Source organism: Carassius auratus, unplaced genomic scaffold (genome assembly GCF_003368295.1).
Source record: "Carassius auratus strain Wakin unplaced genomic scaffold, ASM336829v1 scaf_tig00000272, whole genome shotgun sequence".
Classification (NCBI taxonomy): Eukaryota; Metazoa; Chordata; class Actinopteri; order Cypriniformes; family Cyprinidae; genus Carassius; species Carassius auratus.
In genome coordinates, this window is record NW_020523288.1 from 8,619 (window position 1) to 259,816 (window position 251,198).

Genomic DNA, 251,198 nt, shown 5'->3' on the forward strand with positions numbered 1-251,198 from the left:
TTTTCCAAACATTAAAGGTTCATTTATTTTCATGCCAGGGGCAGTTGTATAGGTGATACTGGAATGCCGCCGTCTGTACGAGCAACTGTATGCCAGTCCATGCAAGTGTTAAGTACAAAGTAGGATGAAACTAATTGGCTGGTCTGTCATGATATATATAAAATACACTTAAAGGCCACTGCATTACCCGTGTGTCATATGAAATAATTTGTTGATGGGTGGCTCACACTTTACATATCTATACATATGTAAGCTATACATATCTGTGCAAGTCTTTTAAATTCTAACGTCTATATGTTGGTGCTAATCAAATGTCAGGATACTTGTACTTTTAGAAGAAAACATGTACAGCAGTTAGATTGATTATGTTCATGTAGTTCATGGTGACCCTCTGTACCTTCAGGACCTAGCAATTAGATCAAGTCCTAGCAGCCTGATATAATTGGAGCTTATCAGCCAGCCAGTGTGCTCCTTCTGTAATTAGTTATTTTTTTCTGTAATTAGTTATTAAACAGTTGTTTTTCCTAATGGCTTTGTAGTTAGGGAAAGAGAGGGGATATGGGAACACATACTCTGCTCCAAATTGAAATGTGCTGCCTTGTTGTGTGCAGTTTAAACAGGGAGCTTCCTTGAGACATATACAGTACATGGAACTAAAAATGACTGATTTGAAATGCTTTACAACAGCATAAACTTTGAATGATCGTATTCTCCAGTTGAATACAACTGAACTGCCATTTTAGGTTAGAACATCTAATGTACTTTCTATATGTGTCACTATTACTTTTGCTTATAATATAACCAGGGTTATAAGTTTGTTCAACTTTTTCAGGTGAAGTATTAAAATTCACCATGTAACCTGCTAAATAATATATTTGGTGCTACTGAAATTAATATGACATGATACATTCATTTTACAATCAGACCTCCTTAGAAACTGCAGAAAATTATCCTGGCAACCACCTACAACAAACTTTTATTATGAACACTTTTGAATAACAATTGGTCAATCAATCAATCACCTTTATTTATATAGCGCTTTAAACAAAATACATTGCGTCAAAGCACTGAACAACATTCATTTGGAAAACAGTGTCTCAATAATGCAAAATGATAGTTAAAGGCAGTTCATCATTGAATGCAGTTATGTAATCTCTAATCTCTGAATCTCTGTTCAGTTTAAATAGTGTCTGTGCATTTATTTGCAATCAAGTCAATGATATCACTGTAGATGAAGTGACCCCAACTAAGCAAGCCAGAGGCGACAACAGCAAGGAACCGAAACTCCATCGGTGATAGAATGGAGAAAAAAACCTTGGGAGAAACCAGGCTCATTTGGGGGGCCAGTTCTCCTCTGACCAGACGAAACCAGTAGTTCAATTCCAGGCTGCAGCAAAGTCAGATTGTGCAGAAGAATCATCTGTTTCCTGTGGTCTTGTCCTGGTGGTCCTCTGAGACAAGGTATTTACAGGGGATCTGTATCTGGGGCTCTAGTTGTCCTGGTCTCCGCTGTCTTTCAGGGCAGTAGAGGTCCTTTCTAGGTGCTGATCCACCATCATGTCTGGATACGTACTGGATCCGGGTGACTGCAGTGACCCTCTGATCTGGATACAGACTGGATCTGGTGCCCACGGTGACCTCGGAACAAGAGAGAAACAGACAAATATTAGCGTAGATGCCATTCTTCTAATGATGTAGAAAGTACGTTGTTATGTGAAGTGTTTCCGGTTTACCTAATTAATGCAGCCTAAAAATCCTTTAACGGATTTGGATATTAAATGCATGTTAGTATGTTATGTGTATGCCAGGTTAAAGAGATGGGTCTTTAATTTAGATTTAAACTGCAAGAGTGTGTCTGCCTCCCGAACAATGTTAGGTAGGTTATTCCAGAGTTTAGGCGCCAAATAGGAAAAGGATCTCCCGCCCGCAGTTGATTTTGATATTCTAGGTATTATCAAATTGCCTGAGTTTTGAGAACGTAGCGGACGTAGAGGAGTATATTGTAAAAGTAGCTCATTCAAATACTGAGGTGCTAAACCATTCAGGGCTTTATAAGTAATAAGCAATATTTTAAAATCTATACAATGTTTGATAGGGAGCCAGTTCAGCGATGACAGGACCGGGCTAATATGGTCATACTTCCTGGTTCTAGTAAGAACTCTTGCTGCTGCATTTTGGACTAGCTGTAGTTTGTTTACTAAGCGTGCAGAACAACCATCCAATAAAGCATTACAATAATCTAACCTTGAAGTCAGAAATGCATGGATTAACATTTCTGCATTTGACATTGAGAGCATAGGCCGTAATTTAGATATATTTTTGAGATGGAAAAATGCAGTTTTACAAATGCTAGAAATGTGGCTTTCTAAGGAAAGATTGCGATCAAATAGCACACATAGGTTCCTAACTGATGACGAAGAATTGACAGAGCAACCATCAAGTCTTAGACAGTGTTCTAGGTTATTACAAACAGAGTTTTTAGGTCCTATAATTAACACCTCTGTTTTTTCTGAATTTAGCAGTAAGAAATTACTCGTCATCCAATTTTTTTATATCGACTATGCATTCCATTAGTTTTTCAAATTGGTGTGTTTCACCGAGCCGCGAAGTAATATAGAGCTGAGTATCATCAGCATAACAGTGAAAGCTAACACCATGTTTCCTGATGATATCTCCCAAGGGTAACATATAAAGTGTGAAGAGTAGCGGCCCTAGTACTGAGCCTTGAGGAACTCCATACTGCACTTGTGATCAATATGATACATCTTCATTCACTGCTACGAACTGATGGCGGTCATACAAGTACGATTTAAACCATGCTAATGCACTTCCACTGATGCCAACAAAGTGTTCAAGTCTATGCAAAAGAATGATGTGGTCAATTGTGTCAAACACAGCACTAAGATCCAATAAAACAAATAGAGAGATGCACCCACGATCAGATGATAAGAGCAGATCATTTGTAACTCTAAGGAGAGCAGTCTCAGTACTATGATACGGTCTAAATCCTGATTGGATATCCTCACATATACCATTTTTCTCTAAGAAGGAATATAATCGTGAGGATACCACCTTTTCTAGTATCTTGGACAGAAAAGGGAGATTTGAGATTGGTCTATAATTAACTAGTTCTTTGGGGTCAGGTTGTGTTTTTTTATGAGAGGCTTAATAACAGCCAGTTTGAAGGTTTTGGGGACATATCCTAATGACAGTGAGGAATTAATAATAGTCAGAAGAGGACATATGACTTCTGGAAGCATCTCTTTTAGGAGCTTAGATGGTATAGGGTCTAACATACATGTTGTTGGTTTAGATTATTTAACAAGTTTATACAATTCTTCCTCTCCTATAGTAGAGAATGAGTGGAACTGTTCCTCAGGGGGTCTATAGTGCACTGTCTGATGTGATACTGTAGCTGACGGCTGAATGGTTGCAATTTTATCTCTAATAGTATCGATTATAGAAGTAAAGTAGTTCATAAAGTCATTACTGCTGTGGTGTTGGGAAATGTCAACACTTGTTGAGGTTTTATTTTTCATTAATTTAGCCACTCTGCTGAATAAATACTTGGGGTTATGTTTGTTTTCTTCTAAAAGAGAAGAAAAGTAATCAGATCTAGCAGTTTTTAATGCTTTTCTGTAGGATATGTTACTTTCCCGCCAAACAATACGAAATACCTCTAGTTTTGTTTTCCTCCAGCTGCGCTTCATTTTTCAAGCTGCTCTCTTTAGGGTGCGAGTATGCTCATTATACCATGGTGTCAAACTGTTTTCCTTAACCTTCCTTAAGCTTAAAGGAGCAACTTTATTTAAAGTGCTAGAAAAGAGAGAGTCCATAGTTTCTGTTACATCATCAAGTTGTTCTGAGGTTTTGGATATGCTAAGGAATTTGGATACATCAGGAAGATAACTTTAAAAGCAGTCTTTTGTGGTAGAAGTGATGGTTCTTCGATACTTGTAACAAGAAGTAGAATTTACAATTTTGGTTATATGAAGTTTGCACAGAACTAAATATTGATCTGAGATATCATCACTTGGCTGAATAATTTCAACGATATCAACATCAATTCCATGTGACAGTATTAAATCTAGAGTATGATTTCGACAATGAGTAGGTCCTGAAAAATGTTGTTTAACACCAATAGAGTCCAGAATGTCTATAAATGCTGATCCCAATGCATCTTTTTCATTATCGACATGGATATTAAAATCACCAACTATTAAAACTTTATCTGCAGCCAGAACTATCTCAGATATAAAATCACCAAACTCTTTAATAAAGTCTGTATGGTGGCCTGGTGGCCTGTATACAGTAGCCAGTACAAACATAACAGGGGATTTATCATTAACATTTGTTTCTCTGTATAATGTTATATGTAGCACCATTACTTCAAATAAGTTATACTTGAAGCCTGCCCTCTGAGAAATCCTGAAAACTTTGTTATAAATTGAAGCAATTCCTCCCCCTTTGCCTTTTAGACGCGGCTCATGTTTATAACAGGAACTGCCTCACGTCACACACCATTCAGAACCCATCACACTCATCACATCTGGAAACCATCAAGAAACCATATCCTTTTTTCTCATGGACTCCCCTGTTGCTCCCATTGTTTTAGGTCACCCCTGGTTGTTCAAACATAATCCACGAGTGGAATGGGGTTCTAACACTGTCACATTGTGGAGTGAAAGTTGTCATGAGTCTTGTCTGGTTTCTGCTTGTCCCGTTGTTCCTGTTTCTGTCTTTCAGAAGGAGACCATGGTTTTGCCAAACGTGCCTGTTGAGTATCTGGACCTGAAGGAAGTGTTCAGTAAGTCCCGGGCTGCTTCTCTTCCTCCGCATCGTCCCTACGACTGTGCCATAGACTTAGTGTCAGGTAAATCTCTGCCTAAAGGCAAGTTATACTCTCTTTCTATTCCTGAGAGGGAGGCCATGGAGAAATACATTTCTGATTCCTTAGCCTCTGGGTTCATCCGTCCTTCCTCTTCTCCAGCAGGGGCGGGGTTCTTTTTTTGTGGGTAAGAAGGATGGTTCGCTGCGACCTTGTATTGATTTACAGAGAGTTGAACAACACATAAGAACACTTATCCTTTACCACTCATGTCTTCAGCTTTCGAGAGGTTACAGGGAGCATCTGTATTCACAAAATTGGATTTACGTAATGCTTATCATTTGGTCTGCATCAGGAAGGGGGATGAATGGAAAACTGCCTTTAACACCCCTAGAGGGCACTTTGAGTACTTGGTGATGCCGTTTGGGCTCTCCAACTTGTGAAAGCACTCGTGAATGACGTGTTGAGAGATATGGTAGATCAGTTTATATGTTTACCTGGATGACATACTGATTTTTTCTTCATCTCTCCAGGAACACGTTCAACAGGTCAGACGAGTGCTCCAGAGCTTACTAGAGAATGAGCTTTTTGTCAAGGCGGAGAAGTGCGTATTCCATGCACAGTCGGTCCCCTTCCTAGGGTATATCGTTTCGTCTGAGGGAATACGTATGGACCCTGACAAAGTTAAGGTTGTGATAGATTGGCCATCTCCAGACTCCCGTAATGCCCTACAGCGGTTTCTGGGGTTCGCCAGTTTCTATCGTCGTTTCATCCGTAATTTCAGCCAACTAGCCTCACCTTTGACAGCCTTGACCTCTCCCAGTAATCCGTTCAGGTGGTCGGACGCAGCTGAGGCTGCGTTCACTAACTTTAAGAACTGCTTCGTTTTGGCTCCCATCCTTGTGGCCCCTGATCCCACATGGCAGTTTGTGGTGGAGGTCATCGCATCAGCGGTAGGGGTAGGAGCAGTGTTGTCCCAACGTGCTGCTTCAGACGATAAGGTACACCCTTGCGCGTTTTTTTCACATCGATTATCTCCCGCCAGTGGTAAGTCATCTAACCGACCTCCTGATGGGCTTCTTCAACCACTGTCTGTCCCTTCGAGACCCTGGTCCCATATCCCTCTAGATTTTGTTACCGCCCTCCCACCCTCTAATGGCATGATGGTCGTTTTGACCGTAGTGGACCGGTTCTCGAAAGTGGCACATTTCATTCCCTTGCCCAAATTACCGACAGCCAAGGAGACAGCGGTTACTGTTTTAGATCACGTCTTTCGGCTTCATGGCCTCCCGGTAGACGTGGTTTCAGACAGGGGATCTCAGTTTATATCCAAATTTTGGAAAGCGTTTTGCAAATTATTAGGAGCGTCACTTAGCTTGTCGTCAGGTTATCATCCCCAAAGCAACGGACAATCTAAGTGAGCCAACCAAGATTTAGAGAGGACGTTGAGATGAATCCTTCTTCCTGGAGTCATGGTGGAGTACGCCCACAATTCATTGCCAGTGTCAGCTACGGGCCTCTCTCCGTTTCAGTGTAGTGTAGGGTACCAGCCACCAGTGTTTCCCAGTCTGGAATCTGAAGTCGCGGTCCCCTCCGCTCATGCGTTTGTCCAGAGGTGTCACCGCACCTGGACCAGAGCCCGTGAGACTCTGCTCCGGCTGAGGGAGCGCACTAAGGCCAAGGCCGATCGCCACCGGTCAAAGCCTCCTGTCTACGTCGTGGGTCAAAAAGTGTAGCTTTCTACCAGTAACATTCCCTTGCGAACCGTTTCTAATAAATTAGCTCCTAAATGTATCGGCCCGTTTACTATCACCAAGATCATTAGTCTGGAGACAGTCCACCTCAAACTACCTCCTGCGTACAAGAGGATACACCCCGCCTTTCATGTGTCCAAAATTAAACCCGTGTTTTATGCACGTATTAATCCGCCTACTCCGGTTCCCCCGCCGCCACGTCTCGTAGATGGGGAACCAACATATTCGGTTAATCGTATTCTGGACTCGAGACGGAGGGGAAGAGGATTCCAGTATCTGGTGGACTGGGAAGGTTACGGTCCGGAGGAGAGGAGTTGGGTACCTGCTAGGGACATATTGGATCACTCCCTTATAGGTGTAATGCATATGCAGGTCATCGATTCATGGGTTAAATTCAGGCATACAAATGAAACCCTTTTTGCACTAAATGCCTGGCCTGGCGCCAGCCTGGCTGGACTTTAATTAATTTACGATATCCGTGCAAGCCTCAAAGGAGAAATGAAAACCCCCAAACAAATTCCTGAACACACACACCCAAAAAGAAACCTTTCTTAAAGTTCCTTACTTTAAGGACTTGTAAGTCCTTATTAATATGTATTTTGAATGTTTATGGATTGCACAAAATGGTTAATCTTTGTTATGTGTAGAGTATAAGTTGCTAGCTTTTACTTTGGGAAATGTCTTTCCTCATTTTAACTTTCTCAAAGAGAGCCATGTTTCTGCAACCCCCACTCCTTTGCAGCTCATAAACTTTATGACCCCTCTGGGCAACAGGACGGGAGAGAAGCTAAATCACTGGTTTCTTTTCCCAATGCATTCTAAACTATTTCTTTTGTTTTTATGTTTTCTAAATGTATTACGTAGTTCTTTTTGGTACATTAGAGGTTTCCCATATAAATTGGGACTATCTGCAGTGTTATCATGTGTTAATCAAATCTTTAAATGTGTGTAATTCTGCATTCGAATATAACTTCATGTTTTGATCACTTATATATATACTGTTTGGTGTTTTTGTAATCGTCATGCTTTGACAGACCCACTTATCTATAGGAAAGTAATGAAAAGTTTATTATTTTGGAATTACGAACTTGCTAGAATATCCCTGATGAAATCTGACAATGAAATCACTAGGGGGTTGTTTTCTACAGAGACAAAGGAACTTTTTCCCGCTGCAGATCGCGGACGTTCATTGGTTGTTCACGCGAACAGAGGCGTGAACTATCTCAAGCTATAAGAGTCGACCGAATAAGGCCCGCCTTCTCTTCTTACGCTCTTCGTTGGTAAACCTTGATCTCGGGATGTTTACACTTTGTGGTGAATTCTGTGTGTTCCGCGTCTGCACTGACTAGTTGTGGGTGTCTCCGTTAATTGTATCAGCAACAGCTGCCACTCATTACTCATCCACTATATAATGGCTTGTCTCACATCTTGTGTTTGTGAAATCGTTGTTTAGTGTTTACCCTGTTCGTCTGACTCTCCGTGTTGTTTGCGTTTGGATGTCTGTGTTTCCCTAGAACCTCATCCACTCTTCGCACGTTCACTCAGCCACGGACACTTACCTTCGGCTCTATTCCCCGCAGTTCCTGTGCCACCCTCTCCTGCTGCCTCACGCCATCGTCATTCGGATTACTCACCTTCTCTCCACCATCAGCTGGACTTCTCACCACTTCACCATCCCCTCGGAGTATCGCTGTCTCATCGTCATTGTTTGTTTATGTTACCAACGCTATATCTTCTCATTAAATCAGTAAACTTGCATCTGCTTCCAGACTGTCCTTTCACCACCAGTCACATTCTGTCAAACAGAGCACATCTATATTATGATCAGTTATCATATTATTTACAAAAAGTGTTTTCGTGGAAAGGGATCTGATATTCAATAAGCCAAGCTTTATCATTTGTTTATCCATATTGCATTTGTTTTTTATTTGTTGAACCTCAATTAAATTGTTAACCATAACTTGGTTTGGACGTTTTTTGTATTTTCTAGTTCGGGGAACAGACACAGTCTCTATAGTGTGATATCTAGGTGAAAGAGTCTCTATGTGCTGAGAATTAGCTGACCTCTGTGACGGGAGGCAGCTAGCAGACAGTCGGTTTAGCCGTCTGTCTACTTCATGACCTGGGCCCCATTTAGTCAAGTATGAACTCTAAGACTATTTGCCATATTTCTAGAGAGAAGAGTGGCGCCACCCCAGGAGGGATGAAGACCATCTCTTTTAAACAGGTCAGGTCTGCCCCAAAAGCTCGTCCAATTGTCTATGAAACCTATGTTATGCTGTGGGCACCACTTAGACATCCAGCCATTGAGTGATGACAATCTGCTATGCATCTCATCACCACGGTAAGCAGGGAGGGGACCAGAGCATATTACAGTGTCTGACATCGTGCTTGCAAGTTCACACACCTCTTTAAAGTTATTTTTAGTGATCTCCGACTGGCGAAGTCGAACATCATTAGCGCCGGCATGAATACAAATCTTACTGTATTTACGTTTAGCATTTGCCAGCACTTTTAAATTTGCCAAGATGTCAGGCGCTCTGGCTCCCGGTAAACATTTGACTATGGTGGCTGGTGTCTCTATATTCACGTTCCGTACAATAGAATCACCAATAACTAGAGCACTTTCATCAGGTTTCTCAGTGGGTGCATCACTGAGTGGGGAGAACCTGTTTAATGTTTTGATCGGAACAAAAGAGCGGTGTTTTGACCCACGACTACGCTGCCTCACTGTCACCCAGATGTCCTGCTGCAGGGGCTCTGTTGCCGGAACCGAACAATGTACAGGAATCCCTGAGCTAGACGCATCCAAAGCCGTATCTAGAGCCCTAACATTCTTACTGTCCTCAATTAAAGTTTGGATGCGCGTCTCTAATTCTGAAATCTTCTCTGTCAGCCTAACTATTTCCCTGCATTTATCACATGTGAATCCCTCATCAGCGACAGAGATAGATAAACTGTACATGTGGCAAGAGGTGCAAATAACGATAGCAGGAGAAGCCATTACTCACCGTGCTTGATGAAATATTCTTACTGCGGTTGTTTGATGAACTTGTGAAAAACTGGAGCGAGAGAGAGGAGAGGAGAAAAGAAAACGCTAATGACAAGCTAACGAGTGCTCACGCTTTGCAGGTGTACTGCACTCACGGAAAAGTGAACGATCAAAGTTAATCTGATAAGACTGATCGATAATATCAGAAATATGGTGTGAATTAATATTATACCACTTAAAAACAACAACAACAACAACAACAACAAAAAAAAACGGCCAGTGATAGTAAGATAAAGATTCTAGAGAAAAAATAAAATGAAAACAGCTACATGGAGCTACCGATATAATTGGTATATATTAATAATGTTTATTCCAAAATTAGTACTTGATACAGAAATAAAAATTTCATCATATGGATTTACTAGACAATCAAAACTTTAATCATGCTTTCTTTGATTAAAAACTGATTCAAAAGATTACAATTTTTTTTTTCATGAGTTGTGCAAAGAACACTAGCATATAGACTAGAAATCAATTATACACTGAAACAAAATATATAACAATTCATATCTAAAGGCATCACACAATTCCAAGAATTCAGTGAGAGATTAAGGCCATTTGTACAGTTATTTTCCTGTTTGATTTTTTTTTTTTTTACTCAAAACACTAACAATAACAAAATAACTGATTAATCTCTTGTAAAACTGTACATGCAAACATAGTGCACGTAATATTTAGATATGAATAGCATACAATATATTATTTGGATATCTTCAGTAAACAAATTTCATGTGAGTCGAGTCACAAATTTAAAAACACTTTGATGATGCTTGCCGAGCTGACATCCACTCACTCACTATTCCTCTGTGCAGTTCATGCTTACCAAGTCAAGATGAGAACAAAGAAAGTAGTATGAATTATGACTGAATGTATGTTTATCATGATCTTGATAAAAATAATAATAATATTTGACTTAAGTGGTATGCTTAAAGGCTGGAAAGTATGTAGACAAATATAAATTGTGCCTACTTAAGATTTCCATTTAAAATTAATATGTTGAGTTAATAGTGAAAGAAAAGCAGTAAACAAAACATTTTTATTATAATATTAAAATAATCTCAAACTTGCTTTTTGCTTGCTTGCTTACTTTTTTTTTCTGCCAATTTAGCAATTACTTTTAAGGTGATTTTTGTGTAAAACACTGGCGTGCTGAAGTACATTATAATAATAATAAAAAAAACACTCAAAAAATATATATTTTACATATTTGTTAAACCTGTTATTATGTCCTGACAGTAGAATATGAGACAGATAATCTGTGAAAAACTCCTCTGGCTCCTCCCAGTGGTCCTATTGCCATGAGTTTTGAAGACTTTAAATAATTATTTTCCTAATACTAAGACCTCATTTCTAAAATAATAGGATCAAAAACATTTAAACTGGGTGTATAATTCTGCATCTTATCAGTTTTCAACACTTAAAAATTCACAGTGAAATCCAAGAAGAAGGATTTCATGATAAGCTTTGTGTTTTTGACACTATCTTTGGGCAACTCTACCAGATGAAGATCAAATATGCGTACAATACTTTAACATAAGACTTAAAATAATAACAATAAAAACAAGACATCTAATAATAATGGTATCTGTGTTTTTGACCACTGGGCTCTTGAGCAGCTGCTCAGATCTAATTGTAATGAAGCACGGTGAGTCTTATGAGGTTCTTTTTACACGATGAGGTGCCCATCTATTGTGCTTACATCAGGGGAAAAAAAGAAAATGAAGAGAAAGTGAGTGAGAAAAAAGAGATTAAGAAAAGGTAAAATAACATGAATGCACAACAAGCATCGCATGCCTGTTCACACCATTTCCATGCAAGAAATATGGTCTTCTGGAACGACACCAGCCCATGCCACCTGATGGACATGGCAAAAATAACACGCTGCAAGGATTTGCATGGCAAAGTTGAAAGTTGAAGATGCTTATAAAAGTTAGATCCAACAGTAAGAAAATTATTAACATGTAAACATTGAGTGAGAGCTCAGAAAAAAAAAGAGATAACAAGACAAAAAACGATGGAAGAAGTCTACTTTTGAAGTTATATATAACAGTCTATTTGCGACTAGTGATTTGTTAGAATTTTCCTGGTCTGAGGAAGAGGAAGCTGCTCTGCTGTTCTGAGACAGGGTGCAACATCATCAGCTCAATTTTTTGTCTTTCTTTACCCTCATACAACTTCATCCTTCTTTTCACAGTAAGCCAGAAATACAAAGTTAATTCTATAATAAGGCCCTCAGAAAAAAAAGCTAGCCAGGCATTGAGACAGAGAGAGAAACTGAGAGACATGACGGAAGTAAACCTGTTTTCAGAACCCTGTCTAACCATGTTGTCCATCTACAGCCCCATAGTGCAAAAAGAAAGGGACAGAAAGGCTGAGGATAATTTAATCTCACTGAGTGATTGAGAGAGCAATACTGAGATACTGCAAGGCTTACTCCTGGGCCATTTTAGATCTGAGTTTGCATTGGAAGTCCTGGGTATGTGTACGGAGGGGGAGTGGGAGACGGCTTGATTCCTCTGGTCTTCATATAGGATATGAACTGGTCTGGGATTTCAGCAAGAACATCTTTGGCTAGGCGTTCCATGCTAAGGATGTGATTCCCAGTGCGATCAATGTAATCTCTGAATGGAACAAACTGCAAAAGAAAAAGAAAAAAACTATATTTCATATTTAGCTATTTTTTTTTTTTTTTTTTTTTTACATTTGAAGAAATATGACTCTTCATCTTTAAGTTTCTTTGTTCAAGCTTGGAACAACATGAAGGTTAGTAAATTATGGAAATTTCAATTTTTGGCTGAACTAATTTTTTCAGAAAAAGACAAAAATAACTTGACATATATATATATATATATATATATATATATATATATATATATATAGAGAGAGAGAGAGAGAGAGAGAGAGAGAGAGAGAGAGAGAGAGAGAGAGAGAGAGAGAGAGAGAGATGAAAAACACTATTTTCTGTTTCAAAGTTTCACATTGCATCTTTATGTAACATTAAATATTCCAACATGAATTCAATGGGTCATCTTGTTAATGCTATAAATTAATTGCAGCAATAAATTACATTTTTATCATGAACAAGAACATGAACAATATCATATTAGACAACAGAAAATTCCAAAATGACATTTCAAAAACTTCCAAAAGTGCATTCATCTTTGCCATGTTACATTCATTTAGTTGAAAAGTGCTACATGTTGCATTTACAAAACATAAATGGCATTAATAAAAACACTTAACACTGACAAGCCATCACATTCATAATCGAATGCGATTCATCTAATAAACGAGATATAGCGTAGCTTGTCATTGATTTACGGCACTGTGTATTAAATGCATCTAAATAATTTCCATCTGAAAGTACGTGATGGAGATTTATTGGTACAATTAATCACAGAACCAGCTTTACTAACGAGATCTGCATGACAATCACATGCAAATTATCATGCGGCCCTTGTTTGTTGATCACAAAATTAGAAAGTAGATGAGGAAAACTAGGATGCCAGGTGTATTCAAAGAGCTGCCAAATCTGTCTAGAGTCTGTAGAATGGTGCACTGTGATTAGTTGAGAGGATAAATCGCATTTTTCAAAAAAGGGAGACTGGTGTGTGTTGTGCTTTGGAAAAAAAAGGAAGAAAACATTACCTAATAACTCAGCGAATATCGCATTTTACGTCAAATGACGTTATGTTACATTTTGACTTTTCAATATCAACCAGATTACAATACTGATTGTGTTGGAAATTCAATATATATATATATATATATATATATATATATATATATATATATATATATATATATATATATATATATATATATATATATATATATATATAAAAAGTGTTTATAATTATATATATATATATATATATATATATATATATATATATATATATATATATATATATATATATATATATATATATATATTAGCAGTAAATACTAAACAAACAATGCAATGATGCAATGGAAAACACATCTAATAACACATATGAAATCATGTATGCTTTTGGCAGAAAATGTAAAAACTATTACAAAATAAACTTTAGCTTCAGTGTAAAGTAGATTTTATGGTACATGTATAAACACACTCTTTATTGTTGACTTTAAACAAGTGAAAGTAATCTGAAGCAGGTCTCACAATCATCTGCAATTCTGTAACAATTTGTGTAGCTGAAAATACCAATTAACCTAAAATAAGGGCAAAGCCATCAAATGCTCAGCATGCCAATCAACTCAAATGCCTTTGATACTAAGAGCCAAATTATCCTAAAAGATATGGCAGCTTCTGATAGCACTACACAGCCATTTAGTTTTGAAAAACTGGACTTTTAAGTAACATGTTGGCCGCTGGGAAGCCAGATCTACTGGAATGTGTGTATGTGAAGGCAAAGCTGACTGAACAAGCCTCCCTAGCCACCTATGACAGCCGTTCATGCACACTGCCTGTTAAAATGCTTCCTAAAGAGCGTGGGGCAATCTACACATAATGATGACTACCTCGCCAAGAACTATAAGAAAAGTAGAGCACAGAGGAGCATAGAAAGCATTAAGAAATTACATTTTGAGAGAGACTGAGAGAGCTCTGTTCTTTTTTTCATAAAGCAAGCAGAGATGGTCAGAGCTAAGAATGCTTATATATATATATATATATATATATATATATATATATATATATATATATATATATATATATATATATATATATAGACAGATAGATAGATATATAGATATATATATAATGTGCAATTTATCATAGTAATGGATGATAATAAATATAATTTGCTTGGTTTTATAAGCTGAAAATTCAATTACCTGGATAAGTTTCACAACAAAATTTTAATATCAGCATTTTAGCATATCTTGAGGCTCGTTTACATCAACACATTATCGTCCACACAACACATTATTATAATAATCTAAATAAACTTTTATTAATTGTCTCAATTCATTTCAGCAAAATTCAATACCATTTAAAAATATGGGATTACAATGGTTACTTTTAAAACAATTAATATTTTTATTCAGTATGAATAAGTATGCTTGTATGCTTGCTATGCATTAAATTTATAAAAATTTTTAGTAAAGACTTTTATCACGTTACAAAATATTTCTGTTTCCAATAAATGCTGTTCTTTTGCTGTAATACTGTACTATCAGTCTTACAGATTTGAATGTAATTTATAAAGCTCTTATTCTGCTGCATCTATCTGCTGCTTTTGACACTGTCAATCATCAGATCCTTCTATCTGCATTCTGTCTACCTTTAGTGATGCATCACAGCGATTCTACTTCGCTGGCTTCAATCCTATTTCACTTGTAGGTCTTTCAGGGGTTATTCGGGGATCAGTTCTTGGACCCCTCTTCTTCTCCATATAAACTACATCACTGGGTCCCATAATACAGGCACATGGCTTCTGCTACCATTGCTATGCTGATGACAACACAGCTCTATCTCTCATTTCAACCAGATGATCCAACGGTAGCTGCACAGATCTCAAGCTGCCTGGCGTACATCACGGCATGGATGAAGGAACATCACCTATAGCTCAACTTGGCAAAGACTGAACATCTTGTCTTCCCTGCCACTCCAGCTCTACAGTATAATTTCACTATCCAGCTAGGTTTTTCTACAATTACCCAATCAACGTAGGTTAAAAATATTGGTGTAGTCTTTGATGACCAGCTAACCTACAAAGACCACATTGTAAAGTTGGCTCAATCTTGAATGTCTGCATTGCACAACATCAGAATGATTAGGGTCCTTTCTAATGGAGCCTGCTGCACAACTTTTTGTCCAGGCCCTTCTCATTTCTAGGCTGGACTACTACAATGCTCTTCTGGCTGGACTTCCATTAAACACTATCAAACCTCTACAAATGATTCAGAATGCAGCGGCTTGACTGGTCTTCAACTATCCCAAAAGAGCCCAAAAAGTCTGAGATCCCCTAGTGAGTGACACCTCATGGTACTATCACAGAGAGGCCTTAAAATCCCTTTCCAGAACATTCTCTTTCACCATTCCTGGCTGGTGGAATGATCTTCCCACCCCTATCCGGAATGCTGAATTCCCGTGAATTTTTCAGGTGACAGCTGAAAAATCATCCCTTTCGACACTACTTGACTTTGTCCTAAATTATGAAAAATATGTAAAAAAGAAAAAAAAAAACTTTGTCAGTCTCTTTATGTATTCCTTCTCTTTCTAACTTGAAGTTATTTGAACAATGCCTTGGTATTACGATCACTTCCTTTGTCTGTTTGCCTCTTTAAGAAGTATCGCTTGTGTATTCCCTAATTGTAAGTCGTTTTGGATAAAAGTGTCTGCAAAATGACTAAATGTAAATGTATTTATGAGATCATGCAAACTGATTATAAGTATAAAGCATTTCAAACACATTATAATGTGTTAAGGATACCATTGTATATATTTATACATTACAATGCATTACATATACAGATGCTTGTTAAATTACATGACTACTGTCAAATTTTTGTAGCTTGATTTAAAAAGTAAATTTCTGAAACTTTTTGGTCATTTGTGTGCCATTAGAACAAATAACTGCACAATAAATTATTGTACATTTACTTACAAACAAATGTAACTTGCAAGATATCCATAACATCTATAGTTGTTTATGTATTATTGATGAAGGATGAATACTTAAGCTGTGTTATTGTACCTGTACGATATCTCTCTCAGCATTTCTGCCTCTCGATGAGATTCTGACTTCATCACCATCCAGCTCGATCATGGCTGAGGACACACAACAGATAAAAAACCATGAGTAAGTTTAGCATTTGAGTGACTACAATTGTGTGTGTTTTGAGCATTTTTGACTCATTTCATTATTCCTAAACCTAAACCCATTGGCATTCCTGTCAGTGCAACGGGGAAATGGCAGGCTCATTTATTCTGCAGTTGTAAACAATCCTTTTATCCGCTCAAGTTAAAGGCCTGAGCATCACTATAAAACGCACATCACATCTTGGGTGTAAAGGGGATGTGTTGTGTAGATAAAATGACTTTTAAAATAGGTCTATTACAAAAATGAGGATAAAAAGAAAATATAAGAAATATGAAATCTGTAAGAGCAAAATAAATAAATAAATAAATAAATAACTCTTCTCACCATCAAACTCGGCTGGTCCAACTCCAACAATAATAATTGACATGGGAAGACATGCAGCCTGGAATTATGAAAAAAAGCGTATGTCATCAAATTGATGACCATGTCAATTTGTTTTTGTCTGATCGAAAAAACAACAACAACATGGTTTTCAATTTAAACCTGTTTTTTGTCTAAAAGCAAATAACTATATTCTCATAGTATAGGTAATAAGCTAATTCGCTTTTATTTATGGTGAAATAACATTAGTACATTTGTGTTTCGGTAATTACATTAGACATAGAGTATATTTACATATAAAATATATTTATTTTTATATTTTCACATTTTAATTGGTAATGTAAATAATAATATATTAAATAGTAATATGTTTATATATTTATATATTTATTTATATTTACATTATACTATATAAAAAAAAACACAAATAAGTGCATTTGTTCTTCATTTTTAACTGCCAAAATAAATATTTATGGTCCACACAGTTCTCAAAAATGAATCCCAAAAAGGTTTACAAACTGATGCATTAAACTGATGTTCCTATGATGTCATAGATAAGCATTTTAAATGTAATCAGGGGACAATTCCTTTAGGTTTTTATAATGTCATATGATAAACATTTTATAATCTCATAGTAAACCTTTCGAAGTTCAAATAAAAACCCACTACAAATCTAATTAAAGTTGATTATTGACTATTGAGTTAATCTATTTTATAGATGGTTACATAGCTAAAATCTACATGAACATTCAATGTAGTTTAGTAGACAGGACACCTACGTTAACAATAGACTCCTTTGTCTGAGCCATATCTGATATCACTCCATCTGTGATGATGAGGAGGATGAAGTACTGTGATCCGTCCTTTACTGAGGCAGCGTGTCTGCATGAGAGAGTACATTGTTACATTATTAAATATCTCATTCCTGGAGGATATACGGCCAAAGCATCTGGATTGTAAAAGAATTTCACTGTATTACTACACTGTCTATTTTTATCAGTTATGAAGTAAATAAAATACCCTGAGGCATTTATAACTTTGGAGACACAAGCAAATACATAGTGCACAGTTCGTTTATATGTGGTTATTACTAACCATTCCTACTATACAAAAAAAAAAAAAAAAAAGCCGTAAAATGTAATTATTTTCTGAATGCATCATGGATATATTAGTCTCTTTTTTACCCACACACTGTACTGAAGGGTGTAGTTGTTCAGAGCACTAATACTTGACACCCTTTACTAGCCTCTTCCAACTCATTGTGATTTGGTTTCAAGCTGATCTGTAGTGAAATATCCGCTTACAGACCTCTGGGTAAGGAGAAGGGATGAAATGGTATCAGTTTACCAGTATATCAGTATACCAGCCTCTGCTTCCTCAGATTGGCTTTGGTGGATTAAAGCTTTGAAAACCTAATGTTTCATTGAGTATTTCAAAGATGCTGTACACAGTAATGCTCAAAACAATCCTTCCCTTGTCATTGTGCAAATTTAAAAAATTCACTAGTGGACACAATGGCATTTCGTGAATTGTGCAACTATGGCTCACTGTAAAAACAATTACTTCAGAATTAGTGCTCTGCATTTAACCCATCCAAAGTGCACACACACAACAGTGAACACACACACACACACACACAGTGAAAACACACCCGGAGCAGTGGGCAGCCATTTATGCTGCGGTGCACAGGGAGCAGTTGGGGATTCGATGCCTTGCTCAAGGGCACCTGCGTTGTGGTATTGCTGGCCCGAGACTAGAACCCACAACCTTAGGGTTAGGAGTCAAATTCTCCAACAACTAGGCCACGACTTTCCCAAGAAGTCAAATGTGACATCAAATGTGCTAATTAAAATAAATATTTTTAAAAACATTAATTTAATATGAAAATAATCATACAAGCAATACATTACTGAATGAATTAATAAATTATGGTAATACTTTATTTTATGGTTTTCTTGTTGCAGTGTAATTATACATTTAAGTACTGAGTGATAATCGATAACTATGTGCACTTAACATATGGTTAGGGTTAGGACGAGGGTTTAGTTTAGGGTTAGTTGCATGTAATTATACATAATTTATTGTTATTAAGATGGTCTGCATTTTAAATCTCAAATTAATAATTGTTTATATGAATATTTATAAAAGTCTATGAATACAAAAGGCTAGATCAAACTGCCTCAGTAAACAGCAACAACCAACAGCTGTAATGTGATGGAAAGCAATAATCTGAATATCTGCAGGATTTTTCAAATCAAATGTAAGATTTGTTTTAGACCTTTTTAAGACTTGCACGAATAAAAAGTAATACCATATATACAGTTTAATTACAGGTTTTTGGCAAAAAGTTTTCAGCACACATTTCAAACCATTTTTAAGAAGTCAAGTCAAGTCACCTTTAAATACATTGCGTCAAAGCAACTGAACAACATTCATTAGGAAAACAGTGTGTCAATAATGCAAAATGAAAGTTAAAGGCAGTTTATCATTGAATTCAGTGATGTCATCTCTGTTCAGTTTTAATAGTGTCTGTGCATTTATTTGCAATCAAGTCAATAATATCGCTGTAGATGAAGTGACCCCAAAAGGAAAGTGATGAGTCAAAAGAATAAATTATTACATTCATTTAAACAATTACTACCAATGAATTATATTAATTTAATAACAAATAAATATATATTAATGTCTTAATTGTTTATATTCTTAAAATGCATTAGCATTAGCTTCTTGTCGAGTCACCAATTCACATTTACAATTGACCTTTTATGGCCTTAAATTTATTATAACTAAATTTAAGACACTGATGGAATCAAAGTGCATGGTTTTAGGAGAGTTCAGCTGGACAATAAGAAAATCACAGAGTGTCTGAGTTTTTTGAGTCTTCACTATTGCTTGAATGCAAAGCAAACTAGCACTCTATTATTTGTTGCGTAATGAAGGTTATAGTCAAGTAAGCTAGGTATGCACAATTAGGCTGTATTTAACCTCTAAGCCAGCACCCCGACGCCCTCGTCTTGAACGCCCCTCAACTTACACGTGTCAGTGTTTATGAATAGATTAAATGAAACGGGACAAATTTAATCTTGACAAACTATAAAGATCTAAGCCTCAAGCATCGACATTTGTGTAAGCAGTACACATAAAAAACACATGAAAATTAGAAACGCAGTTTAAATCCCAGAAAATTAAATCCCAGTTTAGTTAGAAAAGTCCACTGAATGACATCTCATGAAGCACGTTTAGTCCAACGAAGCAATAACGTTGTAATATGGATCATAATTCCTTTGTTTATTTAATTGTAATTGACTGATGTTGGTGCCGATACAGGATGGCTGCCTCCGTGACGTGCTCTGCATATGTTTTTGTGTTTTTGTTAGTTTGTCCTGTCTTTAGTTATATTCCTGCCATCGGTTTCACCATGGATGAACAAGATGTTTTTCCGGATTTCAATTATTCAGACGTTTTAGTGAATGTTGTTATCGGAGGAGCAGCAGCGCTGATCAAACGCTTCAGGACGCGCAGACGGGGGAATTGAGCGGGAGCGCTCGTCAGACTCAGGAAGCGCGGATTTCGAACACCGTTGCCTAGCATCCATCTGGCAAATCTCCGCTCTCTACCCAACAAAATGGACGAACTCCTTCTGCTTTCTCGGACAAATAAGGATTTCAGACACTCTGCTGCTCTGTGTTTCACGGAAACCTGGCTGAATGACACCATACCGGACAGCGCGCTCCATCTGCCGGACTTTCAGCTGTTTAGAGCGGATCACGACGCAGAATCAACGGGGAAATCGCGTGGCGGCAGGACATGCTTTTACATCAATGAACGGTGGTGTACAGATGTAACTGTGTTAAAGAAGACGTGCTGCTCAAATATCGAAACACTCTTCATTAACTGCAAGCCGTTCTATTCGCTGCGGGAGTTTCACTCGTTCATTCTGGTCAGTGTTTACATTCCTCCGCAAGCGCATGTGAGCTCAGCTTTACAGAAACTCACTGATCAGATCACAGACACAGAACAACAACACCCGGACTCTGTTTTAATAATTCTCGGGGACTTTAATAAAGCCAATCTCTCCCGTGAACTGCCAAAATACAGACAGCATGTTACATGTCCCACCAGAGACAGTACTATATTGGATCACTGCTACACCACAATAAAGGATTCATATCACTCTGTTCCACGAGCAGCTTTGGGACGTTCTGATCACCTTCTGGTTCATCTTATACCGTCCTACAGGCAGAAACTAAAATCATCTAAACCTGTATCAAGGACTGTAAAAAGATGGACTAATGAAGCAGAGCAGGATTTACAATCTTGTTTTGACCTCACTGATTGGAGTGTTTTTGAAGCTGCTGCCACCGATCTGGATGAACTCACAGAGACTGTAACATCATATATCAGTTTCTGTGAGGATATGTGTATTCCTACAAAGACTCAACTAATTTACAACAATGACAAACCGTGGTTCACTGCAAAACTCAGACAGCTCCGTCAGGCCAAAGAAGATACTTAGGTGAAGGGGGACAATGTCTTGTATAAACAGGCTAAATACACACTGGAAAAAGAGATCAAAGCGGCAAAGAGGAATTATTCAGAAAAAATAAGGACTCAGTTCACTTCCAACGACTCCGCATCAGTGTGGAAAAGTCTGAAAGAGATGACCAATTACAAGACACCACCCCCAGCACTGTGGAGAATCAACGACTGGCAGACGATCTGAACGAGTTTTACTGCAGGTTTGAAAGAACACCCATCACCTGCCCTGAATGCCTCCCCACACAACCATTCACACCATTCACAACTCCTGCAACCAGCCCTGAATGCCTCTCCAAACAAACGTTCACACCATTAACAGCTCCTGCAACCCATCCTGAACACCTCTCCAATCAAGCACTCTCACCATTCTCACCTCCTGCATCCCCCCTCTCCCCCACACCTGCAATTCAGATCAGCAAGGATGCGGTGCGCCAGGTCTTCCGGAAGCAGAAAAGGAAAAAAGCACCAGGACCAGATTGTGTTACACCAGCCTGTCTGAAATCCTGTGCTGACCAGCTGGGCCCCATCTTCACACAGATCATCAACAGATCGCTGGAGCTGTGCGAAGTCCCTTCATGCTTCAAACGCTCCACCATCACCCCCATCCCTAAGAAACCCAAAATTACAGGACTAAATGACTACATGCCTGTGGCTCTAACGTCTGTAGTCATGAAGTCATTTGAAAAACTGGTGCTGGCCCACCTGAAGGACATCACTGGTACCTTACTGGACCCCCTGCAGTTTGCCTACAGAGCAAACAGGTCTGTGGACGATGCAGTAAACATTGGACTGCATTATGTTCTGCAACACTTAGACAGACCGGGGACTTATGTGAGGATCCTATTTGTGGACTTCAGCTCGGCCTTCAACAAGATCATCCCAAACCTCCTCCTGCCCAAACTAAATCAGCTCTCCATGCCCACCTCCATCTGTCAGTGGATCAACAGCTTCCTGACAGACAGGCAGCAGCTAGTGAGGTTGGGAAAATACACATCCAGCACCCGTACAATCAGCACCGGAGCTCCCCAGGGCTGCGTTCTCTCCCCACTGCTCTTCTCCCTGTACACTAATGATTGCACATCTAAGGACCCCTCTGTCAAGGTCCTGAAGTTTGCAGACGACACCACACTCATCGGCCTCATTCAGGACTGTGACGAGTCTGCTTACAGACAGGAGGTAAAAGAGCTGGCTGTCTGGTGCACTCTCAACAACCTGGAGCTTAACATGCTCAAAACAGTGGAGATGATCGTGGACTTCAGGAGAAACCCCCCTGCACTCCCCCCACTCACCATCATGAACAGCCCTGTGACTGCAGTGGAGTCATTCAGGTTCCTGGGCACCACTATCTCTCAGGACCTGAAGTGGGACATTCACATTGACTCCATCGTGAAAAAGCCCAGCAGAGGTTGTACCTCCTCTGCCAGCTGAAGAAGTTTAACCTGCCACAGGAGCTGCTGAAACAGTTCTACTCCACCATCATCGAATCCATCCTCTGCACTTCAGTAACTGGTTCAGCTCAGCTTCTAAATCTGACCTCAGAAGACTACAGAGGGTAGTCCGGACTGCTGAGCGAATCATCGGTACAACCCTCCCTTCAATTCAAGAACTGTACTTATACAGAGTGAGAAAAAGGGATATCAAAATCACTCTGGACCCCTCACATCCAGCACACTCCCTCTTTGAACTGTTGCCATCTGGTCGACGCTACAGAGCACTGAGCACTAGAATGACCAGACACAGGACCACTTTCTTCCCTCAGGCAATCCATCTTATGAACAGCTGATAATAACTGCGAACACACTACACTTTATATTTATATACACATACACTTATTTATCTAACACACATACTTAGTATACACTTAAATTTTGCACATAAAATACATGTACACACATAACTGCATTTTGTAATATACCTGCCCACAATTGTCAATTTGTATATTGTCATTCACTATTTATTTATTTGTATTTTTTATTCTTTCATTATGTGTTTTATGTTCTGTCGCTGTCATTCTGTTGTACTGCGAAGCTTCTGTCACGAAAACAAATTCCTCGTATGTGTAAACATACCTGGCAATAAAGCTCATTCTGATTCTGATTCTGATAATTCCTTTGTCTAAGTTTCAGTTCTTCAGCAACAGAACTGTTTGTGTCCGTTACGGAACAACTCACGGTCGGAAACTACGTTTTGTTAGTAAAAAAAACTGCAAGGTTTTGCAGCGTACAGTGTCAAAAAACAGAATGAGACGATCCATTGGAAAAAAAGAATGAATGAAAGATAGGCGAAAGATAGTATATATTTGAATTTTGGCGCTCCCTCGTGACGCGCTCTGATGCACCTGTCAGCTGATGGAGGCGGAACTTATAGCGATCGTCTTTTTCTTTGTTTCTTTTATTTTCAACAGTTTTTATATGTATGTGAGGGTGTGTTTTATGTTGAATGTGAATGTATCTGCATGATTACCATATATTTGAGTGCAAATCAGCCCAAATCAGCTCGCCATTACTGTATGATCACTGCTATCAAAGTGAATGCATCTATATGAATAGAGAGAGTGGATTATTTACTATATGGCACATTTGTATTATTACCATTTGCAGTAGTATGTTTACTTAATTTTTTTTAGAAGCTTTCAATACTATTGGGAAATATATTTTCTTATATTTGGAGGGTGGGGGGTCTAGACATAGTCTCAGCAAAATATTTGCAGGAATCTCATTTTTCATGATATCTTATTCAGATTTGAAATAGAAATTCACGAGACATGTGGCTTTCAACCCATTACTTTTCTAGATTGCTCCAGGACTGATTTAATGTATTTTTATATCAAATAAAAAAATGTTTAATTGTGGTAAAAAAATGTTTAAGGCACTTCAGTGTCTATAACTTTTAATATTTTTGAGCATTATCAAATCTGGTTGATAAAAAGTAAAGCCCAAAGGGTCTTCTTTCCAAAGACACGAAAATTATGTTTGTAACACACTGAAGTAGGAAACTGTTACAATTATAAATTAGGTAGAGCACTTTCAGCTGTGAGTCCCATAATGGGAATTCATTGAGTTCAGAAAAGAGACCTGCCAAATTGACTAGCGATCAGACAATGCGAACCACCACAGCAGATTCTTACCTGCATTTAGCAGGTGTTAATTGCAAACCCTGGTTGGGATGCATGCAAAATGCCTATATTTCACACACACACACACACACACACACACACACACACACACACTCACTAGGGCTCGGACAACGCGTCGAGGTCATCGATGACGTCGATGCAAAAAATACGTTGACGCAAAATATGCGCAACGATTCGTCGACCTGTTTTTATTTCTCTAAAAAACATACCTTATGTGTGCTGAATATAAGCGATGGCCGGATCAACATTCTGTCCAATGTTATATAACCAATCCAGGGTTTTTTCTGCATTGATCTTTTTTTTGGCGGCTGTCAAAGCCTTATTTGATCGGTGAGTGATGCCTGACAAAGCGCGTATGAGAGAGAGCCCTGGCTGCGCGCGCACACTCACAGTCTTCAAACAACACGAGTGCTTCTTGCTCTCTCTCTCCCTTGTGCATATTAATCAAAATCATTAAACACGATAGAAAAAGGGCGAAACACCAAAGTTTCACGCGCGCTCGCACACTCACAGTCTTCAAACTACACAAGCGCTGTCTTGCTCTCTCTCTCTCTCTCTCTCGTGCATATTTACCAAAATCATTAGACACCATAGAAAAAGGGCGGAACGCCAAAGTTTCACGTGGAGCATTCTGAGATTTTTTTTTTCTCCATGACAGGCTGCTGGCTCCCACTGTTAATTTTTATTTATTTTTTTGGAGAAGCACTCTCTGTATTAGCTTAAAGCCCTCAAGTTTACATTGGTTACTGCATTCTTTCAATTGCTCCAAACAAGTATTTTGGGTGACCTTTTTTATTGAATGCTAGACATCAAGTTGTTGTTATTTTCATCTGAAAGAAGAACTTTTTTCAGTAAGCTAGGCCCTGTGTGTTCAGTAAGCTTGTTTCAGTAAGCTATGTGTTTTCAAGGCTTTAAGGTTTTATTGAATGCTATCTCTATACAAGTGCAAAGTAATGCATTCTTAGTCAGTTTTTTATTTTGTAATTTTAAGAGTAATAAACATATATTGCAATGTTAAGGAATTCATCTTTTTTTCATTCAGATATGTATATCAACATGTATAAACTGTTAGGAGTCAATTAATGGGGAGATAATCGAAATCGAATCGGTCTGAAAAAAATTAATCGTTAGATTAATCGATGCATCGAAAAAATAATCGCTTGATTAATCGTTTAAAAAATAATCATTTATCCCAGCCCTAACACACACACACACACACACATATCCCCATCAGGGACCTTGAGCAGCATCAATACGCTTCTCATCCACTTCAGGGCTCTGAAGTGACACCTCTAGCCATACACCTCTTGCCATTACCTTAGCAGACTTTCGGCAGCTAGGTAACTTCTGCCAAATGTCTCACATGGGGTCCTGCAGACCATAAAGAGAGGCTACAGAATCCAGTTTGGTTCTCGTCCACCTTGTTTCAACATGGTCATTCCCACACTAGTGGGCACTGAGCAGGGTCTGATAATGGAACAAGATATAAATTAAAATAAAAATGTAATTTATGCATTTAGCAGACGCTTTTATCCAAAGTGACTTACAGTGCATTCAGGCTATACGTTTTTACCTATCATGTGATCCCGGTGAATCGAACCCCCAACCTTGCACTTGATAGCGCAATGCTCTAACTATTGAGCTACAGGAACACTATATATTGACAAATATATACTATATACTAGATATAGACACTCTTTTGAGTAAGGAGGCCGTAGAACATCTTCCTCCTCTCATGAGAGAGTTCAGGTTCTATAGCCGATACTTCACAGTGTGAGCATTGGACGCTTGCGTCCACAGAGTAAGGCAGGTCGGTTGTTTGTTTGCTTTGTTCCACCTAAGAAGGGCTTTCTGGCAACCAAGCAGACCCTGAGCAGGTGGGTGGTCGAGGCCATTGCACTTTCTTAGGAGTCCTCTAGCCTCCTGTCACCTATGAGGGTCAGAGCCAACTTGACCTGGAGTATGGCAGCCTCCAAGGCCTTATTATTGGATGCTTCCCTGCAGGACATTTGTGATACGGCAGGCTAGTCCTCTCCGCACACATTTGTTCAGCTTTATAACCTGGACCTTACCTCTACCCCAAGATCCCAAGTCCTCTCGTCTTGGATGTGGTCACCTGATACACACCAGACACGAAATTGTTAGTATGGCACAGTGGTTGAGATCTGGTGACTGTGGGGGCCATTTTAGTACAGTGAACTCATTGTCATGTTCAAGAAACCAATTTGAAATGATTCGAGCTTTGTGACATGGTGCATTATCCTGCTAGAAGTTGCCGGATGATGTGTACATGGTGGTCATAAAGGGATGGACATGGTCAGAAACAATGCTCAGGTAGGTCGTGGCATGTAAACGATGCCCAATTGGCACTAAGGGGCCTAAAGTGTGCAAAGAAAACATCCCCCACACCATTACACCCCCGCCACCAGCCTGCACAGTGGTAACAAGGCATGATGGATCCATGTTATCATTCTGTTTACGCTAAATTCTGACTCTACCATCTGAATGACAGACCAGGCAACCCCTAAATGCATTGAAGCAATTGCCATGTGATTGGTTTTATGCATTTGGTAATTGCATTAATGAGAAATTGAACAGGTGTTCCTAATAATGCTTTAGGTGAGTTTATACAGCTCATGAAAAATAAAAGTTCCAGATGGACAAACATTAAATGCATAAACCAGTGTGAATAAACTATATCTTAAAATAAATTTGGAGGTAAGAGAAGAGATAAGAGAAGAGAGTGGATGCAACAAATGCCTCATTTGTAATCGGTTTTACTGGTTTTGTCGCGTTGGGATACACTGCATCACAGTATGGTAAGTGGTGTAACATTTCCATCACATGCTTGATGCATTCGGCCAATCACAACACACTGGATAGCTGGCCAATCAGCATACCCCTCACTTTTTGGAAACGATGAGCACATATCAGAAAGGCGGCAATAGAGGAGAAACAATAATGTACAGAATGTGGAAAATATTTATTTATTATTATTTTTTATTTTTTTTTACTTTACCCCACATAAAATCATTGCATTACTCCAAATACACCAAATAGTTTTCTTTTTACTAACATCATATTTACCTTTTCGCCTGGACAAGTAACTTTTTTACTTGGAGAAGTGAGTGACTAATTTGCCTGGACAAGGATAAGCATATTTCAAGGCTTAATGTCAAGCCCTGAATTCTATCCAGATGGATTAAATTTCTCACACAACTCTGATTTAGCCAAAAAGTAGTTTCTGACTTTCTGACTCAAAAACGAATGGAAAACCAGTCCATTTTTGTTTGAAATTTATATTTACATGCATTCAGCAGACACTTTTATCCAAAGCAACTTACAGTGCATTCAGGTTTAACAATTTAGAAAAAAATCAAATAGAAATTGGCTACCCCAGGGGTCCTTAATTCTGGATCTTGAGATCCACTTTCCTGCAGAGTTTAATCTGAGTTTAAACTGTTGTGCCCTGTGTTTTTGAACCCATTCCCACCCAAACCCATCTGCACGCTTAAGAAACAAACTCCATTTAGTCCAGTTAAATGCAGCAGTTAGAGTTCTTAGTAGAACCAGGAAGTATTAGCCCGGTTTTGTCAACACTGCACTGGCTCTCTATCAAACATCGTATGGATTTTTATATCTTGCTTATTACTTATAAATCCCTGAATGGTTTAGCACCTCAGTATTTTAACAAGCTCTTGTTACATTATAGTCCTCCACGTCCGCTGTATTCTCAAAACTCATGCAATTTGATATTACCTAGAATATCAAAATCAACTACAGGCAACAGATCCTTTTCCTATTTAGCGTTTAAACTCTGGAATAACCTACCTAACATTGTTCGGAAGGCAGACACACTCTTGCAGTTTAAATCTATATTAAAGACCTATCTCTTTACCCTTTCATAACACACTAATACACTTCTAATATCCAAATCCATTAAAGGATTTTTAGGCTGCATTAATTAGGTAAACAGTCTGCACAATCTGACTTTGCTTTAGCCTGGAATTGAACTGCTGGTTTTGTCTGGCCAAAAAGAACTGGTCCCACAACTAAGCCTGGTTTCTCCCAAGGTTTTTTCTCCATTCTGTCACAAATGGAGTTTTGGTTCCATGCCGCTTTAGCCTCTGGCTTGCTTAGTTGAGGACCCTTTATTTACAGCAATATCGTTGACTTGATTGCAAATGATTGCAAAGATAATTGCTACGGAGGCCTTCACTATCATCGACCCCCACTACTGAATCTCGCCCGCAGCAGAGGCGCCACAAGCGGCGTGAGAGGAAGCAGAAGAGGGGTAAGCGCGGAGGTATCCAGGCTAGGCTAACGGTTAACCCACACAAGCCATCTATCCCCACCATCGTACTGGCTAACGTACGCTCGTTGGACAATAAACTGGACTACATTCGTTTACTACGCTCATCTCAGAGGACTGTAAGAGACTGTTGTGTTTTTGTGTTCACGGAAACATGGCTTAGCAAAAGCGTTCCAGACGGCGCTATTCAGCTCGACCAGCTGACGTGCTATCGAGCGGACAGAGCTCTCGTCGCGGGAGGAAAAACCCACGGCGGCGGGCTTTGTGTTTACATCAATGACGCGTGGTGCCGCGATACTGTTGTGATCAGCAAACACTGCTCACCCCTGGTGGAGTTTATGATTATTAAGTGCCGGCCGTTCTATCTGCCGAGGGAATATACTGTTATACTGCTCATTTCAGTGTACATTCCCCCCATTCAACATCATCAGCAACAGGAACGACACACTTCATGAACTGTGCCAGCACATCAGTGAGCAGCAGACAGCACACCCCGATGCTTTTCTCATCATAGCTGGGGATTTCAACCATGCTGACCTTAAGAGTGTGTTTCCAAAAATAAACCAGCACATCAACTTTCCAACACGAGGTAATAACATTTCGGACTTTGTTTACACCACACAGAGAGGAGCTTACAAAGCCCTCCCCCTCCCCCACCTCGGAGCCTCAGACCACATCACTGTTATGCTAATGCCTGCATACAGACCACTCATTAAAGTCGCCAAACCAGTTTACAAACAGATTAAAGTGTGGCCAGAAGGATCATCAGAGATTCTTCAGGACTGCTTCAACACAACTGACTGGGACATGTTTAAACAGGCTGCCACATGCAATAACACCACTGACCTCCAGGAATACTCAGAGACTGTTACTGCCTACATCAATAAGTGTATTGATGATGTAACGGTCACAAAAACCATCACTGCCCGGGCCAACCAGAAGCCATGGATGACGGGGGAGGTCTACAGACTCCTGAAGACACGGAACGCTGCCTTCAGAGCTGGAGATGAGGTGGGCCTGAGAACAGCTAGGGCCAACCTGTCCCGTGGCATCAGAGAGGCTAAGAGACAGCACTCCAGGAGGATAGCTCACCAATTCAGCGACAGCAGAGGCACTAGGAACCTGTGGCAGGGGATACAGACCATTACGGACTACAAGCCCCCACCACGGACCTGTGACAACAACATCTCTCTGCTGAACGAGCTGAACACCTTCTTCGCTCACTTTGAGCAACAAAACAGCACCACTGCACAGAAGACTCCACCTCCTCCCAGCGACCAGGTGATGACGCTGACCCCAGACAGCGTGAGGAGATCCTTCAGTAGGATCAATGCCCGCAAAGCTCCGGGTCCTGACAACATCCCTGGGCGTGTACTGAAATACTGTGCAGCAGAACTCACTGATGTCTTCACAGACATTTTTAACATCTCACTGAGTCAGGCTGTTGTTCCCACATGCTTTAAAACTACCACCGTCAACCCAGTCCCGAAGAAGCCATCTTCATCCTGCTTCAATGACTACCGTCCTGTTGCACTTACCCCCATCCTCATGAAGTGCTTTGAATGGCTAGTCATGCACCACATCAAGTCTGCCCTCCCCCCCTCCCTGGACCCCTTCCAGTTTGCATATCGGTCCAACCAGTCGACCGACGATGCCATCTCCACTGCCGTCCACTCAGCACTCACCCATCTGGACAAAAAGGACTCATATTTCAGAATGCTGTTCATTGACTTCAGTTCAGCATTCAACACAATCATCCCTCAACAGCTCATCTACAAGCTGAGTCAGCTGGGGCTCAACACGCTGTGCAACTGGCTGTTGGACTTTCTGACTGGAAGACCTCAGGCAGTACAGGTCGGCAGCAACACATCCAGCACCATCACACTGAACACTGGGGCCCCCCAAAGATGTGTGCTGAGCCCCCTCCTCTTCACTCTGCTGACCCTTGACTGCACACCGTCACACAGCTCCAACCTCTTTATTAAGTTTGCAGATGACACGACTGTGGTGGGTCTCATCAGCAACAAAGATGAGACAAACCACAGGAGTGAGGTGAGCCGCCTGGCTGGGTGGTGCAGTGACAACAATCTCTCTCTGAACGTGGAGAAGACGAAGGAGATTGTTGTAGACTTCAGGAGAGCACACACTCAGCACGTTTCTCTGACCATCAATGGTGCGACTGTGGAGAGAGTAATCAGCACCAAGTTCCTGGGTGTGCACATCACAGAGGACCTCTCCTGGACTTAAAACACTGCAGCACTGGCTAAGAAATCACAACAGCGTCTCTACTTCCTCCGCAAACTGAGGAGAGCCAGAGCCCCACCCCCCATCATGTACACCTTCTACAGAGGCACCATCGAGAGCATTCTGACGAGCTGCATCACTGTGTGGTATGGCACCTGCAACACGTCCTGCCGAAAGACTCTGCAACGCATAGTGAGAGCAGCTGAGAAGATCATTGGTGTCTCTCTCCCCTCCCTCCAGGACATTTATGGAACACGTCTCACCCGCAAAGCCTCACCCATCACACAGCTTTTTCAGCCTGCTACCATAAGGGAGGAGACTGCGGAGTCTCCAGGCCAGGACCAGCAGACTGAAGGACAGCTTCATCCACCAGGCTGTCAGGAAGCTGAACTCCCTCCCAAACCTGCCCCCCCTCCCCTCTTCTTCCCCAGGCACCACTGAACTATGAACCCCCCCCCCCACTAATTATATGATGGCATGCACTAGTCACTTGTGCAGCATTGGTCTGCTCACTCACCGCTCACTACCTCATTCGGCATGGAACTGACGTCATTCCACTATCTCATCAGTCAGTTAAATAACTGCTCTTGGTCACTTGTCACTTTAATCAGACTTACGATATTTTTAAGAAGTGATTTTTTTGCACTAAAAAATCTTTTAACTGCACTGTTGTTCACTTCATTGATTTGCTCTATATCTGTCAATTACCTCGCGCTGCTTTAACTTTATTTTTAACTTAATTTTTGATTTTATTATATGTCTTTTTTTATCATTCCCTTATTATATGTCTTTTTTTATCATTCCCTTATTGTATAGTTGTATCTACATTTTATATTTAATCTAGTTATTTTTTAGGCTTTAATGTTAATGTTATCTGTATGCACCGGGGTCTGAGAGTAACGCAATTTCGATTCTCTGTATGTACAGTATTGTTCAAAATAATAGCAGTACAATGTGACTAACCAGAATAATCAAGGTTTTTAGTATATTTTTTATTGCTACGTGGCAAACAAGTTACCAGTAGGTTCAGTAGATTGTCAGAAAACAAACAAGACCCAGCATTCATGATATGCACGCTCTTAAGGCTGTGCAATTGGGCAATTAGTTGAAAGGGGTGTGTTCAAAAAAATAGCAGTGTCTACCTTTGACTGTACAAACTCAAAACTATTTTGTACAAACATTTTTTTTTCTGGGATTTAGCAATCCTGTGAATCACTAAACTAATATTTAGTTGTATGACCACAGTTTTTTAAAACTGCTTGACATCTGTGTGGCATGGAGTCAACCAACTTGTGGCACCTCTCAGCTGTTATTCCACTCCATGATTCTTTAACAACATTCATTCACATTTCTTGGTTTTGCTTCAGAAACAGCATTTTTGATATCACCCCACAAGTTCTCAATTGGATTAAGGTCTGGAGATTGGGCTGGCCACTCCATAACATTAATTTTGTTGGTTTGGAACCAAGACTTCGCCCGTTTACTAGTGTGTTTTGGGTCATTGTCTTGTTGAAACAACCATTTCAAGGGCATGTCCTCTTCAGCATAGGGCAACATGACCTCTTCAAGTATTTTAACATATGCAAACTGATCCATGATCCCTGGTATGCGATAAATAGGCCCAACACCATAGTAGGAGAAACAAGCCCATATCATGATGCTTGCACCTCTATGATTCACTGTCTTCACTGTGTACTGTGGCTTGAATTCAGAGTTTGGGGGTCGTCTCACAAACTGCCTGTGGCCCTTGGACCCAAAAAGAACAATTTTACTCTCATCAGTCCACAAAATGTTCCTCCATTTCTCTTTAGGCCAGTTGATGTGTTCTTTGGCAAATTGTAACCTCTTCTGCACATGCCTTTTTTTTAACAGAGGGACTTTGCGGGGGATTCTTGAAAATAGATTAGCTTCACACAGACGTCTTCTAACTGTCACAGTACTTACAGGTAACTCCAGACTGTCTTTGATCATCCTGGAGGTGATCATTGGTTGAGCCTCTGCCATTCTGGTTATTCTTTTATCCATTTTGATGGTTGTCTTCCGTTTTTTTCCACGTCTCTCTGGTTTTGCTCTCCATTTTAAGGCATTGGAGATCATTTTAGGTGAACAGCCTATCATTTTTTGCACCTCTTTATAGGTTTCCCCCTCTCTAATCAACTTTTTAATCAAAGTACGCTGTTCTTCTGAACAATGTCTTGAACGACCCATTTTCCTCAGCTTTCAAATGCATGTTCAACAAGTGTTGGCTTCATTCTTAAATAGGGGCCACCTGATTCACACCTGTTTCTTCACAAAATTGATGACCTCAGTGATTGAATGCCACACTGCTATTTTTTTGAACACACCCCTTTCAACTAATTCAACTAATTGCCCAATTGCACAGCCTTAAGAGCGTGCATATCATGAATGCTAGGTCTCATTTGTTTTCTGAGAATCTACTGAACCTACTGGTAACTTGTTTGCCACGTAGCAATAAAAAAAATATACGAAAAACCTTGATTATTCTGGTTAGTCACATTGTACTGCTATTATTTTGAACAATACTGTATGTACTGTACATGTGGAAATTGACAATAAAGCAGACTTGAACTTGATAATATTTAAACTAAACTAAGATGATGACATCACTGGATTCAATGATTAACTGTCTTTAACTTTAATTTTGCATTATTGACACACTGTTTTCATAATTAATGTTGTTCAGCTGCTTTGACACAATCTTTTTTTGTTTAAAGCGCTATATAAATAAAGATTACTTGACTTGACTTGACTTGACTTTGACTCACCAATAAGAACCGGTTCATAAAGGAGGCATTTGAATCAATCAAGCTAACTACACAGGACGCGCAACGTGTGTGTGTGTGTGTGGGCAGCATGAAAGAACAAGTTATGCAAAGACGTGCTTTATTGCCATTATTTAATGGTACACTCTTTTTTGTCATCTCTTTCATGTAATCACATTGAAATGCACTGCTGAGATGTGCATGGTACAGATAAAATGCTTACATTTGAATTCTATACTGAGATAATTCTGTGTTGAAAGTCTAGATGACAACAATTTTTCTTATGGCACCCTATGCCAGCCCATTAGATCAGGCCCTGAGATGTACTCCATAAGCTGATACAAATGCCACAAGACATTACTGTCTATTTAAAGAAAAAAAAGCATTGTGTGTGCTGAATTGCACTTTACACATACCGTATATCTATGAATTTCAATGTGCATCCCAGTATATCTTATACGAATGAAAAATCTGGCATTACTTATACGTTTTTTAACATTTTGTTTGTTTGCTTTATTTTAGCATTTTCACACAAAACAGAAGTGTTTCTTAAAGACAAAATGTTGATTCTCTAGGAAAGAGCTATGTTTTACACAGTAGCATTATTACATGTGGATGCTGAAATGTGCTTAGACACTCCAGATAATGATTCCCATTCTTTTATTGCTGCTGCTAGAGATGTAGACACTCAAGTTATCACAGCCCCATAAGCTGTTAAAGGGATAGTTCACCCAAAAATTAAAATTATGTCTCACCCTCATGTCGTTCCAAACCCGTAAGACCTCTATTTATCTACGGAACACAGTTTAAGATGTTTTAGATTTAGTCCGAGAGCTTTCTGTCCCTCCATTGAAAGTGTGTGTAAGGTATACTGTCCATGTCCAGAAAGGTAATAAAAACATCTTCAAAGTAGTCCATGTGACATCAGAGGGTCAGTTAGAATTTGTTGAAGCATCGAAAATACATTTTGGTCCAAAAATAACAAAACGATGACTATATTCAGCATTGTCTTCTCTTCCGGATCTGTTGTGAGCCCGTTCAAGTGTAGTGATATCCGGTTCGCGAATGAATCACTTGATGTAATTGGATCCTCTTGAACCTACTTTAGCCTGGTTTTGAACAATATATAAAATGTGGGACAAGAAAGGACAGAACTCTAGACAAGTGCTATGGTAACATTAAAAAGGCTTATGAGGCCAGAGCGAAACCACCGCTGGCTAACTCCGACCACAACACTTTCCATCTAATTCTTACATACAGGACTATGCTCAAGCCCATTAAACCATGTATGAGGGAAGTAACTGTATGGTCAGACGACGCCACAGAGAGACTTAAAGGTTGTTTACTCTGTACAGATTGGAATGTTTTTAATGATCCGGACATTGACACAACTACTGAGACAATAACGGATTATATTAATTTTTGTGTGGACAATGTACTTCCTAAAAAGAATGCTATTATATATCCAAACAAAAAACCTTATATAACTAAAGAAATTAAGAATTCCATTAACAGGAAAAAGGCTGCGTTTAAAAAACATGATCTTGCTGGGTTGAAAAAAAAAAAAGAGCTTAATCATCAGATAAAAGAAGCAAGGGGATGACAGAAAGAACTTAAGGAACGTCAGTTTTCCACTTCAAATAAAAAAAAAAAATGTGGAACACAATGAAGGCTGTCACTAATATGGAATCAAATAGACCATTTATTAGTATGAGTGATGATTTACAGAAAGCTAATGAACTTAATACAATTTACCTGCGGTTTCAAAGTCATGATTTTTCTGATAAATTCAGATCTGTTATTGGTTCTCTGACAGATGTTATGGGCAGCAGATTACAGGTAGACACTTTTAAGGTGCAACTGCTATTTCATCAGTTATGCACAAGGAAATCTAAGGGACCTGATGGGATCTCCACCCAGCTTTTGAAAACCTGTGCTGCACAACTTACTCCAGTGTGGTGTACACTCTTTTAGTGTTCATTGGACTCACATATAGTTCCTGCGCTCTGAAAAAAAGCTGTGATCATTCCTATTCCGAAAAAGCCATAATGATTTTAGACCTGTAGCATTGACATCAATAATAATGAAATGTTTTGAGAAGTACATTGTGTCCATGTTGAAAAGTGAAGTAATATCTAAACTAGATCCATGGCAGTTTGCATACAGACAGGGCAGGAGTAATGGATGATGCAGAAGGAAGTATCACCCATCTAGTCTCTAAACATCTGGACCACTCAAAGGCATAAGCATGCCTACTTTTTATTGATTTTAGTTCAGCTTTTAATACTTTGCAACCCTATTTATTATTGGAGAAATTAAAAGAGATGAATGTAAATCCTTTTATTATTAAATGGTATTTTTCTTTTCTAACGAATAGAACACAACAGGTTAAGGTTAATAAGAAGATTTCCGACCCTCAGGATATTAGTACAGGAGCCCCGCAAGGATGTGTCAGCTCCCCAGTTCTCTTCACACTGTACACAAACAGTTGTGTGAGGAATAATAGTAACAATTATATTGTGAAATTTAGTGATGATACTGCGATTCTGAGCTTATTATATCAAGAAATTTTGGCTTACTGCTCTGAGATTAATCAAGTTCATAGAGTGGTGTGATGCCAACCACCTGATTGTAAATGTGAAGAAAACTGAAGAGATGATATTTGATCCATAGTCAATCGGAAACCATAGCTCTATATATATTCATTATGTTCCTGTCACACAAGTGTCCTCATATAAATATCTTGGTGTTTACATTGATTGTTCTCTAACATGGCAGTAGGGCTGTCGCGATAGTTGATAAATCAATTAATCGCACAATAAAAAAAAGGAGCTCGATAATTTTTTCGGCCATGATAATTCTTTTCTATTTTTATAAAAATTTTTTTAGCATTTAATGATGTGGGGTTAGTCTGGAGCGCAGCCTGTGGACAGCTCGTGGCAGAAAACACCCTCTCCGATGGCACAGATGGGAATAAAGAGATAACGTCTCGATAGAGTGACCAGCTTTGGGAAGCGCCTTTCATTTGCTTATGGATGTTTGCGTCGCAAGCAATACAGCTACCGTATTTTCCAGACTATAAGTCACACTTTTTTTTGGCTGGTCCTGCGACTTATAGTCAGGTGCGACTTATTTATCAAAATATTTATCAAATTAATTTTGACATGAACCAAGAGAAATTAACCAAGAGAAAACATTACCGTCTGCAGCTGCGAGAGGGCGCTCTATGCTGCTCAGTGCTCCTGTAGTCTCTCCCTGAAAACATAGAGCGCCCTCTTGCGGCTGTAGATGGTACTGTTTTCTCTTGGTTCTTGGTTCTAAATAAATGCGACTTATAGTCCAGTGCGACTTATATATATTTTTTTCCTTGTCATGATGTATTTTTGGACTGATGCAACTTCTTTTTAAAGCTGCGTAACATATTTTGCAAGGAACTTCGATGCCCTTTCTGTCGAAATTTGCCTTATTTTCGCTCGCTTCATTTGGCTTGCTCAGCTTAATATGCCTGTAGGCGCGTGTCAACGCGGCCAGTTAACACACACACACTAACACGCACATTATTTTCTCCATTCCAAAGTGCTCATGCAGTTGCGCTCCTGACGCATCTGTCATTGCTAAGCATCCATCAGCTGCAATATACGTTACAACAAGGAAATATCAGTAATGAATTTCCACCACTGAAAAACCCTTGCTGTAACTCTGCTACAAGATTTATTTACAAAGAAAAGTAAAATAAAACTCTGCAATGTTTTGGTGCACCCCGTTTTTTAAAAACAACAGGGTTTTTTTTCCCCGAAGGAAGCTGATTGGTTGGTTCTTGCCACATGACCTTGTGCGCTTGCATCATTCTGAAAAGCTAAGATGTTTTTAACTAGATGTGGGGCGGACCCGCCTGGTAAAATGAGCGCATCTCTTCCATTATGAGCGCACATACTGCATTTAAAAATAAAGAACTTAAGCACAAAAAAAGATGTAATATGTGAATGGCCCCTTCATCGAGCTCCTTCATCGGTCAAAATGTTTACTTTCAGTTAAGGGGTAAACGGTCAATATATGTATCCCTAACTGGCATATACACATAATATAACATACACAATTTATTCATTTTAAGCCACACAAAGTCAACATGTTGGTATTTCTTGTTCTGAAACTGCCATAAAATAAAATAAAAGTTTATTGATCTTTGAAAAGGTGTACCTGTGTTATTATGCCATTATCATTATATTAGTTGAAACTGGTCTTATAAACGACGGTATTATAATTTATCGCGATAATTTATTGGACAATTTATCATTGAGCAAAACTTGTTATCGTGACAGGCCTACATGGCAGGTTCAAATAGATACTTTGTGCACTCAGCTACAACAAAGAATGTATTTTTTGAGAAGGCTCAGACGGTGTCAGTAGTAAGATTATGATGATGTTTTACCAGGCTGTATTGGAGAATGTGATCAGATACGGAATACATCTTCCGTACAGTAATTTATCAGTACATCTGAAAACTAGGCTTGGACGTCTTATTAAAACGGCCATGAAGATCATGGGCAGAACAGAACCTTTTTATCTCCAGACCCTATATGAAAGATCTATACTGAGGGAGGCAAATAAGATTATGTACGACAAAACACATACCCTGTATTCTGAGTTTCAATTGTTAACATCGGAGAGAAGATTACGAATGCCTAGCTGTAGACTAAACCGTTTCAAGAACTCATTCATTCCTTCAGCTGTTAAGTTATTAAATAATATTAAGTAGAAATTATTATTCTAAGTTTGGTATTTGTGAAAGTTTTTTTTTTATTTTTTACATTTTTTTTCCAATTGTGTATTTTTCTTCTCTATTATTATGTTATGTGTTTGTTTTGTATTTTTTTGTCAATGCAGTGGTTGTATTCGTGAGCCTAAAACAAATTTCCCATTGGGACAATAAAGTATGCCTAACCTAACCTAACCTAACCTAACCTCTTGGATTTTTTCTAATCAGTGGTGGACAGTAACGGAGTAGCTTTACTTCGTTACTGTACTTAAGTACATTTTTCAAGTATCTGTACTTTACTGGAGTAGTTTTATTTTGAGTGACTTTTACTTTTACTTTACTACATTCCAAAGCATAAAATCGTACTTTTTACTTCACTACATTTCATAAAACATATCGTTACTCCCTATAATATATCACGTGCTCCGACACGCAGAAGCGGTGTCTGATTCATCATGAACGAACTGAGTCTTTTCAAAATAAACTTTTAAATCGGATCGTGAATCGCACCAAATGATTCGTTTAGGAATTAGAATGATCCGATTGCAGCAGCTGTTCTGGAGTCGACCACTCACTGATTCAAATGAACCGTTTAGTGCGAGTCTCCAGAAGTAAGAACCGGGAGATCTTGTGAGCGCGCGTGCGTCTGATGTTGCTAAAAGTAAATTATTAATGTCGAAATTTAGGATTAATTATTGTAACTGAAAATCATATTTAGGTCAAAATTGTCAGTTGTTTGGGAACTAAATCCGTTGTAAAGAGTGATCTGTTTAAGCCCACTGAAATGCTCGAGTGCAGACGAATCAATTTTAGGTAAAAAAAAAAAAAAAAAAAAAACTTTAAATAACACAGATTAAATACAGTAACTCATGCACGTTCAAATTCCCCGCTGCCCTAATGTTAAACAGTTTTATTAAAATGTTCTATGTGACGTCTGTTTTTATATTGTTTATCAACAGTAACGTTATACATATGTATATTGTTTGGATTAACTAGAAGAGTAGACAGACATAAATGTTTATTCATAACCGTACTGAAAATAAGTAAATATTGTTAGCTGATGCTAACTGTCTAGCTAAGATTTTTAATTTTTTATAATGTCCAAATATTTTTATTCAACCACCTATATATATATATATATATATATATATATATATATATATATATATATATATATATATATAAGTAGATTACACCTGGGTAGAAAAGAAAGGATGTGATGTTCAGAACATGGTAACTACAGTAATTATCAAAGTGGGAAGAGATGCACCCCGTTTGGCCAGGGGTGTTTTTAAACCACAGACAAGGTTTGAGAAAGAAAAAATCATTATGAAAATATAATTATATTTTCCTTAATGTTCTTCCTAACTTCAGGCCTTATTATCATGTCATATATAGAGTTACAGTACAGACCAAAAGTTTGGACACACCTTCTCATTCAAAGAGTTTTCTTTATTTTCATGACTATGAAAATTGTAGATTCACACTGAAGGCATCAAAACTATGAATTAACACATGTGGAATTATATACATAACAAAAAAGTGTGAAACAACTGAAAATATGTCATATTGTAGGTTCTTCAAAGTAGCCACCTTTTGCTTTGATTACTGCTTTGCACACTCTTGGCATTCTCTTGATGAGCTTCAAGAGGTAGTCTCCTGAAATGGTCTTCCAACAGTCTTGAAGGAGTTCCCCCGAGAGATGCTTAGCACTTGTTGGCCCTTTTGCCTTCTGTCTGCGGTCCAGCTCACCACTAAACCATCTCGATTGGGTTCAGGTCCGGTGACTGTGGATGCCAGGTCATCTGGCGCAGCACCCCTTCACTCTCCTTCTTGCTCAAATAGCCCTTGATGCCTTCAGTGTGACTCTACAATTTTCATAGTCATGAAAATAAAGAAACCTCTTTGAATGAGAAGGTGTGTCCAAACTTTTGGTCTGTACTGTAACTTTGATGTTCTGTAAAACAACAAACTTTAAAATACTTTGTTCTTACTGGTGAAAATCAGATGGTCATTTCTGTTTTCTCTCAGGTACATCACAGTGTAAGCTTCACAGTTAACATCACTCTCATCAGTGTAGTCCATATCAACAACAAAAATATATCTTGACTCCATATAGTGGTTATTTTGGAAAAAACCCCGGGTATTTTGAGCAGTAGGATTATAAAAAGAATATGTGCTAATATAAAATTAAATTAAGTAGCCAAAATTGCAAACATCTATCTTTCAGTACTTTTTTACTTAAGTACATAAAAAATTGAGTACTTTTGTACTTTCACTTGAGTAAGATTGAAAAAGGAGTACTTTTACTCTTACTGGAGTAATATTTTATTATATGTATCTGTACTTTTACTCAAGTACTTGACTTGTGTACTTCGTCCACCACTGTTTCTAATCCTAACCAGTTCACCAATTTGAACTGAATCGTTTGGAACGGTTCACTTCTCCAATAAGCATTAATCAACAAATGACTTAAGCTGTTAACTTTTTTAATGTGGCTGAAACTCCCTCTGACTTAAAACAAACCAATATCCCAGAGTAATTAATTTACTCAAACAGTACACATACTGAACTGTGAAGAGAGAACTGAAGATGAATACCGAGCCAAGCTAGATAACGAACAAATGATTGACTCGTTCACGAGTCAAGAACAGTTTCTGTCGGACACGTCCGATTCGAGAACTGAGGAGCTGATGATAACTGCGCATGTGTGATTCAGTGTGAAGCAGACCGACACACAGGGCGTCTGAATTGAACTGATTCTTTTGGTGATTGATTCTGAACTGATTCTGTGCTAATGTTACGAAGGCTTGAATCCAGGGCAATCATTTCCAATGACGCCATTACGTCGAGCGCAAAAGAACAGGTGAACCATTTTCTTCAACTGGTTTATTGAATCGAACTGTCCGAAAGAACTGGTTTGCGGAAAAGAACCGAACTTCCCATCACTACTGGTGATTCAAAAACAAACAAACAAACAATGCAACCGGATCTTGATTTGAGAACGAGTCAATCTTTTGTTCGTTATCTGGCTTGGCTCTGTGTTCATCTTTAGTTCTCTCTTCACAGCAGTTCAGTCAGTGTACTGTTTGAGTAAATTAATTACTCTGGGATATTGGTTTTATTACTTTTCTGGACAAGGACAGTATACCGTACACACACTTTCAATGGAAGGACAAAAAGCTCTCGGACTAAATCTAAAATATCTTAAACTGTGTTCCGAAGATGAACGGAGGTCCTACAGGTTTGGAATGACTAATTTCTAGCTAATTTCAATTAATTGATGTGAGATTAATACTTAAACTGAAAAAAAGTGCAATGTTTATATGGTTACATTTTATTTTGATGGTCGCCTTAATCTGTCGACTATAAGCAACTTTGCAACTACATGCCAACTAACTCTCATTAGAGTATTAGTATGCACAAGAATGGTAGAATCTAGTATGGTAGAATAAGTTGACCTTCTTGCAAAGACACTTATAGTCAGTTTATCTGTTGGTTGACCATTAAAATAAAGTGTTAGCATATATTTACAGTAGCAGACATACCAATACTCTAATGACCACTAGTTGACATGTAGTTGCAGAGTTAATTAGTAACAGCTGTCTAAAGGGTACCATCAAAATAAATCAAACTGATATTACAATAAAAAAAAGTTCAAAGCAAATCTGATCTTATGGATTTTTTTGTTTATTGTAATTATTACCACTTATAAGTGGTTTTTGATCGCTTTAAGTAAAGTACCATCATAAAAATGGCAAGATATGAGACTTATAATACATTATAACTATGAGAAGTATAATCCATTGTAAAAGTGGATGCAAAGTGTACATTGTGTTATAAATCATCATACTCTTAAAAGCTATAACCACAGATAAGTTAATATTATAATATATTAAAACTTATTCTTATGAATATTAAAAAAAAATGAGTCTTAATACATTAAAATACTCTATATTGACCTTGATATTTTAGGAAAGATCTTGAAGATAATTATCATATTTGGGAGTTTGTGGCATGGACAAGTTTAAAAACCCAGGATTTAGGGCATCATCCATTCTTTGTGGGTAAAACACATCTAATTTCAGGTCATTGTGTCACATTCATGGTAGCCAATTAATGTTTTTCCTCATTGATTGATGGATGATACAGTCCTGGAATGATCTTATTTGGAGAAGCATGTGATCTAATCTTATAGTCTCACCTCTACATGTCTAGTTCCACAGCTCATTCAAAGTGATTCAAAGGTCAAATGTTGTGCCTCAGAGGCCATTTTGGATTTGATTATCTCTGTGTAACTGTCAGACACTTTGTTTGTATATTGCACCTGGGTGATAATGCACCGATTATGCACAGAATGTTCGGATGTTGCCAATCTCTAAAAATGTGGAAAATGTGCATTGCTTGCTGAATGATATTGTAACTCTTAATCAATGCAAGCGTGTTGTCTTCAGCAATAGAAGATTGAACATTATACTAGCTTTTCTAGCCATTTCAACATTTTAATGTTCACCATATATGTGTAGCGTATCAGACCCGAACCAGACAAATTAAAGAGTCGATCAGGACTGTGGTTGAAACACGAGCCAAATTCCTCAGAAAGGCAACAGGATATTGTAATTCATTCCTAGTGCCACAAGTCAGAAGCAAAATAACCAACCAACAAACTATTTCACAGAACAGCTTTTGACATTAACACCATTAGAACAATTATTGACAATTTCACTTCGGAGAAAAGATTGTCAAATTTGGGGCAAGTAATTGAGATGCAATGCCGGACATCACAAGTAAACCCATGAGAATAATACACAAGATCCTTGGATTGACTTCCCCTACCTAGAAGAACCTGAAATTCCTAAGGGGGGGCCTTTTAACCTTTGGTCTCCACAGAAATCTTTATGTCAGAGAATGGTCTTTTTTAGATATAAATGGACTAAAATGAACTCAAAATTACTTTTGGATAGCTTAATAATACATATTCATGTTTAGTATGTACATGTTTGAATCTGTTAGCTTGAAACAGTCCTGACCATCTGTTATTTGTCAAATGTATCATATTCTTGTTATAGGAATCATGTTCAAAATTAGACCCTGCAAGAGCGGGAAAATTCGGACCATGTGCTTGATAAGATAACATATGATTTATGATACCCTGAGCAAAGACGATATATAATTGGTCAAGACAACATTTGAGGTGTGGCCAACAGGCCAGTTTAAATACTCAGGACACCATAATATTCCGCTTTTAGCTTGCATTTAGCTTTTGCTATCAGTCATGCCGGCTTTTAGCTTTTAGTTTGCTTTTAGTGTTTAGCTTGTAGCTTTGCTATTAGCCATGCTTTTAGTAATTTCTGTTAACGTTCTTTGAGTCATTTCCAGCGTGCTTCGGCCTGCACGCCTGCTGCTACTTAGCCACGATGAGAAGAAACACCACCTAGTCTCGTCAAACTTTACCTCTGTTCTTTAGTTTCTTTTCTTTTACATTTGAGAGTTTCGTGTTCTGAGTTTTGTGGCGCCGTGTCTCCGAGTCTGACCTCAAGTGCCAATGTAATGTAATAAGACGCCGGCACGATCACTTGCATTGCATGTGAACTAAACTCAGCGTGTGCCTCAGATTTGATAAATATAGGCTATATATTACAGAAAGCTTGAAATGTCTTCTTTTAAACAAAAATATTAAAACCAAAATAAATGGGCTACTCTCTGATGATGTAATCCATATGAAATGTGCATTTCTCTCTTGCGTTCATGTCGAGTCTGCATCATCAACTTCATCTTTGCAGCGACACAGAAAACACCAGTTCTTTTTCAGGAACTCGAGCTGCGTCAAAGCGCTTGGGGAACGTCCATGACGAGACCGACTCTGAATATCGTGTGCAATCTGTCCATCGGAAGGGCGCGACGTCACGGGCAGGGTGACGTAGCGACCAAGAAGCTCTAAAAGCACGTACCGTGCAGCTGGCTTCAGCTTCGCGTCTGTCAGCAAGCGCTCTGTGTGTGCATGTCAAAAGTCTGTCCCGTTGGTCCTATTTATTGTTGTCTGTCCCTTAGCCATTAAAAGATCGCTAAAACAATTAAATATGCCAAAAGTAAAAGCATAGACCAACATATTAAGGGTGATTCCAAGCCACGTTATAGATTGTGTGTTCCTCCTTGCCCTCGCTACATTACGAGTGGGGATACACACAGTTTGTGTGTAGCTTGCCTGGGATCGAAGCACGCTGAGTCGGCTCTCGAGGGGGCCGACTGCCCGCATTGTGAACGGTAAATGTCAATGCGGACGCTTCGATCCCGGAGGGCTCTCTTCGAGAAGTGAGCCTTCGCCAGCGTTCCTCGCAATGCCGGTTCCGCTTTCGCCGAGGCGGAGCCGCGCCGGCATTCGTTGGGTTCGCAGATCGATCTGCTGGAAGGAATGGAGACGGGCACGTCCTTATCTCCTACCTTATCCACCAGATCTGCCTGATTCCAGGGTTCGGAACCCCGAGCTTCGGTTCTTCCCCCTCGAGCATCGGGCTTGACGCTCTGCCTTTCTTTCTCCGAGGAGATTGACACGGAGTGCGTCGGCGAGCTTGTAGTTACACACACATAAAGTTGCATAAGCACAGTACAAAACAAACAGTGTTATGCCTAAAATTATACGGGCAGTGTTAATGAGCAGCTATTTAATCTCTGAGGGGATTAATATTGTTTGTGTGACTAAGCTATTCGTGCGCTGTTGAGGCAACACGTGTATTACATCATTTTCAGTGTTGATGTGAATTTTTCCATACCCGACCGCGTGTCTGGTTATTTAAACTCCATTTAATAAGCAGGAGTCAGTTCTATCACTTCAATGTGTACTTAATCGCAATTTAGATCGTGTTTACTTGTCTGATTGTTTGATTATTTTAAATTCTGGGGAATTTAATGACTTTGAGAAGTCAATATATGACCACAATGTGCACTTTATCACAATCTAGACCGTGTTTACTTGTCTGATTGTTAAATTGCATTAGATTCTGAGGAATCTAATGACCGTTATCTAACTTCGAGGAGTTCAATATATCACTTCAATGTGAATTTTATCTCAGTCCAGACCGTGTTTACTTGTCTGGTTGTTTGATTGCATTAAATTCTGAGGAATATAATGACAGTTATTTGACTCGTGAAGTTAGATGTACTGGAGGGACTGCTGGGCAGGAGCAGCCCCCTCCGCGTACAAACAGAGCGGTGCCGCCCGTGTTCCCCGCTAAGGAAACGGGACCAGAGGCTGAAGCAACGCTCTAGGCCAGTGACTTCTCAGCCTAATCCGAATCCGACGGAGCCGTACTTCAGGCTGGGAGGTCCACGGCCAAAAAGTCATGACGCATTTCGGTCACGACTACAGAGGGCGGCCCCTACTGGGGTAGAGCGGTGTCCACCTCATTACACGGTGCCCGTCTCACCTCAGTGCCCTCGGGAGGTGTGTCTGCCAACCCTGCCAGAGTTTCAGGGTGCAGTGGCTTCCAGCGAGCACTGCTCTCAGTTATTTCTGCCCGTGAGCGTAGCGGAGCTGAGATGCTCGCCGCCCCTTCGGGGGCCTTTTACACCAGAGGTCAGTCTCGAGGGACTGATTCCCTTAGTACATAAGTTTACAGCGTAGAAACTACTGCCAATGTATCTCAATGGGTCCTGCACACAGCAGAAAGAGGCTATCGCATTCAGTTCAGCCTTCCACCACCGAAGTTCAACGGGGTTACACCGACAGTAGTCGACCCCCGGCAGGCTCTGGTTATGGAACAAGAAGTGAATACCCTATTAAGGAAGGAGGCCATCGAGGTGGTACCTTCTCTAGACAGGGAGTCCGGGTTTTATAGCTGGTATTTCATAGTTCCAGAGAAGGATGGGGGGCCTACCTACCAATATCGAGTACTTCCCTTCGGCCTAGCACTCTCACCCCGCACGTGGGGAAGCTGGGTTTGAGACTAAACGCCAAGAAGAGTGTACTTTCTCCAGTTCAGAGAACCACCTATCTAGGCGTAGTGTGGAATTCGACCGCGATGCAGGCACGTCTGTCTCCTGCTCGGATCGAGTCGATCCTCACATCAGTCAAGAGAGTCAAAAAAGGCCAGTCACTCACTGTCAAACAGTTTCAGAGACTGTTACGGCTTATGGCAGCTGTGTCCAACGTGATACCTTTTGGCTTCTGCACATGAAACCCCTACAGTGGTGGCTCAAGACCAAGGGATTTTCCCCCGAGGGGGAATCCATTACGAAGTATCAAGGTCACGCGGCAATGCCTTCATGCCTTAGACATATGGAAGAAACCTTGGTTCTTGAATCAGGGCCCGGTGCTGGGAGCTCTTGGTCGCCGTGTAATGCTAGCGACAGACGCGTCCCTCACTGGTGTGGGTTCGGTCATGAGTGGTCACCCTGCCCGCGGTCTGTGGAGCAGTCACCTTCTGGCATGGCATACCAGTTGTCTAGAGATGCTAGCTGTGCATCAAGCATTGAAATATTTCCTCCCAGACCTGAGAGATCACCATGTGTTGGTCCGCACCAACAACACATTGGCGATTTCTTATATCGGTCACCAGAGAGATCTGCATTCGCGCCCCTTGTATAAGCTGGCAGATTGACCTGGAGATTGACCGTGGGAGCAGGCATACTGTCGAGACAGGGGCCGAGGCCCGGGGGGCTTCACTCCGAGGTGCTGAAGTAGATATGGAGAGTTTTTTGGACCTCTTTGCGACTCAAGAGATATCGCAATGTCCCCTCTGTTTCTCTCTAGTTCATCCAGCTCCTATTGCTCTGCTCCCGGGAGTTCTGGCGAGAGTACGCTGGAACGGGGTCCGTCTGTTATTAGTAGCCCCATTCTGGTCGGGCCCGTTATGGCTCACAGATCTCTCTTCAACGGCTCTCCATGGGAGATTCCGATCAGGACAGATCTGCTCTCTCAGGCGAAGGGGAAAATAAATCACCCTCGCCCGGAGTTGTGGAATTTGTGGGTGTGGCCCCTGAGGGGGAACAGCTCATAGCTTCCGGTCTCTCAACCGAGGTTGTTTGAGACCCTCGTCCAATCCAAAGCTCATTCTACGAGGAAACTGTACACCCTGAGGTTGAAACTCTTCTCCTCATGGTGCAGAGACCGCCAGCTTGACCCTGTTAACTGCCCAGTTGGTACAGTTCTGGAGTTTCTACAAGCTAGGCTCTCTGCGGGGTTAACTCACTCCACCTTAAAGGTGTACGTTGCGGCCATAGCTGCTTACCACGTCCCTTTCAACGGTCAGCCAGTGGGTAGACACCCCCTAGTTACACGTTTCCTCCACGGTGCACTGAGGCTGAGACCTCCAGTACAGTCCCCTTTTCCCCCGTGGGATTTGGTTGTGGTGTTAGAGGTCAGGCCCCCTTGGTGGCCCCTACCTACTTAGACTTTGCCCCTGGTATGGCCAAAGCATTCTTATCGAGTGGGTTATGTTCCTAAAATTCCCTCTGATATGCCACAGCCTATCATACTGCAGGCCTTCTGCCTGCAGTATGATAGCTAAATTGATATGTGTCCAGTTCAAGGACTGGACGCATACGTCCACAGAGCTGCCCTGTGGAGAAAATCCGACCAATTGCTTGTTTGCTACAGTCCTACTAACAAGGGTTCTCCTGCCACCAAGCAGACCCTTAGTTGTTGGATAGTCGAGGCTATCAACGTCTCCTATGAGTCCTCTGGTCTTCCCCCTCCTTTGGGGGCCAAGGCTCACTCTACTCGGGGTATGGGGGCCTCCAAGGCCTTCTCAGCAGGTGTGTCCCTCTTGGACATCTGCAATGCTGCGGGGTGGTGCATGCCTTCTACATTTGTCAGATTCTACGATCTTGATATGCAAGCCACTCCGGGCTCTTCTGTTCTCTCACCTCAGCTGTGCTCTTCGGATACACACTAGGCAGGGATTTGGTAGTCTGGCAGCATGGGCCCATCGTTCCCAAAGCGCTTTGACACAGCTCGAGTTCCTGAAAAGGAACGCCTCAAGGTTACGTATGTAACCCTAGTTCCTTGAAGGAACGGGACGCTGCGTCGCAGAGCCATACTCCCGGCACCCCTGCCGGCGCTTGCTTCCTTACTCGAAGCTGAAGCCAGCTGCACGGTACGTGCTTTTATAGCTTCCTGGTCGCTACGTCACCCTGCCCGTGACGTCATGCCCTTCCGATGGACAGATTGCACACAATATTCAGAGTTGGTCTCGTCATGGACGTTCCCCAAGTGCTTTGACGCAGCGTCTCGTTCCTCAAGGAATTAGGGTTACATACGTAACCTTGAGTCGTTTATTACTAAACAATTAAATGACTCTTTGCATATTTTCAACCAGCAGGCGGTTCTGTGTTGAGCGAGACCCCACGGAATGAGCGAGCGGACCGGGATATTCAGAAATGCGCTCTCCGCTCACGAGCTCTGATCGGAACAAACCCGAACTTCTCTGTCTGCTGACCTTGCAGAAACATAAAAATAGACATAGCCAGACTAGATTATTTTAGTACAAATTATGAGCTTACTGGCCATTTTTTTTATAATTCTTGACAAAATTATGATATATTAAGTCTTGTTTTTTTTTTGCCTAGTTAGTTTTGCCTACGTTCCTATGGCCCAATGATGCTACGATGAGAATTTACTGCTTTTTAAAAATGCGAGTCGGGTACAATATTTTTATATTACCCGTGCATCACTGGTGCGAGTGGAAAGATTCGCGCTCGCACATTATTTTAATGTGCTTTCGCGTTACAATAATGCATTCTCTTTGCTGCTTCTGAACCGCTTACACATAACTTACTGTATACGCACTGCAGATGGAGTATGTGACCCTTGGGCAATAAATATATTGGGCAAAACATATAACACCTGAGGTACCGCTACAGTGAGCTCTATGACCAATGCATGGAGAAAAAAAAAGAAAAAAGAAAAAAAAGATCCCTGAACACGGTTTTATTTTATTTTCTTTTTTCTTTTTTTCCATATGTCTAGACATTTTGTTTGACATCTTTACTTAGTGATTATTTTGACTTATGTCTGTTCTAGAGACATTTGATATAGCTCTCATTGGTTTTCTTTTGGAAATATGTTTACAATTTATACTGAATGCATTTATGACTAAAGCATGTCTATGTTTGTCAAAATCGTGATTAAAATCGAAATCGCAAAATTGATCAAAAAATCGTGATAGCTTTTTTTTGTCCATATCGCACAGCCCTACTAGCCTGACTACGTCAGACTTCCTACTTCCGCTCAATTTCATTTCGCTTCTGTACTCAGTCTGATACAGCGTCAGAACTTTCTGTTTGCCACCGGTCTGGAAACAGCCGGGCCAATCAACGAACCGAGGGCGGGCTGAGAGCCGTGACGTAGATGCTAAGCGCCGAGTTTTACATTGTAGGTTAGAGAAATCGAAAACCGAAACGACCGCGGAAATGGGAAACGAGACACGGGATGCAATTTGCTCTGTTATGGAGAACATTCAACTCTTTTTCAAACTGAAGCCAGAACAAGAAGTGTGTTTAAAAAACAGGTTTACAGTGGAAGTTCAATCATAGATTTGAGTTCGATGCATGAGGTCTGTGCTTCGATGCAGCTGTACAGGCACATAACATACGTCATAACTTAACGTATCTGATTGGCTTACGGGTAACCAATGATTTTAAACTTCAGACTAGTGCCCCCTAGCGAGAGAGAAAACACTTCTCTATTATGCCATTTCAGACTCTGTCTACGAAGCAAAGTGAAGTAGCAGAGTCTGGTATTACCAGGCTACAGCCCTACAGTCAATATACAAAATATTTCACCACTCGGTTCTATGACTGACCAATAAAAACCATCTATTCTAGAGAGCAATGTAATAAGAAAAGATACACAGCCAATACATTTAAACTACTTTAATAATCTAAACTACTGGACTACATAAAAAGGCTGCAATGCTGTGTAGAAATGTGAATGTAAACAATTTAGTCTATGCAAGCCTGATTTTGTATATCATTGTGTTATGAAAAATGTCAGATAGCAATTTTAAGGTATGTTTTCCTTTTTACCATTGCCACAAGACATAAATTAGTGTAAAATGTCTTCTTCATTTGTCTCTTTCAGGAATATAGCTGAGCAGCTTAATAAACATTTCAGCATTCCATAAAAAAATAAAATAAATAATAATAATAAAAACGAATTACCAATTTCAAATTGCCAAATTTTGATTTCATGGTAATTTAAAAACATTGAATTTGTTACCACAATAATAATGGAGGAAGGCACGTACAAAATGGCTACACACTTTCAAATTATATATGCAGCTGTGTATATGCAATTATGTCTCTGGTTTTAAAATATTCTGAACATTACCTTGCTACATGGTTAATGACAGGCGAGAAGTTGGTAGGTCCGCAGAGCTCGATGGACTCTAGAGTCTGGTAATAAGCTTCCATGATTCCATCAATGCCATTGCAATATGGATTCTGAAGGTTTCCATTCTGTAGGAAGACAGGAAAAAAAAACACTAATGTAAAATCAAATAATCAAACAGACAGGGCCTCACTGTTATGTGGAGAGTGATAACCCACAGTGGAAATTCCACATATTAGAGTCATAAATTGATGCTTACATTCTTTGAATAAAATGTAAGTTCCAATTTTAGGGTTGCCAGGGCATTATGTAGTCGCTATGAAGTGTTCTAAGTGATTTTTCAATTTGGTTGGTGGGATTTATGGAGGGTTGCCAGAACATTGCTATGTGGTTGTTATAATGTTTCTTTTCTTTTTTTTTCCTTTTTTTTTGCGATGCCCTGCAACTGCTCTGGGTGGTTGCTAGGGTGGTATGTGTTATTATATTTAGATTTTTAAGCATTGCAGTTGCAAGGGTGTCATGGGTGGTTGCTTAATGGTTACTTTCTAGCTCAAGTCAAAAATTCCCACCCCTAGTCTCATCATTCGCAAGGTAAAAATTTTAAACAATGTATAGTTTTGCTGACTTCACAAAAGCATTCACTTTGCTCTCTCTAAAACACAAACATCCAGCTCTTGTGTAATTCCAGTTTGTATCTTGAAATCATTGAACATGGAATAAAAAAAGTACAAGAGATGTTTTGGATTTATATTTCCAAAGAGATTTCTAGAGAATGTAGGATTCTGTCAAGTGCTCTTTAAAAAACTGTTCTGAAATTGAAAGGTTTTTTTTTGTTCTGACTGGAGACAAACACAAGCAATGAAAACATTCAGAAACAGACTTGTGTCCTCAAAAACTGGATATGCTGTGACTACAGCGTAAAGCTATCTGTGCAGGACTGGTGTTTTACAAACTGCTTACCAGGGGAAAATCATGGGATATTCTTCCATGAGGAGGCAGTTTGGCTCCAAATCCCAGTGCGGAGAACATCTTGTCACTGCCATAGTCCTGTATGATCTCCCCCACAGCTCTGAGTGCCATGTCGTAGACGTTGGTCTGATTGGGATTATTGTTATGGAGGGAATTGGGCTGGGCTGGGTTGCCTGGGAACCATATGAAAGAAAATGTGTACTTTTAGTGCAGCTTAACCATTTGATGGGAGAAGTATTCAAACTGAATTGTACATACTGTACATATTCATGGCTACACTGTTGAATAGTATAATACATTATAAATCATGATAACATAATGTGACACATTAAATAAGGTCTTATTTTATGATGTATTTCAATGTATAATACTCTTTAACAGTAGAACTAATATAATGTAACAAAGTTTACAGTTAAGACTAATTATTTATTTATGCATTTAAAAGCATTATGAAATTACTAGATTGTTTGATGAATGTAGTTTTCTCTCCTGTCCATATATTTTTCCCTCAATAAACTCTTAAGTACTACTTATTGATTATAACGTAGTTGTAGTAGAAATGTTTAAGTATGGTGTTGGGTTATAGAAGTAATATAAATATAAAATTGTTTGTTTGTATCTCTTTACTCTTTGTGTAAACTGAGAGGCTGATATTATATGAATCCAGTAGAAAAAAATAAAGCTAGTAATGTATAAAAATAGATTTGCAGGGATGGCCCTGTAATGAAATTGGTTTTGCTGTATTTCCTTTGAATCTGCAAATGAATGTTAAAGGCTGGCCTCTCAGTATAATCACACAGATCAGAGCTCTTTATCGCATTAAACCTCACCCATTATGATAGAGGGTGGCTATTACTAGCCCTTCTTCATGCATCATCTGCATACATTTCAATAATTTCTTCAGCCTCCTGATGGAGATGGCACTCACCATTAGAAGCTGTGAAATCAATCGCCACTGTGAAATTAATCTGAGTTCTGCACAACAAAGACAGGAAAAAAGGTAATGGTTATTTCAGCCATACTTCAATCTTGTGAACATTGAGATGCTCCAGGTGTAATAAAAGCACATTATTAACAAGCAAACATGGTAATAAATGCAAACTCTTTAGGAGAGAATAAGGAAATTGATAAAGTGAGAAATCATTGAGAAGGACTCTTAAAAAACATAAAAATAACACAATAATAATACAAAGGTCATGTTCTGATGTACAATACATTTATATTTTGTGTTGTATATGTTTTGTTGTTAGCTTAACAACATGCTTACAGTACACTAATGTGACACTGAGTGTCACATGAGGAACCCTATTTGGCATGTGTGACTAACCATTTAAAAATTGTTGGGTGTTTCAAATCACTCCTTTTGAGGTTCCATATCATTTAGGATGCTATATGTTTTCAATATTATACCTCATATACAGTTATCACAATTAGCTTTGTATTTATTTAGTATTTTTTTTTTTTTTTTTATAAAAACCAAGTCTCAACCATGTATATATATATATATATATATATATATATATATTACCAGGAACTTCAAAAGATATACAGTATGCCATTTTGAGTGAGTGACAAAAGTGAGTGACATGACATTCAGCCAAGTCTGGTGACCCATACTCAGAATTCGTGCTCTGCATTTAACCCATCCAAAGTGCGCACACAGAGCAGTGAACACACACCTGGAGCAGTGGGCAGCCATTTATGCTGCGATGCCCGGGGAGCAGTTGGGGGTTCGGTGCATTGCCTAAGGGCACCTAAGTCGTGGTATTGCTGGCCCCTGCAGCAGGGCAACTGGGTGACAGTGAGGCAGCGTAGTCGTGGGTTTAAACACCGCTCTTCTGTTCGGATCAAAACATTAACCTGTTAGCCTGCACCAGAACGCCCTCATCCTCAAAGCCTCTCCACTCGCACGCGTCAGTGATTATGAATACACAGCAAAAAACGTTGGGTTGTTTTTTTAACCCAACCATTGGGTTACACATATTGGGTCAATGTGTTGGGTTATCTTAAAATTTGATGGGTAATTTTTTTTTCAACGTTGTTTTTTTTTTTAGTTATAACCCATCTGTTGGGTTAAATATGTTTCCCGCTTCACTCCTGTTCAAATTTTAACAGTCCAGTCAGAGACTCAGCGTGGACATCAGTGGCAGTCTGCCTGATTATGAAGGGTAAGTAACTGTTAATATAATCGTATGATGTATATAACTGTCATAACATTAAGTAATGTGTCTGATACGTTAATTCTTGTTTTTTTAAACGTTAAAAAAGTTTTAATTTCCTTTAGTCCGTTTGTTTCCCCCAGATAATCTTATCGATTGTAAATGAATGCTAACATTATTCCTGTTTGTTCGCCAGTATTAGTACACTAAAAGATTAGCTGCAAAAAATTTGTAGACAAGTATTACTTAAAGTTAATACAATTGTTAGAAAAGCCGCACAGACCATTTATAGGATCGGACCAGTGAAAGAAGCTGCTCGAGGGAGCTCTGAGCTCACACATCAGTCATGCAACAGACAAGAGACTTGTTTGAATGAACCTGCAATTTTCTTTTATAAAAGTTCAAAAACCAGACAAAAGAAAAGCGCGCAGTCGTGAGGTAATCCACTCTTTCAGCGAAAATGTATACCAGTGCCCCAAAATTACATAACGTTAAAGTTATTCCTACAAAAAACCTTTAAGGGGGGAGCGTAAAACAGAAGCCATATTCGTCTTAGCGCAGCAGCACTGATTAATTGTACTGTAAAAGTGTTTTTATGATTTATTCATATTGAATATTGTTATGCATCTATTGTAATACCCTATAATTAAAGCATTTTCTCTTATGAAGCTAGATTGATTGACATGTTTTTTTAAAAGTGTTGTACTAAATGTGTTTATACTTATGTTTTAGACAATGGACTTTTTCCGTGAAGGAAAAAAAAATGCAACAAAAGAATTTCTGCCTGTTAACTGAAACATTTCAAGGTAAGTAACCTATTTAAATTAATGATACATAAGTTTTAAATTTTTCTTAGACCTATGACTTCCAAAAATTATGAAAAAAGGACAAATGAGGTGAAATAAGTGTATTGTTGCATTCCGTCCAACAAAGCTTCCTTTCATTTACAGTGTACATTTGTTCCTCCCTACAAGTCCAAATCAGTCAAAGGGTAAAGGGTGGTCACATTTACTCACATTACTCACATTAGCTGCAAATATAGCCAAATTATCTGGAGGGAGTGAAAACTGGTTTAGTCTGACTCTTAGATAGTAGATCCCCACAAAGACAGTAAAAATGTAAACTGTAAGCTTAGCTTTTTTTTTTTTTTTTTTTTTTTACTTGTCTGTAAAATCTCTACTTTTGTCATTAAAGGCCTTCGTGCAGAAATTGTCTTTAAAACCCTTCATGCCATCCTGCCATCTGCACCATAACACACTAATGGAAAAAAACTAATGGTGTGCACATCATACACGGAAATGAAGCGGTCCTTCATTGACATTCAACCTTTAAGTAAAAGCAAAACTTACAATTACAGTGCCTTGTGTAGTCATGTCACCTTTATTTATTTTGTATAAGACACACGTTGTACAATACAAATAGTACTAAGGAGATATTTTGTATAAAAAAATGATGACATAATTTTCATTTTTGGGTGAATTATCACTTTAACCAATTTAAATTCGCTATAGCTTTTAACTCATTTAAATTCACTAACTTGTAAAGTGAGTGTATCAATGAAATATCATCACAATGCATGTTAACTGAACTTTAAAAAAAATTATTTTAAGGTTGGGACTAATTAGTGCTGTACTTGAATCACGAGACAAGCCAGAATCCACATGTCCTGGTGCTTGGTGACAAGGAAAACTCCTCCCAAGATTTTATTATTTTAAACAGGGAGGCGATGGAACAGGAGACGATAATACAAGCAGTCGATCTGTGTTTTAAAATTTTCTTTGTATATGACATCTACTACCTAAAGCCCTCTGCTCATATTTGAGAGTTTTTGGAACACACAGTCTTTAATAGTTTCTTCTGCACACTGTCTACTCCTTAAAAACTTTGTATTTAGTAATCAGTAAAAAACTTTTTTATTTTATTGATCATCAGTAGGTCCAGCAGTATATTTTTTATTATTATTACGTGATTTTATGATAATTTTTTTGTTGTATTATATGTTATGATCATTTTATTTAATATTTGGTAATATATGGTAACCCATATTCGGAATTGGTGCTCTGCATTTAACCCGTCCAAGTGCGCACACACAGCAGTGAGAAGTGAACACAACCCCCAGAGTAGTGGGCAGCTATAGATCCGGCGTCCGGAGAGCAACTGGGGATTCAGTGCCTTGCTCAAGGGCACCTCAGCCATGGGTATTGAGGGAGGAAGAGAGCGCTGTTCATTCACTCCCTCCAGCTACAACTTCTGCCAGCACTGAGACTCAAACCTGCGACTTTTGGGTTACAGGTCCAACTCGAACCATTAGGCCACAGCTGTGAACTGTATTTGCACATTTGTGTGTTTTGATATGAATATGAATCGATACATTTGTACATCTTGAAAATGTCAGTTGTATTTTTACATGTTCTTGTACATTAAAAAAAATAAAAAATAAAATATATTTGTAAATGTGTTACTTGCATATTAAAATAAAATCTGTAAGTTACAACAAAGTAGTTTCAAAATATGGTTGTATTGATGTTAATTAATATAAATAATTAACTCAACTGTTAGGCAACTTTTAACCCAACAGGATTTTAACCCAATGGGTTGGGTTGAAATAACCCATGGATGTGAAGGTGCTATACCAACCCATAGTTGGGTTACTTGTTGGGTTATTTTTAACCCAACATTTTTTAGTGTGTAGAAGTGGGGTTAGCACTGCTAACCTGTGGTAATGAAACCCTAGCTTTGTGGTGTTAATTCTGCATTTCAGTGGCAAACTTATAAAGTGTAAAATAATTTTATGACTAGATGTTTAGCAATAGACACACACTCTTGTGTTCATATATGTGTGTACATACATTCATATTTATATTGAAACATTTTATGTTCAATATACAATCACAAAAAAAAAAGAAAACTTTATGAATATTCCATGTAATGCTATTTCTATCTTCATTTCTAAATATCCTTTATGTACCAATCCTTTATAGCCATATATTGCATTATATAAACAAAATTAAGCACTAGTTTCCATATATGAAAATGTATTATGTGATATAGTACAACATATTTTGCAGTATGTTTGCATAATGTTTTGTATGTTCTCTTGCTCTTCATTCACCTCCTATATTCTGGTAAGGTAAGTCCTATTTTGTTGCATATGAGAGCTAAATAGCTGCTATGCTAAGAGACATAACACTAATGACAGTAACACTGAATCAATTCTGCCATTAATCTCAATAGTTTAAAGCAAATAAAGGCAGAGTTAACTTGCAACAGCATAACATACTGTAGTTAATGAATCATACAACTCTGGATCTTCTCCCTTTGATAAATAAAGACAGCTGTTAGTGTGACTCATTCCAGGATGCAAAATCTTCCTCTAAACACACAAACATGGCTCACAACAGCTGTCTTTTGAGAGAAATCTACACACGAAATCAAAACTGTATTTTACGACTGCAGATGCTTCCAGAGTTCTTCTCCTTGAGGGCTCCATAATACCAATTAACAGATTGGATTGTTCTTCATCACAATGTCTGTCTCTCTAGAACACTGTGCTCTACATCTCCTGGAGCTAATGAGTTGCTCTCAACACTAGTGTCAATCATTGCTCAGGGATGCCACAGAAAGACAGATGACGGAGATGGCAATAGACAAGATAGGGGGAGAAACACTAGCTGTTTATCACAGTAAAGCATTAAGTAATGGCAGTTGATATAAGTGTCAATTAAATGAATATAGAGTTAGCAGGGAATATAACACAATATAAAAATATGAAATATTTGATTAATTAAATATTTTCAGGGGGATTTGAAATATTGAAGTAAATAAAGGTTTTTTTTTTCATTTAATAAAATGTTTATAAAGATTTTAATAAAAATTTGAATTTAATGTTCATTTAAAATGTAATATTTAATAAATTCAGATGCACTTGTAAGAATTCAGTTGATATGCAGTACAGTAACAGGTGTAATGTACACACTGTATCTTTCATTCTGTCTTCCACCTTTTATGTCTGGTTTGTGCTTTGGTATTGATTTTCCCATAATGATAACACCGTGACACAGCGTCGAAGTTCCTCTTCGAACAGGAACGTCTCAGGTTATGTAGGTAACCCAATTCCCTAGGAAAGGTGACGCTATGTCTCATTGCCATGCCTAGGCTATGCCTGTGTACCTCCTTCTGGCAAGTAGAATTTGGTGGGATGCATTTCAGGCTTCTGTTTATAGCCTTGGCCAGGATTGCATCACCATGTCATTACATTCTGCCAATCAGACACATGCTTAAGACATTGGTTCACAAGGAAGTGTTTTGATAGCATCAACACAATTACGCAGCTTCTTGTTCCCTTCTCAGGAACCAGGTTACATACGTGGCCTGAAATGTTTTTACAGTTATATTGGAGAGCCAGAAAAAAATACAAATAAAAAATTTAATTGTAACTAAGTTTACAGCTACAACTTCTCTAACTATCTTTAAATCTTTGTCTTTAGCAAGTATGTACAAACTTTTGCTCCAAACCGTCAAGCATGATCATAGTTAGTTGGAGTATTTTGCTGTGGGCTACATCACAAACACTGTCATGCAGAATTACACTAACAATGTTTCATACTGCAACACCCAACAGGTGCAGAGAAGCTTTTATCATGGCAGAGGAAAAATGTGCATAAATAGGGAAACATTTACAGCCCTACACAACTTTCCACTTTAGCCATTCACACAATGACGTGCACTGAAACACAGCTGCCATTACTGCCAAGAAACATTGCTTTGGAGTTGTCTCCTAAAAAATAACACCACACATAATGCACTTACTATACAGTATATGCACTTGGATGTCTTTCTATTTACTACTATGTTAAATGGAAAAGTTCAGCCAAAAATTATAATTCTGCTTTTGTTCATTCTTACATGTTATTTTTGTCCACAGATATTTTTGAAGAATCTTCAAACAGCTGTGATCATGGCTGTAAAAGCTCCAGAACCAACACAAAAGAGTCATAAAAGTAGCTTATACACTAAATATAATGAGGATAATGAGACATACAAATGACAAAACCACATTAAATCAACATGAATGCAAAAAGTAAGAACTTGACGCAACCTCTTTTAAAAGCTTATCAGCTTTGTCTTCCTTTCTCAAATACATCGTCGACCCTTAAATCACTGCTGTCATTATTTACTGACTACCTCCAATCCTGAATCCAAAACAAGTGCACTAATAGGTTATTCATTCCATTATTTCTATATGAATTATATCAATAAATGATGAGCTGGACATTCCAGTACTGTTACAGGAAGTGTGAGAGACACATGCAGACTGTACCCTCCAGGAGTGGACAAATTCAGCTCAAGTACACTGACCTTTCACCAAAACATCTTAGAATAAAAGCAAGGAGTGGCCATTAAAATAGAAGTCTTGTGGTGTGGTGTCACAGCAGAGGTGACCGCAGCCTCCCTCTTGTCACCATAATAAAAATCATTGCTCAATGTGGGTGTGCGATCTGCCATGCATGGATGGACCCTGCCTACCACTCGCATTTAATAGCACATGCATAGCAAACACCTGTGCTAAGATTAGCCATGAATAGACTTGGTCACTCATGATGTTTGTATGAAGTCTGCCATCTGTACTGCCAGTGTAATTACCAAGAAGCCCTCAAAAAGGACATCAAGAATCTGTCGAGACCTGCTGTTGAGGACACAGACTGCGTTGGGGGTGGTTTGGGATCAAAGCTAAATACAGCTGTGTTATCACCACTGGCAATGTGAGAATTTAAAAGCACCAAGTCACTTTGCTTTCCACAGGCATGTGTTGTCTATTGGGGTTTCCACCTCAGAAGCTGATTGTAAAGAAAACAAGTGTGTGTAAATGAAACGAGCATAGCATCACTTACCCGCCTTTCATGTAATCCAGGAAGGAAATTTCAATTTCACTGAAAAACGACAGCAGTGTCACCTGAAAACATGAAGTCAAGAAACCCCATGATGATTCTTCGTGTCGATATGTTGCTATATCCAACATTACATGGAATCTTCTAAGTAAAACTGATTCTGATATACATTTATATTTTACATTTAATCATTTAGCAGACGCTTTTATCCAAAGCGACTTACAAATGAATAATAGAAGCAGTCAGGTCAACAAGAGAACAACAACAGTATACAAGTGCCATGACAAGTCTCAGTCTAGTACAGAATGCATAGCCAGGTTTTTTTTTTTTTTTTTATAAATGAAAAGACAATATATAAGTAAAGAAATATTGCCTCAAGCATACTATAGAGATGGAGTTTATCTATAGCAAGCACAATGCACATTCATAAATTTATATTAAATTTTATCTTGTGTTACATTTTATTGTCAACATTGCAAGTAGCCTAGTAGAATGTGCATGAAATTAAGAGTAATCCTGGACTAAAATGGAATGAAGATAATATAAACTTGTGGGGATAAATGGCTGAAACGTGTTCAAAATCTTTGACAGCGTATCTTAAACTTTATGAGGACTGTAAATTGCATAAATGTGTAGTCAGCAAGGTAGCAATATGCTTCTGAATCAACAAAATGGTACAATAGCAATAGAGTGTAGCAAGAAAAATGTATGCTTACAGTTCCAGAGTTGTGATAATTTTTCTTCTTGGCTTTCTTCTTGGGGTTTATGACCTGTGCAGAAATAAAAGAAGAAGAAAAAAGTTTGATTATAATCACTTATGGGATAGTGGAATTCTATCTATCTATCTATCTATCTATCTATCTATCTATCTATCTATCTATCTATCTATCTATCTATCTATCTATCTATCTATCTATCTATCTATCTATCTATCTATCTATCTATCTATCTATCTATCCATCTCTCATAAATCATATTTTCAGTGTGAATTTAAACATTTTAGTTGCACCTTACACCTTGGATTGTGTTGCACAATGTAATTGTTATTAAAGGACTAAAACTACATTTGAGTAAATTCAACATTGTGCTGAAGATGGTATTTACAGTATATCGAGACAGTAAAGATAAAGCAGCAAAAACAGCTAATATATGTATATGCTGTGTATCTATGAAATAATTCAATTACATCTGATTACATTCTGAAATACTGGTCAAAAGTCCTGCTAAAATTATAAATATATTACAGTTTTTCTCAGTTGCTTTGGCTCAGTTCTCAAATGATTTTTTTATTTCCCAAAACATTAAGTTCAGATCTCTGAACAATTCGCTTCTTTTTCACATCAGATTGGAATTTCTTATTGATTTGAGCAAATTGCAAATGCTTTGGCACATGTGTGCAAAGAGGACATACAAATGTCTGCAGTTTGGACAACAAATAATTGCATAACTTCAATTATTTTCAATAATTTTCAATAATTTTCAAACACTTCAGAACTTCTCAGACATTTTTTATTGTGTAAGCCATCACATTCAAAACGATCTTTTCAGTTATCATGATTAGTATACATGAATGTATGTTCTAAAATATATCTGACATTGACATTATTTGTAATGTCTGCTAAATTGGCACATGACCTCTAATTGCATTCGCAGTCTAATTGCAAATTACCTCTAATATGAATCAACCATTTACCCATTTACGTAACCAATCAACTTTGGGAGTATATATATATATATATATATATATATATGTATGTATGTATGTATATGTATATGTAGATTGCCCACAGCACAATCACTGCTGTAGAAGTTTTTGAGAATGGAGGACGTTCACAACCCTGAACTGCAGCAACATGCTTGTGGAAGAGCAATTGGAAGGAGTGTAAGAATACGTGGTGGTGGTAGAGGACGAAATAATCGAGGAAGAGGTGGAAATAGAAGAATCAGAGTTTTTTTCCCCCCATGAATGTTATTTGTTGTTTGTGTATTTGTTGTAATACACAAATATGAAATGTAAAGTGAAATCTTGTTACTCTTCTCAGTTACTTTACATGTACAGTAAATACACTTGTATTGTGTATATACACATGAAGTACAAAAATAAACACTGTAAAAATACAAATGTTCATAGACTTTTCTTTTTCTTTTCTTTTTTTTTCTACATGCTATTGAATTTTCTCAACAAATATGAGATTTTTGTTTAAACCCTTAATTTTCATGGTTGACTGTGGTGGTGAAAAAACAACTAAACATTTTGACCAGGGTGGGTCACACAATGACAAAAATACTTTAGATTTTGGTGGCCTTGGCCAAATTATTGACACAATAACTAGGTTTTGAAGCATGAATTAAATGTTTTGGGTGAGTAACTACATTTTGCAGACATGCTATAAAGTTTTGAAATTCCTGCAAACAATTGTGAGATTTGCACTCACAGTTTAGAGAATGTTAAGACTGTTTCGAAAAATGTGCCAAAGCAATTGAGAAAAACTGTAAACGTCATATATTTTCTCCTTAACTCGTATTGTGCTAACAAGCTAAATAAATAAACAAATGAATGAATGAATAAATAAATGATTAACTAAATATATAAAAATAAATAAACAAATAAATAAATATACAAAAAACATACAAACACCTGCTACAATTTAAAATATATTAAACTTCATATATTTTCTTCTTAACTCTTATTATGCTAGCAAGCTAAATAAATAAATAAATGGCCGGAAAATGGCCATGACAAGCTCCATGACTAACATTACAAGTGCTCTAGACCTGGTCTGATATATGCAGGCCAACTGAATCTACTTACAGTTTTTCTCAGTCGCTTTGGTACATTTCTCGAATCATCCTTGAGATTTGCAAAACAGTAAGTGAATTTCTCAAAACAACTCGTACAAATAGAAAAACATCATGGATTACCTGCAAAAGCCAGTCTTATGCTCAAAATCCTTAGTTCATCTCTCAAAAATAAATATCTGTGTCAATTAACAAATCAGTGCCATCAGAATGACATGTCCTTGTGTCATAGACAGTTTATGTATAAGACAGTCAAAATGTTTAGTCATGTTGTCAATATAAAAGTGTACTCTGGAGGGATGTTCTGATTTAAACTATGGATAGAATTCCCAGTTACACTTTTACCAGTGGTCTGACACCCCCCCCCCCCCCCCAAAAAAAAAAAACAAAAAAAACAAAAAACAAACAAAAAACAATAATTAGAAAAAAAACTTTACAATGTCATTGTGATATATAAATGGTAAAAGAAATATGGGCACAAATACGAAAATAATTCAGTTTTCAGAATTTGTAACTCTTGTGTCTATACAGTATATGCTTTCCAACTGAAGATTCATGAGATGTACCTTTGAGCTATTTCAGAGAAATAGTTTATCATTGGTTTATCATCTACATTCTCTACATTTGTGAAGACTCACTTGCACAATTCATTCCAAATTGACAAAAAGTCTAATAATAATGTGTGAAAATAAAAATAAAAACTGTGCTTGGCAGTTTATGACAACTAGATTAACCATTTTGCATTTAATGACTGATACAATGAACTAAAGACTAGATGTTTTGAGGAGTAAGACTATTGCACAGAAAACTGTATAATACATTTTGAGCGACATGACTTTAGCAACTGATAATGTAGAAAACCGCAGATAAATGTGCATAATCAATTGCATGAATGTACAAAAGCAATTGCAACTTGTTCAAAAGAATGAGAAACTGGTTTTGTGATGTGTATAAATTACTAGATGATGTGGAGTTTGTACAAGTAGTTTTGAGAATTTCATTTCTGATTTGAGAAATGCACCAAAGTGACTGAGAAAAACTGTAAGTGGAAAAATATTTTAAATGTCAAAATAATTTGTGCTGATAAAGGTCAAAATCAGTTGTGTTGATTAATTCAGATATACACTTGTACACTGAGATCTGTTGTTTTTACGTGTTTCTTAAAGTTTTTTAAAGTTATTTTCTGGTACCTACAAAATTTAGTAGAGCAGTTATAATAAACCTTATAGGGTCTATAGGTTCACAATTTTCTTAATAATTAAAAAATGTGCAGTCAACTTGAATAATAAAAGTAAATAAATAATGTAAGCTACAGTGTATTTGTTGTGCCATGTAAATACCATGATAATGAGCTCTGCAATTGAATAAAATATAGATTAATAAAATAAGATTACCTCATACACGTTAAATTCTGACTGGCCTCTTTTCAGTTCTCTGTAGCTTGTGCTGAATTCTCCAATGAAGTCATGACTGTGTAAACACACACATATACACAGAATATTTTAAGCCATCACATGTTCCTTTAGGGACTCTGAGGAATTGATTTTCTGCATGTGTGTATGAGTTCTGTAACACAAAGGTTTGCGTCTTGGGCTTTTGCATCTATATTTGGCATGTTTTCACACGTTTTGACCAGAATAATAAATAAAATATTATAAATAAATACAACACCAATACACAAAATAAATAAAAAAAGTACTTGAAATGGACAATATCATCATAAGAGCATTTCATTCTAATTTCATGCACATTCAGTGTGTCCCTGTGAGAACACTTACATTTACACTTACATTTACACAATTACCTTACATCTCAAATTAATGTATGTGTCAGGTGTGTATATTAAGCTTCATGTTCAGTACCTGCCATCCTGGTTCCAGTCATAAACTTCAACCTTGATCGTTCTGTTTAGAGAGAGAGAGAGAGAGAAAGAGAGAGAGAGAAGAGCATTTTACAGCTCTAGACAATATTCCAAATCTTGTACATTGTTATGCATGTTGAGAATGATAAGAAAAATTTGATATCTCCATTCTGACCATTCTGCCAGATGAAACTGTAATTCTGATCACTAACAAAAAGTAACAGCACACCTCTCTATAGCAAGCCACACAATTTAATGTATCATTGTGTTGTGATGTAATTTATGAATAATTAATTACATAGCACAAACACTGCGTGACAAAGGTTAACACTGAACGTCTCGGTTACGTATGTAACCCTCGTTCCCTGATGGAGGGAATGGAGACATTATGTCGAACGACATATGGGGTCTCACTTGGGAGGCCAATCATCTCTGAGTTTAAGAGAAAATGCCAATTAAAATTGGCTAGTGGATTTAACATACCTGAGCCACTCCCCGTGTCAGCGGGTATAAATAGGGCGACAGGTGCATCCACTCATTAGGTTTTACGCTGAGGAGCCGAGAACGTGTCCCGGCAACAGCGACCGGTTCAAGGCTGTGTCATGGGGACATAACATCTCCGTTCCCTCCATCAGGAAACGAGGGTTACGTACATAACCGAGACGTTCCCTATCTGTCGGTCACTACGAGTTATGTCGAACGACATATGGGGTCCTATGGAAAACGCCACAACCTGAACACGGCACAACCCTGTGGCGCTGCAATTGTCGGCAAGACGTGGCGTGCCGCAAAAGCTACGCTTAAGGTCGTAACCTTCCCAAAGCCCCAGCGCAAATTCACTGACCTCAGTACCGAAGGGGCCAGATGGTGAGTACATCGCTGTCAAGGCCAGAAGGCCACGCTGCTGTTCCGCCCACATAAAGTTAATGGAAGGGATTTCAACCTTCGGAGAAAGATTGTTTCAAATCTTCCCTATTTGTTCTTACAGCTTGGCAAGACAATGGGGAAGCGAGCCTTAGATAAAGGTCACTATGGAGACCACATCCTACCCGTAGGGAGGTGACATGTGGAGATACTGATATGGACTGACCCAGGGGGCAGTACTACATATGGAATGGGTCTCTGAGGCAGGTCCTACCTTAGAGTAGGGATGGAACGGCTGCCAGAAGAGACTGACAGAACGGGTCTGTCAAGGGAAGACACGGGTTTGCCAAGAGGGAAACCTTACCGTGGAAGAATACACATATGGGATTACCCGTAGGGAACCAAGCCATATGAACACCTAACCCTCCACCAAGTCTGACTGCCGAGGGTGCTGGAGGATGCTCAATCAGGGTGCGCCAACCAGGGAACTCTACTGGGAGAAGAAAGGCGCTCGCATCCCTGTGTTAGGGGGAATGGCGCAGCAAGCGTGACACTCAGCCAGCCCTTCCCACTAATTTACCTGTTACCCGACACACGGGAAGAAACTGGCTCTACACAAAGGTTGCAAAACCTTGCGAAAGTGTTAGGTGTCGCCCAGCCCGCAGCTCGACAAATGTCTGCCAGAGAGGTGCCGTGCGCCAACGCATAGGAGGAGGCCATACTCCATGTGAGGTGGGCCTTCACCCCCAGGGGGCACGGCTCGCCTTGGGAATAGTACGCCAAGGCGATGGCATCCACTATCCAGTGGGCCAACCTCTGCTTAGAGAGAGCCTTCCCCTTCTGCTGACCTCCAAAGCAGACCAGGAGCTGCTCAGAGCTTCAGGTTCACCACCTGGTCTCGGAAGGGAGTGGTGGGAACCTTGGGCACGTGTCCCGGCCGGGGTCTCAGGGCAACGTGAGAGTAGGCCGGCCCGAACACAAGGCACTCTTCACTTACCGAAAATGCTTGGAGGTCCCCGACCCTCTTGATGGAAGTGAGCGCGATCAGGAGTGCTGTCTTAAGAGAAAGGAACTTAAGCTTGACTGAATCCAGTGGCTCAAAGGGACCCCTCTGAAGTCCCGCTAGGACAATAGAGAGGTCCCAGGAGAGAAACAGGGGTGTCCTAGGAGTATGTAACCTTCTGGCACCCCTCAGGAACCTAATGATCAGGGTCCGGCAATCCACTGCATTGTGATGGGCTGCAATGGGAGCCACATACACTTTCAGGGTGGAGGGTGACAGCCCACGCTCCAGCCTTTCTTGCAGGAAAGAAAGCACGACTCTGACTGGGCATCTCCGGGGTTCTTCTCGGTGAGAAGAACACCAATCCGTGAACAGACTCCACTTCAGAGCATAGGCCTGCCTCATAGAGGGGGCTCTAGCCTGAGTTATAGTGTCTACCAACGCTGGTGGCAGATCACTTAGGTCTGCCGAGTTCCGTCCAGAAGCCACACGTGGAGGTTCCTAAGATCTGGACGCGGGTGCCAAATGGTGCCAAGCCCCTGAGAGAGAAGGTCCCTTCTCAGGGGGATACGCCAGGGAGGGGCTGTCACGAGGAGCATGAGTTCCGAAAACCAGGCCCGGGTCAGTAAGGCGCAACCAACAGGACCTGTTCCTCGTCCTCCCTGACCTTGCACAGTGTCTGTGCGAGCAAGCTCACTGGGGGAAATGCAAGCTCACTTTGCGTAAAGCCCGATGCCAGCTGTGTGCCAGTGCATCTTTGCCCAGGGGGGCCTGGGACAGGGAATAGTACAGCTGGCAGTGGGAGGACTTGCTGGAAGCAAACAGGTCTACCTGGGCTTCCCCAAATCGACTCCAGATCAGCTGGAACATCTGGGGATGGAGTCACCATTCCCCGGGGAAAGTGAGCTGTCGTGAGAGCGCGTCGGCTATACGATTGAGCTCACCCAGGATGTGGATAGCGCGCAGCGACTTGAGCCACGTCTGACTCCAGAGGAGGAGATGGCGGACGAGTTGAGACATGCGACGTGATCGTAGACCGCCCTGTCGGTTGATGTACAAAACAGCAGCAGTGTTGTCTGTGCGTACCAACACGTGCTTGTCCAGCAACAGCAGACGAAACTTTCGTAAAGCTAGATGCACTGCCAGCAACTCCAGACAGTTGATGTGCCAAAGCAGTCGAGGTCCTGTCCCTGAAGCTGCCTGCCCGTTGCATGTCGCGCCCCAGCCCGACATCTGGCATCTGTTGTGACAACAATGTGCTGGGACACTTGTTCTAAGGGCATGCAGGCCCGTAGAAAGGCAAGGTCCGACCAGGGGCTGAATAGGAGGTGACACATTGGTGTGATGGTGACACGATGTGTACCGCGGCGCTATGCCCATCTCGGGACTCGGGAGTGCAACCAGTGCTGAAGTGGCCTCATATGAAGCAACCCGAGCGGCGTGACTGTGGCTGCGGATGCCATATGCCCCAGGAGCCTCTGAAAGTGTTTCAGTGGTACCACTGTCCTGCCTCTGAAGGAACTCAGGCAGTTCAGCACTGACTGGGCACGCTCGCTGGTGAGCCGTGCCGTCATACTCACCGAGTCTAACTCCATACAGAGATAAGAGATTCTCTGCACAGGGGAGAGCTTGCTCTTCTCTCGGTTGACCTGAAGCCCCAACTGACTGAGGTGCCGAAGCACCAAGTCCCTGTGATCTCACAACTACTCTCGGGAGCGGGCCATAATGAGCCAGTCGTTGAGATAGTTGAGGATCCTGACGCCCACTTCCCAGAGTGGGGCAAGGGCACCCTCCGCGAGCTTCGTGAAGACACGGGGCGACAGGGAGAGCCTGAAGGGGAGGACCTTGTACTGCCATGCCTGGCCCTCGAATGCAAACCGCAGAAACGGTCTGTGGCGAGGGAGGATCGAGACATGAAAGTATGCGTCTTTCAGTCGATCGCTGCAAACCAGTCCTGGGGCTGAACACATTTGAGATTGCGTTTCTGCGTCAGCATCTTGAACGGGAGCTTGTGCAGGGCCCAATTCAAGACTCGCAGATCCAGGATAGGCCGAAGGCCACCGCTTTTCTTGGGTACGATGCAGTGCGTCATTCAAGACAGAGGCGTCCCGGACTGCCACCGAAGTCTCGAGGATGCCGTTGAACTTGGCAAAGTGTGTGCCACTGGCCATTAGACCAGCGGTGGAACAGAAAGAAACAAAAACTGAAGATTCTCCACCCGGCCCTCCTCCGGGGGTAGGAGTTGCGCTGTCTCCGCCAGCTCCTGAAGAGCAGTCTCCCGCATCTCCGAGTTGCCCGTGTCAGGGCCGCTTAGTCATCTTCTTAGAGGACTTCGCGGCCGGGAGTGACACGGGGGGCGCCGCTCTCCTGCGCGGGGCTCGATGCGCCAGCCTCGAAGAACTCTCAGCATGGGGCGGAGCTGGTATGGAGGATGTAGAGGGGCACCCACGGCGACGAGCAGGCTGAGGCGCTGCCCGCGACGGAGGGGCAACCGGAGGAACACGTCGGGGCAAGATGTGCTGTATGGCCTCAGTCTGCTTTTGTACCGCCGAGAACTGCTGGGCAAAGTCCTCGACCGTGTCGCCGAACAGGCCTGCCTGGGAGACGGGAGCATCGAGAAAGCGGGCTTTGTCGACGTCTCTCATCTCAGCCAGGGTCAGCCAGAGACTACCAGCATGGACATCGCCTTCCCGAGGGACCGTGCCATGACCTTCGTCGCCCGTAAGGCGAAATCAGTCACCGTGCGCAGTTCCTGCATCAACCCTCGGGTCGGTACCACCCTTGTGCATTTGTTAAAGCCATGGCTTGTTGAGTTTGCAGGACAGCCATAGCATGCAGGGCAGAGGCAGCTCGGCCCGCAGCACTGTAAGCCTTGGTAGCGAGCACGGCCGACAGCTTACAGGCCTTGGGTGAGAGGCACAGACTATTCCTATTATAAAAAAGGGGCCATCCACGACTACATCACTTCCCCATGCACATCCGGGAAGAAAGGAACCAGAGTAAAACGCGGTTATGAGCCGTGCTCCACACCGAGAACCAATCAAACAGCCATGAGCACTCAGGGCTGGGCGGTGCATTCACCTCCATCCTGATGCTCACAGCTGCCCGGGCAAGCACGGCTGTCAACTCTGGGTCCAATTCGGCAGTGGCGACAACACCCGAGGGGGGCAGCCCCGCCGAATCTTCATCCACAGAGGTCAACAGCACATCCCAGATGCTGCAATCGACATCTGATCCCCAGCAGCAAACTGAATGACCCGTTGGGTCTGCCATAAGACAGCCCAGCAAATTCACCCAGCAGCCGCACAGGACAAACACTGCGGAAGGGGTAAGAGGTCCTCTGCTCGTGACAGAGAAACCAGAACGGGTAGTGACAGAGGGGTCTGCTCCTTTCCTTTTAAGAAAGGGAAGACGCGATCGCAGCGTTGCAATGGTCACACACGCAGTGCGTGCATGAACCATCCACGAACGCACCTTCAGCGTGCTGAATGCCCAGAGAACAGGAAACGACCACATCCAGAAGAACGCGGACGAAACGGCGTGTTTAAAAAGTATTTTAGGAAATCTGCTCTCTTAGTTGAAGCGCCCAGGGAAATCGCTGAAAGGGACTGCCAACCAGAACAGTTTCCCGACACAGCAGATGAATGGCTTTGTGGAGTATAACAGCTTTCATACAACCACTCGGCTCCGAAGATCTAATGAGTGGATGCACCTGTCGCTCTATTTATACCCGCTGACACGGGGAGTGGCTCAGGTATGTTAAATCCACTAGCCAATTTTAATTGGCGTTTTCTCTTAAACTCAGAGATGATTGTCCTCCCAAGTGAGACCCCATATGTTGTTCAACATAACTCGTAGTGACCGACAGATAGGGAACAACAGTAATAATGATGCATGCATTAGAAATAATTTCTAATAAACTGTTCTAAAGTATTATAGTTCATTAGTTTAAAGATGTGTTTATGTCACGTTGGAATTACTATATTCATGAGATGACCACACTGAGAAACTACAGAGCTGTTCATGTCTTGGACTAAGGAATAGTTTGTTTCCATGGTAATAATCATTACACCAAAAAAAGAATATGTATACAGCCTTATTATTAATGACAGGAAAAAATAAAAATAACTTAAAATGCTGAATCAATTAACCTCTTTATTGTTTTTTCAAACCTTGAAGAACCTTTGTTCATCAAAGGACATCAAGTGTCATGGGCTACACTAAAATCACAGAAACCTTCTTCAGATGCTTATGTGAAAAGCTGAAACTCTTAAAAATTATATATCATATATATTTTTTCCTAATTACAGTATAACAACTATAACAATTAGAGTCAATTTCATAATTCCAACATGACACAACTTCAGGCTTCTGGTTGAGATTCTTACTGATTCGGCATGCAATATGGAATTCAAATTTATATAAAAAAAAAAAAATAATAATCAACATGGCCGATCAGATTTTAGAGCCAGATCTAACCTTTCCAAAACTGGGATTATTACTACAATCTCTCAAAAAATCAGCTTACTTTCCCTTCCATGCCACTTTCTTTTCAGATAGGAAATTTTAAAATATTTCATACACCAGGGTTAGAGGGCCGGATTAGTGCATTTTGACAGAAAATAATTACAACTCTTGCTGTCCATGGCCTGTGACAGGCGAGTGATGAGTTTGCACAGTTCAAATAGAACAGCTCTGTCAATTACATATAGCTTTAACGCAACACATGCTAACAACAACCCAATCCCCACAGCATCCCTTAGCACCTATTCTCAGTGTTATCAACAGCGAGACACTCCATGCTTCTTTATTAGAGTGTGTGTGCTGGCTTATCTCGTGCCCCAGACTCCTCCGGATGCCCAGTGCTCTTCCTATCCATCTGTTAGTCCCTCTCTTAAAGCTTAGGCATTGTGTGGGAGAGCGCGTCACAGTACCGATCGATGCTCATCAGTGAGTGCCGCTATTGGGAGGAAGCTTCCCGCTTTATCACCACACAGCAAGAGCCCTGTTTGAGCTACTCATGATGGAATACTATGTAGAGGTTGGGATTCTCTTCTGTTGTCTCATGTCTCTTAATATTATGTTTAACTGTAAATTAATTTCTCCTATCCCAAAATAATATGCAGTTATTACTTTAAGCAAAACATTCATCACATAGATGTTTTTTTTTTTTTTTTTTTTTACCAATTTAGATGTGAATCACTTTACTGTATACTGTATTCACTGGTTATGTATTTGTTCTTATGCTTTACCAACATGTAAAAAAATATATAAATAAATAAAATAAAAATAAAAAATCTCTAGTGGACATTCTTTTCAATGAAATTATAATTAATTGATTATGTTTTTTCAACTAAAAGCATAAACCCTCCATGCTTTTTGAATATTTATTAACACAACAATGGCGTTGTGGGAGCAAACAAACTTTGGTTTCCAAGTGCAAGTTTTTGTGTAAACAAAAAAATAAATAACTTGTGAAACTGGAGACATCATGCGCATACATATTACGTGTTTGGTCTAAGGGAATCCACGCAGTCGAGCAGTGTTTGTGATATTGCCAACTACTGGCCTGGCATGAATAATAAAGTGTTTTTAGTTGTTTTCACAGATTCATGTGAACGGGAATCGTAACAATGTTGTTGTCTGTATGCGAAAACTTTTTAAAAACACAACTGAAAACATTTCCATTTTAATGCATCATTGTTGTGTAAGCATTCCCTAAGAATATAGATAAAAGTATATTTGTATACTGTCCAGCTATTATTGAATCAAAACTTGTGATTTTTTTTTTTTTTTTTTTTACAAAACTTTTTTTTCTATTATTATTATTATTATTATTATTATTATTATTATTATTATTATTATTGATTTTTTAATCACTAAAGTAATTTTATGCCAACAACAACAACAATTGGTCCAGCTGTATGCTGTTTATTTAAGATTTAATTGATGTGTGATTTTTAGACAAAGGTGTGAGTATATAACTTAACCATAGTTAAAATAGGGTTTAAACTCAAAGTACTTTATGGCAACAAAATACTGTTTCCCACAACCAATTAAAATGCACACCAAATTCTAACAAACCAATCACAGTACAAAACACTCCATACCTGTCATAATCGCCATTGCACAGGGCTCTGACTGGGATTGTAAAGGCTTGCCACACAGGGTTCAGATTGCACTTCACCACCTCTGTTTTATGGCAAATGGTAAATCTGTAAGATAACAGGATAATCGTTTAAAATATTTATAGTATGTGTTGACATCAAATCATTGTGTGTTTGAAATTAAACATGAGCACATACAATTAACTAAAATGCTCAAATGTCTTGAATTAATACATTCATTTGACATAGTCTAATTATCTGAAATGGTAAATGATCCATTCCTTTCAGTCTGATTCTAAAAACTGATCAGAACATTTGGAACTGAGAAGAAATGTTTTATTTCTGTAGCATTGCATTTGTTTATGAATCATCTCTTTAACTGAGCAAAGGTAATTTATCAAAGGTATAGCCATTCTCAGAATTCATTCCAATCTATAGAGGAATTTAATCAACTGAAATTTTCACAAATTAAACACCAACATTCAAAGAATACTAATATGAATACTAGCAAAGAGATTAGTGACAGAGACGTGAAGACAGAGGACTCAAACGCAGAGGATACGTGCAACAGTTTATTAGGTATAACCGTAAATCCAAAATTAATCCAACGTGTGATGACACACACATGAGCCAAAAACAGGTGTAACAACTCCCGACCCATCCATACAGTCACATGCGGACACAGGCTGTGGAGACCACCTCTGGTGCAATGCCCAACAGGACGTGGAAAAATGAGAAAGAGGATCTCAGGCATGCGGCCAACGAAAGACTCCTTGTCTAGACATTCTGAGCACAACAGCGGAAAACAGGTAAGGAAACAGACATGCAGTACAGTCACAAAGACAACACGAAATCTACTGACAACAAGGGACAGACACAGAAGAGAACTTAGGAGAATGGGAACAAGCGACAGGTGAGGGCAATCAGCTCGTGATCTGCACACACCAGTGCCGATGTATCAGTGCTGATTGCCCAGGTCACGAGCTGCAGAAAACAGACAGGACACAGACAACAGGGAAGACGATTAAGCACCCTGAACCGTGACAATTAGAGCTTTACACATGTATTATAGTTCCAATATGTTTTGGTGCAGTCAGTATGTAAAATCTGTTATTTGTAGTGAGTGAGAAAGGTCAAGAAAACCACTGCATAAATTTACATTGCATACATTGATTTGAATGTCATAATTAATAGTGTGTTATATTTTAAAAAGCCTGATTGTTTTCTGTAACTTAATGTGGTGATACAATTATGCACTAAAATGTATGAATTGATTGATAACCCTAGGTTAAATTTAAATGTGAGTTTAAAACTTGCAAAATATAAGTGGAATCAGTTTTATGTTTTAACACACACACAAAAAAGCTGAATATCATGTTTGTTTAAGCTGAAATCACACTTTATCACAGGTATACAGAAATAATTTATGATAACTGTAACAATAATATTGAAAACGTGATTATTGTTGAAGATTTTCTGATGCTGGCCCTTGAGCTATACCTCTCTCAATTCACCACAGAATTTATAAAAAAACAACAAAAAAACACATTTGTTTTTGTGAAAAGTGGGGACATCCCATAGGCGTAATGGTTTTTATACTGTACAAACTGTATATTCTATGGCCCTACACCAACCCTACACCTAACCCTAACCCTCACAGGTAACTTTGTGCATTTTTACTTTCTCAACAACAACAAAAATCATTCTGTATGGTTTATACATGTTTTGAAAAATGGGGGTTATGACATGGGTTATGTCCTCATATGTCTCCTTGTAATACCTGTGTCATACCCATGTAATTATATACACAGTTGTGTCCTGATATGTCACAAAAACATACCCCCACACACACACACACTCTTGATACACACACACACACACACACACACATATATACATACTGTTTACCTCATGTCAAAATTAGCTTTTTGTATTTGATTTTGCAATTCCATTAAAACAACAACAACAACAACAACAACAACAACAACTTTATAGCCACATACACACACAAACGGTTGTGCCATTCCTCTACTTTCCAGAGTTCGATGGATTTCAGGAATGGCAAGCACACTTTACTCCTAATACATTAAGACAACATTAGCTTCTAGTAAGCTGCATTCCTGTCTACATTATTACTGAAATGGAACCTCTTAAGTACCTCATCTGAAATACTCACTCACTCACTGATTAAGCATTGACTTCCATTGTATTGATGAACAAAAATTATAATCATACAGGTTTAGAATAGGGTGACCAGTCATCCCCATTTTCCGGGGAAAGTCACAGTTTTTGGTGTCCTGTCCCTGACTGGAGTTGTCCCTAGAAATGTCCCCATTTTACAGCACTTTCAAAACAACCCACAAATACACTGGAAAAGTCAGACCAATTTAGCCAGCTGGCTATCATATGATTACCTGGTAGCAACTCGCAAGCTGTTAATTAGCTTTTGCTAAATTAAAACTGTAACTTAAAGCTTTTGCAAAATAAAGACAACTTCTCTCTGCAGTTTCGTTTTCCTTTCCGAAAACTTTGGAACGTGTCACAATGAACCGTAATTTAGCACACTATTTATTTCATTTCGTTAATCTGTCAGTTGATTTAAAGGCAGGGTAGGTAAAAAATTTATAAACAACTTTCTTCCAAATTTTATTAAACTTTCTATATATATCAATGCATAATTAAAATGTAAGTACTCTGATAAAGAGAGTATAAAAATCGAGTGACTCTAGACCGTTTTATCTGTATTAAACACAGCTCATTATTTCCATTCGGGACGAAACATAGGATTGACTTAGGCGACTGTCACTCTCTCGCAACCATGGCAACCACCCTTTTGCCACACATGACCCGCCCACTTGCGCGCGCACGTTTGATTTGAGGAATTCAATAGGCATGGATCCTAGGAATACCAAAACAATGGCAGAGAAACAGCAAGTAAAATTCACAGTACCGGCCTATGCAGTTAGTGAAGGCAAACCAGGCAAAAAAAGGCAGTAGCAGTACAAGAAAAGGCAATGAACAAAAAGTCTTTGGATAAACAAAGAAATAAAACGCGAGTTAATATCGGGAGAAGGGAGGGGGTGGAGTGAATGGAAATAATGAGCTGTCTTTAAAACAGTCGTGAGAGGTCTACAGACACTCGATTTTTATACTTTCTTTTTCAAAGTACTTACATTTTAATTATGTATTAACATAGAAATAAAGTTTAAACAAATTTGGAAAAAAAAGTTTTTTATAAATTTTTTACCTACCCTGCCTTTAAGTGAAATATATTTAGTGTATGTGCCCATATTCCTTTTTATGTAAGCCTATAGGGGTTAATTTTTCAGTTTTCTCCATTCATAGAAGCGCTGCAGGTGCGTGTGTTCTGTTGAATTCATCTCACACTATCCTCAGATAAACTCATTGCGACTTGCCTATGATGAGTTCACAACTGAGCGGACATTTCACTTGTTGGCTTCAGCATCTCATTTGCATATGCCGTATTTCTGGAATTCATGATTCATTGACAGCAAATTTCAAATATTAAATGGAACGATAAAATAACGTTATTAACCGGTTAATGGCCATTTCAAATTTTCGATTCTGTTCGGAACTATAACATTTTATTTTGGTTTCTGTTTCTGTCAAAATTTTGTCCGTTTCCGGTTGTCGTTTTCGTTCCTTGAACCAGTTCAGAGTCCTGGTTAAAACTCTTGTATCTGATCTACACAAATAAAGGCAATAAAGGAATTTGGATTTATTGAGGAACATGATCAACCAGATAACGTGTGACTGTTCCATTCCAAAAGAACCCCTGCTGATCCAGGTGCAAAGGACTATGGGTATTAACCTAAAGGAATTCAATGGAAAGCTATTTTTCCAGCATAGAGTCTGGAGATGAGATTGATTGTGTGAGCACTGTGAATCTGCTCATGTGTCTGTGTTACTCACGTTCCATCCTCGTTGCTGCGATTAAACACTAAAAAGGGGTCAGATTTGCCAAAGAAGTCCTTTTTGTCCAGTTTGTTGCCACAAAATTGCATCGTCGCAGACTCCTGCAGGGTGAGAATGTTTTAGAAAAGCAGGTTATGAGGGCAACGGGAGTGTGTGTGTGTGTGTGTGTGTGTGTGTGTGTGTGTGTGTGTGGATTTAGAGCACTTGGGACAAAAATATCAATGTTAATGAGCAGAGTAGTTGGCCATTCAGGGTTTCTATACAGATAACATTATGCAAATGCCAAACATCTTGGCATGTTACATTTGCTTGACTATTTAACCCAGATGGCAATGCTAAAATGCCAAATGAGGAATCCATTTGACAAGTGTTAAATGTAGATACACTTTCACTGTCTGTGTGAGATGCAATGCTTCAGCAGGGAATGGGATAAGGCATAATTGATCTGTGATGTGAAAGACAAATGTAAAAATTATGCCAGCAATAGGGAGGTCTTTTTGCATGTGTGTCTGTGAGCACAGCTTAAGTTCTTGGCACTTCACACATGCTATTAATGAATCCTGTGTTTTACAACTAAGGCAAATCAGCTACTTTGAATAGACTAAAAGACAATTAATGATATTAGCTCCTAGCAGGCTGCCTTTCTTTCTCCTGACTATATAGGCAGCAATCCATGAAATGTGATCTCATAGTAACTGACTAAAACAGCTTTGAGGAGCACACACATAGCACTCATCACGTGAATCTCTCAAGAGACTTGGTCAGAACTGATTTCAATAGAGTTTGATGGTAGCGTGTTGCTATAAGCTAACTGGAAATGCACACAAAATTTCATTAGCAACACTCAAAATTATAAAGCAAGTAGGAAAATTGCCTTATAATTGATTTTAATAGAGTTTGTAGTTAGCATGGTGCTTTAAATTTAAAAAAAATTTCACTAACAAAAGTTAAATTGCTAAGTGAACAATGTGATGTACAGACACACACACACACACACACACACACATCTATTAGAAATTCAACAGCAAACATAAATATTGGGTAGTGTTTTTTTATATATATATATATATTTTTATGAGCCTATATAGCAGTGAGTGATATTGGCCAAGCTTGGATGGGTGTTAGAAATCAGGGAGCGCAAATAAGAACTGAATTCTAATTATCAATATTAGCGGTTACCTTGCTGTTACTAAGTTCCTCTGCCTTCACAATAATTGTCCCACATTTCTTCCCTGGAATCCCCCTGTGTATGACAAAATGAGATAATTCAGGTCATATATGTGTCTACTGCACAATAATATTGAATAAAACTGACATAACACATCATGAAATATTTAATTTGTTTCTACATCAAAATGTCAAAAAGTACCAAGATCTACTTAATGTGAAAAAAATAAATAAACCTTAGTCACAATGTTTCCCAGAAATGTGCTGGTGCTTGTGTGCATCAGGCTCTGGTCTTGGATTCTTTTGCTGGTGGTTATGTAATAAATTGATTCTTACACAGACAGATCAGTGGATGAAGTCTTGATAAAGGTTTATTAACGCTCTCTCATGTGTACAGATTTTAAGTAAGTGTAATAGGACTGGGGCTGTGCCATTGCTCATTTGGTGCAATCAATCTGTTTAATAGCAAAGAAAGCATTGCTTTGGTTATTTTATTAGAACTGGTTCAAATCTGTGAGCCTGTCAAGCCCCAAAATGAACAAGTTATCCTTATATATTATATTATCCTGGCTTCCCCTTTTATATATATATATATATATATATATATATATATATATATATATATATATATATATATATATATATATATATATATATATATATATAATTAAGTGAATGGTGACTGAGGTAGTCAAGCTACAGAATGACCAAAAAGCACCATTAATACATCATAAAAAATAAACCATAAACCAGCTTTGTATCATAAACAGATACAAATGTAAGTCATTATTCACCATAACTCTTCCCCTCTGGTGTTTCTTTACCAATTAAATTTAACATCATTCACATCATCTATGCTTGGTTATGAACATAGGCACTGAATGTAAGTTCTTTATCTTCAAAGAATACTGAAGATAAAAAAGAAGTTACTTGATTACCAAATCAGCATATTAGAATGATTTCTGAATGATCATGTGACAATAAAGACTAGAGTAACATAAAAAAAAAACAAATTAATAAAAAAAAAAATACATAAATAATAATAATAATAATAATAATAATAATAATAATATCTGCCTTAATTTATGCAAATGGTTTGAAAAAAAAAAGTTCTCATGTGTGCTTTATGATCACTTCCAGTATATCACATAACACTGGGTCGGCTCAAGATTATTTATTTATTAGTTTTCTATTATTATTGATCAGTTGACGGGTAACAAACATTTTTTGAGTGACGAGAACATTTTAAAAAGGCAATCATGATGTGGCAAATACGCAATCTGCTTTGTACATCATAAGGGGTAAGACGGCTACTAGACAGATATACACGTGCATCTAAAAAAATATATCCTGGAAAAGTTCTTAATTTTTTGTTATTTTATTCAAAAAAGCTAACTTTCTTATATTCTAAATTCAAACACAAACTGAAATATTTAATATAATAAAAAATATATTTAATATAATTAAATATATAAAACTGGAGTATCTCAAAAAATACAAATATTTTCTCAAAGATCAATCAAAAAATATTTATAAAACAGAAATGTTTAAGATCTCCAAAGCAGGTTTAATTATGCACTCAATACTTGGTTGGGGCTCCTTTTGCATGAATTACTACTTCAGTGAGGCGTGGCATGGAGACGATTGGCCTGTGGCTCTACAGAGGCGTTATTGAAGCCCAGGTCACTTTGATAGTGGTCTTCAGCTCCTCTGTATTGCTTGGTTGGATATTTAATATCTTCCTCTTCACAATACCCCATAGATTCTCTGTGAGGTTTGAATCAGCTGAGTTGGCTGGCTAATCAAGCACAGTAATATCACAGTCATCAAACCACTTGGAAGTTTGATAAACCAAACACTCTGGACTTGATAAAACACAATGGAGCAACACCAGCAGACGTCACAACACCCTAATCACTGACTTCAAAAACTTTGCACTGGACTTCTTCTGTGATTCTGTGCCTCTCCAGTATTCCTCCATACTCCAGAACTTGATTAAATGCTAATATTACTTTCAGTGGTTTGGTTGTAGGAATGTGACAGCTGTAGCCCATTTCCTGAAGACGTCTGTGTGTGGTGACTCTAGATGCGCTGACTTTGGCTTCAGTCCACTCCTTGTGAAGCTCTCCCAAGTTCATGAATCAGCTTTTCCTGACAATCTTCCCAAGGATGTGGTCATCCCTGTTGCTTGTGCACCTTTTCCTACCACACTTTTTCCTTCCAATCAATGTATTATTAATATATTTTGATAAAGCACTCTGTGAACAGCCAGCCCTTTCAGCAATGACCTTCTGTCGCTTACTCTCCTTGTGGAGGTGTTGATGATTATCTTCTGGATAATTGTCAAGTCAGTAGTCTTTCCCATAATTGTGGTTCCCTTTCGAGGGAACTTCGAACTGCGTCCTCTAGGGGGCGCTTTGGGGAACACCTCGTCGTGACCCGTGTCTGAAGCATACAATGAAAAAACACCAACTTGTTGGCCGTCGACAGCCTCCGACGTCACTACCGGCGCGACTATAAATCAGCACCGGGAGAGCACGTCATTATCTTCTTCATCTTCAACTGACTGTTTTGTTTGAAGCGTGCATCTGAAAGAACCGGTAAGGGCGATCTTTCTCTGTTTATCATGGCGACAACTAGCAAGCGTTTAGACGATGTGTGCATCCGTGTCGGCGTTATTTGACACCCGATGACACACGCGATCTTTGCGTCATTTATTTGGGTGAAGAGCACGCACGCGATGTCTTTGAGGAGGCAATCTGCGTGCACTGTGAGCGGTTTTTCAATGGAAAAAGCTCCGCTCTCGTTCGTCTCTCTTCTAAAAAAAAAAAGGCAAGCCTTCTGCTTCCCGCGGTTCAGGATCTGTCCACGCTGAGGCAGGAAAGAAAATGAGCTCGTGAGAATACAGATGGATCTGTCTGAATGGTTTAAGAGGGACTTTCCCTTTCGAGATCGTAAAAAAAAAAAAAAAAAAAAGGGGGCGGCGGACGAGAGAGAGCCTTGGGAGGATGATGTTATATCTTTAACACTTTCTCATACTGAGGTTAGTGCTCTGCTGGGTTTTTACCCAGGAAAAGCAGGAGATATTTAAGGATGGTGAAGAAGCTGAGGCTGAGCCTTCTCAATTCTCCTGCCCTGCGTATGTAGAGCTGTTGGAGGTTATTGAGTGAAAATTAACCTTTTTGACCATAACCCTCCAGCTCAGGTGAGCCTTTCATTTGTGCATGATCTCCATACCGAGATTAAAAAGAAATGAAAGATGCCGTTTTCTTCTTGCATCCATCGGTTTCGGCATTAAAGTAATCTGCCGACATCGAGGTGATACGTGAAAGCGGCTAGGAGGGAATGCCCCTGTAGAAAGAGCTAAAAATTTATAAATAATTTATAAATTTTTATATGTGAAAAATGTTTTCTTTCTGCAGGGGAAACCTCCTTTCTTATTCTCCCTCCTTGCCATCTAAGCCCCTTCAGAAAATCATCTCGCTTAAATGGCAAGGCATACGCAGTAGCAGGTCAGGCTGTGGCTTTATTACACACAATGCTGGTGCTTCAAGCATATCAGACTGATCTGCTAAGAGACCTGGATAGAGGCTGGGGCCTTTTTCCGATCTGGTAGCTGAGCTGCGCCACACCACGGATCTCTCTCCATGCTACCAAGCAGGCCGCCTCCGCCATGGGGCAGGACTATGGCGGCCATGGTGGCAGCGGAGAGACATCTGTGGATGAACAGACATCGGGAGGAAAGAAAATGCTTTCTGCTCGATGCTCAGGTTTCGCCTTCTGAACTTTTCGGTATTTCCGTTGAGGCGGCGATTTGAAAAGTTCAGGGAGACGAAGGCGCGCTCTGCTGCTTTCAGATCCTTCGTCCCACGAAGGTCCAGGTCTGAGCCCAAACAACATAGGGGTCCTGGCCTGTCTCGATCTGAGGATCAAAGACGGGAACAGAAGGCTAGTGTCGCAACTCGCGCTCCTCCCCCACCTGCGGGCAGGGGTTAGAGGAATCGTGGGTCACGAGGAGGTAAGCAGAACCTAAGAGGTATGATCTAGACGAGGCAGCGTTCTCGTCCGAATCAGAATGATACCTGGGTATCTACTAAAAGAAAAGACATAACAAACGTATATGCGACTTCAAAAGGTTAACTTCTGCTTTTATCCTCCCCTTCCTAATTCCCCTGTAACCACCAGCTCTCCACCTGATCGAGGTTAGGTGGAAACCTCTCGCATAACAGTCTCCTATGCTGGACCTATAATATTTTTTATGGTTCTATGTCCATAGCAACCAACCTGAAACTGATGGTCCAGGTTAAAAGGAGGTACCCCTTGAGCGGGGCTCCGGCGTAGGAGGGTGAGTGAGTAAATGTAACCCTCTCTGTATATATTTATGTGTATTTAATTGCTGGTGGTTACGTGTCTACTAATAAACTCTGTCTGAGTTTCCTTTGCAGTGCTCAGTTACAGTGTTTACTAAACATTCGCCAGCAGCAGCCATCCGGCTTCATGTTCCGGTATTAGGCGGCAGAGATCACAGGTTTCTGAGGCAGCCTCCTTGATCATCAGGCCTGGCACAGCACTGCAGGGAATTTCATGGAGGGGCTATTTGGGTGATTCTCGTGGTAATTTAGCAGCGCTCCCCTTTTTCCAAAAAAAGGGTCACCTATGAGTGCGCTACTCTGAGCTCGGAGTTCTCCTCTCGTACGAGACGGAGTTCTCTGTTTTTTTTCCCAGAGCGCTCCAGTATTGTTTCCATAGATCGAGTTGATGACTCTCAATCATACTGTTTTAAGATGCAACATTCCATCTATGAGCTGCTCTATCAGAGTGCCACGAGAGCCCCTCCTTAGAACAGTATTTGAAAATCCATGCTATGGTAAGTGTGCACGTGTAGTCTTTGCACATTTTCTGAAATCCACACTGTGGTAAGTTTGCACGCTAGTATTCTGCGTTCTTTCTAAAATCCTATATGGTGAGGGCTTCGCGCGTTTGCTTCGTGCCCTTTCTTGAGTTGGTAAAAGCCCCGTTCATCTTGGGCGCCACTCCACCTATGTATCCTCGGATACCTATCTAAACAGGGTGTTGCTACTAGAGAACTGTTGAGACAGCTCTTTCAGCAAGCTTATGCGTAAGCTAGCGGTAGCCCCTGTGTGACAGGCAGGACTTGGTACAAATGCTAGGTTCTTAGCCGCATCCCTTTAAAGGAATCTTTCCTGATTCCAAGCCTTCAGCTCTACCCAGGGCAGAGGCCCTAACAATTAAGTTGGGTATGTAGCTTAGGCCTTTTGGCCGTAAGGGGTACTGTCACAGACAGCCGTCTAAACGTCCCAGGGGCAACTCCCATAGTAATGGTAGAGTTGGTACTTAGTGCTCGCCATGATTCTGGCCTGCAATCCCTTCAGCATGGCGGCGTGGGTATACTGTTCCCCAAAGCGCCCCCTAGAGGACGCAGTTCGAAGTTCCCTCGAAAGGGAACGTCTCAGGTTACGTATGTAACCATGGTTCCCTGAGTAGGGAACGAGACACTGCGTCCTCTAGCTCTCTGCCATGCTTCGGACGCAAGCTTCAGACGAAGAAGATAATGACGTGCTCTCCCGGTGCTGATTTATAGTCGCGCCGGTAGTGACGTCGGAGGCTGTCGACGGCCAACAAGTTGGTGTTTTTTCATTGTATGCTTCAGACACGGGTCACGACGAGGTGTTCCCCAAAGCGCCCCCTAGAGGACGCAGTCTCTCGTTCCCTACTCAGGGAACCATGGTTACATACGTAACCTGAGACGTTTTCATGTTCTAAACTAGCCCAAGAGTTACCCAGTATTAATACTCAAAATTAATCAAACTAATCAAGCTCAAAATGGAATAATCAATTTTTTTGAGATACTGAATTAAAAAAATTTCTAAGCTATATGTCGTAGCCATAATATAAGAAAATATAAGAAATTTTTTAACAGGATGGCATAATATTATAATGTGCATAAGTTGACCCAACAAATTGAAAACATGAAGTGTGAGAAACCCCATAGTCACCATGACAACCCCAGCCTAGCAGCGATATCTAATAAATAGGACTAAGAGCTCATTCATATTTTAGGGAAGACATTTATATATTTTTTTTTTTCGAAAGAAACATTATATTGAAATCGGTCATGCAGAATAAATAAAGTTAAGAGCTGAAAATCTTGTACAATTCTTAACTGACTGACACACTTGTCCTTTACTTTTCAATGAAAGCAAGAAAGTGTTTATTTTTTCAGTTTATGTGGATGGCATTTGTGCCAAGATACGCATGCTCATCACTTTCCTGCTTTTGTCCTATCACATGTCTCAGCCGATCAAATCAAATGCATTTATAGAAAGGAATATATATATATATATATATATATATATATATATATATATATATATATATATATATATATATATATATATATATGTATATATATATATATATATATATATATATATATATATATATATATATATATATATATATATATATATATATACACATATATACACACACACACACACACACACACACACAGGTGCTTCTCATTTAATCAGAATGTTGTGAAAAAGTTCATTTTGCTTCAGCAACAATCCCAACAAATTAGAATATGGTGACATGCCAATCAGCTTATCAACTCAAAAGACTGAGCCTGAGCCTTCAAAATGGTCTCTCAGTTTGGTTCACTAGGCTACACAATCATGGGGAAGACTGCTGATCTGACTGAGTTATCCAGAAGACAATCATTGACACCCTTTACAAGGAGTCACAAACATTCATTGCCAAAGAAACTGGCTGTTCACAAAGTGCTGTATATAAGCACGTTAACAGAAAGTTGAGTGTACGGAAAAGTGTGGAGAAAAAAAAGATGCACAATCAACCAAGAGAACCACAGCCTTAGGAGGATTGTCAAGCGAAATTGATTGAAGAATTTGAGTAAACTTCACAATGAATGGACTTAGGCTGGCGTCAAGGCATCAAGAGCAACCACACACAGACGTTTCAAGAAATTTGGCTGCAGTTGTTTGCATTCCACTTGTTAAGCCACTCCTGAGGCATCCCTGAATCGGAATCAAAATTTTCCTGAAAAAAGCAACAACAACCTTGACACATTTTAGCAAAATTCTATTTTTAAATCATGAAATGATGTGAAGTTTAGTTCATGTTGTGTGAAATATTATATATGAATAATGATGAAATTATTTATTAATCAAAAAGGGGTTATGCTATTATGGTAAATAGCATAACTGACATTTCTGAGCGTTTTCCTATTGTTTGTTCCTTCCGTGTCTGTTCTTCGATTGTTTATACCGTCTGTGTTTCTCTGCCACCTGCCACGACCCCTGCCTGGTGTTGTTACATTTACATTTATTCATTTTGCTGACGCTTTTATCCAAAGCGACTTACAATTGCTATATATGTCAGAGATCGCACGCCTCTGGAGCAACTAGGGGTTAAGTGTTGCTCAGGGACACATTGGTGCCTCACAGTGGATTCGAACCCGGGTCTCTCACACCAAGGGCATGCATCTTATCCACTGCGTCAACCCCACCCCTTGTTACTTGGTATTTGTTATTAAAGATGTATCATATCGATCACAAGTGCAGTATGGAGTACCTCAAGGCTCAGTACTAGGGCTGCTACTCTTCACGCTTTATATGTTACCCTTGGGAGGGCCGCTACTCTTCACGCTTTATATGTTACCCTTGCGAGATATCATCAGGAAACATGGTGTTAGCTTTCACTGTTATGCTGATGATACTCAGCTCTATATTTCTTCGGGGCCTGGTGAAACACACCAATTTGAAAAACTAATGGAATGCATAGTCGATATAAAAAACTGGATGACGAGTAATTTCTTACTGCTAAATTCTGAAAACAACAGAGGTGTTAGTTATAGGACCTTAAAACTCTGCTTGTAATAACCTAGAACACTGTCTAAGAATTGATGTCTGCTCTGTCAATTCTTCGTCATCAGTTAGGAACCTAGGTGTGCTATTTGATCGCAATCTTTCCTTAGAAAGCCACGTTTCTAGCATTTATAAAACTGCATTTTTCCATCTCAAAAATATATTTAAATTACGGCCTATGCTCTCAATGTCAAATGCAGAAATGCTAATCCATGCATTTATGACGTCAAGGTTAGATTATTGTAATGCTTTATTGGGTGGTTGGTCTGCACGCTTAGTAAACAAACTACAGCTAGTCCAAAATTCAGCAGCAAGAGTTCTTACTAGAACCAGGAAGTATGACCATATTAGCCTGGTCCTGTCAACACTGCACTGGCTCCCTATCAAACATCCTATAGATTTTAAAATATTGCTTATTACTTATAAAGCCCTGAATGGTTTAGCACGTCAGTATTTGAATGAGCTCCTTTTACATTATAATCCTCTACGTCCGCTACGTTCTCAAAACTCATAACAATTTGATAATACCTAGAATATCAAAATCAACTGCGGGCGGCAGATCCTTTTCCTATTTGGCGCCTAAACTCTGGAATAACCTACCTAACATTGTTCGGGAGACAGAAACACTCTTGCAGTTTAAATCTAGATTAAAGACCCATCTCTTTAACCTGGCTTACACATAACATACTAATAAGCTTTTAATATCCAAATCATTTAAAGGATTTTTAGGCTGCATTAAAGGTGCTGTAGGGAACTTTTGTAAAAAAATATTTTTTTACATATTTATTAAACCTGTCATTATGTCCTGACAGTAGAATATGAGACAGATAATCTGTGAAAAATCAAGCTCCTCTGGCTCCTCCCAGTGGTCCTATTGCCATTTGCAACTCCATCGCTCCCGGTAAAAAATAACCAATCAGAGCTGCGGTCCGTAACTTTGTTTGTGTTCAAAATGTAGAAAAATGTATATAATAAGCGAGTACACCATGAATCCATTTTCCAAACCGTGTTTTTGGCACCTATAATAAGTGTTTATATTCTGACTATTTTAGATTGCTTCGGGGATACCGCGGTGGAGTAACCCAGTACCTTTGTGATTCTTCATAGACATAAACAGAGAGAAGTAGTTCCGGCTACGATGTTCTTCCGCAAGACGCAATCAGTTCTGTTTATTAACCGCTTGAGCATCAAAAGATCCCTACCGCAGCTTTAATTAGGTAAACCGGAAACACTTCACATAAACACCCTATGTACTTGCTACATCATTAGAAGAATGGCATCTACACTAATATTTGTCTGTTTCTCTCTTATTCCGAGGTCACCATAGCCACCAGATCCAGTCTGTATCCAGATCAGAGGGTCACTGCAGTCACCCGGATCCAGTTCGTATCCAGACCAGATGGTGGATCACCACCTAAAAAGGACCTCTATTGCCCTGAAAGACAGTGGAGACCAGGACAACTAGAGCCCCAGATACAGATCCCCTGTAAAGAACTTGTCTCAGAGGACCACCAGGACAAGACCACAAGAAACAGATTATTCTTCTGCACAATCTGACTTTGCTGCAGCCTGGAATTGAACTACTGGTTTTGTCTGGTCAGAGGAGAACTGGCCCCCCAACTGAGCCTGGTTTCTCCCAAGGTTTTTTTCTCCATTCTGTCACCGATGGAGTTTTCGATTCCTTGCCGCTGTCGCCTCTGGCTTGCTTAGTTGGGGTCACTTGATCTACAGCGATATCGTTGACTTGATCGAAAATAAATGCACAGACACTATTTAACTGAACAGAGATGACATCACTGAATTCAATGATGAACTGCCTTTAACTATCGTTTTGCATTATTGTCACACTGTTACTGTTTTCCTAATGAATGTTGTTCAGTTGCTTTGACGCAATGTATTTTGTTTAAAGCGCTATATAAATAAAGGTGACTTGACTTGTTACTGATTCTGGATATCCCTTGACATACTTGACGCTGTTATCTGATTTCTGTCTGTCTGACCATTCTCTAATAAATACTGCAATTGGATCCGAACGTTTCTGCCCCCATGTTTTATATATATATATATATGGGTGTTTCTCACGCGCTGTGCTCTGTTGCGTCGGGTCTCGCAGGAAAATATCTCTAATCCACTGGCACTTGACTCATCAGTGCATGTGCTACATCCTTTTTACAATCTCTAGATTATAAAACACTGCATTCTGTCAGCAATTAAATGCGGCAGTAACTTAGGCTTGTGGCTATACTCTAATTACTATTTGAAAACATATCTTTATTCCCAGGCATTTTAAATTGGATTTTATATATGTTCCATTGTTTAACTGTATAATCTGTTTTGTTTATTTTATGTTTATCTTTGACTTTGTTCAGTGCTTTGGTCAGCTTTGCTGTGATAAATGTGCTCTATAAATAAACTTTACTTACTATTTTTAAAATTATAACACGTTAGATTACTCAGTTACTAAAAAAGTAATCAAATTACAGTAACGGGTTACTAAGTAACTTGCTACTGCCCATCACTCTTACTAAGAGACCAGAGAAGGTTCATAAGACAAACTCCTATAAAGTACATTTTTAAACATCCACTGAGGATCTTCATCAATGTCTTGGTCTCTTAGGAACATAGATGTATTATGAACTATGTAACAAACAACATTATTCTAATATTAAGTTTTAAAGCCTTATCCAAGAACATCCAGGATGCTTCAGTATAGACTCTCCTGAATCAAACACATGAAGAAATGCTTAAATTCTACTATTATTTATTTATTTATTTGTGACATTTAGTCCCTCCTGTATCTCCCAATCAAGATGCATGCATTTGCAATCAGCAACTTAAGTGCTCAAGGTAATTAAGCACTGGTGACACAGCAGTGGAATTGCTTTTTTTCTGTCTGCGCATGTGTAATTATCTTCCCTTGGTCGACAGAGACCTGAAATAAATAACATGTATAATTAAATGCAAACTGTAATAATGTGCCACTTCTTTTCTTCTTACAGTTTTATTATTTATTATTATTATTATTTTCTTATATAGAAATGTATTTAAGAAATTGACCTTACGTCACATTCTCAGTAAGAAACAATTTGATAATCGAACAGCCATTATTTGCAGTGCTGTACTTTATCTCATTACTCAAACTCTGATTCTCTTCAGAGCTTCTTGGCACCAATGCTGTGTGCCATGCACACTGTGTCACATTTTCAGTGACTTGTTGTTTGTCCACACTAAAAACAAAAGCTAATAGTTAGTAAGGTAGTTGTTAAATTAAGGTATTGGGTAGGATTAGGAATGTAGAATAAGGTCATGTAGAATAAGGCGTTAATATGTGCTTAATTAGTATTAATAAATGGCTAATATTCTAGTAATATGCATGCCAATAAGCAACTAGTTAAGATACCCTAAAATAAAGTGCTACCAATAACGGTATAGAAATAAAGATTGTAACAAAAATTGTGGTTATCAAAGAATTTGAATTACTCTCTCACTGTGAACATACCTGTGGTAAAAATATCCTAAACATGAGATGTGCTCTTCAAAGTTGAAGAAATCTGCTGTATAAAGCAGAATATAAATCTGTTTCAGACTAACTCAGCATACAGTTTAAAGTGGCTTGCCCTCCTGTCAAATGCCTCTTGCTGCTTAATGCATTTGAAATATGTTTTCTCAGTGTATAACCTACAGTACAGTTTTATCCTTATCTGTAAAATGTTAGGACGTCACTTTTTTCCATTTTGCAGAAGGCTTGTCCTTACTGCAAGCGAGCAGACTTCACTAACTTAACTGAAAGAACGGCTGCGCATACAGTAAATGTGCATCAAACAGATGCAGCACAATAGAATGAGATTAAAATCATTTCAACAAAAAACTTTAAATCTCAACCCCTTTACAATAATACCATAAACCTGAGTATGAAAAGTGTATTGCAGCTGTTTGGAGCAGTAAGTTTATTTTAAGGTTTCCAGATTGACCAGGGGAAGGTAACCACCATCGCTGAGTGGCCCGTTCCTCAGTCGGTAAAGGAACTCCAGAGGTTCTTCGGATTTGCCAACTTCTATTGATGTATCATTCAGTCATTCAGTCAGCATACACCTCCATTAACCACCTTATTTCAAGGGAAGCCCAAGTCCCTGTCCTGGAGTTCCAATGCCCACGAAGCATTCCAAGTATTCAAAAAGGCCTTCAGCATGGCTCCCATCCTTCACCACCTGGATGCCGAGACTCCATTCATGGTGGAAGTGGACGCCTTCACAACCGGTGTGGGAGCCGTGCTGTCACAGCAGTTTGGAGCCCAGTGGAGCAGAACTACGACATCGGGAACTAGGAGTTGTTGGCCATCAAGCTCGCTCTGGAAGAATGGAGGCATTGGCTGGAGGGAGCCAGTCACCCATTCACAATCATCACTGATCATAAAAACTCCCCAGACATGCTCCATACATACTCCCTCCAGCCATGATTGTCACCCCCATTATCTGGAGAGACGAGGAGATCAGAGCTGCTACACAGACTTTACCTGCTCTGCTGGGAGGCCCAGAAGGGAGGACTTATATCCCCAGGTCCCAACGACAATCCCTTCTGGGCTCAGTTCACAATGTACCGGGCTCTTGACATCCAGGCAGCCAATGGACTCTCTCTCTCCTCCAAGCTCGGTACTGGTGGCCTAGTATGTCCTGTGATGTCATCTGGTACGTCCGAAGTTGCTCAGTCTGTGCTATGTCTTCCACTCCTTGTCAGCTTCCAGCAGGCAAATTCGTGCTCTTACCTGTTCCTCGGAGGCCCTGGTCCCTTTTGGGGACTGACTTTGTGACTGACCTGCCAGAATCCGAAGGTAAAACTTGTGTCTTGGTGGTTCTAGATTGCTTTTCTGAAGCCTGTAAATTAATTCCCCTGCCAGGATTACCAACTGCCCTGGAAACGGCCGAGCACTTTTTCTCCCATGTCCTCTGGAACTTCGGGCTACCTGAGGATATCGTATCAGACCGGGGTCCCCAGTTCATTTCCTGGGTGTGGAAGGCCTTCTTCCACCTACTGGGGGTCACTGTGAGCTTGTCTTCCCGATACCATCTTCAGACGAACGGCCAGACTGGTTGGAAGATCCAAGAACTTGGATGCTAACTCTGGCATACTGCCAAGAAGACAAGCACAGCTGGAATCGCTTCCATCCCTGGGCCATGCATGCACAAAACTCCCTTCGGCAGAGTACCACCAGCCTCACCCCCTTCCAATGCATACTCCGCTATCAACCTCCACTCTTCCTGTGGACAGGAGAACCATCTGAAGTTTTCAGCTGTGGACTACTGGTTCCAAGCAAGTGAGTTTGGGACTCAGCTCATTTCCACCTCCAGCTTGCTATACGGAAACACAAGGCCTTTGCGGATGCTCAAAGTGCATGGGTTTCGACCTGGGATCTGCGTCTCTATCAGCAATGCAGTATACTGAGTCCCCGCTACATTGGTCCATTCACAGTCGAGATGCAGATCAACGAAGTCACCTACAGGCTACACCTACCCCCCAGGTACCTCATTCATCCCACTTTCCATGTGTCTTTAATTAAACCCTTCTGTCCCGCCACTCCATATACTCCAGATACCCCAGAACCACAGACACCCTCTCCACTGGAGATCCTCTATCAGCCCTCTGTGTACCAAGTCAAGGACATCCTTTACTTGTGCCTTTTAGTAACAGCTGCTCTACATGAAATCACTGCTGATTAGAGAAGCATCATTATTGACTAAATATGCATTAAACACCGGCCGATATATCGTGCACCCTTAATGTGTGCACTAATGTTTAACATGAAGTTTTCTAAATAGACTGTTTTTCAATTTACTAGGTATTTTCCTCTTTGGTTTCACCACCTGTCAGGCTTCAAGAGGTGGCTAGCATGTATTATCAGTTGCAAATACATCCAAAGCTACAAGTACTCCAAACAGCAGGGATGTACAAACCCCAGAAAATTTTCTTGAACAGCAGCAGTGGTCTGTCTTTAGCTGGATGCAGTGGGCATGCTGGCATTCACTTCTGTTGAGATAATGGAGCAACAGTGAGGGACAGAGCTGGGTGGTAATGGATTACATGTAATCTGGATTACGTAATCAGATTCCAAAACTGAAGTACTTGTAATTAGAGTAAACTTCTTTTTAAAATACTCGTAATCAGACTACAGTAACTTTTTTATGGATTACATGATCACATATTATTTACACAATGATAGTAAGTCGTTCACAATTTATTGATTCTCATAAATTTCTTTTTTTTAATGTTCATTGTTTTTCTAATAAACCTGCCGTTTATATACGTTCCAGATTCTTCAAGTTTTTCCGGTGGAGGGGGGGGAATCAAAATCACGCTCAGAATAAATCAGCAACAAGATAATGGAAAATGGAGGTTAACGCAGCCTTTAATCACTAGATGTTCAGACATAATTAAATTTTTCAAGAAAGACACGGGAAAAATGTCACTATTCAGTGTAAACTCTGCCTACCACGGATTAATTTGCCGTCCATGGAATTATTTGACCTATCAAAGTTATTACTGGGAATTTCATTTCCTTTAATACATTTGTGTAATGTTGATTTTTCTTCATTGTTATTAACGTTACCTTATGCACTTCAAGTGTTTTAAGATGGAATATTTGACCTGGAAATGGTCTCTATATATTAGCCAGGGCCCGACATTAACGCTTGTCCGGGACAAGTGGACAAGTGACAAGTGAAAGAGAACGGACAAGTAACCTGATCAAAATTTTTATAACAAACATTAACTAGGGCATCGCCGAAACTTTGAAGAGAATGATTCAGATTTTATTACTTTCAGAGTAAACGGTGACTAATAACAAATAATGTATTGACAGTATCAAGGTCGTGTCAGTTGAGGCTCGTGCAGCCTGTCATATTCAAAGAGAAATCACAACTATAAGAACAGTACACACAAAGAAATCTGCGGGGGTGAAAAAATAGAAATATTCTGTATAATATTTGCAACATCACATGACCAGGAGTGATTTTTTTCCGACTTTCAGCTCGATTTTATACATCTTCAATTAAATAAACAAGTAATATTAACTGATTTACATTTTACACATATTATGGGTTGTTTTTGTTCCATTTCAAACAAAAAATTGTTCTAAGAAAAGCCAAAGCAGAACAGTCGGACATCTGCGAGCAAGAGTCTTTTGTTATGATGATTCATTTTTAAATGAGTTAATGATTCAGTGAACCATTCATAAAAAGGTTTACTTGCTTCATTTATTGAATGAATCAGCCGTTTGACTGAATCGGTTGAATCAATGATTCATTCATTAAGACAGTGACTTGTAACCACTTACTGGTGGTTTAATATCATATTTAAAAGTATCAGTGTATTTTGTATGTAAAAAAATAAATAAAATATTAATCTTAATAACATAATTTATTCATTTGGACAGATGGAGTTTGTTGATACTGATTTCATTTTAATAATAATAACAACCATAATGTCTTCTTATTTTAATTTAATGTAAGGATAACATAGTATGTAATATAGTAACAGTAATGTAGACATCTACATTTAAAGTTAGAAAGTTTAATCTTTTTAAGTTAAAAAGTGTAACAGCAATCAATTTAAGGCAAATATCAAAAATATACTGATTAAATTAATACCTGATAGAGCACTGATTAGACTGCTTCAGAATAAATTACATTTGTGCAACACTTTTTTTCCCTGGACAAGTAACTTTTTTACTCTGACAAGTGAATGATTGATTTATTTGTCCGAAAAACAAGCTTGTATGTAAAAGCTTAATGTCGAGTCCTGTATTAGCAATGTTATTGCTATGAGTTTCATCCTCTTTAATATTCATTTTTGTAATGTTGTTATTGTTTGACTTTTCCTCATTGTTACTTAGCTCTTAAAATGGTTTAAGGATAAAAAATTTCATCACTTGGTATTTTTCAAAATTCATGATCGCAATGTAGCTATATTGTTTGTGTCACGGTTCATGAATGCACCGTCTCCAGCAGTATTCATGTTACGTCATGTTGATTGTTTCATGTGGGTGTAGGCAGGTGCATCTCATTCTAACTGCCTATTTAACACCCTGTCTTTCTTCCCTTGTTTGTCAGATCGTTGTTTGAGGTCCTCCGTGTTAGATGTCTGTGCTGATTCTCATGTCCCTGCTCTTGCTTGTCTCTTGTTTGGTCGTCTCTGGATTGTTCCTCTCTCACACGGATTATCTTCACCTCTCACGGATCTACCACCACCGTCATCTCTATCAGTGCACTCAACCCACCTACTCACCAGTCTGTGCTGCCATCGAGTACATGATGTACTCGATGGCGCCGCAGATGGCTGCTTCATAGCTTGGCTCTCCAGTGTTTGTGCTGTTTTTGTTCGTTTTTCCTGTTTTTTGTTTAACAAACATGATCAGTTTCACCAGGGATGAACTGTTGAACATTCGGCAGAACACACCACAAGATCTTATACCGGATATAAATTATTCAGACGTTTTACTGAACGTTGTTATCGGAGGAGCGGCGGCGCTGATCAAGCGCTTCAAGACACGCAGACGGGGGAAGCGAGCGGGAGCGCTCGTCAGACTCAGGAAGCGCGTATTTCGAACGCCTTTGCCTAGCATCCATCTCGCAAATCTCCGCTCTCTACCCAACAAAACAGACGAACTGCTTCTGCTCTCTCGGACAAATAAGGATTTCTCTCACTCTGCTGCTCTGTGTTTCACGGAAACCTGGCTGAATGATGCCATACCGGACAGCGCGCTCCATCTGCCGGGCTTTATGCTGTTCAGAGCGGATCGCGAATCAGAATCAACTGGGAAATCGCGCGGCGGCGGGACATGCTTTTACATCAATGAACGGTGGTGTACAGATGTAACTGTGTTAAAGAAGATGTGCTGTCCTGATCTAGAAATGCAGTTTGTCAACTGCAAGCCGTTCTATTCGCCGCGGGAGTTTCACTCGTTCATTCTGGTCAGTGTTTACATCCCTCCGCAAGCGCATGTGAGCTCAGCTTTACAGAAACTTGCTGATCAGATCACAGACACAGAACAACAACACCCGGACTCTGTTTTAATCATTCTTGGGGACTTTAACAAAGCCAATCTCTCCCGTGAACTGCCAAAATACAGACAGCATGTTACATGTCCCACCAGAGACAGTAATATATTGGATCACTGTTAGACCACAATAAAGGATGCATATCACTCTGTTCCACGAGCAGCTTTGGGACGTTACGATCACTGTCTGGTTCATCTTACACCGTCCTACAAGCAAAAACTTAAATCTGCTAAACCTGTAGTAAGGACTGTGAAGAGATGGACCAGCGAAACAGAGCAGGATTTACAATCTTGTTTTGACCTCACTGATTGGAGTGTTTTTGAAGCTGCTACCAGCGATCTGGATGAACTCCCAGAGACCGTAACATCCTATATCAGTTTCTGTGAGGATATATGCATTCCTACCAGGACTTATTTAACATTCAACAATGATAAGCCATGGTTTACAGTAAAACTCAGACATCTTCGTCAGGCCAAAGAGGATGCCTACAGAAATGGGGACAGGGTCTTGTACAATCAGGCCAGGAACCCACTGAACAAAGAGATCAGAGCGGCTAAAAAGACCTACGCTAAAAAGTTGGAAGACCAGTTTACTTCCAACGACTCAACTTCAGTGTGGAGAGGACTTAGAGCCATCACAAACTACAAGACACCATCCCCTTGCACTGAGGCTAATCAACGACATCACTGGACCCTTACTGGACCCCCTCCAGTTTGCTTACCGAGCAAACAGGTCCGTGGATGATGCAATCAACATGGGATTGCACTTCATCCTGCAACATCTGGACAAAACAGGGACTTATGTGAGGATCCTATTTGTGGACTTTAGTTCGGCATTCAACACCATCATCCCAACAGCCCTTCAGACCAAAATGACCCAGCTCTCTGTTCCTAGCTCTATCTGTCAGTGGATCACCAGCTTTCTGACAGATAGGAAACAGTGAGACTGGGGAAATTCACATCAAACAGCTGCTCCACCAACACTGGTGCTCCTCAGGGATGTGTTATCTCCCCTCTGCTCTTCTCCCTGTACACCAACGACTGCACCTCTAAAGACCCCTCTGTCAAGCTCCTAAAGTTTGCAGACGACACTACAGTCATCGGCCTCATCCAGGACAGATGTGCTTACAGACAAGAGGTTGAGCAGCTGGCTGTCTGGTGCAGTCTTAACAACCTGGAGCTGAACACGCTCAAAACAGTGGAGATGATCGTGGACTTTAGGAGAAACCCACCTGCACTTTCCCCACTCACCATCATGAACAGCACTGTGACTGCAGTGGAGTCATTCAGATTCCTGGGAACCACCATCTCTCAGGACCTGAAGTGGGACAATCACATTGACTCCATTGTTAAAAAGGCCCAGCAAAGGCTGTATTTCCTTCGCCAGCTGAGGAAGTTTAACCTGCCACAGGAGCTGCTAAAACAGTTCTACTCGGCCGTCATTGAGTCTGTCCTCTGTACTTCAATAACAGTCTGGTTTGGTTCAGCAACAAAATCAGGCATCAGAAGACTACAGAGAACTGTTCGGACTGCTGAAAGGATTATTGGTGCTCCCCTGCCCACCCTTCAAGAACTGTATACATCCAGAGTGAGGAAAAGGGCTCAGAAAATCACTCTGGATCCCTCACATCCAAGTCACCCCATCTTTGAACTTTTGCCATCTGGCCGGCGCCTCAGAGCCGCAAACACCAGAACAGCAAGGCACAAGAACAGTTTCTTCCCCCAGGCAATCTACCTCATGAACAGTTAAATGTTCCCTACTTATGCTTATAAACGTGCAATATCCTTATATTTATTTGTTAACCCTCCATCCTAGAACATTCCTGCATCTCACTTAATCCTATCCCATTATCATTTATAGCACAATTGTTTATACACTTATTTATTTGCCAATTTGTACATTTTCTTTCTTTTTTTTCTGTGTGTTGTTGTCTCTGTGTACTGGAAGCTTATGTCACTAAAACAAATTCCTTGTATGCGTAAGCATACTTGGCAATAAAGCTCTTTCTGATTCTGATTCTGTGCTGCCATCGAGGTCCCTGCGTCACTCTCCAACCTTCATCCATCTCATCTCATTACAATAAACTCTGTCAACTTGCATTTGCCTCCTGTCTTCCATACCACACCGTTACAGAACGATCTGACCATTATGGAGGCAGCAAATAGTCCAGCCCAGGTATCGGAATCGTTATCGGGAAGAGAAAAAGGGTATCGGAACATCTCTAGTCTGAAGCCATGTCACCTGGTAGCTTAATTAATATGCCAAGTACTATATCTTTGTTTCCCTTTAAATTGTCCCCTGCAGGATTTAGGTACCTGGGAATCTTTGTTACTTCCGAACTTTAATCAGATGCATAAAATGAATTTCACGCCCGTGTTTGAGAAAATAAAATAGGATCGTGATCATCAGAACTCCCGTCCAGTTTCACGGTTGGGTAGGATATCATTAGTTAAGATGAACATTCTTCCTAGGTTGCTTTATCCTATCCTTAAAATATTTGAATTGATGGTTAAGCTCTTTCATATGGAGCAAAAGACGACCAAGGCTTAAGATGTCAGTTTAACAACTGCCAGGATCTAATGGGGGTTTGGATCTACCCAATATTAGAACATATCAGTTAGGTGCCCATTTGAGAAATATTTCTAATTGGATAATAAAAGATGTCTTATCAGTATGGTTAGATATCGAAACAAGTTTATCCAAATATTCATTACCAGACCTATTGTTTTTTTTTTTTAAGTTTTAAAATCATTAAAGAAATTTGTGTATTAACAGTTCCTTTTTTCATCATTTTGTCTTAAATGTAAGACTGAAATTGGTACTCTGACTCACTGTTTATGGTCATGCCATTTGATACAGGATTATTGGTGTAAAATACTTCGAGAAATGCAAAAGATTTTGAGTTTGGATCTAGATTTAAACCCTTTGTCATTATTACTAGGACTGCCTGATAGTAAGGTAAATTCTCTGGCTAACAGAAGACTCTTTGATGCCATGACTTTTTCAGCACAGAAAAACATTCTTTTGCAGTGGATGTCTGATAAAGCCCCCTCTGTGAAGGGCTGTCAAAAAGTGTTAATGGAGCTATTACCACTGAAATACCTTACTTGTATAATTCATTTAAAGATGGCCCATTTCTAAAAAAAAATATGGGAACCGTTTGTAAATTATCTGGACCCCAGGATTGCCAATATTGTGCTGTTTGGTTTTCTTGGATGCAAACTTATGTACTTCTGTAAGAATTTAAAGCAATATGTTGATTCTTTGGTAATTTGGGCAGTTTTTTTTCTTTGTTTTAGATCCAAGTTAATAGATTTTGTTGATATCTTTGTCTATTGTTGATATCTTTGTAGTTTGTGAAAAATCTATAATAAAAATAAAAATAATATATAACCTCTGACAAAGTTGTTGGGTCATACAGTGATTCTCAACTCTGGTCCTATTGACTCACAGCTCTGAACATTTTGTGTCTCTCTTATCTGACACATTCTGTACAGTTCATAGAGCCCACTCCCTAAAAAAACTGATTATCTGAATCAGGTGTGCTAAATAAGGAAGACATACAAAATGTGCAGAATGGGTCCGGAATTGAGAACCAATGATCTATCACAGACTGGAAGAATGTAGCATTGTGACTGGTGGAAAAAAACAAATAAAGCACTTCTTACCCAATAGGTTTCTCCATATGACTACCTGTCGAACCCACCACCTCTCCCAATGTACAAAAGACCTGGCCAAGGAAATCCTGCAAAGAGAGAGAACATTAAAGAAGACTAGAGCCATTCTTCAACAAGGCTAGATGAAAGGTCATTATTTTAAGTTGTCTATTTATAGTGTTTATTAGATTTCTTCTACTTTATTTGTAATCAATGGGTAAGAGTGGAGATAAGCTTTGATTTATAAACTTGTGCAAATAACTTCAAAGTTTAGTACATTATATGGACAAAATTATGTAAATCCCAAAACACGTTAAGTTGTCCATCAGTAAAATCATGTTCCATTTTGGGAAGGCTTTCCAGTAGGTGTTGGAACATGACTGTGGGGATTTACTCTGTGGTGATAGGGTCTGGCTCACAGTCAGTGTTCCAAATGATCCCTAAGGTGGTCGGTGGAGCTCAGTTTTGGGATTGGTGCAAGCCTGTTTAAGTTATTTCACAGTAAACTCAGTAAATCTTTTCTTTATGGACTTAGCTTTGCCCATCAGGGCATTGCTATGCTGAATCAGACAATACAACCCCCTCCAACCCCCTTCTGGCCTGTTGCCTTAAAGTTGGTCTGTTGTGAGATTTCAAAACACTGCAGTTAAGTGATATCCAGTTTGCAAACGAATCATTCGATGTAACCGGATCTTCTTGAACCAGTTCACCAAATTTAACTGAATCTTTGAAACGGATCGCGTCTCCAATAACCATTAATGATTTAAGCTGTTATCTTTTTTAACGTGGCTGACACTCCCTCTGAGTTAAAATAAACCAATATCCTGGAGTAATTAATTTACTCAAGCAGTACACTGACTGAACTGCTATGAAGAGAGAACTGAAGATGAACACTGACCCAAGCCAGATAATGAATGAAAGATCGACTCGTTCTTGAGTCAAGAACCGGTTGCATCAGTTTTCGGATCACCAGTAGTGATGGGAAGTTCGGTTCTTTTCCGTGAACCGTTTTTTTCAGACAGTTCGATTCAATAAACTGGATGAAGAAAACGGTTCACCGGGTCTTTTGCGCTTGACGTAATGATGTAATTTGCGATGAATGCCCTTGATTCAAGCCTTCGGTTTACCCATGCTCATAACATTAGCACAGAACCAGTTCAGAATCAATCACCAAAAAAAAAAAAGTTCGGTTTAGACACTCTGTGTGTCATTCTGCTTCACGCTGAATCACACAATACATGCACAGTTATCATCAGCTCCTCGGTTCTCGAATCGGACACGTCTGACAAGAATGGTTCTTGACTCGAGAACAAGTTAATCTTTTGTTCATTATCGGGCTCGGCTCGGTGTTCATCTTCAGTTCTCTCTTCACAGCAGTTCAGTCAGTGTACTGTTTCAGTACACTAACCCTTTAAGCTTCAGAAAGGACTATTAAAGCAATAATATGATAAAAGAAAACAACAGTAAAAAAAAATCGTTTACATGCCATGTGGAAATTACTGAAACCTGAGGCAGCCCACAGATTATTTCATGTAATTCTGAGTTTTCCCCTTCAGCAAACTTTGAAGCATCTCCCAATTACCAAAGCCAATGAAGTGCAATTCCTGTGATGCCAAGTTGAGAGAGTGGACAAAAAAAAAAAAAAATAACCATTTTAAGGAAAACAAGGACTGGTGGGCAATTATCCTTGTCCACTTCACAGTTGCAGAGTGAAAGAATAGTTTTACAATAACATGACATACATTTATACAAAACTTTATTCAAAAGGAAGAGCTGCTAGTTCCACGCATCATACGTCATTACGCTATTTCTGCGTCATTGCACATGTCCATATTTTTTAGTTTTGTGGTTCAGTCTGTGTTTACATGTACCCTCAATCTCATCACATTTGGTTACAGGACATGTGAGAACTAATGGCAACATTAATGTCAAACATGACAGTACTTTTTTTCATACCATCGAGATTAGGGTTAATCCAGTTTAGTTCATTTTGACTTTTTTATGATTATTATACCTGTTTTGGATGTTCATCCACAGGCAACCGTTTTGGGCGCGGGGAGGGCAGATGTTGAAACTCTAAAGAATGGATGGATTAATAAACTGTCTTCATGATTAAACTCAAGCTTTCTCATTTATTTATTTATTATTTATTTATATTATTTATTTATTTTTGAATAATTGTAGCCTACAAAAATAGGTGAGGCAAAACAAATATTTGGATCGTCCCTTATTTTTTCCATTATTTTCTTAAAGAATAAATACTTATTTTCAACAAGAATAAACATGATAACATATTACTAATTCATAGAAATAATTTAAGCAGTTAAAACCTATTTTTAAACTTGAATTTAAATACTATTAAAGTAACTTTAAAATCTCAAGGAGATTATAAATTAAAAAGGATAAAATGTCACAGTGCATGTTAAGTAGCATAATGAACTTGTGTTAACAATATAATTAGAACTAACAATATATTTCGATTTTTTTACATGAACAACTCCTGTATAACATGGGACAGCAACCTTTATATCAAACATTTTTAAATCATCCAGCTGAGCAAAGCAAGAGGGGGATCTGCGCCAGAGCGCGTGAAGTGAATGTGATGAACGAAGTGATTTTCAGATGCAAAAAAAATAAATAATAATAATAATAATAAAAAAAACCTGGATAACCTAGATTAGGCCCATGCAGGCTCTGCTCTGAAGTATATAATACTTATAATTACTGTTAACCCAGAGTAACATATTTTAACGGATTAATCACCTTTTTTTCATTTGCTGCATGTTTTATTTATTTATTTATTTTAAACACGCTAAAAAAATAAATTAGGTTTGTGAGAGAAAAAAAAATTACGAGGGGTGTATAGGTTTCATTTTAACGGATTAATCACCTATTTTCGTTTGCTGCATGTTTTTTTTATTATATTATATAATTCATGTATAAATTGCATTTTATTACATTTAGAAATAATAATGGCTGGCCTAATAATGTTATCATGTACAAACAGAATATATTTAGTTCCCTTCACTTTACATCAAATACTTTAAATTTAACAAATATATCAGACAAAACAAGAATTAAAAATATAGAATTCTAATGGATAAATATAATTGCAATATATAATAATATAGGCTTAGCTATAAACAAACAAAAAATAATAATAATTTAAAGCTTAGCATAAGGTAAGGTTGGGCTTTCTCATTTTCTCACTCGGGAGAAATCCGTTTCCATTTTTGTGATGTTGCCCATTTGAAGCTTAACTATTATTCATGAGGTAAAATAGGTTTTGTCGTTCACGCGTGTTTCAGTATCAATGGAAAAAAAAAATAATTAACAATATATGGAGTAAGTTGACTGCTGCTAATGCTGAATGTCTGGTGAACGACTGCTGTTTCCAGTGAATATGTGCACGAGACACCAGTGCGATCAAAAAGCAGAAACAGAAAATACTAAATTTTTGGTCACATATAAGGCATAATTCAAAAATGCAAAGTGTTAGTAGTTTAAAAACAAACAAGTATAAAAAACAGAGTTAATAATTATTGCTAAATGCTAGACCGTTCCCATTTCGCTCTCCATATGGAACCTAAAGATTTTTTTTAACCAAGAATGAACCGAAATGAAAACATTTAGCTTTTTATCCGAATATATATACACACACATACATGGGCATTATATTTATTTACTATTTAATAACAATAGCATGCATATGATCCTTTGTGTAAAGGTCTTCTTTTATTTTTGATGAGCAGACTGTAGCCTAAGACTATCTTACTATTTGAAATTAACTCACTGTAAATGTTTGAATATTTTTTAAAGACGTTACAATGTTATTTCACAATGCTATTGTTGTTTTACTTCTTCATTTTATCTCATTTTACAATTACATTCATTTCGCAATCCGTCCCTTTGCACCACCTGGCGGAAGTTTCATGAAAGATTTTAAGACGGGACAATTACAGTTACCGTCGCGGCACTACGGCGGTAATGCCCAATTAGGCTGTCTACCTACTGTAAATACACGAACCTGTGCTGAGAGGATGAGGAGGCTCAGAGGAGGCTCAGACAAGAGCCTAACAACTAAAAAAAACCTTAATATTACACCAAGTCATGAGCCTCCTTCACCAATACTGTAGATATCAGAGGTTTTTGACCTACAGTCGATATCTCACATTATACACAGCTCCTATTCTGTACAATAAATAGACGAAAAAAAAAGCAAAAAAAAAAAAAAAAAGAATTCTGAAAGAGAAAGCAATCCTTGTCAGATTCTTTCAATGCCCCGACTACAATCCTCATTATTGGTCTGATTAACTGCCTTGGCAAATAATTCTCAAAGATAATCAAGCATAAAAGGAGCTACTGAGCTACTGAGTGGTGTTTTCAATTATTCCTGTGCATGATGTGTGAAGAGATCAGTTTATGTGTTTCTTTACAGCTAATGTGTCCACATGCCAGCTACAGGAAACAATAGCAATATAGATGCTCTGGAGCACTGCCTGGGATATGGCAAGTTTACAGAGAAGTGTGTGGGTGGTTTAAATAAATGGCATTGTTGGCACGTGTTTGAGTAAATGCCATGATGTGTTTTGTTAAACAGTTCAACCTTGCCACATTGATGGATGCTCATTGTCTCCCGTGCTATAAATGCTGAATTAACTAGCATTAAATGACCTAGTTTTTGAAAATGAAGCTGGAGTGCAGATGGAGGAAAACAAAACTAGAGGTATTTCGTATTGCTTGACGGGAAAGTAACCTATCCTACAGAAAAGCATTACAAACTGCTAGATCCGATTACTTTTCTTCTCTTTTAGAAGAAAACAAACATAACCCCAAGTATTTATTCAATACAGTGGCTAAATTAATGAAAAATAAAGCCTCAACAAGTGTTGACATTTCCCAACACCACAGCAGTAATGACTTCATGAACTACTTTAGTTCTAAAATCGATACTATTAGAGATAAAATTGAAACCATTCAGTCGTCAGCTAAAGTATCACATCAGACAGCGCACTATAGACCCCCTGGGGAACAGTTCCACTCATTCTCTATGATAGGAGAGGAAGAATTGTATAAACTTGTTAAATCATCTAAACCAACAACATGTATGTTAGACCCTATACCATCTAAGCTCCTAAAAGAGGTGCTTCCAGAAGTCATAGATCCTCTTCTGACTATTATTAATTCCTCATTGTCATTAGGATGTGTCCCCAAAACCTTCAAACTGGCTGTTATTAAGCCTCTCATAAAAAAAAAAAAAAAAAAAAAAAAACACAACTTGACCCCAAAGAACTAGTTAATTATAGACCAATCTCGAATCTCCCTTTTCTGTCCAAGTTACTAGAAAAGGTGGTATCCTCACAATTATATCCCTTCTTAGAGAAAAATTGTATATGTGAGGATTTCCAGTCAGGATTTAGACTGTATCATAATACTGAGACTGCTCTCCTTAGTTACAAATGATCTGCTTTTACCATGTGATCGTGGGTGTATCTCTCTATTAGTTTTACTGCATCTTAGTGCTGCGTTTGATACAATTGACCACAACATTCTTTTGCATAGACTTGAACACTTTATTGGCATCAGTGGAAGTGCATTAGCATGATTTAAATCGTACTTATATGACCGCCATCAGTTCGTAGCAGTGAATGAAGATGTATCCTATCGATCACAAGTGTAGTATGGAGTACCTCAACGCTCAGTACTAGGGCCGCTACTCTTCACGCTTTATATGTTACCCTTGGGAGATATTATCAGGAAACATGGTGTTAGCTTTCACTGTTATGCTGATGATACTCAGCTCTATATTTCTTCGCGGCCCGGTGAAACACACCAATTTGAAAAACTAATGGAATGCATAGTCGATATAAAAAACTGGATGACGAGTAATTTCTTACTGCTAAATTCTGAAAAAAACAGGTGTTAATTATACGTCACGCTGTCAGTCTCTGTTTTCCTGGGTGTCCACTAGTGAGCTCACTTCTCCTTAGGCACTTCACCATAGGCACTATAATTCCTCTAGTCTGGTCCTGTCTTCACAGTAATTGCACTCCAATTAATTGCACCAGGTGCAGGAAATCTATTGTCATTAGTCTCCTTATAAATACCTGTCTTTCCCTGTTGTTTGAGTCCTTAGCCTTCGTGTTGCCTATATTTTCGTCTCCCGAGACTTACCCTTGCCTTCTCGTCATCCGAGTTCCCATTCCGTTCCTTATGGTTCCCTCTTTTGTTTTGTTTGTCTCCTTGGACTCTTTATTTTTTGATTACCCTTTTTTGTTAATAAAGTATACCTGCAATTGGATCTCTCCCTCTCCTTGTGTTTCTATGGTGCACGATCGTCACAGAAGGACTCCATCCTAGAGATCCAGCGGTATGTCTGCTCCAATTACCTCCCCAGCCATCAAACGGGAGAGGAATGGATTTGAGGGTACTTGCCTAGTTGTGTTCCGTGGAACCAGGGGAGGTCGCTCCGGAGTGTGTAGTCGAGAGGAAGTCTGGCAACGATCTCCACTGTGGCCTCCCTTTGACCCGGGGTTCGGATGGGAGCCGCCGTTTCCCCATGTTAGACAGAGAGGGGGGAGGAGGCGCAAATCGGCTGAGCCAGCGCCGCTATGCAAGATGGCCGCCAGTCCTGTGCTGCTGCACAAAATGGCCGCCAACCCAGCGCGGCTGCACAGCATGGCCGCCAACCCAGCACCACGAGGCAAGATGGAAATCAGCCCCACACAACAGCACAGGATGGCCGTCAGCTCAACGCCATGAGGCAACATGGCCACCAACCCAGCACCACGGGGCAAGATGGAAGCCAGCCCCACATCACAGCACAAGATGGCCGCCAGCTCAGCGCCACGAGACAAGATGGCCGCCAGCCCAGCGCCAAAGCACAAGATGGCTGCCAACCCAGCGCCAAGAGGCAAGATGGGCACCAGCACAGCACCATAGCACAAAGTGGCCACCAGTCCAGCGCCACAGTGCAAGAAGGCCGCCAGTTCAGCGCCACCACCCAAGATGGCCACCCAACTTAAAATAATAACTTAACCTGTTAGCCAGCACACCCCATTATGGGACTCACAGCTGAAAGTGCTCTACCTAACATGAAATGAGTCCTGGAGTCCAATCTAGAAAAGTAATGGGTTGAAAGCCACATGTCTCATGAGTTTCTATTTCAAATCTGAATAAGATTTCATGAAAAATGAGACCCCTGCAAATATTTTTATGAGACTATGTCTACAACCCCCACCCCCCAAATATACAAAAATATATTTCCAGTAGGGGTGTAACGATACGCGTATTCGTATTGAACCGTTCGGTACGACGCTTTCGGTTCGGTACGCGGTACGCATTATGTATACCAAACGGTTCGTTGGAGTAATTAATTATATTTGAAAAAAAAAAAAAAAGAGAGAGAAAGAAATATAATGATATGCGTTCAACAAGGTAGCCCAATAACCCAAACAACGTAACAGGCAACGCCCCTGACACTCCCGAAGAAGAAAAAAACACCATCTTATATGTTTATGTTAGGCTACTCAGCAGGCGCTCGCTCACTCAGTACACGCTGAAGGCTCGTTGCAAAATAGCTAATGCGTTTAACAGACTAGAAATGAGAAGATCCTCCAATAACCAACAGGTCTGGTGTTTGGGTGCACTTTGGATTCCCTTTAAGCTATAATGGTGATGGCAAGAGAGTGGTGGATAAAAAAACAACGGTATGTCGCATCTGCAACATGACAGGGTACACCAGCGGGATTACAAAAAAAAAAAAAAAAAAACCAGCGGGAATATCTGGGATATATGCGTCAGTACTATCTGGGAAAAGACGAAAAAAAGGAGAAACATGCACGCAGCAAACTATCCCTGCAGCATTTAGACACTATAGCTTACAGGGAATCCAACCCAAACACCAGACCTGTTGGTTATTTTAGGATCTTATATTTCTGGTCTGTTAAATGCATTAGACATTTTGCAACGAGCCTTCAGCGCGTGCTGAGTGAGCGAGCGCCTTAGGGGCCATTCACATATCGTGCCTAAAAACGCATGGAAAACGCTAAGCGCGTCTTTCTCCTCCTTTCCAAAGCGCTCGGGCAGAAGCGCTCATGAGGCGTCTGTCTTTGCTAAGCAACAATGACGTGCTCTCTCCATGAGACGCGGAAATTTCAGCGAAGGATAAATGGATTTGCAGCTCAAAAATCGCTTGCAGTAGCTCTGCTACTGAATTTATTTCAAAATTGCAATCCATATACAACTATGATCAGCTGTTCCTTCATCTTGGCTGAGCTCTCAACGTTGTTACGGGAAAGGATGAAGCTGATTGGTTAGTTCTTGTCACATGACCCGCGGTGCGCTTGCGGCATTCTGAAAAGTTGAGATGTTTTTACATTTTGCTGTATCTAAAACGTATCGAACCGAACCGAACCGTGACATCAGTGTATCGTATCGAACCGAACCGTGAATTTTGTGAACCGTTACACCCCTAATTTCCAGATAGTATTGATGGCTTCTACAAACTGTCACGCTGTCTGGTCTCTGTTCCCCTGGTTGTCCACTAGTGGTCTCACTCCCCCATAGGCACCTCACCGTAGGCACTACAATTCCCACTAGCCTTGTCCCTTCATCACAGTAATTGCACTCCTGTTAATTGCACTCAGGTGTCTTCACTTATTAGTCATTAGCCTCTTCATTAGCCAGTTCTTATTCCTGTTTGTTTCTGTTTTGATCTGTTTTGTTTCTGTTACGACCCCGGCTTGTTATTTGACCTTGATTTGGATTACCCTAAAATAAACCACATTGCACTTGGATATTTTGTCTCCTGTGTTCCCATACGTGACAGAAGGACTCCATCATGCCAAGATCCAGCAGTGTGGAATTTCACATAAGTACCCCAGCCACCATAAAGGAGCAGATGGGGAGACTTTCCAACCTAACCACTCTCCGTCAAAAGGGGAGTGAGGTGGGGTGCTTGGCACAAACGTTCTGGACAATGGCAGTGGGGTTGCGGTATAATGATAAGGCCCTGAAGACCTATTCAATGACTGCCTGGATGACCCTTTGCCTGGGTGGGAGACGAAGGGGCTGGAGATACTGGACTTTTTTGGCTTCACCAATTACCTACAGCATTGATCTCGGTGGGATGACTCAGCCACACCTGTTTCTTTCGGTGAGGTGGCCGACTCTAGACCGGGGTCTACAGGCAGTAGGACCGCCAGCCCAGCACCACTGCACAATATGGCCGCCGGCCCAGCGCCACAGCACAAGATGGCCGCCGGTCCAACGCCACTGCCTAGGATGGCCGCCGGTCCAGAGTCATGGCACAAGATGGCCGCTTGTCCAGCGCCTCTACACGGGATGACAGCCACAGCTGACCCTCCAGAGTCGCCGGTGTTCTTCATGGGCAAATTCAAGTCACCATTGATCTTCATGTGCAAAGTCAAGTCACCAGTGATCTTCATGGACAAAGTCAAGTCACCAATGATCTTCATGGGCAAGGTCAAGTCACCAGTGTTCTTCATGGGCAAGGTCAAGTCTTCGACTATCTTCATGGGCAAAGGCAAGTCACCATTGATCTTCATGAGCAAATGCAAGTCACCATTGATCTTCATGAGCAGAGTCAGGTCACCAATGATTTTCATGAGCAGACTCAGGTCACCAATGAGCCTCATGAGCAGAGTCAAGTCACCATTGATCTTCATGAGCAAATGCAAGTCACCAATGATCCTCATGAGCAGAGTCAAGTAACCATAGATCTTCCTGAATCCAGTCTAAACTCTGCGGAACTACAAGAGCTTCTCCACGTCTCTGCTGAACTACCAAGGCCTCTCCATGTGTCTGCTGAACTACCAGAGCCTCTCCATATCTCGGCCAAACTCTCTGAGCGCTCGACTGATACTGTCTTGGCCAGGAAGGCCACCCTTAACTTGTTCATGTTCTCTGTTTCAGACTTGCCTATCCAGAATTGCTCTCATGTATCATCAATCCCACTGTGGTGGTCTTCTGCACCGCCCTGGTGGGCTTCTGTCTCGACCGCATGGCTGTCCCTCCCCCTGGTCCTCTGCCGCTCCACCTCCCTCCTTGTCTCTGTATTCCTTGATCTCTTCTTGGGTTCGGGTGGAGCATCTGGTAGCTGCTCAGTGGAGGAGGGGGTAATGTCATGCTGTCTAGCCTCTGTTTCCCTGGGTGTCCACTAGTGGTCTCACTTTCCTATAGGCACCTCACCATAGGCACTACAATTCCCACTAGCCTTGTCCCGTCATCACAGTAATTGCACTCCTGTTAATTGCACTCAGGTGTCTTCATTTATTAGTCATTATACTCCCTATATTAACCAGTCTTTTCCTGTTTGTCTTGATGGAGTCCTTACTTTCTGTCACCTAGTTTCCTCGCGTTTCCTAGTCCTTGAGTTCCAGGTCTTGTTTCTGTTTGTTTGTTTGTTTGTTTCTGTTTTGATCTTGTTGGTTACGACCCCGGCTTGTTACTTGACCTTGATTTGGATTACCCTAAAATAAACCACATTGCACTTGGATCTTCCGTCTCCTGTGTTCCAGTACGTGACACAAACTATTTAGTCAGTAAACATACCACTGCAGTTTTTTTCAATTATAAAACACTAAACATAAACCTAGACATCATATAAGTGATTTATTTGAGCACTAGAAAAATACAATAAGAATAATTGGAGTAAGAAAAATGAGAATAATAAGAAAAATAAAAAAAAGATTTAACTTTGTTTGCCAATTACAGAAAATCATGAGATTGCTAGAAATGCAGCATTTACAATGAATTATGATGCAAATAAGTGCTGATGGCCACTTATACAGATGGTAATAAAACAAATGCAATAATCCACTCTCTCTATTCATATAGACGCGTTCACTTTGATAGGCGTGGTCATTCAGTAATAGCGAGCTGATCTGGGCTGATTTGCACTCAAACAGATGGTAATCATGCAGATACATTCACATTCAACATAAAACACACTCTCACATATATAACAACTGTTGAAAAATAAAAGAAACAAAGAAAAAGGCGATCGCTATAAGTTCCGCCTCCATCAGCTGATAGGTGCGTCAGAGCGTGTCACGAGGGAGCGCCAAATTCAAATATACTATCTTTCGCCTATCTGTCATTCATTCTTTTTTCCAGTGGATCACCTTATTCTGTTTGTGACACTGTACGCTGCAAAACCATGCCGTTTTATTCCATAACGGACAAGCAGTTCTGTCGCTGAAGAACTGAAACGAACAAAGGAATTATGATCCATATTACAATGTTATTTCTTCGTTGGACTAAACATGCTTCATGAGATGTCGTTCAGTGGACCCTTACCTTTCTAACTAAACCGGGATTTACATTTGTGTATGTGTTTATGACTCATATTACGACCGATCTAGTATGTAAAGTGTTTCTAATGTTCATGTTTTTATGTGTACTGCTCACACAAATGTAGCAAATACAGTCTTTATAAGCTTTCCATTGAAAAACAGCGATCTGTCGTCGATGCTTGAGGCTTAGATCTTTATACTAATACATTGATTGTCAAGATTAAATTTGTCCCGTTTCATTTAATCTATTCATAAACACTGACACGTGCAAGTTGAAAGGCATTCAGGACGAGGGCATTCAGGACGAATTAATGCTCTACATTTAACCATCCAAAGTGCACACACACAGAGCAGTGAACGAACACACACATGCACACACACAAGTCAACAAGCCAACACAAGCAGTAACTGGACCAGGATCCTAACTAAACCAAACAATTTCCACCACAATGGTGACTTCAAATGAATCAAGTATCAACATTTAAGCCTCTGTTAATTCTCAATAAGAGCTTCTCTAGATGTCTGACAAAAAAAACACAACCTTGTAAGGAGGATCTGGGAACGTCTATATCGGACGTACAGAAGACATAAAAAACATTAAAAAAAAGACGCCATAAAAACATTGTCTCCTCAGTGGACGTCTTTTCAATGTCTGCAAAGACATAAAAAGACGTCCACTGGACATAACTTTGCCCAGTGGGTTACGTTGATGTTAAAATACGCAATATAGTAATTTTCACGTAATGGTTCCTTTAAAAACAAACAAAAATGTTACATACATGTGACTTCATGCCACAAGACTGCTAATGTATTAAGGTATAATTAACACTGGATTTATTTAACATGCATTATATACCATGTGTTGAGTTCAGTCTAAAATGCATTGAGTAAAGAAGTTAATATACAATACTTGGTATGACCTTGTGCTTTGGACACAAACTTTCAATAATAAAAAAATTATTTGACCCGTTTTATGGTCTTTTGTTTTTTTAGACTATTTGAATAATATAAAGTCGTGGCCTAGTGGTTAGATAGTTTGACTCCTAACCCTAGGGTTGTGGGTTCGAAACTTGGGCCGGCAATACCACGACTTAGGTGCCCTTGAGCAAGGCACCAAACCCCCAACTGCTCCCATGATTCTGCAGCATAAATGATGAACCCTGCTCTGGGTGTGTGTGTGCACTTTGGATGGGTTAAATGTAGAGCTTGAATTCTGAGTATGTCACCATACTTGGCTGAATGTCACTTTTCACTTTAAAATTGTGTATTGCCTTGTGTTCAGTAAATTAAAAAAAAAAAATGTTCTGATATTTCTTAGGCTAACATGACTATTTATTTTGTGACAACTTGTGATATTAATTTATTTTAAGGTGGGTGGACTTTAGTCCCCATTTGTTAAGTTTACTCAAAAAAGCGCTTGCAATAAGTTGCCTTATTTTTTTAAGTTGACAAACTTTTTTTTTTTACAGTGTGGGGTATGGATGGATGGATGGCTGAACAGATAGTGAATGTCAGGATTGGAGTAGATATACTGGGTTAATTGGTTTTTAGATTGGAGCATGAAAGAAATAAAGACAGAACGAATACGGCCACATTCCATGATGAGCACAGATGGGACCACTGTGAGTTTGCGTTTTTGGCTCGAAACTCATCATTAGTGTGTAAAATCATACTTCGGGGTCCCACTTGAGCACCAAAACACAGCTTCAGTCATGCTACCATCTCTGTGAGAGCTTCTCTAATCACATATCTCTATTAACCCACTTTTGCCTCTTTATTCTCATATAAACAGACCTGCTGATTACGAGCAATGTGAGATGGTTTTATTGTGGGGCTAGTGTGTATGATGCATTCTTAACCGCATAATGGGCTAAAGAAAGTCAGGGTAAGCATTTATGGAGTCGTGTAGAGAAGACTTACATGTTTTGAAAGGTTTGTGCTCTTGGAGTCGACATCATACCTGAAAAAACAAAGATAACGACAATGAGAAGGGCACACAACCTGAATAACCAGTTTTTTTGTTTGTATATTCATAATTTTTTGTATTTATTGCTTATATCATCTCAAATTACAAGCTGGCCCAGAAAGATTTTAAAAATTTGCTTTTAGCTGTAGTTCCTGAAATCAACTGACACATTCCAAACATTCAGGCATAACTTACTTAGACTAATCTAAATGTCGCAATGTTCTAGGCAACAACCTAACTGAAAAGAAAACACATAAGCGGCAGATTTGTAACACTCTCTAGCAAACTCTGTGTACCACACATATATTGTTCCTTATGTGAAGTGCACGAGAGACTTGACTGACAATCTGTCATTAGTATGTTGTGCTAAGGTGAAGAATCAAAACAATATTTGGTATTCTATTTTGAATACGATGTATAATCACAACTTTTCTTCAATAATTATATTTATAATCAACATTTCTTTGAACTTTGTTCACCATATTGGATGAATGTTTGCACTGACCTCGATGCAATGCATTATGGGACTGCTTCCTACTTTTGAAAATGCTGCCTGCATCAGATTTATTTATGCATGATATACCTTTTTTTTGTTTTTGTTTTTTTAAATGGAAGTTCCAGTTTCTTTGTCATAACATGGGTCAGCAAAATCAGACAAAACCCAGCTGTATGTTTAGCATAATTAGACTCAACCTTTTAATTTTGACAAATTCTTCATATTCTCTTTCATGCAACCTCCACTGACATATATGTGTCTGAATGAATTAAGTTTATGAGGTATGTTACACAAGAAGTTCCATTGACACAGGGTTAACCCTGGCGGTCTGGCATACACACACACACACACACACACACACACACACACACACACACACACACACGTTTGTTTTTGTGAAAAGTGGGGACATCCCATAGGCGTAATGGTTTTTATACTGTACAAACTGTATATTCTATCGCCATTCACCAACCTTACCCCTAACCTTAACCCTCACAGGAAACTTTTGTGCATTTTTACTTTCTCAAAAAACCTCATTCTGTATGATTTATAAGCGTTTTGAAAAATGGGGACATGGCTTATGTCCTCATAAGTCACCCTCTCCTTGTAATACCTGTGTCATACCCATGTCATTATACAGAGTTGTGTCCTGATATGTCACAAAAACATGCCCACACACACACACACACACACACAAACAACTAGCCTGGTTCCAAAGAAGTGAAGACACTCTAGGGAACAAGTCTACACCCTTGAGGGAGCTACTGGAAGGTGGGAATGCTTTTGGCAGAGGTGCAAACTAGCTGACTTTAATGTAATATTGACAGAGTACATTGTCCACATTTAATTGATTCTTCCACAAGATTCCTTTTTTTTCCATCTTTGAAATGACTTGAAAAGTAGCCTAAAAAGTAGGTTTCTGATTCAGATTTGTCACATAATGGAAGATAAATTATCTGTGAATACACTTCGTCATATACTCTCTTGAGTAACCATTCGTTACAGTGGGCAATCGTCTTTGTTGCCAAAACTAATCAAGACCCACAAATAGTTATCTGGAGTGACAGAGCATATTGTTTCTGATGAGTGAGTATATTTTTCCTTTATTTCCTTAGGAAAATTTTGCATGGTTTAAGTAAACGTGCAGTGACCATGGTTTTGGGGCAGACTGAGCGCAGTTTTACTACAAACAGCATTGTTGTATGGTGGTTGTGCTGAGTATTTATTTTAAGTAGGCTATATGTTAGAATTTGTATTGTTTGCCTATGGGTTATGCATGTGTGCTACTGGTATTGCACTCTGCACAATATATGCTAACAATCATTTTCTTAGGAATGTGGCTGCATTACTGGATCTGTGTGCAAGGTGAAAGACAGGACACATGCCAGACATGTGATGTTCATCATGTTGCAGATAAACTGTTTCCAAAAATGACACAAGGATGTGCAACAATGAGCTCAAAAATTAGCCTCTGACACTCCTTATTTATATTTTGATTATAAGTGTGAACTATTTACTTAAAACATGTTTTAAAAAAAAAAAGAAACTCTGATAGGCCCATTAGGGAGTTGGATCTTTATATGCCCAGGTGTGAAGCACATCAATATTTGTGGTCAGTGACAGTCCCTTGCATATGAACTTTCTACAACAAACAGTGTCTTACAAAAGTTTAATCACTATATTTTTTCATGATTTAAGCACTAGAGTCAGGCCTCAAGAGGGTATAGAGGGGGGCCGGGAAGGATTTAACCTCCTAGCCTCTCTAAGGAACCTGACGATGAGGTCATCCTTACCCAAAGACTTCCCATTCACGGGGTCGTGGTACGCAGCAATAACAGCAACCTGGACTTTGAGGGTGGAAGGAGACAGCCTTCGCTCCAGCCCTTGCTGCAAAAAGGAAAGCACGACCGCAATCAGGCACCTTTGGGGGTCTTCTCTGCGAGAAGAACACCACTCGATGAACAGGTTCCACTTCAAGGCGTTAGCATGTCTCGTAGACGGTGCTCTTGCCGAAGTGATGGTGTTCACTACCTCTTGGAGTAGGTCACCTAGAACCTCTGCGTCCCGTCCAGGGACCAGACATGGAGTTTCCAAAGGTCTGGAGCCAGTAGATCCTTCCTCAGAGTAATCGGCCAAGGAGGGGCTGTCGAGAGGAGCACTAGTTTGGGGAACCAGGTCCGAGTTGGCCAATACAGCGCCACTAACAAGTCTTTCTCCTCGTCCATCCCGGACTTTGCACAGTGTCTTTACTAGAAGGCTCACTGGGGGAAACGCATACTTGCGTAGGCCCTGCGGCCAGCTGAGTGCCAGTGCATCCATGCCGAGAGTTCCTTCGGTCAAGGAGTGCCACAACTGGCATTGAGAGGTCTGTGGAGAAGCAAACAGCTCTACCTGAGCGGCTCCGAATAGTCTCCAAATCAGCTGGACTGTCAGCAGATGGAGTTGCCATTCTCCCGGGAGCATTGCTCGAGACAGCTCGTCGGCTGTACGGTTGAGCAGGCCCGGAATGTGAACAGCATGAAGTGACCTCAGAACCTTCTGACTCCAAAAGAGGAGGTGGCGGACGAGTTGTGACGTGATGAGAGCGCAGACCACCTTGTTGGTTGATGTACGCAACGGTTGCTGTGTTGTCCGTTGGGACCAGCACATGCTTGCCTCGTAAAAGACCTTTGAGATGGTTCAAGGCAAGGTGCACTGCTAAAACTCTAGGCAACTGATGTGCCACTGCAGTCCTGTCCAAACCCCTAAGACTGCATGCCCATTGTACGTGGCCCCCCAGCTGGTGGTGGAGGCATCCGTGTAGACCACAGCATGCCTGGAGATCTGCTGTAGGGGAACCCCTGCCCGGAGAAATGCAAGATCTGACCAGAGGGTGAGGGTTTGGTTACAGGCCGGTGTAATATGGACCCGGTGAGTGCCGCGCTTGCACGCCCACCTCGGGACTCGGCCATAAAGCCAGTGCTGGAGCAGTCTCATATGTAACAGGCCAAGCAGTGTAAGTGCCACCACAACCGCCATATGCCCCAGAAGCCTCTGAAAAAGTTTAAGTGGGACCGCTGCTGTCTGTTCGACCGAGTCCAACTCCATACCAAGAAAAGAGATCCTCTGCCTCGGCAAGAGTTTGCTCTTTTCCCAGTTGACACTAAGACCCAACAGGCTCACGTGCCGGAGAACCAAATCCCTGTGCTCGCACAACTGATCCCGAGATTGTGCTAGTATCAGCCAATCATCTAGATATTTGAGAATGTGAACACCCTGCTCTCTGAGGGGAACAACAGCTGCCTCTGTGACTTTCGTGAAGACACATGGAGATAGGGACAGCCCGAAGGGAAGGACCTTGTACTTACAGTATATGCCCGTCCTTCGAACGCAAACCTCAGAAAGGGTCTGTGGCACGGAGGGATGGATACATGAAAGTACGCATCCTTCAGGTCGATCGCTGCAAACCAATCTTGAGGACGGGCGCACCCAAAAATGCGTTTTTGCGTCAACATCTTGAACGTTAGCCGGTGTATGGCCCAGTTCAAAACTCGCAGATCCAAGATCGGTCGTAACCCACCGCCTTTCTTTGGTACAATGAAGTAAGGGCTGTAAAACCCTGTCCTCATATCGGCTGGAGGGACCGGCTCTATCGCGTCCTTCGCCAGTAGTACCGCGATCTCTTCCTGCAAAACAGGGGCATCGGACGCTTTCACTGTAGTGAAGCGGATACCGCGGAAACTGGGGGGATGCTGGGCGAACAGAATCACATAGCCGAGGCTGATGGTCCGCAGAAGCCAGCGAGATGGAACACAGGGGCCCAACTCGGGCGGCTTGTGAGCAGGCCGGAGTGTGGTGCGAGTGTGGGGTGCAGTGCTGACCTGGTTCCATGGGTTGGCAGAAGGTGCGTGAGTAGGGCCTTTGTTGACCACACGCCCGGCTCCACGGCGCTGCTTTGCTGGAGGCTGCTGCGGATGCGGCACGGGAGCGGGGGCAGATGCAGGGGCCAGCCCTCGATGACGAGCAGGCTGGAGCACTGCGGCCGGCGGGATGGGAGGAGGCAGCAGGTGCCCTTTGGGGCAGGATGTGTTGTAGAATATTGTACTAAATATTGTAGAAACTTAATTTTCTGTAAAGCTGATTTGCAATAATTTGTATCGTAAAAAGCGCTATACAAATAAACTTGAATAAACTTGAACCTTTCACTTGTAAATAAAGTCAGTGCGTCTGTCATTCCATGTCCCTTTACTGGTATTAAAAAGAAAACATGGCCAAATAACTTGTGCTCGGTGTTAGATGTTAGCCACTCATAGCACTCATAGCTGCAATCTTTGAAATGACGCACAAATCCTTTTTTAGCGAATTCAGTTTGAGTAGGTTATCTTTTCTCAAATGTTTTTTTTGTCTGCAAAAGAGCACCTTGAAAAAGGCAACAAGGTCTGGTTTAGGCACTAGTGACTGTGGCTGTCATTTTCTTTTCATTGAATTTCACTTTTATACCTTGGAAATTACCTATTAAATGCTGGGGGTAAGCACTGGGCATGTCGCTGGACCCAGAGGGCCTGCTGTCATTGAATGTCAAAATTTGATTGCCTGATGATTCTGTCACTAATGCTTTTTACAAATCAGATGCAATATCTTTGAACAAAAGGGTAGCACTTTCTGTAGTTCTGGCCACAGCCTTTTTTTATGTTGGATATTCCAGTTCAACCTCAATGAAACTAATCATAGGCCATTTTGTGGACATTACACAAATGAAAATGATACCTAAAATAATAATAATAATAATAAAAACATTTTCAAACAGTTAAATTTTTATAGGTCCTGCTGACCCTAACGGCCCACCACTGTGTCTGATGCATATGGCACCTGAAAAAAGTAGAAACACTTCAGGAGTTTCGAAGTCGTCGTAAAATTGGTTGATTTATACAGGATTTTGGATAGACGTAGATGTCGCGTTATTTAATGTACTGCCTGGAAACAAAGATGCCGTGACGCCAAACCCCCTCACGAAAGAAAAAAGCCACTGTGTTTACAATTGTGATGACGAGCACTTATCAGGATCAACTAAAGGTGAACCACTTCAAGTGTGATATAGCACCTATTTTTAAAAGATGTCATACCGTATGCTTTGTCAAATGGTGTAATATAAAACTATAATAGTAAACCCATTCTCCTCTTTAGATTTAAGATATGTTACTATGATACTCTCAAATGTTTGCTATGAATTCGAATTTACTACCATGGCAAAAGCTGTTATGAATGACTTTTATCTTTTCTGAGATCAAAACATCTTGTGTGGCAGCCCTGGAATATTTTCTTATAGGGGGCCTTGGATCAAAAAGTTTGAGAACCAAGATATCCTCAGGAAATACACTGTATTTGAAGGTTTTTCATTTTATTATTATTATTATTTTTTAATTCCTTTCCCCAAATTAACTAAGAGACTAATATAAAGTTACAGAACCTTTAAAGAATTATACAGGGGCTTAATGGGTTCTTTGGATGGCACATCGACCACCTAAAAGAACTACTTAAGAAACCCTGAAAAACCTTTGTGTGTGTGTGTGTGTATAATGTTCTCATGTTTTCTTAAATTAGTGTCCAGTTTTTATATTAGTACATTTTGTTAGCACATTTATTTATCTATATACAGTATTGTTCAAAATAATAGCAGTACAATGTGACTAACCAGAATAATCAAGGTTTTTAGTATATTTTTTATTGCTACGTGGCAAACAAGTTACCAGTAGGTTCAGTAGATTCTCAGAAAACAAATGAGACCCAGCATTCATGATATGCACGCTCTTAAGGCTGTGCAATTGGGCAATTAGTTGAATTAGTTGAAAGGGGTGTGTTCAAAAAAATAGCAGTGTGGCATTCAATCACTGAGGTCATCAATTTTGTGAAGAAACAGGTGTGAATCAGGTGGCCCCTATTTAAGGATGAAGCCAACACTTGTTGAACATGCATTTGAAAGCTGAGGAAAATGGGTCGTTCAAGACATTGTTCAGAAGAACAGCGTACTTTGATTAAAAAGTTGATTAGAGAGGGGAAAACCTATAAAGAGGTGCAAAAAATGATAGGCTGTTCAGCTAAAATGATCTCCAATGCCTTAAAACGGAGAGCAAAACCAGAGAGACGTGGAAGAAAACGGAAGACAACCATCAAAATGGATAGAAGAATAACCAGAATGGCAAAGGCTCAGCCAATGATCACCTCCAGGATGATCAAAGACAGTCTGGAGTTACCTGTAAGTACTGTGACAGTTAGAAGACGTCTGTGTGAAGCTAATCTATTTTCAAGAATCCCCCGCAAAGTCCCTCTGTTAAAAAAAAAGGCATGTGCAGAAGAGGTTACAATTTGCCAAAGAACACATCAACTGGCCTAAAGAGAAATGGAGGAACATTTTGTGGACTGATGAGAGTAAAATTGTTCTTTTTGGGTCCAAGGGCCACAGGCAGTTTGTGAGACGACCCCCAAACTCTGAATTCAAGCCACAGTACACAGTGAAGACAGTGAAGCATGGAGATGCAAGCATCATGATATGGGCATGTTTCTCCTACTATGGTGTTGGGCCTATTTATCGCATACCAGGGATCATGGATCAGTTTGCATATGTTAAAATACTTGAAGAGGTCATGTTGCCCTATGCTGAAGAGGACATGCCCTTGAAATGGTTGTTTCAACAAGACAATGACCCAAAACACACTAGTAAACGGGCAAAGTCTTGGTTCCAAACCAACAAAATTAATGTTATGGAGTGGCCAGCCCAATCTCCAGACCTTAATCCAATTGAGAACTTGTGGGGTGATATCAAAAATGCTGTTTCTGAAGCAAAACCAAGAAATGTGAATGAATTGTGGAATGTTGTTAAAGAATCATGGAGTGGAATAACAGCTGAGAGGTGCCACAAGTTGGTTGACTCCATGCCACACAGATGTCAAGCAGTTTTAAAAAACTGTGGTCGTACAACTAAATATTAGTTTAGTGATTCACAGGATTGCTAAATCCCAGGAAAAAAAATGTTTGTACAAAATAGTTTTGAGTTTGTACAGTCAAAGGTAGACACTGCTATTTTTTTGAACACACCCCTTTCAACTAATTGCCCAATTGCACAGCCTTAAGAGCGTGCATATCATGAATGCTGGGTCTTGTTTGTTTTCTGAGAATCTACTGAACCTACTGGTAACTTGTTTGCCACGTAGCAATAAAAAATATACTAAAAACCTTGATTATTCTGGTTAGTCACATTGTACTGCTATTATTTTGAACAATACTGTATATCGTTTTTTTCAGTTTTGTCACCATAATTTAATCACTCACTAACTGTGCTTGGAAATTTCCTCTCAGACTGTCCAAACTGACACTGAAAGGCTCCTTGTTCCTAGAACTCAAGTGCAAAGCCTCATTCAATAACAAACAAATCACCTCTAGACTAAATTCCAAGACTATTAATAAGAAACTCTTCCCAGAGTCCTCCAGATATCACACCACTGAAGGTAAACATGATACAATAAAAAACTGTGTCCTCAGAATATTTTGTACGGTTCTTTCTTAATACTGCAATAATGTCAGAATGTCAGAAGTGTAAACAAAAATTATAATTTATTTTATTGTATTTGTTTGTTTGTTGTTTTTCAAATGTACAGAATAAAATAGTGGCTGAGGTAGAGCAACGGGAGTCTTTCTACCAGGACAGACATATCTGAAGAAAGAGATATAAGGTGCAGTCACATTTACATTTGTTTGGCAAATTTTCATGGGTTAAATCCAGGCGACTGGAAGTTTTGCATGAATGTAGAAGTTCTCCCCTCAGATTTTGCAACAAGTTTGTCACACAGATTTGCCACACTGACCAACAGGAAGAACTTTTAGATTGAAATTTTATTTAGAATTTTCTTTACATTTAAAATTTTTATGAATTGCCATGAGATTGAGACTGTGTTTTAGTTTACACCATTAATGAATTCTGGTATAAAGACTTGAAATTTACAAAATACAAACAAGCCACTCTGGCTCTCCTTCCCTGAGAAACAAGTGGCAGAAAATAAATTATGTGTGCATACATAAAGATGCTTGATGTAGCCATCACAGCAGATTGTAACATGGTCTGCTGTCTCCCCACACATTCCACAGACCCTGAAGAGAATGATATGCACACAGCTTCCCATTTACACACTCCGAATAAACCGCATTATGCTTCTCTCTCCCAACACTATTTATAGCAAAACATTATGATGCTGACGGGAATCTGTCATTCTAACACACACAAATATGCACACAATCCAAACGAGCAGAACTGAAATATGACACATTTATCATAAATTGCATTGCTAATGCTACAGTTTGCTCAGATGAAGTGAGATCAAAATCAATACAGAGCAACAGGCTGCCTGCATTGTGGAATTGTCTATAGGAAAAAAACAATAATAATAAAAGTTAATTGTATCACAAAGAGAGTGCTGCTGCCTGTAAATAACTTGTTTTTATGTTGTGATGCTAGGATGTTGTTGATGGTTCCCAGAACAATGCTATTTGGTTACTAGACTATTCTGAATGATTTTTAACTCTTTTGCTATGCTGATGGTTTCTTGCTAGGTTGATGCTTGGTATATGATGCATTTGGTAGTAAGTTCTAGGTGGTTGCAAAGGCGTTGTTATTCGGTTGCTACTGAGTGCTGGATAGTGCTTGAGCAGTTGCTAGTGGGGTTCTATAGTGTTAGGGGTGGTTAATAGGGTGTTCTGTCTGGCTGCTATTGAAAGGTTGCTAAGGCACTGCTATACAGTTGCCAGTGAGTGCTGGGTGGTTGCTTTGAAGCTAGGGATTGTTGCAAGGGTGTAGTGATGTTATGCTTGACACTGAAGCTCCCAAGCTTGCATGAAAAAATAAATATATAAAAACACATTTCACATCAAAGCACTGTATCGGAGCTTGATTCATTTTGCCAAAGGCATGTGAAGCTTAATTCATTTGAAAACTACGTGACTGCTAGTGATGTGTCGTTCTTGAATGATTAATTTTGCACAAATCTTTAATGTGACTCGGGAAGAAAGAGTCATCTCAGGGGTCAATTCATTTGGTCGTGCATGCGCAATATTCTGTAGGTTCTGTTCCGCTAGTATTAATTCACCTGTGTCAGTCAATGCAGTCTTGAGCCACAAAGATAATTGATTAGTCCATTGGTCGGGTCTATCGGGTTTTTGATTAGTTCCTTAATCATGGTACAGCCCCATACGCTAAACCAATGCAGTCTGAGCCGGAAAGAGAATTGATTAGTTCATTGTTCGGGTCTATCAGGTTTTTAATTCATTCCATAATCACGTGACAGACCCATACACTAAACCAGTGCAATCTGAACCAGAAAGAGAATTGGGCCCGGTTCCCCAAAATGTTCTTTTGCTAAGTAGTTCTTAACCTATTCCTTAACCTCTCTCTTAACCTTATGGCACGATTCCCGACATGTTCGTACGCTAAGTATATCTTCTGTAAGTCACAGTTTCGTAAGGTTGGTCTGACCAATTCGTAAGCTCTCTCTTAGCATTGTTTGAGCTCAAGATGCTACTGTACAGCAGTCTCTAGAAATCAGCGAAGTACAAGTCCACCTATGGTATGTTGGGGCTCAACAATGATTTTATGCAATTTTTTAAAGACATAATAAATTATGTTTGCAATGGATACAGGCCTATTTATGAAGTTGACTTTATGTGGTATCAGAACTAATATGGTGGTAATTAGCCTAGGCATTTTCATAATGTAATTAAAGCGAATTGGCAATAATTTATTTGATAATTAAAATTTTGCAAACAATTTGGCTCTAAATGGCTGAGATCTATAAATGGGTAATCATGGTTGTGTCCAGTAAGCGACCAACTATGACAGCAATCCAACGTGTCCTTTAATTGAATCAAAGATGGAGCCAGACGCGAAGCCGTTTAGTCCATGTCAATTTTTTTATTCGGCAAAACTTAAGCCTTTTTTGAAATTTTGCGTGACGTGGCTATATTTCAAAAATGTGCCTCCCAAGGCAGCTCATTATGGAGCTGCTGGACCTTCTCAGACCCTGCACTTGCCAGGCAAACACGGCGGGAATTTTGCTTTAAGCCCTGAAGGCCAGCGCTACATTTTTTTTTTTTTGCTACAGAGAGATTCATCGAGGTTGTGGGAGAGGGCTACGGCCTCAAGACCTCGGTGTCAAGGTGTGTCCACACTGTCACCAACGCCCTTCTGCGCCATGCTGGGGATTACATCCTGGTGGATGGCACACTCATCCCTATCGCCAATTCATCATTGATTGATCAAGCGTAGGCTACTTATCACGAAAGGGAGACGCGGCCATAAACGTGCAGGTTATAGTGGACCATAGGGGTTTGATCTCTGACCTGGTGGCAAGGTCCAGCAAAACTTCAAGTTCTTCTGATGAGAGGCTTGGTGCCCTTTTTTACGTTGCTTCCCCAAGATATTTTGTATCTAACTCTCTCTCTCTATCTCTCTGTTCATTGTAGATAGGTTGCTTTTTATTAAAAACATAAACCAATTGCAATCAATACCGCATTAAACAGAAGTAACTGCAGCTGCTTGCCAATCAATTCTGATTGTAAAGTGTCTTACCATTAATATAAAAGTGTATTATATAATTTTTATAAGTCGTTAAACCCATGTCAAGAAGCAGCACAAGTGGCACAATGGGATAAGTAGGGTGGATGATTAGCGAGGAATACCCGGTTCGTCTAACTGTCACAACATATCGTGTGAACATATTACTGACCATTTGATAGTTTAATTTATAGTCTATATTCTTCTGATAACTTAAACTATGTTAAAATAAATGTTACTGTAATAATTTGAAGAATGTTTCATTGGCATAGAACGGGTTGTCTTTCTTAACGCTGTATTGCACCTTCGCGTGAAGTGGAAAATCGATTCCTGAGCAATTGATGCCAACTAATTCAGCACGCTCACTTTGGAAAGCTCTCTTGTAACGTCGGACGTAAGAGGCAGCTTGCTAAGAAGCTTCCTAAGAGACACTTTGGGGAACACACTTAGGAACATAAACAACTTTGGTAAGATACATCTTTCAAGGTCTTAGCGCTAAGAATGAGCGTTATCGGGGAACAGGGCCCTGATTAGTTCATCTCACGAGTCTTCGGGTCGAGTTGTTCCTTAATCAAATGACAGACCCTTCCACTTTGATAAAAGATTTTTTTTTTTTTTAACAGTGGATTCAAATCTTCAAAAATGAGTTCAACCTTCAGATTAAACTATAGAACTGTAGTGAAACTTATTTAGGATTCAAAATGTTATTTGCTTTTGACCCAAAAGTCTCATGAGATGAACTAACCAATTCTCTTTCTGGCTTGGACTACACTGGTTTTAGAGTATGGGTCTGTCACGTGATTAAGGAACGAATCGACCCGAAAACTCATGAGATGAACTTATCAATTCTCTTTCCAGCTCGGACTGCATTGGTTTAAGCATATGGGTCTGTCACGTGATTAAGGAATGACTCGACCCGAAGACTCATGAGATTAACTAATCAATTCTCTTTCCGGCTCGGACTGCATTGGCATAGCGTATGGGGCTGTCACATGATTTAGGATTGACTTGAACCCGAAGACTTTTCAGACAAGAGGTGAGGTAAGCTAATCACAGACTGAAGACCGAGGTAACAAATTAATTAATCTATTCTGTATCTTAATAGGATTTTAGTTTTGTATTGTTTGTAGTGTGATCAACGTTTGTGTAAGTACTAGATGTGTTGAGGAATTAACACGTAACATTTTAATTACATTTTGATAAAATGAACGAAATGAACGAATGACTTGAAAAAAAGATTTGTTCATTTTGCTGAACGAGACTCAAAGGTCTGAGTCGGTAAAATGATCCGAACTTCACATCACTAGTGATTGCTTCAGTATCTGGTTCAAACAAAGCAAACCTTAGCACCATTTTATAATATTACTTTATAATGCATAAACATTTTTTTTTTCAATATCATGATTAAATATTCAGCTCAAATTAACTTTGCTTATGAAAAAACAGGACTGAGACAGATTTAAAATAGACAGAACGCAGATTTAATTTATGTTTCAGTTATTTTACTTATTTTAGTGCCAGTACCACTAGATGGCCACAACATAAACTGTGCTGAATAGCTCTGAGTAATGAACCTTTTTCTGATACAATTGTATTGAAAGCTTTACTGGTTCAGAATGCTTCACTTCGCCATCACTACAAAGCCATTTTTATGTAGGTGTTTTATTTAGCTGATATGGAGTTCATTTATTTATTTATTTATTTATTTATTTATTTATTTATTTATATGGTGTTCTAAGTGGTTGCTAAGGCATAGCTATGCAGTTGAAGCATTTTTTGAAGAGTCAAAGTGGTAATTGGATAAACTGTCAATGGAGGGACCGAAATTTTCATTTTTGTTCTGAAGATTAACGAAAGTCTTATGGATTTGGAAAGACATGAGGGTGAAAAAATTATTATAGAATTTTCATTTGTGGGTGAACTATCCATATAAGGGTGGTTGGTATTGTGTTCTGTGTGGCTGCTGGAGAATTCTAAGTGGGTTCTAAAGTATTGTCATGCAATTCCTACTGGGTGAGCACTGGGTGGTTGCTAGAGTGTTGCTAGGTGATTACTATGGAGTTTTGGGTAGTTGCTATGGTGTTCATAGATCGGTGATGGACAAATTCAAGACCAAATCCTGCTCCTGGAAGGCTGGTGTCCTGCAGAGTGAAGCTCAAACCAGCTCCAAACACCTGCCAGGAAATTTCTTGTAACCCTGAGAACCTTGATTAGATGGTTCAGGTTTGTTGTGTCAGTGGCCCTCCATGAACTGAATTTGACATGTTCTAGATGTTCAAATCCCTAACCCTAAATATGAGCATTAATAATAGTTATGTTTGCTCAAAGCTTGCAATTAAAAGAGAAACAGACAAAAGTTGTTTCCAAAATCAGTGGTGGGAGACTTTGAGCTGGACTTTAATTAGATTATGGTCTTATGAGGGGAGCTGACACTTGCCTGTTTCTCATTAAGAAGGAGGAACAACATCATTAAAGCAGATACATCATGAATCATTCTCTTCTCCCCGTCACAATGCAGTGGAGAGATAAAGCCATAAAGAGAGAGTGAAAAAGATAGTGGACTAGAAAAGCAACATATATTGAAGGATCTATGAATCTTGAGATATATTTAGGGTTACATACAGCTCAATCTCACAATTATCTATTTATTGTCTCTGTGCTTCTTCCATTTAGTGGTGGGGATCAGTTCCCCTTGTTGTCATGATGATGTGCCATATCATCCTCATCAGCAGTGCTTTGGTTTCGCTATCGTCTCAGAGGCAAGACCTCATGACCCCTCTCATGTCTACTGCAGATTTACAGACAGAGTATGACAGGCCGTCGAGCGGGGACACCGATCCACAGAGACAACACACACACAACCTGCCTGCAGACATACACACTCATGCTGAAGCCTAGAGACACACACAAATTCCTCACACACACTTGGGCCAACAGATACAGAATGACTCATATCTGTTCCTAAATACACCCATAAATGCCTAAATATACATACACAAACACGTTTAGACTGACACAAAATAATAAATATCAGCAAACACACACATACACAAATGAACAAGCGCACATGCCAGATTTATAACATCTGTTGCAAAGATCCAAGATTTGGACACATATCTCAATTAAAATTGAAAACTGTAAATATAAAATGAAAGCTCATTTAAAGTATTATTAAATACTATAATAGTATATAAATAATACTAAAATATAACTGATGCCAATAATTATTTAAATTTTATGGTCAATAACTGATAAATTGCTTATAAAAAAATAAAACACTAAAACCAAAATCAGTCATTTGAAATGTTGCAAGTGAATTTTCAAATAACAAAATTATAATGTATTGTATGCAAAATCAATATTAATTTTGGAACTGGGGTGGGCCTGAGAACAGCCAGGGCCAACCTGTCCCACGGCATCAGAGAGGCTAAGAGACAGCACTCCAGGAGGATAGCCCATCAATTCAGCGACAGCAAAGACACTAGGAACCTGTGGCAGACCATTACGGACTACAAGTCCCCACCACGGACCTGTGATAACAACATCTCTCTGCTAAATAAGCAGAACACCTTCTTCGCTCGCTTTGAGCAACAAAACAGCACCACTGCAAAGAAGACTCCACCTCCTCCCGGCGACCAGGTGATGACGCTGACCCCAGACAGCGTGAGGAGATCTTTCAGCAGAATAAATGCACGCAAAGCTCTGGGCCCTGACAACATCCCTGGGCGTGTACTGAAATACTGTGCAGCAGAACTCACTGATGTCTTCACAGACATTTTCAACATCTCACTGAGTCAGGCTGTTGTTCCCACATGCTTCAAAACTACAACCATCATTCCAGTACCGAAAAAGCCATCTCCATCCTGCTTCAATGACTACCGTCCTGTTGCATTTCTCCCATCCTCATGAAGTGCTTTGAACGGCTAGTCATGCACCACATCAAGTCTGCCCTCCCCCCCCGGACCCTTTCCAGTTTGCATATCGGTCCAACCGCTCGACTGATGATGCCATCGCCACTGCCGTCCACTCAGGACTCAAACATCTGGACAAAAAAGACTCATATGTCAGAATGCTGTTCATTGACTTCAGTTCAGCATTCAACACAATCATGCCTCAACAGCTTATTTACAAACTGATCCAGCTGGGACTCAACACTTCGCTGTGCAACTGGCTGTTGGACTTTCTTAATGGAAGACCTCAGGCAGTACGGGTTGGCAGCAACACATCAAGCACCATCACATTGAACACTGGGGCCCCCAAGGATGTGTGCTGAGCCCCCTCCTCTTAACTCTGCTGACTCATGACTGCACACCATCACACAACTCCAGCCTTTTCATTAAGTTTGCAGATGACACAACTGTGGTGGGTCTCATCAGCAACAAAGATGAGACAAACTACAGGAGCGAGGTGAGCCGCCTGGCCGGGTGGTGCAGTGACAACAATCTCTCTCTGAACGTGGAGAAGAATAAGGAGATTGTTGTAGACTTCAGGAGAGCAAACACTCAGCATGTTCCTCTGACCATCAATGGTGCGACTGTGGAGAGAGTGAGCAGCACCAAGTTCCTGGGTGTGCACATCACAGAGGACCTCTCCTGGACTGAAAACACAGCAGTACTGGCCAAGAAATCATAACAGCGTCTCTACTTCCTCCGCAAACTGAGGAGAGCCAGAGCCCCGGCCCCCATCATGTACACCTTCTACAGAGGCACTATCGAGACCATCCTGTCGAGGTGCATCACTGTGTGGTGTGAAGCCTGTAATGCGTCCTGCTGAAAGACTGAGAAGATCATTGGTGTCTCTCTCCCCTCCCTCCAGCACATTTACGGAACACATTTCACCCGCAAAGCCCTCTGCATCACAGGTGATCACACCCACCCATCACACAGCTTCTTCAGTCTGCTACCATCGGGGAGGAGACTGTGGAGTCTCCAGGTCAGGACCAGCAGACTGAAGGACAGCTTCATCCACCAGGCTGTCAGGAAGCTGAACTCACTCCCGAACTTGCCCCCCTCCCCTCTTTTGCCACAGTTACCACTGAACTATGAACTCCTAGTGAACTAGTGAACCCACTAATACACGATGATATGCACCAGTCACTTTGTGCAGCATTGGTCTGCTCACTACCTCATTCTCCATGGAACTAACATCATTCCACTACCTCATCAATCAGTTAAATAAAATAACTGCTCTTGAGCCCTTTACCACTTTAATCAGACTTAATAAGCTTTTGTTTTTGCACTAAAAAAAAAACTTTTATCTGCACTGTTGTTCACTTAATTGATTTGCACTATCTGCCTTTTGCCTTGCGCTGCTATATTTAACTTTATTTTTATTTTATTATATGTATTTTTTTAACATTCCCTTATTGTATAGTTGTATCTACATTTTACATTTGATCTAGATTTTTAGGCTTTAATGTTAATGTTATCTGTATGCACCGGGGTTTGAGAGTAACGTTGAGAGTAATTTTCATGGATATATATATATAGCAGACACGTAGTAGACAGTAGCAGACACAACAGTAGTTGAAGCATGACTCCAGTGTTTGATGTACCAATACAGGTCCTTCTCAAAAAATTAGCATATTGTGATAAACGTTCATTATTTTCCATAATGTAATGATAAAAATTTAACTTTCATATATTTGAGATTCATTGCACACCAACTGAAATATTTCAGGTCTTTTATTGTTTTAATACTGATGATTTTGGCATACAGCTCATGAAAACCCAAAATTCCTATCTCAAAAAATTTGTATATTTCATCCGACCAATAAAATAAAAAGTCAACCTTCAAATAATTATGTTCAGTTATGCACTCAATACTTGGTTGGGAATCCTTTTGCAGAAATGACCACTTCAATGCAACGTGGCATGGAGGCAATCAGCCTGTGGCACTGCTGAGGTGTTGGAGGCCCAGGATGCTTCGATAGCGGCCTTAAGATCATCCAGAGTGTTGGGTCTTGCGTCTCTCAACTTTCTCTTCACAATATCCCACAGATTCTCTATGGGGTTCAGGTCAGGAGAGTTGGCAGGCCAATTGAGCATAGTAATACCATGGTCAGTAAACCATTTACCAGTGGTTTTGGCACTGTGAGCAGGTGCCAGGTCGTGCTGAAAAACGAAATCTTCATCTCCATAAAGCTTTTCAGCAGACGGAAGCATGAAGTTCTCCAAAATCTCCTGATAGCTAGTTGCATTGACCCTGCCCTTGATAAAACACAGTGGACCAACACCAGCAGCTGACATGGCACCCCAGACCATCACTGACTGTGGGTACTTGACTTCAGGCATTTTGGCATTTCCTTCTCCACAGTCTTCCTCCAGACTCTGGCACCTTGAATTCCGAATGACATGCAAAATTTGCTTTCATCAAAAAAGTACTTTGGACTACTGAGCAACAGTCCAGTGCTACTTCTCTGTAGCTCAAAGTGGCTTGACCTGGGGAATGCGGCACCTGTAGCCCATTTCCTGCACACGCCTGTGCACGGTGGCTCTGGATGTTTCTACTCCAAAAAAAAGTGACGTGACATTCAGCCTGTTTGTTGTTGGCGGCTAATACTCTATTCACACACATTACCACTGCTGTACTCACTGTTACTTGCTTTAATGGCGGATTAATGTCTCCACTCTGTTCAGCTCGAGCTCGAGGCCGTGGGGGAGCAGAATCGTGACCTGGAGGTAAGGCAGGCCCAGCTGAGAGAGCGGAGAGCCGCGCTGGAATCATCCCGGGCTGACGCTCACAAGTCCGGGGTAAGTATACAGCCTGCTGTTAACAGTCCCACCACGTATACCTCCGCTCTCCTCCGCGAGACAGGACGCGATGCTGTGATCATCGGAGACTCTATCGTCCGACACGTAAGTGCTACATTAGCCGAAGGTAAAGTGCACACTCATTGTTTGCCTGGTGCTCGTATTCTCTATGTTTCTGCACAGATACCCGCAATCCTGAAGGTCGACGAGAGCCCCAGAGCAGTCGTGCTTCACGCCGGGGTTAACGACACCACGCTGCGGCAGACGGAGACGCTGAAGAGGGACTTCAGCAGCCTGATCGAGACGGTTCGCAGCATGACGCCCGCGGTGATGATCGTCGTGTCAGGACCACTGCCCAGGTATCGACGAGGTCAAGAAAGGTTCAGTAGACTTTTTGCTTTAAATGAATAGTTGTTGTCATGGTGTAAAGAACAGAAACTGCTATTTGTTAATAACTGGAATCTTTTCTGGGAGCGTCCTAGTTTCGCGCTGATGGATTACACCCCAGCAAAATCGAAGCGTAGCTGCTTTCTGACAACATCTCCAGGACACTTCGCTCCATGTGACTAGTAAGTCAATTCTCAAAAAACCATCATGATGAGTTTTGTTCCACCCGCTTAAATGATAAAAGTACTTGCACTGTAAAAACTATTAAGACTGTGTCTGTACCCCAAATAGTGAGGTCAAAATATAAATATAATGTAGGATCTAGAAAAAATCTTATCGCAATTAAACCAGAAAAATTGAAAGTAAATGAACAAAAACAATTTTTAAAGTTTGGGCTCATAAATATTAGATCACTCACACCAAAAGCAGTTATTGTAAATGAAATGATCACAGATAATAGTCCTCGGCTTGACTGAAACCTGGCTAAAACCAAATGATTATTTTGGTCTAAATTAGTCTACTCCACCAAACTACTGCTATAAGCATGAGCCCCATCAGACGTGGCGGAGGTGTTGCAACAATATATAGTGATATTCTCAATGTTACCCAGAAAACAGGATACGGGTTTAACTCTTTTGAAATACTTCTGCTAAATGTTACACTGTCAGACATGCAAAAGAAATCTAATGTATCTCTTGCTCTGGCTACTGTGTATAGACCACCAGGGCCGTATACAGAATTCCTAAAAGAATTTGCAGATTCCCTTTCAGACTTTCTAGTTACAGTTAATAAGGCGCTAATCATGGGAGATTTTAATTTTCACGACGATAATGCAAATGATACATTAGGACTTGCGTTTACTGACCTAATAAACTCTTTTGGAGTCAATCAAAATATCACAGGGCCCACTCATCGTTTTAATCATTCACTAGATTTAATTATATCGCATGGAATTGATCTTACTGCTATAAATATTGTACCTCAAAGGGATATTACAGACCATTTCCTTGTATCGTGCATGCTGTCGTGTATAACTGATATTAACTATATGTCTCAGCGATACCGTCTGGGCAGAACTATTGTTCCAGCCACCAAAGAAAGATTCGCAAATAACCTGCCTGATCTATCTCAACTGCTATTTGTACCCAAAAATACACATGAATTAGACGAAATTACTGCCAACATGGGCACTATTTTCTCTAATACATTAGAAGCTGTTGCCCCCAACAAATTAAAAAAGGTTAGAGAAAAACGTACTGTACCATGGTATAACAGTAATACTCACTCTCTCAAGAAAGTAACTCGTAGTCTTGAACGCAAATGGAGAAAAACTAACTTAGAAGTTTTTAGAATTGCATGGAAAAACAGTATGTCCAGCTATAGACAGGCTCTAAAAACTGCTAGGGCAGAGCATATACACAAACTCACTGAAAATAACCAAAACAATCCAAGGTTTTTATTTAGCACAGTGGCTAAGTTAACAAATTACCAGACGCCACCTGAATCAAATATTCCACCAACGTTAAATAGTAATGACTTTATGAACTCCTTCACTGATAAAATAGATAACATTAGAAATACAATAGCGAATGTAGATTCTACAGCGTCTAACACTTCAGTTTCATCCATCGCACCCAAAGATAAACTGCAGTGCTTTACAAATATAGGACAGGAAGAGCTAAATAAACTTATCACTGTATCTAAACCAACAACATGTTTATTAGATCCTGTACCCACTAAATTACTGAAAGAGCTGTTACCTATAGCCGAGGAACCGCTTCTCAATATCATTAACTCGTCGTTATCTTTAGGTCACATCCCAAAACCATTCAAGCTGGCGGTTATCAAGCCTCTTATTAAGAAACCAAAACTAGATCCTAGTTTACTAGCAAATTATAGGCCTATTTCAAATCTTCCATTTATGTCTAAAATTTTAGAAAAAGTTGTGTCTGCTCAATTGAGCACCTTCCTGCATAAAACTGATCTGTATGAAGAATTTCAGTCTGGTTTTAGGCCCCACCATAGCACAGAAACTGCACTTTTTAAAATTACAAAGTTACTGCTCCTTGTGTCAGATCAAGGCTGCATCTCATTTCTAGTCTTACTTGATCTTAGTGCTGCGTTCGACACCATAGATCATGACATACTCATAGATCGATTACAAATCTATACAGGTATTCAAGGGCAGGCTCTAAGAAGGTTTAGATCTTACCTGTCCGATCGCTACCATTTTGTTTACTTAAATGGGGTGTCATCTCATTTACCATTAGTAAAATATGGAGTGCCACAAGGATCCGTCCTAGGTCCCCTTCTATTTTCAATATACATGTTGCCCCTTGGTAATATTATTAGAAAATACGGAATTAGCTTCCACTGTTATGCTGATGATACTCAGCTATATATCTCAATGAGACCAGATGAAACTTCCCAATTATCTAAGCTAACAGAGTGTGTAAAAAATTTAAAAGATTGGATGACAAATAATTTTCTCCAATTAAATTCGGATAAGACAGAGATATTAATTATTGGACCAAAAAACACTACACAGAATCTTGTAGATTACAATCTGCAACTAGACGGATGTACTGTTACTTCCTCTAAAGTCAGAAATCTGGGTGTTATATTAGACAGCAATTTGTCTTTTGAAAATTATATTTCCAATGTTACAAAAACTGCATTCTTCCATCTTAGAAACATTGCCAAGCTACGAAACATGTTATCTGTTTCTGATGCAGAAAAGCTAGTTCATGCATTTATTCATTCACTTCTAGGTGGTTGTCCTGCTTCGTCAATAAACAAGCTACAGGTAGTCCAAAATGCAGCAGCTAGAGTCCTTACGAGGTCAAGAAAATATGATCATATTACCCCAATTTTACAGTCTCTGCACTGGCTACCTATTAAGTTCCGTATCAGTTACAAATTATCATTACTTACCTATAAGGCCCTAAATGGTTTAGCTCCTATGTACCTAACTAGCCTTCTACCATGCTACAACCCATCACGCACCCTAAGGTCACAAAACGCTGGACTTTTCGTAGTTCCTAGGATAGCAAAGTCCACTAAAGGAGGTAGAGCTTTCTCACATTTGGCTCCCAAACTCTGGAATAGCCTTCCTGATAATGTTCGGGGTTCAGACACACTCTCTCGGTTTAAATCTAGATTAAAAACGCATCTCTTTCACCAAGCATATGAATAATGTATCTTTTAAATTGTGAGTGTAGTTGCATCTGATCAAATGTGCAGTTTTATTCATTAGCTTGGGTTAAACTAATTTTACTTTGTTGGATCAGCAGCTATGCTAATGATGTCTCTATTTTGTTTCTATATTTTACCACGGGAATTACATCCCGTGGTAACTAGGATTTACACAAGCTCCAGTCTGGATCCAGAACACCTGAGAAGACATGATGCTGACCCTCAGAGGACCCCAGATGATGCTAACCTTGAATCAACAAACAGAACTAACAATTATTACTAAATGTGTGACTGCATCATATAATAACTATTAATTACTAATATTGATAGTTCATTGTCTAGCTGACTACGTCTTGTATTATCATTATTATTTTTTATTTTTTCTAAAATCCTGTCAAACGTGCACAAACTACTAGCTACTACTAAATATTGTAGAAACATAATTTTCTGTAAAGTTGCTTTGTAACGATTTGTATTGTAAAAAGCGCTATACAAATAAACTTGAACTGAATTGAATTTAAGCCATACTCAGAATTCATGCTCTGCATTTAACCCATCCGATGTGCACACACACAGAGCAGTGAACACACACACTCTGAACACACACCCGGAGCAGCCATTCATGCTGCGGCGCCCAGGGAGCAGTTGGGGGTTCGATGCCTTGCTCAAGGGCACCTAAGTCGTGGTATTGAGGGTGGAGAGAGCACTGTACATGCACTCCCCCCCACCTACAATTCCTGCCAGCCTGAGACTCGAACTCACAACCTTTCGATTGCCAGTCCGACTCTAACCATTAAGCCACGACTTCCTCCCCTCCAGACTCAGTCCACTGCTTCCGCAGGTCCCCCAAGGTCTGGAATTGTTTTTTCTCCACAATCTTCCTCAGGGTCCGGTCACCTCTTCTCGTTGTGCAGTGTTTTTTGCCACACTTTTTCCTTCCCACAGACTTCCCACTGAGGTGCCTTGATACAGCACTCTGGGAACAGCATATTCGTTCAGAAATTTCTTTCTGTGTCTTACCCTCTCGCTTGAGGGTGTCAGTGATGGCCTTCTGGACGGCAGTCTTACACATGATTGCATTTTTGAGTAATTAACCAGGCTGGGAGTTTTTAAAAGCCTCAGGAATCTTTTGCAGGTGTTTAGAGTTAATTAGTTGATTCAGATGATTAGGTTAATAGCTCGTTTAGAGAACCTTTTCATGATATGCTAATTTTTGGAGATAGGAATTTTTTCACGAGCTGCATGCCAAAATCATCAGTATTAAAACAATAAAAGACCTGAAATATTTCACTTGGTGTGCAATGAATCTAAAATATATAAAAGTTTAATTTTTATCATTACATTATGGAAAATAAAGAACTTTTATCACAATATTGATAATTTTTTGAGAAGGACCTGTATGTCATGCCTAATAATAATCCAACAATCCAACCTTACAATAAGTTTTTCTTGTCAAAGTTAGTTTCATATTTACCAATAAGGATTACAAGTTTATGTGGATTAAATAAATATTTATGTTATCTACTAATTAATTTGCACCAAACTTTCTTTTAAAAAAATGTTTAAAACTAATAAGTACATTGAAGGAGTGGGCTGATGAAAAATCTGAATTTGTTGACACAAATACATAAAAAAATTGTCAATCCTCCCAAATCTATGTGCACCCCGACTAGTTACAGTGCAAATGCAGTCCAACTGAAGGCTAGTGTAGATGTAGCTATTAGGTAAAAGAATATCTATTGGTACTTACAGTTCAAACTTTAAGTTCTGTCTTTCTTCAAAGTAGTAGTCCAATATGAATTTTCGGACAAAATCTGGGTTCAAAGTGTTATCAATAACTTCTGTCCGCCCAAACTGAAAGAAAAAAAAGAAGATGAGTTGAAAGTATTTATATAAACATTTTCCCATTAAACTGAAATGTATAGAGCTAAAAGTCATGGTATGTATAACAGTGGTCTTTAACAAACTTCTAAAATGCACTCAAAATGATTAAAAATTAATTAAATTAAACCGAAACAAGCATTAGAATAAGCTAAAACAACTAAAAATCAAGATATTTATGTCATCTTAACAAAGGTTTTTTCTTAAAAAAAAAACAGGGAATCTCACAGTCTGAAAAGAATGAATAAGAGAGGAATATATGAGGTAGACTGATTTTAACCCAGGGGAAAAAAATGTTTAGATAAAGAAAAAAAATAACAAAACAATTTTTTATAGTGAATATACATTTTAGAAGTAATCCCAAGGTATAAATAATTTAATCAAAACATACATATGTAGATATGTAATATTATGCATGTAATTAAAATCAAAACAAGATACAATACATATTTTGAACCAGTAATTTCAAATTGCTCTACATTTGCCAAGCGTATATGAAAGTTTTATAAATCCTAATTGACAAGTCTTTTTTTAATCCTGAGCTTTTATTTTCTGCATCAAAGTAATCAGCTAGATTTTTTTTATATCCTAAGAACAAATACAAGTCCCTGTTAATTGTGTACACCTCCTACATTTCTGCTATCTTCAAGATCTTTTATATGGAGGTCAAAGATGCAAATGACAGCACTGAGTGGTACGCTGAAAGCCTTAATGCGATGTGGAAGGGACTTATCATTTTAATGAACCGACTTGAAAAGTGGGCTGGAGTCTTCTTGATTTGAGCGTGGGTGAGAATGTTATTACATTCCCTGAGTGACTTATATTTCACTAGCTAGTGATTGAAGTAAAAAAAATACATAACCCTCTTAATGGTGCTTTAGATAGCCTGATATTTGCTCTGATTAGCTGGGAAGGGGAAAATATGAAGAACTGATAGACACAGAAAAAAATTAGAGCGGCAAAAATAATTGATATTACTATTCTGAGAATATTCCAAGCTCACATTTACATGTATGAATATTTATGAGACCAAGAGTCTGCCGAGCCCTTCAAGGGGTCGACAAGACTGGGCCAGATTGTTCCACTCACCTCTCGCCACTCTTTGTTGCCAATGCCTTGGGTATACAGGACACAGACTGTGGAGAGCACAGAGAGAGACAGAGATTGTGTTATACAAATGCAATGATTTTTTTTTCAAATGCCAGAAGACCTGTGACTCTCTTTACTCAGTAGTGTGTAATCATATGGTCTACTGTGTTTGCAGAGAAACAGCTTAGAACCAGAGCGGTGGAATTTGATGGGATAAGACAGAACTTAATTTTATGGGTGAACTATTCCTTTTAATATTACAATATCTTATTGTGCCAACTAACCCATAGATGGACAAGAAATAAAGAATGAAATAAATATACATACATACATACATACATACATACATAGATGTCTTTTCAAACCCTTATGACATTCTTTCTTCCACTAAACATTAAAGGAGATGGTTAGGTAAATGTTTATGCTGTACTTTTCCATACAACGAAAGTAGATGGTGACCAGGACTTGTTAAACTCCAAAATAATTGCCATTAAAGCATCTTTAAAGTAGTCCTGTCAGGACAGATGAGGACCCAAGAGCGGAATGAAGCTGGAGAACAGAGCTTTATTTCAGAGGACGACTTAACGTCAAAAACAAAACAAAATAAAACAAAACCCCTCAAGGAGGGGAGAAAAAGTCTTGACTTCACGCTGCTCAGCGGGCAGGTCGAGCGCTCAGCCTCCGCGAACGCCAGGAGAGAGGGAGCAACAAATCCAACAACGGCAGGCAGGAGAATAGTCGGGCTGACAAGGGGTCAAGCGAGGTGCAGACAGGGCTGAGAACGGCGGGCAGTATCAGAGTCAAAAACAGTCCAGATCGATAACCAGAAGAGCGGTCCGAAATCCTCTGAGGGCAAAACACAGGTTACACTAACTGGGCAGACAAACCAACCAGCAAACTGACCAGAACAGGACAGAACCGAAGCCAAAAGGTCACAGAACACACTGACAAGGAAGGGTGAAAACCAAGCAGAATAAATAGGGTGAGTAATGAGATAAAGGGAACAGGTGAGTAATGAGATAGAGGGGGAACAGGTGCATCAGACAAGCCGCAGCCTAGATTGCAAAGCGAGATCAGCTGGCGCTAGGGCGAAGGGAAGAAAATCCAGAAAAATATAAAAAATCAGAGAGAAAGAAAAAAAAGTAAAGAAAATGAAAACAAGTGTAGAAAAATGAGTAGAAACTAAAAAATAAATATAAAAACGAACGAAGTAAGAAAAAGGAAGAAAAAAGGACAGATCATACCCGAGTCCTGACAAGTCCATATGACTAAAATTCTTTGTTCCGAATCTTCAAATGCCAAAAGAGTAGTTGTGTGAGGGAAAAGTTGAAAGTTGCTATTCAATGAAAATCAGATAATTAAGCATTCTATTATAAATAACATATATAATTTATATACATTATTGATAATTGATTGCATTTATAGTTTAGATGTTTATTTATTTTTTCTATTTAATCGTGTGCTTATTTATTTCAGTTAAGAAATTTATATTTATAATTTATATACATAAGATAAAAAACACTTAAAGAAATTAAGTTATTTATTATTATGATTATTTTTAAAATGATGTACATTCATATGACTTTTTTTTTACATTACTGAAGACCACCATATTGAGATCGCATGACCAGCTCAATACCATTCACTTCATCAAAGTAACCATCCTTTTATTAAATGACACTTTAGGTTTGTAGGAAAATCAGTCCATGTCATTGTCATGAATATTAGCATAAATACAGTATTTCTACAGTGCAATTCCTTTTGCATTATTGTTGCATCCACACCTGTAGATGTCACATTATTAACTGATCATGATCCTTTTTCTTGTAATATTACATTTATAGTTTAGATGTTTATTTATTTTTTTCTATTTAATCGTGTGCTTATTTCTTACAGTTAAGAAAATGTATATGGCAGTTAGCGTAAAACATTCACTAATAATTGTGCGGACTATTCGTACAGAAGAACTTATCAAGCACATGAATTCGTTCTTAACTTTGTTCTTATGTTAACGAATTTGGATTATTCTAAATCGGTGACCACATGCTCAAGGCATAAGCCTGTCTGCAATTTTTATGCAGAGGAACCTTGCACCTTCAGCTTTAATGCACCCTTTCTTACTCTTTTTGTATATGCCTACACATTATGAAATATATTTAAGATGAAATATACAGTAAGACTATGTGAAAAATGTCATCTTAACACATTTATAAGGCCTCCAAGAATGTTTTTTTTTTTTAACAAGTGGCTTAATTTTCTGTAATTTGTTTCATAAATTACAAAGGTTATTGTTGAATCATGATTTCTTTGTAAAAATGTGAATATGCATATTTCTGACACAATTTATGCATACAGTTATTAAACATACAGTGAAAAAGTAGTTTGAAGAAAGCTACAAAATGTGTGTATGCAATACAAAAACAAAGCCTAAGGCTTAACTGATGAAACAAACGCTACTCTCTTTTTTCTTTCTTTTTTTTTATAACAGTGTGTGTACATTTTTCTACGTTTGCCATAAGGATAACGTAACACTAAGAGACTGGGCCAACAGTACTCAGCATAATTAAAATGGAGGCTTAGCACAAGTGCCCACTTGCATGAATGCAAAGACCCTGTCAGTGGCCCAGAAAGAGCTAACGTCTGTTTAGACCAGCTGATCATGAACAGGACCAGTAAACAAATGGCAATAATATAAAATAAAAAGACACTTAAAAAAACTACTACAATGCATGAAAGAAAAACAGGTGGAAAAATGGACAAACAATCTAAAAGAAAAAAGAAAGCAGGCAAGAAATAAATGAAGCAGGACAGTTAGACAAGATCAAGCAACAGAAGTACGAAAATCAATACAAATAATGACAATAATAGCGTGTGATTAAAAGCAGAGCTGTTCATTGTATCGTTTTCTGTTCACTACTGTCACTCATACACACGACACAAAAGAAAACATTAAAGATTTTCAGTGCTCATTGCTCTCGACATCAGAGAGTTCTTCCAGTGACTCAGAGTTCTGTCAGCAGCGGCAATCCACCTGTCACTCAAGTGGCCACACCCTTAATTATGCAGAACTTTAAGTCTTAATATAATTTAAACAGATGAGTTATAAAAAAAAAAATTCACCCCCCTCACAGTTGTCAAGAAGGGCAAAATTTGCTATATAGACCAAACTCATATTTTGCACCAGGCTGCAAACATGATTTTTGCTGCTGTAAAGTTGGGCATTTCAACATGGAGGGACTATGGGACTGACTCCCTTTTGCAGCCAGCCTCAAGCAGCCAGTTGATGAATTGCAGTTTTAGTCACTTCCTTATTGGCGTCACGAGAGAGAGCGGGAGGTTGGGGCTCGGTTAGTGTGTCTTATTAAAGATAACGTTGCGTTTGTGCCAACTCAACTCTGCGTTTTTGTAAAGACGATGTTGAGTCTTGGTATAGATGCTTTTTCACCCATGCGTTTCTGGATGCGGTCATTACCATGGCGCCGGGTGATGGTCATGATTGCTGCCATATGTGCCTGGGCGTTTAAGCATGCTGAGGTGGTGTTCATGAATGAGTCATGTTCTAATTGTGGGAAAATTACCAATTTTAGAGTTGTGGGCCAGGATCCATCACCTCAATAGGTGTGGAGTTCCGGTGCCTCTGCTTGAATCTAGTTTTCTTCCTGGCAGAAGTCAGGGGAGGACTACTTCAAGGCAGTAGCTTGGGTGGTCCGAGGATCACAGTCGCAGCCATCCTTCCAAGGAACCATACTCCCAAGGAACGTCACTCCACTAGCACTGCACAAACAGTTGAGCTCTCTCAGGAATGTGCTAGGCCCTCTACAAGGAGCCTATCAGCCGTATCCTTTGGGGCTCATCCCGACAATTGGATCTCAATCGCTGCATCGGAGGCTGAGCTGGAGCTATTTGTAGAGGAAGATACGGCTGTGCTACAGCCCTCCAGACATGATGGCTATGCTTTCCCGGGCCACCAAGAGGGAAGGGCTTGAGTGGAGACCTCCATCGTGGCCCGAGCCCTCAAGGTTGGATGACTGGTTCTTGGGGTAGCCAGCACCCCACTCTCTTTTTAAATTTGCTGATGATACTGTGGTACAATTATGAGACCGCATACTTGGATGAGGTAGAGAAACTAACATCATGGTGCCAGGACAACTGTCTCTCTCTGTATGTGAGCAAAACTAAAGAGCTGATTGTGGACTTCAGGAAGAGACAGCAGCAGCCCTATACTGCTCTTATGATCAGTGGGACTCCTATGTAGAGGGTGAGCAGCTTCAAGTACCTTGGTGTAAGCATCTCCGAAGATCTGACTTTGACTCTACACATTCAAACTCAGGTTAATAAAGCCAAGCAAAGACTGTACCATCTGCGACAGCTGAGAAAATTCAGGGTCTCACCAGCAATCCTGAAAACTTTCTATTCAGGGGTCATAGAAAGTGTATCTTAGTGTGGTATGGGAACAGCTCCAGTCAAGACTGCAAAGCCCTGCAGAGAGTTGTGCGCTTAGCTGAGCACATCTCAAGATCTGCTCTCCCTTCTCTGCTGGACATCTACCTCAAACGCTGCAAAAGCAGAGCTGTTAAAATCTCTTCATCATTCACTACCTCACATTGACATACTGACAGTGTCAACCTGCTTGCACATTTGCCTCTTGTACATTCCTGTGTATCTTAATATTTAAGATTACAGTATAATGCACATATGCACATTGCCTCTTGTACATCCCTTGGTATCTTAATATTTAAGACTACAGTTTACTTTCATGCACATTATTTTCCATTCTATATTTAATTCTAAAGTATACATCTTTTTTATATTTTATTCTAATATTTTTATTGTTTACTTTTATTTCATTCTTTCGTAGCTATATTTATGTATATTTTAATCTGAGTTGTATTCTTTAATAATTGCACTGTCCATGGAGCGGACCTGACTCACATTTCACTGCTTGTTATATATGCTCTATATAATTGTGTATGTGATGAATAAAAAAAAAATGAATCTTGGTGCCATTCTTCCCAGAGATGCATGAGGAGCTCACCAGGTCATGGATGGCACCTTTTACTAGGGATGCACCGCTCATGATTTTTCAAGGCCGATTCCGATACTGATTTTTTTACAAACAAACTGGCCGATTCCGATTTTTTAAATTTTTTTTATCTTTAAGCAACAAACAAGAAAGAAGGAAAGTGTGCATAAACAAGATGTTTATTTGGTATTTAATAGGCCAAACTGGCTTTTGGCTATTGAAAACAATAACTGCAACCATCTGAAATTAACAGCAGTACCTGCACAATAAGTAGCCTACATTCAATACATAGGTGTTACAGACATCAGCATTTAGCTTTTGATTTTGAATTGGGTTGAAACTACAGAGAACTGGCCTTAATTTTAAAGATTAACTGTAACCATGTGAAGTTAAAGGCAATAACTGCATAGTTCTACAATCCAAACAACACAATCAACACACATTCAATAAGATGTTTCTTAATCAGCATTCTGTATTTTAGTTTTTAAATTTGGTTTTAAATAAAAAAAGGTATTTACCAGTGTCTTTATTTATAGACTAAATAAAAGTATGCTATATAAATAGATTATTCCAAAATGTTAAAATCAAATATTGTTGGTGCAAATAAAACAAATACGCAAAGTGTTTTCATTCATCCAATTAAAAATAAATAACTTTTGTATCAAATAAAATAATATAGATGTGAATCATTACCACAAATTTTTTTAATTGGATGAATGAAACAGTTTTTCTCAGTGTGCTACAGCAGGTAATTTTAAAATCAAATTAAGTCCATTTAATTTTAAGGTAAAATAAAAATAATCATCCTAATGCAGAACTGTCGTTTACTTCTGGCTTTTCAAACGTGTATGCAAGTTCTAATTTACAAAAAAAAAAAAAAAAAAAAAAAAAGTTGTCACAGTTTAGTCCATTTTGTTTATCATCCAACACGTGAGAGGTTGATCTGAACATCTCTTCACTGTCTACTCGTGTTCAGGGTGCGGACTGGTACAGTATATGCTGGCACAGCTTTAGTCTGCACAGAAAAGGGACTCTTATTTGTGCGCCAATACACCAACGGCTGATCGCTTCCTGCTATCTGTGCTTCAGACATGAAGCTCTGCATTTCCAGTGCTAATTGGCTGCCCGTGTCCTACGCACAGATTTTGAAATACTTCCACATAAATGACATAGCGAACGATTACAATGAAGTCTGTGCACGCGGGCGCACTTCCGGAAAAATCGGCCGAAAAAAAGACCAAAAACTGATTGCCCATCGCCTATTTTAAGCAAAAACCGTCCGGTTCATATTTATGGCTGGTCAACCGGTGCATCCCTACCTTTTACTACCAGGAACCAGCCTGGTAGTTCCTCCGCCCTCACGACATTGTGTCATGATTCTGTTACCAGTTCCTGTTAGACTTTTATTTTTGCAACTAGCATCCAGCTTCCTATTCCTGGCCTTGTAACTCCTCTTTAATTTCCCTCATTGGTTTCACCTGTCTCACTAACTATATAAGCCAGTCTTGCTCTTACCTTCTTGCCAGATTGTCTCATCAGCTCATTGGTGAACATTCCAGCCAGTTCCTGAATCAGATTCTTGAAGCCTGTGTGAACTCTACCCTTCCTGGAACCTGAATTTTCTCTCTCTGCCTGATCCTTTATCAAGAGGTAGTATTTTGATTGACTAGTAAATTTGCTGCTCTGGATTTGGATTCGGATTGTGGAATTGATTTGGATTGGAAGAGGATAAAGGTACCTCATGTGTGGTACAGTGGACTGTGTCTCTGCCTGTCACGTGGTAGACCAGGGTTTGATTCCAAAGCAGATCACCCCACCCATCTCAGAAGACCAACTAAATCCTGTTAGCTACATGAATCCATGCAATGTCTGTAAGCTGATTCACTCCGTTCCTGCCTGGAATCACTTAGCTAACTTGCTAACCTCCAGATCTTCCTCTGAACTTTATACTCCCATTAATTATTCCACTGTAGCCACCTTCTGGCCTGGATAGGACCTGTCAGCATCCTGAGAACATCGATATTAAAGAAACTGAAAATAAACTTTCAAAGATTTATTCACTTGTGTCTGTCTGTAATTTTGGGTCCAGTAGTAATTCCCTCACACAATGACCATAGAACAGCCAGTTGTGTCCTAGTAACACCTCCACCTGGTGGAGTAGGTACTCTGTAGGTAATTGTTTGGTTTGACCGGTAGTACTTATGCTTAAACTGAAGGACCTGCATGAGGGTCTGAATGAGCTCCAAACCGCAATTGACCTCATACTCCATCCGACGAAGATCACCATGAGTTAAAATAAGCAAACACCGGGCAGAAAATGTATCCTTGTAACAGTTAAGCTCTGATTTGGGGATCTGGACTCTTGTTATCTTGAAAATGCTTTCATGTAAGCTCTCATAGTAGAGGTGTGTAGAGCAGTATATTTGATATTCTCAATATTTTAAAAGGCTGACGTGATATTGATTTTTGTTAACTATGCTCCACGGCCGGCAAGATTTGTTTAGTTGAATTTCTTGGTTGACATCGTGATGGTGTAAAGAGAATTCTGGGAGGGTGATTAGACTATTGATGCTAAGGACGGCGCAATTGTGTGGAATGCAGAGATCAATAATGATGCACTTTGTTCCTGAGAATTTTCTGGTGGCTATACCTATGTACTATTTTATGCGATGCACGTCAAACAGGGGGGAATCATATGGGCGATTAAAAATTAGAATCCACCTCTTTAGCGGGGAGGGAATCTATGATATCTTGTTCTGACATGGCGGATTGTAAGTTATTACAGACAAAAGTGGTATCTGAAAGACTTTCAAGACAAGGATCAAAACTTGTTTTAGGCCAGAAAGCAATCAGTGAGTAAAATTTTCGTCAGGGTGATTTTTTTTTGCCTCAAGACATAACATTGATACATTCACAGAGAGGTATTTTCTAGATATGTATCTTTTTTGCTGAAGATTTGTACACGGGGCAGACAGGGCGAGCGTTAGCACTGCCACAGAAATAACAAATGTAAAAAAAAAAAACTACATTTTTGCCTGAAACAGCAGAAATATTTGACGTTATTGCAAACATGGCGATTTGGAATGGAAGAATAACGACATTTAGCTGGGACAGATAGAATTTTGAGTGATTAGTGGGCAGGAGTGGAACTGATGAATGAGGTATCTACAATAGATGTTACGGTAGCCAAGAAAGACACGATAATACAAGTCAAAGTCGAGGGCACCCCAGTAGAGGCACTGGTTTCACTGCACAACCTTTATCGTGCATTTCACTGAAAATAGCTTGTGATAAGTTTAGAAGTGGGTGCCGCCGAATGACAGAGAAACAGAGTGATAACAGAGAGGTAATCATTTAGCTACTTACACCTGTTTGGAAATTAAGTCTGTATATTTTCCAAATGCTAGAACGAATTCTGCGATTGAAAGAAAATGTGATTAGAGCTAGAGGCTTAATTTTTAAGGGTCACGGAAAAAGTTCCACAGTTCAGGGATCGATCACAGTCTTTTTGTGGGATGAGAGACAGAAGAGATGCTAAGTCCACGTCCATACCTGAGAGAATTTGGGTGCGGCGCGGAATGGACATGGATGGGGGCTCCATGGCGAGGGTTTGAGCCAGAGTTACTGTTGGAACGGTAATATAGGAAATACAGGGGGGATGAAGACGAGAAAAGGACGGGACCCAATTGTGGAGGCAGCCTCATGCTGGAGAGATATTGGGAAAAGAAGTAGGAGGAGGAAGCACAGGAATGGGATTTTGTGAGGAATGGGCGAGGATGAGCAAAAAAAAAAAAAAAACTTGAGTTGGGTAAAAGGTGGGTTTGGGCAGGAGGAACAATGGTGTGGGCAAGAGCGAAGCTGAGAGCTTGGGAGCATGTTTAAAGGGCTAAATTGGCCTGTGAAAGCAAAGTGCTTAAGACCATGGCTTCAAAACCTAGGGTACTGGGCTGGGGGGCGGGGATTATTACTAATGACCAGAATTTGGAGGAGGGTTTCAAGTAGGACGACCTCCTTCTTTGCTGGTGTGGCCTGTACAAGAACCGAAATTGGGGGAAGCTGGGTTTGGCTGGGTGGTGGAAGGAGAACCCGAAGGCTAGGGAAGTTCCTCAAAGGTGGTGAACAGCTGAAGCTTTTCAGGGTGGGACATGTTTCAAGGAATAGTGCAGGGTCACTATACCGGAAAAATAGTCACTTGGATGGAACACTGACTGCTGCTTATATTCGGTCGAAACGATAACTGGCAGGACTGGTTGATTAGGCTCCTCCAACCTGCTTTGTGAAGTTCATTATGTTATATTTTAAGTTCAAATGAGAAAAGTGTAAATGAATGAGTGTATAAACAAGTAAATGAATGTGAGCAAGAGTACAGACTAGTGAGTGAGTAATTCCATGAGTGAGTGAGGGTGAGAAAGTGAATGAATGGGTAAGTGAGTGAATAAATGATCGATTCAATGAGTGAGGGTGAGATTGAGTGAATGGGTGAGTAATTGAGTTAGTGAGTGAATGAGACAGTGATTCAATGAGTGATTCAATGAGTGAGGCTGAGAGAGTGAACAAATCGGTGAGTGAGAAAATAAATGAGTAATTCAGTGAGTGAGGGTAAGAGTAAATGAATGGGTGAATGTGTGACTGGATACAGTAATGTATTTGCATATGTGAAAAATGAGTGTGTTAGTAAATGAGTAAGTGAAATAATGAGTGACTGAGGGAAAGTGTAATTGAGTATAACAAAGAGTGGAAACATAACTGAATGAGTGTTTAAACAAGCAAATAAATTATTAAGTGATTGTGTTTTCAATTTGTGCAAAGTATTTATGAGTAGATAGGTCATTTCTGATCATAAAAATAATTACAATAAAAAAATAATAATACAAAAATAAGACATTATAAAACACCCAAAGTAGGATAACAACATTTACTATCATCTCTCAAAAGGACTTTTTGGAGAGTTCGAGGCAAATATTACAATAAGCAGGCCGCCCACAAAGTGTCTATATCTGAGGCATGTGCCACATTCAGTTTTGAAGCTTGGAGGTTTTACTTCACGCAATCAGTGCGAGAGAACGCAAACAGAAGCAATGAGTCATGTGATTGTGTAAGCTTTCAGAGAGTGAAGAAAGTTCCCTCTTAACGAGGCTGAAAGCAGTTGATTGTACTGGCATACACGAGGTCATAGTAACCATGGAATGAGAAATTGATAAGCATAAAGGAAAAAGTAAAGAAAGAAAGAATCTTACTTGGATCTGATTTGGAAAACGTGTCTTTGTCAAGCAGGTTTCTGTAAAAAACAAAAAGAAAGAAACGTAAAGAGTAATGAATATGCATGAATACTATATGACAGACCTCTCTCTCTGTCTTTGTGTGTTTCTGAACTGTTGGAGCTGGCACAAAATGAGTGTTAAGTACGAAAAGATGGATGTAACCAATTTTTTTTTCTCCTTCAAAACACACAGACTACTGTATACCTGCTATATTTTCATAAGGAATATTTGTATGTGGAAATAGGAGAAAGACTAAATCATACTATTGAACAAACTCCGTAATATAAAATTATATGCAAAGAATTTTAGATATTAACCAGTTGTGTCTCACTTAAAAATATTATTCAGCAAGGAAGCATAAAATTGATCAAAAGTGAAAGTAAAGACATTTAAAATGTTATAATATATTAAAGACAGCTCATTTCAAATAAATACTGTTCTTTTAAATTTTCTATTGTTTGACTGATTTTATCTCCCAGCAGTTAAGATTATTCCTTGACTTTACACATCTAAAGCTTAACATGCAGCACATTGCTCCACTTGTCTCTTATATTTGACAAAGGTTGTATCAAAAACAGGCAAAAATATTTCCTAACGAAAACTGACAGCCATTGAAGATCTAGTTAACTGGAGAATCAACCATCACAATATTATTCACAATAAGACTGAAGAGTGAAGTAACATATGCAGAGATTATAAACATATAATACATATACATATACAAGTCTTAAAGGTGTGAGGGTAAGTTTACATGACAGCAATGTACTAAAATGGAAAACAGGCAAGTAGTTGATCTCACTTTGTAAATAATCACTATGTGTCTGCGCACATATAAACTGAACACACAGTTTGCATGAGCATGAGGTCAGTGTCACGTTTTTGTAGTTTACACAGAGACGATAATGATATCATTTTTAAAATGTGCACTTTGAAGGCCCCCAAAACACACAAAAAAAGTGTGAACACGAACTGAACACGAACTGATTCTTTTGGTGATTGATTCTGAACTGACTCTGTGCTAATGTTATGATCTCTGTCCACTGGAACGCTATTGCTTTTAATTTAAAACAGGTTATTTAAAACAATTAAATAAAGGCCTGCCTTTAATAAAAGCCTGCTTCAAATAAAGGCTGTTACCTTCTGCAGCTCAGGTAAATAAAGGCCCTGGCTTTTATTTGAATAATTATGGTATATCAACTATCTATCTCTTGGTCTAAGAGTTTACTTTATGGTTTACTTTTGGAACTCTGAGATGTGGAGTTGGTGATTTTGATTGGAGTGCCAAGACACTTGTAATTTGTGACACTTGTTGGATTAAAATATTAATTAACTTTATATTTCGGAGATGGAACCAGAGACCATCTGGATTAAACATAATGTGGTTTTGTGGAAATAACATAGCATACTGCTGTCTGAAACATTTATCATTGCATATTACATCAAAAATATTAGGCATTAAGTGTGCTAGAGGTTCATTTATCAGGTAGAATTTGTAAAATAAATAAATGTAAAAAGTAGTGAAACAAACAAAAAACTAATAAGTTATATTGTTAAGTTATTAAAAAATAAGTGCTATAATAAGTGTTTTGATTAAGTACTGCTAGGTTTCCATCGTATGTTTAACACCTCCCCTGCTCATTGTTACATGTCAATGTAAACAGATACATTAAATAGAAAATAACCCAGAATGCTCCTTTTAATCTGCGATTCCGGGCAGCTTTACACATGGGGTAATGTCACGTTGGGTTTTCAGTGCTTGCAGGGTCCAGCGCGCTCGATAAGGGCTTCCACCTGACATGCTAATAAAATTGACACATGCTTCAAGGAGTTTTCAGTGGAAAGGATGATAAATGCATAAAAACTGCACAGTAAAATTACCAGTGTAAAAAATGCAGTGTTAAATGTTAATAACTCCCAAAAAGTTGAATTAACAATCTACAGTGTTGATGAGTACACCCTGTCTTTGTAGTTGCAGGGTGCAACATTATGTGATTTTATTTTTACACTAAAAGTGCAAAAAGACGCGCCAAATTGTCTTGACTCCACCCTCAACGACTGCCTTGTGGGGCAATTACGCCATTTTGTCTGCACGCGACGGAGAAGATAAGTCTGTTTCTGCGCTTTTCTTGTGTTAACATTATTTAAATAAAAAATACACATTATCTCGAATACGTTTAGAAATAACTGTTCTGCTGATGTTTCTTTTAGGATTAAGGATGCTCATTAAAGTGAAGTTCAACCATGAACAAAAGTTTGTTAAAGTTTCTGGCGCCGACCTGAAACTCTCTGATTTTCTGGATGAAGGTAACGTTAACTTGTTAATTTACTTGTAAAATGAATTTTTAGTTGTGTTTGTAGCTGCCATTGACTTTAAGAATTTGTAATTTTAAACTGAAACTGGTTTGTTCACAGCCTTTGTGAAATTCTGAATTCCCGCCTCCAAACGCGCAGAGACCAGGCTCTACGATTCGTCTTACACAGAAGTTGATGAGGATGTTTTCGAGGAGGTTATAAAGCAGCCAAATTTAGGCGTTTTTATTCTTCGATTCGAAAACTCGTCACACGGTAATTTATCTTTGTGTGTGTGTGTGTGTGTGTGTGTGTGTGTGACTGTAAATGCTATTGAGCTTTAAATAATGTTGTTTGAGCCCTTTCAGTATTAAAACAAATGGCCCTTTACACACGATTTGACCATATTTTTTTCTAAATATTAAAAATCTAAAAGATGCGCATCAAATTTGACACCTATATGAACAGTTTTAAAGTTGGTTTTATGAGTTTACGTCGTTATCTTCAAAGGCTATTTAAGTTAGAAACGTGTGTAATTTTAGAAACGTCCCTAAATTGGCGAATATCAAACGACAAGTTACGTTTAAACCCGTTTTTATTGCTAAACCAATAAGTGTGAAACTCCTTTTGCTAATGAATGTAAGTTACATTACTGAAAACGCGTTAATGCGATGGTTTACGCATTTATCGAGTCACACCCTGGCCGTTTCTCAATACCAAGAACGCAAAGTTCGGACTTGGCAAGATCGACTCGGGGAGTGCAAACTCCTAAGAACGGGAGGACGCAAGGTCTGTAAAAGGAACAGCTGCGTACTTGATAACGTCACTCAGCTCGCCTTAGCTACTCCGGTTATCCTTACTGTATTTACAATAAGATTAAATATAATATCAAACACCACTGCTTTTTCGTTTTCATTTAAACAATAATAGCCACAAAAATGTAGTTCAGGTAAGGCAGATATATTTAGATTATCTTCACTCACTGTATGTATACTTATAACAAAATGAAATTTAAAACACAACCACATATAAAATATAAAATACACACACAAATGCAAAAAACGTTAATATGGGGTTCACTCTGATTATCTTTACTGTATGTATTAATGTATGACTACGCTGCCTCTTTTGGTTATGTCAGTTTTAATGAAAAAATAATAGCCATTAAATGTGTATAAAAGTATAAGTATGAAATATAAGAGGCTTATATAATAGGAAATAAAGACAAAAGCAAACAATTCAGGCAAATGTATGCTACATCAGCGCTGTAATATAAAAGTTAATATAAATTAAAATTTGTGTTCCGCCCAAACGATATGACCAGGAACAAATAATAGATTAATGAAGATTGTCTGTTAGATACAGCTAAAACAAATGATATTTCATGTTTAACTACTACAGACACATCCAAGCTAGTGGCAAATGTCAGAAGGACAAGCTGAGGTGAGACTGCACTCGGCGGTATATATGAGCACCTGATCACCTGGAAATAGGCGAAGCAAATTTTCAAATATGCACCATCTTTATAAATAAACTGCAGATTTGAGTTTTAAACAACTAGCCTACGTTCCCGCCTGAAAAACCCTTAAATGTACATTTCATGAAACAATAATAGTAATATTTTGAAAATTATCCGGGTTTTGTCCTCTGCCATTAACGCTCGCTGGTTGTTGCAAAATGCATTGTGGGTTACCTGCTCCTTCAAGTTCACACAAGTCACATTTTGATTCATCCTTGATAAAAGGGGAAACATCCCAAGAAAAATAACACATCCGGGGATTTGAACTGTACTTGGCTAGATGTGAACTTTGAATTAGAACAGTACTTGGGCAACAACTGATGACATTTCACAAGTCCACAAGAATGAAAGTACAGACAAGAATGCATATTGAGAAACGGCTCCTAATTCCACCATTAAAAAAATGCAGCCGATGTATTGAGGAGAGGACTTGTTAAACGGAATAAAAATTTGTCATAACCATGCAGGCGGGTTGCCTTATGTCACCAAATAAATTAAATAAAAACTTAAAATAGAGCGTATAGAAAAACACTTTTCAGTCTTCCAATACTAACGTGTGAATTGTATAATGCCCTTTGTGCTCTGCATGTCCTTCGCACTTAATATTGTGTATGTAATTTTGTCATAACGGCGACAAGACAGCAGGGCTATCACCTAAATTTTGCACAAGGTGTTGTGGTTGTTTTCAGAATCAGAAAGAGCTTTATTTTAACAGTCATTTGATGACAATTATTTTTCAATAGATTTGGCCCAGGTCCCTTCTGTGACAAGTGAAGAAAGCTCATTGCAGAATGCAAACTATGAATCTGATGACACCAGTATTCTAAGTGATGGAAGTCCTTCAAGAAAGCAACAGAGGGTTGAAGACGAAGCCAGAATTGTGAGTCTGTGATTTTTGCATTGTATATTATTCTACAGTACACATTTTAAACCTGACTATGAAAAACAAGAAATGTACTGTGTGACTACTGACTACACAATCTCTGGCCCTTTTCACACCTGGCATCAACATGACTTGGATGATAGTCACAACTAGTAAGCCAAGACACATTGCTGTTTAAATCTTGTCAATTATATATGTCTTTTGTGACTGCTTTTGATTTCATGGTGAATGTTTTGCTGCTTTAAAGAACACATCACTTGCAGGGTATTAAAGGGTTAGTTCATCCAAAAATGAAAATTCTGTCATAAATTACTCACCCTCGTGTTGTTCCTAACACGTAAGACTCTCATTCAGTTTTGGAACACAAATTAATATATTAGTAAGGAAATCTTTCCCTCTATTGACAACTGAAGCAGCTGAAATGTTCAAGGCCTAGAAATATAGTAAAAACATCTTTGAAATAATTAATGTGTCTCCAGTGGTTCAACCTTAAATTTATGGTTATGGGAATGGGATTTTTATTTTTATTTTTTTGAGCTAAAAAATAATGACTTCATTCAACAATTTCTTCATCAATCTGTAAAAAGTCCACGTTGAAATGGTAAACTAACATCTATTTAAAAGAGCCTAAAGCAGGACAGAACCTGAAGGACAGAAGAACCCCATCCTGGAAGCACACTGTTTACGGATTGATTTAGGAGTGAAGAAATTTAATAAAGTCATTTGTTTGTTTTTGCACACAAAATACATTCCTGTCACCTCATAAAATTAAAGTTGAACCACTGGAGTCACATGGATTATTTCAGAATGGTTCTTGAGAGGGATATGGTTTGTCAATGATTGTATTACGTAACTCTTTGCAGTTGGTCAAAAAAATCCTGCAGACTAAACCTGGTGGAGACGCAATCATCAGGGAATACAACAAAACCAAAAGCTTGACTGACAGCACCAGGAGAAAGATGATCAAGATTCTTACTGCAGATATGACTGAAAAACACAGGTAATCTGATGCCGTCCCAAAAGATTCTCCCACAGAACACAAATGACAATTTTAGAAGATCTGGGCCCATATTCACAAAACATCTTAAGGCTTAATGTAGCTCATAACTCACCAATTTAGAAGAAAATCTTAAAAAGAATGTGTGTGTCAGTCCTAAATTTAGGACTCCTAAATTTTAGCTCTAAGAGTATTTCACAAAGCATTTTATCATTAAAACTAGCTCCTAAATCTGTGAAATCTTAGGAGCAGTGAAGAGGACTCCTAAGTCACTAAGACCAAGCCACAAACTATCCTAATATGGCTTTTGGCAGCAGTCTGCCTCAGAACGTAAACATTTTAGAAACATTTGACGATAATGAGCTTTTAAAAAGGTATCGCCTTTGGTTTCGGAGGTTATCCCAATCCATTTTTTTCTTTGATTATATCCTTGTTTTCATTAACCTGCTGGGCAAGAAGTAACAGCTGTGCTTGTGTCCAGTTTGGTTTTCTTTTACATTTTGCATGTATTACTATCAGCCATGATTATTCTACTCTGTTTATTAAAAGGCTGTTTATATGCATATTCACTAATTGTTTAAGAGGCCGTTAGCTGAACATATGACACTTGCATTTTAAAATCTTTATTTGAATGTGGCAATTAACATTTTTATTTTTAAATCTTTATTTGAATATGGCATCATATTGCGTTCTCTGACAGAGACTATCAGCCAATCACTGTGTGCATAGTTAGTAAGCATGCTGACATCATTCACAGCAACAAGGTCAACCCCGCCCTTTCTCTGAGCTTAAGACTTCTATGTATTCCTAATTAAAAGTTTGTCCTAATAGGTTTTAAGAGAAAACTATTAGCTAAAAACTTTTATTGCAGTTTAGGTGAACTCTTAGTGGTAAGATTAAATGTTTTGTGAATACGGGCCCTGATCTTTCAGCTTCTTAAAGGGTTATTTCACCCAAAAATTAAAATTCGGTCATTAGTTACTCACCCTCATGTCGTTCAAAACCCGTAAGACCTTTGTACATTTTCGGAACACAAATTAAGATATTTTTGATTTAAATCCGAGAGCTTTCTGACCCTGCATAGAGAGCAATGCAACTGAAATTTTCCCAGACACTGAAACCTAGTAGGGACATTGTTAAAGCATAAATAAAGTCATTATTTTTGTTTTCTTTGCGAACAAAAATATTTCATAGCTTCATAAAATTAAGGTTAAACCACTGATGTTACATGGACCATTTTAACAATATCTTTACTACATTTCTGGACCTTGACTGTGGTAGGACCCTTGCTGTCTATGCAGGGTCAGAAAGCTCTTGGAATTCATAAAAAATATCTTACTTTGTGTTTCGAAGATGAACATTGGTCTTACGGGTTTGGAATGGCATGAAGGTGAGTAATTAATGATAGAATTTTAATTTTTGGGTGAGCTAACCCTTGAGTAATCCAAGTCACATTTAGAGCAATAAAACAATAATTCAAATTACTACATTTGATCAATTAAAGTGAAAGTTTACACCAAATGAAAGTGAATTTACTCATCCTTATTGAGCTGTCAAAATGGCTGAAAAACTAAATTAAAAATTTTTACTTAAATATTATCAATATTCTAATTATGTTAGAATTTAAAAGGCATAATTTCAGTTATGGGAAAAAAAGCTTTTGGCTTCTCTCCTGAGGCCACAAGAAAGCGCATAGAGCAAAATATTATGCATATCATTTCTTCAAAGCATAATAAAATAAAAGGACTATCTTTGAAAAAATTGCATAATGTTTAAAATAATGTTTATAAACCATATATAATTATTAAACTTGCTTAAACAATTAGAAACAAAACAGCATCATGCATGTATGTATAGTTTAATACAAAGGACCAAAAACCAATCAAAAAGAATACTTTCTTTGTGTAAAAACTTGATATGCAGTGGGGTGGGGAAAACTGCTATATAGTCTTGAGACATGTTTTTTAAAAGTTGAACTTGCATATATTTGACATAGCTTTACATGCGGCTATCTTGTGTGAGAGGCGAGTGCAACATTGATATATGTCCCTCTAGAAAATGTGATAAATGTTTTGTGTGAACGGCTTCAGTTTTGACATACACAACATCTTCCCAGCATCGATTGTTCTCTTTTTCCGCAATATTTTGAATGAACAACGTAGCAGCACCGCATCTAGTGGGTTCAACTGGATAGGCTAACAAAAGCATTAAAATGCAATGACACTTCATCGTCGCATCGCGTGCGCCACTGATAAGGCTGCCTGACGCACACCTAAAATTCAAATGCAGATTTTTTTAATTCGATAAGTAAAAAAAAAAAAAAAAAAAAACAGCCCTACATCCTTATATTCATGCCAAGATGTAGGTGTTTTTTTTTTTTATAGAAAAACAATAAAGAATATTTTTAGCAGATACTGTGGTCTTTGGAGGTTTAGATAATGCAAGTCAATGCTTAGCATTCCTTTGAGAGTCAAAAAAATAATATCAGGTTACACTAAATTAATACCCATGGCTCATGATGATACACTGAGGTCTTATGAAGTTAAAAAATCAGTCTGTGTAAGAAACTGAACATTAACTAGGCCGGCTTGATTATGGCAAAAATCATCACAATTATTTTGGCCAATATTGTAATATCAATATTATTTAACACGATTATGAGTGGGCCAGTTGACCAAAACTTTATATGACTGATTTATTTAAAGATTTCTCAATTCTCAATACCACAACAGAATACTAGGGTAACTAATTAACAGACATACTTGCAGACATACTTAAATTTCATTGTTTTATTTTGACAGCACATCTCCACCCAGAAATATTAGGGAAATGTATGCCCAAGGAATCGTTGCCCTGTTTCCATATCTTCATGATCCCTACACAAAGAATGGATATGTAAGTGCAAATAATTTTTGTTAAAATCTAGTTATGGGGTAGTTGGTCACCTTTGTATTTATTTAAGGAACATTATTATGACCCTCAAAGTGGACAAGGTTACCTGACTTGGAAAATAAAGAACATTCAGAGCAACAGTGCATCATCAGAGAACTGTAGACGTTCCTCACAGTCTTTCAGTGGTGGCCCAACTCGGAAAGAGAGGCTGCATCCAGCACAGATGTTATTCTCACTGAAGAACAGTGTAGAGAAGCAGTTTCTCTAATGAAACACACCTCAGAAGTGGACACCATCAAGATCAAAATGAAGGAGACATTTCAGTACCGTCGCAAGATGATTCAAGACCCAAACAGAAGCACTGATGTGTTGAAATTTCCACGCTTCTTGGATGTTCAAGGCCTGGTGAGAGAACATGTCTATGTGGTGATAAGAGAATTTCTTTAACCCGGTCATTGGGTTGGGGTAAAACAAATATTATAGGTATAATGCAAGTTCAGCTCAATTGACAACATTTGTGGAATTTAGTTAATTACCATTTACAAAGAAATATAAAACTACAATGTATGTGCATAGTCACACATTTTTGAGCTTTATGAATTCTTCTGTTAAAACACGTTATTTGAGCTGTAAAGTTGTTTGAAACATTTTTATTGTGTTTGTATTAATGAATGTTTATGATGTTTTTGCAGATTGAACAGGATTTTGTTTTGCTCTTTGGTGAAAAGACGACTTCTAAGCTTTTAGAAAGGTGGCCAACTACATTCATGCACAAAGTTATTCAGCAAAGCAAAAGTCTTAACTCCTCCCAAGCTCTTCAGGACTTGATTGACTGTGCCGAAATGACTGTGAAGGAGAATGAAATAGGGGATGCAGGTTAGACTGTCAGAGTTCAGTATAAGATTGTTTAGACTTCTCCATGTATTTTTTTTTCTGATGTCATTTATTTTATTTTTTCAGGATGGAACAGTGACATTGCTTCTATTCTTCTTTTACTTCATTTGATCCCACCTTCACCACAAGGCAGAAAGAGACCTGGAAAGATGTCCGCATCTCAAGCAGAAAAACACCTCGTCATCTTCAAAAAGGTAAATTTGGTCTTTACTGTCATTTCCTGTAGTCTGCCGAAAATCAGTGTCTGATGGGCTAATTGTATTGTGAAAAATTAATGTAGAGAGAGTCAATTGGAGAGCTGATTTAATTATTATTTTTTATTTTTTTTTTATTTTTTTATCTTTAGGCCGGTACTAACATACAAGAGCACCTGGACTCAATTGAAGAAAGCACACAGCCATACCTGCTTGCCATGGGTCCAAAGAAGAACAGCATTCATGTATACTACATCATTCTCGACAAGAAAGCCATACCGTGTAAATCAGTGAGTGGTCTCAGTGCCTTTGATGAACTTTTCAAAGCGCACTTTGTGTTTGGTGCATCTTACAGCAAAGTCCTGCACAACATGTACACCTTTGTACAAACAACAGTTTTTCAGATTGACATTGGGAAAGTCAAAGAGTGCCCAAGAGTTGCTGAACTCAGAGCTAGATTCCTGCGTTAGATTTGATTGCTGGGAAAAATGATTTGTTTTGTTTGTTTTTGTTGTCTGAAAAACACAAATGTTCTTGTTCGACATCTAAAGTTAATTCATGGGCTCTTGCCTGGCAAATCACTTAGACTGAAATGTGGTGAAGCAGGTTGCTGTTTAGAATTTGCAACTTTTTCAGGTTTTCGCAAACATTTAAAAAGAGTTCATGAAGCAGGTGAAGTTTTGTTATGTGTAGAGGATGATGCTGTTGTTCATAATGCAGTTGGGCTACCAAGTAATACTGATGTGGCTACATGTTCAAAGGACAGTTCTTTGCCAGTTCCCAGCAAAAACACTACCGATTTGTGTGCATCAGCAATAGCACAATTGCAAGCTGCAGGTGTTAGTCAGACTACTGTTGATACTTTTGTTATGTCTATGGAGGAAGTAGTTCAAGACATCCAGGATCAAGTAAAAGAGACCGCTATAAAATGCTTATTTTCAGAAAACACGGACATTAAAAGTTCAATTGAGCAGTCATTTCATGAAATTGAAAACCCTTTCACCATGCTTAATTCCATATCTAAACGAAAATCATATTTTACTAAAAAATGGGGAATTGTCCAGCCTGTGGAGAAAGTAATTGGGGTCAGATTTGACAACAGAAAAAACAGGACTACTGGAACTTATGAGCAAGTTGCAGTGACTGACAAGTTTGCCTATGTTCCAATACTCCAAACATTACAGAACATTTTAAAGCACCCAAACACCACATGCAGGTTCAAGTCAGGTTTACCTAATAAAAACGGTATTTACTCTGATATTGAAGATGGACTGTACATAAAAAGTCATCCCCTGTTTTCGACTGAAAAAAATGCACTTCAGATTCAATTGTATTATGATGAATTCGAAACTGCCAATCCTTTGGGCTCAAAAAAGGGAATTCACAAATTAGGCGGTATATATTTTACTTTGAGAAATTTCCCACCACAATTTAATTCATCTCTAACAAACATACATTTATGTGCACTTTTCCATGCCCAAGACATCAAAACATATGGATTTGATGCAATATTGGAACCTATTGTCAATGACATAAAAGTCCTTGAAAACAAGGGTATACAAGGACCTGCTGGTTTTGTGCGTGGAAGCATTGTCCAAGTAACGGGAGATAATCTTGGTTTACATGGCCTTTTTGGATTTGTTGAATCTTTTAGAGCTCGGAATAACTGTAGGTTTTGTCTCACTGAAAGGGAAGATTATCAAACTGTGTTCTGTGAAGATGAGCCAAATGTAACTTTCCGCACCAAAGAAACACACGTACGACACTGTGAAGCTCTACAATCAGACCCAACACTACAACATGTTTGTGGTGTGAAACGTACATGTTTGTTAAACACTCTGCAGTACTTTAATATATCAGACAACTTTTCTGTAGACATAATGCATGATATTTTAGAGGGAGTTGCTCAGTTTGAATTAAAACTTGTTTTAAAGTATGTTCAAGCTAATTTTTTGACAGCGAAAGAGTTGGATGGCAGATTAAATTCATTTAATTATGGGTACATGGAGAGGAGAAATCGGCCTCCTTCTATAAAACTGGATGACGAGAGCAATGATTTGGGCATAAATGCAATACAGTGTTGGTGTCTACTTCGAAATGTGCCGCTGATATTTGGTGACATTGTGCCCCAAGACGATAAATACTGGCAATTACTACTACTTTTACTACAAATAGTGAACATTGTATTTTCTCCCATTTTAACTGAAGGACTTACTGTTTATTTGAAACACTTAATTACTGAGCATCACAGGCTGTTCAAGTGCTTATTCCCAGGAAAGAATCTGCTGCCTAAACATCATTTAATGTGTCACTACCCTCGGTGTATACGAAATATTGGGCCTATTGTTCACATGTGGTCAATGCGATACGAGTCCAAACACAATTTCTTCAAGACTCAACCAAAATGTTTCAAGAACATAACTAAGACGCTTGCCAAAAAACATCAGAATTTCATGGCATATAACTGGGAAGCCTTTAACCATGACAGAATTGTACTTGGACCAGGAAAGAATGTGTGTGTCAGTGACTTGAATGAAAGTGTTCAGATTGCATCTAAGTTGAACATTCCTACAGAAACAAATGTTCTCTCAGTGAAATGGGTGAAGTATAATGGAACTGAATATCGTTCTACCTTAGTTATTTGTGGTCAGGTAGACCTTGATTTGCCAGTGTTTTATAAAATCAGGGATATTATTGTCAGAAATGAATGCGTGTTACTGGTTACATCGCAGCTCAAAACTGTTTGTTTTGATGAACATCTTTTGGCCTACAGAATTGATCACAGACCCAGCGCATCTCTGAAAGTGTTTACTGTCAATGAACTCACTTATTACAAACCTTTTGATGTGCAGATGTCCTATGGGTCTGATAATTTCTTTTGTTTTGTTGTACCCTACTGTAATCTTATTCAAATTTAGCTGTCACTTGTTCATGTCTCTGTGAAGTTAATGAGTTTGTTTTATCCATTTTGTATTTCTGTGCAACCCCTCATGAATTTGACTGAACTGTTGAATGTTGTTTTAAAGTAGCCACTTTGCCCAGTTTTTAAATAAAAAATAGTTGTTATATCTGTCTGAAGACTCTTGATTTTAGATTTGATAATGTACATTGACACCATAGAACAAAGTAAAAATAAATTTTGCACTAAAAGGAATACTTTCTTGATAACACTTTGACTAATCCATAGGAATAACAACAACATCAAAAGGTGTTAAATGACCCGTAGTGTAAAATTTTAAGGTGTTAAATGACCCCAGTGTAAAATTGTAAGGTGTTAAATGACCCCAGTGTAAAACTTTAATAACAATAGTAAGTGTAACAATCTACACTCTCAGTGTTATTTTTCAGCACTATAAGGTGCCATTTTAACACTGTAAATTCAACACTACAAACAGTGTACTTTTAACTCTGGAGAGATTGGGACCATATATGATCTTTAGTAGTGTTAAAATTAACACTTTAAGTGTTAAATTGACACTGCTGATTTTACTGTGTGTAAGGTACACAATGTAAGCCCAGTAAACAATGTAAGGTGATATAACGTGTGAAGCACTGTAGCGAAAGGGTGACAAGATGGCTGATTTAATTGTGTAGTCACTGTGAGGCCCCCTGGTCTGACATGTCCTTATTTTGTAGCCAGCTAGAGGCAATTATCTAAGCTTAGCCTCACAATTTAACCCTCTTGGCATGTACATGTCCACTGTTTTCTTTCATTGTTCTCTAACTGTTGCAGAGAACTGTAGCAGAAATGAGTCGAATCAGACAAATCAAAGAGTCTATCAGAGCTGTGTGCATTGAAACGAGAGCCGAACTCCTCAGGAAGTCATAAATCAGTTCTAGTGCCACAAGAACCAAGCAAGATAACCAACCAACCAACTTGTTCACACAACAGCTTTCAACATTAACACCAATAGAACAATTATTGACAAGTTTAATTCGAAGAAGAGATTGTCAAATTTATTGTTCGTGATTGGAATGCAACGCTGGACATCACATGTAAACCCAGGAGATCAAGTTAAATACTTGCATTGACTTCCCCCCACCCAGAAGAACCAGACTGAAATTCCTAAGGGGGAAGGGCTTTAAACCTTTGTCTTCAGAGAAAAGTCCTTTGCCAGAGAATGGCAAAGAAACCCTTTTTATACATTATATATGGACCAGAATGAACTCAAAAAAGACTTATGAATGAATCATTCCATTGCTTAACTCCATATTCATTTACGTGTAACCCACACATTTGACTATCATGTATAATCACTTATTGTGTATGTCTTTTGATAACTATATGATACCTAGTCATGTCTAGGATTGAAATAATCGCATTTTCTTGCTTGATATTGTCCTGACAATCATTTATTTGTAAAATATATCATAATCATGTTATAGGAATCATGTCCAAAATTAGACCCTGTGAGGCAAGAACCACATACTTGGTAAGATAAACAAATGATTTATGATACCCACCCCAAGAACATATCTGATTGGTCAAGGCAACATTTGAGGGGTGGCCAACAAGGAAGTTTAAAAACTTTGGACACGCTTTTAGTCTGCTTTTAGTTCTAGTCTAGCTGCTGCTATTAGCCATGTCGGCTTTTAGTTCTAGCATTGCTCATGCTATCAGTCATGCCTGCTCTTAGCTTTTAGCTTGTAGCTTTGCTACCTAGCTTTAGCTTGTAGCATCTAGCCATGCGGTAGTCATCATTGTTCTTTGAGCGCGGTTCCAGCGTGCCTGCCTGCTGCTACTATGAGAAGGAACACAACCTAGTCTCGTCAAACTTTATTTCTTTTCTTTTCCGTTTGAGAGTTTCGTGTTCTGAGTTAAGTTTTGTAACGTCCATTCAACTTCAACCAGCGAACACGACTCTGCACTTTCAGCCAACGCCCAACAACCACGGGCTTCCCAAGACGTCACTTCAGAGACTGAACTTCCAGCCAATCAACGACCTCGGGATAGCCCTTTCACCGAGGCTCCTTCTTCACAGGAGATGCAAGTAACTTTACCTCCAGACTGTGACCTTTACTGGTGTATCTAATATAATTTTAACCTCATTGAGGAACTCAATGCGAGCGCTAATTACGTGATTGATGGTTGTTCATGTTTATGCAATTTAACGTATTGCTGTTAACTTGGGATTCCATATTTCCATTCTCTTAAACTCATCTTTCCCTAACTTTCGACCTTCCTGCAACTTGTGTGAATGTGTGTGTGCGTGCGTTTATGTGTTAGATTAGTTTATATGTCTTAGATTTATCTAATAAAGCCTTATTCATATTGAAAAGAGAAGTATCTTGTGTTTTGTGCTTACAAGTTAATGTCTTAAACTGCCGATCTTGTTACTGTGCTAATTGATAGTGTTTTCACTATAGTTTGGATATTAGTATCCAGCGCAGATTTGATGTTAAACGGCTCGTTCACTGAACCGCAGGCGCGTCTCCGTGAACAGCCGTGAAATAGTGATTCTGTTCAAATTCCCTTTAAAATCTTAAATGATTCCCCTTGAGCTAAATTGACCTGTTTCCCTTACAGAACGTGTCATGCAAATATAATGGCACAACATGTCGATGATATTGTAAGTTGTTATGCCGTCTCATCTCTTGTGGGGCTGATTGTGATGCATGATGCATAAGCTAAATGCATCAACTGATAGGGCGGTTTTTCTGCACTGTTTCTCTGGTCAGCCCTGATTGCTGTGCTTGAGAGTTAGAAGCATTGTACCATCACCAGCCACCTCACCCCTGCAGCACATGCAGCCTGATCTGCCCCATTGCTACCAAATATTAATACACATTTAGCCATATCAGCAGTTGCTTAAACCTATAAATTATACTTAAAATATGGTGCTGAGTAAAAATTATGACAAACAGGAGGGAATAAAGGTTGTCCTCGCAGGCTGCATGCAATAACAAAGTGAAATCTAGTTTACAACGAGTGAAGCCCAATTTGCAAAAAAAAAAAAAAAAAAAAAAAAAAAAAAAATATATATATATATATATATATATATATATATATATATATATATATATATATATACTGTTTGAGTACATTAATTACTCCGGGATATTGGTTTGTTTGAACCCAGAGGAAGTGTCAGCCACATTAAAAAAGTGAACAGCTTAAGTCATTTGTGGATTAATGCGTATTAGAGATGCGAACCGTTTAAAACGATTCAGTTCGATTTGGTGAACTGAATGATTCGTTCGCGAACCGGATATCCAGACTGCTTTGATTTGAACTCTCTCTCACACCAGACACGGAAGAGAAGACAATGCTGAATAAAGTCGTCGTTTTTGCCATTTTTGGACCAAAATTTATTTTCGATGCTTACATGTCTTACATGTTTGGAACAGCATAAGGTTGAGTTATTAATGACATGATTTTCATTTTTGGGTGAACTAACCCTTTAACTCTAGGAAATCCTTTGCTTTATTGTTGTGACTGCTGCTGGGGCTTCCTAAGCTTTTGCCTCAAAGTAATTTGCTTTCTATTCTTGCTGTAAATCAAGTCACATCCCAGCAGACTGAATCACCAGGTCATGTCAGTTTGTCACCTACTATACTAGAATATTGTGCAATCCATTAGGGAACCATTTGAAGTTGCTTTTGGTGTCCTTTCTACATCTTTTAAAAGTGCAATTTAAGTTTCAACTCAAAAAGGAAAGTCAAGCCATATACCATACATCGAATGGCCCACATCAAACCCATTAATATTCTCACATACGATCTATAAAAATAACTTGTTTTTACAATCAATGTCTGCACTTCCCCTGCAGTTGCCCTTACATTTCCTCCTTGATTTAATACATTTTCTTTCAAGTATCACAGTGTTTCCTCTCAGGTGAGCATCATGTAAAATAATAGTGGATGGATCTCAGGGGGTTTCATCCAGCCGATCTAATTCCATAAGCCAAGTGTCAGGTGGAATCTCTTCCTCAAGAAAAAATAATTTACTGTGTATGAGTGGAGCGAACGCACCAAGACTCATTGAGATCTAACAAATCGAGTTTGTGAGACTTAGCAGGACCTTCACTTCACTCAAAAAGACAATCAAGCAGACACGGTCAAGTGATGTGGTTGTGCATGAGACTGAATGGATGTAGGCTGACTGTGTGTGAAGTGACAAGGCCGAAACAAATTAAAGAGCTATCCATATAAAGATAGTGAAGGGAAATAGACTGGCAGAGAAAATAGACTTCTTTCATGCATTCCAGTGACGGCATCTCAGTGGTCAAATTATCACACTAGATGCAGGCTGCTCGGCAAGCACAGCAGGTTTGATGGGGTCTGAAGGTGGTCTCCTTCACTCCTCCTGTGCCTCTCAGATACTGTGATTGGGCTCTGAGCCCTTTCTTCTCTCAGATGAACTGAATAACAGCAAGTTCCATATGGATCTCCGCTCAACAGAGGAATGAACCATCGCAGTCAGATGCCATCTGATGGAAGGAGCACAGGGGAAATCTGAAAATTACTGTGTTTCCCCTTTCCTGTCTTATGAATTATATGTGGTTTTTCCATCAGCAATGCAACGTATTGTCTTTCAAATACCCTTATTGAGATGATATCCCTACCCATCTGTCACAACTTTATTCTGAATTTCCCACTGCGGGTATGGTGAAACATTTTTGACATTGTAATCTTTGCTGCACAATAAAGCATTTAATAATGTTCATTAATAATCAAATGGAAGAGGATAACTGCCAAATAACACATTATTGTGGCAGAGCTAAGAGCCGTACACTACTCCCTAAGCAAAACAATCGCACATTTGTTTTCCTATAATGGTAGACCTTTTCAATTATTATTATTATTTATTTATTTTTTTTACACTGAGATAATTATATTTTCCATCTCATGGCCCTATCCAGAAAGGGATTCAGTATAATTAAATATTTAGTATAATTAATTCAATATAATTAAGTATAATTATAAACATACAGTATATCTTTCGAAAAACATATATCTTTCGAGTATTTTACATAATTACAACACCTCTCTTCCCAGTCTGGCATGAACGGCTCTAACTGTTCAAGTATCCAGATGATTGTACTCTAAGCTCGTCTGACTTGGGAAAGCTAGCGTGTCTCCAGCACAATGATAACACTTGTTGCCTTCTCTAGTGCAGCTCAACCAGGTCTCGTCCCATTTGTCGAACTTTGTGATATCACAAATCACAGAAAATATGCATTGTAGTCAAATTGAGTCGTTTGTTGTAGATAAAATAATAAAATACAAAATTGTGATAAAATATCTCCTTTTGAATTGGACTTTGAGCTTTGTAACTTTGCAGATCTTTTTTTTATGCTCAAATAGCAACATTACAGACTAACTAAAAATAATAACACTTTAATAATTTAAAAAACACGTGCAAGAGGGGCACAAATTTGCCTCTTTCGATACTCTATGTGTGTGAGTAGTTAAAAGATCAAAGATCCTAACCAAAAGAAGCTCGACTCGCACCTGGAGGTCTGGATGATCTCAACTCCTCGATGGTTTGGCCTCCACTGAAGCTTGCAGGACTTTAGAGATTTTCCACCCCTGCACTTGGACCCCCACTCAATAAATTAATAAATAAATAAATAAAAAAGACGCTTTCCACGCCATCTGCTCTGAGGATGATCAGACTCAGGGATTCATGCCAATGCCTGACCAGCAGTTAATTAAAGTAAAGTCTTTGTGATGAGGAAACCCAGAAACAACACTCTGTGTTGCCATTAGTGTGTTCAGCGGTTTTGCATATGTAGGTTGTAAGTAAATGGAAAGCCAGATTAGAGTGTCAGTTAATGGTCCAATTGCAGAAGATAATGGTGCCTTATTTAACTGCTTACTAGGCTGTAGGTAGAGATATTTATTGGTTGTGCATGCTGTTTAATTGTGTTGCATCTTGATCTAAACTGCCCAGAGTCAGCATATTTTTACTCCATTAAGCACAGATGGCTTTAAACCCTGTTTTTCTGTTTACATACTTAACATTAATCTGTGTTCACCTCAAGCACTTCTTTTTATGTTTGCTTGCTCCAGCTAAATTTATCTGTGGTTCATTCTGGAACATATTCTTGGGTATTTCCAAGAATCTCAGAAAAAAAAAAATGCAATGATACATATATATATGTATATATATATATTATTTATGTTCAATTATGGTATATATAATCCATATAATGTATAATAAACATCAAATACGGATGTAGAACGATATACAGATTGTGGATGTTTAGAAACTGCTTGCTGCTGCATAGTCATGCTTTGCCCAATTAAGATGCGTTATGACTGTACCTATATGAAACCTGAAAGTATAAGTTCAGTAATGTGTCCTTAAACTGAATAAAAAAGCACTCCACAGATAAAAGATCTGTAAAACAATATAAATTACAGATATTAGTTAGTTAAACCAATAGCTTTGTGGAGAAGCAAAACAACTGAACAATTTTAATCTAAGAAATCTTTCAATTTAAAAAGTTGTATGGATACATCCAAAATATTTTAAACTCAGAAAACATCCAGGGATTCACACATCAAAAGTTATTATTTGATACACAGCTGGAAAATGTAATTAGCAAGAAGATTTGGAGTATATTCCAGCATTCCATGTTCACAAGCAAGGTGAAAACATGTGAAAGTGACAAAAATCCTGTATTCCTGAATCCTGAAATTCTGTATTCCCTAAGGGTAACGCAGCAAAGCTGACTATGCCGACTATGTTTAGAACTGGTGGGACCCACATTAATCCAGCAATTTAAAAGGGGAGGAGAACCAATCTCGGGGGAGGGCGGACGAGCAGCTTCTGACACCCACAGACACCCTGTACAGAAAGTATCAGTCCTGAGCGCGTATGAGCATTACAGCAGCTAGCCTCTATGTCTCTCTCTCACACCACTCTGTCCCCTTGACACTGCAGGGGTGAATTCTGAATTCAGCAAGCGCTTTGCTCTCCCCCTCATTCTGTTTTCACAGAGCTCTGCACAATGCTCAGATGAGAGCAGGAGAGAAAGTGCGTTAAGAGAGAGAGGGCAAATTAAAGAGAGCCAAAGCGAGCGAGAAGGTGAGCACATTACTGAGAGTGACTGAGGAGAAAGAGACCAGAATGAGAGCGTGTGTGTGAGACCAAAGAGTTTATTACGATAGCAACTGGAGGTCTGGATTATGCCACTTTAATCCTCAAGAGACTTTGTGGGACGTTTAGAAGGTATGTGCACATTTTTGTATAAACAACCTGTTTTAAAGTGACCATAAAGAGAATTTCATCCACATTAAATGTAAAGCGAAATCAAACTAGCTGGGGGGATGATTCGCCCGACGAAGAGCTTCTGCAGTTTTGTCATCGTCATTCAGATGTTGTTTCTTACATGAGTACTGAAATATGAGTCAATCACTCTGGAGTGAGGCACATCCTGAACAAAGACAAGCACTCATGTAGATTTACGTAATGTGCAAGTGTGTTATTGAGATCTAACTGAAGCATGTGATGGGCAGTTTGTGGCTGTAAAGCAGATTGGTGATAAGTCAAATATTTATCTTTTGTGAGTGCTGTACTGAGTTCCAATCCTGTATGACTTTCTTTCTTCTGAGAAAAAAAAAAAAAAAAAAAAAAAAGATATTTAGAAAAATGTTTCAGTGCTTTTTTGTTCGTACGATCAAAGTCATTTGGGTCCCCATTGACTTTCAAAATAATTATTGTGCTTAACATAAGAAAAGAAGTTATACAGGTTTGGAATGACATGATGAAGAGTAAATTATTTTTTTCATTTTGAGGTGAAATATCCCTTTAAGATTTCAAACACAGCGCGTATGGTTCAAAGATATTCTTCATGGATTTTAACATTAGGTATTTTATCTTCAGAAAGAAAAATGTCAGACAAACACACATTTTATCACACTGTCAGTACTGGCTGTTTCATGTATCAAATGAAGAAGTTCACTATAATGACACTGCACATGCTGGAGGGGAGAAAGACCCTCTGAATTAACTAAATCTGGCTGAAATCCTCAGTCATTTCCTGTAAACTACAGTTAGAATGACATTGTTACCCGAGCATCAGTGTATCTGAGTTGCCTCTGTGCCACTGTGTATAACAATGATGGATGATTCTTGAAAATGTTCCCAGCGATGGTCTAGACTGTTTTGTATCTGCTGTTTTGTATTCTTGCATGTATGTGTAATTATTCCCATTGTTTGTGAATTAAACACAGTGCAATGTACACATTTGCATTTGACAAAGGAATCCATTCAGTATCCATTCTCCACCAAATTAACACACAATAACATTTGTTCTGTATTTCCCAATGGCACAGCTTTCAACATCTCACCTCTGCTGATTATGGTCCGCATGGATAGCCATTGTTTGTGGTCTTAACATCAACCATGTGTGTTCAGACCTTCAAACGCCAGTACATCAGAGTCTAGGTTGTTCTCTTGGGCTACATCTGGAAGGGCCAATAACTCTGTGAATACAAGATTAGACACAGTGTTTCATTAGATCTATGACTCAGAGGACAACAGAACAATTAAACATGTCTCTTTATTTACCACAGCTCATGAATGTGGTGGCTAAATACACAATGAAACAAAAGCTATAAGAGAGAGCTGGAGAAAAATAAATAAATATATATATATATATATATATATATATATATATATATATATATATATATATATATATATATATATATATATATATATATATATATATATATATATATATATATATATATATATATATTTGTATTTTATCATCTTATAATAGCTTATAATTTACAATATTTTATTAGAATTATTTTAAATTGTATATTTCATGACACATTAATATATTAGATGCAATACACAAATCATTGAAAAATTATATACATTTTCTACATAAGTCTTGAAGGGATGGTTCACCCAAAAATGAACATTTTATCATCATTTACTTACACTCACGTCTTTCCAAACCTGTGTGATCTTCTTTCCTCAGCAGGACACAAAAAGATGATATTTAACAATAACCAAACAGTTTGGTGATCATTGATTTACATTATATGAAAAAAAAAAACTGTTTTCTATTTTAAGTGACACAAGTTTGTAAGGTGAACGTAATTTCACCAAGTACATCATGTTGCTGTATCAACATCCTTGAACAACATACTAGTCAACCAATTAGAATTGAGAGATAAGTTTTCAAAAAATGTCAGTTTCAGGTTTGCAATCAGGGTTAGATCCTTCTACTCCCTTGTTATTCACCTATCATTTCCCTCTGATTTTAGGAATATATTATGGGTAGGGTTAGGTTTAGGGGTAGGGATTGAGTAATATCTATATATTTGTACAGTACTGTTGATCCAGGATAATTAATTGCACATGTAATTAAATGCAGGTATATATATATAAAAAAAAAAAAAAAAAAAAAAGGAGAAAAAAAAGGAGAAAAAACTAAACAACAAAATATGTAAATTAAGAATTAAACGAAAAAAAAAAAAAAAAATTAAATAAAACAGAACATTGTGTGTATGTGTATGGGTATGTGGTATGTGTGGACTATCCCTTTAACTAAGTACCTAAACTAGCTAAACCACTCCACTGTTGCTGAATATTGGTTGAAATTTGATATTGACCATAAAACTCAAGGTATGGTAAATTACTCTACTGTTCCAAACACAACATAATAAGAACTCATCATGACATGGTACGGGGTGTATATGGAACACATAGCTTTGAAGGGTCATGAACATCTGCTCTCCATCACCATGAAGGAATTAATGCTCAACTCAACCTGAATCAGAACCAGGTCAAGCAAAACCCAAATGTATATAATATTTTGTGCTTTTAATTTTTATTTACATACAGCCACATTTGATTTTTCCAATGTGTGCGTGTATGTATGTGTGTGTGTGCACGTGTGTGTGTGTGTGCGCACGTGTGTGTGTGTGTGTGTGTGTGTGTGTGTGTGTGTGTGTGTGTGTGTGTGTGTGTGTGTGTGTGTGAAATCTGTATTGTGATATTCACAATAACTCATGTCTAAAAAAGATGGTCTTTATGAATAGATGACAGGCACTGACACTGGAGTGAGATGAACAGATGTTTGGTCAAAACTTGTAATAAATCATGCCTCATCTTGCCATTCACTAAATATGTGGTCCCACTTTAAATTAAGTGGCCTTAACTACTATGTACTTACATCAAAACATAACCACAGCGTATGTATTGTACATTTTTTGTTGCTATTGAGGTGGGAAACGGTGTAAGGTGTAATATACTGTATGTATATACTGTATACACACAATGTAAAAACATGTATAAACACAATAAGTGTATTAGAGACCATTTTTTTTTTTTTTTTTTTTTTTTTACCAGGATTGACCCATTGAGATGCAAATCTCTTCTTTCAGGGAGTCCTGGCCAGAATTACAGCACAAAAAGTTTCACAATAAAACAATTACACACACTTAACAAAGCGCTTTACATCCTCATCCACCAGGCTCCTCATCCACCACCAGTGTGCAGTATCTACCTGGATGATGCAATGGCAATCATGAATGTGCTTATGTGTAAATATTTGTGTCATCAGCAAATAAATGTATTCTAGGTGAGGTATTCCCATGACCAAGATCATTAATATAAATAGAAAATAAAACTGGTGCTAAAATAGAACCCTGTGGAACACCTTTTGTTATTTTTTGTTAATTTGAAATTAAAAATTTGTACTGAGACCATTGAGTTCTTTCTGATAAATAATTATCAAACCAATTTAGAGCCATTTCACTAAAACCTATACAACTTAGACTTTGTAATAAAAGTTTGTGATCTACAGAGTCAAATGCTTTAGAGATCTACAAATATATGCTGCACAACATTGTTTACTATCCAAACGTTTAACAGTATAATTTGTAACCAGCATAGCTGATGTAATAGTAGTATGACCCGATCTAACACATTAATTTAAAACTTTATTTTTATAATGTTTCACTTGATAATTTACAAAAGATTCAGATACTTCTGCCAAAATAGACAGTCTAATTATTGGCCGTTAGTTATTCAAAACTAATGGGTCATCACCTTTTACCAAAGGGAGAACATGTGCTGATGTCCATGCATGAGGAATAACATTTGAATTTAAACTCAAGTTAAAAATATAAGTTATTACTTTATATTTGACATGTAGAGTGGGTAAAGGCATCATGGTACCTTTACACAAAAATGAAACGCTAACAGATCACCGGGTCATGCCAACTACACTTAAAAAAAACATGATATAGTATGTCTATATGGTATAGTAAAGAATAAAACATTTAAGCAACATGAAATCACCACAGTGGTATTGGGGACATGTATAACAAGAATCAGATGGAGTTTGCAGAAAAAAAAAATGTATATATATATATATATATATATATATATATATATATATATATATATATATATATATATATATATATATATATATATATTTACATATATATATATATATATATACATACACCAGTACTATGCAAAAGGTAATGAGGTTTTTTGAGCGTCAATTGGTTAGAAATGTAGATTGACAGCCTACCATGCAAAGCCATGTACATTAAATGCGAAATGTATTTTTAAGCTTAGATGGCATTTCGGATGGCATTACCGCACTAACAAACCAGGCTAGATGCCATATTTAATTTGATGGATTCAATATATTGTTCAGTTGAGGTACCTCATCTAATATTTATAACCCATGTTTTCTGTTTCACGTTTACCGAAAATGTGCAGAAATGCATTTTAGGTGTTTCTTCAGCTGAACGGTCGATACCTAACACTATAATATACTGTCTCTTATCTATCCCTCAAAACTTTATTTCTGATTCTGTCAAATGCAATATTCTGTCTATCCTGACTAATGTCTATTATTCTTGAGTAAGTTTAACAGATGGTAAATGAACAGATGCACTGAAGAGAACTTGCACTTTTTACAACTATTCAATAAACAAGAAATTGCATCACTTACAAGTCTAGAGCTGCCAGATCCTTTGTTCCATTTTTTTTTCCTTAACCTTAAAAAAAAAAAAAGTTCCAAACAAAGTCCAATCAACTTAACACATGTGTATCGAAGCAGTATGGCATAGTGGTAGCTGTGTTCAATTTGCCAGCTTAATACACTATTGTATGCCACTTTAGCAGAAATAGTGTGAGTTGTGTGTTCACACTGCTAATTCCAAAAGAAAAAGTGCTGGCAGAATCTGATTCTAGATGACAAAATAACCTTTTAAAATTTTAAAATTTTAACATTTAATTATATGATTTCCCTCATTTGCATATTGTTCTCAGCTCCAAACGACACAGGCATACTGCTGTTAGGTTTAGGGTTAGGTTTGTAGCACAGTACTAATATTTAAAAGTATCATTTCATATCATTTAGCACTTTCAGTGGTGATATAAAAGTGGGTGTTTTCTTCCACTGAGAAATCACTTGGTTCTGTGTCTCTATTCTGGTTGAGTACTCAACCTCTGCTTAACAACCCTGTCTTTCTAACATGATATGACAGCGTAACTTCAGTGAATCTGCTGGGTGATGCATGCTAGAAAATCACATGTTTATTCAGCAACATACCCAGAGAGTAAAGTTCACTCACATCACTTTACATCATGTCAGCCTGAATTCACTGGTTAATTCATTAAAGGGTTAGTTCACCAAATAATCAAAATGATGTGTTTTTCCGGGAAAAATCGGTACAGACTCTCTTTCTCTTATAAATATAATAAAAATAAAGACTTTTTGGAGTTATGAAGGATGCAGTACTACTCTATAGGTACTCAAGATTAACAGGATATTGAGTGAAAACGAGCATTTGCACCCTTTAATGTGGCTGACACTCCCTCTGAGTTATAAAAAAACAAATTTCCCGTATAAATGTATGTACTCAAACAGTACACTGACTAAACTGCTGTGAAGAGAGAACAGAAGATGAACACCGAGCCGAGCCAGATAACAAACAAAAGAATGACTCGATCTCGAGTCAAGAACCATTTCTGTCAGACACGTCCAATTCAAGAACCGAGGAGCTGATGATACTGTGCATGTGTGATTCTGCGTGAAGTAGAATGACACACAGAGCATCTGAACTGAACTGATTCTTTTGATGATTGATTTCGAACTGATTCTTTGCTAATGTTATGAGGCCAGGTAAACTGAAGGCTTGAATCAAGGGCAATCTTCGCAAATTAAGTCATTACATCGAGCGCAAAAGAACCAGTGAACCGTTTTCTTCAAACGGTTTATTGAATCGTCCGAATCTGTCCGAAATAACTACTTGTGATCTGAAAACCGATGCAACCGGTTCTTGACTCATGAACGAGTCAATGTTTCGTTCATTATCTGGCTTGGCTCGGTGTTCATCTTCAGTTCTCTCTTCAAAGCAGTTCAGTCAGTGTACTATTTGAGTAAATGAATTACTCTAGGATATTGGTTTGTTTTAACTCAGAGGGAGTGTCAGCTACATTAAAAAAGTTAATGGAGACGCAATCCGCTTTAAACGATTCAGTTCGATTTGGTGAACTGCTTCAAGAAGATCCGGTTACATCGAATGATTCATTCGCGGACCGGATATCACTACACTGCAGAGTTTTGAATTCTGAGAAGACAATGATGAATAAAGTCATAGTTTTTGCTATTTTTTGGACCAAAATGTTTGATGCTTCAAAAAATTATAACTGACCCTCTGATGTCACATGGACTACTTTGATGATGTTTTTATTACCTTTCTGGACATGGACAGTATACCGTGCACACAGTTTCAATGGAGGGACTGATAGCTCTCGGATTAAATTTAAAATATAAGATAAATTGAAGATAAAAGGAGGTCTGGTGGGTTTGGAATGACATGAGGGTGAGTTATGAATGACATCATTTTGATTATTGGCCGAACTATCCCTTTAACCACAGACTGGCAGTAAACTTTCATACTCAACAAGCAAAAAAAAAAAAAAGTGCAAAATAATGAGAGCATAGTTTAAATGTGTGATGACCTTTTTACAGACACCAAAAGTGCTCTTTCTGGTTACACAGCACTTGAGGTCTTTGGGGTTGTTAAGTGTTGAGACAATTGCTGAGGTTTCTCCATAGGGAATAATAATATCGCTGCCTGCCAACCACATCTCACTGCTATGGCACACAAGAGGTCTACAGGGATTCGTATTGCAATCATTTGCTCTGCTTGGTGATCTGTCTGGCATTTGATGTTACACTAGCTCATACTATTTGTTTTCCTGCCCTCATTATCCACATGGATTTTTGCATGTTGCAGCATAAAATCACTTGTAACTAAAACATAATTAATTCCCCATACTGTCATTTTCGTGCATGTTGTAGAGATATTAAACCAATATATTACAGTAAGTTGGGGCACAGTATGTACTGTAACAGGTATGACATAAGGTTTAGAGAGGGCAGGAGGAAATTAGTCCTTTGAGAATATGGGAAAATATTGTTTTATCTCATCCCTACCCTGCCAGCGTTGTGAAATCACTGCAGTGTGCTTCTTTTAAATTGTATTTATTTATTTATTTATTTATTTATTTATTTATTTATTTATTTATTTATTTATTTTACTGTGTCCTACTGATCTGAATTTGGCAAACTAATCATTATCTTTACAATTCAAATATTGCTTTACTAATATAAAGAAGAGTATAATCAGTTAATTTATTTAATGATCATATGACTTATTATACTATGTAACTAGATTATATTTATCATATTCTATAATGGCTGTGCGAAGTTTCTGTACATTGGCTGGAAATGGAACACGCTGTCATATATGCCGATGTGGATGCCAGAGCATCCCAAACTCAATTGGTGACATGTCCAGTGAGTATGCTGGCCATTCAAGAACTGGGATGTTTTCAACTTCCTTGAATTGTGTACAGATCCTTGCAACATGGGGCTGTGCATTTTCATGCTGCAACATGAGGTGCTGGTTGTGGATGAATGGCACAACAATGGGCCTCAGGATATCATCACGGTATCTCTGTGCATTCAGAATGCCATCAATAAAATGTTCTTGTGTCCGTTGTCCATGACATATGCCTGTCCATACAATAACCCCACCACCACGGCCACTTGATCCATAACGTTGACATCAGCTAACTGCTCACCCACACAACGTCATACACACTGTCTGCCATCTGCCCTGTACAATGAAAACCGGGATTCATCTGTGAAGAGAACACCTCTCCAAAGTGCCCACTCAATTCGATTACAACAACGAACTGCAGTCAGGTCGAGACCCCTATGAGGACGTCGAGCATGCAGATGAGCTTCCTTGAGACGGTTTCTGAGAGTTTTTGCAGAAATTCTGTGGTTATACAAACCAATGGTAGCAGCAACTGTCAGACGATCTTGGAAGTGAAGATGCTAGATCTGGAGGTCCTGGGCTGGTGTTGTTTTGGTTTTGAAACTTGCAACATCTGTGGCATTGTGCTGTGTGATAAAAATGTTAGAATGGCCTTTTACTGTGGCCAGCCTAAGGCACTCCTGTGCAATAATCCTGCTGTCTAATCAACATCTTAATATGGCCCACCTGTGAGGTGGATGGATTATCTCAGCAAAGGAGAATATATATTCTGTCTCACGCGTGCCTTTTGTATCTTATTTTTTGAGAATGATTCTACTGTGTATTTACATTACAGTAATAAATAAGTTGTACTCCAGCCTCTTACTGAGTGACTGATTTTAACACATTCACCTAGTTACTTTAAAACCAGCTGGGAATCTTCTATTTTGTTTAAAAAAGATTGTCCAAGCCTTTCCCTAACATGGCTTTATTGCTTACCTCCAGTCATAATATTGTATTAATTAACATAAAATATTTACATCTGCTACAGATATTTTTTTTTTTTTTTTAAAGCTTTTGGTTGATATAGCGTCACAATTATCCTAACACTTGGTACAACAGTGATGGATAGTCCTCTTGAACATTATGAATAGTTATTCAGGTTCTTTCTATTTAGCAGGTAATTAAGAGGAAAGTTGCCTGATTTGTGACCCATAAGCATCTGGACTGGCTTTTGCTTACTGTGAAATACCCTCTTATTCAATTTGGACCACCTCATTTTCAAGACTAATTGACTGAAAACATCCACCTCTCTCCTGGAGGTCTGCCAACAGTTGTTCAGCTCTTGCCAAACTCCCTAGTTCTTGCAGTCTTTTTTAAATGCTTGTTTCTCAAACCTCCAAGTACTAAATGTGCTAAACGAACTTGAGTGAGCTCAGTATTTGTAAAGCCCTTTAAGTGAGATTACAGTAGAGCTTAACAGACAAAGATTTATGCTGCAAAGGTAAAAACATAACAGACAGTGTGGTTGTCTGCTTTCATTACATGCCAACATGATAGCCAGACACCTCAGCAAATCCTCATAATCTCATTGAATTGAAGTGCCATTACTTCTTTTCTCTTGCAGGTGGTTCACTAAAATTTTAAGCACCCCAGGAATTCCATGGATGTTAGTTGTTCTGCGTCAGTGAGGCTTTGTGGAGTTCTTCATACTGGATTCATTGCTCCTTTGCCATCACCATAAAAGTCACCTGTGTCCATCTTTGCACCTCAAGGTTGTTCCAATGCTCATGGGGAACTGCCTGCTGCTGTTCCTCTGGTGCCTCTTAGACAAAAGCTTCGTTTCACCCCTCCACTCTTCATCCCAGAGCAGGATGGGGAAGGAGCAGTACAGGAACATGTTGGCACTTAGGAAACACGGCATGATGGGAGTTCACAGAGTCAAGAGAGGATGGGTGTGGAACCAGTTCTTTGTTCTGGAGGAATACATGGGATCTGATCCGCAGTATGTTGGAAAGGTAAGATGAAATTGATTCTCAGAGCCGATGTTTAGAGTCAAAGGTGTTGAGTATAGATTGGGAATAAAACTATGGGTGTGTGCAAAGGCTTGAACTAGAGCTTGCAGTTATTCTTTCATATTCCCTTCTTTGTTGATTACAAGTTACTTAAAACGAAATATTCTATGTACCACAAAACATGGTTCATGAGTTGAACAGCCAGATGTTGCAATGGAGACTGCAGGAAGTGGTTACATGTAAAAAGTTACAAATATAATAATGAATGAATATTTTTTATTATTATCTTTTTATTGATTTATTTTTTATTTATTTTTTATTTTTTTGCAGTGCATTGCAAATAAAATGTTACAAATGCATAAATACATACATATATTTTTGTACATTCAGATGTACACTAAATGTACAGATGTTGACTGTAATGTATTTGCAAGAGCAGCAAAGAATGTGAGATTCTCTCCAAAGGTAATTTGCACAGCTTTCATAGGAATGACCTGAAAATGTTCGCTCTGCTCTGTGGCAGTGGACATGCACCATTAGCCACCATTTCATTCCAATGTAATGCAGCTCACCTTCACCGAACATGTCATGGGTTGATGTTTCTTGCATGGGTCTTTATTTTTTTTTTCTTGACTGTCGTACAGTCTGACATTAATGAAAGCTGAGATCCTACAGTGGGACATGAGGATCATGTTAATACAGTCTGAATAGCAACAATCATAAAGGACTATTACAAATCACACAGTGTGCACCCGGCTTTAGTTTGACTTTGGAAAACTTACATTGCAAAAACCAAAAAAAAAATGACATCTGACGTCAGTGGACTTTTTTTTTTCACACCATCTTCTATCTGTCTGTGGGACATGTTATGATCCACCAAAACTGTTACATGTCAAACATAAAAATGTGGATGTTATAACCTGAAACCATTTAATTGGTATTCACAGGAAAGGAAGAAGGTTAAAAGGGCTCCATATTGTATCCAAGGCTGAAAATTCTATATCAAGGTCCTCTACAAAGATAGTTTGGATTGAGCACCATCAATTTAAATGGGATCAGGGCCAAATTGAATAGTTGCAGTCAATGCCAGTGCAATCAGTGTGGCCTAGCTGAGTGCTGTGTGTGCATATGTACATTGGAAGAAAGGGGCTTGTCACGGTCATGTTCTCAACCACATGCCACATCAACACACTCAAAAACAACTGTTTTTTTTTCTCTCAAGATCAGTCAAATGACATTATAGAGCCTTGACTGTAACCTCTGATTTATGTAACTCTAAGAACAGAAGTTGCAAGAGCTAATAAAGCTTTAATTGCAAACAAACATGTTAGCCTGTTATTATAAATAGTGTCTGCTGGCTATAACCTCCTTTAACTCAGGTCACTGGAAAAATGAGGCTTACAGGCTACTTATGAATTGCATGGATGATGTTCATGTTGGCATCAAATGAGCAAGCTGCTTTTAAAGAGTAATTTTTAACAGTTGTTGACATTTTATAATCACTGTTATTTTATAATTCTGTCAACCATTTCTAAATATGTAGGTCTGTATAATAAGGGGGATGAATCTGCACATTCAGGATCAGCAGCTTTTTGACTAAATATTTTATTTTAAAAAGGACATAATATTCTGCCTAAAATATGTCTGTGAATATGCATTTAAATAATTAATTAAATTTAATTGATCACATGAAGTAATTTACATGAACTGTCTAAATTAAATAATACAAGAGATAATTTGATTAATGCCTCAGCCTTTTTGACTGTTAAGCTAAATTAGATAACAGTAAAACTGTTGTGCTGCTGAAAAATTTCCCAGCTTACATTTATTGTGTTTTGTCTGACACTTTGCACAATGAAGTAATTTCTAATGCATTTTCATTAGTTCATAACACTTTAAACTTTGCAGCTTACACCAGCCATATCTAAAACTAGAATTTGGTGGAGACTGTGAACAGAGGTGAAATCATGGGAAATTATTACATATTCCATCATGTAATGTTTGAGCTGTCACCATAATGAAAGTGGCATTTCACATGAAATGTTAAATAAAAGTTACATGACAGGAAAACTCTAATTAGAGCCAGCAAGTAAAACACTGGAATGGGGAAAGACGTAGTTATCTTGTGTGCTTTGTTCCTATAATGTGCATTGCACATTATAGGCTACTCTCAATTCAGTTAAAACTTGTTTAAAAATTAATGGGTCAGTTTGAATAAATGTCAGTTTGACTATCCATCCGCTGCAACAATATTTGATATTTGAGATTGTCGGGGGCTCTGTTAAACGACCGATTCTTTCTCAATCCAAGTAAGTTGTAGAAAAATACTGTATTGTATAAATTTAAGAGGTAACTAGTGATGCAGTCTGAATTTGAAGGCTATTTGCAGGTTGTGTCAGAAAAAAATATGTTTTATCTGTTGTCACAAGAAAGCCTTTAATTGGATTCTAATTTGAACATTTTGCTTTGTTTTTAAAGTTACTTTGCATATAAATTTCAAACATTATTGCAGATACACCAACAATTAGACCCAAGCAGATTAAGAATCGTCCCATGAAATACAAAGTCTGATTCAAACTAACAAATTTCATTTCTAAGAGTTAGAGAATTTGTTTCATTTTATTTAATGCTGACAAAATTGCCAATGTGCTTTATTAAACATGCAAGTTTTCTTTTTGTCTTTATTTGTCCATGTGAAGCAAGTTACACTTTCTTGTTTGCCCTTTGCAGTGAGGATATATTACACCACTTTCACATTTTCTTTACAGACTTGACCTTTTCAGTAGAAAATAACTCTTATTGTGAGCCCTGCCTTTTTTCTTGGTATTTTACTGTCAACACTCAGCATCTTCCTTACCTCTATTCCTTACCTCTATTCTATACCTTACCTTACCTTACCTGCTATGCATCCATTCGTGGTCACCAATTAATGATTGAGTATTATTTTTTTTTATTTTATTTTTTTTTACTGGCATCACCAGCATTCTTAAAGATTTTGTGATATAAATGGCAAACTTGGCACGGTTTAGCTCTATCAATGCTGGATTGTAGCTCATGGATTATCTGCTATTTGACAGGATTTAGCAGTATATAGTTCCTCCTCCGTTTGAACATTTTGCATCCTTTCACATTACATCAGTGATCCCCCCCCCCCCTTCAGACTATTAATTCCAGGACTTCAAACTTAATCCTTCCTTTCCAGTCAAACTCCGTTTTACCCCAGCTGAAAAATGTGGTGTTTCCTTAGCTTCTTCTGGGTTGAAAAGATAACAGTTTTCTGCAACACTCTATAATCTTGAAGTCTTTATGTTTTGTAATATTTTATTTAGCAGTTATCCTTGCAGAAAAAGAGAGTTCCATAAAATCTTCAGTAAAGTCATTATATTTTCAGCTGAAGACTATCTGTGCTATAAATAAATGAATGTTGTTGAGCTGCTAACAGTAAATAAATAACTGAGAGTTATCCACATCAATCCTCTTTGGACATCCTCAAAATGTAGGAATAATAATGCATGATCAGAGAATGAAATACTGTCGGATTGGTTTGGGTAGGCCAAATTTGATTTACTGTAAGTAAATGGATAAGAATAATGTGTCATAGCCTGCTTCACACAGTAATGGTAGTACATTTCAATAAAATTATCAGAACGACTTTACTGGTAAATTCGAAAATGCACTGTTCACACAGTCAATGACATTCACACATCCATTCCAAAATACTGGTCTCTATCCAGAATTAATTATCCAAAATACTCAACTAAGTGACATCATCAACCTCTAAACAGCTGTGCTTGTATTTGTAAACATGGAGGGTTATATGCGGTCAGTATTTCTGTAGATGATTTCATTTTTGTTTTAAACTTTCACATTCATGCAGCTGCTTTTGTCACAGAGACATCATAATAGTTGACTACAAACCAAAATACTGAACTATAGGAGAAAAAAACGTTGCAAATAGATTGCAAAAGTCATAATAGGCCCAATAAATTATTCCAGTACTATTATTTTATCATATGTCATTGCATCACTAACAATTCTTCTCAGATGACAATACATTTCTTCATCCGCCCAGATAAGGAAAAGTGCCAGTCGCTCCAATTGGATAAAATGTATGTATTTATTTATTTATTTATTTATTTATTTATTTATTTATTTACTTATTTAATTATTTATTTATTTATATTAAACATAAAAAAACAACAAACAAAAAAACAATAAAAACTAATTTACATATCAAATAAGATTAGAACAGGCAAACTAGATATAGCTTTGATTTAAACAATATACAAAGATCTTGCAAAATAACCAAAAGCAATCATTAAGACAGGGGAAATATATAAATTACAATAAATTAAAATTGAGACGAAAGGAAGAACAGAAAAAGAAGAAGAAAAGAAGGGGAAATAAGCTAAATCCGACCCTCCTGACAGCTATCCAATAGCACATTATAAAGAAGCAAAAATATGACATTTATTTTCATAAACAGTGAGGAGTAAATGTCATCTGTGCCAGATTGTTATGATTGGCCCAAATTCCTGGAATGAATTTACCTGTATTTTTGGAAAGATCCCGTTCACACATGATCTCTTTACGGCAATGTACCAGTCATTTTCCGGAAAAGTCTCAATGGATATGCTAGATTTTTGTTTAGTAAAAGATTAGGTTTTGTAACAGAAATGTCTTTTGTTTGCTGATCTTGTATTTGCATATATTTGAATATGTTTACAGGTTAATGACACTAATTAGCAGTCATTAACACACCAGCTCCCATTAAGATTTCTCACTGTAGCTTCTCACATTCCAGCTTCACTCTGACCTGGATAAGGGAGATAGTATCGTGAAGTACACACTCTCAGGTGAAGGAGTTGGTTCTATTTTCACCATCGAGCCAAGTACTGGAGACATCCATGCCTTAAGGAGCCTGGACCGAGAAGAGAAGCCTTATTACACACTGAGAGCGCAGGCTGTGGACGTGCTCACAGGCAGACCCTTAGAGCCCGAGTCAGAGTTCATTATCAAAGTCCAGGACATCAATGACAATGAGCCAAGGTTCCTGGAGGGCCCATACTCTGCCAGCATCCCAGAGATGTCTCCCGTCGGTGAGTTCACTTCTCAGTATGTCCCAGATGGTTGGATGTTTGATACTGTGAGAAAATCCTGGCCTCAAAGCATGTTGCTTTAAAGTAAGATGAGACCCATTCATTCTAGATTTGACGATCTGAACTCTTCTGCTTTATTGTCCACAAATTTAAAAGGGTCATATTATGCTTTTATAAAGATAATTTTTTGGGGGTGTGTATTTGGTGTAATATAATATGTTGACATGCTTTAATGTTCAAAAAACACATTATTTTTTTTTTAAATACTGTACAATATTGTAGGTCCTCAACGCCCCACCTCTCTCAAATGCGTCACATGACAGACACAGTGTCACGTGACAGACACAGTGATAAAGCTTGTATATGTTTGCAGTACGGTTAAGACAGCTGACTCCACTGTGTGACCCTGTCTCTCTCTCTCTCAAACACAAGTCTGCACTGTTTGGCCAGCTGACCCAGTCCATTTTGATTGGTCAAATATGACAAGCACTTGATGAAAATGTAACACCACTTTACATAATCACAAGCTTCATCTTTCAAAATAAATGTAAAGACAATAAATAAACACATGCATGCGCACACACACACACACATGATGTGCAAACCATTAAAGGCACATAGTCAATATGTAAATACTTAGATCAATACCAAAACATACAGTAGGCGATTCAGTAGTGGCAGATTACCATAGCAAAGTCAGAATTACCTCCACTCCTAGGTTCACGAAACGGTCGTCCATAAAATGCATTGCTGTTCTAAGTAAATTTAAAGATTTCTAAATGCATCTACTTTCAGAAGGCCAAATAAAGTGCTTTTGCATTCACCTAGATACACACAGCATCTCACTGACATGGCTGCTTCAATACTAACTGTGGTTACTGAAACCACGGCTTCTTTCTTTGCTTGAACATTTGGGCGGCATTACACAAATATTTCCACATAGTGAGGTAGACATGTGGGAGTGTGTTTGAATGAGTTGTTTTAGGTGGGCATGGCAGAGCCTTAACTTTGATAAAGAATATCTCTTTGGATTTGAGACTTAAGTCTTAGCAACTTTACAAATCTTCTTTATGCACCAAGAGCTTGTAACACTCCAAAGAGAAAGGAAAAATTTAAATCAAATCATATGACCCCTTTAAGGTCAGTGAAAAACTTTAAACACTATCTGTTGCTCTTATAAATAACTGAATTGATAAAAAAACAACAACAACAAAAAACAAAACACTTAAAACCAGCCTAAGGTGGTTAGTTGGTCTCCCGGCCTGGCCAAGCTGGTTAAGATGGTCTGTTTTGATGGTTTTAGAAGGCTTTTGGGCACGTTTCAGAGGACCAGCTGGCCAGCCACACTGACAACTAATCCCAAATGCTTAATCTAGCAAATGCTGTGGAGCACCTCTTTTTCCCTTAGGAAATCATTCACAGCTGTTCTGACTCTTATATTTCTAAACACCATTTTGAATCGATTACATTGAAGGCCATTTTTTAGATTTGTATCCTAGTGCATTGTAATATTTGAGACTTTTTTAATACATATATTTGGGAAACAATTTAATTGGTTAGTTCAAAAAGTATTAGGCTTTTAGGGATAAACATATTGTCACTGCACCCACTGTATAAAGGTCCTAGGTCCTCCTAGTTTTTTTCTATTTCTGAAAGACATATTGTCAAACGTTCTGTACTTCTATCCCTCACATCCATATTTTCATTTTTGTCAAAAATAAAATATGGTCCTACCCAGACTATAAATGTGACACACTTTTGAGTGTAACAGATCATCCAAAGAGAGAGACAGAAAAAAGACATATTGTCAGACAATCTGTAATTTGTTAGCCAACAGTACAGTCCATTAAGCACTCTGTACTTCTATCCCTCACAGCCTCATTATAATTTTTTTTTTTTTTTTTTTTATGTTATATGGTGCTACCATAGCAGTATTGTGACACACTTTTGAGTGTAACAAATTGTCCAAAGGGGAAAAAAGAAAGAAAAATGTAGGGTGGGGAAAATAGGTTGTTTATTGGATTTTGAGATGTTGGTGTTGCACTCAAAAATGAATGCAAGCTTGCAATTGATAGGGGTGGGTTTAAAGCAGACTAAATGACTGGAAAAGTCTGGCATACACCATCATTCATTGAACAAATAAGTTATTACATTTTGATCAAACGTTTTTATATAATAAGTGTGCAAAAAGATGTTTCTCTGGTCTTCGTATGTTTATAAATCATAAATATTAACATCATAATGAATTACATTATAATGATATCTAATGTGGTGGAGTACATATTTATATTAATACCTATATATATATAAAAAAAAAAAAAAAAACTTATCATTACATACACTGTATGGACACAAGTATTGGGACAACTGACCGTTACACCAACAGGGACACTGTATTCTAAATACATCCCTGAAAAAGCCCGCTCCTTAAAAACAGTGCCATTATCCCTCTTCCACCAAACGTTACAGTTGGCACAATGCAGTCAGACAGGTAACGGTCTCCCGGCATCCTCCAAATCCAGACTCGCCCATCAGACTGTCAAATAAATAGAGAAGCATGATTCATCACTCTATAAGACACTTTTTGACTGCTCCAGAGTCCAGTGGCGGCATGCTACACCACTCCATTCAACGCTTGCCATTGTACTTGGTGATGTGAAACATCATGGAAACCCATTCTATGAAGCTGTACAGTTTGTTATGATATCAATGCCAGTGGAAGTTAGGGATTCTCCAGCTATGGAATCAGCAGAGCGTTGGTGATTATTATGCACTATGTGCCTCAGCGCTCGGTCACTTCACTCTGTGACTTTATCTTCTTCTTTATGGCTGAGTTGCATCCTATCACAGTACCATTCACTGATCTCTTAATATGTAGAACCTTTTTTTTTTTTTTTTTATACAAAATTATTGTAAAAGCAGACTGCATAGCTTGATGTTTGACTTTATACACCTGTGGCAATGGGTCTAATTGAAACAACTGGATTTAATCATTAAGCGGTCTATATACTGTATATTTGTATACTTGTTATTTTACAGGTTTTAATACACACTGTGATGAAGCAGCTTTACAAAGAATAGTGCTTTACAACGTCCAGTGAGCTAGCCATAGGTGACACTGACAAGCCAGATCTTTTTGAGAAGTTTAAGCTGAACGGGAAGAAAACCTTGGAGGAACAAAGAATCAGCAAGGAGCCCTTTCTCCTCTGGCTGATACATGATTAAACAAATTGAAACAAACATAAACCATACACTGTTGCATAATGTATGCTTGTTTACAATTGCAGTGCAATCATAAGTACATTTTTTGTGCTATATATAATAATTTTATAAATATATAATTTTCTGTGAATTATAAATATTGTCTGTATTCCTCATTATTATTATATATGCCAATTCAAGTGTCATTTGATTGCCTTTTATGGTATTTTTTATGTTTGTGATCAGGCTCATATGTGACACAAATAACTGCCACTGATGCTGATGACCCTACTTATGGAAACAGTGCGCGGATTGTATACAGCATACTTCATGGGCAGCCGTACTTCTCTGTTGACCCCAAGACAGGTGAGGGATTAAACACATGGTCTTCTGCATTCTGTAGAATTCAGCACACCCCTCTGCCCAAAGCCTTTCTACTACTTTGCCTTTGGCATTTTATTCGCCTCACGTCATGCCATCATCTCCTGATCAAAAAGTAGCTCCTCTGAGAGGGGAACAATTAGGATTGATTAGTCTTTAGAAGAATGCCAGGGATTTGCCTTTTAATGATATAAAATATCATCAAAGTATCATCAAATCATCAAATATCACAAAAGCACTGCAGCACAGATTAATTATGAATCATCTTGCTGTCCTCACTCTAACAACTGTAGAACTGAAGGCAACAGTTTGCATGATTTTCATTGAGTTTAAGTCGCTTAATTGTTTTATGTAAATTTCATTAGTCTTGGAAATTAGCATAAAAACAGGCAACCATATATATATATATATATATATATATATATATATATATATATATATGTATGTATATGTTCTCACATGCTCTCCCTTTTTCTGTCTCTCTGTGTTAGGAATCATAAGAGTTGCCTTACCCAACATGGATAGGGAGGTCAAAGAAATGTACCAGGTGGTCATACAGGCTAAGGACATGGGTGGCCAGCTCGGGGGCTTAGCTGGGATCACAACCATCAATATCACTCTCCGTGATGTCAACGACAACCGACCACGGTTTTCTAAAAGTATGCTCAAAAGCAGCTGTTAATAGACATGCAAGATTCATTATAGAGTGCAATAAAGCTCACAATATACTGTAAGCAATTCTATATCAGCTGCAGTTTATCTTAATTTGAATTTAGTCTGGTTTCATATTTGCTATGCTCTGTAGAAACCTTAAACATGAGTCCATTGTTTGAGTTGTTTAATTCACTTAATGGCTGGCAGTAATAACAAAGAGGGGCTATCTTCAAAACAGGGGCTGAACAGTATGCATGACCCGAGAAGAACCTCAGATTTACAATTGGCAATGATTAAGTCACCAAGGGCTCTTGCCAAACACAAACAACTGAATAGTGTTGAATTTGCAAATGTGATTAGCATTCTAGAATTTCCCTTCTGAGCTGCTGAAGTGATTAGTGGATGATTATTGTTAACTACCTCTCAGTGTAATTTCTAAATGTAAAGTCTTATGTCCATTCCTGAGGGGAGAGTTGGATCACTCATAAAGGTGTTTATGAATCTCGACAGGCATCTTTCACCTACGCGTTCTTGAATCTTCACCCGTGGGCTCGTCTGTGGGGAGGGTCAAAGCTCATGATCTGGACTCTGGGAAGAATGCTGAAGTGCAATATAGCATCGCTCCTGGTGATGGACGCTCCATGTTTGATATTTACAGCAATAAGAACACTCATGAGGGAACAGTCATACTGAAAAAGGTACAATATGGCTTCTTGTAGTCATTTTTTTGTCTCAGACAGTAAAATATATATATAGTATAACTTAGTTTTTATTTTTGCAATTATGTTCAGAAGTTTAGGGTCTGTAAGATTCTTTATATAGTTGAAAAAGGTAATTTATACGGAGACTACAGTTATTTGATGAAAAATACAGTAAAAACTGTAGTGTTTGCAAAGCTTCAGCAGCCAAGTCTTCAGTGTCACATGATGCTTCTTAAATCAATCTACTATGATTATTTGTTGCTCATGAGATAATTATTAATATTATCAACAATGATAATCATTGCTGTTTCCTTTTGAAAAACGTGATCTATTAATTATTATTTATTTTAGAATTATGTGATGAATAGAAAGATAAAAAAATCAGCCTTTATTAGAAATAACAGTCTTTTGTAACATTGTCTTTTCTATTTTCAATTTTTATCAATTTAATGTGCCCTCGCTAAATAAAATTATGAATTTCCTTTATGAAATCTTATCCAAACTTTGGAATAGAAGTGTACATGTATTTATTATTTACATTTTATAGTATTTTGTTGTGACAATTAGAGATTAGACTATACATAAATTGAAATCTACATGCTTATACACACTATTTTCATAGTCAAGCAATGCTGATGTTGTTAACATTAATAATTTAAGAATAAAGTATAACAATAATTATATTTTGCAGGGTTTGGTTTGATATGAGCTAATCGATAATTAGATTATATAACCATTGGTAGCACAATTTATCGTAATGCTTTTTTTCCTCTGTTGGTCAGAACAAAGTGTGGCAGACTTGTTACTTACTTGTTCAGATGACAATATATGGAGAAAATTCTTATTTGGGTCATATATTCCAAGACATAAGCTAGAATCTGTGATTACTTAGTACAGTGAATACAGAATAATCCGCACTGGATCACAACCCACGTATGGAATATAATTCCGCAAGGAAATGCAATTTCAGGTTTTCAAAAATAGATGGCAGCAAAGAGGCAAAACTTACAGTATATATGAACATGAATGAGAAGAGAAGACTATCACACTGCATTTTTCTCTATAGGTTAAAAAATCAAAATTTGTTACTTTTTTTTTTTTTTTTATAATAAAAAAAAAAACATGTTGCCATGGCATATTGATTGTATCCCTTTTTTTATTTCTTTCTTAGGCACAAATCTGTTAATATAGTGCAGTTCCATATGTAGCTTATGCAGTATTGTACATAAAACAGGAGCTCCTTTACCACACAGTAAGTGAATATTTTGACAGTATTTGGATGTTTATTTAAGGCAATATTTATATGCTGGCTAAGGCTGGATGACATCAGATGCAAATCACAATGCCATTTGCATCTCTTTTTCAAACACATGTGAATTCAAGGATCACAACAATAACCCCTCGTGCTCTTTCATTAAGGGGCTGGTGTTTGTTTGCCCCGAGGTGAGTCATATCTTATTACTGGATGGCCATAGTATCTCCAATGAATAATGCATAAAGCCATAAAAGCGCAAATGCTTAACCCACTCTATGCAATGCCTGCTCTTGGATTTATCAATTCATTATGTGCTTTGCGATTGTCCTAAGAACATCGCTTTCCCATTCCTGTTTTGCCAACATGCTAAAAAGAAAATGTATTGTGGGTGCTGACCTCTCCAAGAAAGAGCCCAATATTTTTATATTTAGTGGACATGAATAAATGAGTGCACCCATGGCAATAAGCATCTATCTCTTGATGTGATGTGACAAGTAGAAATCCCCTCAGATACCCTGTAACGTGGCCAATCAAAGACTTGCTGGCTGTGCTATAAGTGCTGAAACAAATGCCTTTGCAAAGGCGTGCGGATGAGGCTGGTGTGTTCTTATCCTTCAGGGAGTAGAGAGGTTACACTTTCATTACTCAAAACTAGTGTAGTCTTTGGACACCTAATGACAGGCCACTGTGGCTATTCATCTCTATCTAGACCAAGATGAAGAGATGCATATGAAGAAAAGGAAAGCAATGGTGGCTATGCTTTGTAGTAGACAAATATAGTAGACTTTAGTTTCATTACTTTTTTTGTCATTTAAAAAGTACTAGCACTATAAATAGAATGTTAGATAAACTATTGTGTTACAAAGGTCACAGTTAAGTTTGGAGACTGGTGGTCACTATTAACTTACTATTTACTATTGCTTCAATAAACTCCTAATCTGCTGCATATTAATAGTTAGTAAGGTATTAAGCATTAAAGGATGTAAAATATGGTCAAGAATAAGACATTAATATGTGCTTTATAAACGAAAATAAACCACCAGTATGGTAGTAATATGCATGTGAATTAGCAACGCACTACAAACACACCGCAATTTTTGAAAATAGTGTTAAACTGTTGAGTTTTACCATTTTCTAATCCATTCAGACGTTTTCCGGGGTCTGGCAGTAGCACTTTTAGCTTAGTTTAGCATAGATCATTGAATCTGATTAGACCGTTAGCATCTCACTCAAAAATGACCAAAGAGTTTCAATATTTTTTCCATTTAAAACTTGACTCTTCTGTAGTTACAGTACATCATGTGTGCATAGTCCCCAGCTAGGTCACTTCCAACGGCAGGCTATTTTCAGGCGCTGTGTAATATCATTGCACATACTGCTCCCATAATACGGCAGCAAAGTTCCTTGATTATTATGCTAAAATGAGAATATAGTTCCTAGCCATATCTGCCTGAAAAATCACAACTTTTCATTTCTTGTCGGTCTTAGCACACAATGTAACTACAGAAGAGTCAAGTTTTAAATAGGAAAAAAAAAAAAAAAAAACTTTTTGGTCATTTCTGAGTGAGATGCAAACGATTTAATCAGATTCAATGATCTATGCTATATATGTGTACTAATAAGCAACTAGTTATTAGAGAGAATTGGACTCTAAACTAAAGTGTTTACCAAAATAGGTTTACATTTATCTTTTTAAGGTAAAAAAAGCGAAGTTAAGTTTGTCAGTATTGTTTATATTTTTATTATAAGGTTTAATTAATGTTAACATTAGACATGTACATCTACTTATGTATGTTTGTGTATTCATATTTCTGTGAATATTTTTTTTTTAATTGAATGTTACAAATTATTTATAAATAATTGGCATATTTGGTATTGGTCATTCTGGTCTTATAGTACTTAGCAAGAAATGGTATTATTCATAATATTTAGTAAGAAATGGCATTAAATACTGTTTTGTTTTCACATTAATTTGGTGATTCGGTGTGAAAATATATTATTTACAACTTCAAATGTTTATGTTTGATTAATCATAATAAATGACATTAATCTGTGCAATTGATATAGTATTTATTTAATTCATCAAAAGCTCTCTTTTTCTGTGATCACCTCATAATTCATAATTTATAAAATCATCAACAGTAGATTTGTCCTTCATTCCCTCTTTTATTTTCCACTTTTTTATTCCCCAAACTGAGGCTGCACAGTGACAAAGTGCCATATCTGGTGACCCAAAAAATATCTGGAAATGGGTATGTGGGATCCTCACCATGGAGCATGGAGGAGGGTCAATGACAATGCCCCCTCTCCCCTCTGTCCTCAATAACAGACATCCCTCTCCCTTTATTTCTCTTTGACAAACTGTTCCATCACGCCCCTGCTCTGCTACAAAGGGACTTTTCTGAAACACTGAGGCTGAGCATTTGGGTCTCGTGGCTTTATGGGCTCAGTGCTGCTTTGAGCATAAAGAGGATCTACTAAGGTAATGGTTTGAAGGGATAATTGTCTTTATATTAACTAAAGGATTGAAAGGTGGACTTTGGTTTTGCAACATAAGGGCTTGTATTAATCCTTCCTCATTGAAAACCTTATGCACTTGCCGTAGAATGAACAGTACTTAAAAAAAAGTGTAGATATGCATAAAAAAAAATTCATGAATAAATGTATATAAGAAGGGGATATAATTAAAGTTTTGGTATGTGCACTGTATTGAATGAATAACAAAAACACTCTATGGACTAGCATCTGACAATAGCATTCTCTTTAGATTGGAGATTATCCAAAATAGAGAAACAGGCCTTTGTGTTAATTCTCAGAGTAACAGCCTCAGAAGACTCTGAAACGGCTATAAACACAACCCATTCTCACTCTAAACGTGTCCCTTATGACTCTGTTACAGGAGCACAGAAGGACAAAAAGAACAGAATCAGAACATGTTTAGACATGTAAAATTAATGCTTTTATAATGTAGACCCGATTTAAACAACTATCATGGTATTCTCTCAAGGCCAGAGTTTGTGAGCTAAATTGTAATGCTACAGTCTTTTGTCCAAAAGTTGCAAATACATAAATGTCCTGTTATGTCTAAGGTTGTACTTATTTCAGCATGACCAGCACCATGGATAGCTCAGCCTGGAGACAGAAAGGTAGTCACATATCTCAAATCTAGCTTGAAACAACAGACATAATTGTTGTTTGCTGTCACCAGTGATGAGACCTCCTGCAGAACAGCAGTGTGGTGCAGACATAAAGCTGATGCTTTTTTAGTACTAAGGTCTTTGTAAAAAATATTGGTAAGTTGTCTTTGTAATCTGTCTTTTTTTTTTTTTTTTTTTTTTTTTTTTATATGAAAGTGTTTTTTATCAAACTCTTTCAACATTGCTGAGGATTTATATTCCCTAAGCTGTTCTGGAAAACTTATGTCCATTGTTTTTGGCTTGCAACAGACTGAGATAATTGTTTTTATTTTTATTTTATTTTTATTTTTTACACTCTATTAAAGTTATTAACCAACCCCAGTGCAGTAGTTTTTCTTTTCAGATAAACACACTGGGTTTTGGACTGGGATTATTTGTGTAAGGTATGCTGAAAATGAATAATTCATTTTTTAGATCTTAATGTAAATCTGTTTAGATGCTGAAGATGTATCAAAAATGTTCATCAAAATTGCTTCTGTTCCCTTTTGTTTTAACCTAATGTGTTGAATTTCATTAAGCAGTGGAGACTTATAGACTTGAATAAAATCAATTAATATATCAGCACATGAAGCGCATTTCTAGGCTAATATTTTTAGTTTATTTTTACAAGCCGCAATCATGCACAGGCAACTTCTAGTGGAAAAACGAATCCGCAGGAGATGATTTATTTGTGTTCTGCGGTCACTATTATTATTAGAACAAAGCTAATTGAGCAAATTTTCTTGCTCTGTACTGTCATGCTTTGTTTGTCATTCCTTTCCTAAGAAATTAATTATAAATTATAAAAAAAGTCTGTTTTTCGGTCTCTCTCTGTACGGAAGTTCTAAGCGGCCATGCATTAATTTTTTTTTTTTCCTTTTTGTTTTCTCGTTATAACGAATTAATTTTCTTGTTATCTCGACATAACGAAAGTCGTTTTCTCGTTATAACGACTTATATTTCTCGTTATCTCGACATAACGAAGTTTGTTTTCTCGTTATAACGGATTATTTTTCTCGTTATCTCGACATAACGAAAGTTTGTTTTCTCGTTATAACGACATGACAGTTTTACTGTTGCTATAGTAACAAACTCAACTTTGACAGGCATCTGATGGACAACCATGCGGGCGCTCTTACTGTAGCCTATATTTCAGCAAATTTAGCTTCGCCTAGGTAATAACGTCTACAATACTGTATATAAATAAAGGCTGATCAATCACTGTTGATTTTTCCAGAGACAGTACAATGAACGTTTTGTTTTTGTAATTAACACGTTTAAATGGCAACACCGTGAAATTAGAGCTCTCTCTCTCTCTCTCTCTCTCTCTCTCTCTCTCTCTCTCTCTCTCTCTCTTTCTCTCTCTCTCTCTCTTTCTCTCTCTCACACACACACACACAGACACACACACACACATACACACATAACCATTTAATAATGTTAATAGTTTATAGTGATGTCATAGAAGATGATGTCATATAGGCATTATTAAATAATTATATAAAATCATTAGTTATTAGCATTTTTATGTTTTATCAAGGGCTAGTGGGGCTTTTTAATGCCGTTTGCTGAACTTGAAATCTGCAGTCCGTTCTGTTGTGCTTTTCAGTTGTATTTGCGCCAAATTCTGCTGTATATGGCTGAAAGAGCACAGCGATGCAAGCCACTGGCCAAAGACTTGTCTCCTTGCTTTTTTTCTTTTCTTTCTTTATTCTCCTTCCTGTGTTTCCAGAGATGAGTGAGCAGCAGCCTTTCCTTTCCGTTCCCCTCTCGTCTGATCTCTGCATGAGCCCTCTGTTGTGGAAAGCATTTTTACTTAGATCGTGGGTTTTATGAAAGATGGTGGTGTTTTGCTATTCTATGACCGTATGCAGTCGCAAACAATTTGATATCACTTCACCAATGCTGCCAAATGACCATAAAACAGAGATCAGTCCTAAAGGGTTTATGACTGATGATGTCTCATTTTATTCATTTTTTCAGCGTCTGGACTACGAGACCAGAAAATCCTACACCTTTAAAGTAGAAGCTTCAAATGCAGTTCTTGATCATCGATTCCTACATTTGGGACCATTTAAGGACACTGCCACAGTAAAAGTGACTGTTCTGGATGTGGAGGAACCTCCTGTCTTCAGCCGACTGTCTTATAGAATGGAGACATATGAGAACACACCAGTGGGCATCATAATCGGAGCCGTCACAGCTGAGGACCAAGATGTAGGCTATAGTCCTGTTAGGTATGTGAGAACGACACACACACACACACACACACACACACAGATGTAGGTCAAATCAAAGCACACACACTTTTCCTCGCCTTTAAATACATGTGTATTTGCACAGCGTCCTATGGGAACTCCTTTCAACAGCACTCTACATAAACCAGTCCAAGTATACTAGACAACATGAAACAATAACAAACCTGTGGTCCCTTGGGTTCAGTCCATTTGGCAATCTTGTTTTGAGCAGAGTGTGCACTGCTTTGATCCAATCCACTCTGACAAACTTCTGGTGCAGTTAGCAAGCGTGGACTTTATTTAATGTGGCACATTTACTTTTTTTAGGTCTTCATTTAAACGCCTGAATGTGTTAGCTGCAATGTTGATGTTAAAAACATCTGAGAGCTTGACACAAGTGCATTGTCTTCATGAAAGCATTTGTGTTGATATTAATATTTGATGGAGGTACATGAATGGAGGTGGGAGTAATTTAGAAACGTTCTGCTTTTATAATATTGTTCACATCTGTGGATCGTCTATTTGTTAAATTGAGTGTTGGATTGATAGGTTAATTTTAACTGAAAAATAAAAATTGTGGGATGGACAGTAAACAAAGTTGAAGTTGCATTTTAGAGTTAGTATCACTGTGCTTGTCTTTAATAAATTATTAATTTTACAATTGGATTAATTCAGGAACACCACCAGCTGCTTTCATTTCTCTGAAACATGGCGGTTGATTCTGCATTAACTTCATTTGGAACTATATGGCAGAGCCAAAATACATACATTAATTGTCAGTATTGCATGTAAAATTTAAGTTATTCAATATTTACTTTTTGTTTTATGTTTAATATATCAAACTTTGTTTTACACATAGAATGCTGCATTGTTGTGCTTGTGACCTCACTAAATACATGCTTAAATCAGAGAGAGGTGTAAATATAGTTTTGTAAGTAAGTATCCCTTTTTTAAAATTAATGTTAATTTTCTCTCTTGTACAGTCCAATCAAAATGTGATACAGTTTCTGGATCATTCATCACACTACAAACAGGGTTCAAAAGTAAAAATCCCATTCATTTTCTTCATGTGTGAAACATTTTAATGATGTCTTACAAACATTAAAAGACAGCCAAACTGTGAGTTTAAATGCTGAATTTAAATACATTAATTAAAACTTTACATTTTTACTGCTTAACAGCTAAATACTGGTGAAAAGCTACATTATGCCTATGCAAATAAATAAATAAATATATAAATACATAATAATAATAATAATAATAATAATAATAATAATAATAAAAATAGTAAATTAATTAATTAATTAATTAATTAATTAATTAATCAGACCAAAATACCTCTTCGGCTCCAACTACTCAAATAAATTTACCTTCTAGCTGTTTGATTTAGTTCACAAATATAAACTTTCTAACTTATAAAACTTTACCAGAAGATGGAATATTTGATAAGGGGTGATTTGACAGCTGTTTGTGAAGTCACTAAGTTCAGTAGCACTTAATAATCTAGTTGATACTCTCACTGAGGTTTTGCTGGACTAGCAGAAAACCTCGTGCAAGCAGGCGGAGAGATACCTTAGACAGAAAGGAAGGGGCAGGAATGTAACCCTTTGTAAAGGTCTGGTGCTACAAGGAAAGAGCAGCCTTCCTCTTTACAGATGCACTAGGCTGCGTATATTAAAGAAACGGAGGTCTCTGCAGGTCACAGCAGTGGACTGAAAAGTAGCAGACTAGTTCAAAGAGACCAAGAGTGCTCATGCACATACAGACAGGAAGCAGAATGTTTATATCATTCTACAATATCAAGCATCTAGTTACCAATTTTAGGTATTTAATAAGATTTATATGATTAGAGTTAATTTAATAATATTATTTAGATATATAATAATAGATATAATATTAATACAAAAACTAGCAAAAAAAAAAGATCAAATTCAGTTTCAGCTTGTTGCACAGTAATTATAATAAAATGTGCTTTTTTTTATTTTATTTTTTTACAAACTTTCCTCCTCTGGCATCATAAATTCCTATTGTGCCAGTGGATATGGGGTAGTTTTGCTAGAATTTGTGACTTGTATTGATGGAAATGTATTTATTTTTTATTTATTTTACTTAATACTTAATATTCTTTCATTTTAGGGCTCTAGTCGACAGTCAAGATGAAATTCAGAAAGTTAATTTCCTTCAAAAATGAAATAAACCAATTAAACCTACTTTAGCTGTATGAAAATCCAACAATCTGGTGTTTGTTTTATTTATTTATTTATTATTATTATTATTATTATTATTATTATTATTATTATTATTATTATTATTATTATTATCATTATCATTATCATTATCATTATCATTATTATTATTATTATTATTTTAACCTTCGAAGACTGACAAGCAATACAGTGAAACAGTGCTTATCCTCTTTTTCAGTGACCTTGGTTCCAGATATATGTTTTCTATTATTATTATTATTATTATTATTATTATTATTATTATTATTATTATTATTATTATTCCTTTATATGAACTTTTTAAAAAAGTCCTCATTCAAGTGTTGTAAGCCAAGAACAAAACCAAATAGTTCTCCTTTTTTTTTCAGTCAGGAATTGAGTCAGAAGTAGAGCAAGACCAAATGGAGCTGAACTAGATTCAAGACTCAAACACTGAATCCTTTGGGCTAGATCAGTCATGAATAAGACTCTAAACTGACTTACTCACTGGTGACCATCTACTAGTGTAGCAGGAAGGATGATTAAACAAATCAGAGAAGGAGCCTGAACTAGCCATTTGTTCTGATAAATATACAAACAATTTAAATCATTAAGAATAATCAAAGACTCCACTATTAGCTTCCAACTTTCAGATTGATACTTATTAAATGTCCCTCAAAAGATACTTAAAGAGATAGTCCACACAAAAGGAATTTACTCACTCTAATGACGTTTCAAACTTGAATTACTTCCTTTCATCTGTGAAAAACAAAAGAAGATATTTTGAGAAATGTCTCAGTGTATTTTTCCACACAGTGGCAATGGACACCAAAACCGTTTGGCTGTTAAAATCTTCTTTTGTAGAAGTATATGATGACAGATTTTTTTTATTTATTATTATTTTTTTATTTTTTTTGTGAACTACTGGATATTTTTACAATTTTAAAATCATCAAAATTGGAAATGATATGTTTAACGTGGTTGATCCATTTATTTGTTGTTGTCTTTGATGAATTGGTTTGTAGATATTCAGTTGATTGGAGAAAGGACTCTGAAAACCACTTTGACATTGACCCTGTTGAAGGAACTCTGTCTGTCAGTGAAGCACTGGACAGAGAGAGAAACACAGAACACAACGTCACTGTTGTAGCAACAAAAGTTAGTAAGTATGGTGGATTGTGTTTTACCCAAATGCACAGATACAACATGACCAGCCTAGATAACCAAGCAAGTTTACATCCATAATAAAACTGTAGATTGAAATGGGGATACACTTTTATACCAGTCGCTTGAACACATTTCTGAAGACTGCATCACCATCTAGTGGACATAAAAATACAGCAGTGCTTCACTCATATTGGCAAAAAAAAAAAAAAAAAAAAAAAAAAAAAAAAAAACCTTCAATAACATCCAGTTAAAATAAGATATTTGTCAAGAGACCAAATAAATAAGTAAATTGTTTGTTTGGCATACAGCTGATTTCCTAATGAAAAGCCACAACTGTAAAGTTTTCTTTAGATATAAGTAATCTAGCTAAAATCCTTTTGTTTTTGTAGCTACAATGGATGTATTACAAGGATTTATTGTAACATGAAAGCAACTTCAGAATCGTTAGATCCTCTAGAGTGTTACTGGGCATCTGTATAACACGTCAAAGACTTTCCAAGTTCTTCATTTGTCCCATTTCTTTCCTTTTTCAAATGCGAAACGTGTCTGACATTTTGCAGTTTTCACTATCTAATTCATGGACAATATTGTGTCTGATCTTTTAGACAGCCCCCTGCTGTCCAGCCAAGTTACTGTCATGATCAAGGTGCTGGATGTCAATGAGTTTTCTCCAGAACTTGCCTTGGTATATGAGACGTTTGTTTGTGAAAAAGCAAAAAATAGGACAGGTAAGTGTGTGTGTGTGTGTGTGTGTGTGTGTGTGTGTGTGTGTGTGTGTGTGTGTGTGTGTGTGTGTGTGTGTGTGTGTGTGTGTGTGTGTGTGTGTGTGAATAACTACCTGTGCTTCAATTTGAGTTTCTGGGCCTGTTGTTGGGTGCTGCAGTGAATAAATGTGAGAGAACTGTGCCTTGATCTCCTCCTTTCATGATGAAAGAGAGCTACTCCTAGTACAATGCTGCCTATCAGTGTCTCCCTATTCAGTCTTTCATACCAGAGAGTGTAGTTCCCTTGCTTACATGTAGAAATGTGCTAAATAAATTACACAATAAAGCATTTTTAGAATTCACTAAAGACATATCAGCACAACCCCTTGAAGACAAATACATGCAGCTTTCATGGGGGAGCAGAATTCCTGACAAAGTATTAAGCAAATGTTTAAAATTTATTTAAATACACTTAATTTTACACTTAAGTATAGCACAAATGTAGTTGCTATGGAATTTAAGAAACTGTATCGATCACCTGTTTGAAACCAGTCATTACATTTGCAGATCTTTGGTGATTCTAGAGCCTTGGAATTAACATTTATTTAAACGCATTTGTAGTAAGAAAGTATATTTATAATATAACATAAAAATATGCTAAGGGGATGGAGTACTACATATTTTTCTCTGCCATGTTAAATCCTGTCATTCTCTCTGAATGCTTGACTTTGTCATCAGAGGTCTATGGAGTTGACAGCGCATCAGTTGTAAGTTCCGCCCCATGTGGTTGAGTCATAAAGGCAGAAAGCAACCTCAAATGAACCCTTTGAGGTTTGATGAGTCAAACACGTCAGCTCTGTCAATCAAACAGTCTATTGCTGCCTTTTCAACGCTAGAAGTGCTTTTACGAAATACTCAAGCTCTTTCCGTGGTGTTTTATTCCGCTGACTCTTCTGCACCTGTTCTCTAGGTGATTCAGATCATCAGTGCTACAGACAGAGACAGGCCTGCTGTAGAGCACCGATTCTACTTCAAATCCCCTTCACAGAACAGGAACAGAAACTTCACAATCAGGGACTATGGAAGTAAGTTGGAAAGCTGTATACATATAAAGGAAGATATCTAAGCTGTTTAATTGAGCATTTCTGCTTAAGTAAAAAAGTATGAAATATACATTTGTCACAGTCATGAACTTCTGTTCTTTTGTGTTTCCCTATTTGGTCATGTTGCGTTCCTCGTTTTTGTTAATTGATTAATCCCCGCCTTTTTCCATTCCTCTTATTACTTTCATTGTGTTTAATTAAAAACCCTGTCTGTTCAGTTAATGTTTATCCGCTATTAATGTGATATAAACGATTATTTGTGTTTCGATGTGCCTTTTTTCTCCCATGATCATTAAAAGAACTCTTTACAGATATCATCTTTGTGCGCTTGATTTACACTCCAGCATGTATTACAACATTATTACATAACGTTCAAAAGTTTGGAAATGCTGTTCTTTTGAAAATTTTGTTCATCAAAGAATCTCAAACAATTTATCCTGGCTTCCACAAAAAAAAAAAAAAAAAATTAAGCAGCACAACTCCTTTCAGCATTGAGACAAAAATGTATTAAGTGAAATCTTTTTTTTTCAATTTTCAAGTTTGAAAATCTTCTCTTTTTTTTTTTTTTACACAAAACCTATTTGAAAATTAAACACTGCTACAACTACAAAGTTTTCTGTAAATTTATTCATCATTTGTTCACACAGCTGTTCCAGATCTTTTTTTTTCCCTGTTGAACTCCAAAGAAGATCATTTGAAGGAAGTTTCAAATATTTTGATGTTAAAGAAACTCTTCTAAAACAAATTGTATTTTATTGTTAATTCTCTAAAAAATATTTTCATTTTCGTTTTCAACTGAATATCTATAGACATATATTCAGAAACATGCATTACAGTATATTCACTTCAATGTAAAATCACCTGTAATGTTCCTTTACAGGTGCAATATTTATACATCAGCTGTTAATATGATTTTGTACTAAAAGAGTTTTTAGGCCATGTTATTCAAAGAACAGTATCTACTGGGAGAACAAAGCTACCAGAACCAGTGCTTTGACGTGAAAAGTGGTCGGATCCCAGAGTAGCACATCATTGCATGATCCATTTGTACAGACGTCTATAGCCTCGCTGCCTGCTCCCAAGCTCTATCCCCAGTGTTCTCAGCACATGAATATCATCAATCGTGATTCACAGAGACAGGGTCACTCAGGGCTACACAGCCAAACAGGCACAAGGTGTGCTTTAATGCATCCTTCCTTGTCAAGAGAAATCCCCCAGTTGCCCAGGCGTAACAAACCCCTCATGACAGGGTCAGTTGACCTTGCAGACGAGGACAAGCACATCTCAGTGCATTGACTTAGAGCTATAAGCGTCAAGCAAATCCCTCACCATCAGACCAGAAGGCACCTGCCCTGCTGTATTCTCAAGCTTGATTTTAAAATATTTTAAATTCCCTCTGGGTCATAAGAAACACTTGGCTAGACACTTGAATCAAAGAGGATGGGCTAAACTGACTTAAATGCAACATTTAAATTTGTGTGTGTAACTGAATTATGGTAGAAATAAACAAGCACTCAGTAATTGTTTCCTCATTTCAAAATATCAGTAGCCTTATCAAAGATGATTTATTTTACATGGAGCAGGATGCTGCATGGGTTTCACCCTGTTTGATAACCCACTTGAAAAGAAATCTTGTCGACTTTTACTTGTTTTCCCGAATACATTTTCTATTATTATTATTATTATTATTATTATTATTATTATTATTATTATTATTATTATTATTATTATTATTATTATTATTGTTATTATTATTATTATTATTATTTTCCAATAGGGATTTCAAATTATTCTTCAATAAATAATTATAAGCCATAAACAAAATCAATCAGCTGTTAGATTTATTACAATAAAAATACACTACCATTTATTATTTTTATTTTATTTATTTATTTTAAGAAAGTATTGCTTTTATTCAGTCAAAGATGCATTAAATTGATGAAAAGTTCCAGTAAAGAAACAAAATGTTTCTATTTCAAATAAACGCTGTTCTTTTGAACTTTCTGTTCATCAAAGAATCCTGAAAAAAAAAAAAAAAATGTTTTCCACAAAAATATTAGACAGCACGACTATTTTCAACATTGATAATACTTATGAAATGTTTCTTAAAGGTGCAATATGTTAGATTTTTGCAGTAAAATATCCCAAAAACAATAGAACGGTTTTATATATTTTGTTGACTTGTTTACTTACATTATCTCAAATGTTTTGAAGAATGTTTAAATCCAGAGAAATAATCAATTTTAACTAGTGACACGGCCCGTAGTGTCCATATTGTCATTGTGTCGCCTGTCATTGACATTACACACGCTCAATTTCTGGTTTTGTTTTGTAGAACATGGCAATACCAAATATGCTTTAATATGTTATGTGTTTTATTAGGTGACACCTGCACAGAGTGGCATTATAACAGGATGTGGGATCTAGTATGATAAAACAGCGCTGCTATGACCCACATTTGCACAACTGGAAGGAGCAGAAGCTAGCGGTCAAATGTGGCATAATAAAAGCTCCGCTGCTTTTTGAGCTGTTTGTCACGCTTGTCACTTATTAGCAATTGCTTCAGTGGCCTCGCTTCGCTTCGATGGCTTTCTGCCTCTCCCTGCTTCAAACTATGACGTTAACAAATCTTTAATACATTAGTTCATCCACGAACATGTTTTCTGCCTGAGTCCCATTGGATTGTGTCAGCTGTAGGGATGAAGATAACAGCCACTGCATCATCAAACTACTCCTTTGTTTCTTTGTTTGTTTTGAATATTACATACTGTACCTTTAAGTAGATAATCAGAATATTATAATTAATTCTAAAGTATAATTTGACTTAAAACTGGAATAATGACTGCTGAAAATTCAGCTTTGCCATTACAGGAAAATAAAAAATAAATAAATAAACATTCAAGTATAAAACAGTTGTTTAGTAGTTATTAAAACTTCACAATATTAATGTTTTGCAGTATTTTTGGTCAAATAAATGCAGCCTTGGATACTCTGAAAGACCTTTAAAAACAAATATTACTGAGCCCACTGACTATCAATGAGATTGCCTCATTGCATGGAGAGGGCAGTGATTTCTGAGAGCTCTTTTATCCTAATTGTTTGCCATGATTCTCTGATTTGTGGATATTACTATTCAGCATAATGGTTAGTATAGTTTGTTATCTGGAACCTGGCAGTTACACACACACACATATGTATGTATGCATGTATGTATGTATATATACATAGAAATACACTCACACATAGATGTCTCATTAGAAGCTGTCTATTCGGCCACTATATGTAAGCCTACGGTCATATTGGAACGGTTAAAGACTCGAGCAAGTTAACTGTGCAGCTTGAACTTGGAAAAGTCATTGATGGTGAGTGATGACACATTGACTGTTCCAAGATGGCGGACACATTGAAGTGTCTGGAATGGTTGAATGTTGCATCTGCTCCAACACCTGACATAGGTGTGTTAGACAAAGGAAACATTAAAGGATTAGTTCACTTCCAGAATAAAATATTCCTGATCATTTTCTCACCCCCATGTCATCCAAGATGTTCATGTATTTCTTTCTTCAGTCTCAAAGACATTAAATGCCCTTTATAAAAAAAAAAAAAAAAATATATATATATATATATATATATATATATATATATATATATATATATATATATTTTCGCTCTACCCTACCTTTTTGAACCGGAGTACTCAAATTAAATTCAGCATTGCATTAGTTCAGGCAGGCCACGTCAGTCAAGCTAGCATCAGCCGACAGTCAGCATTTCCCGACGTGTACCAGTCCAGTCTCGACACCTATCACAAGAGGTCTATTTAAATTCCCATTCATTAGCATCTCTTCCATTGCATCCCTGCTTCCAACTAGCTCTCTCCTCCAACCCCAACTTCACCAACTGAATCTGTAATCTGATCTAACTTTGTTCTTCTTTACAGTCACTTCATTGGAATCATTCTCTATCACGTTTTGTGTTACAACACATGTAATTGTAAATTGTAATTATGTATGCATATAATGGTTCTGTTCTGTACCCCAGGGAGGTTTGTTTTGCTGCTCTCCCTGCTCTGTCCAAGCATGGCTGCATGGACAGGCGTGCAGAGTGTTGCCCAGAACATAACCATACCTCCAACACTAACTGTATGCTATATAATTGTCATAAATATACTTGACGAAAGTGGCCCTGACTGAAGTAACCACACATAACCTTTCCAACGTGATTAAGTCATGCATAGTTTGTGGATGCACATGGCCGAGCTAGTGCTAGTTGTGCATTCGTGGTTAAAAAGTATATTTTTCCTCAGTATTGACAAACTCACTACTTTTGAGTTAAGTCGAGTTATAAAGTCAGAATTTAGATATATAAACTTGCATTTGCGAGGAAAAGTCAGAAATGTGAGATAATATAAATAAATGTTATGTAAAAATGTTAATAGTAAAGTTTGTAGGGCTAATACAATACATCACTGAACAGCAAATGTTAGTATTATTTAGACCCAATTGTTTAAATCAAATGTATGCTTTGAAAGTAGAGTAATCATTGCTGTTTTCATCCTAAATATGTCCATTTAAACATCAGCGTTTAGCTTCAGATGGCGTCTTTGATGACAGTATTCTATAAACATTATTTTCATTCCGATCTTGACATCAAAAGGCACAAAAATATATATTTTTCTCTCTTATTCCATGGATTTTACCCATTTCCCTCCACTTGTTCCCAGTTTTTTTTCTGCAACCATTATGCGCACACAGCTGCAAATGTTGAAACTGTGACGTCTACTCTGAATTGGTCTATTGACAATATTAAGCTGAAGCTTGACTCTTCAAAATTTAAATCGCAAATAGTTTTTTCCCCAAAATCGCACAGCCCTACTGGGAATGTTTGAGCCTAAAACTTTCTCTACAAATCCATACTACCACCTAACCAGTATATTAAATCTGTAGTTAACTCTGCAAATGATAGTTGCAAGAAATATACCTATTGAGATTAAAATACTCCTCAACAGCCTGAAGTGTTGTGCATCCTAGTTTTGTTTGGACTCCAGCTGTGTCAGAGGCTCTTCTCAGAAAGGTACATCATGCTTTTCCCAAGAGAACCTTATTTTAGCTTGTTATCCCTTTAACCAGAAACACTTTTTTCTGTACTCATTTCCACTTCAAAGGGATCCATTTTTCTTCTTAATTCTGGAATCAGGCCAGTCTCTGTACTGCAAAAGTGACTTGTGAATTCATAATATTCTATCATGGAGGAATTTTGGAATGGCAGGTTGTTATCCCTGACAGCATGACTGTTATTATCACTGATTATCTCTAGATTTACATGCTTTAAGTACAGTCATTTATGAACTAAATCTGCATTACAGACAGTTTGATGGTCATGGGTTTCGATTTCAGACAACACAGCTGGAGTGGTGACCAGGAAAGGGGGATTTCGGAGACTGGAGCAGAGCATGTACCTGGTGCCAGTTGTTGTAGAGGATGGCGGGTATCCTATCCGAAGCAGCACGGGGATGGTGACGGTGCGGGTGTGCACCTGCGACACAGACGGCTCCCTCCTTTCCTGCAATGCAGAAGCCGTCTTCTTTCCTATGGGACTGAGCACTGGAGCACTAATGGCCATAACGCTGTGCATTGTCATTTTGCTAGGTGAGTTAGACATGTTTGTGTCCATCAGAACACTGGCAAGACAAAGAAATATGTATTTGATTAATTGAATGTGATAAATAGAGAAGAAAATAGGGGTTGTGTTTGTGTAATCAGGTTTGTGTTTATTGGTTTTATTTATCATTTGATTTGCCTCGATAGCAGGACACTAACAGTACCAACAATTGTGTAAACCAAAACAAAAGTGAATAACATAAGTATATATGAGTATTCTTATGCCCCAGAGGTTATTATTATTATTATTATTATTATTATTATTATTATTATTATTATTATTATTATTATTATTAAAATTAACAGATTATTTCACAAAGAACTTAAGTAAAATTGCAAATGCATTTATACAGAATTTACATTACTGTTAAAATTATATTACTGTTTCCAGTATGAATTTTAATAATAAAATATAATATCATTTTAATTGTATATATTTAGGATACATTTAATGCTACATATGAAATTAGCCTTAGCAAATAAATTTAATAAATTCTGGGGAAATAATGACCCTTTTTATAAGAAAATTTTTTTTTTTTTTTTTTTCTGTGATGGATATAAATTTTCTCATGGACATTGTTAGTAGACAAAGGAAATAAAATAGTAAGGGTATGAAAGGTAAATTTTAAGAGTTTATAAAAGCCAAAGAGAGAGAGAGAGAGAGAGTAATGGGGCAAAAGTACTGAGGAACTCCTGAGGTAGAACTGCAATAAAAGCTATCTATTGCAATAAGTACTAGGTAAGTGAATTCAGTAGCAGACAGTGACAGTGCAGTGAAGTGATGTGCATTGACTTGATATTTTCATTTGCCAGCATTGCAGGAAAGACAGATTCCTTTATACAGCAACCACTTGGGGGAGCTGATGCAGAAATAATGATTAGAATGTAATACTATTATACTCTAATAGACTAGAAAAAACTACATTAGAAAACTTTCCCCTTACAACACATGCAGCTTGATTTAGCCACATTTTTCCCTCTGCTTCTTCAGAAAGCGTGAATTATTAGGTCTAATCTTTAATTCTCGCAGCAGCGCCTGTGCCTCCCTGTCTCTTTCTCTCTAGCGTCTTTCTTTGAGTGGAGTGGGGAGAGCGAGCGCTGTCTGCCTCTGAGGAGGGAGATGAAAGCCCAGAAAAACTACCTCCCCTCCTCAAACACAACTGAGGCAGTACAATGGTGACAGACAGCATGTCAAAACTGCATTATGGCTACCCTCAGGCTGCCGTTCTCTTTAGTCCCATTTTGAAAACCCACGTACGAACAAAAAAAGAAATCAGCTAATGGCTTCGGATCATGTGACCACCCCCTTTTTTTTTTTGCACTAGTTTGTTGCCACTTAAAGGCCCTGTACTGTATGTCAGCTTGTATAATGCCACGGAACAAGTTATGCGCCTCTGGTGTTTTGCAGTGATGGTGGTGCTCTATATGGGCCTGAGAAAACATAAGAAGGACACTCTGATGTCGTCTAAAGAGGACATTCGGGACAATGTGATACACTACGACGATGAGGGAGGTGGGGAAGAGGACACTCAGGCATTTGACATAGGTACATTACGCAACCCCAAAGGCATCAAAGAGACAGCACAGCTGCAAAAAATAAAATCAGTGGATGAGCCCAATCGGGCTAGTGCGTGTATGTCCAACGAGGACAGTGAGGACATCCGAGCCTACATCCATCACTGTCTGCTGGAGAACTCAGCACCTCCATATGACTCTCTGGTCACGTATGCATATGAGGGAGAGGGTTCGGTGGCTGAGTCTCTCAGTTCCATTGAGTCCTGGGTGCTTGAACCCAAGGAGGATTACAGAAATCTCTGTGACTGGGGTCCTCGTTTCAAAACACTGGCTGGAATATTTAAAGAGCATGAGTATAAGGACATGGAAAAGATGGGAAATTAAGCATACGCTGATGTGCTAAATGACAGGCTACACATTTTCAGGCTCTCTGTGAAAAACACAAAGTTTATTTATTTCAGGCATGGCACTTAAAGGTATAGTTCAATCTAAAATGAAAATTGTCATGTTATTCCAAACCTGTATGACTTACTTTCTTGTGTGTAAAGGTCCGGTGTAATTAGTGCAATTTTGCTGAGATTTCACGTCAAAACAAAAAAGGTCCATTTTCCAAAAAGGTCTAAGTGAGAAAAAAAAAATAGCAATGTATGAGTCTATACAATTAAAGTCAGTGGGGATAAAATATTGTTTTGGACTCTATTTATTTTGATATGGACAAAAAGGTTGAAACTTCACTGAAAAACAGCAAAAGTTAACAAACCTTGACAAAATACAAGACAGTTTAAAGATGATTTACAAGACAGCTTTTTTCTTTGTCTATACACTAGTGTATACAATAAAAGTCAATGTGGATGAAATATTGTATTGGACCCCACTGACATTGATTAAATGAACAAAAAACAGGTTAAAACCTCACTGTCTATAAAATGAAAGTTATTTGCTTTGATAACGGCCAGCTGCTGTTGTTTTTCCGCAGAAGAAAGTCAATCATACAAGTTTGGAATGTTTAATTTTCATTTTGGGGTAAACTGTATCTTTAAATTAAGTTGTTATCTGAGGCTAGGGAAAGACACTGATAAGGCTGGCTATGTGCCTTTCCTGTACCTCATGCACATTTTACAGACTTCTGTTTACATTTAGGAAAAAACGTGGAACTATTTTTTCCGACTGCATTTTAACATCTGTTTTATATACTTCTTATATACAAGTCAAAGAACCAAAAAAAAAACCCTCTTTGATATAAAAAGTGCCTCATAAACTGCTTTATTTGTCTTTCAACTGTTGACATTGTTATTTGCAATGATCCATGCAAGAGGAGTCTATAACCTCTGTGCAAATGGACCAAGATAAGGAAAAAATAGGATAAACATCAAATCTAAAAAAATGTTGCCCTGCTACTGTAGCAATCCTTCCAAACATGTTTACCAGCACTTAGCAGGAATTCTGCCAGGCCAGTGCCTGGAATGTCACAGTAGATACTTTTCACTGATGCCCCATGAACACATCTGTTTGGATGGCCCTCACTGACTGCCCCAGACTGTGCTGTTTGCTTCCATGCTGATCGAGCCTCTCCAGCCCTATTTACTGCCCTCCGGGTCTCTGCCACTAGTTTGATAGCCACAGGCTGTTTGCACCTGTTGTCTTCCTGTCTAAGTGTTGTGGTGCGCTCTGACATCACTGTACAGCGATTCATCAGAGCCGTGGCTTTACACTAGGGCAGCCATTTCCAGTGATTCTGTATTGTCCAACCAAGTCATTACAATGTTCATTTTGACCCATGTTGTTTTCTGTCAATCTCCCTGAGAGTGGAGCTAATGAGACCTCTTCATCAATTATCAAAAGAGTATATGAAAGAATCTCTTATCCGTTATTTGATTATATTGTATAAACTTATATTGTTTAAACTATAATAAACTCAAATGGAGATTTTCAACAATAAAGTTAACTTTGTGATAAATGATCTTTGCTTTTTCTTTCCCTAGGTTCACATTTTATTATGAGTTAGGCCTATTACACACTGCAAGCCTAAGAAAAAAACAAAAACAAAACACAAAACAACACTTTGCCATGTGTACTAAGTTAGACTAACCAGGACTTGTCACAGCGCTTTCATTTTTTTTGCTCTTTTGTTGGTTTAATTGCTTTTATTATCCCTACTTGTAAGTTGCTTTTTAATTAAAGGATCTGATACATGATTAAATGTAAGCATTTTTTATGTGATTAATGGATTTATATGATTTTATTTTTATTATTATTATTATTATTATTATTATTATTATTATTATTATTATTATTATTATTATTAATAATAATGTAATAAACATTAGTTGCACTTTATTTCGATAGTCCGTTTTAGACATTCTACTAACTGTAAGTAACTTTGCAACTACTGTACATGTCAACTTACTCTCTTTAGAGATTTTGTAGTCTGTAAGGTTAGGGTTAGTAGAATAAGGTGCCGTACTTGTTAAGGTATTTATAGCCAGTAGAACATCTGTTGAGCAACCATCAAAATAAAGTGTTGTCAGATATTTGTCACGATCGTCACAATAAGCAGACAGTCTACTAATACTCTTAATGACTCCTAATTAACATGTTGTTGCAAAGTTATCTGTAGTTACTAGAAGTCGACTATCAAAATGAAGTGTTACCTGAAAAGCACTTCTTTTAAAACGCTGGAGGTTGGACATTTTTATGCTCACCAAGGCTGCATTTATTAATAAATATAGAAAAAAAAATGCATTAATAATGTGAAATAATATTACATTTTAAAGTAGTTTAAAAAACTAAAAACTTGTTTTTAAATTAATATATTTAAAAATGTAATTATGAATTTTCACCAGTCATTACTCCACTGTCACATGAAACTTCAGAATATATTTTAGTATGTCAATTTGATGCTTAAGAATATGTCTTACTATTATCAATGTTAAAATACCAAACAAGTTGCTTAATAAAAGCTGATTAATAGAAAGAGCTAAATAATTGAATTTATTTGAAATATAAATATTCTGTAACACTAAAAACCTGTGAATTCAAATATCAATTTATTTCAGGAAAATTCTTACTGACCCCAAACTTTTAAATGGTAATGTATATTAATTCAAATATCATTCATTAAAATTTGTATTTCTATATTATAAATAATAATTCAACTGATAAAATAATTAGTGTGAGTGAACTATCAAAAACATCCTGGTTACTTGCGTAACTTCAGATTCCTGAAATAAGAGATTGAGCAGTGCATTAACATGCTATGGGGAAACTTCATTTTACAATTATACTGAAGCCTGATTTTTTCTTGTTCATGTAGCTGCACGAGCAAATGGCACTTCAACACACTAAATAGAGTGGAGCTGACTGCTATATAAATTGGCTCTGAATGCTATTTCATCAGAAACCTTTGATTTTTAGCCATATAGCATTTCAGCCTATCTCAGGAAACCGAGGTTAAATAAGTAACCAGAGCATTACCCTTCAAACTATCTCTCCTGTTGAATTAACAAGCTATGGGGAACATATCCAATCGTGCCATGCTATAAGCAAGTGCAAAATAAAGCTGCTCTGTGAAACCAAACCCAGAGTATCCATACCAAGGGCTCATGTAAGCATTAACTAATAATGACAAGCAATTAGCTACACTGATGACCTTGCTCACTTACAAAGGGGCTTGGGTAGATTAAGCAAACAAAATCTGTGCCTGCACGGCAGAGATGTCCGAGTTATAAAATCTGGTGAAGGTAGATGGCAATGACCAGCAGGCGACCGCACAGAGATGACCAATAGAACTTCTGCTAAACAAATCCTGGGAGGAGGCCATCCCTCTAGAGGAGTGGGATGACACTGTAAGCCCACTGAGATGTAACCCAGGGCTAGAGCATTCACTATCCAGTGAAATGGCATCCCTTTAGAGTGGCCTCCAAAGCATACAAAGAGCCTCTGCATGGGCACTACCCAGACAAGCAACGCACTCACCATCCCCATCTGCATTGTGGGATTCTATCTTGCATCATTTGCAATAATGTTACAGTGAAAATTTGCTCAGAAAATATATTCTTTTAAATGCTGTATGGCTGCAGGGGAATCCATTGAGCTTCTTCCGCTGCCGGTGGCTTCTTCTGACAGCGGTGAGCAGGATGCTAGGCTTCTTTCTTCTCCTTATTTGGTTTCTTGCTTGAAGAGTCAATGAGGAGATTCTCTTTGTTGATGAAGGAGTAAATTATGATGAAATGCCACTCAGAGCTGACGTATCAGAGTAAACTGGAGTTTTCCTATAGAGTGTTAATGCTGCAGGAGAGACCGTTCATGAAAGGGAACTATTACAAACATGATATTACAATCATGAAATCTAATTTACATGTGGAACCCAAAAAGTAATGATAAACTGCACCATCAGGATTTAGGCAGATTAAAATACGGACTGCTATTTAATGTGTGCTTAAATCAGCTTAAATCCAGTTATAACAGATATTTTACATCCATAAGCAAGTATTTTGCTTTATAATTTTATGTTTTGTGTTGATAAAAATGTTTACAACCAATTTTCTCTGTTCAATGTGCTACATATAACAAAAATAGGCTCAGTGCTGAAACTCTAACTGTGCTGCTTAAGTAGGCAGTGTGAATGTCGTAACCTGTTAATATGGGCACTGAAATAAATGTGTTGCTTACATGTGTGGTGTGAAACGGGCTTTACAAACTATTTATTTATTTATTTTGTTACTCATTGTCAATTTCAACCTTTACTAATGCTGGACTCACCAATATAAGTTAATAGATGACCTCATTTATAACCTGCATGAAGAAACAAAACAAGCAATTGGCTTTACTTCAGGCTACATCTGAATTTATCTTCTTTTCGTCCATAATCAAGTGGTTGATCACAGAAGATGCATCTTTCATAAAAACATCTCCACTTTTAAGTTCCTTCACTTTTCATCATCAGAGACTATCTCTGTGCTCTCACAATCCAAAGAGGACTCTTCAAACTATTGGAAAGATGACTTACCTTCAGTTTTACAACCTGTTAATACAAATAGAAATGTCAAGTAGATTCTGAATGTCAAGTTCTAAGTCTTATTGTAATGAGCCAGATAACGCTGAACTTTAATCGCGCCATAAAGTCACGCCCTTAATACAATAAAAGGATGATTTTAACTTTTGACAGGTCTTGCTCCGGGAAGGTCATGAATAATTGGCTCTTATCAACATCGTTCCATTGTCTTTCTGCGAAGGTATTCATTACTGTACATTTCGATATTAAGGAAATTATCAGTTTTCTTCACAGAAAAACAAACACTGGTTTGAATTGTATTACTTGACTTATTTTACTTTTTGTGCAATAAACAAAAAAAGGAAAGTTTATTGCCCTATTAGTGTCTTTTGATAATCCACAGAAGCAGCAGAGCAGTTTAAAAAAAAAGAAAAAAAGCTGTGCTAATTTTCCATCCAGACACTTGACAGAGTCCTTGCTTTGCCTGCCAAATTATTTATCCATCATAAAACTCATAGATGTAGTTTCCTTTGAATTCACAGGTTTGTGTTTTTGTTTGTATTTTTTTACTGCATGCAGTCGAGGACCATTGTAGAGACTGAAAAAGAAATCCCTTCTGTTCAATTCCATATCACACTAAAACCACATCAAATATTTTAACTTCAGCTGAGTCAGGCACTACTTCAAAAAAGAATGCAAAATCAAGCACATCAGCATGTCTGTTCTAAAATGAAATGCTTTCTGCATGAGAAGCTCAGGATGTGTGCAGTCTGAAAAGGTATTTGCTGATTGCTGACCTAGACCAGAATACTGGAAAAGACATTCCACACCATTCTAATTAGAGGAATCGTTTTACACACGTCAACCCATCAATCACTTTCAAAATTAATACTTAAGGAATGTTCAAAACACATCTGTTTTAGCAGGTTTAACTATTTAAATGAAAGGAAAGAAAAGAAAGAAAGAAAGAAAGAAAGAAAGAAAGAAAGAAAGAAAGAAAGAAAGAAAGAAAGAAAGAAAGAAAGAAAGAAAGAAAGAAAGGTTTTCAAATTTTAGAGGTATACACTTGCAGTTCAGAGGATAAAGTCAGAATTGTGATAAGAAAAAAAATCAGTTTCCTTTTATTTATTCCTTTTAGGGGACCAAATTTAATATGAAAAAAAAATAGTTAAATCACTTCTGAAATCATACAGATTCATTTTAAAATTGGATTGTTCAGTGAACAGCTCACTAATTCAGTGGATCATTCCTTGAATTGGTCACATCTGACTAAAATGAGCAAATAACTAGAAGCGATATGGTCTTGAGTGCTCGAGTGTACAGAGAATTTGAATGATGTCTTGAAGATTAAGTTAAGAATTATTTTTCATAAATAATGCATATTTAATATCTGCATCCTGGTGGTCTTTACTGACTAATGTTAAATTTGACTCTGTTTAATTGCTACTTTTTGTCTTCCATAAGAGAAAAACCGTCATTCTGATTTGGATCATCACGAGAGTGTAAAATTAATGACCAAAATCTTCATTTTTGTATGAATTATTCCTTTAAGCAATATATAGGTCATGGTTAATAAAAATGAGAGACATTTGTCTAGCATCACGGTGTTTCAGAGGCTATATTTTCCTTCCCTCCTCCATAACAAGGCCCCAATTCCCTTTTCCACACTACAAATGCATTGTTTTCTGCAAGCCCTATGAATTCTAAGGAAGCGATTCAGTCTCTGCTGAATCACACTCACATTCAATGCTCTAAATATGTCACTAAAAAGTTTCTTCCCCAACCATCCGGGATTCAGTGGTAGGCCTCTCTTCTTGTCACACTCTCTCTTCTCTCAGAAAAAAAAAAAAGGCGTTCTGGAAGTGTTCTCAATATACTGACACATCTTGAGTCTGCATGAGGAGAGAACTGTTTAAATTTGGTGATAAATGACTTTTTTACTGTCTGAGGAAAGGCTATCAGACAGAGCACTGCTTTGAATATACAACAATAGTTTGGAATGCATATCCAAAAGTCTGGATTTATGAGTATTTTTGATGCAATAAAGGATTGGAGATGACACCATCTTTTGTGTGATTGTACGTGATGCAGATTATAGCACGTCAAATTTTGACAACTGTGGGTTTGGTGGAAGGGTGTTGATTGAGCACAATTCACATCATTGCCACCTCCATCCAAAAATCCATATGAGGATATCTGTTTAGCACCTCATGTTAAACATCAAAATCATCATCATGGTCTTAACAAGTGAGCAACATTTACTTTGAAATTCACCAGTTTAACTGGCAAGACTGATGACATCACACTGATGATGAGTTGCCACCTCAGATCAAGTAATTATCTACCTAAGAAAGTTGTAGTTTTATTTAGGACTTGTCTTAAAGAATCGTTTTATGCTGAAATTCCTGCCTTTATTATTATTATTATTATTATTATTATTATTATTATTATTATTTTATTTTTTTTAACTGCCAAGAAACACCATTATTGATTTTCTGGAATTTAACCATCCAACTACACAGACTGTCAACACACTTAACATGTAAATTATTTTTATTAAATGTTTCTTAAAATATATGTACATTAAAACTTTCAAATTGTAATTGTTTCCTGCACCAATCATGTATTTTCTCTTTGTATTTGTTTAATTTTAATTTGTACTGTTTGTTTGTTTGTTTTATTTACTAATTGTAAGTGAGCCCTATCCATTTACCCCTTTAAGTCCATGGGCAACTACAGTTGCCGCAGTTTATAGTATAGTTTAAGTATGATCTCTCTTATTTTGTTAAAATTATTCACATTTTCACAGATTCTGCAAGGGGTTCCCAAACTTTCACATACCACTGTAGGGCTACAGTGTGTGTGTATAGATTTTTGGTTGTGTTAATGAACTGGTAAGAGTAACATGAATAGGCCTTTGGGGGTACATACTGTAAGACAAAAAGGTCGAAAAACTTATACATGCCGTGCCATTCCCCCACAGCTATTACTGTATTAAATCATTGTAACCAAATTGCCTCAGTAGCAGCAAACAATGCATGTCTGCTTTATTGTTTCAGAACAAAAGAGTTATTCTTAACCTGACAAAATGGATTGCTTGTTAGCATTGAAACGCACACCATGTTTTTATTTATTTATTTAATTTGTATTTTTTTACCTTTGTACAGTGATCCCTTTTCTTAGGATGTGAAGAGCTTGGGTTTTATTTCTCTTTAAAAATATTTATTTCAAGCAGATACGCTTTATTTTGAAGCCTATGTTCTTTACTGAAATTAATATTGATTCTTGTATCATAGCGCACCAGATTCATTTAAGTGATGGAAGCGTAATACTCCATCTCACCTAGTTGCTGTCAAGCACTATAGTTTGGGATTCATACGTTCTTACCTCCAGTTAGGTTATTGACAATAAAAATGAAATTCTCAGTAATTGGTGGGGCACAGTCTTGTCCTCATGAATTTACTGGAGACATACACAGCTGCATCACACTACAATTATTTCAGATCACTGTAAAAAGCGGCTCCAAGAAGCATGGTTGCAATGAATAGTATGTGAACCATTTCTATCTATTTTCACATGTATTATATATATATATTTCACATGTATATATATATATTATGTGTGTGTGTGTGTGTGTGTGTGTGTGTGTGTGTGTGTGTGTGTGTGTGTGTGTGTGTGTGTGTGTGTAAAAATAGGGAGTAAATCTCTAGGCTATTGACTTCTCCAACAGCTAACTGGAGTCAGAATTCGGCTAAACTCAAGTCCAATCAATAAGATTGGTTATTTTGTTTCCTTGGCTAGAACAAAAGAGAGCTCAGATCACTTAATAGTATCTCTAAAAGGCTTGATGTTTTTCAGTCAACCGTAAGACAAATCATCTATAAATGAGAAAAGTTCAACACTGCTGCCAGTTTGTCCTGCCAAGATGACTGCAAGATTACAGTGCAGTCACTTAGATTGTCAGTTAATAACTTGTGGAAATCCCTGCACATGCTAACATCTCTGTTGACACTAGTGTTAAAAGAACAAAATCACTGTGAAATATTACTGCTGCAGTGCATGGACACTTAGGCTACATTTTGGATTGTTTCACAATGGTACAGAGAAATTTTATCTGGACAGATGAAAAGTTGAGCTGCTTGGGAAATGACACAAAATGTTATGCATTGGCTCAGTTTTGTTGCCTCAGGGTCTGGACAGCTGGACCACAACAACAACACCAACAAAAATCCCAAGTTTATTGGGACATTGTCAGAGAATGTAAGGCCATTTGTCCGTCAATTTAAGCTCAACTTCAGTTGAGGTGATGCAACAGGACAACAACTTAAATAATGGTGTAAATCACCAACAGAAGACAGAACCTTCTGGAGTCTTTAACCAGATTTAGATGCTTTCTCATGACATCAATAAAGCAATCTACTCCTGAAAAGCCTACTGCTGGAATGTGACAGTTTTGTGAAGCAGAATGGATTCAAATTCCTCCTGACTGTTGAGCAGATCTGATCCCCAATTATAGGAAAAAAAAACCAGTGGAGGACATTGCTTCCAAAACAAGAGACAACCAGTCTATTAATTCCAAGGGTTCATGTACAGTATTTTTCCACAGTGTACTGTAAATAATGACATTGCGTTCAATAAAAAACATGAATACTTATCATTGTGTGTCTAATTATTTTTAAAGTGAGAACAGCTGCTGCCTTTTTTTAACTTGAATGTGCAAGGAAGTTTGGCAAATGTTTGAAAATAGCATGGATAAGTGTAATCAAATTTTCATAACTTTGCAGAAATCCAAGTAAATCCAAAGGCTTCACATACTTTTTTTTGTCTGCAACTTTATAGAGTATTTGTAATGATTACACGTCTAGTGCTAAGTACATTCAAAGTGTTATTGAGATTATTTTAACCTTCACTATATACCTCAAACCTACAGATTAAAAAATGTGATGTGTTTTCCCCCAGAGGGCATCAACACACCTAAAAAAAAAAAAAAAAAAAAAAAAAAAACATGATCAAATTAACAAAAGCACTCCATTTACTACTATTCAGCATTTTATATGATGTTAGAAGGGTAAAATGGACCGGTGTTCTTATCACCATCACAAAATCAGAGAGAACGAAAAATGTTTTGAGAAGCTGGTCACAGCATAAATGTATTCTATAAGGAACAGTTCAACCAAAAATGTAAATTCTGTCATTGTTTACTCGGCCTTACTCTATAATGTTTGGTTGATCGACTGTGGAACACAAAAGAAGATACATGTGTGGACATACAGTGGAATTCAATTTCATGCCTCACAGCACCACGGTGCCACATAAATACAGACATACAACACATTTAGTTAAACAGTATAAACCTATACACAACTACTGACAAAAAAACTAAATGCATCTGCAAACGTTAATATCAAATGAACTTCTTTCATGTAGAGCACACTTCAGATTGGGCCAAAAATTCCTCCAATTTTAACATATGCACACAGCCTCACCATATAGAGTGTGCAGTGGGTTATTAGATATTAGACTGGTCATGCGCGAGTGATTCCAACCCTTGTCCTTAAAGGCCGAAGGAACCTTTGCTATTCTTTGCTCTTTTTATAAATTCAGAATATGTCAGCATGTTTGCTTCATGCATACACAGAGAATCATGGAAACAATATTTCCGTTGCAGAAAATACTCATATTTTGCTTTAGATTAAGAGACAACATTAGCATATTGAAGAGGTTAGCACATTTCTGCTTGCACATGAGAAGACAAATATATTGCTTAATAATACCAAAGCTCAGAGTCCTCCGTCCACTTCCCCTGGGAGTCCTTTTCATTTCTTTGCAAGCTTTTTAATCACATCTTGTCCCCTAAAAAAAAAACTTATTTTCCATCAATCTCAGTGGCTCTATTCCTCATCTCTACCAGAGCCCACCGAACCAGCAGCCCTCCTTTATCGCTAGATTGATGGGCCATTCAGTGGAGAAACCAAGCCCCCCAAAGCCATGGTGGCCATTACATCAGTAACAGTTGATGACAAAGTGGTCTTAGTCTGAAAGGTTGAGGTCAAGGTTCTCATTTCGCTTCAGTGGCAAAAACTTCTGTGATTGTCATGGTCAATATTCTCTAGGTCTGGTAAGAAATGTATAATGGCAGTCATAAATAGACACGGTGTTACATCAATCTCAATGATTTAACATCTCATGTCAATCATAGAGTCTTGGGCATCTGCATCCAAGCTCTCACTTCACATAAGAAATCTCTCTCTCTCTCTCTCTCTCTCTCTCTCTCTCTCTCTCTCTATATATATATATATATATATATATATATATATATTTTTTTTTTTTTGTACTTCTTCAAATATGAGGATTCACTTGATTTTTAGTTGCTGTCATAACATTCATTTTCAGGCACCTTGACTATTTTAATTTATAATAAGATATAACAAGGCACTCCGTCTCTGCTAAGGGTCTTACCTTTGAGGGAGACTTAGTTGGGACAACAAACCAATTAAAATCTTTTTGCCGTGGTAGTTTGACAGCAAACTTATCTGCCACTCTGTTTCCTCACACAATGATGTCCTTTGAAAGAATGTCTTTCTGACTTACATCAGTTAACATCAATCTATCTCATGTCTGATGTGTGTGAGCTGTAAACTGGTTGTCTGCTCTTCCCCAGTGTGTGTGTAGCCCATTTCTTACTTTCATCATTAGGCGCTTCGCTCTCAGAATACTGCCACTCACCTTGCACTTAACCCCGTATCCCCTTCCATTTGAGTTCGCCATTAGCACTAGAGAAATGCACATTCATCTTCATTTGCACACCTCTAAAAAGCAGAGTAATCACATTGATGCAATTATGTGTACACCTTGCATAAATTGTGCCATTCAAAATAAAGAAGAAAGAAGAGGTATAGATGACTTAACATTCGCTGCCACACAAGACAGAAATGCCCAAGATTCACTCCAAAGATGTTAGTGTTTAGGTATACCTGCAAATGGAACTAGCATCAAGCAGTTGTCACTTGAGAGTGAGTGATTTATGTGACACACACACACACACATGCACACACACACACACACACACACATGTTTGTTTTTGTGAAAAGTGGGGACATCATGTAGGCGTAATGGTTTTTATAATGTAGAAACTGTATATTCTATGGCCCTTCACCAACCCTACCCCTAACCCTAACCCTCACAGGAAACTTTGTGCATTTTTACTTTCTCAAAAAAAACTCATTCTGTATGATTTATAAGCGTTTTGAAAAATGGGGACATGGGTTATGTCCTCATAAGTCACCCTCTCCTTGTAATACCTGTGTCATACCCATGTCATTATACAAAGTTGTGTCCTGATATGTCATAAAAAACATGCCCCCACACCTACACACACACACACACACACACACTACACAAATTAATTATATAATTTTATCTGTCTGTATAGCTCTACATCCATCTGTCTATCTAGGACGAGATATACAATACAGCTACATCAGATGGTGTCTCTCTTCAGCAGATATCGTCCACATTCTGCGCACATGAGCGGGTCTTCCTCCACACCACTGCTCTGGAGCCCTGAAATTGCTCATTCCCTCAGGCAGCCCCTGCAGACCAGCACAATGATTAGTACAGAGTACAGTTCTATTTAAAAAAAAAAAAAATATTATCTAGCACAACATGTTATGTTGTGTGCATCAAACACGGAACAATGGGATCAGATCAAACAGAACCATAGGATCTGCCATAAAGTTATAATTAATATAATTAATGGGATCTATTTCTCCAGGGTCACTAGAGTTGTTGACGGGCATTGTCTCATATTTCTCTTTCTCCAGGAGCCTTTAAAATGGCTTGTTACCAACCTCACACTTCCAGGTATTTCTGAAAAGCCAGGTGTGTTGATTCTGTCTGGACACCTTGTGCTGAAAACACCATCTGGACTATCTGACAGCCCTCCCAGCCATTCTGTAAGGCTTCAGAATCACTGGAGCTAGTTTATTTTGACCCCAAAGCTCTCACACAGGGGTTTCATGGTAACAGTACTGAAAAACAGGTGCACTGATGATGAGAGTCACACTGCCCTTGCACACAGAATAATACAGCATACACAATCACAATCAGCTCATCTAACCTCATTACAAGTGCGTGTCAAGAAATTTGTCTTCATATGCCCAAATTGGTTCAAAGGTTTGTGTGAAAGCAAATTGAATTACAGAATCCCAACAATTCTCAAGATGAAAGCCAAACTATACACAGTGTCTGCCATGTGACATTTTGCTCCTGGGTAAAAGAAATGTAATTCTTCTTTTCCCTTTTTTTTTTTTTTTTTTTTTTAAATAGTCACTATTTGTTCCAGCGCCTTATTGTAATTATTGTCTTGATATCTGAACTTTATCTCTTTATGTTGTGTCATTTTAAAGGTTACAGCAGGGGACTTTAAATTACTTTATATGGCTGGTGTGACAATAAGGCTCTCTTGGATCTTGAAATGCAGCCTTAAATGTTTTCATTGTCATATTATTTTTTGTTATTTATTAATTTTATATGTTATATATCTATATTTTGAAACATCAGTTTTACAGAATAATTTCTGCAGTTGTGTGCATGCATGTCTGCTCTATGCAGCATTAACATTCTGTTTAAATGCAGTTTTTTTTGTAGAAAATAGGTGTTCTTTTATTACTTTTTTCTCTACAAGAACAATAATAAGACAAAATGAAAAATGAAACACAGAAAATTAGTCTCAAGACTATTTCTATTTCAAATGAATTACATCTATAAGTTGTAATTTATAATCTCACAGAGTTTGACAGGCTACATTGATTAGCATTTAGATCAAGTCACAGCGGCGCTCAAGAGAATTCACACATTAAACAAATATATAAATAAGTGAAAATTAATAAAAGCCCTCTCCTGCTGAGTATGTTTGGCACTTTAAAAACAATTTTCTGCAATCCACTTTCAGTAAATTCTCCCCTGACTCTCAGAAGTCATCATAGGGCTAAGTGGTAAAATAAACAATTATTTGATGTAATAATTTATTTTACAATGTTTCTGTAGAAGAAAGCATAATATAAAGTGTATAATACAAAGTGACAGTTTTATTTTTATTTTCTATTTATTTATTTATTTATTTTATTTTTTAAGAAGAAAATCCTGAGGATGAAGAGATTAAGTCTGTAGTGTAAATCTCTTGATGCTTTTTAGGACAATGTAAACTGTCTCCAACAACACAGCCAAATTAACCTGGTGAAAGAAATATATCCACTTTTATTTTTTTTTTATTTTTTTTTTACTTCATTATCATTTAGGATAGATTAGTCAGCCATGTTTGTCATAATTCCCACTTTGTTACAAAAATAAAACAATCACCCACTAATTAAACTGTATTATATGTCCAAATGTTTTTTGACAATTTTCTTATCTTGCTGTTATATATATAAATACAATTTCATTCATATTTATTTCATTATATAAAATGTTTTTAATCTACAAAGAACATGAAAATATCCAATAAAATATCAAATTAATTATTAAAAAATTTACTGAGTTTAAATTCCAGGTATGTAAGATCTCAAATAAATTAGCACAGGTTTCAAAACAAATCACGTGGTCATACATGATCATACATGACACAGTTAGTTCCTCGACGTGAGAGCCCAATCCTAAAGCAATTTAGCTTAAAACAAATACAGTACGTAATGAACTTCTTTCTTCAGTTCTTTGAAAGAGCACTCAAATGTAAGATTGTGCAATTTCTATCCTTATAGAATATACATTACCTTTACCTGTAATACAGAGTCATTCACAAGCTGTAGTCTATGTGCACTGTGAGAAACTATTTAGTGTGGATCAATCTAAATCAGGAACAGTTTAAGAGGAATTAATTCTTTAATCTGACACCTCTATTTTGAATTCTACACAGCTGATAGAAAACACATGACATGACTGTTGAAATGTAGTCAGAAAATTTATAACCAGAAAAGAAATAACAAAAATAAATCAGTATGATTATGTTCATTGAACAATAAGAAGTGATCAGTTATATTTTCCCATTCATCATAGTAAGTAAATAATAACATAACTTAATTTTTTGGGACAACAGAGCAATGAGAGGACGCAAATGTAACCAATTTACTGCCGACCATGATTTATAGATTTACTCTAATTGTTAAATAGAGCTGCAGATAGGGAGAAAGAGGGAGGGACATAGAGGAGAGAGAGAGAGAGATATGAATATGAAAGAGCATGGATCACAACAATCAAAGAACAACTGGAGCATGGCAGAGTGCAGAAGGCTGTGCTCCCTTTCTGACACTTTATTCCTTATCAGCCTCCTCATCATATTCTGCCACGGATGGACTCAGTTCTCCAGTGAGCTGTGAGCTTGATATACGCAAGTGAGGACATAACCTTTCATGGTCAGAGTGATAGGAGAGAAAACTCCTCAAGTATCTGTGTCCCTGGAGCTAAACTACCTGTTTTTTGCTGTTATTCCCCTCCTCACAACTGGAGGCACTGCGTTCAACATGATCAGGTAAGAAATGCTTTAGGACTTCTGACTAAGCACAACACTGCAAATGATATGGCTAATATTTATATTTTCAAGAACTCCTTTGGTATTATTTTATAATTTATTCAACAGAATCTAGGACTAAAAAATTGCAGCAAAGATGTTTAATTGCTTTCCTGTCATATCCATGCGGGACCCAAAGCTTTAAGCCAGCTGGATTGCAGAAGAAATTGGAGCTCTGAGGTTGACAGCAGGCAATTAGACATCTTGACTATCACTATTAACTATGAGTTAAGGATCGGTAATGTGGTCACACAAATATTGATGTAATAGTTGCTTTCAGAAGTTGATGCATGTGCCTAAAGCTTGTTTTGAGCACAGCATAGCAGTTTTAAACCTCAGTATTGTTCATTTGAGCATCACATTTTTTTTTTTTTTCTGGTCTAAAATGAATGACAAAACAACAAAATAATTTTCTGACAACTTTTAAGAAGTTTTATTTTTTTTTGTTGAATAATTGTTGCTGCATCCAATTGTTGCATGTTGTTTACCAGTATTCATTATTAGGTAACTTTCGCTTTGAGGCCATCTGTCAAGCGATTGTTTCGTGTGTGTGTGTGTGCACATGCTTGTGTGTGTCCTTGAGTGTAAGTGCACATGCCATGTGCACAAGCATATCATGGCTCATTAGTTGTGAGCATTCACAAACAGTTACAATACAATGCAAGCTGACTGACACTATGGCTTCTGTTGCTCAGGTGTGAAGTGAATTCATGTTGATGATATGAGAGTTGGGTCTCCGCCAAATAATATGGCATCATGCAGCTGTGTTCAATTTAGGGGCAATGTTTTTGAAAGACTGAGTATCCAAAGAAGCCCCCAGCTCAACTTCTGCCTCAGATGATACAATATGCTGCCATCTTCATTCCATGGAGCACAACGTTTGTGTCCAGCCATATTGCTCAGTTTATCTGATAAAATACAGAAATAACATTATATCAAAGATGGACTGAGATGCTGAATTTGGTCAGATAAATTCTGACACTTTGATATTTTGATTACTTTTCTACAGGTACAATTATTGTTTAATTAATTTATATATTAACAAGTAATCATTATTATAATTATTGATACATATATAAATATATTCAAAACCACATGGATATATAAAATATATGATAATAATTTCCCCATATTCTTTGATGCATAGAAATAGAACATTTAATTTAAACAGGTCACTTTTGATAACTTTACTGTATGTATGAGACTGTATGTCTTTGCAAGGTACAGATGCATTTGTATGTGACTTTTTAGAGAGAGTCAGATTAACCCTTGTGCACTGTTCGATTTCTGTGTACACCCTTTATGGAGCGGGTCAAACTGACCCTAATTGGATTCAATACAATTCCTCAAAAATAACACTATGAAAAACAACAAAGATTCAGGTACAAACTGTAAACTTTTATTATCAACATTTGTCAGATATTCCCCCAAAAATATATCCGAGGGTATGATTTAATGAAAATGTTTTTTAACCATTTTTAAAGATGTTTTGTTTTGACAAAAGTTGAAAATAAACAGTATGCTGACTTGTTTTGCATATACATTTTTTTTTTATTTTCTTTTTTTTTTATTAGAACATCATAACTGAACAATTACATGTAGCTGTATAATGAAAATATTTATTTTTCTTAAGTTGGCTGTTTTGTAAACTCATTTCATAAAGTCAAAAAGTTACTTTTGACATGATGAGCACACAGCAAGTGTGGCATTTGAATTTCTTGCACTTCACACACATGTTGCTGGTTTTGCTGTCGTGCTTGAATGGGCACACCTCACATGTCTTCCGGGTTTTTTTTCCTGTCATCTGTGTTCACTCCTTTATTTTCTGTGGGTCTGACTCCAGATGCATGTTTCAGCCCTCCATGTTTAGAATCTCTTTGGGTAGCTCAGGTTTGTCATTTGTAATTTGCCATTAATTTTGAACACCATGATTTAGCTTTTTGAAGTGTGTTTGGTTAGGGTTAGAGCACTTTTATATACACTTACACTTTAGAACTGGAGCTGATGCTTGACATGAAATATATATTTTTTTTCATTTTGTGTCTGTACAGTTTCTTTTGAATAGCTGTCTATGAGGGTCAAACTGACCCACGATTATCACAAATGCAATACTAATTTTGCTTGTATATGTAAAAAAAAAACAGCATGTTGAAACTTTGCATGCATGTCCATGATGATAAATGAAAAATATCTATAAAAGAAAAAAGGTTTAATATTATTTCAGGTAGCTTTAAAAAATAAATGATAGCTAATTTTTACCATCTGTGGCTTACAAAATATTTTTCTGTATTGAAATAAGTGTGGAAATCCTCATTTTTTAGCTTCATAAAGTAGTAATATATATATATATATATATATATATATATATATATATATATATATATATATATATATATATATAAAACCAAGAAATGTTATTATTTTGGGTCAGTACAGTTTCCTTAGAGTGTTAAAATATGCGGGTCAAATTGACCCGCGAACATCACGAACATAATAGTAATTTTGTTTGTATATGTCAAAAAACACCAGTATGTTGAAACTTTGCATGCATGTTTATGATGATAAATGAGAAAAAGTCACAAAATATCAAGAAAAAAAAAACATAGGTTAACCAGTATTTCCTACAACTAGAAAATCGAAACGGGTCAAATTGACCCACAACATAACACAAGGGTTAAGTACTACTTATTTCTCAGTTCCACAAAAAGACCAATGATCTCATATCGCACATCAGTCATTATCCTTGTTGTCTCTGGAGATTGTGCCACTATGAGGCATTGTGCTTAGAGGAAGTATGAACGTATTAAACAGAGTATTGTCAGTAGACTACATCTGCTCAGTCTGAATGATATGAATAGTGTTTAGGGCATCCAAGTGGAGCATATTTTTAATAAGAAAACAATGTGGTTTTCTGTTTTCACCAAAAACACTGTCTTGGAGCAGTGTGGCATGAAGTGTTTCTCTGTGCTAAATCAGTAGCACAAGAGTGAGGTGTCATGCACAAACATGCTCTGGAGAGAAATCTCAGCATCTCTGTGGTTGCCTAAAATATTGAAATACATTTTCTGGTTGGATGGTTTTGGAAAACAGACATGAAACTGCAGGTTAATAGATAATTCATGAGTTGGAATTTGAATTTAATTGACCATACTCACAGTTTAATGTATTCTGGGAAATTAAGTCTTCTTGTTAATTAAATAAATATGATAAACTATATCAATTAAATACAAATTTAGGTGGGATTCCAATAAAAACAAATAACACAATAGTGTGTGTGTGTGTGTGTGTGTGTGTGTTTGTGTGTGTGTGTGTGTGTGTGTGTGTGTGTGTGTGTGTGTGTGTGTGTGTGTGTGTGTGTGTGTGTGTGTGTGTGTGTGAAGAAGACCAAGCAAACTTTTAAATTGAAACCTTTCTCCAAAATGTTCAGGTCTCTGTTAAGCCAGCATTTAAAGTCTTGACAATATTTTCTTTTCTTTTGAATTTAAATTCATTTTACATTTCCTACCAACAATTCAGATTTTAATTGCAATTATGTATCCTATTTGCTGCATATTTTGCTCCCCCTAACATCTCGTCCTCATGTTGCTCAGCATTACATTTCACTAAAATAAAGTAAACTTACTCAGAAAATTAATTCCCACTGTCAATATCTAACTGTTGAATATCATCCGAGCCTTCCCCTTGCCAATAAGACAGTGTGTTAAACTCTATGGGAGCAGGAACCTTGTGGTCCACGGAAATGAGATGGTGCTGATGAATGGCTGTGATTAGTGACTCTGAGCATGTGGTTTTTTGGCCTAGCAGCTTCTGTGTTATCACTGAAACCAGTGGCAAGATGCTTCATCATGGCCTAGAGCAGCTGACAGGTCTCGCATATTACAAAACAAGTATCCAGTGCACGCTATACAGCTAAAAATTATCTGTGCGAATAAGCTGCTCTCACCTGTGAACCCCTTGGAAAAAGAAAAGACAATTATTTTCAAGGAGAATGAAAATATGCCGATGGTTTATAGTTCTAAAGAGGGCCATATATTAAAATAGGTGTGTGTATTTTATGCCCTTCCATGAAAATGCCTAATCAAATTTTGCAGTACTACTTGAGTTTGTACTCCTATTCAATCAGAGGTTCACGAGCATGGTCACTTCAAACAAATAACCGCATTTCAGATGGCTTGTATTGTATGTATTAATAAGCTTGACACCAAAAAATATCATTAACAGTTGTCACAATATTTAAAGGGTATATATCTAAATATCTAAAAACAGCACCCTCTAGAATAAATAGTGGTCTATTATGTGTAAAAGACATTAGATCACATGTTTTGTTTAAACAATTAAGCAAAAATATTGACTTTTTAATGAGGAGGATTTGATTGTATCTAGTTGAATTTCATTGTGATACAGTTCAACATAAATTACCACCTAGCAGATGAATGAGAGGCATTTCCTTAGTTAACTTTATTTTACAGGTTCTGATTAGTGGACTCTGAGGGATTCCTCTGCTTTTATGAAGTGTGGTTAATGTTGTCTTCATGTTCTTGATAAAAAATAAATAAATAAATAAATAAATACATACATACATACATACATATATATATATATATATATATATATATATATATATATATATATTGTTTACTTGGATTAGCAGAATAGAAGTGTCATCAATTAACACTCTGTTCTGTTCTGTGTTCTGTCAGAATGCAAAAATGCATGTTGGTGATAGATTTAACAGTTTGGCAGCAAGAAATATTGGAAGTGGCAAGCATTTATTTAATGTAGAAAAATGTTGTGGAGTATTTAGTTGTCAGTCATTTAGCAGACATAGACTTTATATACAGACTGACAGTTATTACAAGGATGACAGAGTAAATGATGTCTTATCCATACTAAATAGTATGTGAAACCTTTTGTTTTTGTGGGAAATAAATGTTTCAACATTTACTGTATTTTCATTTTATTACTTTCATCATGTTCAGTTTTCAGTGGTGGACAGTCTGGCGGAGCAGGTTTGGTGCGAGTAGCGTCACGAATGTCCTGGTTGATCTTCCACTGTATGGCTGACAATCAGGGCTGGAGGGAGAATAGGTCAATTATTTTACCAGTGCATCCATTTCTGTATAGGTGACATTGGTCATGTGTTATGAAAAGCAACATTTTGCACACCCTTTATTTTGCCACAGAATATATTTGTCTGGCCACCAAGCAAGAAGCTCAGCTTGACTTGGAAGAACCTGTGTACCATCTTTTCAGTTCTTATAAGAAGACACCTGACGATACCTTAAGCTTCTTCTCTTTGCTTGCTTCACTGTAGAAGGGAAGATCTCTTGTGCTGAAGATCTATCGCATGTTGAAATCCACATATTCCATGACAATAATGATCAAGAGAAGTGAAAGAAGAACCAGTCACAATAGAGTATTCATCCTTGCATGCTGATGTAGTCACTTGAGACTGGATGAAGAATTTGCATGTTCCCAAGCAGTGGCACAAGCTGTCCTGAAGGAATTCTGGACTACTTTCATCTTGGTTGTTTTGTTGCATCAGTGGGAAGATTCGGTTAACTTTAGCGCCATCCTTTGTAAGACCAGTACCTGAAACAAGATTTCTCATGCAGTTTACTTTTCTCTGTAATGACTTGCTTTATTTTTTTTTTTGAAGAGAATTCTCTTTCTCCAGGGTTTTCTTGCTTGGATCATTATAATTTATTAGGTCATGCGACTGCACAAAGGTTATCAAGTAACACCAGTATAAACTAAATATTCATGTTCTAAGACTTCCTAAATTTGCTCGTAGGTGCCCAATGCCTTTGAATTTTATTATTTTTTTATTTTTTTAATCAATAGTTTGATTGGTGGACATCCTGAATTGCAGCTCATGTTGTCCTTTGGCTTAACATAACTTTTCTTATAGTGTCACGGGAGGAGCACAAGACAGACACAGTGGGCGTGGCGTCAGGCCTCGGAGAGGCTTTTATTAACAGAAATCATAAAACAAAGGGAATAAAAGTGGCCAAAAGGGGGAAAGTGTCCAAAATAACAGGGAATCTGGTGTCCTCGTTGTGCTGCGGGATTTGTGTAGGTCGGGCAGTGTTCATCAAGGAAGGGTCCAGGCAAGGGGCGGAGTCCGGCGGCCGCACGCGCTCCCCTCCTTGGTCCGGGGCGCGAGGGGCGGCGGCTTCTCCTAGCGGCCGCGTCTCTCTCGTTGGCCGCGGCGCTGGTAGGGGATGGACGGCCCGGCATCCTGGCCCGTCGGCCGTGTATACGGGTGCGGTTCCCATCCGGATCGCGGGTCCGGCAGCTCACGTCTTGGTGGCGCGGGAGTCCCTCAACGCACCCTTCCTGGACCCACGAGGACACCAGTGTGCATGCACGGGGAAGAGACCGGTCTCCTGAGGAGAGGCGCGTTGGGCTTTTAAACAGCGGCGGTAATGAGGCTCCACTTCCTTCAGGTGTGCCCCATCACACGCCGCCAGCCCTGACTCGTCCAGCGCCCCTCCTCTCACACACCCACTCCAGTCGGGAGCCTGGTGAAGGGCGGCGATTTAGGACGGGGTGCCGGTGATAATCAGGGAGGAGGCAGCTGACTCGTCACATTCCCCCTCCCAAGCGACATCCCCGTCCCCAGGGCGCCACCCACACGGGAGTGCTACCATCCTCAACCAGACTCCAAACGGTCGGAGTGGGCGGGGATTCCTCTCCGGGCGGTCCTCCCTCTCGCAGCGCGCCGGAACAGGGACAGAGAAACCGGGTTTTAGTGACAGCCTCAACCAACCACAGGGTAAAATGACAATGGAAAAGTCACTTACCCTTTGTGTGGCTGGGAGGCTGTCCCCAGTTTTCCTCCGTCCCAGTCCGGGTTCTCACGAACGTTTGCAAGCGAGAGGGAGTGACGTCACCAGATGTTTCCCAACTGCGCTGTCTAGGCTCCGCCTTGCCCGCATTCTCCACCAGTGTCACGGGAGGAGCACAAGACAGACACAGTGGGCGTGGCGTCAGGCCTCGGAGAGGCTTTTATTAACAGAAATCATAAAACAAAGGGAATAAAAGTGGCCAAAAGGGGGAAAGTGTCCAAAATAACAGGGAATCTGGTGTCCTCGTTGTGCTGCGGGATTTGTGTAGGTCGGGCAGTGTTCATCAAGGAAGGGTCCAGGCAAGGGGCGGAGTCCGGCGGCCGCACGCGCTCCCCTCCTTGGTCCGGGGCGCGAGGGGCGGCGGCTTCTCCTAGCGGCCGCGTCTCTCTCGTTGGCCGCGGCGCTGGTAGGGGATGGACGGCCCGGCATCCTGGCCCGTCGGCCGTGTATACGGGTGCGGTTCCCATCCGGATCGCGGGTCCGGCAGCTCACGTCTTGGTGGCGCGGGAGTCCCTCAACGCACCCTTCCTGGACCCACGAGGACACCAGTGTGCATGCACGGGGAAGAGACCGGTCTCCTGAGGAGAGGCGCGTTGGGCTTTTAAACAGCGGCGGTAATGAGGCTCCACTTCCTTCAGGTGTGCCCCATCACACGCCGCCAGCCCTGACTCGTCCAGCGCCCCTCCTCTCACACACCCACTCCAGTCGGGAGCCTGGTGAAGGGCGGCGATTTAGGACGGGGTGCCGGTGATAATCAGGGAGGAGGCAGCTGACTCGTCACAATAGACATAGTGATTTATCATCTACCAACTAGCAAATCTCCAACTCATAAGTGTCAAAATCATGCAGTCTAAAGAGGAGCTTGAAACTTCACTTTTTGGTTAGATTTAAAAAATATTTGGGAGCAACAACGATTTTATTAAATAAATTTGTAAATATTTAAAATACAAGTAAATTGCTGCTTACCTTAAGCATCCAGGCCATTGAATGTAGACTTGGTAGATTTTCTCTCATGCTAGAGGTCTACACATTCATTGACAAGAACTTACTAGGATAACAGGCTACCATAGCAACAGCAGTATGCAAGCTGCACAGATGATGTGCACTCTTGCAGCATGCTATCAGAATGCACACTGTTCGATCTGGATGAAAACATGTTTGAGTCAAGATGTGTTCAAAGAACCACTGGTCTATGACAGCCTGCAGTAAAGCATTTACCACTGTCACTGATGGATATGCCAACCTGTTCAGCAATTTCCATGAAGTTTTGAATACCACATGGAAAAATGTGCAACAGGATTAAACTAAACCACACATACCCATCTGTACTACAGTACATTCGACCGATGCACATCCATGCACAAAACAGCCAATATTTAAAGCAGATGGCACAGGCCAACAAAGCAATCAGGATCTGTATTAGTGATAAGACCTTAAGGTTCAAAGGTGTGCGTTCATCCCTGTTTCTTTCTAACTCAAACCTTCTCTGTTTTTATTGATCACCCTGCTGTGGATTTATGGTCATCCAGGCACAGAAATAAAATCTAAGAATGCCTTTGATAGGCCTCTTGTTTAGTAAAATGGCTGTTGTGTAATGGAGAGAGACTACTTCTGCTTACCTGCCCAGGTAATGTGCAGCTCTGATATATCGATGCATAATTTCCATTTAGAACATATATCATACAACAAAAGGGTCTATAACAGGCAGGTTTTTTTTTGCTACAATTATGCATAATAATTATTCATTTCTTTATAGAAATAAATAATTGATCCTGGATTTAATTGTAAAATAAAAAGATAAATGCAGAGCAGTTATACCATAACTTGGGTGTTGTTCACCCAAGAATGTTAATTCTTAAAAGAATCCCTTTAAGAAGAAAAGTATTGTTTGGTTGGGGGGGTTCCTCCATGGTTCATTCATATTGTGAGAGACCTGGCTCACCTACATTAGCAATTTAAAAGGCTTTTAATAGTAAAGTTGGGCATCCATGACCTGCAATGCAGTGTGTGTGAATACAGTAGTCTTATGCAGTCATGGACTCATAGCATTTAACTGCTCAGTATTCTTAGTTATGCTCATAGTTCATATGCACTGACATGAATGCAATATTGGGGGACCCCTTACCCCTAATTTAAATTTAAACAAACCCATCTCATGACTATGAAAGCAGCATAAGGGTGCAAAAAGAAAATTTTGTCTAATCAGTAATGTTTTTGCTGAAACATTATTAATGTTAACACATTATAAACATTTAATGATTCCTTGCATTTAATTCCTTACATTTATATAGCACTTTTCTGGGCACTTTACATTAAAAGGGGGGATCTCCTAGACCACCAGCAGTGTGCAGAATCCACTTGGATTATTTAAGAATGTAGAGTGTCATTCTTATCTGAACCAATAATGATACACTACCGTTCAAATGTTTTTAACGTATTATATATTTTAATTATGTAATTATGCATAAGTAATTGTTAAGTACATGTAACATGTAACAAGGACACCTTAAAATAGTGTTACAGTATTATTATTATTATTATTATTATTATTATTATTATTATTATTACTATTATTATTTTACCATATTAATTTCTTTTTAAAGAAATAAGACATTTATAATGTTAGCAAAAACTTCAAAGATTTTTATTTTTTATTTTTCAATTTTCTATTCGCCAAAGAGTTTTGCGATCACATAAATTGTATATCTTTTTAAAATATAGAGAAATAGAAAACAGTTGTTTTAATTTGTAAAAATATTTGACAATGTTACCATTTTAACTTTGTGTTTAATGTGATACATTTGTTGTTGAGCACAAGAGACTTTCATATCCTTACCGACCCTAAACTTCTGTATGGAACAGGGTACTGTAAAACTTGTCAAGTCAGGTCACCTCTATTTATATAGTGCTTTATACAATACAATACATAGTTTCAAAGCAGCTTTGCAGTGATGAACAAAAAAGAGTGATTCAGTGATGCAAACAATATTAAATTCTGCTATAAAAAGAAGCTCTAAAAAGACAGTGTTTACTGAGAGTGAAGTCCGTCAGTTTTGGAATGAGCTTCATTGATCTATAAAGCAGCTCTGGAGGAAACAGTGATGTCATCATCCAGCTCAGGCCAGTTCTCCTTTAATAGTGTCCATGCAGTCAAAATCAAAAATATTACCAAATATCATGTGTTTGCAAATAAGCAGGCCAAAAGGCAACAGTGGCAAGGAACCCCCCCAAAAAACCTGAGGAGAAACCATGTTCAGTTGATACTCCTTGAGTATCTGTGTTAATGGCTTTTAAGACAATAAGTTCTTTGTGGGGGAACAGTTTCTAGGGCTTGTCTAGTTGCTGTGGTCTCCGCTGGTATTCAGGGTTGCTGTGGTTGTCACTAGGGCCTGATCCACCATCTGTTCTGTATACGGACTGTATCCGGGTGACAACGGAAACCTTGAGATATGAAAGAAAATGGTCACCTTCGAGTGTTTGTTTTCTCTTACAAACTGAAAAAAAAAAAAAATACATTTTTGCAGTGCTGTTTTTGAATAATTTGATTCTTCAAATAAAACTCAACCCCAAACTTTATTTTAAGTAACAGTTAAACAGTCTTTTAAAGTCTAAATTATACTCAGTCACATTTCTTAATTCACAATATTTAAAAGCAATACTGTCTTTAAAAGGCAAGCAGTGTATTGACTTTCATTCATAAAGTAGTCTGACCTATGTGAGAATTGTGACTTTGAATGCATTGTGACTTTATGAGGGAAACAAATATTGCAGGCTGTTCCTTTCTATCTTCTATTTAGCTCTGCGAATATCATTTCAATTACTGAAATACGACTGTTAATATTATTTTCCAATATTTGTTTTTTCTTGCCTTTGGTCAAACTGACTGACATGAGCTTATCTGATACGATTTTCAAAAGGTGCCATACATGAGCAAACATTGAACTGCCAGAGCAAACATGTAAAACATGTAAAAGGAAATAATCTTCCAGGTAGTAGTGATGAACAGCATAATTAGATTTTGCTGTGCACTTCTTTAGTATGGAATTAAAAGAGAACAAAAGATGAAATACTGGTTTAGTACTTAACCACAGGCCATATTGAAATGTTTAAATAATATTCATGTTGCCCTCTGAAAATATAAATATTGTCAGTTTACAATTTATGGCTTTAGAGTAACCAATAAACTATTCATAACAACATCAATGAGTTTAGATGTAAAATGTTCTTGAGAAATAAGGGCTTGATTTGTTACAGAATCCCAAATCACATCAACACAATAGTCCCACACTGCCTGTGCTGGGAATTGAAACATTATACCCATGGTTACTTTTGCAAAATAATTAAAAAAAAGGAAGACAAAAATGTTCCCAAGGTTCTCGTTAAATTATCTGTATACAGAGACTGGACTCTAGGGAGAAATCAATGTGTTTAATAAATACCCAGTTTTAGACTAAGCTCAACTCCCAGCAGATCAGACAAACCACACAGAGTTAATTGGCATGTGGATGGAAGGTTGATCCATTGACTCCTATCACTCCCCACTGACAGCGATCAGTTAATTACTAACCACTGCCATCAACAAAGGTAAATACTGTATGACATCACTGAATAATGCAAACATTTCGGGTGAGATCACACTATCAGTCTAAAGCTTTAGATGTTCCTGCTTGCTGGTTATATGTGTAAGAAACCTAATCCTACATACCCCTTTTTTTTTTATCCCCCAGGGGGCTTTTGCTAGAAAATAAGAATGGTGCATCATTTTACACTCTGTGGTGTGCATTATAAAATTAGAAAAAACTAAAACTAAAACTAAAACTATATATATATATATATATATATATATATATATATATATATATATATATATATATATATATATATATATATATATATATATATATATATATATATATATATATATATATATATAATATATATTATTAATGTTATGTTACACATGAAAGGGAATTATGGGTATTTCACTGTAAGTTATAAGATTTGTGCCTCCAGCTGTACACTGAACAGTATTTAAACTGTAAAACTACATGAAATGTAGTATATAATTAAATTATTATATATATAATTTTTATTTTCACTTCATATAGTAAGTGAACTTACTCTTAACCAATTACGGTATATATTCTAATTAGTTTTTTGTTATTTTTGAGGGATTTAGTTTATCACATGTATCTATTTTGAATGCATCACTTGTGGAATCACTGATCAGTGTGCATATAAAAGAAAGAAAGAAAGAAACCTAATAATAATAAAATAACCTAATGGGCAATGGCAGACTGTGTTCCATTAAAAAAAAAAAAAACTATATCTTCAAGGGTTAGTAAAGAGGAACATAAATCAATGAGAGTGTCAGATTTATTAATTCAAAGAAATGTGCAGCCTATTCATGAAGACTGTGGAAACCGTTTTGAAGTACTGTAGGTGGACATAAACCTTGACCAGAGCTAAGGAACCTTTGCGCCTCATTTTAGACCTCCTGACAGTGTAGTTCGTAGCCAGTGGGAAGTGCTGTTGTGAGAATCACTAAATTGTATTAGCTATGTGACCTCAGCACAGCTATCTGAGTTGGGTCTAATCCAATGCGATATAATAAGTAATGCAGGAGAGCAGAGAGGAGCAGACAGTGTAATGGGCCATTTGACCAGAGGCAGGCATTTAGCTCTGAAACTGAAGAGGGCCAAGATGTAACACTGCAGTACTGATAACATGAGAACAACTGTAGGCGGAGGAAACCAAAGACAAATTCACCTGCTACACATCATATAAAGGCATAGTTCACCAAAAATTGAATATTCTGTCATCATACACTCACTCTCGGGTTATTTTTATGCTGCATGACTTGCTATATTTTATGGAATTTAAATAGACACATTTTGAAGAATGTTACAGTGCATACTATGAAATATCTAAAATATGAAATAAAATATACTAAAATATTTTTTTTTTTTTGTGAATGTACTTTTGTGATTTATAATCTGATATGTTATATCAGTGAGGCCATATTAAATATACAAAGAAATACCAGCACTGTTAGGCCCATAATACAAAATCTCCTTGTGTATCTTTTATTTTATGATTTCTTCTTTAAAGCAGGAAACATGGCTAACCAGAACAAAGCCCATTTTAGCAATGCAGTGGCATGATAAGAAAAAAAAAAAAAAAATGCACTAAAGTGGTGAAAATGTCACGTTATGCAAGGGTTGTAAAGAGTTTCTCATAATAAGAGTTCTGGATAAAACTTTAGCAATGAAGATGATGAAATCAATCTAAATCTAATTTAAGTAAAGGTCAACATTGTGTTCATGAACCTTGTTCTCACTGGACTTTAGTTGCACATGTAAGTAGGTTACATTGCATGTGATTATAGCTGCTTTACACTCTCGCCTATTTAAGGTTTTCAGAAGTCTGATTTATATACATTATGTGGGAGAAATGTAGGTATTATATATTGTTGCAAATTTAATTAACTGTAAATATATTTAGTCAAGCAATTTGATAGAACTATGAGATCTCTGCTAAAAATACCACTGAATTTCATACCATACAATTAGATGTATAACATAAGACTAAATATTTACATAAAGCACTTGTTCACCCCAAAAAAAGAAAGTTTGCTGAACAGTTATTCACCCTCAGGCCATCGAAGATGAAGATGAGTTTGTTTCTTCATCAAAACAGATTTGAAGAAATGTATCATTACATCACTTGCTCACATTTGAGCACATTTGTCCAAACAGCTGATAAAAACATCATGAAAACCCACAAGTAATGCACACAGCTTGATCATTTAATAACTTGTGAAGTGAATAGAAGTGTGTTTATGAAAAAAAAAAAAAATGCATCTAGATGTTTTTAGATTCAAACCAATGCTTCTGACTAAGATATGGGTCCTCTATCTAATATTTCTTTCTACAGTGAAAACGTCATCTCGTCTGAATCAGGAGAGAAATATGCATAGAACAAGCACCCTTTACAAGAGAAGACAGTCCAAAACAGTTCTAAACAAATATCTCAGTGGATTTTGATGTGGAAAGGATGGGCGTTTTCACTGGAGGAAGCATTATTATTATTATTATTATTATTATTATTATTATTATTATTATTATGATGATGATGAATCTGTTACATTGAAGAAATAAACACATCCATATATTGGACAGCCTGAGGATGAGTTCATTTTCAGTAGTGATGTGTCATTCATGAATGATTCATTCAATTTTTGAATAAATCTTGATTATGACTCAGGAACATTGAGTTGTCTCAACCAGGGTCATTTTGTGTTGATATCAAACGCGCAACAGAAATTAATAGTTTACCTCAATACATCCCGACGAGGTTTTGCAGTCTGTTCCAGAAAGAGAACCTCCTGAGTCCTGAGAGCTTACCTCCCGAGTCCTGACTCCCGAGACAGCAGTTTTGGATACATAAATTAATATTAGGATACACAAATTCCCAACCTCCCTTACAAACACTTGCATAGATTGTTAACTCTTAAAATTATGTGATGTCAGCAAACAGAAAATGTATTTAGAGTAGAGACTTAATAGACTTAGATGAACAGTAACTGGTAGTTTCTTTGCAGGGTTAGGCTGAGACAATGTGCAGGAAGGATCGTAGATGATGACGGCAGATGAATGGGAAGGCTTCAATGAACAGGTAGGTATGACAGGTAAGTAGCCAGTTAAGTTGAAGCATGCTAGTGAACATCCAGACACTGAGATGTGTCAGACACTGACGCTGAGATGAGTGCAGAGAGGTGAAGTGCATCAGAATTATGGGAACTCTGAACGAGTGGGTGCAGTTGAAGGATCTGGTGTTGCTGGTGATTTAGCACGTGGTGACACATGATGCATTTCTCGTTTCAAATTGTAGCTTTTTTATTTCTTACAATTTATACATTTGTGAATTTCTATCATGATGATTATTTTCCATAACAGTAAATGGGGTTATAAAGAGTTGGATAATGCTTTAAATTTTAGCCGCGTGAATCCCTTTGTATTAGCAAAGACATCTACATACTGTATAAAAACAGCATATAGTTAATAATATGTAATGTTTATGCTTGTTACCAAGCCAGGAAGTGGGCACGTGACAAAAGAACCAACCACTCAAACCAGAATACTCGAGAGGTAAACTGTATTCCAACCAAGGCCAAATTATGAGAAACTGAAAAAAAAATATATAATAATAATAATTATTCCTTCAGCCTATCCAGGGGTGGCCAAGGTTTTTTTTTTATTTATTTATTTATTTATTTTTTTTGAATAAGTAGACGTGTTGGGGAATTTGGCTATTAGCATTTGAATTATATTCTGCTGAAAAGAATGAAACTACTTGAAAAATATTTGTTAATTTTAATGAATTGAGATTCAAAGTCAACATAATGATCAGAACTTCCCATCACTAATTTTCAGCAGATTTTCATTTTTTTGGATGAAATATGCCTTTAAAGGGGTTGATCACCCTAAAATAAAATAAATAAATAAAACATAAATAAAATTGTTATTTTTTTAACCCTTACATCTTTACAGACCTGGATAACAACAATGGACCTCACTGACTTTATTTGTTACTTTGTAAAAAAAAAAAAAAAAAAGAAAAAAGAAATCGACATTTTTTAAATTCAAATTTAGATTTAAAAAAGAGAGCCTCCTATTATTGGTGGCAGCTGAAGCAGAAATTAAAATGTATCATTTAAATTTCTTCTTCAAGGCCGAGTGTATAGTGCATGGATGATTCATTATTATTTGTGTGACTTATCTAATGCATATAAGGCACATATTGGAGTTCCCGTTAGTGTAGGATGTCACATGTTCTTTTCTTCTGTTTGTGACTCACTAAATTGTTTTGTGCTCTAGAGAACAAGCATATGACTTACAGAGAGAGAGAGAGAGAGAGAGAGAGAGAGAGCATAAATTGTTATTCCTTACAGTCCTGCCTCTTCACACATCTCACATTTACATTTGGAGGCAACAAGAGACATCAGTCATGAATTTGTACTCTCTTAACTTCGGGATGAAATGTCTCATTTTAAGAAATGATTTTGTTTGAAATCACTGATGTTAATATTACATAAGTATAGTTATTCATGTTATATTCAGATAAAGATATGTTAGAACAAAGGGACCTGTACTGCTCATAAATACTACTGCACATTCATTAAAAATAAAGTAGTAGACTTTAGAGGCAAATACATTTAAAATAACATCAAATATGTGCTTTAATGCTATAAGCCAGAAATCTCTGAAAGTAGGCAGACTGACAAATGTTTAAAAGAGGATTTTTGCTTTAGCACCAGATTTTATAAGGTTGTTAAAAAGGGCAAATCCCATGTATCTCTATTTGTGCTCTATAGTGTTGTACTAGCAGATTTTACAGTAACAGAATCAAATTAAAGTTTCCCATCTGAATTCTTGCTGGATTATTAATCACCTAAACTATTATACTTATCAAATCGATCGATTAAACATAACTAAAATTTATCTGGTTCATGATCCTAAAAGAGTGGCATGCGAAGGTTTGGGAACCCCTTGCAGAATCTGTGAAAATGTGAATAATTTTCATAAAATAAGAGAGGTCATACTAAATGCATGTTATTTTTTATTTAGTACTGTCCTGAGTAAGATATTGTACATAAAAATGTTTACATTTAGTCCACAACACACAAAAAAAAAAAAAAAAAAAAAATGCTGAAATTATTAAAATAACCCCATTCAAAAGTTTGGGAACCCTTTGTTCTTAATACTGTGTTATTGATACCTGGATGATCCACGACTGTCTTTCTGTTTTGTGATGGTTGTGCATGAGTCCCTTGTTTGTTCTGAACAGTTAAAATGAGAACTGTTCTTCAGAAAAATCTTTAAGGTCCTGGAGATTCTTCAGTTTTCCAGCATCTTTGCATATTTGAACCCTTTCCAGCTGTGACTGTATGATTTTATGACGCTGTTAAAGTGGAATGCTGTCAAATGAATTTGACGCTAGCTGATTTGAAGGAATTTTAAGAATTGACGATTCTGAATCGTATGCAGACATTTGACTGGGAACGTGCTTATGTATGTTTCATTAGCTTCTAATTCATTTTTGTTTCCATTCATGTCCTTTTGGTAGTAGTTCACATAAAAGCCAAATAGAAGAATGAAATGTTCATGTTTGAAAGTGTGATAATCACCCACCAGAGCTGACTTAGTAGACTTTATTAAGAGCTTTACCATGTGTCAAGATATACATAGCCTACACTGCTGGACTTCACTATTTATATACTATTTATAAAGGCTTGTGGGTAATCATCCTTGCATAGCTAATCAAGACAAGTTTTGTTGAGTTGCATCTTGGGCATTGCACAATTATATCCAGATAAAAAAAAAAAAAAAAAAAAAAAAACCTTAAAACAAAACAATTCTGACATTAACTTATAAAATCTTGACTTCATAAAATCATATCAGAAATGTGTAGAGACAACGACAACATCCTTAGTTGAGATATCACGGCAGCTTATGAATCTTAACATGGCAGGGTCAGTGAATGGTTCACTGTTGCCGCTCACAGCACAATCTCATTCACCATAGCTGAAGGAGATACTAATGCACATCCACCAAAACAGACAAAACAATTTAGTGTCTTTAAATGGATTAAACGGGCATTCTGGCACGTGGATCTAGCAAACAGCTTTAAAATGTATCAAAGCTTTTGAAGAATTTCCTTTAAAATTAAAGCAATCAAATTACTCCGCAAATAAACACTGCATGTGTCAAAAGACAAATTTAATATAATAAAAAAAGTTAAATAAAAAATGTCTTAAAATTTCTAATTTAATAAAATAATAATAATAAATAAATAAAATGTAAAACTCTTCTTTGAACACAATAATACAAGCTATTACCTATTCAGCAAAAACACTGTACTAATCAGTGCTGAGAAGATGTTTCTTCTGAGCCAATACTTAATGTGAAATTCTTAATGTGCTTTTTTATTATTTAAAATAATTAATCTTTAATTATGTATTAGCACTAAATGATTTGACTACATGAAATGCTGATAGACTATATTAATTGCAGGCCATTATAACGGTATGTACCAATTGTCATCTGTTCTATATTAACTGTCCCTCTAATTTGAGGCTGAAAATGACAGCGAGACTATTCATAATATATAAGGCCAATTACCAAAGATGGTATTACAAACTTCCTTATTTGGTATTATCTGTTAAGAGAATTTTTTTTTTTTTTTGTAAGAGTTCTCAATATGTGCAAGATGTGAAAGGGTTTTGGAAATCAAGGTGCGTGTCGGATAAAGGCCACCATTAGAAGCTCTCTAATCAGTTTTTCCCTATCTCACATGAAATCTAAGTACAGTATTGCTCAATATGAAGAGAGATTAGATTGAGGCTACATCCACCCAAGCCAGAGCTTTAGCTGTCTGATCTTTTTTCCCCCTCATCTCAAGAAATATCTGCATCAACACGAAACCACGAAATCGATGCAAGACGATGTAGTATACATGCCAGCAGTGTTGAGGAAAGTTACCTTCAAAAGTAATGCCTTAAAATATTGAGTTACTCCCTAAAAAAGTAACTAATTACATTATATTACATTACTTTTTATGGAATTTAATGCGTTACGTTACTTTTTTTGCATGACCTTCGCGTTACTTAATTATGAGCAGGGCTTGATTGTTTTTAATATAAAAAAGCCCTTTAACACCAAAAAGTGTAATGAATAAAGGCTGAAGGAAAAGTAACTTCAAGTCTGTACAGTAGAACACAGGAGGAGAACACACTTCAGCAATAAAAAAACAAAATAAAACAATAGAGCACAATTATTAATTAATCTAAGTAATTTTTGCTTATTAGTATGGTTGAACTGCATCATCAAAGGTCAGCAACAAAGACACTGCTTTTAATTATTGCAGGTTTGCATCATATTCTGAGTTTGCATTTCACATTTTAATTCATTTTGGTGAATACTAAATCTGTTTTTGTGAGTGGGATTAATTAATCAACATTCACATTTAGTCTAGAACTGCAGTTACATCTTCACACAGCACACACAACGCCTCTGTACCAATTTCTCCCAATATGGGGACAGGAGACTTGTCAGTCAAAAAATGAAAAAACAAAGTAACTAGTATTACTTTTTTAACAATCGTTCAGTGTTTGTTCATGTTTGTGTTGCTGTTACATGATGTAGTGGTATCTGACTTGGGGTGAGACGAGGGCTGCTGACGTTATTGTTTAAAAAAAAATTAAAATACGGATTTGCTGTCCACATGCTGTCCCCAAAACCACGGAACTGTGTGGACGAAAAGCCTAGACGATACAAAATGCATGCATATACTGTAGAGCTAAACGTGTCTCCATGTGGTGTGAGAGCTCTTTGCTCAGATTAGTGGTGGTCTGTCAGAGAGGTGGGTATTTGTTTTATTCTAAATTACTGAGCTGGAGTAAATGGCTGCTCTTATCAACAGCAAAGAAGCTTTAACCATTTACCAAAGGTCAAGAGTTTACTCAGAGATTTACTCATAATGAGAGCCTCCATTGGTTCATAATGATAGTCAAAGATGCTTTGTTCAGGGAAAACATTAATTTTCAAAGGCAAGGCAAACAGATATTGACTTTTTTAGCAATCAGAACTTTCCGTGTCAGAAGAATACGCATATCCAAGGTTTAAACATGAAAGTTCTGCGCATTGCAGTATTTATTGTCTTGTGAACTGAAAAGAGAGAGCGGCTGATTGGCAGGCAGACTGTAAACAGTTCCATCAACTCTTTTCAGGAAAAAGACATTTAGAAAGTCTGTCAGTTTAGTAGTGACATATCTCTTTTTTTGTGTGCTTTATTGCAAATGGCAAACATAGTGTCCCATACAACATTTCACTCTGTTTGATTTGCATGAGGTTTTTCAAGAGCAGAACAAAGAGCGAGGGCAGCTACCGCCAGGCTTCTACCACGAGCCAAAGACATTGATCATGGACCTGTCCTGTTACGGTGACATAAACCTGCCGCTGCAGCCAGGGTTTAGCCTCAAGCCCAGATCAAAAAGCTCTCAGGCTGAACTCGGAGATGATTAATGCCTTCTGTTACAGCATGCTTTCTGGTCACTGTGTCAATCACATGGACAGAAGCTTTGGCATAACACTATAAAGCCAATGCTACTGCAGAACCTGAGAATATAAAAGTGTCATTTGTGTTTGTTTTTTAAGCTGATATAATTGTGCAAAGAGAAGATGCATTATAGGTGTAGAGTCTGGTTTATTGCAAAGTTTTCTACTCCGCGCTTCTAAGAGCTTTTCCTTTGCCATAATTCACTCTTTTCAGTGAAGCTGTTTTGGAATGTACTTTACAAAGTGCTAAACAATTAAAAGTAATTAGGACTGCTTGAAGTAAATTAGGGTGGGTGGGTGTTCACGGTGTGTGTGTGTGTGTGTGTGTGTGTGTGTGTGTGTGTGTGTGTGTGCCATTGTTTTTGTGACATATCAGGACACAACTCTGTATAATGACATGGGTATGACACAGGTATTACAAGGAGAGGGTGACTTATGAGGACATAACCCATATCCCCATTTTTCAAAACGCTTATAAATCATACAGAATGAGTTTTTTTGAGAAAGTTAAAAACGCACAAAGTTTCCTGTGAGGGTTAGGGTTAGGGGTAGGGTTGGTGTAGGGCCATAGAATATACAGTTTCTACATTATAAAAACCATTACGCCTATGGGATGAATTTTTTTTTTTTTTTTTTTTCATTGTACAAAAAAAATTAAAAAAATATTTACAACTTTCCCAATACATATCACACATTTAAACAGTGCTGAAATATTTTAATTTACATTATGTCAAATATGTTTACTACAGGCACATGACACTCTTGAAAGTACATAAACATATACATGAAGAAGTATATAAAGTTTTTTCGGCTCAGATTAGAAGGAGATTTGTGTGTGTGTGTGTGTGTGTATATATATATATATATATATATATATATATTTCTCTATACAGCCCTTGACAGAATTGCTTTATTATCCTCTAAGCATCATCCCACAGACATCACACACTCCTCTGACATTTGGCCTCTGACAGGAGCAGAGATGAGGGCAGAAAAAATATTAACATTCTCTAACACCTCTCCATCTCTTACATATCTGACAACAGCGCCGTGGGTTAAGACAAAGTGGAGTGACAGCGGGTCCAAATGGCAATTCTTAGACAAGAAAAAAAAAAAAAAAAGGCAAAGCCTAAAAGAGGGAATGAAGAAAAGGAAACGTTTGAATGCAAGTTCTCCCCGGAGATTGGCATTCACAACAGCTTATACTCCTGCTTTGAACTTCTTGTAGGGGCAGACAGTGTGAGGACATTAACAGCAAAGAAAGGCAGAGTGAGAGACTGTGATGAAAACTCTCATGAAATAATCAGCACTTGTTCGACGCTCCCAGCCATGGAGAGAGAAAGCAAAGAGAACAAAGCTTCAGCTCACACGGGGCAGGAGAGCGTGGAGGAAATGGAGTGGAAGAGAGGTCACTGTCGGTGTTTTCTCTTTCAGTGCTGAGCATGCTGTGAATTATCTCATGAATGGCTGCTGTTTAAACACAATAACATGCTGGTCTTAAAATAACACCGTTCAACATGGTATTTGAGTTTCAGACTACATGTATGATGCTTTTTGGAATACATAGTTGTGATTGGTCACAACATTGAGCATATTTGAATAAGGACATATTAAATGTACATTTGACATTGGTGACATTAAAACCTTATCAAACTTTATTATCACCAATTCTGCATTTATTTGACTAGCAATACAGTAAAACGTAATATTAATAATAAATAATACTGTATTGTCAAATTATTATATATAAAAAAAACTTGTCTATCTTACAAATTTTTTAAATATAATTAATTCCTGTGATGGCAAAGCTGAATTTTCAGCAGTGTCTTAAGTGTCACCAGTGTCACATGATCAATGTTTGAAATGGTTTTGCTGATTCCTATTTTTGTGAAAACTGTGAAGCATTTTGATAAATAGTTCAAATGTTCAAAAGAACAGCATTTATTTGTAACTGAAATTTTTTGTAACATTTATAAATGTATTTTATCTGTATCTTTGCTGAATAAAAGTAATTTTTTCTTTCAAAATAAATGTTTGAATGCAAGTTGTAATGAAATATGGAATATTTAATGTTTAATATTAATCATTTATAAGTTTTCTTTTAAGTTTTAAGTTATGTTCTATGCTGTCCACTGTTAAAATGAATAAATAATGAATAAATAAATAAATAAATAAATAAATAAGATGTAGAAATACGGATAATTTCCTGGGATAAAATTGGCAATACCATTTCTGTAAAAATTACGGTCATTTCAGAATACATTTTAAAAAGAATATATATATATATATATATATATATATATATATATATATATATATATATATATATATATATATTATATATATATTAATTTGTAATATACATATATATATATATATATATATATATATATATATATATATATATATATATATATATATATATATATATATATTAAAAATAAAATTCCTTCATATTAACACAGCACAATAGGCATTTTCAAAGATTTTTTTGTAATGTATGATTTTTCTTATGAGAAGCTTAAAAGAAATCTAAGATATTTAAAAATTATAATTTCTCCTCAAATAAATATCAAAGTATATTTCACAGTTCAAAATTAAAAATAAAATATTCAAATAAATATTCTTTCTTTCTTTCTTTCTTTCTTTCTTTCTTTCTTTCTTTCTTTCTTTCTTTCTTTCTTTCTTTCTTTCTTTCTTTCTTTCTGAAACTCAAATCTGAAAGCAACTGCATCTGTCCTAAACATATAAAGTGTCATCATCCTATGAAATCCCACTATAAAAACAAATAAATAAATAATATAAATTCATCCATAGCTTCCCGTTGGGATTGAACAACTTAATAAGTCCAATAGATCTGACTGAGCAAGATAAAGTTTAGAGCATACCAGCAGACCACCCCTTCACTTTGATCAAGAGAATTACCCTTGGAAAACAAGCAGGCTACAGAAATAAAGTCTTTTTTGATCCCTGTCACAGCAGCTGACATTAGAATCCATCACTGTCAGCAAAATGAGGGTCTGCATCAACACTGTCCAAGGTTTAAGCTCAAAATAAACAGGATATTTCAGTATTTTGAGATAATACTGGGACCACGAATGTTTCCTTTCAAATCCTGAATATTACCAGCCACTTTGATGATTCTAAATATATAATTTAAAAGGGATATTTCACCCACAAATGAACAATCTGTTAGAATTTATTCACCCTTATGCTATTCCAAACTTGTGTGATTTTCCTTGTTTCAAACACATAGTTGATCAGGATGTTGTTGACATCTTTAATGAAAGTGAAGAGTGACCATTTACCCATAAAGGTAGCCCTTACTCTTGTGCAATATCTTAAAATTATTTATCACAATCTTCTTCTCCACCAAATCTCATAGCAATATAGACGATGGTTTTCATGGAGCTCTTGACATTTTTGGATCTTCATATAAAAAGTAGCGTCCACATATGTGGCCATACCTTTTCTGGACATGTCTCATGTTTCTAAATTGCCCAAAATGTCCAGGTTTTGGCATTGTCTTTTCTTGTTGTTTTCATACTTGCTGAATGATGAATGACTGAAAAGTAGTTTGACCAATAAAGTGCAGGCATTGTGTATAATCAGCTAATCATGGCATGCAAGGTGGAATCAAATGAGAAAGGTCAAAGCAATTCAAATGCTCATTTATATATATACAGACAAGTGTGTGAAGTGGCCTCTTTTAATGAGGCATTGTGAAATTAGACCATCACAGCTTTTGTGTCTTGAATTTGAGTTTCAGATCAGGGCTGTGGTTATTGATATATGTTAGTAATCGAGTATTCTTATTCCATCGATTAATCGAGTAATAAGATAAGAAAATATTTTTCTTTATTAAAGAGCAATATTAGATATACAAGAGAAAATAATATAGGTTTATTAAAATCAAAAACTTTTTTTTTTAAATGCTAAAAGTGCATATATTAATTACCATTAAAAGTAAAACCATTTATTGCATTTAATTGCCAAGTTACATTCAAAATTAAAATATAAATATATCAATACAGAATAAATAAAATAAAAAATATTGTTTAAAAAAATCTAGTTCACGTTACTTTAGAAAGGGTAAACATAGTAACCTAAAATTGTTGCATAAATCAAGGAATATAAAAATCTATTTCACATTAGTTTAAAACAGATAAAAAGCTACAAACTAAAATGAAGGCATAAATCAAAATAATAGAAATAAAAATAATAATACCTAAACATTGCATTTATGCAATGCAACCTAACTTTCAAGTTTCTGCCTGACTAAAGCTGAAGAATGACATAAGCCTTTATTGTTTTCTTGTAAGGCTTTGTGGCTTTTGTAAGTGGCAAAAATCAGTAGACAGGAAGGTAACTTGGAACAAGAACAAGAGTCCATACACAATTTCTAAACACATTTTAACAATAAGTTTAAATAGATTTTTACCTTTATAAAGCCTTTTTTCTTTTCAAAGTGTACATCATCTTTTGAGTAAATTATTACATTTAATCAGTCAATTAGAATAATAAGACATTTGGAAACACAGAAGCTGTTTAGCATTTAGATTTAGATGCAATCTTCGTTCAAAGGATATTTTCCTTCTGTAAGTTCCAAAGGTTAGAACTGAGCTGGGAAAAAAAAATAAATAAATAAAAAACAACATTAAAATATGCTGCTCCCTCTACATAGAACAAGTTACAGAAATCTATGAAACTAAATAAGCTGGTCTCATTGGTCGCTTTTAGAGGATGTTAACTGATTTGGATGCAGCTATATCTGGCTGCAGATGTTTTGCCTGATGTGTTATGGATTGTGGTTGACTTTAAAGGATTTAGTTATTTCAGTTGTTTTATGTTATTATTATTTTAGTGTTTTTGTGCCTGTATGTATGTATGGTTGTACTGCTGCTTATTTTGGCCAGGACACTCTTGAAAAATAGGTTTTTAATCTCAATTAGTCTCTTCCTGGTAAAAAAAAAAAAAAAAAAAAAAGATAGGCTAAAGGCTTATTTACACTATTTATATCAGCTCAGAGGGACGCTAATGCATGAACCTGCAGTTACAAATGCATAACTAATATTTTGTTATTTTAACCATAAAACGCTGAATATTGATATTTACAATTCTTTTAAAAACGAAAAGATTCTTTAAATGTGAAATTAAAACCGCCTGAAGGTGGCAGCAAGTCAGTGTTAATAAGTGAGTCATTGTGACTGAACCGAATCATTTAAACGGTTGATTCATTCAGGACAGGAATGAAACACAATCATGTTGCTCAGAGAAAACAGAGTTGTGGCTGTGTTTGGAATTATTTTTTGTTGACTAAATAGACCCCTATAGGCAATATGGTGTCTAAAACGTAAGTGTCTTAATATTAACTTCTTGTTTATTTAACTGTTGCATAAAATCAGTAGGCTATCACATTTTGTATCAGAAATGTATCAGATCAGTATCAGATTTTTGAGGTGAAAACTGGCACTCTTCATTTGATACCTACATAGCAAATGTTTTCTGGCCCAGATCCAGCCCAAACAATCACTTTTCCCTTGGTGCAAGTGCCACAAAGAATGACAGCCCTGAAGTGGCCCAGAACTGAATTAGGCGAAAACTATGTTGCTGTCTGGGAATACAGAATCTTAATATTTCATATTATTGCATTGTGTATTACTATAATCTCCATTGTTCATTTTATGACATGCTTTGGTAACCCAGACAGCAACATAGTGTTGGCGGTGAAATCCATTGGAGCCACATGTGGGCCAGTTCTGTTCAGAAACCGCTTGCTGTCTGGGAATGTACACACAAAACACAGCATGTCGCAATCTATGACGAGAACCGACGAGAGCCAATGAGTGTTTGATATCGCTGCTATAAAACTTGTAATACTTCTTAACGGAACATTTTTAAATTGTTACTATAGCTACAGAGGAAGGTGATTTATATCACCAATGAATGCGGTTTGAATTTGGATATGTTCCTCGCAAGCTTCATGTGGATACAGAGGATTTAAATAAAAAATAAGATACTTTCATGATCATTTTATTCAATGCTTGTGCATGACAGCCTACAGTACTAATAAAAATGATGTGTCCCCACTCTCTATTATAGATCATGTGCCCCACGGTAAACCAAATAAATATTACATGATAACGGTTAATTTGATCACATACATTTTAATGAAGTGTTTTAAATATAATCTTTGAAATGGCAAGTCAAAACAGAATGAAACATTATCATTTCAAAATGCATTAAACTGCACTTAATTATAATTGTATTCGATTTTATATTATTATTATTATTGGTACAAATAATCTTAGAATCCTTACATGAAAAGAGAGAGATCATTTAACCTCTTAAACTCTGCAGACCCGGTGTTAACCATTATCATGCAATATTGTATTTAAAAATTTAATTAAATTAAATGTATGCATTTAGCAGACGCTTTTATCCAAAGCAACTTACAGTGCATTCAGGCTTTAAGTTTTTACCTAGCATAGTATTTATCATGTTTATCATGGGTCACGTAATATGCTGCCAGATCATAGCCTGATTTGGGCCACATATCTCTGGACTGATATGGGCCACATTCCTCCCATCAACGATATTGTTTGCCTGATCCCAATGTGCATACTATCCACCCTATCTGTACTGAATTGTTTTGAAAATGACTAATGTCACCTAGAATTTAGCATGGATAGCTTGCACATTGGGATGCAGGCATATGTCCGGCCCCATCCCAAATAACCCCCTAAATCCTTGCGGTCTTCTTCTGAGTGTGCACTTTCATGACATAATGCTGCTTTGACTGTGGGGCACCCAATTGCGGGCTCGACAGAGGTGCGGATCAAGGGCACATGATGGCCTCAAAGGGGGCACTCGCGAGCACCCTTCTGAACTGTTAAAATAACAAATGGAACACCCTACGGTTTCATGGACTTAAAGGACTTGTAAGTTCGGAGGACTGCAAGTGCACAAGAAGTGTTCCATTTGGGACAGGGCCTCCAGCGTTCATCAGGTTGTGTGTCAGTAATAATGGTCCGTGGGGAAACAAAGTGTTCCATGTGTAGTTACAGTAATTGGACTAAATGATGCCTTGAGGCAAATCATTTTTTGTATTCAAGTTATTCGACGGATCATTTCAGCCCTACTCCAGATACAACAAATCCTTAAAACCATGAATGTCAGGATGCTTTTACAGAAGTTGCAGGATGTCAGTGTTTGAAAAGATTAAAATAGTTCTTCTCTCCAAGACCAGTTCGAGAAACAAAAACATCAAAATTTAAACATATTTTAATTACAGCTTGTTGCTATACTTGTAGTGGTTACTGTGTTTTGGTTTAATAGATCTGCTGGTGTGCGCTTGTGTGTACTGTTTTGCCACAGAGAATATTCATTAGTGCAATAACCATTTGCAACATGGCAATGAGAGTTCATTTCCAAAAGAGGAAGGGTAATAGAGGATAAAGAAGCTTATATAGGATTGTCACGGATGCTAACAGAACACCCAGCATCAAATGCAATCTTCCTTTGAATTGACTGTGAATGTAAGCGGCAACCAGTGATACCTCAGCAGGGGCTGAGTCACTTTCCTCCCAGCACAGGTCCAAACTCTGCTGCATTTGCCTCTCCGGAGGGGATTTTATTGCTCACTGGTTCAGAATTATTTCCTCAGCTGTTGGAATGAATGAATGGATTAAGTTTGCCAATACTGTACCTTAGAGTTCTCTTGTATAGCTTGACTATATAACATTACCAGTTCATAAAAATGAAAATGCTTTGAAAGCCCTTTAGAATCATGATCTTTTGTTAGTAAGCAAAGGCTGGAATTCAATAGTATTTTAAGCCTCAACACATCTACTTCTTATATCTTCGAATGCAAAATAATAATAATTAAAAAAATTAAACCTGTCTCTTATAATGGCCAATTTTTTGGAATGAACTTATAACTCAGATGGCCACCAGAGTGACGATGTCCAGATTAATGTTTCCTCTTTAGTGATCTCATCTCGCAGAGCCTTTGCCCTGGCAATGAAAATAAATTACAAGTTGCCGCACCCATCTATCATGCTTAACTAATGCCAAAGTGTAGAATTTCAATGTGACACTTATCCCCAAATTCAAAAGATATGAGATGTGTGGTCTCCTTTCTCATTATAAAACCTCAGGAGAACAGCAGCCACAAACACATGACAGCCTTTTCTTTCAAAATTGACATTCAATCTATGTCTGAGGGTGTACATAGTAGAAAAAAAATATATATTAAAAATAAACACAAGCATGAGTTACCAAACAAATTAAAACGATGAGCTGTCAACCAAGTCATTAATTCATACATTAATGTTTTAAAGATTGTGTATAGCATAATTATTTACTGTTTTAATATACATTTATATGAATGCATCTGGACATTCATAACTCATAACATATATATATATATATATTTCAGGCGACCTTGGATAACTTTATGTATGTAATACATAATGTAATACATACTGTATGTGTGTGTGTCTAATAATCACTGCAGACATGATACATTTTGAGGTGAAATTTTACAATTTCAGGTCTAGGCTGAATTTTTCTGAATAAAAAAAAAAGTGTTATAATTATCCCTTCTCTCCCCATCTGTCTTAATTAGTGAATATGGTAGCTATACTGCTATTTAAATATGAATTTAGCATGCAGTAAAAATGTAAAATGGTTCCAACCATGTCTTCCTGTAACTACAAATGCATCCCCTTTGCCAGCTACCTGAATTATAGCTTATATATTTAGATCCTCCTAAAACGTATCCGTGATTTGTCTATATGCCAAATGCTTGATGAGGCTATTCAGTTTCTCTCAAAGAGGCAAATGAAATGGGATTTTCCATTGCTTAACTGCAGACAGATTCTCATCCTTATCTTCTGGCTATGGAACGGTGTTCATTTTTTGGAGTCGTGCCAAAATGACAGTAAACGTGGTAAGGAAGAATCCAGACTGCAGCATTACAAGGTAGAAGATAATCTGCCGAGGCACAAACTCTGTGGCTGTGGCTGAAATAAAAGCTCCAGGTCTGGATAAAAATGTTTCTTTGTTTGTGAATATTTCATGATTGAAATCATGTCTTTTTTCGCTCATAAATATAAACACTGATGTGCTACACACTGATGCTCATGTGCAAGATAGTCTTCGGCAGGAAATGAGAGGCTATCATGTTTTCCACTGCTAGGCTTTACTCCATTTTACTGAGGTGTAACACACACTGTTGTGATTGTCTCAGCAGAGCTTGTGTTTTGTCACAGCAGTATAGAAGCCCACCAGTATGTCATAGCACCGCATGCACTCCGAATGTCAATAAGCTAGTGCCCTCTGACTAGCCCACTGTCTATCGGACCATTACCCTCTGTGATGAATTCTGTGGCTATGTCAACACTTTGACCCCACGCCTTGTCTTTCTGTTGCTTTTCACACTGTGTGGACTTTATTACATTTAGCAAGGATAAGAGTATAGATGTCATGTCTAGAACTGTTAAATGAGAACATATTTACAATTTAGCAATAGCCTATATTCAAAGTATAAGTGCTGTTATTCTGAATGTCTTCCGTGCACAACATGGGATATCATGCCAACAACAATTCAGTACACAAGAAAATGTTACTGAGTAATATAGTAAAAACAATATTGTCAGGCCTCTTTGATTTTTGTTCTGCCTGTCAAAATGGTTTCAAACAAAACCAAAGCAGAGCTGTTGGGTTTCTTTGAGCAACACAGTAGTGGTATTTTGTTTCTGATTTTCTGTAGAATGAATCAGTGTTTTTGAAAGAACCCGTTGGATGAATGATACACTTGTTTCATTCCTGAGTAAATGTTATGAATCAGCGGAGTAATTTAATGACACACCCAGACAACTTGTAACTTTGCTGAATGAATCAGTGTTTTTGAAGGAATTGGTTGGGTGAATGATTCAATTACTCATTTGTCTTCTTTCCTGAATGAAGGGTCTTTTTTTCAACAAAAAAATAAGTTGGATGAATGATTCAGTGACTCATTTAAAAACACAGTCGCTTTTCGCCACCTACTGGTGATAAAACTTGTGTAAGAATATAACAGTTGATCATTTCTTTGACATGAACATGAACTAATAAAGAAGAATTAATCGAGTTATTAATCTTATTTTATTTAAAACAATTACTAATATTTTATTAAAATCAAAAGTTGTAGGTTATCTATTAATATTAATTAATGGACCTAAACTAGCATAAACAGCTGTAATTTCATTTACTAATCTTAACAAAGATTAATAAATATACAGCAGCTTTATATATCTTTATTAGTTAATGCATTTAGCTAAAATTAACTAAAAGGACTGACAGAAACACGGTGATACAAACAGTGAAAAGTCCCAAATGCTGTTAGTCTGTCTTTCAGCATTGTTGTAATGCCACTTAGCCAACCTAAGTAACTGTGTTATAATTGATCATAAATAATTAATTATAATGGCTTATAATTAATTGCATTTTACCTTTCAGCAGAACTGTAATTAGCATATACCTTGTATAAGCTCTTATAAAAAAAAGTCCTTCCACTGATTTTGTACTGGATGAAAACAAGTTTAGTATTTCATATTTTTGATTTGCTTCAGAGATAAATGCTGCCTGGCAATGTGCAACACAGATGCCAGATTAAGAGATTGGATAATGGGCCTCTGTCAAATCTGCTCATTTTAAGTCATTGCTATGGCTGCAGGGTCTGGTTTAACTTCGCTCTAAAAGTATTGGGATGTCAGATCCCTTTACATTAAGCCTAAAAACATACTCCAATTCATGCAGCTAAATGTATTTATCATCACAGGCCACAGATTAATGACATTGTCAGTCATGATGTAATTATATATAGAACTACTACATTTGTTAGGAAGTATTTGGTAGAATCCTAAATGTTAATATTTGATTCTGCAATGAAGGCCTCTGATTAGTCAAATATGAGTTTCCTTGCATGCATATTAAACCATACA

At 37.8% G+C, this 251,198-nt stretch overlaps 4 protein-coding genes and 1 long non-coding RNA gene across 5 annotated transcripts; 4 read left to right on the top strand and 1 right to left on the bottom strand.

Annotated features, from left to right (window-relative positions):
• Positions 1-11,557: 11,557 nt before the first annotated feature.
• On the bottom strand, positions 11,558-148,255 carry LOC113068964 (copine-8-like). Its single transcript, XM_026241927.1, has 21 exons — positions 148,251-148,255; positions 146,152-146,192; positions 135,892-135,938; positions 134,672-134,775; positions 111,470-111,509; positions 108,589-108,591; positions 98,244-98,320; positions 77,631-77,694; positions 76,449-76,552; positions 72,519-72,623; positions 64,543-64,584; positions 64,075-64,150; positions 60,598-60,651; positions 59,885-59,946; positions 52,763-52,809; positions 51,826-52,007; positions 50,866-50,993; positions 17,547-17,649; positions 16,771-16,828; positions 16,321-16,394; positions 11,558-12,269 (listed from the first exon to the last, which is right to left on the bottom strand). Exons 1-21 carry the CDS (start codon positions 148,253-148,255, stop codon positions 12,081-12,083), a joined length of 1,605 nt encoding a protein of 534 aa, XP_026097712.1. The 3' UTR covers positions 11,558-12,080.
• A 46-nt stretch (positions 148,256-148,301) lies between these two features.
• Positions 148,302-154,732, top strand: LOC113068966 (uncharacterized). The gene is made up of 4 exons (XR_003279639.1): positions 148,302-148,479; positions 148,588-148,740; positions 150,727-150,863; positions 154,665-154,732. It is a non-coding gene; the product is annotated as an uncharacterized LOC113068966 (long non-coding RNA).
• Positions 154,733-155,022: 290 nt separating this feature from the next.
• LOC113068967 (uncharacterized) lies at positions 155,023-158,907 on the top strand. The gene is made up of 4 exons (XM_026241928.1): positions 155,023-155,160; positions 155,448-155,631; positions 155,716-155,843; positions 155,996-158,907. The coding sequence occupies exons 1-4, from the start codon at positions 155,023-155,025 to the stop codon at positions 156,311-156,313; spliced, it is 768 nt and encodes a 255-aa protein (XP_026097713.1). The 3' UTR covers positions 156,314-158,907.
• Positions 158,908-165,716: 6,809 nt separating this feature from the next.
• Positions 165,717-195,814, top strand: LOC113068969 (cadherin-12-like). Its single transcript, XM_026241931.1, has 8 exons — positions 165,717-166,023; positions 175,240-175,630; positions 180,432-180,726; positions 184,174-184,293; positions 184,800-184,967; positions 185,473-185,660; positions 192,078-192,331; positions 195,561-195,814. The coding sequence occupies exons 2-8, from the start codon at positions 175,397-175,399 to the stop codon at positions 195,778-195,780; spliced, it is 1,479 nt and encodes a 492-aa protein (XP_026097716.1). The 5' UTR covers positions 165,717-166,023; positions 175,240-175,396; the 3' UTR covers positions 195,781-195,814.
• A 7,078-nt stretch (positions 195,815-202,892) lies between these two features.
• On the top strand, positions 202,893-205,764 carry LOC113068970 (cadherin-12-like). The gene is made up of 2 exons (XM_026241932.1): positions 202,893-203,157; positions 204,578-205,764. Exons 1-2 carry the CDS (start codon positions 202,962-202,964, stop codon positions 205,066-205,068), a joined length of 687 nt encoding a protein of 228 aa, XP_026097717.1. The 5' UTR covers positions 202,893-202,961; the 3' UTR covers positions 205,069-205,764.
• Positions 205,765-251,198: the final 45,434 nt, after the last annotated feature.

Excerpts from the sequence above, each read along its gene's own strand:
- LOC113068970 (XM_026241932.1), top strand. The coding sequence starts at position 202,962 with ATGTACCTGGTGCCAGTTGTTGTAGAGGATGGCGGGTATCCTATCCGA. Across the intron at positions 203,158-204,577 it reads GTGCATTGTCATTTTGCTAG|TGATGGTGGTGCTCTATATG; the intron begins GTGAGTTAGACA and ends GGTGTTTTGCAG.
- LOC113068969 (XM_026241931.1), top strand. The coding sequence starts at position 175,397 with ATGCTCATGGGGAACTGCCTGCTGCTGTTCCTCTGGTGCCTCTTAGAC. Across the intron at positions 175,631-180,431 it reads ATCCGCAGTATGTTGGAAAG|CTTCACTCTGACCTGGATAA; the intron begins GTAAGATGAAAT and ends CTCACATTCCAG. Across the intron at positions 192,332-195,560 it reads GTAGGCTATAGTCCTGTTAG|ATATTCAGTTGATTGGAGAA; the intron begins GTATGTGAGAAC and ends ATTGGTTTGTAG.
- LOC113068964 (XM_026241927.1), bottom strand. Across the intron at positions 64,585-72,518 it reads TGCAATGGCGATTATGACAG|AACGATCAAGGTTGAAGTTT; the intron begins GTATGGAGTGTT and ends CTCTCTAAACAG. Across the intron at positions 16,395-16,770 it reads TGGACCAGCCGAGTTTGATG|CCATGATCGAGCTGGATGGT; the intron begins GTGAGAAGAGTT and ends GTGTGTCCTCAG.
- LOC113068967 (XM_026241928.1), top strand. The coding sequence starts at position 155,023 with ATGAAACACACCTCAGAAGTGGACACCATCAAGATCAAAATGAAGGAG. Across the intron at positions 155,632-155,715 it reads GAATGAAATAGGGGATGCAG|GATGGAACAGTGACATTGCT; the intron begins GTTAGACTGTCA and ends TTATTTTTTCAG. Across the intron at positions 155,844-155,995 it reads ACCTCGTCATCTTCAAAAAG|GCCGGTACTAACATACAAGA; the intron begins GTAAATTTGGTC and ends TTTTATCTTTAG.